We start from the raw sequence: 288,358 nt of genomic DNA on the forward strand, positions 1-288,358 counted from the left end.
CTAAAATGCTTATGGTTATAGTCTTTGTTCAACCTTTAAAAGATGACAGAGATTTATTTCATTTTAATTCAGCACTGAAGTAACAGGTTGCTCTTTTTAAAAAGGACAACGGGAATCGAATGAAATATGTGTCACTCTTACATTTCTATGCTTTTAGACTCTCTGACCCCAGAGATAGAAGCTGACCGCAGTGGCAGCAGAACAGATGCTGAAAGGACAATACAAGGTAGGAATTTGCAAAAGGCTATAAATCTAGATCTTGCTATATGAGTTTTTCCTCGGCTTTCGCCTGCTATTCAAGCATGTAGCCCACCATCTGGGCCACATCAAAACAAGTTCAAACAAGGTCAAGTTCATCTTGCTTGTTTATATGAGTGAATTCATTTTGTGCTGATAGATTTTCTTTAAATTAACAGGTCATTTCTGTTTATACAATGCAATTAAAAAGGAATAATTAATTTTAAACAATGTATGATTTAATCTTGGACACAGTAAATGTGTTTTACTGGATGCTTGAAATGCAATCTAAGCAGGAAGAGTTTATAAATTCTGTATTGTATACATCAAAGCATGGTCTAATCAAATAAGTAGTTGTGAAAAATTTTAAATGTATGACTCGTTTGCGTGCATGCGTGCATGTGACTGTTCTGGTAAGGTGTATGCAAGTAGACTGGTTGAATGGTTACAATAAATAAGATTGTTTAGTCCCTCTGTGGGTTTTCCAACTGTTCATATGCCATTATATACATTTTAATAACACAAATCTGCTGAGCAAAATCATATGTAGAATGCTAAAGGGTGTATTATGAAACACTCCGAAGAGCTAACTGTGTATATTGCAGAGACGACACTATTAAGAAAGGATAAAATCTGTACGTACTCTTTATGGTCTAACGTCTATCCTAGACAATAAACCCAATCTAATGACTCCGTCTAACTGCAGACTGAACATGAAAAGCGCACGCGTGTTCGATTTTAGATGAAGGTACATGCTACCAAAGAAAGCCGAAAATGATGGTCAGTTAGAATTCTCTCAAGTGCTGTTATGTTGCATTTTGTTTTCAGTCAATATCAGGATACTGTTTGACAATAGTCGCGTTACTCTGTCAGTTCCAGAAGTGTTTGTCCTGTTTTAGCGTAAAGGAAGTCTGCTTTTGACAGTGTTACACGTGTGATGTTACTGTACACATGTACAGTATTGCACGTGTGATAAATGACAACCAGAAACTGAAAGAAACCTACCGGCATTCAGACATTATATTTTAGGGTCCCATATTTATTTTATCAGAGGGTATATAATTCCCTTTTTTAAGAAAAACCATAAGGCTTGAATCATTTTTATATATTGATATAAAGTTTGAAATATATCATGACCCATCTCCTGGGATCAGCACTGGTTTAGCAATAGTTAAGATCTCATTTTAAAGGCACAATGTATACTGTTAAGAGGATAAAAATCCTGTGTCTTTTTTACAAAGATTACCTGTTACACATGCAGACACATGGCTAATAAAAGCCATGGCGGGTCCCAGGAACAATAGCCTTAACAACGTCATTACAACCCTCAGCTCAGGGTTGTACACACCGAGGTTTCTCATTTGGTGATTTACTGAGGGTCGAAGAAAGCTCAATAAGGCTGGGTAGGTGTGGTATGAGGGCATTGTGTTTGTGTGTGGGGCTGCTAACATCAAGGTCTGCAGTTCAAAACCAGCTGCTCTGTGGGACAAAGAGGAGGCTATCTCTGGGAAGAGTCGCGGTCTCAGGTCTCCGCAGGGACAGTTCTACCCTCTCCCATAGGATTGCTATGAGTTGGAAGCAAGTCCGTGGTAGCGAGTGAAAGTGTGATACAGAAATTATCCAATAGTCACATGCTCCACAAGGCAGTCAGAATGCGCCGAATTCACTTATCCTGGGTATAGAAGCAGAAAGATGGATTCAGTGAAGCTCAGAAATATTACAGACAGTATATTTCGCTGTGTAAACAGGATAGTACGGAGAAAATCTTCCTGTGGGGCTTTGAAGCCTTGGCAACCTTCGATGTCTACTGCTGCGCTTTGCGGATTCGGAAGGCCACTTTCAGCAGTACGCTGCCCTCCTTTTTCTATTGCTAAGGCTGCCAGATGGCTAACAGAGCACATTCAGCCAAGCAACTTTATGATGAGGGGATTTTTCCTAGAGAAATCGTGTGGATTATTATTTTAAAGACAGATTATTTGCTGCTTTGTTTTTGTTTTTTAATATAAGACATTATTTACTTCATGTATTCACTCATTTTACCAATTTTTAAAATGAATTTCCAAAGCCCTAAGGTATATAAACATAACAAACGTTTTTGCCTACTGGCACATGGATTGGATGTCTTTTGGCATATTGATCAAAACGAAGAGTGTTCAGTAAAACATTTTACTAACAGATATGATTTTAATTTGATAACAGGATTCTCTCAACCCGCCCCCCCCCTACCCCATCCCATACAAAACACTAGGTCATTAAGCGTTAGGGGAATTGTGTGGTGGGCGGTTTTTCACCAGCATGTGTCATTCATTGCCCAGGAGTTCCTGGGTGGTGCAGACGGTTAAGGCACAAAGTTGGCGCTTTCAATACACCCAGGGTGCCTTGAAAGAAAGACATGGTGACGGGCACCTACGCATCCCGGGGGGGGCACAGCGCTCCTGGGATGCATTGGCATTGCCATGGGACCGAATCAACTAAGTGGCAAATGGTTGATTTGAAAATATCCTAAGCCTCTTGAAATACCAGAGCAAAGGGAGCATTTTTTTTGGTTACTCTAAGCCCACAAAATGAATGCTTCCATCTCTGAAGGTTTATATTTGGGTACTAAATGAATATATTTGGAAGCTAATAAATGGAATAAACTAACTTGGAACAGAAGATAACTAATACAAATGACTATATTTCATTAAGTTCTATTCAAAGTCCAAGAGGGAGAATGGCACCTAAGAAAGAGCCACAAGCCATGGCTGATTTGTCCTTGAGTCGGCAGTCCAATGGCATGATCCTCTTTTTAGTTTTCTTACTTGCTTTGCTCCAAATCCATCCTGAACTCAAATTATTTTTTATTCCAAAATAGACTCAACTTTACCTCCCTCACTGACATCTAGGCAGGTATGAATCAGCAACCCTGCGGGACAGGGAACTGTCACTGTGGGTTTCTGACGCTGTAAATCTTTACAGGAACAGAAAGACTCATATTTATTCCTGTGGAGTGACTGGTGGGCTTAGACCACTGACAGTTTGCTTAGCAACCCATCTTAGAAGCCACTACCCCACCAGGACTCCTTGGCTTTGTCATTAAAAAGCACGTGCTTCCATGGAGTTGACGCTGACCCATAGCAACCCTGCAGGACAGGGTAGACCAGCCTCTGGGAGTTTCCAAGACTGTACTCGGAGTAGAAAACTCTGCTGTTCGCCCTGACCTATGTTTAACCGCAGTGCTACCAAGGGCTTTTAGTAAGGTGTGTGGCAATGAACTCTGACGCCCTGTGTCTTGCTTGTTGGATTTGATCTCATCTTAAAGCCTTCTAAAGAATATAGAAACAGATCATATAAACACGTATCATTTAAGCGCCTTCTACCCACCCATGCACACATTTATCCATAAGGATAAACATATACTTTATGTAGCCAGGTTTCTCTAGCTTTTCCTAATTAAGTCACAATTTCATGCTGGGCTTTCTTGGCGTCTGCATCTCCATCGTTGGTTTGTATGACTAGATTCCACTAATCCATGAAGTTATCAAGGCCCACTCAGATATTCTCTCAGAGCTCCCGATGATGATATCCAGTTTTCTATTAACTCTCTCACAAGAACCTCGGGCCCATGGGCACAAAACAGAATGTATCCCTGCCCCCCACACTGGTCTTCCTCTGGGTACCTGCTGTGTGGCCTTATGGTCTACCATACCGCCTTAAGGCACATTGAGTACGGAAGGGGAGACTCAGATGACTTAGTCTCTGTCACCCCCTTATGCTTCATCACAAATCACAACTCTGTCTCTGCACCCAATGACTGCTCTTGACACCTACCTCACTCCCCACACTCAGTCACAGCTCTGACTCCTCCTTCCCCCTGAATTCGAAATACACTGCTTTCTACTCAGTTTATGTGCTTCCGTCATACTAGGATGCATTTGTTTTCTTGACAGCCTCCCGTGTTTCCCCACCTAACAGGGGGCACCTTTCCCTCTTCCACACCTGCACTAGCTCATCTTTTAACTCAATTTAAAATTCCTCGCCTCCGGCAATGCCTGCCAGTGGTCATGCCCTGCTCGTTTCAATTCTCCACAATCATGTGTGTATTTGTAGTTACTGTTGCTGTCATTTGTAGTGTAGTGTTGCCGTCTTGTACTTTAGCAATGGGTGGAAAACTGGTCCATAATCCTTGAAGGAATGATTTCTCATACATTGATTGTAGAAACTGATGAAAAGAAAGCAAGGATGGCTTGAATCCTCTTAGAGAAGTCAAAGTTACAAATTTGGTAATCAACAACTAATTTTCATATCTGATTATGGCACTTTTAAAAGTAGGTGTTAATAATTATTTTATTAATCTTGTGTATATTTCTAATACTACTATTTTCATTCATTTGATCTATGTTTGGATTCTATGAATATACACTAACACTGAGTCTTCAATTTATGCAAGTGAATTTAACACATCATTGCCATAGTTACTAAATAACACCTTTTCTTTGCTTTAATGTATATTAATCTCCACTCTCCTTTTTTACTTGTTTCATATAATTTCAGATGATTAAATCTTCAATATAGATTGCTTACATGATCAATATATAGATCACTTTAATGAATTATCACATGGCAGACCTGAGATCATTGCTGTTCTGTCTACATCTTTTATAGAATCACATTTTTTATTAAATTAACAAAAAAGCCTTAGACTTTCATTTTCAAAATAGTAGTTTTTGTATTACTGGTAAATACAAAAATCTGGATTACTGGTAAAATTAAAAGTCTATCATCTTAAAGCATCAATGTAAGTCAATGGAAACTTGGACCACAGGCTTTCTGACATCTGAGATGATTGCAGGTTATGCTTCCAAATTTTTTAACTTCACTTAAAAGCATGTATATTTTATTTGCATCATTAGCATATACATTACTCAAAACAAAAACTGTTTGGCTTTTTTCACCTTTTTGATTGATCTCAGATCATAGAAAACAAGATACTCTCCCAACAAAAACCAAAGACTTGCCATTGTATTAACAATCCCTACCTCCATCTCCCAATTAAAAAAAATTATTTCTTGTTTGTGGATATTGTAAAGTATACGATGAATGTGAAAATAAATCAATGTGTTCAACAAATATATAATGAACACCAATGCTATGCTAAGCATAATTTTATGTTGTTCTTAATTATTATTACCATTATTCTTATTACTGCAAGTGATGAAGCTGGGACTTAGTGTGTGTGGATGACTTCTTAGACCCCACAAATGGACTCCCAGGGTTGGGACAATGACATAATATAATTGCTTTCTAAATTCACGTATATACCCCCTGCTTGCTTTAAGATCAGAATGATTAAATTATATTTTTCTTGTCCCTTTAAAATATGTGATTATTGATAGTATTCACCTAATAATTTATAGGTTCAATTCTTAGGGCAGGCCAATTTTTTTAAAGAAAATTTTATCTTTGATCAAGGCTGTTTGTTAAAATAATTGTTCTAGTACTTAATGAATGTTTTAATAATACATTTTCTTCCATTTAGACAGGATATTCATGAAGTATCTAAAATATTTGCCTCTTGAAATAATGTGGTGATGAGGGCTTGATAGTTAATGAGTCTTGCCAGCATATTATAGTTTAAATCAAGATAACCAAGGCTCAGAGTGGCCGACTACCTTTGACAGATACATATAATACTTGGTGGCAAGGCTTACCAGATTTCAGCCCTTTTTCATTTCCCCAATCCTTTCTGCCTGGACTAGCCTTCCTCTTTCACAGAATAACCACTGGAAGCCATGTCCGTCGTTTTGTGCAATTCGCACCACCTGACTTGAAAATACACAACAGTATACTGATAGCTTTTAGTGAATATTATAACATGGGGTCGGGTGAATTTTTTTTAACCCCTAGATTAGCCCTTACACCTACACTTGGCTAATGGAATTCCAGGCAAACCTGGGGAAACCCTCTAAGTATAATTTGAATAAATTGAGAGTAAAAGAAATTAATAACATGTAATGAAAGATTCATCCGACCAGGTGCTGTCTTGTCCATTCCTCTTTACGACATTTCCATCTGTGTCAGGGTAGAACTGTGCTTCCTAGAGTTGTTTTGTCTGTTTGTTTTAAAGTGAATCAGCAAGCCTTTCTACCTGGGTACTTCCAGGTGAACTCAGACCTCCAAGCTCTTAGTCAGCCCCGAGCCCACCTGTGAACAGTTGGTACCACCTGTGATGCGTCAGAGCCCACCACCTCTCAGCCACCCCCACTCACAGCGACGCTGCAGCGCAGGGTTGAACGGCAGGCGAGGTTTGCTAAAGGGTAAATCTATTTCTGAGCAGAGTCTCAGCTCTCTCCCATGGAGTGGCTGGTGGGCTAGCAGTGTAGACCTGCTTGTTAGCTGCTCCAAAGGAAACCAACTACACTTCTAGGACACGTTAAAAGATTGATTCTTCAGTGTGGGTGGAGGGAAGGTGGGGTGGAAAGGGGGAACTGATTATAAGGATCTACAAATCACCTCCGGTCTAGGGGACGGCAAACAGGGAAATGGGTGAAGGGAGACATCGGACAGTGTAAGATATGACAAAATAAGAATAATTTATAAATTATCAAAGTTTCATGAGGGAGGGGGAGCAGGGAGAGAGAGGGAAAAATAAGCTGGTACCAAGGGCTTAAGTAGAAAGCAAACGTTTTGAGAATGATGAGGGCAACAAATGTACAAATGTGCTTGACATACAATGTGTGGATTGTGATAAGCATTATATGAGCCCTCAATAAAATTATTTTTAAAAATTCATTCTTATCCCTACAATCTCCCATGCAATGAATTTATGATAAAGCAGATAGAAATCCTGTCTTGACGTAACCTATGATATTTGGGAAAGCTCGTCATTTCTTTTGACGTATGTGTTTGAATAGAACTTAGAAACGGTATCCCACATTTTTAGCATTTTGAGTGGGGAGCCAGTGGCACTGAGTTTTACTTTAACGGAACATAAGGTCGGTGGTTCAAGGTCATGCAGAAAGATGAGACTGCCTGCTCCTGAGGAGGTGGGCTGTGCGTCAATGTGCCCTCCATGGCTTAAACCTTACTGAAACTTATGTTTCAGTATCTTCATGAGAAGTTGTTGATGGTACACAGTTGATTATCAGACGAATTTTATGGATATTTTCAGTTCTGATACTTTAAAAATAAGATTTGATGTTAACACCTGTAAGTTTAGGGTATGACTAGGGATTCTTGACGGTTTTCTACTTCACCTTACAGTTAAGAACATCCAGGAGTCTATAAAATGTACACTCTTCCTTTCTTTCCCTCCCTCCCTCCCTCCCTCCTTTCTTCCCACCTGCTTGCTCTCTCACTCTCTCTCTACCTCACATGGTTTTTCTGAGACTTAAATAAAACAATCCAGGAAAAGCACTAAGCACATACTGAGCAATAGTATATACACAGTTAAGTTTTAGCTGTTAATATTAAATTTTATTAGTACGAGTTAAAAATTTACTCCAGTGCTCGGCAACTGGTAAACAGTGAAGCTATTATTACTCTAACATATAATTTAACTTCCCATTTTTGGAAAATTGGTGTTTATTTATAGTACAGTGTTGATTTAACCCCATAGTAAAAGGCTTGCAGGGATTTGTACATTTTTTTGTTACCTAAGCTAGTTTTTCATGTCAAAATGTCTTCATTTAAGCTTCAAAGAGTAAGGAGGAAGGCTTTCTCTATAAAGAAAAGAATGAGCTAGAAGCTTGTTTCTAGGTAGGCTGCTTCTACTGAACACTTGCTCTTGATTAACTAGAAATATGGAATCACCATAAGGATGACTGTATTTTCTTTTTTTAAGTAAATATCTATCACAATGATAATACCAGGAGAATAACAAAACAATGATGCATTTACTCCCTGCCCTTTTTCACTGGGTCCGGGTTATTGACAGCTTCTAATCACAGCTAATACATTTAAGATATCATTGATTAAACTGAAGAAAAGATGATATTGATTGTAGGCAGTAACCAATAAACAGGCCATTGTCCCATAGTTATCACCGGCCAATGTTAACTACTCATTTTACTAGACAATCAGAGTTAATATTAATTTGAAAGTTTCAAAGAACTCGCGAGTTCTAAATATTGTACAAGCTTTTTGAACAAAATTTTTCTCCCAGGTTTAAGTGTAAACATTTTGATTCCTTCTAAAAGCATATGAAAGAAACTCTTGGTTTTAAATGTCAGCGACTATGCCCAAGCTCCACTTACTGAAGACTTCTGACAGGTTTTTGTTGGAAATAGTTTCTTGGCTAATTTAACCTAGTTGCTCATAAGCCTGAATAGAGCAGACCTAGTTAAGTCTGAAGCTGCTTAAAATAATTATTAAAATTTAATTTGTAATAACTTTTTAATAGAAAATTACTTTAGTGCAGTGGGTCTCAACTTGTGGGTCCTGCACCCTTTGGGGGTCGAAGACCCTTTCACAGCGGTTGCCCGATTCATGGCAGTTGCAAAATGACAGTTATGAAGTAGCAACAAAAATCATTTTATGTTTGGGGGGATCCCCACCACATGAGGAGCTGAATTCAAGGGTTGTGGCCTTAGGAAGGCAGAGAACCACTGCTCTAGTGCATCGTATCCAGACGGTGAGGTTTGTAAATATGGGGTGTCATCATCATGGTGCGTTCACGAAGAGCTCTGGCCTCTCACTGAGCGAGGGTATCATTTAGTGGTTGCTGTGGGGAGGTGCTAGAGTTACCCTGTGCACAGCAGACCAAAGCATTGCACAGTCCTGTGCCAGCCTCACAATCGCTCCTGTGCCTGAGCGCATTGATGCAGCGTTGTATCAATCCATCTCCTTGAGTGACTTCCTCTCTCTTGCCTGCCTTCAACTTTGCCTACCACTGATGTCCTTCTCCAGGGACTGGTCTTTCCTGACAATATGTCCAAAGTATGTAAGGACATTATGTGCGGTCATCTGGATGTGTGTATTCCAATACCCAAATATTCTTGTTACTAGTTTGCCATTGAATGAGTTCCAACTCATGACAACTTTATGTGAAGTGGAATGAAGAAGCATGCCTTGTTCCTGGCCCCTTTTCATGATCGTTGGTACTTCTGAGACCATTGTTATGCAGTTGTGTAGAGTCCTTTCCAACCTAGAGAATTCCTCATTCACCACGATATAATACAATGTCTTGTTGCGACCAGAAAGGTTTTCATTGGCTAATTTCAAGAAGTAGACTGGCAGGCTTTTCTTCCTTCTGCATATTACTCTGGAAGTGTTTATGAAATCGTCCACTGTAACTCACTGCAGTTGCAGTTTACGTGGCTGGGATGTAGCTTCCAGCACTATGACAACCTTAAAACCACCACAGCATGACAAACTGACAGATACATGATGTGTCCAAAAATTAGGAAGGGAATATTAAGGCAAAATGTTTGCCAAAGTTTAAATTACGGAAGAATTTGCCATCATGTCTGCTATTAAAAGGCACTCAGTAAGGAAAATACTATGAAAGTACAGGGGAAATAGAATCACCTTTATCTAGGAAAATCAGGGACAATGGTTGGGGATTGCAGGCTTAGAGAAGGCATTGTACAAACTACTATTAAATATTAATACAGGACAGTTATTTAAACTGTAGTTATGCTTTGCTAGCTTGTATACAACTGGAAAAAAGAAAACATAATTAAACTGGCTTGTTCTTGAACACATTTGTGGCTTACCTAGAATATTGTCTGAAGATCTATAATCAGAGAACAACGATATATGGAAATCAGCAAAGATATTAGCAAGGGACCCTAAAGATTAATGCTAGATCTATTTTTATTTAACGTTTGCAATTAGTGATGTGGATGGGTGGTTAAACATGAAATTCACATATGATCCTAATTTAGAAGGCATATATCTGTGAGGACCATGTAATAATGGAAAAGAAATTTAGGAGTTTAAAATTTCACAAGATGAGGAAATTATAATAACATTTTTAAGAATGAAAATTGCAATTTTAGGTCAGCCGTTTCAGGGTACTAAGCAGTTGAACTGATACCCATTGTTATATAGTAACAACATCTCATGGAAGTGTGCTCACAATGGACTAACAGATCTGAGAGGAGAAACATCAGACAGCAGGAAGGAAAACGCGGCTCATATTTCAAATGAATTTTACTGTGATACTTCATATTTTTATGATTAACAGGTCATTTACAGATTATTTTTAAATATTTTCAGTGATTATATTATTTACACTTTAAAGAAAATTAAATAAATTTTCCTTGAGAGTCTGTTTTACCTTTATAATCATGGGAAAGTAAGCTGACGGACATTATACCCAATTAACTTGCTCACAGGACAGCATAAGACTGAAGATATACATTGTGTCCACAAATGCTGAGTATAGCCTGACCATGTAGCAGTATAGATTAGAACTGCCTTGAGGGATTATATTTAAGAAGCCTAACTTCTCATTTTATATCTATCCTTGGACAGCAACAGTAACAGGACCACAATGACAGATTGCTTAATGAAAACTCAAAGCGTGCTTTTAAAGATAAAGCATAAGCACCATTTAAAAAAACTTGATTATAGTTGAAGAGATTTTTTTTAAATTGAAAACATTTAAATTATGGGAATAGCAAACCCCTTTTTAAGTGTGTTAATTAAAATACAGGATTTGTATGTGCAAGTCAATGGTACCTAAGTACATAGCAATAAGATATATGCCCTACATTTTGATAGTATGTATGTATTAGACTTTCGAGACACATGACAACAGTTGATATAAATCCTCCTTTCAGCAATAAATACAATGCTATCATTTGAACTGTCGATGTAAAAACGCTTAGGGTGCGTTATCCCCCCCCCCCCCATGGCTAGGGAGAGAAGCAGACATGCCACAATAATGTTTTTTATTTCTACTGTTCGTGCCATATTAATGAGAACATCATTTTGGAGAACTAATTATTTCTATTTGTCTTGTGTCACACTTTCTAATTCCCCTATATTAGCACAGCCAAAGCAAATTAATTGCTTTTCCCGCAGTTGAACCCTGTCCAAGAATGAGCTCACATTCCCTTCCAGTTTCCCCATTTCTGAACTGCATTGTGTCCGAAATTTCTCTTGATACTAAACATAGTCCAGAGACTATACAGATTTCTGTGCTGCTCAATTGATGAAATTTATAAGTTTAAGTGACCCACCAGGAAAGATAAAGTTCTTAGCTGCAAGATTATACATCAAAACAGTTAAAGTGAAATTAAAATTAAATGAATGAATCTCACTGAAGCAAAAAAAGCAGTAATTAATGGTTCCCTTAATTGTCTTCATAAAATATTTGCATGGGTCTAATTTGCATAATTTGCATGTATTAATTAATCTTTCAAAGGAATTTTGTGCTGAGAGAAGCCAAAAAATCTCTTTGTTTTATTTAACATCTAATGAAATATTTATCTTCTTTAATGAACTTCTCATCTTCATTAAAATAAAAATTGCTCAAGTTTGTATGTTTTAAATGTTTTTATAATTGAAGTATTCAAAAAATCTCTTTAGACTCACAACAGCTGAAAAACAAACAGTTTATTTAGCAGGAGTACCATCTCAGCAGCAGCAACACTTCACAACATAGAAAGTTCAATTTCACTTCTCAAAGGCAGCAGAGCATTTGGTAAACAAGCACCGTGATGGGTTAAAAAAAGTAACATTTGCAAAGATCTGATCATTTCTTTAAAAGGCAATTAATAAAAATAACATTGTTATTTTTATTACTGAAACACTGGGCTGTCACAGTATATGACGGAGACAAAACTTAATTGTTTGGGAAGTGGTACACTGATTGAAAATATTTGAGGTTGTTGGAAGAAATTTGACATTATAATCCCTGTGCCACCGTGAGCAGCAGCTATGTTGTCTGACAATATTTCCTGGTGGAAGCTTTCAATTCTAGCATTATGCTACGTCGGCCAGCTGGGGCATTACAGCAAAGGTTTCCCCCTCTCAAACGAAGAGATCATAGGCCAAGAGAGGAAGGAACTCCAAAATCTCACCCCCTAACATATGGAACAAACATATCAAGGGAACCAGCAATAGTACGAAGAGAGAGCCTACACATTAAAAAGGAAATGGGACCGTTGATCCAACCCCGTTTTGAAGCAGTATCTTTTGGGAACATCCCAAAGAGTAGTCGCTAACGTTTTCACAACCGTTTCATGTCTTCCCAGCTTTTCCATGTAGCGCTTGGTTTGGGTAACTCCGTTGATCATCATGGCAAGCCCCCTCTTGTATTTGAGGAAACGGAGGGGCAGTACACCGCAAGCAAATTGCTTGGAATTGAACAGGGATCTCAGAACCTCTGAGGCCCTGCGGTTCCCTGTGCCTGACTTCCTATCACGCTAACGTGACAAAGAGTAGCTAAATATTAAACTATATCCTGGGGATGGCAGAAGTATGTAAGGGTTAAGGTTAAAATGTGAACATGTTCCCATTAAAAGATTAATAATGTGCCAACATCAATTACATTGACTTTGAGTTTTATATAGAAAATGGGGAGGCATTTTCATAATATTTCCTAGTTCTATGACTGCTTTCCTAGTTTGCAGTTTTCCTCAATTTTACCGAATATCAGAAACAAAAACAAAACCGACTAGGTTATTAAGTAATAAGTCAGCCAGTTCGCCCACCCGACCACAAAGTACCAATACTTCCAAGACTGAGTAGCCCGAGGCTGCTTAACAGCATCTCTGGCATTAGATCATGAGAGAGCATTTACAACCCCATCTCACTGGGGAAGACCTCAACTGTCCACAGACTTGGCCCATCATGCCTGAGGGGTGGGCTTGTCCCTGTTAGAATCACTAATTTAAGCTTAACCTCATATCAGTGAAGAGGAAAATGAGACTGAAAGACAGTATGACTTGCTTCTCCCCGCAGAGCAGTTGATTCCAACTCATCCTGCTCCTATTCGTAGGAGCTCTGGCAGCAGGTCGGGTTAAGCATTAGGCTGCTAACCTCAGGGGCAGCTGCTTAAACCCACCAGCCTCTTAGTTGAAGGAAGACAAGATTTTTGACTCCTGCAAAGATTTCCAGCTTCGCAAGCCTAAAGGGGTAGGTCTGTCTTGTCTTGGAGGGTCATTATGAGTCAGAGTGGACTCAATGGCAGTGAGTGAGCGGGATGGTCAACAAGAAGTCTCAACAAGGTAACTCTAAGAAAGGCTTGCTGTTGAATCTCTAGACCAGCGGTTCTCAACCTCTGGGCCACAATGCCTTTGGAAATTGAACGACCCTTTCATAGGGATCGCCCGATTCGTAACAGTAGCAAAATGACAGTGATGCAGTAGCAACACAAATAATTTTATGGTTGGGGGCCACCCAACATGAGGAAGTGTATTCGAGGTCGCAGCCTTAGGAAGGTTGAGAACCACTGCTCTAGTGTTATAGGTTAAAAACAAAAATCCCAGAAATCCAAAACTTGCATGTAATTACAGCTTCTCCGAGTAAGAATTTTAATCGTATTTTCATCAAAGTCCATGAAAAGAGTTAAGGTATTCACCAGGGAAAGATAATTTTGGGGGGACTAGAGCCAAATTCAGCTTAGTCACTCCTAAGTGTTTAACCTTAAGCTAGTTATTTAACCACTATGAACACTAATTGGTCCTTGCAGTGTGTCAAGGGCATGGTTTATGTAAATCACATAATACATAATAAGTTCTTGAGCAATTTGTTTGTTTCTCTTAAACATTGAGTACTAACTCAGATTTGAATTTTTACTTAAAACTGGGGAAAGTAAAAAAATGATATGGCCACTTGCAGGGACTAAAATGGAGAGGATTTTTGAGTTTATGTAGTGAGACTTTCCCTTACATTTACTCATATTTGAGTTTGCTTCCTAACCCCTCCACTGGTATTTTACTCTCGATACTCTTCTCCATTTACTCTGCGTCATTTACCGGGAGGAAATTGTACTAATCATCAGTGCAGATAGGGAGAGAGAGAGGGTAAGGCTGAAAGTTGTGTTTGGAAATGAGAATGTCTCTTCTCTTTTTATTGTAACTGAAGATTCAAAGGGTAGAAAGTGTGAGATGTATAATTCTGTTATAAGCCTTATAACTCTGTAATTCCTGATAACTCTATAATTCTATCTTATAACTGTTTTGTAATGATCTTGTCTTTGACCTAAGGCTTATATGTGCTAACTTGGTGGCACTCTCACGTAAGGTTGAGCTGCTAACAGCCAGGTTGGGGTTCAGACCCACCCCCTGCTCTCTGCCACTGTATTCGTAGCCTCCACTGCACAACACGTAGGGTTTAATCACATGGTTCAATGGCAGCGTTTTCTTGTTGGTGTTTTGCTTTGTTTTTCATATTAATGGATTGGATGTGATGTATTGTTTAGGAGTTTAAACTATATTATTTACATTCACAAAATAAGGAAAATCAAAATTTCCCAATCATATAAAAGGAGTTGATGGAGACACCGTGTTATTTACTCCATATTACATTTCAAAAAAGAACAATCAGTAAGGACATGGGTTCTGGAGCCAGGCAGTCTAATTTCAAATCCCCACTGTAATTATCTATATAACTTTCCGTTTGTAAATTAAACGCTTTGCCTTTTTTAAAGTCCTGTTGTACAGTAGCTAACAATGGCAAAAACATACAAAATACAGATCAATGATTATAATGAATACTTCAGAGACATACCACAAAGGTTATGTGAACTAAGATATATTAAGAAACTTACACTGATGCTGAGTAAAGTGCCAACTGCTAAAATAATTTATTGTTATGATTAAAAATTTAATGTTGTAGTATTTGGCACTGTATGGCTTTCAGGTCATAATAAATTTTTTTTTAGAATTTTTTTTTTTAGTTCTCATTGCCAATGAATGTTTTTTCTATATGTGATCCTTTTTCTCTTAGTTATGATTTACATTACATAATAAAACAAAATTATTCAGATTTTCCAATACTTTAAAAAAAGTCAAGGCAGCCTATGAATTTCAAAACTTATGCTGATAATTAAAAATTATACCATAAGGAGATTTATTTACAGCTAATTTTTCTGAGTGATTATGTATCACTTACAAAATTATATCAAAGATAAACTGGTTATTTTTTATTCAGATTTAAGATGGACGTGATAGAACTTTTAATTATTTTATTGTATTTTGGTAAATTTCTTCTAATATAATTTGTGTTTTCACGTAGCATGGAGTAACTGCAGGCTCTTCTAATTCATATATAATCATACTTCAGAGATAGTAAGTCTCCAAACATAGTTCTATTTAAGCTTACTAATTACACCTATAAAACCATGAACGATGGCTACAAATGATTGGATGTGACTCTCATCCTTTATTTATTTCTCCCTGGTGGAAAGAACATCAAATGAGGAGATTTTAGATCATAAATTATTCCCATACATTTTCAGATATGCTTTGGTTTTACTCTTACAGATTCCATACATTGGTTTCACTCTTACTGATGGAATTCTCATCTGAACAGTGAATAATTCAGTGCTAATTATTTGATTTTCATGATAAAATTGTTATCATTTGAAATGCTTTGTTTTATTTTAAGAGTGTGCAGTAGTTACAAATTATTTCCCCTCTAACTTGTGTCAAGTTGTCATCGTCTTTTGACTGGGTTTATAAGAGTTCCCCAGCAATATCGTAAGAAGCATCACTGTAGAGACCTCAAACTCCGGCACAGTGTTAGGTATGGAGACAGAGACACTGGTGATGAGGAAAGAGAAGATGTAAGATGACAAATGGAAAACACATTCCAATTCCAAACCAAACAGATTCACTGGGCTCCAACCAGATAGGCTAGTGTATTCATTTCTAAAGGGATCCAGAAACATATTTTATGTGAAAATAATTTTGTAACTGAATAAAATATTAAAAGCACTGGAAGCCTGATCCTGGGATTATCCATATTTATATTCTCCAGCAGAAATAAGCCAAAGGGAAGGGGGAGTAATTTCTGGAGATCTCTGAATTTAAAAAAAAGAAAACTAGAAAAATATAAATTCCATCACAAAGTAAAAGGGAATACCTTTGAAGCTCACTTAAGGAAATGCAGTAAATTTCCTGTAACTGTTCTGAATGCAGACATGCTTGTGAGATAACACGTCGGGGCCCACCTGCCCACCTCTTCCTTTAAATTTAAGAGATGCAGATTAATCTCATTGTGTCAGGCACTTAAGTGGTACAAATATCACGAAGACTAAAAATGCCAACTTTAGATTTTGAAAATCTAATTATTCTTCTTAGCTTATAAGAATGAGAAACATTTAACGAAATTGCAGACAATGGTTTTTAAAATGGTTTGATGGATTATATACTATAATTCACAGGCTTTTACTTCCCTAACTTTTCAGGACCAATCTCGGCTAATGTGTCAGTCTCAATGAATGAGAAGACTGAAATCATTTGGTTGTTAAAATTTGTCTTAGTGGCATGACATTCATGCATCTAGTAGTCTTTTGGAACAAATTTCTTATTCTTCTTCATATTTTTCTCAGCTGGGACCATTTTTTGAGGTGAGTGACCTATTTACACTCACCAAAACAAGACTGCAAAAAATATATATTTTCCCATGATATTACCATTCTCTGGAGCCCTGGTGGAGTCGTGCTTCCCTGTTGGGCTGTCACCAGAAAAGCAGCCTTTCTAAGCCACTAGCTCCTCCTCCGAACAAAGATGGGGCTTTCTACTCCTCTACAGAAAGAGTTACAGTCTGGGAACCTCTTAGGGGTATTTCTACCCTGAACTATTGGGTCCCTGTGAATCAGCATCAGGAGTTTACATTATCATACTAAAGATAGCTATTTGATCATATGTGGTCTCACAATAACATTTTAAGGTCCAGAGGAAAGTAATATGGGTCCTTGATGACAGCTACTAATATTGCAAATGAAGTAATCTGGAATCAAGCTATACATTCAAATCCCCAAACAGAACACACTGCCATCAAGTGGGGTCTGCCTCCTGGTGAGGCTTGGGGGGCTGTAGATCTTAGGGAAGCAGCTATTCCCTGTGAGCCACACTGCGCCCCTTGTGTTTGGAATGCCGGCCTGGTGGGTAGCAGTCCAATGCTTCCCAAGTTCGCCTCCAACACTTCTCTGCGGTAGACCCAAACAACAATAAAGCGAGAGGCCCATAAACCAGGATGCGGGACAGGCCCATAAACCAGGATGCGGGACACATCCCGGCCATCTATCTGGAGTACTACAACATCACTACCGCAGCTGCCATTCACAAGAGCAAACCTCATTTTCTTAAAAAGCTGGAAACAGTGCTGAGTGAGTTTCGGCAATACTTCATCTCACAACTTCACATCCATTCCAAATGGCTTAACTGACTAACTCAAAATCTCTATTTTATTTTATTTTATTGCATTTTCAGACAAAATTGGACGCCATACATTTTTCTACCAAGTGACTATGTTACACAAATTAACACTTTAGTGGTTATAAATAAATATTAAAAAAAAGTTTAGAAGCTACGTTTAGGTTATTTATGTAATTGGCCTTCAGTACAGGTAGATATTTTGTTTGTTAGGCTGCAAAAGAATTGATCTAGTAAATTATTGTTTAGATATTTAGTGAGTAGGTCGTTTTCTCTTAGAGAGCGAGGATGACACTTTGAAGGCTAACATGCTCCTGATCCAAGCCATTTCTCAATCGCCTTCTATGCCTGAGAAAGTTAGACAGTGGCTCTGAGAACTGCACTCTATACGGTCTGCTGTGGCTGACTCTCAGGTTTCAAGCTCCCGGCTGTAACTCAGATGACACTGTCAGTGGACTGAATCTCCCATTGCTCCTTTAGCAACCAGTGTAAGTTACATCACACAGGGACTGCTTCTTAAAATGAAGTCTTAGTAACATATCTCCTTTAGCCAGTTCCATTAGCTTTTACATGGACTTAGATGTGTGAGTGATGGGGCACAGAAATGAAATAGCCATGCAATCTTTTCTAATTTTCTAAGTAATCCTCTCATAGGTTGTAACCAAACTAAACTTATGCTGTCGAGTTATGCTGACTTGTAGTGAATGTAATTAATTCTAATGAAATACAGAGTAAATATTATTGATCAAGCAAGGGGTCATGGGACCCGGAAGTCAATTGATTTTGAGTATAAAGTAAGAAATACTTATTCAATAGGAAACAAGAATGATTCTAATACAATACAATATGACGATATCACATCCTATGGACCTATTTTTTAAATTAGAAGACTATATTAAAAATTTTAGTCATATATCTAGTAGAAGTTATTCTAGGAGAAAATTCAATTTGAGTTTTATTTTTATCAAATTCCGTTTTATCAAATTTGACAGATACACTTGAGACCTAAACTAATTTTAGATAAAGGTTTGGATAAAATCTAAACTTTAGAAAAACGATCTTTTTTTCTGAATATAGTATAATGTTCATTATCCTTTTTATTAGAAAGAGAACAATGTCTATTCTCTTAAAGACGCACAGCGTGGGAAACCCTAGGAGGCAGTTTTAAATAAGTGTTGACTTATTTAGTTGGTGGGCCATCGCGTCCTCACGGGTTGCTATGGCTCAGAATCAATTCAGTAGCAGATGACTTGTGTGGGTTCTTTCATTTTGCTTTTAATAAAGGGATATCTTGAGGTAACACTTAAGCATTTGAAACAAAATGCTTTCCATACCTGAAGCAGTTTCCGTTTAGGTGAGCGGGGACTATTTATATAAGTCTACACATGTATGTTACACTCAAGTCTATGAGAAGCCCAATTTTTTTACATCTCTCTCTCTATTTTTTGCAAATAGAATTGAAATAAAAATCATGATTTGGGACATGTTGTACACTTGAACACTAGTTATTAAAACACAAACCTATTCTCCGTTTTGTAGCTTGGTGCCACAATACAAAACCCAAATGTAATATAAACATTGCATATTGCTTTAGAGTGTGAAGACGGCAACCGATTCTGAAATGAGGATTCAAGTTCTTAGGAACAAAGTGGAAAGCAACATTTGAAAAAACAGAAAAATCAAATGTTTAGGCCTTAGAAAATTCAAACAGTGGCTGATCATTTGAAATAGGTAATCTAGGAAAGAGATCCAAGCTCAAGTAAATGATAATGAGACAGGCTTACTCTCTTTAGGTTTGATGAGCCCTCTGGGCATTAGGTAGACATGCGCAGCAAACTTCTAAAGCAGTATGGAATGGGAGTTTGAATATGACATAGTTCAGATTGAAGTTCAGAGAAGGAATACAACGAGGGACATATTGAAGCTGCACTAGATGCCTTATTTTTTTTATCATATTGAATCTCTTGAGAAAAATCTTGATAATATCATGTTCTGAAATGGCAAGCCAGTCAATACACTTTACTTTTCCCAAAAAGACAATTAAAATAGGAATAGCAGGTGCAATGTTGTGAACAAAAGTATAATTAAATGACTGGTTAATACATTTCTATAATGTTTTACATCATCTGTAGTTGTAATTAATGACCTAATATTTATAAATATTTCTCAAATCTCAGGAACGTAATGTAGCATTTTTCATAGTTGTTAAAAAGGGTGGATTACTTAGCGATGAATTTGCTCCATGAGAGTGAGTATAAGAACACGTGACCCCAAAATTTATGGTCCATCAAATTACAGTGGAGAATGCTGAAAATACAGTGGTATGTATAGGTAATAACTCATACTTTGATTTATTTATTTTGCATCTCTGTTGATTCTGCACATTTTTACCTATGACACACTGTCAATTCAACTATTGCATTAAGAGACATGGGTTTTTCATGATACTGTTTCCTTCAGCAATGTGTTGGATACAAGTCCTTTCAAGTAATCAAGCTCCATTGAAAAGGATCATTAACAAAACAACAATAACTCTCTTTGTAAACTTTTCCTTTTGTTGCATCGATATTCATTGCCACCACTGTGAGCAGTACACTATAGTCTTTGTTTGGGTAAGGGGAGAGTAATAATCTGCTTATCCTCTAGACTTGGTAAGCTAACAAGTATTTTTTTATTTAATAATATACTGAATTAACACAATAAAGTGGGTGGGTATATAAAAATAATAATCTTGGTAGATCTACAACCTCTCATAGATTCTCATACTGTGGTAGCTCGTGTGCTGTGATGCTGGAAACTCTGCCACTGGTATTTCACATACCAGCAAGGTCACCCATTGTCAACAAGTTGGGCAAGATTCGTGATGAATAGCAGAGCAGGGAAAATGAATAGTCTATCCATTACTGAGGGATTAGCTAGTGAAAACCTTACAAATATTCGGTGGAACATTTTCAAATAGAGAACTCTAAGAAGGCTCCCCTCAGTTGGAAGACACTAAAAATATGACTGGGAGCTAGCTGCCCCTGCAAAGTAGAGTCAACCTCAATGACAGGGATCGAGTCAAGCCGTAATGGCCGCCACTTGCTAAAGTGGCAAGACACCAAAATGAAAGGAGACAGCGGTAAGCATCCATTAAAAGGAGGAACATAGAATATACAAAGTATGAATCTAAGAAAATTGGAAGTTGTCAAAAATGAAATGAACACATAAGGATGGATATCCGAGGCATCCCCCTCCACTCCAAACAAACAAACAAGCCCATTGCCGTAGAGTTTAGTCTCGCTCATCGCATCATTATATGGGGTTTCCGAGGCTGTAAACCAGAGGGTGTTAGTGAATCTCTTATTTTGTCCAGGAAGCATATGGGGGTTTGAACCAACAACCTTGAAGCTAGCAGTCAAATGTTTATCTGACAGCACCACCAATGTTCCATACTCATAGTTAGTGAGCTGAACTGGACTTGTATTGGGAAGTTTTAGTTGGGCAGTCATATTATTTAAAATGCCAGGGATGATAATTCAAGATTAATGATGTCACATTAATCATCAAAAAGAACATTTCAAGATGTACCTTAAGGAACAATGCTATCTTTGATAGGATAATATCTATATGATTACAAAGAAACCAGTTCTTATAAGCATTATTTAAATTTTCAAACCAAACATTAGAGCTTGATGAAGAAAATTAAGGGTTCCACCAAATTTTTTCAGTCCAAAATTGTTCAAAACGCGATCAAGATTAATAACAATTGCTTATCCAAAAGTTGGAAGCAAAGAAGAAGGATTAGTGTTTGGAAAATATAGCCTTGGTAATAGAAATGAAACTGGAGAGTCAATGTAATAGAACAATTCCCCAAGACTAATGATTTCCAAAAATATAAAGGTGACGACATACTCGGACCTTTCCAGATATACTGCGCAGGAATCACAGTGGCGATATCTGTGGGAAGCGATGATGGAGAGGCTCAGTGATATCAGCCAAAACAAAATCTGGGATTGACTGTGAGCAGCTCATCAAATGCTCATATGTAATTTCAGTTTGACGCTGAGGAAATTGAAAACAACCCCAAGAGATGGCCAACATAGGATGCTGAGCAGACCCTACTTGAATGTAGCGAGCATCTCAAGAACAGATTTAAGCATTGCACATCACTGACTTAAGACATGATGAATTGGGGGATGACATCAAGAACATTATATGTGAATAAAGCAAAAGGGCGGGAAGTAATTAAAAGATCAAAGTGGATGTCAGAAAAGTCTTTTTACCTTGTTCTTGAATGTTGTAGCAAAAGCAAATGGAAGAAATGATCGAGTAAAAATAATTAAACAGAACATTTCAAAGGAAAGTTCAAGAAATAAAAAAAAGGAACACATCATGAGATTTGCAAAGACCCATAGTCATAACGCCACAAAGGAAGAATGTTCTCAGCATGTCTCAGCTGATAGAACTGAAGAAAAATCCAGACCTCTAGTTGAAATATTGAAAATTTTAATGGGCAAAAATTGGACAATGCAGGAAACATCTAAAAATATGGAAGAGAAAGTCACTGTGCCAAAAATGGATCGATCCGCATTCAAGTTTCAGGAGGTAGCTTATGATCAGCAGCTCAAGGTTTTGAAGAAAGGCATCCAACCTGCTCAGAAAGCATTAGCAAGAACAAAAGCCCAAGAATTGAGGGAATACCAACTGAAATGTTTCAACAAGCCCCCGGGGCAGTGGAAGCACTCCGTGATAAATGCCAACTGCCTGAAAGAGATCCATACTTGTGCCCATTCCAAAGAAAGGTAATACAACAGGACAAGGAGATTATGCAGTAACATCACTGATGTATATCGCATGCAAGGAAAGTTTTTCTGAAGAGAATGAAAAAATAGTAGCAACAATACATGAACAGGAACTGCCAAAAACTCAGGGTGAATTCAGAACTAGAAATGCCATGGCTGACTTCAAAGGGATCTTAACAGAAAGCAGAGATTACCCAAAGAATATTTACTTGTGAATTCCATGCAGCGAAATTCAACTGGGTGCATTACAACAACCTCTGGCGAGCATTCAGAAGAATGGGAATTCCGGAACATTAATGGTGCTAACGAGGACCCTGGACCTGGGCCAAGAGACAGCTGTTTAAAGAGATCAAGAGAACACCTTGTGGTTTAAAAGTGGGAAAGGTGTGTGTCAGGGTTGTATCTTTTTACTGTATGTGTTCGGTCTGAATGCTGAGCAAATGATTCCAGAAGCGGAGTTCTATGGAGAAAAATGAACCTTCGGGATTTTAGGAAGACTTTTAATAACCCGTGATAATATAGATAACACAATTTTGATTCCTGAGATTAAGGAGAACTTGAGGAATTTTCTGGTGAAAATCAACAACTGGAGCTTTCAGTGTGGATTGCGACTCAATGTACCAAAAACTAAAACACTCACAATTGGACGAGTACACATCATGATATGAAAATGATAATAATTTGTCATTTATCCAGGGGCCACTAGGGGAGGGGAGAGGGAAAAATGATGAGCTGATACTAAGGGCTCAAGTAGAAAGAACATATTTTGAAAATGATGATGGCAACATATGTACAAATGTGCTTGACACCATTGATGCATGGATTGTTATGAGTTGTCAGAACCCCCTAGAAAATGATTTATAAAAAATAAGAAAGACATAAATGAAAAAAAGATTGAAGTGGTCAAGGAGTTAATTTTACATAGAGCCGCAATCAATGTATACGAAAGTAACAGAAAAGGAAAAATGTAATGCATCGGACAGATGTGCTGCGCTAGACCTCTTTAAAGTGTTAACAGTATCACTTTAAGGACCAAGGTGTACCTGACCCAAGTCACCTCATATTCACATGGAATGCTCAGGGAATAAGGAAGATGGCAAGATAATTGTTGCCTTTGAAATATGGTGAAGACTGTTGAAAGTGCTCTGGACTTGAAGAACACATAAAGCTCTCTGGAGGAAGTAGAACCTGAATGCTTCGTAGAAGCAAGGACTGTGAAACTTGGTCTCATGTACGTTGGCCCTGCTACTAGGAGGAACTAGTCTCTAGAAAGGGACCTCCTGCATGGTACAGTAGAGGGTCAGTGAGAGAGAAGGAAGAATCCCTAGGAGATGGATTAACACGATGGCTATAGACCTGGCCTGAAACAGAACATAAATATTTTGGATGAAGCCGTTTCACTCTGTTGTACGTAGTAGGGTCGTCGCCATGAGTCAGAACTGACTCAAAGTCACCTGATGACAAAAAGACCTACAGTATAGTGTGTGCTTTACCAGCCGCGTTTTTTGTCTTTAGTACATAATGAATTTGATAACAGACTCATTGTGTGTAGAGTCAGAACTGCAGCATTGAAAGAAGTCTCACCTGGACCCGGAGATGTGCAAAACCGGTGCCTGCCAAGGACACGTGGTAGGGTTTGTGAACTCTTCATCCAGACAGCATACCTTCCAAGACTTGATTGAAAAGTCATCAAACTTTATTTTCTAAGGCTTATAAGTTATTATTTTTGGAACCATGTAAATACCCTATAAACTTGACTATCAGCCAAGGCACCCAATTTTACCACAGAACTGCATTAAAAATGTGCTGAAAAACTCATATACTCATACACGAGTATATACGGTAAAATTTTCTGAAATTCTGTCTGACAGAGGGGTAGAAGAAGATCAAGAATAAGATCAAAGGGGCATTTTTTAAACATTTTATTAGGGACTCATACAACTCTTATCACAATCCATACATATACATACATCAATTGTATAAAGCACATCTGTACATTTTTGCCCTAAGCATTTTCAAAGCATTTGCTCTCCACTTAAGCCCTTTGCATCAGATCCTCTTTTTTCTCCTCCCTCCCCGCTGATGCCTCCCTCATGAGCCCTTGATAATTTATAAATTATTATTTTGTCATATCTTGCCCTATCCAGCGTCTCCTTTCACCCCCTTTTCTGTTGTCCATCCCCCAGGGAGGATCCTTGTAATTAGTTCCCCCTTTCCAACACACTCACACTCTACCCCCCCCAGTATCGCCCCTCACACCCCTGGTCCTGAAGGCATCATCCGCCCTGGATTCCCTGTGCCTCCAGCTCCTATCTGCACCAGTGTACATCCTCTGCTCTATCCAGACTTGCAAGGTAGAATTCGGATCATGGTAGTGGGAGGTGGCAGGAGGAAGCATTTAGGAACTGGAGGAAAGCTGTATTCTTCATCGGTGCTGTCGCACCCTGACTGACTCATCTCCTCCCCTAGACCCCTCTACCATTATTTTCTTTCACTCTTGCACGCCTTCTAGTATCTTATCCTGTCTCTATCCTGTTTTATGGACTCCCTCTTGTTGTATATTTCCCTTCTCTTTACCTAAACTAATAGTTGTCTAAATTCTAGACCAGTGTTTCACAACGTGGGTGATAGGTATCACCTGCATTGCACTGAAACAATCCAGGGGCGCTGAAAAAGCAGATTGCCATTTGTATTTTTAATCTTCCATTTTAATTTATTTTTTGCCTTTCATGTAGGTATGCCCCTTTTATGTTTTTAATCATTTTACTGGGGGCTCATACAACTCATCACAATCCATACATACATCACATCTGTAAAGCACAATTGTACATTTGTTACCCTCATTCTTCTCAAAACATTTGCTCTCCACCTAAGCCCCTGGCATCAGCTCCTCATGTTCCCCCTCCCTCCCCACTCTCCCTCCCTCATGAACCCTTGATAATTTATAAATTATTATGATTTTGTCATATCTTACACTGCCCGATGTCTCCAAAGGGGGCGTTTTAACTGTGCTGTCTGTTGTTGCCTGAGTACGCCTAGAAATTAGCCCTAAAGAAGGAGATAGTCCTGTTAACAGGGAAACACTAAACAAGGATATTCGCACGGTGCCATGGTTATGCACGTGGAAATGCATGCTGCTGTGCAAGAGAACTAGAGGGCGGTCATTTCGGTCAAAGTGGAATGCCGATCGGGCCTTTCTACGCCGCCCTTTAAAGTCAGTCTGAATCGCAACAACTCAATAGCAATGGGGTTGGTTTGGGTTCATAGTATAAAAATATTGTATTATAAAATCCTTTTGACATAATAGTAGATGAGTTCATTAAATTCATGATACTTCCAGAAATCTAACCTTAATTCAGGATATAATGATCTATGTGGTGACAAAAGTTAATTTTATTCCTGTCCTAATTGCTAGTGATGGGAAAATAAGACAATACTGATAGTACCACTGCCGCAGCTACTGATTTTAATGGAAACAGTGGCCTATGTTACGTGACCCGGGGCAGAATTTCACAGTGGTATGAAATACACATGGGTCAGCATTTAACTTCTTTCTAAATATATGCACATTTATTAGAATACACTTTAAATGTTTAGTCGTACAGTTTGTGTGTTTGTTCTTGAAATGGTCTAAAAAATTTGGCAATGGTCTGGAATTTAATATGTGCTGATAATAAACTTGCATCTTACGTTAAATCTAAATTATAAGCAAGGCCAGAGAACTCAACTGTTCCCTGAAATTCTTTTTTTCCAAAGACAGGCAATTTGTAAAATGCAAAAGTTATCCGTTAGCATTGCAGAGTTTCTGTGATAGCACATTGTGTCATTTTCTCACCACTTCCTATTTTAGAAAGTATTTAGTGTCGTATATTTGTTATTGCTTGTGGCCAGTTTGTTACTAAGTCTGTTTCCTTAGAAAACATGCAAAATGATAAATAATACTTTTAAATAGTATAAGCTAGAGATTGCCCTACAGTTGATCTCAGCCAATTACCACCACTGAATCGAAAATGCTGAGGCACATTTAATGGGCTTTCTGGTTTCTCCTTCAACCCAGTACTTTTTCAGAGGTTTTGAGTAAACAATTGGCCGGGATGGTTACTTCTCCCACATTACATTAATTGACCCAACTCATTCATTCTTGTTCTGAGCTGAGTGGGAGTTTAATATAAGGAATTGACTGTTGGTAATTATTGTTTGTTTTAATTTATTTACTTAATTCTGAGAAAGCTACCACGTATCCTGAAATCAGCTCATCAATCTTTAAGAAAATCCTCTTTTTCTTATTTTAATGTTTTAGAATCTAAGAAGGAGCCTCGGTGGGCAAAGAGTTGCTAGCTAGGAGGTTGGCAGTTCAAACTCACCCAGAAAGCCCACAAGAGAAAGATGTGGTATCTGTTCCCAGAAAGATTATCAACAGGAAACGAACTGCCATCCACTGGACTCTGACTCATAGCAAACCTGTAGCGACAAAGAACTGCCCCATAGAATTTCCACGACTGTAAATCTTCATGAGAGCAGACGACATCATCTTGCTCTGCCTAGCAGCTGGAAGCATTGAACCATTGATTTATTGATAAGCAGTCAGACACCTAACTCACAGCGCCAATAGGGCTCCTTAAAGATTACATCCTAGAAAATCCTCGGAGTTGGCGTTACTCTCTCACATGGCATTGCCATGACTCCAGACCAGCTTGAGGGGACCCAAAACAGTAACAGAATCAAAGCCTCATACGATGATATATGTTAAATGACTTTCCCCTAATGGAAATACACAGGTTGAAAAAGGATCTCTTAACAGTAGGAAAATGAATATTTGATGATTTAGTGATATGTCAGCTTGCTTTTCTGATTTTCATATCATAAAAAGAGAAATTTACTATTGGAAAATGTACAGATTTGTTGTCCAGATGGTTTCCAAGAGAATAACAATCTGGTGTTTGCCTGGATGGGTTTATAGGGTCCACGGTGGGTTATCATTCTTTTACTGTTTCTGAAAGGGTGGGGTGAGAGGCACTGAGGGACCTCAGTGCACTATTACTCCATGTCAATGAAACATGTAAGCGTGAGACTGATTAACTGAAAACATAGTAATTTAGCACAATATTGATTACATCATAGCTTCTGTACATCCGGGATCGCTCCCAGGTTGCGCGAAGGTACTCTCAAGGGCCCTCGTCATCCTCAAACTTGGCTGGAGAACCCTTTCCAGGATCCTGCCTGCAGAGGTTCACCTATCTCAGGACTTTGAGGGCTCTCAGGCCTTCCTTCTTCACTGCATTTTGGTCCCAGTCCATCCTCAGCTGCTTGCCACAGGGGCATCTCCTGTAGCAGCTCACCACAGGGCAGCCTGCTTTACGGGATCCATCCAGTGTGAAGAACCACAAACGAAAGTGTGAAGCAAGATGGAAACGACAGTCTTTTAAGAACATAATATTGGAAGTGAAGTTCTAGTCCATTTGAGTTACTCTTGATCCCTTAAGAGAAGGGATCGTTGGAGCATGTGAATGTAGGAGGCAGGGATTAGGATGATCCTTTCACGAAATCCTCATCTCTGAGGGCTCTGTGGAAAGTAAAATGATATTTGCATCTTCTTTCTGAGTGTACATGTGAACACATTATGATGATATTATTTAAAAGGGCTGTTCTTGAGTAAAACCTTGCCATCTTTATTGAAAAGGTTTTAAGTTTTTTCATTACCATTTGCCACTTTGTCAAGCGTAACCCTAGACCAGCATTCAAGTTCAACATTGTGTACATATACTTAGTAAAGGTCTGGAATCCTAGAAGTTGGTTCACTCCTAATTACTGTCTTAAATGTAACTTTTATTACACTTTTCCTTGAATTAGTTATGCACTGGGGAATCGAGGGGGAGAGACTAGAGAAATGGTAAAAAAAAAAAAAAATTACAAGGAAGTTGGTTTTCCTCTAAACTTGAAAGAAAATCTGACAAGTGCTGCCCTTCGGATTGCCACCTTTGATTTCTTTCAAGAGGTTCGCACACACACGCACACACACACACACACACACACAGCTCAGGGGATTTTGCCAGGACACAGAGCCTTGATCTGATAGGTTCATGCTTCCCCTTCTCTGCAACATCTTATTTTAGCAAAGCAAGACATCACTTGACGTTGAGCCTCTGCTTTATTTAATCATAGTGCGTAATTCGCCTATTCTTCACTCAGGTTCAGGTATGCCCTCCCATAATTATTTCTTCCCACCTCTGTTGCTCATTCTTCCTCCCACTAGAAAAGAAGCTTTGAGAAAGTAATAGGAAGCTTCTTTGTTTAACTTTGCTGAAGTTAGAAGGTCTCACCTTCCAATCAGGACAAGGTCACCTAGGTGCAAAGTACCCCATTCTCACTTGCTGGTACATTAACCACTCTGATGGGTTCTTGCTCCTTGCTAATGAATGCTTAATTAGAACACACAGGCAAACACTTTACTAAAGGAGACCTACCAGCAATATAATTTTTCTGTGTTTACAGAAAATAAAGCAACACGTTAAAGAGCCTGTGCTCTGCTTTTTTGGTTTATATTTCTGATGAACTGTAAAAACACAGGCTAGTATTTGTTTCAAACACAGTTAAACAAAAACGTAATGGCTTTAAACCAACAAATGCGAGTTATCATATACAAGGCTAACGAAGTAACTGTTGGTACAGATAAGCAGACTTCGTAAAGTTTACAATTGTAAAGTTACCATTACGGCATAATGTAGCAGTCGACCAGAATTCAGTTTATGCTTACTCCTTCAGTCCAGTAAATTTCCTGAATCTGAGCATGGTTTTCTGGGGGATTTCTATTAAGAAAACCACTAAGTTTCTTCTGAGTACTTGAAGAAAACTTTCCAAAGTCTCATGGCTAAGCCGAAAACACGTTTACTATGATACCAGTGCTTACATAATCAATGAAACATTGCATGTGAATAGTAGATAGTGTAAATCTTCACCTAGTTTTTAATAAATCTACATGGCTGATAATCCATCTTCCATCTGTTAGTTTGTTGTATTATGTAGGTTCCCTTCCCAGCACCCTGATGGTGTCGCTAGTGGGTAATGTGTTGGGTTGCTGGCCACAGGTCTGCCAGTCAAAATCGCAAGGGCTCTGTGGGAGACAGACAAATGAAGCCTTGTGCTCTCCCCGTTATTTCCAATCTCTGACACCTACAGGGGCAGTTCTACACGATTCTCTAGGGTCCCTTTGAGTCACAATCAACTCAGCGGCAGTGAATCTGGATTTGGTGGTGACCTCTGTGTGACATCCCTGCAGGAAACCATCCCACTGCTATTTCGGGTAGCAGCAGGGTGAGCCATCCGTTGCCGACAGGTTAGTGGGGCTTCTAGGCTAAGTCTGAACAAGGAGGAGAGTTCTGCCCATCGACTTCTAAATATCATGCAGTGAAAACACTGTAGATTCAAACAGAACACTTCCCAATATCATGATGGAAGATGAGGCCCCTAGGTTGGAATTCACCAGAATACACACTAGAGTTTGTTCAAGCATTCAGCGGTGGCTTACACTAGCGATGTTTCATTCTGTTGTGTTGGGAGTCACCATGAGTTTGATCAGGCTTGATGAAAGCCAACAGCAATCTGCCCCATATAATGAAAATAATATTTCATTGAAGCAAAATTGCTTTGTTGATCAACACATTTACTTAATGCTTTGCAAGGTTCCAGGTATTATACTAAATACTGGAGAAATAACAGGTACAATTAATAACAAGTAACAAATAATAATGTGACAATGGTCACATACGAAGGGGTGCCCCCTCCCAAAGATATGGGGGAAAAAAGCTCTGCTGGGTAGAACTTTCATAGTACTCATCTCCCCTGCTAGACAAGCATCTAGCAGCTCTCTCTGAGGTAGCGCACCCAGTGGCATCACCTGGGAAGGTTCGGTATGGCCACAGTGAATTTTTTCATAAAAACAGTTTCCCTCGAACCTTGTTTTTTGGGGGGGGTTTTTGGTGTGTGTGTGTGTGTGTGTGTGTGTGTGTGTGATGGCTTCAGAGAACAGTGTGTAGCTGTGAAATTTTGTTCCCTTCTTGGGAAAAATACTTCAGAAACTGTTGTGATGTTCAGCAAACCATATAATTCAGTATAAGCTGACCAGAATATCAGTCAAGGCACCTAATTTTGCCACAAAAACTACATTAAAAATGTGCTGAAAAACTCGGCTTATATGCACGTATATACTGTAGAACAAAGACTGTGCTATGGAAAAAACTCAAGTGTACAAGTTGTTTTCTCCTTTCAAAAAGGTCAAATGTCAGTTGATGACAAACCTCATTCTGGACGTCCATCAACTTCCTGAACAGACAAAACTGTCTACAAAATTCCTGTACTTCTGCTTGAAGACCAAAGATGGAGCATTGAAGAGATGGGGAAGTTTTCTGGACTATCTTAGAGCTCAGATCAGTGAATTTTAATGCAAGATTTGGGGATGAGAATCGTCACTGTAAATTTGTGCCTCAGGGAGCATTGAGTGGAAACATGCCAGGCTTTGAAAGAAGAGCTCCAAAGTGCCCCAGACTCTTTTTCTAATGTGCTGAGACACTGTGCAAGTCATGTTCTTATGACCCCCGAAAGCAAACATCAGTCAAGGCAGTGGAAGATGCCATCATCCCTGTGCCCCCAAAAGGCTCATCAAGTGAAATCAAATATCAAGATGATGAGAATTTTTTTTGTTTGTTTTTGATGTGTGGGGGATCATGCATTTGGAGTTCATTCCACCAGGTCATACTGTTAATCAAGGTTTCTATTTAGGGTTCTGCAAAGATTGTGTAACGGTGTGTGAGAAGAAAGGCCTGATTTATGGCAGATGGGGCCTGGTTTTGCCACCACAGCTGTGCACCCGCTCATGCAGCCATCCCAGTGCACCAGTTTTGGGCAAAAACCAATATGCCTCTCTTGCCCCACCAACCTTACTCACCTTGCTCTGTGGGACTTCATTTTTGTTTCCACGAATGAAGAGGTCCATGAAAGGACAGTGATTTGATGATGTAGAAGAGGTGAAGGAGAAAATGAGGGAGATGCTGTCAGCCATCCAAACACAGAATTTGAAAAGTTATTCCAAGAATGGAATCGCAGATTTGAAAATTGTATTAAGTATAATGGAGAGTATTTTGAAGGTGATAAGATTGATTTGTAAAAAAATTTAAATTCATAGCCATGAAAAAAATAAACCCAGTTTTTTGAGGGTTGCCCCCCTCTTATGGATAAATATTTATACATTTTCTCAGTTCCTCCATCTTTTCTTCCCCTACCATTCATGAAACTCATGGAGAATGATCGCTTAATTTTATTTGTAGAGTTTTTATAAATTATTTTCTTTTAACTTTGTATTGGGAAGGAAGGAAATGGTTAAATGTAATATATTATTAACCTTTGCTTCCATTAGTTTTATCATTGCTCAGGCAATATACTATTTTCAGAAACCTCTGTATGTATCATTATCATTAACCTATAACATTTACCCATAAATATTAGTTTTTAGCATTTACTAAAATTTAAAATGTTATCTTATACATGATCACTGTAATATTTATCAGCTCAGTAAATGTATCACTGCCACAATACTTTAATCTGACATCCAAATCTCTATTTTGTAATTTGGCCTCATGGTGTCTTTTATTACATGTGTTTGCCCTCCATGGCTGAATTCAAGTTAGGATTTCATATTATATGCAGTTACTTTCTCTTCGTGTCTTTTAACCTGAGGAATTTCCTTGACCTTTGTCTTTTAATCTTACAAAATCGGCATCTTTAAAGAATATGGCTCTTCCGTCATTTTGTACAACTGTTGCCTTGAGTATTGGCTCAGGTCAAAGCTTCCAAACCAGCACATTACCCAAGCGAGTTTGTATTCTTCCCAGTGTATGACATCCAAAGGCATGCGGTACCCATCTTCACTGCATTCAGTGATCGTTCCCTCGGTGATTTGTCATGGAGCACATCCTGCATGTCAGATGCTGGGCGAGATGCTGGAGGGATCCCCAACGTAACCGAGTGCACCACTGACTTCGGAGAGGACTACCCTGAGAGTTCTCCAGGAGACTGATGTGTGGGAAGTGTTAGCTGATTGAAGACAAGTTGGGGTCCAGAGGAATGTATATTTTTAATACATAGATTCTAGTCATACAACATCTGGATTCCAAACTGTCAAACTGAACATTCATTGTGTCAGACGTGTTGTAAGAGGTGACCCACTCCCTGTGGCACCAACAACAGATACTGGTGGCCTCCAAATCCTCCTTTTGCTTGGCAACGGCCATGATTAAAGGACCTCCACTTGTGCTTATTATACTTCAGGGTGGGCGCATGCCTTCAGAGAACGACGTGGCCGGACTTCTCCAATTAGGAGTGATTCTTGAGTCACCGAATAAGAGAGCTTTAATACCAGTAAAACAGGATCACCTACCTGCCTTTGAGAAGTAAAAATCCTTTTTACCCACAGAGAGCTTCAAACTCATCGTCACACCTGAATTTCTGGTAATACTCACAGGAAAGTCACTTCTCAGAGGCACTGAGATGTTCTGAACCGACAGGGCTGAGCTGACTATTCCACACTGACTCTGATTCACCAGGGGCCATCTGTAGCTCGTCAAATGCCTGCCCTCTTCATGCTTCCGTGCAGTGTTCATTGCTAGTTTCTCACTTTACTGCCCCTTTTAGAAATAGCGTTGTGATCAGACCACCTTATTCAGTGATGATCCCTTCGTGAATCATAAATATCTACAGTTCTCCTCCAAACTGTCAAATTATCCACATCTGGATCTCTTCTAGTCTTGGCTGACCTGGAGGCTGGTCTAAAGTATCTTTGCATATAAATGACAGGGTTTCACTTCCAGTGCTTTTGCCTAAAGAGGCAGTTAACCTTATCAGCCCATGTATTATACTTCAGAGTATCTGCTCTTCAGGAAATATCTTTTCTAATATCACTTTTCTCATGAATTTTCTTCTTTGAAGAGAACTGAAAAATATGGGGGGAAATGTGTATTCAATATTAGCCACAGTGAAAGACTTCATTTCACACTCCAGGAAAGAACAAACTGACTGCCACGGAGTCATTGCTGAATCATAGCAGCCCCTCTGGGTTTCCGAGACTGTGACTGTTGACAAGAGTAGAAAGCCCAGTCTTTCTCCTGAGGAGAGGCTGGTGGTTTCGAACTGCTGACCATGTGGATCACAGCTGATCGCCTAACCACAATCTCACCAGGTTTCCTTAGTTTCGCACTAGCCCCATTATAGTTTATTATTTATTATGGGGACGACATGGTATTTTATTGTTTTCATACTAGCCCCATAATAAAACATCATGTTATCTACTCTGACTTCAAATTGGACCATATCGGTTCCTCGGGTAATCCATTTCCCATTGCTTGTATTAAGCTCAATGGGTTGTAAAGCCATACATTTCCCAGCTGTTTTTGAAACTTTTTTACTTGCTCTTTTAAAACTTGCTGAAATCTTCCCCCCATCCCCCTGCCTATATTGAATGTAATGTTGGATATATTTAGGGATCAAACTTCTGGAGTTCTCTTGTCTGTATTCCATGGGGGTATAGATAGGTATGTACTTAGAATCCCCATATAAATGGGCCTGTACTGGTCTGTCTTCAAATCTTTCTCACATTAAGTGTAGACTCTGTGTCTCTGCTCCATTGCTTCACAGTAGCAGAATGTTCTTTTTCTAAATATAAATTTAGGAGGAAAAAAGAAAGAAACAATATTTTCTTTAATTAGCTTCTTCCTTTGGGGACTTTAGCAGAAGGGTTATGACTTGACAAAGATCCTTCCCATCTGTTCCTGTTTGTTTGCTTTTATTTTGACTTCCTTTGGTTGCCTTATCAAATATCACATGAATCATTAACGTTTGTTCTCATCACTTGTTTGGGTTTCCTTTACTTCACATGATTAAGACATTATGTGGAGAAAGGCTCAAGACTGTGATATTTCATATTCACCCCTAATCCTGGAGGTAAATTCAAAACTTTCCAGATATGTGACCCTTACTGTCCATGCACTCTGCATGCTAATGCTTTCCTCCGGCCTTCGGATGTGCGTTGTGAGCTTACACAACAACGGGTAAGAGCAGCAAATGTCATTCCATCTCAGGTGTCCGGACAAAAGTTTTGAGGGAGTGGGAAGGACTATTTTTAATAAGGCTACTTCCTAAAAGGAAATGCAATTTATTAAGTCTCTTGTGCAAAAGAGCTAAGATCTCTTTGTGTACGTTTGCAAGAGAGTTCTATTTAGAAATAGGATATAGATCTCTTTGCATCATGTGTGATATCTTTCACTAGGACACGTCCTTGTTAATGTCTTTTCATGAGCTTCATACAAGAACAGAATTGGATTTCTCATACCACCCAGCTAAGCATTTAAATTTAAATGTGTTCAAAATCTATGTCATTTTCTGATATAAAATAATGTGCTATATGGTTTCAAGCAACTTTCATTAGTTCTAAAAATAAATGATCAGGCTGTTCAATACTCTAGTTTTTATTATATGAAGTAAAAACTAAATACAATACCTATCTCTATGCTTGAGACATTACTACCAATAATTACAAACAATAATGTCTGCAAGGCCATCTCATCCAGCATTACACTTACACCTAATTCATGAACAAAAACCAAAAAGAAAATACCTGGAAGTTTTCTTAAAGATTATCGATTTCTCGCTTCTCAGCTCTTGAAAAGAAGTACAATTAGGACCGACATATTGAAGGGGTTTGAATTGTTTGTTGCCATCTTTGTATTAAAAATTAAGAACTCTTCCTAATACGGACTTTAATTTTTTCCTAGCATCTAACTCTGCGCATTAATATTAAGAGAGTAGTCGTAACTGCAATCAGCTATTCAGTGATCTAGCTATTTTCTCACACAGGGAGTCCTCGACTCACAACAGGCTTCTCTTCCGATGACTGCGTCATAAATTGGTTCTGACGTAAGTCGAATACCTCGTCTTTTAAAAGTCATTATAATTATTATTGCATTTTATTTTCAGTACCTTCATAATCTGATCTGTATTTGTCTCTGGCATTTGGAAACATGTATAAACTTACAGATAGATTTTAATCCATGCATATTTCACAAATACACAAATCATAAAACTCGCCCTAATAGGGAGGAGGAGTTGGATGGTATTGGCAGTTGGTCCGCTGCAGTAACAATTCCGCTTTTGAGAGGTTCTGGCCCATCTGGGTTCTGCATGGAAGTGAGGACGGCATTTCTCGGCAGGAAATGAGTGCGAGTTTTTCACACGGCCCTTTTCTTTTTGTCATCATAACTTTTGCAGGTGACATTTCCGTGCTTTCTGAGTCCGCCTTTCGACTTTGGCAACATGGTCGGACTTTGGGTCCAAGTTTTAATGAACCTGAAGCAACTTTCCTTGTTTAGAGAATACTCCCAACGAATCCGTTCGCTGTAAAATGTTTCAACAACTCCTCTCCTTTCTCTTCCTTATTATTTTGTTTCTTCTGAGCATTTTTCTGCTTCAAAATTCATTAAGTTCTTATCTGTCACGTCACCATGTTCATGATCTACGGACTGTTCCACATGGGTGCTAGCAAACTCTGAGGTACGTTCGTTCTGTGTGTGGTGGTGGTTAGGTAGCTTCAGTTCGGGTCTGCCCCACGGTGACCCCATGGACAAGAGAAGAAAAGAGTGCCTGGTCTTGGTCATCTTTACAATGATTATGCTTGAGCTCATTGGCTTTCCTGTCCCACCCGTTCCCCCACCCCCAGCCCGAGAGCCTTTCCATCATAATTTGCTATTCACATGCTTCCAGTATATTCACAAAAACTCAGCAAAAAATTCCATAACCTCCCTATATATTTTCCTATACCTTCCTCCCAGGAAGGTACGTTGTTCTAGATAAACTTGTTGGTCAGAATACCTCAACTATCCCATAAACTGAGGACCTCTGATAAGCCAAATTGTAGCTGTGATCAGTAGATCACAGTGAACATTGAAACTATTAACAATTTGGAATTTAAATGGTTTCATGCAACCCCTACTCCCAAATGCTTTTAATTAGAACAGACTTTAATTAAGTACTCCCATGCACCAAGTTCAGCTAGACCATATTCCAGTTGTTTCACTTTCCCTTACAAAAGCAAACAGGCTTGTGTCTAGGGAAAGCATTTTCACCCAAACCAGGATTCAATAATTCTCATTGAGATTTAATTTGCATTTAGGGTTAACATTGTTCAGTTGAGGCTCTGCAGCCTATAACGAAGCTCCCATACCTGGGACGACCACAAGGATCACGTCTGTACTGTGCTAATGATGATACTGTGGTGTTACTAAACCATCCTTTGCCGATGCAAATCAGAGACACTTTCCAGTTAAAGTCCATTTGCTTGTTAGAGGTAAAATGAGAGAAGGCAGTGGGCACAAAATTTGAATTCAAATATCAAATCTCTGCACTTCAGTTTACTAGTTCTGCAAAGATGGACAAGATTTTTAACCTCCTGAGACCTTGAGAGCTTACATTTTTGAGTTGTTGGAAAGTGTAGGCATAAAGTCCTTAAAGAACCCGGCACCAAATAGCAACCCTGAAAATATTAACTTTAATGATAATAATAAGTATTGTCATTTTCAATTTACTTGATTTGGTAGAAAAACTGATTCACTTGAGATATTTATATCAACATCAAGAACAAACAGGAAAAATGCACCCCCCCTTGCTTGTGGCCAACATGTATAGAAATAAAGACAACATAGACAGTAGTAGGAAGCTATATGATTATCTTAAGTCATGAGCAGTGCAAAGGTTCTGTACTCAAGTCCCACTTGAAAGGTTGGTGGTTCAAACCTATCTGGAGCAGGCACCTCGGAAACCAAGCCTGGTAACCAACTCCCAAAGGCTCCCCTTAAAAACCCTGTGGAGCAAAGTTCCCCTCTGCACACAGAGCTTCGCTGTGAACCGGAAGCAACTGGATAGCAAACAAACAAAATCAAGCTTAAAGAAAAAGCCAATTGCCCTGCGTGTCAGCCTGGGTAGACTAGAGAAACAAATCCTTGGACACTCCAATGTGTGTAAGAGAGGTTTGTTTACAAGAGTAATTGAACATTGAGAAAACACCCCAGCCAGTCCAGATCAAGTCCATAAGTCTGGTATTAGCCCATATGTCCGATACCAATCCATAAAGTCCCCTTCAGACTCATGAACACATGCAATGACAGGAAGCTCACAGGCCAGTGGGTGGGAAGTCTTGGGAATCCAGTGGCGCAGTGCATGTCAGCGCCGGCGGGGGTCTCCACGTGGCTCCTCCAGCACCCAGGACTTCGTCAGGGTAGGTCCATTTTCTTCTCCTCAGGGATGTCTCTCAGGAAGTCAGCCTTGTCACTAGAGCGTCTTCAAGGGAGTGAGGAGAGGGAGAGAAAATGTCTCCCATCTCCAACAAGGAAAATATAGGAGTTCCCAGAATTCTCAAGAGAAGGTCATGCCCATACAGAGGCCTCATTGGCTATGATCCCATTGACAGACTAGACTCCACCCCTTCCCTGTTAATCCTCTCAAGTCCCAAATTGACACCAGATGACGTAACTCCTGTACCCTGGATTCCAACAAGTTCTGGTGACTCCAGGTATATCAGAGTACATCTGTGTTCCATAGCACTTTCAGCCTTTCACTTTTCAGAGTAGATCAACAGACTTTTCTTCTGAAAGTAAGTGGACTCAGAACTCCAAAATTTGGTTAGCTACCAAGTATATTAACATGTATACTACCCAGGGACATGAAGGTACGTGGTAGAAACCTGAAAAACAACCTGAGTTTCAGGATACAGAAAACACCTCTCTCAGTGTTGGGGCCTCAGCCATGGAAGCACCTCAGAAATGCCAATGATTTCTCCTATGTGGCTGTTTTTTTTCTTCTCCCTGCTCAACCTCGAACTACCTCCTCCTCCACCCCTATCTCCTTCCCCTTTCCAGGGCCTTCTCTTTGATGCTCCCTACGATTTGAAGAGTCATGGAGGGAGACTGTATGAGAAACATTATTATATAAAATAAAAACACGGAGCAATTTGAATTAATGGACCCTTATATTTATCCTAGCACTCTTGCCATTAAACCTTCATTTGAAGTGTTTTGTTATCAAAGCCAGACATAGAAATAATTCAGCCCCATAATTCAAAGGCTGTTGTCAGCGCTCTAGTTTTATCTTTATGCTGCTGTTTACTATGGGTTGCTGGGCCAAGATAGCAAATTTAGTTAAAAATTATTTTCTCCTCATAGATTTTGACTTGTCCAAAGTATGTTTCAACAAAAATGTAAAATAAGCACATACATAAAGTGGAATCATCGTTAATGTCAGGCTGTTAACAAAGAGAAAGAGGTTGTCCCTTTCCCGGGCTCTCCGGGAGCCTAGGAGATATGCCCTTGGTGGGGCTCCACATCATTCTCACGAGAGAATCTCTGACGCCTGAGTGTTATTTGTGATGGAGATGACTTAACTGTAGCTGGTTGGACATATTTTATGGCTGATATCTTTAATGCTTGATGTATTTATCTGTCTGTTAAGAACATTAGTAAGATATTTAATAGGAGACATGCATTGATTAAAAACTAGAATCATAGTTGACCTGATGTGTATAATTTTTATCAATGTTTTGAATATGATCAAAGGTAACGATGCTTAAAAGATGAAAAAGGTGTGTATACACACACACATACACACACCTATTGTTGATTTATCTTTTAGGCAGTAGTTTTCTTTCTAATTTAGCTTTAAAAAGATTTTTTAAATGTCTTACATGTTAAAGATAATCGTTTTTGAATACATAGACATGTTTTAAAATTTATTTTTTCTAAAGTTTACCATGAAAATGATGTTTAAAAATCTTTGAGGAAGGATAACCCCAAGCCTTTCGATTCTAATATATTGTTATACTTGCTGAATATCATTGCATTTGCCTCATAATAACCCCAAAGGACGGAACAGAATTGACACATGGGGTTTCCTCTGAGTCAGAATCAGCAGTAATGAGTCAGTTTTTTTTTCCTTTCATTTGTTTAATCTCTAAGGAGTAGATCAGTGGGTTTTTCTCTTACTGAACCAAGCAAGGGTGCGTTCAAACCAGCAATCTCTCCACTGGGAGCCAACTACTTCCCGACTGCACTCCCAGACTCCTTCTCTCATTCTACTAGAGCTGACAAAATATTATACTTGTATAAAAGATCATGCATACGGACAGTGATGGAGAAAAGGGGTAGTTTTTCACAGGTGTCTTTTTTGACAAAAGAATGTTATTCTTCTTTAAAACATTATATTTTAATTTCCATTATTTGTTAGCTTGCAGTTATTGCTCCCGTGGGGAACTAATTTTAATTTTTGTCCCGGACAAAAAGGGAACTTGCTCTTATGCTTGTTTATACTGTACGTGTACAAGGGAGCTCCCAAAAGTGCAATGGAAACATCCCCATATCTTTTCATCCCTTTTGTTCATGGTCTTTTCGAAACCTCTTGTAGCCAGTTCATGATTTTGTAGCTTCAAAGGAACGCTCATTGTCCCCCTATTTACAAGATTGTTTTAGCTCATGAAGCACTCAAGGAGAATTTATATTGGCTGGTCCCTGGAGTCCAGGCTGTGTGGTCTAAACGGGGTGAGAAGTAGGCGTGACTCCTCACCATGTACAGCAACAAAGTGAGATCTCTAGGGAGTTCCTTGCCCAGGTTCCTGTGTTGGAGAACAGGGACGACCAGCATTACAGCTGGTCGGAGGAGGCAAGGGAGGACTCAAGCACAAGAGGAGTGCCTATTAATTCATGAAATAGAGGTGTTGGCCTAGGTACATATATTTATATGGCAATACATTGAGGTCCTTGATGGACTTTGGGCCTCTGCTCAAGCGCTGCCTCAACACAAGAACATTTTGTTCTAGCAACCTTGCTTTCCGTGATGCTCACCCTCCTGGCAGGATCGCTGAAGACAAAATAGATGCACAAGCAAATGTGGTGAGGAAAGCTGATATTGCTTGACTTCCAGAAGATGTGGTGCCTGGGGGTCTTAAAGGCTTGAAGTTAAACAAGCGGCCATCTAGCAGAGAAGCAACAAGCCCACATGGAAGAAGCAGACCAGCCTGTGTTATCATGAGGTGTGGATAGGATCGGGTAAAAGGCATCCAAAGACCCCAAACAAACAAACATATTGTTGAATAAGGGGGTTTGGAGCAGAGTCCCAAAACCCATCTGTAGACAATGGGGCACCCCCTCACAGAAGGGTCATAGGAAAGGATGAGACAACCAGAGTGCAATATAGCACCAATGACACACACAATATTGCCCTGGTTCACTTAGGCTTCCCACCCCCCAGTATCGCGACCCCAGTCTTGCCTTTCACTGTGGGCTAGATCAGAGTATATACACAGGTATAGATAATAGCTCACAACACATGGAATCCAGATCAGATGGACCCCTCAGGAACAGAAATGGGAGTAGCAATACCAAGAGGGTAGGGGAAAGGCAAGGAGAGGAGGGGAGGAAGGGGGAACCGATCACAGTGATTGACACATATCCCCCACCATCACCACCACCACCCCCAGTGGGACAAACAACAGAAACCACAGGGTAAGGGAGCCAGCGGCCGGTGTGAGATAGGAAAATAATAACAGTTTATCAAAGAGTCAGGAGGGGGAGCCAGGGAGGGAAAAAAAGAGGAGCTGATACCCAAGACTCAAAGAGAAAGTAAATGTTTAGAAAATACTGATGGCAACGTATATACACATATGCTTGATACAATTTATGTATGGGATATAAGAGCTGTAAGAGCCCCCAATAAAATGATCTTTAAAAGAATGAGAGAAAGAAGAACAGGCCTGAATATTCCAAAGAAGTATCAGATTTGACACGTGGGAGAATACAAATGACTGGAGAGGAAAACCAATACCGGCTCATGTAATAACTTAATGACGTAGGTGTAGAATTTAGCTGGCAATGCAAACAGAAATCTTTTTAAACTCTAACTCAATGACTTAGCAGATTCTCTCCTACAGATCTACTCATGGCTCCCAGATTGTTCCTGCCCAATGACTTCAACAGCACAGAAGAGTTAAAAGAATATTTTAAAGACTTTTTCTCTCTTCTATACACAGTGATTTAGAAGCTCCATAGTGCTCATTGAAATATTTTGTTTGGGTTTTTAAATTATGGTAATTCGTACTTTATTTTACAGGTACTATAAAATATAACACCTAATGGACTTCTAATTTGGGGGGAGTTAAGAATGCCTTTCCTTTCCCTGTGTAATCTTAGAAAAGGTGAATTTCCTTTTAAATTAGAATAAGAATGATATTCTCCACCCAATAGAAAATATAATAGGGATAATGAGACAATTTAAAGGAGAGAGAAATTGGTATAAAGTAACTTAAGAGGTTGAACATGGAAAAGTTCATGAAAAGAACCAGCCTTCTTTCTATATCTATGGTAACTCCTATTTTCTATATTCTAACATTTTTATCTATATAGTTTCTTAACATAAAAATATTAAAATAAAAATTTTCTCTAAGCACACAGAGTGAAATTTTAGTCTGTTGATTATTTTTATATTGTGTTTCTTTTACTTGTTTACAAATTGAGTAGATCAAGTCCTGCAAAATAGAAAATACATATTGTTTAGATAAGATATATGAGTAAGAAAAGCATAGTTTTGTGCCATAGGGTGGTACAATCAAGCTAAACAAACAAGTAAGGCAGGACCTGTGGTATGCAAAAACATCTACTTCATAATATATCAGTATGATACTGTCACATCATTAATTTAAACAAAAAATTTTATTATACATTTTCGATATTGGTGTTTTTGTAACACTTGATTTTGGAGGTTGTTTAGTCTGGATAGACTAGAGAAACAAATTCATAGACACTCATATGTATATAAGAAAGAACTTCATAAACAAGAGCAATAGAATATTGATGAAACATTCCAGCCCAGGCCAGATCAAATCCGCAAGCCAATATTAGCCCATTTGTCTGATATCAATCTATAAAGTTCTCTTTAGACCCATGAAACACATGCAATAATGCCAGATGCAAAAAAATAAAAATCATGGGCCAGTGGGTGGAAAATCTTGTGGATCCAGTGGCGGTAGAGGCAACTCAGCACTTGCAGAGGTTACCCTGTGGCTTCTTCTGCTCCAGAGCTCTAGCGTCGCTCCATGTGTCTTGTCTGCAGAGATTTCTCTCAGGGAGTGAGCTTGTGTCCCACCTCCAGCAAGCTATTTATCTCCTTAGCGCCTCCAAATGAGGTCATCAAGCTGCAACCTGATTGACAGGCTAGACTCCACCCTTCACTCTTAAGTCTCAAATGCACAACAGATTACATACCTAGCACAGAGGTCTTATCTTGATTGAACATTATAATAACTATTTTTGAGTTAGGGTAGTATTTAGCATCAATGCAAGACAGTATCTAGGAGTCAAAGTAAAATGTTTTCAGACTGTATATTAATAGTGTGATTATTCAGTACACTTATGGATGCCTTTTAAATTAAATTACTAATTACTGAGTTCACTTGGATTAATAATACATTTTCATTGGTCAATATAGAATTATATTTAATTTAAAGGTAGATGCTATTTCTTGGGGCACATCTTCATGTGATTGCCTATTTTTAGTTAATAGTCATCTGTTCTATATTATATCCTGTTTTAACTTAATTAAGAAAGAAGTAATCATTGTTATTTAGAAGTAAGATCAAACTAAAACCAATCCTTTAAAATGCTTGAATATATTTATATTCAAGATAGTGAATTAATGTGTAGTATGATAGTTGGATATTTCAGATGCTAATATAATTATAATATATGATAACTGTTGGATTAGAGAACTAATGATGGGTAGGGACTTTCAAGTAAATATAATCATGAGCCTTAAGGTAAATATTATCACTTTCCTTAAAGTTGTGCTCTATTACTTTGGGAGATGCAAATAATACCTGACACATCTCACTAGAAATTAACCAGCCTGAGATTAATCTCATATACATTTAGGCCAAAGTTGTTGAGGGAAAATGGTAGATTTTTAATATATACATATTTATATTCAAAATTATATAGCTGCACCAAGTATATACATATATATAAATTCAGAACAGATATAAAATTTAAAATATTTGTTAGTTTGAAATATAAATTATGGTCTCTAGTATATATAAATGACATGAGGTCTACCTCTGAAACATTCATTCATTTGTTCAGCACATAATTATTGAACATCTACCTAGTTCCTTGTGATGCACCAATGAACATAACAGGCCTAACTCAATTCCATCCCTGTGGTTATATCACAGGCTTAAAATTTTGACAAAGATAAAACTTAGGAGAGGCATCGAATTAGGAGACACCAAGGTTTCTATGAAACATGACTTAACATTGATGCTTAATTTCCTTCCTGATTAATTACCACATCTACTTTAGTTTATGTGAGAACATTCAATTCGTTTATTGTTCAGGAGAAACTCGGCAAATGTGTAGACTATCTTGCTCATTGTTTAGCTTACTTTAGTTCTTTCTATTGTCTTCTTTTTAAATTCGTCCAGTTACCAGACATTCTGCATCTATAGTCAGGGCTATCTGAATATTTAAATGTTGAAACACTTTTCCCTCGAGATTGCTGTATCTGTTACTGTCTACATCGGACTGTGTTCATCTGGGTTGACTAGAGAAACAAATTCATAGACACTCATCTGTGTATAAGATAGAGCTTTGTATACAAGGACAATGAAATATTGAGAAAATATCCCAGCCCAGTCCAGATCATGTCCGTAAATCTGATATTAGCCCATATGTCTGATTCTATTCTATAAAGTCCCCCTTAGACTCACAAAACACATGCAAAGATGCTGAACACAGGAAGATCACAAGCTAGTACCCTGTTTCCCCGAAAGTAAGACATCCCCAGAAAAAAAGGCCTACTTACAGTTTTGCCTCTCGCTGAAATATAAGGCACCCCCCCCCCCGAAATATGACCTCCCTGAAAATACGGTTCCCCCAAAGCTACTGTAACTCTGGACCATAGCGGCGGGTGCCGCCACTCAGCTCACTGTTGGCCGCAGCGCAGCCGGAGCAGACAGGAAGTGTGAGGTCTCTTCTAATAAAACAATAAACAATAAATTTGTACCGTATTCTTCTTCATGGAAAAATAAGACATCCCTGAAAATAAGACCTAGCGCATCTTTGGGAGCAAAAATTAATATAAGACACTGTCTTATTTTGGGGAAAGCGAGGTAGGTGGAAAGTCTTGTGGATCCAGTGGAAACATCTTAGTCCTCAGCAGGGATCTCCACCTGGTTCCTTCAATTCTAGGGCTCTGGTGTAGCTCCATGTGTTTTGTCTGCTGGAATGTCTCCCAGGGAGTGACTCTGTGTCCCGCCTCCAGGAAGCTATTTATCTCCTTAATGCCTCCAAATGACGTCATCTAGCTGCAACCTGATGGACAGGATAAACTCCACCCTGTCACTCATAAGTCTCAAACTGACAACATATTACACAACCACCACATGAACATTGGAACTTAAATATATTTTCTACACAAGTAGGCTACACTGAAAAGTGGACATTTTAGAAGATTTTGCTTTTGAGAACAAACTTATATTTTCTTTTGCTTTGGATTTTTAATTTCCCAGTTCTTATTTCTGGCACATCCAAGTGGGTTTATTAAATGTGGCCAAGATATAATTTCCTTTCCTTTTCTATTTCACAGAACCGTGTGTTTCTCAGTTGGCAAAAGTGGAGCAATATGCTCCCAGTTTAACATTTCATTATTTGTCAAATCCCACTTGTGGGGGAAAGGCTAAGCCCTCGCTTATAGTGATGAAATAACCTGGATGACTTTCATATAAGAAGCAACAAATGTGCACAATAGTTACATTACATGGTATCTTTAACAACACTGCTAAAGAGTCAGATGAGAGCTAGTCTTTCCTGATGAAGATGCACCTCAGTGCATGTGGAGGAAATTTGGTTCTGCAAGCTTGGAAGAAGTAATTGTCATTCAACGGAAAGCAACTAGCTTTGCATATCAGCAACGCACACGCACACCCTCTTATCTGTTTACTCAGTGCTCTGCAACTGATAGCAAAATAGCAAATATATATTTATGAGAACTAGAAATGCTGTACTATTTCCAGTCCTACCAACTCAATGTAATTATAAAATTAACTTGGAGAAAATTCGCAAAAGGTGACTTCTCAAGCCGGTGCAACTCGAATAAAATGACAGATTGTATATCAGGTCACTTACTTTTTATATTAACTTTTGTTCCTCTCAATGTCATGTTTATAATTCTGTTATGTTGTTCTTTTTATTTTTTTTAGACGGAAGACTGTATTTGAAAACTACTGTCATGTACTGAATCTTTCCTGGTGAAGAAATTCATATTATGGTAAAGAACTTTGCAGTTTGACATTCGTCATTGGAAAGTTTGGAAAAAAAATAAAGTCCTTTTAAGGGAACTTCCTCAATTTTGTGTATTAATGTTCTTCAAAAATTTAAGTATTCTCCAAGAAAAAAAAACCATACAATTTCTTCCATTGATTTTCAACTGTGGTTCATGCCAGAGACCTGAGAATGTTTATAGATGTACAAGTATCAAGCTTCTTACAGTTGATAACCGCAACTTTGCTGCTGGACATTTGCATACAGAGTTAGAGGCGGGTCTAAATAAGACCTAACTTGGTTTTGTTTTTTAATGGAATGAACCATTTTCCTCTCCCGACCCTTCTGGATCTGAGCACATCAACAGACTCTCGTAGCGCTGGGCACCCAGACTTACAGAATTACGTCCTCCAGAAACCAGCAAGAACACTTGGGAATGAGCTTGTAGGGGCCACTGAGGATGCCTGGGGGGGCACGGGGGAATCCATAAAATAAAGAGTAATATTCTGTTACATTCAGTTACAAACTCTCTAATTATGGGCTTTCTCCAGAAGATTTTCTTTCTACATATTGACCAAAAGACCAACAAGTGGATGTTGACAGCCAGTGAAATAACATTTTGCATATCTAAAAAGAAGCATTGACTATAAGCCAAAAGGTTTCATTGAAGGTCTTCCTTTTTCCCCCTTAAAAATAATCATTAAAAGAGAAAACAACAACTCTATATAAATGCAACATGTTTTCATTCCAAACTGGTAGTGGTATAGAGGATTAAAAATAATAATGTCATTTCTTATTCAAACTGTTGGTCACATGTACAGTATATAAAACACGCAAGGAGGGTATTATGTATGCAGTAGTAAACTAGAGGTAGGAAAATGAAAATTTTAGAAACTATGTTTTGTCACTCTGTTGGTCAGAAAGACCCCTTTCTGGTTTTAACGCATGCAGGCATGTAAATATTTGTCTGGAGTCACAGTATTAATGAATGAGATCTTACACATCTGGTGACGTCAAAACTCACTGTCCGCCACTTGTATTTGTATATTGAACCATCGTTTAGTGCCCCCAAATGGCACTATGGAGAATGGGTCGTGGCTGAGCAGTAAATCAAAACACCAGAAATATTTTTATATGTTAATGTCATATTATGTTAATGTTGCTGGGAAAAAAAAGAAACCTAACAAACCCTTGATGTATCAGTCCAATGCCATGTAGCTCTGAGTGATAAAGTTAAAATGTGTTGTGCTTCCCACCCTAGTCAGAGGGAGGGGTGGCTCCGTGTTCTTTTCACTGTCTTTTGGAAAGTTACAGTATGTGTTCAACTTCTGTGCAGATAACTGGAAGTAAAGCTGCAAACGACGCTTATCACAGACCAATGTTACCTTCTCTTTGTTTGTTACCTAGCTGGAGTTGCAGCCTTTAAAGACTGGTGGCATGAGTCAGGACCATGGACTTTGCTGTCATCTTACAACTTTAAGAACATGACACTGTTTATTTCCATAAGGCAGCAAAATCTTTAATGTCTCAGCAAATAATACTAAAAATGCTTAAATCTTGTTCTGATTGGCCATTATTATTTGGTTAACAACTTAAAAAATACGTGATCACCACTCTTTAATTTTTAGGTCTTTGCAACCCGGGAGCATATTTCTTTGGCGTAGCTCACTATTAAACAACTAGGTTCACTTTGACAAGACAAACAAAAACGTTACAGGACACAGTTCCTATTTGAGCCTGCTTTCAAAAGGAGCAGTATTTTTATTTAAAATATTATTAGTAACTGCCTTGTAGAAACCCATTTATCTAGAGATGGTTTTCCGTACATCTTCTTGTTATTTGAACATAAGAGATTCAACTCCTAGATGTAGGTATGCTTCCCCCATATACGCAGTCTTTAAAGGATGACAATACTAAAAATTGGAAGGACTTGTGGCAAGCTTTTAAGTCATACACTTTTGAACGATTTTTTAAAGCACCTACAGTTTGCATATGTAGTAGAATCAGCCATTGCTCTGCTCCTTGCATAGAGTCAACTGTTAAATAGGTTAATAGTTTTAACATACATGCTTTCAAGACCTTTGGGAATGCGTAAGAGTTTGCTTCAGCATATGAGGACATTTTAGCAAGGATTAAAGGAAAAAAAGCTATCAGGTATATGTTAAGAGTGAATCTTACTAACATGTAAATATTACAACTCATGAAATGTTATTGTAAGTCTGTAACTTAAGGTGTTTTTTTTTGCCCTTTTTATTTTCAGTTACGCAGGTTGGTTTGGAGATTTTTCTGTTGGCATAGATAAGTAAAATTGTGTCCATTTTATGGTTTTCATGCTTTTATAATTCTAAAAATATTAATGTCTAGTTGTCCTATATTATAACCACATTTGCGCTCTATGCAAGCCCTGGGAACAGACATACGCATCTTCATGTAGGACCTATGAAAATTGTCTATTTTTATCTATATATTTAAAGTTTTCTAAACTGATAAAAGGTTATTACGAATTTTGTTGTACAAAATCTGTACAAAAATCTGTTTTTACATCATAATGCAAGAATTGGAAATTTTTCTATGGTAGCCTAGTTATTTGAGCCTGGTTTCAATGTGAGAACCACGTTTACTGTTATTGTATTTAATTTTCTTTTTCTTTTCAACAATCTCCTAATAAAACTGTCTGAAATCTCCCTGTGACTTTATTTACAGTTCGTCTTTATTAAATTTTGTGAAATGCCTAGCATGGAAGGAATATTTACTTTCTAATGGGAGGCATCTAAAAACAACACAAGTCAGCTCTTTGCAATGCGAAGGGAACAATGCTCAATGATTTTATTTAACATGCAACTGCTTCTATCTCTAATATGAATTACTGTGGTGAAAAACATCATAAAAGCACACTCTATAGTTATTGTTTAACAAGCAGATTTTCCATATTTTGTTTCTTGCCAGCTAAGCAAACTGCCCACATATACATGATTTATTTATGTACATTTCCCAGTTTATGAAGCTGTTATTTGTACCTTTTTCCTTTATATTCTTTATTCCCATGATTCTTATTTCACAAAGCTTTTGCTGAATAATGTAAAGTAGACATGTTGATAGAACGAAATATATTATTCCCTTATCTATGAGAGAGTCGATTTGTAACTCTAACTCAGTGTCTTGCTTTTGATCTCTATCAGTGAAAAACGTGCCTTGAGGCACTTTGGAATTCTCATATCCTGAATAATATTCACACATTTTCATCAATCCAAAATGTGGCGTTTGAAGAAATAGCGGGTTGCTACTTCTGTGACTACTCTATACATTCCCAAGAGAATGGAAATAGTTGAACGGGGTTTTATTTTCTGTCTAAAGGAATTATTTCAGTGCACTCCTGAAATAGCATATTAACAGATTATGATTTTTCCATAATAAAATAAATGATGTTTATGTGACCATTACAAACACATTTTGTCCCCTGTCATCATGTGTTTATAGCCATAAGACTTAGTCTAAAACATCCTAAGATCTATGGATGTTAGAATTTGGTGATAATTTAGGTTTCTTCCCCCCATATGTTTTCATTACAATTTAGAAATTTACAATCTACTCATGAGCTATTTATTATTAGATAAATAGTTATGAAGAAATGTAATATGAACTGTATTTTTAAATATGGGAAGTAGCGATATTAATAGAACTACAACACATTTGTAAAAGCCATTGTAAAAGCATTATTTGTTTCTTTGCAGGCTTGGTTCTCACATTTATCTTTAGTGGGTAGGACACACATATAGAATCGGAGCTTATACTCATTCAGCTGAGCCTCATTCATTAATAAAGACTGTATTCTGCACAAAGCACTGGGCTAGATGTTGTGACATCTGCAGTATGAATGTGGAAAATACAGCTGTTTGCAGAGCTCCTAATTTTGTTGCAATGGAAGCTTTAATTAAGAAATGCTTTTTACCCAGCACATACTCTGGAGTGGACCTAGGACTGTTATTAAGCAGGGACTGATTTAGACACCTTGCCACCAGGTTCTCCCAATCTAGCAACCCACTTTATCTGACTCCATCGACCTTCTAGAGAACAGAACAGGATGCTTTGGGAGTTGGACAATTGTGATGGAATTGAAAGAAGGGAAATGTCCTTCTTCCCCCAGGATTAGTTCTGCATCCCGTGCTCTTTCTCCAGGAATTCCAATCACAGGATTCTTCTTGTCAATGATTGTTAACCGTGTTTCATAGTGTTTCATCAGGGGAAAATACTATCAATGACCCATCAATACTTCCGATATGTGGCCCATTCAGCATAGCTGTACAATATTTAGTTGTTATTACACAGCATCTGTATGGCCCCAAATGACACAGACAGGATAAATGCATAGGTGCCGAATGAATGAATGCCTTAGGCACTGAGTGACATTTGTAGTGACAGCATCATTCACTCTCATAGATTACTGAGTTGGAGATTTCGAGTTGACTATTTGATCAGTTAAGACTTTCCTGGTTGCATATAATGCCAACCAATAGTTACGAGGCTGAAAAGTATAAGGAATGCTATAAAGCATCGGGGTACACATAGGACCCTAAGACAGGAATGCAGGTATGCCCCAAGGACTGAGGCCCAGCGTCTGCTTTCACATATCTTTGCCTCTGGATGACAGTACTGCCTGCTCCTCCCATCGCAGAGCCACTTTCTTCTCTTCCCTCTCATGATTCTTCCGTGCTTGGGGAATGATGGGAATAATGCGCAGCTCACAGATTTGGATCTTTCATGCCCTCTCTCTCTCTCCCTGTCACCCCCACCCCCTGTTAGATTCCTGAGAGTTCCAATTGCCTCACCTGAGACCACATGCCAGAATGCATTGGCAGTACCTTCCAAGCATCTGGGGAAATTAAGAATCTGTTCCGTCTCAAATACAAACAAACCTGATGGCCATCAAATCCATGCTGACTCATTGCTGCCCTGATCAAGCTTCTTTCTCTGCCATTTGAGCCTCAGGCGATTCTCATATGCAGCTGAGTGCTGGGATCACTGTGAGATAAAGGAAAGTTATCACCTGATTGGCAACAACAGTGGGGATTCCTTGAGGTGATAATTGACGGTTCTGTGGGCACTGCTGATAGGACAGGCAATGGATCATTGTGTAAAATCAAATGATTTCAAAGTATAATTTCAGTATTGTAAATTTGACTCCAAGTTGAATATGAATTTGTGATTGTCCCTTGCAGGTTCAACATCTGATGCCACTTTCAATTATACAGAAGGTTAAAAAAAAAAATCTCCTTATCCTTGTTAGGCCTCCCCTCTCCTGAATGTCGAGTGGCTCTTCCACACACACCTTTTGGGAGAAACTCGCTAGAGGTCATGTCTAGGAGGCAACTTTTGAGAAGCAACTCAAAGCCACTGAAACCAATCAGCTTGAAGCTTCTAGGATTTCAGAAGTGAGAATTAGACCCCTGTCCCAGATGGGTCTTAATGTTGGTACAAGAGGTAATGACGACAATTATAAATGGGAGCGTCTAGAGGAGGCACGAATGGAGCCAACTGGATGTAAAAGGTTAATATCAGTTGACTGTGATAAAGTTTACAGAATGCAACATCTGGAAGTATCACCACATACCCCTTCTAGCCTAGTTGTTGACCCGTTGGACTGTTAACTGAAAGGCCAGCAGTTCGAACTCACCGTCACTCTCCAGGAGAAAGACAAGGCTTGCTCCGTACAGCCGTACAGCATCGGAGACCCTACAGAGCAGGTCTGTACAGCCCCATAGAGCTTTTTCTTAAGGGGATTATCAAAAACATCTGTGTCAGGGTATGCGCTCATAAACAGCACAGACAAATCAAAATAGAAGTCCATGTTGCAGTGAAGTAAGTTTACAGATAAATAGTAAATCTCTTTTAGTGGTGGACTCGTTTTCTACTAGGTCTACCTATTTTCTAGTGATTTTCAACCCCTTTCTGGAATATTTTGGCTGTTCTTTCAACTGTGCTAACTCATCACCCAAATACTGTCAGCTGGATTGTTGATCAGTTAACTTGGTTGATGTCCTCAGCACTGTACATCTATTTTCTATTTACTCATCTTACTCACTTTAAATCATGTGTTTCCAACTAGAAGCTTGTTAAGCAAATGAATCTCAGCGCTTCACTGGTAACTGCGAAGTTACTGTTCTAGCTGCTGTTGTGTGTCTTGGAGTTGATTCCCACTCAGCCATGTGGTTATTAAAGTTGATTTTTCTCAGAAAACACAGGTAATTATTTTAGGATGAAAAATGAAATGATACGTAATAAGGTATTAGTCGTATTTTGTCTTGTTTTTAATCATTGTTGGGTCCTCCAACTGTGGGAGTGGGGAGAGAATCCTGATGACACAGCCTTTATCTTACAAACACAGCTTAGTACCTTTGCAAAGAAATGAGTCTCCCATGGTCGCCCTCCAGGGTTTGTTCATGCTGAATGGTTTGTAACTCCTGTTAAGAGATGTTGGTACTTTTTTTGTTTGTTTGTTTGTTTAAGCTTTATATGGGCTTTTTTCTTGCCACACAGAAAGCTGCAGGCAGGGAACAATTGGTACAGATGGCTCAGGATCTAGAGAATAGTGGGCGGGAGATCTTGGGAAATGAAGTCTGGGCCAATACAGAACAAAAAAAAATGGCAGGAGCATGGACACTGGTGTACCAGCAAAGAGAAGGGTGAGTGACCTTTGTGGGGAAGAAAGTCAAAGGGTCCAAACCCATTGCCATTAAGTTGATTTCGCCTTCATAGCAAGCCTAGATAGGGTTTCTGAGGCTGCAAACCTTTAAACAGATAGTCCCATCTTTCACCTCCCCAAGAATCTGGCAGTCTTGAACTACCAATCATATGGCCAACGGCCCAATGACTAAGCCACAGCCTCACCCTGACTCCTTCAAAAATTATCAAGTTGATCAATAGAAATCATTATTTAATACATAGATTTGAAAGGTATGAGGTTGGGATCCACGTCCCCACATGGTTCGAAACCACCAGCAGCTCCCTAAGGAATTGGGCTTTCGACTGCCGTCCACAGTTACAGTATGGGCAGCTCACATGGGGCCGCTACGTCAGCATTGACTCGATGGTAGTGAGTTTGGTTTGGTTTTTTTTTTCTCTAACCCCTGGAAAATCTTTCAACTACAATTGCTCAGTACAGTCAAACCAAACCAAACTTTGCCACTGAGTCAATTCTGACTCAGGGAGACTATATAGAACAGGATAGAACGGTGTTGTGCATTTCTGAGACTGTAACCCGTTAGGACACTAGAAAGCCTCATCTTACCCCCGTGATGTGTAGAACTGCTAACTGATCTGTCTTGGGAGAAATAGGACCAGAGTGCTTCTTAGAGGCAAGGATGGTGAGACTTCAACTTACATACTCTGGATATGTGTAAGGAGAGACCAGTCCCTGGAGAAGGACACTATGCTTGGAAAAGTCAAGGGGCAGTGGAAAAGAGGAAGGTTCTCAAGGAGCTGGATTGACACCCTCGCTGCGACGTGGGTTCAGGCACAGGAACAATTGTGAGGATAGCACAGCATCCTGCAGGGTTTACTGGTTGTGCACCGGTCGCTGTGGGTCAGAACCACCCCATTATACCTAACCAAACCAGTCGCCTTGAGTTGAATAGCCCGGTATGGAACCAGTAGGCAACCAGGACTTCTGTTTTCTTTACAAGCCAACTAAGACCCTACTTTTCTGTGTTGCACACCTAATGTTGGATCCAGCTCCCTTCTGCTCCAGAAATGCTTGCATCTGCCCCACAAGTATCCACAGAGTAAACACCCACACTCTACTTTGACAAACACTGGGAGCGTAAGGACATTGCTTCTAAGGCAGCCTAATTTGCAGAAAGGAACAAAGTCTTGCCATGTACAACTCAGTCACCCAGTAAACACTGCTCCGCTCCAGCCAGTCCTCTCTAGCAGACACATCTCTGTTTTTGTGACTGATTCCCTTGCGATCTCTTCTGCAATCAGATTAAAAGCAACAACAAGCTTCTCCTTTAGGTGTAGTGTGTGGTCTAGACCAGAAACAACCTGCGACTTCCACCAACAATCTCCTCGGCGTCTTCTTTGTACTACATTGACAACTGATGTTTTATCTATCGACGGGCTGGCTCACACCAACTTGCTGCTGCACGGTGGGCAGATGCTCATTTCAGCTATTTGTTCTGCTGATAGCACGGGAGAAGGGCTGTCTCCCCCCACCTGGCTGCTCCTGGAGGTGAGATGGGGATGGAGGCCCAGCCTGCCTGTGGACCTGGCGCTAACACCGCCCGCGAGAAGTGGAGAGGAGTGCGAACCAGGGGGATGACTGTTGCTGCTACTAGCACTGAGAGGCATAAGATCAGTTTTCGGTCTGCTCCCACCAACAGGGGAAATGAAAACAATGAGTCTGGTTTCAGGAGTTTTCTTATTTTTCCTTTTCTACGGTTTGGTCTCTTTGCCGTTTGGCTGGAATGGGACAAATGCTGCCAAATGTTTTCTCCGCTGACTGGCCACCATTCTTTCAGTCCTTTGGGTGGAGAAGCAGGCTGATCCTGGAGGGGTGTATGTGTATGTGTGTGTGTGTGTGTGTGTGTGTGTGTGTGTGTGTGTGTGTGTGTGTGTGTCTGTTTAGGACTCTTGCCTGGAGGCGCTGGAGGGCTCTTGGGGATGTCCAGGCAATAAGGTAATCAACAAACCCATGGTGGGATCATTATTTAAGACCCCTGGCAGTCATGGGTCTTTGCATCTTTTCAAGCTTGCTTGTGATGTTAGGTCCGGAGTACTTATTTGTAAGTGGAAAAACCTGACAAAGATGGATTCTATTTTGGATAAAAACAACTAATGAGATGTCTCTATTTTGTTTTTAACCAATGAATTTTCATTTGTTACTTCATTCATTTCACACTGAAAATGGAAACTGCTAGCAAATTGAATTAAATATTATTCTTTATTAAAACATCAAAAGTTTTCATGAAACCTGCATAGAATCTGTAAGATATCCCAATATTTTATATTTTAAAAGATACATTCATAAAATAACATTTTACAGCATAGGTTAAGCTAACGATCCTCTAGATAATATTCCGTTAAATTTTAATTGTCAACTATTTCAAAGTTTTACAAAATATAGAAGATTAGTACAATGCATACTGTCTAGGGCCACTCATTTTTTTAAAATGTCTTCCATTGTATTTGTTTCCTTTCTTCTCTCCTCTCCTGCCTGCTTTCCCAGGTACTCCTCTCCTCCAGTGTCTATATATTGGTATTTAACATTTATGTAGAATTTTAAGATTATTATATAATCATTTCCATAATTCTATTTGGTTATTTTCAAAATTACTTATTCTTAATAGTCCTTTCTCTTCAGTCATGTGTCTCTTCTTTAAGTATTATACATAATTTTATACAATTAAGATTTTTATTTTGTTACTGATAATGATAACAGTTTATATAACTGTGACATGCACAATTCTGGCATTTATTATATCTCTGATTCTCTCTCATAGAGCCTTGTTTCCTAATATAATAAACATGCCTATGCCTCAAGGGGAATATATGTATAATAAAATTTAAAATATGAGTAAGTTGATTTCAGTTCTATAAAAATAATAAATTATATATCTCACAGACAGCAACTGGATGCTGGCCCATAGTGACCCTGCAGGACAGGGTAGGTCTGTCTCTGTGAGGTTTTGAAACTGTAACTCTTGATGGTGCAGAATGCCCTGTTAGTCTACCGTGGAGCAGCTGGCGGGTTTCAACTGTTGACCTCGTGCATCGCAGCCCATCTAGTAACCATTGGACTTATTTTTACACAGTGGATAAATATATAACTACAACAGGTATGCAAAGACACGCAGGATATGCAACCATTACAGTTATTACAAGGATTTCATTTCTTCTCTATGCCTTTTGGATTTGTAGTCTGAAAAATTATCATATATGATTTTTAATACAAGATTTTTTAAAATTTAGTAATAAAATCAATGGTAATTATAATTGGTTTGTCATTGCCTTTCTGATGCCACGTTGGGTTTTATTTGTTCAAAAATTTTTGGTGTGAACTTTTGCAAACTTCAGTGCTAAGTATTATTTTAGCAGGTATGTTTTGTATTTTCATTTTATTCTCTTAATAATTTTACCCAATCTGTTGATTTCTTAATTATGCTAAGAATTATCAGCATTTTAATTTTCAAATACTTGGGGAGCTTCTAGAGTTCTTTCCATTATTGATGTTTTCTTTTAAATTCTTTTTTCTTGTTGATGGTAAGGCTATGCACAGCAAATTATACAATGATACAGCACTTTGTACCTGCTCAGTTCAGTGCAATGTTTATCTTCTCCAAGCTGTGCACCCACACGCACACTTCTCCTCTGAATCATCCTCCCAGGTGGGATCAGCTAAGCTCCTTCTGAGTTTCTTGTGTAATCCTTCCAAATTGCTATTGTCAATCTGATCCCCTGCATATAGATCTTCAGAGAGCACAGTGCTCCTGGCAGACATATCTCAATAAGGTAGCCTATTGTTTGGTTTTAAGGAGACTTTGGGGGTAATTTTGCTTTAACATTTCACGTTTAAAGATTGTCTTGGGGCAAGCAAGTTGGGTGTTTACTTAAGCTTAATGGTTTCAGAAAGTCTAGATGCTATGATAAAATGAAATGTCATTCTGTATTTTCTCCTTTTTGACTGGGAGTCACTCTTAGGATATTTGATCAAATCTTGGACTAAGAATAGCCAACACCATCCAGTTCTTCATGATACAGACTACAATAAGGATGGGTCTTAAAGAAATGATGCTGAATGAAACAAATTAGTAAAATCAGGCAAATACTATATGACCTCACTCATAAAACACAAAAAACCATCAAATGTATAGTCACAAAAATGTATTAGTGGTTTTTAGGGACAGGCTTGCTGTTGTGAGTTGCCCTTTGGCTTCAGCTCATAGCGACACTTACAAAAGGAGACACAACGCCTCCTGTGACAGCCATCCTCGCAGTTGCTCTTACATTGAATCCATTGGTGCAGCCACTGTGTCCATCTGTCTAGTCGAGGAGCTTCCTGTTCTCCGCTGCCCCTCCACTTTACCACACTCGGCATCCCTCTCCAGGGTCTAGTCTCCTGACAACAGGTCAACCATATGTAAGATGAAGTTCTGCATTCTTGTCTCTGAGGAATATTCTGGCTGTACTTCTTCCAAGACAGAAACGCCCTTAGTCCTTGCAGTATTCCTTGGAAGCCCCATAATTCAAATATACCAATTCTTCTATAGTCTTCCTTCCTTGTCCAACTTTCACATGCAATGGAAAATAGCATGGCACACCTTACTCCTCAAAGCAAACTCTTTGCTTTTCAACAATCTAAAGAAGTCTTGTGCAACACGTGTACCAAATGTAATGTGTCCTTTGACGTCTTGGCTGTTGCTTCCTTGAGCATTGACTGGATGCAATCAGGACAAAATCCTTGACAACTTCAACCTCTTTTCCCTTTATTGTGGTGTTACCTATTGGTCCGGTGGTGAGAATTCTTGTATTCTTTACCTTGAGTTGTAATCCATACCGAAGGCTGAACTCTTTGATTTTCATCAGCAAGTGTTTCAAGTCCTCCTCCCTTTCAGCAAGCAAAGTTGTGTCATTTGCATATCTCAGCTTATTAATAAACCTTCCTCCAATCCTGATGCCACATGCTTCTCCATATAATTCAGCTTCTCTGATGATTTTTTTTCAGTTTAAAGATTGAATCAGTATTGTGAGGTGACACAACTCTGACCCACCTCTTTCCTGATTTTGAATCATGCAGAATCCCCTTGTTCTTCTCACACAGCTGCCTCTTGATCCGTGTTTGCATTCCAGATGAGCACAGTTAGGTGTTCTGGAATTCCTATTTTTCTAAAAGCTCTTTGTAGTTTGTTATGATTCACAGAAATGAGTATAGTTTTCAAGTTATACAACCACTCCCACTCTTCTTTTCTGAGCTAGAGACAGGAGAGAGGGGATATAAAGAGAAGTTAATGCTTAGAAAGTGCTTAATGTTACTTTACAGTGATTGAAAAACTAGAATTGAATTATGGTTAGATTATACAGACAACTAATATAGTTGATGTCAATGTATAGTCTATAAAAATTTGAGGTGTTAATGATTGTATGATATACAAACTTTTTTTAAAAAGAGCAGGTCAGGGGATTTATTTCTTAATTTGGATATTTAGGATTATGTTTTCATAATATATCCCAGTTAACTGAGCCTAACTGGGCCTAAGTGGGCCAGTTAACTGGCCTAATAATACGTCCCAGTTAGCTGGTGTTGGGTGCTTCTGTTTTACCTGAACTTGACTGTGTAGGGCCTGGAGTGCCCATAGCTTTCACACAGCCACCCAGGGTGGAGCAGGTGACCTCTATTCACCTGGAACAACAGAGGAAGAGGGAGAGTCTGGAATGGGAAGAAGAAATAGAATGCCAGGCTGAATGCTTCCCGAGACAACTGCCTTCTTTGTCAAGAGACCAGAAGAACTAGATAGTGCCCAGCTACTATTTTTTATTTCTTATTTGACTCCAGTGTGGCCCAAGAGCATGTTTCATAAGACCTGGGTAATTTAAAAACATCATGGCTTGTATTTATAGTTTATAACATGGTCCATATTGGAATATGTTCTGAATACATTGAAAATCATGTGTATTCCTTAATTGTTAGATGAAGTGTTCTATACAAGTCCATTAGGTGGTTGCTTTATGGTATTATTCAAGTATTTTATATATGTTCTTATTTTCTGTCTATATATTCTCACCATTATTAAAGGAGGAATATTGTAATCTCATTATAATCTGTGGACTTTATTTCTTTTGTAGTAGTATTATTTTTGACATATATTTTGAAGTTCTGTTATTCAGTGCATATTTAAATTAATATTTTATCATTAATACAGGATCTTATTTCTTGTAGCACTATTTACTTTTCTACATGACATTAAGGTAGATTGCTCAGTTTCCTTTAGAGTAACAGGAGAATGTTGACTTATATCCATCGATTTACTTTTGAAATGTTTATGTCGATGGAGATAAGCCATTTACACTTGAGTCTTGCTTTTATTTTTAGTCATATACTTTACTTTTGATTGGAGAGCTTAGATTATATTATTAATATGATTATTGATATGCTTAGTCTTAAACTTATATTGATATATGTTTTCCATTCACACATTTGTTCTGTGTTCTGCCTTAACTTTGACTCAATTTTTCTGACATAATAAGCTATACTTCTCTGTTTTTAAAGAAAAAATATGAAATGCTTGCCTTCTCCTTCCATGTTTAAGGCATGTCCATCCTTTCTTCTTCCTGCTCTCATTTTTTTGGAATACAGAATCCAGGTTTTAGATAAATTGGAACATGAAACAAAATAAGACAAAACTGAAATGGAGGAAAAGGAGAAAGTGGAGGGGGAGAAGATAACGTTAGCGACAAAAGAAGCAGAGGGAGAAGAGAAGAACGAAGTCAAGGAGTAGGCGGTGACTAGACTGGAATACATGGTTGAGAGACAATTCCCTCATAAAAGTAACTAAGCCATAGTACGAGAAGGAAAAGGTAAGATAAACAATGGTAGGTGAGTTACTGGGTAATTTTTAGTGGTTTGAATAAAGTATTACTTTTAGGTAAATCACTTGTGCCAGAACTTATTATTGTCATAGATGACTGAATTTGAATTTATGATGTTGCCAAATAAATAAGATCAAAGGCACACAATATGTAGATATATTTATAAAGCAGAATTCAGGACAGATGACTCCTTCAGGACCAGTGGTAAGAGTGGCGATGCCTGGAGGGTGGAGAGAATTTGGGGTAGAAAGGGAGAACTGATTACAAGAATCTATGTATAGCCTCCTCCATGGGGGATGGACAGCAGAGAGGAAGGCCGGGGGAGACATCGGACCGTGAAACACATGACAAAATAATAATAATATATGAATGATGAAGGGTTCTTGTGGTCGGGGGAGATGAGCAGCAGATATTAAGGCCACAAGTAGAAGGCAAATGTTTTGAGAATGATGATGGTAACAAATGTACGTATGTTCTTGACACAATGAATGTATGTATGGATTGTGATAAGAATTGTATGAGTCCCCAGTAAAATGATTAAAAAAAAAAAGATTCCCAAAGAAACCAAGACTATTAAATTTAAATGATTCAATGTTTCCTCAAATATGGAAAGCAATGTGCACATAAAAATATTTTATTCTACCTTATCATATAATTTTTAATATATGAATAATTGTTACATTTATGGGTTTCTAAAGAAAGCTCTGAGGATCATTTGACATTGATTTTTAGCATAACAAAACAAAATAAGCATGAAGTCAGTCTTTAACATAACTGAACAACAGTGAACATACTTTAATACATATGTTTCCTAATATTGATCTAAGTTTGTTCAAGAGCCAAGAAAATATATTTAATGCATACTCATCTCCAAATAGGATTACTCAAAAGAAAATATATGAATTGGAACAGCTAAAAATGAATTAAAGATCTTGTAACATCTAATGTGTATCTAAGTTGCACATTGTGCCAAGTTTAGATTATTCTTTTCTCAGGTTCAATGTCCTTCAAAGTTCCTATGTATACATTGTTTACACATCCTATGATTCCCTTTAAACACTCACTCTCTTCAGCTACTCTGATATAATATCTGCTGGTGTTTAAGCAAGAGATTTAATTATGGACACCAGGTATTTCAATGTGCAAATCTTTATTAATTCTTCTTTATGATTAACTGTCAAATTTGTGAAAGATCTTTCTAAAATGTTTGATAGTCACTTAATTGTGAAAATTAGCTAATTTCTGCCAACATAGCATTTTAAAAACCAGCATTTGAATATCCAAGTTAATTAAAACTGTTTATTTATCCAGTACTCTAATAGACTACAATACAAAATTACTTAAAAATCATTATTATTATTATTTTGTCATATGTTACACTGTCCGACGTCTCCCCGGCCTTCCTCTCTGCTGTCCATCCCCCAGGGAGGAGGCTATACATAGAGTCTTGTAACCAGTTCTCCTTTTCTACCCCAAATTCTCTCCACCTTCCAGGCATTGCCACTCTTACCACTGGTCCTGAAGGAGTCATCTATCTGTCCTGGATTCCCTGTGTTTCCAGTTGCTATCTGGTCTAGTCAGATTTGTAAGGTAGTATTGGAATCATGATAGTGGGACGGAAGAAGCATTTAAGGACTAGAGGAAAGTTATGTGGTTCATTGTTGCTACCATTCACCTTGACTGGCTCATCTCCTGCCAACAACCCTTCAGTAAAGGGGTGTCCAGTTGGCTACCAATGGGTTTGAGTCTACACTCCTTGATGCTTGATACCTGATCCCTTCGACAGCACGTGGTCACCAAGGCTGGTGTGTTTCTTCCAATGTGGACTTTGTTGCTTCTGAACTAGATGGCCACTTGTCTATCTTCAAGCCTTTAAGATCTGAGATGCTGTATATTTTGTAGCCAGGCACCATCAGCTTTCTTCACCACATTTGCTTATGCACATGTTTGTCTTCAGTGATCATATCAGGAAAGGGGACACCCACTGATATGATTTTTAGTTCTTTGGTATCTGATAATTGCTCCCTCCTGCACCTTGTGGTCAGACAAGCTGGTGTGCTTCTTCCATGTGGCCAGCGTTATGTCTCAGCTAGATGGCCGCTTGTTTATCTTCAAGCCTTTAAGACCCCAGACACTATATCTTTTGATAGCCGGGCACAATTAGCTTTCTTCACCACATTTGCTTATGCACCCCTTTGTCTTCAGTGATCGTATCGGGAAGATGGGCACCCACTGATATGATTTTTAGTTCTTTGATGTCATAACTGGTCCCTTCTACACCTTGTCAGACAGGAATGAGAGGGAGCAGAGAGAATCATACAAGCGGAGAGCGAAGCAAAGAGAACAAAGACTGGAAGAGGACAGAAACAAAAAGAGAAAGAAGGGGGAAAAACCCCAACTGAATTCACTAATGTTGGCTGTGATGGTAAAGAGGGAGGAGAGAGAGAAGGAGGAAATAAAGAATAAAGAGATAGCTGATCCCTGATTGCTTGAATGTGGGGCCAGAGGGGTTTAGATCCTGCCCCACAATGGCAGGTTGGTGTTCCCTTTTAGTGCAGGGACCCAGTGGTGCTGGGAAGAACTGCCCTTGTTGATGAGATTGCCTTAAAGGTCTGACGGAGGTTTCCTCAGCAGCGAAGCGTGGTGTAGATGTTTGTCCCAGCTGCCTGTGTGGAGTACAGCACTCCCACGGAGGGCAGGTTGGAGTTCCTCCTGCTATTTGGGATGATTTTACCTAAGCGGAGGGTAGTGACCTAGAATCCAGTAGTGGCATTAGATTGGAGAGTGTGGGAGAGAAGAGGAGGAAGAGGGGGAAAAGAAAAATAAAGAAAGAGAAAATAAAACCCCCCAAACCTGAGTTGGTTGAGGCTGAGTGCAGTGGGAAAGATAGAAGGGCTAGTGAATAAATTGAGAAGAAATAGAGTAGTAGGTAAGGAAATAACTGAGACTTGAACACCTGTCCGTGAGGCTGCAGGAGTTCCAACTCTTCCTCAAGGTAGAAGGGTGGTGTACCTGTTTGATGTAGAGTTCCACAGATGCTGTGTGGTATTACTTAAAAAGCAAGATCCCACCCGTGGCCAGGCATCAGTTGGGTGCTGGAGTTCGCTGGTGTACCTGCCTTGTGCTGTACCTAGCACTGGGAAAATTATTTTTTTAAGGAAATAAGAACTTTTACTGAGCTAACGGATTTTATTCAATTTTAAGATTAATTTAGTTCATGAAACTCATGTGCAACAATAAGCATATTTTTAAGAGAAAGAAACATTTATATTGGAAGATCTTTGTATAAATTGGGGGAAAACATAAAGTCTCTGAAAATAAACCCAGTAAACCCATCGTAAGGAAATTATTCAGACAAATGTAACTGCTTAAAATAATTACTTAGTTGATCCTTATAAAATAGAGGTTGTGATTTGTGTTTGTTTGGTTGGTTGGTTGGCTGCAAAATCAGAAATATGCTGAAATTTCTTCAGTTTGTTGGAAGCTATTTTGTGATTAGAAGGGAAGAAATGTGTCACAGAATAGGCTCTCTAGGAAGTAACTTCTGACAGACATTTGCAGGAAGTTTTTTGGGATGTGCTCTTTGAATGGGTACCCTGGGGGGAAGTGAACCATGCATTTTCAGAGGCTGAGAGGCAAAGTGAGAAGTTGAACTTCCATGTTTCCACAATAAACAATCATTTTCACAGCTGTGTGGATTTGGAGGTTCTCATGCATTGTGGAAGGCAGTTTCTCTGGACACATGTCAACCTCATGTGCAAGGGACACAATGTAGCCCTGTCCTGGGTCACCTTCTCAACAGCAGGGCTACATAAGTCCACTGCTGTAGCTACTGTATGTTTTAAATGCTTTCTAATCTAGGGAACTTTCCAATCTAAATCTGTATACTCAGATTAAATTTGTCCATCCTGGGTGACTTTGTTGACACAGTAGTAAAACTTTCAGTGTGACAGCAACGCACAGCAACCATAGCATGACAAATTGTTTGAAGGTTGCTAGGACCCTTCCTCTCACTCTCACGATCACCATGTAAACTCCAACTCTGAGCAACCCGATAGGATGGAGCAGAACGACTGCCTTTTGAGTTACCAAAACTGTATATCTGTAAGGAAGCAGAAGGTCACAGCTTTCTCCAACGGTGGATTTGAACCACTGACTCTGTGGTCATCAACGCAATATGTAACCTATGACACCGCCAATATCTTGTAGTGATGCTCTTTGATCATAGTAGAGAGTTATCTTTGTTATACAGAAACCTGGATTTTATGTCTATAAAATAAAAGTTTTCTTGATTTTGCAAGTGTTTCAACTATTTTGTACTTCTCCTGCAATACTAGATGAGAGCTTCAATGATGATACATTTTGTCAGGCAAGCATGGAAAGACCTTACATCTGTTCACACAGCAGTCATTAAACACCACAAGTCACCAGAAAGGGGATATGATTTGGGAGAAACGACAGGAATTTCCGGAGTGCTATTTCGATGAGGGATATTAGCAAGCCAGCAATTTGAAGAATAAGCACTTCAGTCGCAAAGAAGGCATGTGGATTATAAATAGCTGCATCTACTGGAATGTGAACATTACTATTGTTCTCCCTTGATGCCCAGCTCAGAATCTAGAGCACAATTCAATACACAACCCACATGAGAGAGTCATCCCTAACGGACTTTCTCATCATCTGCTTGGTGCCTGGCTCTATTTTAATATATTCTGACTGTCTTATTTCTCCAACAAGTGCATCTAGTGGTAAATTTCTCTTTTTAATGAGACTTCTACATCTTTGAAGTTAGCACAGAATTATTTATGCGGGTCTTTGCTTCAATACCTCTCTTTTGTGTGCTTCAAATTCCAGGGGCAGAATCCTTAATACGCAAGGTAACTGTGGGTTTACTCTTACTTACTCAGTAATGTAAAGTGAGTAATTGGACCGCCTCTGTGATGGAAACACTGTGAAGTCTGACCTTACAGATTAGTAAGTAATCACAGGTAGACCCATGCTTACCTTAGTTCATCTTGATCAGGGATTGTAATTTTGAATGAGCCTTTGATTGCCTGGGAGGAGCCTGTGGGACTGGGAGAGAGAGAGATGCCCACCAGACCCAGAAAAAAAATCTTTGATGCGGTAAAAATAAATGTGAAATTGCTCACTATCGATTAGGAGGTAAGCCCAAGTAAATCCACGCTGATGTTGCTTATTTGTAAGCGCTGAGCAAGGTCACATTCCCTAAGGGGGATTTTTTGTTGCCTTAATGAACCTCTACTCTTCCGGGGGAAATGTCTTTTAGGCAAGTCTCCTGGGCCAGAACCTATTTTGGGTTGTTGGTTGCTCTAAATAGATGACTTCATTTGATCTGGGAGATGGCCAAATCAGCAAGATGATGGGATACACCAGTGATCAACTTGTAGTGAATGTGCCAAGGAGAGCTATAGGCAAGCCAGGCAGTAAGAGGCTGCTCCAGAAGGGTCGATTGAAATGGCAGCTCCTCTCCTGGCTTACTACTTCACAGTGGCGATCAATTTGTTTTACAGCTTCCCCTCCTAAAGTGTTTGGCACAACAAGGCTTCTCAAATTTCACCCTGCATCAACATCTCTTAGAAAGATCATTTAAAATGAGGACTCCTGGGACAATTACCGAAGATTCTGGTTAATTTGGTTTGGGGTGGAGCTTCTATTTTGCATTTTTAAGAATCATTCTGTATTCATCAGCTTGCCAATAATAAAAACACGAGGGTTGTAACTTTTTGTACAAAAATTAAAAGAAGCAATTAGGTGCTTTAAAAAATGTTTGGGGAGCATTGTCTTGTGTGGCCGCAGGTTTCATTTCCAGGAAAAACTCGAAGAATTACATTATGGATTTGGCCCGTTGAAGAAGCTTCTTGGCTTGCCATGATCTGGAAATTGGAGAATTAGACACTTCCACCACAATAAGTGCCAACAAAAGGGATGAGATACTCTTTCTCTGTTGGCACCAGAATCTTGGGGAAAAATATCGAGAGGTCTCCTACAGCTCCCCCAGAAAAGCCTGACCACATCTTACATGCAGTCAAAATTAGGGTAACTGACAATGCAGCACCGCTGCTTTTTTGACCCAGTCTCTTCTTGCGAGTCTCACAAGGGTGCTGCAATTGCTCACAGAAAATAGGTCTAATTTTATTGAATCCAAATTAAAAATGAACCTTGGAAAAGTTGCATGTCGGCAGTGTACAGGCACTGACTGCCACATACCAGAGTAATTTTGAGGTAAGTATCCATAGACCGGAGACTGAGTAAAAAGAATAACAAAACCAGCTTTCAGGTGTTAATTGAGTAGAAGCAAGTGGTTTCTACTAAAGAATACAATAGAATAAATGGCATTTCTAAACACATCTACAGAACATAGGATATTGTCTGTATGTTTGTCTGTGGGGAAAAGTTGTTTGCTTCTTAGGCATATGGGATCAGACCACCACCTTCACTGGTTCATGGCCTTGGGAGAAAGCTGTGGGGGATGACGTGGGGGAGAAAGCAAAGGGCGGTCTATCTCTGCCTGAGAGAAACAGACACTGGCCTCGTATTCCCTGACTAAAGCTGCGGAAGCAGCAGTGTGCAAACTTATCAGTTACTTCATGTTCCCAGCCTCAGCCTCCCAACCTTGTCTGTAAATAACTTGGCTGATATGTTCATGCTTCTTGGTAAATCTTCGAATTATGGTTTGTCCCTTTCTGCAAAACCTGTCACTTGTTGCTGGCTACATGCAAGGAATGTATTTAAGCCTGCCTAACACAGATTGTGGACCGGGAGTATCTAAGCTTCAGGGACCCCCGTGCTCCAAGTTTGAGATACCCCTTCCTCTCTTAGCGCTAAGTTTTCAGTTATAAATCATACCTTCTCGAATCCGCTCACTGTCAGATAGGGCTGGACCTGATATTATCTGACATTTATATTTTCAAAGTACTTATAGGTTTTATATAGTACAATCATAGAATTAAATGCTAGACTTTAGCCACTATTTTATATAGTACAATCATAGAATTAAATGCTAGACTTTAGCCATTATTGCTGTCAAATCTTTAAATTGAAACTGATGGGTAATTGTCAACTACCTGTAAATATTGGGTTGATTCATTTTTAAAGCCACCGTTAATCTGGCCTTAAGGCGTATAATTCAGCTCTGCTCGTCTCCCTGCCTTGTTTCTAAGGTGATGAGACAGAGTGAACAGAGATGAGAGGTGATGATACATGGCATCATGGCACGGGTGGCAGCTGAGCTATATCATTCTGGATCACTCCTGTCTAGATCTGAGATTTGCTCCTTTCTTTGTGACTCAAAAGCAAATAACAACATTCTCTCACAGGGGAAGTCCTGAGAAATAAAATTGAGCACAAAGTATAAATTTCCCTTTCAAACACTTTATTAATGAAACTAGACTCAATGTATTGTGCTCTGAGCTGTTTCTGAGACGTGAATTAGATAAGAAAGCAATCCCCAAACCTGCTGTCATTGAGTGGATTCTCACCCCTGGTGACCCAATAGAGAGTTCCCAAGGCTGGAAAGCTTTATAAGAGCAAAAGGCCTCACTTTTCTTCCATGGAGTGTCTAGGGGGCTCAAGCGAGCTATCTTGCAGTCAGAAATCCAACAGTTACAAAGAAGGCTCCTTTAGATAAAGGCATTTTTCTAAAACTTAAGAATATAGTTTGGGGTTCCTACTTAATTTTTCAATCTACGATTTCTTAAATGTGCTAATGGATTTAATTTAGGGGCCAGGGTCATGGATGATCAAGGAAGAGAGACCACACAACCTTTAAGAAATTCCTAGACTCAGCCTCCTCCTTCTATCACTCTATTCTGTCAATGTCTTAAGCATCTAATTCATTCAACAGTGCCGGGCGTTGAGTTGTGGACCTTCAGAAGGGGATGATGACATCCAGTGAAATTCTCACCTACAAAAGGCAATTCATCGTACCATCCTTCAAAGCTTCTTTCTAAGCAGGGTATTAAAAATGATCCAGTGCCCTCACAGAGACCCTTCCGAACAGAGCAGAACTTTCCCACAGAATTCCCACGTGGTCAATCATATGGAGGCAGACTACCATATCACTCTCTCATGGTGACTGCTGAGTGTGAACCATGACCTTGTGATTGAAGGTAGTCAGGTGCTTTAAGTATTGTCATGCCAGGATCCCGAGACATGGCTTCACTGGATTGAATTTGAGATCTATGTAAGCGGAGGATTTTTTTTCTACCACTATTTTCATGATCTATCACTTAAAATGCAGGGTATTAAACACTTTTACAAATTTCAAAAGAAATCCAAGAGTTACTGGTAGCATAGAGGATTATGCATTGGGCTGCCAACCTTAAGGTTGGCAGTTCTGAAACCACTGGTTTCTCCTTCAGAGAGAGGGAGAAGGTTTTCTACTCTGGTAGAGTTACAGTCTCAGAAACCCATAGGGGCAGTGGTGCTGTGTCCAGTAGGGTATTTATGAGTCAGAATGGACCAGATGGCAGTGTGTTTGGTTTTGAGTGCTTACTTACAAATGTCTGTTCTTTGTCCCTGGTCTCTGTGAAGTAAACCTTGAAAGTGTTGGGTCAATGCTGGGGACTTGGGAATGAGTAGCAGCTCCACTGGGAAGCTTTCTGGAAGCATCAGCTGATGCACTGACTGAAGCTCTAAACACTAGGGCCAGATCAAGCAGCATCTGGAAGAGAGCTTCTTGGGGAAGAACATGCTCTTCCCTTCATGCACCTTGTCAACCCTGCCTCCACTCTTCTTTGTGTTGCTTCGTTGCAGCATGTGAGCCTATTCGCATGGTCTCCTTTCCTCAAACAAAACACTTTACTATAATTTGTGATGGTGTTTTTGGTGTGATATGACAGAGAACTACACAACTCAGCAGAAAAATAGACAAAGGGCCATAAGAAATGGGAATGACATGTGTCCCAGACAATAAGAGAACTTGGATAGTGGAGATTAATTTGCTTTTTGGGGTACAAAATTGTGAGCTTACATAGCTACTAAATACCAGATGAAAACAGAGACCTGCCTATCCTTCATTTTGTCTTCTTACTTTTTGAAAAGACTCAGACTTGGAGGTGGTCACCCATGTTTCCATCAGGGAAACCGTCCTTCTTACGGGCACTCAGAAGGCATCTGGTGTTTTTAGCAGGGTAGTGACCAAGTTGGCTTCCAAGGATCTCTTTAACCTTAAATTATGTTTTGAAAATTGAGGAGGTTGCTCATTCTCTCATGCCTAGCCACTCATGGGTTCTTTGCTGTGCCTTTCTTATTATTTTCCTGGGAGAAACAGTTATTGAATTGGAGTTCCACCACCATGTCCTCGCAAAGGGAGGAATCCAATCTGAATGTATTTTGTTTCTTTCAACTGGATTTTCAAAAGCTTTTATTTTGGACTTCTTGTCAATAGGACACCTTAGAAACATGCATGCATACATTCCTCCAGAAAACAAAGACTTGAGAAACTAAGTAAAGCAGCCACAGGAAATAAAACAAAAACTGGCCTGTGGTAGTTACATAATCTGGTGTCAATTTGGGACTTGAGAGGATTAAGAGTGAAGGGGTGGAGTCTAGTCTGTCAATCAGGCTATAAACAATGAGGCCTCTGTGTGGGCATGGCCTTCCCCTGAGAATTCTGGGAATTCCTGGTTTTCCTCCTTGGAGGCAGGAGAGACTCTCTGCTCACTCCCTGAAGACACTCTACTGACAATACACATGGCACTACACTGATAGATCCTGTGCCCTGGGAATTGGAGAAGCCACATGGAGAGCCCTGCTAGTGCTGAATTGGTTACAATACCATTGGATCCAAAGACTTTCTACCCACTGGCCTGTGATCACCCTGAATTCAGCATTGTTACATGTGTTTCATGAATCTGAAGAGGACTTTATAGAGTGGTGTCAGACATATGAGCTAATATTGGATTTATGGGCTTGGATTGGACTGGGTTGGGATGCTTTCTTAGTGTACATTTCCCTTTATATAAAACTTTCTCTTTTATACATATGAGTTTCTATGAATTTGTTTCTCTAGTCTACCCAGACTGACACATTATGGTACCTTGGGAGTGGGGTACTAGAGAAACAAATCATAAAGATGGAGAGTAGATGTTTGTTTGACCTCTCTCTCATGGTAGGTTTTCTTCTTTGTCTAGCCAGAGGTCAGAAAAAGCCACACTGTTTACACAGAAAGAATACGAGAAGTTAAAGTTTTGATTATTTTGTTTGGTTGTAGTCTTTGGTTATTCCTATGTGAAATGGCAAAAATGAATATTGTTAATGTATATTTTGAGCTCAGGTAGAATTTGCCCCTTGAATTTTTCAGAGTCCATGCTGCTTAAGAAAAATGGCTGACAAAAGGCCAAAATGGCTGACAGAAAACCTGGCTCTGGTTGGATACTCCCAAGAAGCTTAAATCCCATATTTTTGTATAACTAGAATAGTTAAGAAAAGAATTAAGATATGTTAAATAAGAATTGAACTTGACTATTTTAAGAATTGAGTTTACAAGAAGGAAAAAAAATGAAAAAAAAAGAATTGAGTTTAGTATATGACTTTACTTTGTTTATACTGATTTCTTTTTATTATGCATATAAGGATTTATAGAAATGATTTTGGGAAATATGAAAATAGAAACCCACTTGCCTTGAGCCATTAATTTGATCTTTAGCCCTATAATGCTGAGCATGACAGTTTCATAACATTTCATTAAAATGTATATATTTATATATATTGATAACTATGAAAGTAAAGAATAAAAACCAAAAAAATTCCTGAAATTAAAAATTCAGGCATTATAGGGTTAAATGGGTTTAGGGCATACCTGGGGGGAAAAAGCTCTGAAGAGATTAGCCCCACCCAGTGCTTTGGAGTACTCAGGACATTTGCATTCAAAGAGACTTTTGCCAGGAGGCTATTGAGAGATTGAAGAAAAAAGGAACTCTTGAATTTGAAGTTTGAACTAGTGGTCTTTGTCAGAAGCTGGAAAAATTCTGGAATCATGAAGAAAACTCCTTTCTGGGACTGAATGTTAAAGGAAGCCTTTGGCAAGCTGAAATAGTTGTTTGTTGAGTGGAAGTGGGAGACATGTAGCAATAAAAAGATGGGTTGAGTTTGGCCACTAACACCTGTACACCTGCTTTACAGGAAATAGAGAAGATCAGAGAGGGTTGAGTGGTCTGAAGTTCATGACCTAGCTAAAAGGGCTTAAGGTTGTTGAGAATTTGTGAGGGGGCCATGGTCTAAAGGCAAGGTGACCAATGGGCACCCTGGTGAGGCTAAGTGAGGCAGCACACATGGAGCTGACCAGAACCTGGCCAGATGAAGAGAAGCTATTTGAGCCTGTAAGCTGGTGCATATTGCTACTGACTTTGTGGAAGGTCTGTCCTGATTTGACTGTTTATGGATGCAGGCTTCACATGGTTCAAACTGGAATGAAGGTTCTTTACGTCAAAGAGTATGATTGTCTACTCGGGAGCACCATCTGGTTTGATTTAAGGGGACAATATAGAAACTGGATATCCAAAATTGGGGGAATAAGGCATGAAGTGGTTGGCTTACAAATTTTCATAGGTGGGAGAATATGTTTACAGGATTAAGGAGTAGGTGTTACTTAAATGCAATTGTTGGGCATAGGATATTTTGCTGTGTTCACTTACAGAATGTTACGTTGAAATGAGGGTGGCACATATTAAATTTTATGCATTTTACTTTTAACTTGGTACAGATATGATTTTATTATTGTTTGAAAATTATATGTGGCTGAAGAGTTGTGTTGAACTGTCAAATTGACAAGGGGTGGCCTGTGGTAGTTACATAATCTGGTGTCAATATGGGATTTAGAGTGAAGGGGTGGAGTCTAGTCTTACAATCAGGCCATAGCCAATGATGCCTCTGTTTGGGCATGATCTCCCCTGAGAATTCTAGGAATTCCTTCTTGGAGACAGGAATGACTCTCTCTCTTGACTCACTCTCTGTGAGACATCCCTTAGGAGAAGGCACATGGGCCTACCCTGATGACGCCGGAACCCTGGACTTGGAGAAGCCACGTGGAGACCCCTGCCAGCACTGAGATGCTTCTCACGCCACTGAATCCAGAAGACTAACACACAACTCACTTCTCAGAGCATCAGAGAGTTGAAGTTGGAAAGAGAAGCAGAATGAGGCCAACATTACCTGAAACATAGCATAACATAATGTAACAGCCTACCATACAACAGTGATTCCTGGGTCTACTGTACCCTGCCTGCTGGCACAGGGCAGCGTGGCCATTTCAGAATGGCACCAACCAACAACACAGTGTGAGGATCCCAGGAAAGCAATTTCAAAGAGGGAGCAGCTGGTGCCAGAAATTTTCTGCAAACAACCCCAGAAAGAAATGACAAGGTAGCAGCAGGTGCCTGGGAAAAGACACCCCTCAGTGGAAGAGAGGGCATGGTATAACTTTGAAACTAGGGATGGGGGGCGGAGGATGAGGAAGTGCCTCTGACTTGGGGAAACCTGTTGAGTCATCTGAGCCTTAAAGGAGAAAATGTAGCCAGTGTATCCAGTTATGGAAGAAAAGAGGGAGGAGTCCCTCTGGTGAACACACACAGAAAAGTGAGAAAGTAATCAGTGCAGGGACTGCTTATTGTCCTTTTATACAGGGGTTACCCAGTGAGTTCGTTAAGGGTTGTTGTGCCAACCTGGCCAATAAACACATGTGAGATTAACTGAAGGGCAGAGAGAGAAATGACTTGGTGAACCTGGCTTTTTAAATTCTCCATTCTCTTGCTTTGTGATGGTCAGACCAGGTGCAGCTGCCTTAGCCTGCTTCAGCTGGCAAGGCTCACTTCCTGTGAAACATCCCTGAGGAGAAGCCACATGGACCTACCCTGATGCAGCCCTGGGTGCTGGAGCAGCTGTGTGGAGACCCCTGCTAGGGCTGAGATGCTTACAGGCTCACTGATTTAGCTTTCCTCCTGCAGTCAGCATCATTGCGTGTGTTTTGTGAGACTGCGGAGAACTTTGTAGATTGATGTCGGACATAAGGGTGAATGTTGCACTTGTGGGCTTGGACAGCACTGGGTTGGGATGTTTTCTTGATGTGCACTTACTCTTTATATAAAACTCCCTCTTATTCAGATGAGTTTCTGCTGATTTGTTTTCCTAATTCACCCAGAGTAATACATGCAGAGAAAAGCCAACCCATGAGTAGCATCTAGAACATCTCATCCCTAGGCCTGGCCTTGTGCACTCACCTCCTGGCCCTCTGCATTAGCGTGTGCTCTTCAGCACAGGTTATGGTGCCAAATTGTGCAAGCCTAGCCTCTCCCATCAACCCCTCCTTGAGTTACAGGAAGACCTAGCTGAAGCCAATCCCAGTCATGCCAAATGCCCCTCCCTGAACCGTAGGTGGCCATGCTGAAAGACACACTTGGCCATACCCTTATTCCCACTGAGTTGCAGGAGGGCCTAGCTGATGAGTGTAAGCCCAGCCATGCCCTGCACTCACCCCTCAAGTTCAGGAGGCCCAGGCTAAGGGGCACAGCTTGACCATACCTACAACCCCCTCTCGGAGGTACAGGCATGGACGGTCTGCTTTCTGAGGTACCAGAGACTGCATTAGCACACAAGGCCCATCAGTCCAATGACCATTTCCTTGAATTGCAGGCAGCTTCCTCTCATGAGCATAATTCTGGTCATACCCCTTCCAGAAAGGCAGGCAGCTCATGCTAAGGCCCCTTAAAGCCGGCATCCATCTCTAAGAAGCAGGCTGGACAAGTGTAAGCAGGCTATGCTTTATCCTTAAGGAGTCCCATGAGTGGGTTGCCATAAATTTGGCTGCGAACCACAGGTCAGTCACTCCAAAGCACCAGCCGCTCCACTGGAGGAAAATGAGGCTTTTTGTTTCAGCAAACAGTGGTTGTCTCAGAAACCCCCAGGGGCAGTGCTACCTTCTCTCCTGGGGTCACTCTGAATTGGACCCGATGCAATGGAGGTGAGTTAGGCTTGGCCCTCCACCTTAGCTAGGATCTACAGGACTCTGCCCTTACACTCTCACCCAGAGACCCTTCCTAGCCGAGGTGAACACATTGTCCTGAACTCTGAACAGCCCCACTCCTGGCTGAGTACCACTCCACATCCTGTTGTGTAAACTCTCCCCATAGCTGAGTGAGAAGCTGTGCCCTTTCTTGTTTTCCCTTAGAATAAGTGGAACTTCACAATTTTTCCTAATTGGTGATGACAGCTTTCCCATCAGATTCTGCCTCAACCAGTGATTCAGTGGTTTCATTGCCTGCTGTTGGCGATACAGAGTGAACGCAGCCATTAGCCCTCCAGGGCTGGGAAAGGACCTGGACCGCACCCTATCTCCCAACCGGAAGTGGACCGTATCACACCCCAAAAGTAAGCTTCTAAGGGAACTAAGCAGCTGATACAGAGACCAACCACAAAGTGGCATCCATTAAAACCACAAAACAACAACAATGAAGATCAACCTAAAACTCAATAGGAAGAAGCTATGCTTCAGATATCTCAAAGCAAACCAGCAAAATAAAAAAGTAAATAAGCATAGCTAAATCCATCAGTTAACTAGAACAGCCTTAATGGCTGTTAGAAGCCACACAAATGAAGACATCATGGTGCCGGCAAATGCTTCAAGCACAGGAACAAGTGTCTGAACTACCTTACCAGGAATTGGAAAGCTTTCATAGTTTTGTTCCTAAATCTGATGAAGAAAACATACTAGGAATCGTAGCAAAGGCAATAAGAACAACATGAGAAATTCAATAGGAAGCAGCAATCCTAGAGGAAAAGCAACTAGACATTCAGATTAATGGTGAAATTTCAGAGAACAATTACTCATAGTATAAAGCTGAACTATGGAAGAAAGAATCAGTGCTATAGAGAAAAAGCCTCAGAATAGTAATATATCCAAGACACCATCAGAGAAAAAGAATAAAAACATGGACGACAGTTTGAGTTAGGTAAGAAATTCTCAAGCGGAGTAAGTTGGGCATTAACAGAGATTCAAGAAGAAAGGAAAGGTATAGAGGAAATTATTAAGGTAGCTTAGCAAAATACTTCCCAGATATGAGGAGACTTCAGAAAGTTGTGTAATCATGTCATTATCTTTTAATTGCATTTAAAATTTTTTAATTGCATTTTCAATGAACATTTGAAGCTCACTTGTATCAGGAAAGATGAGAAAGTTTCCACCCAAGCCCAACAACCCCATTCAGGATAGACTCGAAAAGCAATTTGCTAAAACATATCATAGCCAAAATTTCTAATTCCATTTGGTAAAAAGAATTCTGAAAGTAGTTTATAAAAAATAAAATTTACTTTTCAAAACCCACCATAAAGTCTAAGTGCTTATTTCTCACCTGAAGCCCTGCAAGCAAAAAAAAAAAATGGTGAATGTGATCTCTTGAAAGAAAAAAACAAAATAAAACACTGCCAGCAGAATCAGATATCCAGTAAAATTTCCTTTAAAAAATGATTATGACCCCTCACAGAAGGGTCACAGGAAGGGATGATCCAGCCAACGAAACATACAACATCCCTCTAGTTCTTTGATAACTTCCTCCCCCTACTATCATGACCCCAGCTCTACCTTACAAATCCGGCTAGAACAGCGCATGTACACCAGTATAGATAAGAGTTCTCCACACAGGGAGTCCAGTATAGAAAATCCCTTCACGATGATGAGGGGAAGGTGGGGTATACCCACCCTCCCCAGTATGATGAAAAACAGAAACATGGGTGAAGGGAGACAGTGGATAGTGTAAGATATGAGAATGATAATAATTTATAATTTATCAAGGGTTTCTGAGGGTTGGAGGGATGTGGAGGGAGAGGAACAAAAGAGCTGATACCATGGGCTGAAGAAGAAAGAAAATATTGTGTAAAGGATGGTGGTAACATATATACAAATGTGCTTGACACAGTGGATGTATGGATTGTGATACAAGCTATAAGAGTTCCCCCAAATGATTATAAATAAATAAAATAAACCCTGAAAAAATTATCATAAAATTAAGGCAGTCTCAGATGAAAAAAAAAGATTTGTTTTTCAATTTGTTAACCACCAGATCATCACTACAAGAAATAAACAGTACAAGGACATTGGATCAAAAACAACATCAAATTACATGAGATAAAAACAGAACAATAAGCCAAGCAAACACTCAGAGAAGTAAAAACCCACCTGATTATAGTAAATCAGAGCTATAAAGATCCTGAAACCCCAAACTGAAAGCAAAAGGGACATTGTGTGGTGTAATTATAATAGAACTTCCATGTGGTAAAGAAAAGAGATTTTAAGATATAATGGATTGGTTGGACTAGAGGATGATATATACTAATTTCAGAATAACCACAAATGAAGTGATAAGTCCATACATCAACAAAGAATAAAGAAAATCAAAATAAAGAATAAAAATACGTGCCAAGCACAAAGAAGTCATATCAGAAAGTAAAGAAGAACAAAACCACTATTAACAACATCACACACTCACATTAACAAAATGGCATCATACTTCCTGGAAATCACACTTAGATCGTTGGATTAAATGCTCCATTCCAGAAGAAGAAAGTGAGAGAAAGGCTAAACAAACAGTAACAAAAATCTCATGACCCATCAATATGCTACATGCAAAAGACAAAGCTTAGCCTAAAATACATGAACAGGGTTGAAAACAAAGGATGTAGATAGATAGATAGATAGATAGATAGATAGATAGATAGATAGATAGATAGATAGATAGATAGATGATAGGTAGATAGATAGATAAATAGATATGTAGATACAAGTATAGATATATCTATGGATGGAGATAGAGATAGAGATATATACATATGATAGATAGGTGAGAGATTGTCAATCAAATAATAACCAAATAAAACACAAAAGGCAGTATACTAACACTCGAAAAATAGATTTTAGTCACAATATATAATGAGACAGAGTACACTATGTAATAATTATCAATTCAGAAAAAAGATAATTATAAATATGTATGCACTCAATTTTAAATTTTGAAATGTATATAACAAATTGAAGAGAGAAATAGATCTATAATAATAGGAAATTTTGTCACATTATTTTTGTTTAGGGATAGAAGTCAATTGGAAAGATAGTCAACAAAGATACAGAAGATCTATACATTACTATCAACCAATTGGACCTCACAGATATACATAGAACAGAATATCCCATAGCATTATGGTACACATTCTTCTCCAATGCAAACAGAACACTCTCCAGAATGGATCACATTTTAGGCCATCAAAAAAGACTCAGTACATGTAAAGACTGCAATTATAAAGAAGCATCTTCTCTGATGATAATGGTTTTAAACTAGAAATCAACACAAAGAACTAGAAAATGCATTAAATACGTGGAAATTAAAAGCAACATTACAAAAACTACTGTGTAATAGAAGAAATCAAGAGTGCAGTTCAAAAATACTTAGAACTAGAGGAGAAAGAACACACAATATACCCAAAGTTGGCATGCAGCAAAAGCAGTGCCCATAGGTAAATTTATAATAAATGGATTCATACAGTAAAAATGAAAAGCGATCCAAAATAACAACTTATTCCACCTGGAACAAATATATTTTTTTAAAAAAGAGAATAAAAGATCAAACTTTTGAGGAGAAAGGAAATGATAAATCTCCGTGCAGAAATAAAATAAGAGCAGAAAATAAAAAATGAGAATAATACAGTTAATGAATCAGCAAACCAGAAGTTCGTTCTTTGAAAGGACCAATGAAATAAACTATTTGCAAAACTGATTAAAAAACAGAATGCAGTAAAGAAAATTAGAAACAAAGTTAGAGACATTGCAAGAGATCTGAGATGAATGAGTCCAAGGACAAGTTTCAGGCTTCAGAGGTCAGTAGATTTAAAAAAGAAAGTAGGCTGCTGAGAACGCCTAAGATTTGCAGACAATATGTAGGCTGATGGCTTGAGTCCAGAGAATCACAAGTCAATGCAGGGTCCAGACCCAGTTGGAAAATAAAAAAAGAAGGCCAGGTTTCACTTATATTGCAAGCAGGCCACACTCTCAAGGAGCCATCCTAATGAGAGATTACTAGGTCTTGACTGCTAAAGCCACTCAGACTCCTCACCCAATCAGGAGGACATAAAACCTCACAGGTGGTGTGCTTCTTGCATGTGGACTTAACTGACACCCCACGTACAGGGCTGCTTGTTTTAAAGCAAGCATTTAAGACCACAGATGCTGTTCTTTCTAATAGCTAGACCCCATTTACTTTTTCACCGTGCTTTACTGTAGGACTTCCAAGATTATAAATCTAATTTATATAGTGGGCAAAATCTTCATCTTTCCCCCATGAATGACTAGTGCATTTGAATCACCACGCTTGTGTTCAGCATCCTTACACTTACCTCACAGAAATGAAAATTCCAGGTGTCTGTTTAATAACTAACACAAAGACCCATGGAACATAACTGGAAATCTAGAAATAAGTTCATCCTGTTGGTCTTTGTCAAACGGATCAAAGTGCATTCAATGGCGTATAGGCAGTCTCTTTGACAAACGGCACGAGCAAAACAGATGTTCATTTGTAGAAAAATTAAACAGGATCTATACCTAACACCATATTAAAACCCAACTATAAAGTTCCTGGATGATATCTTTGAGACAAAATTATGGGACCTAATTACTTTCACTAATTACTCATCAAACATAACTCCAAATGCATGAATAATAGGAAACAAATTAGATAATGGGGTCTAAAATTAAACACTGATGCTCATCAAAACACTTTATTAAGAGTAATAAGACAACCTACATGTGTGGGGAAAATTTCTTTGGGAATGATATGTTTGATAAATGTCTCATCAAAAACATATAGAAACCTTTATCAATGCAACACCAGAAACCTTTAGAGGCCAATTAAAAATAGAGTCAGGAACTATCACTTCACCAAAGAAAACATTCAAATGTCTGATAGGAATGTGGTAAGGCAACCTATTGACTTTACTGAAGACATTGTAAACACTTTGTTACCAAATAAAAATTACTGAACATGCGGATACCCCAGCAATGCAGATTGGCACCTCAATTTGTATAATCAATCCATTGAGGATAGGCACTTGTGATTTTACCAGTATGACTGCCCTGTACCTCTTGGCAAAGCTTAAAGCACCCAATAGGTGTCTCCGCTTAATTCCACCTGGCTGTTATTGCAGCTGAATTCAAGATACAGTAACACAACAGAAGTCAGTAATTTAGAGAACAACACAGGCCCTGCAGTGCACTGAATGTTTAATGGGGCTCTTGTAGCACAACATTCTGTAACTTTCACCAAATGACCTTTACTTGCTGGATCTGGGGAGGAAGATACTGATAGCATTACCTTGTAAGTACTTGTGAACTGGATTGGTTGTGATTGCCCTCCTGCTGGCTATAAAACGAGCCATCTTGGAAGCAGGAGTGGGGTGGATTTTACTACCAGCCAGAGCCAGGGGTGCAGTGCATTCCATGGATCCTGAAATCCCTACACCGGAGCCTCCTTGACAGCAGTGGAGTGACTGAGGAGCAGCAGGGTCAAAACCATGAGCGAGGCCGAGAAAGAGAGCAGGTACACTCCAGTGCTTTGGCTCAGGAGGCTGGCTTGTGGAATGGTGTGCCCAGAGGAATTCATTCCTGAAGTTGCGTTCACAGGTCCTGAGGACTAGAGCCAAGTGCCCTGCGGGCAAGGTTTCAGGAGTGGCGCGCCCCTAGGACATTTACTTTCAGCCTTAAAGGAAATCTGTAACCTGTTTTCACTGACCGACTGTATCCTGATCATCTCTCACTTAAATTGTGATTTGCTAACTTCCACAATGAACTTCAAAAGCAAGAGCCTTGCCTGTGAGTTCTGTGTGGTCATGGCAATCAATAGCAGCGCCGAGTCGAAAATGTTCACAGGAGGCTGTGCAAAACAGAACACCGGGCGTTAGAAAGGATGGCAGGGTAAGAGAGGTACAATCTTTCTCTCCATAATGTCTCAACTGAGAGCGCTGGGACAGGTGAGGATCGTTCAACTCCATTTGAGCTGGAGGAACTGGAAAGGAGGGCTTCGTTTCCAAAACGACTGCTTAGCTCACACTGTCTGGTGCCTGATCTGAGATGACTACTGAGCTCGCACATCTCACAGGAGAGAAAATATAAGGAAGTATTCTTTGAGAGGGTCGACAGAGAGCGAGCAGTTCAAGAAAAGGAAGTGGGCTTCATGGTCAGGCCTCAAGAGTTGTCTAGTCACTTGAGTATGAAGACCGAAAACGGGACGTGTGGTTTCAGACTGGTGGTGCGCAGGCTTCCGGGGTGCGATTGGGATCCTGTCAAATGGTAAGTACACAGATTCTGTTTGAATCCTTGGGGGACAATGCGGACAGGTTAATATTTGCTGTATTTTGTGGATGAAGTAGAACTTGCCCTTTCTGCTCCTCCAAATGATAAATGTCAAAATGAGGAGGGAGAATGGAAATAAAGGAAACAAGTACTTATTAAGAACCTTTGAGGCACTAGTTTCAGGTTCCTTCTATCACTATACATATTATACAATTAAATAATCATCACAGATCGCTTTGAGATAAGTATTATTGAGATCTAGAGTAAACATAAGGCTACAGAGATATTGCATTTAGGTAATATTCCTGAGGACACATTATAGCTAGATAGCTATAGATCGATGGAAACACAGATTGATAAATGATTAATACATCGATATAGGAAGGCTTGGTGGCTCAGTAGTTACACATTGGGCTGCTAATCATAGTGTCAGAAGTTCAAAACCACCAGCTGCTCTGCTAGAAAAAGACCGAGCTTTCTACTCCTGTAAAGAGTTATGGTCTCAGAAACCCACAGGCGCACTTCTGCCCTGTACTATAGAGTTGATATGAGTCGGCATCGACTCCATGAATGGAGGATTTAGGAAATTAATTTAAATATATGATTGTTATAAAATATAAATATCAAACTAAATGGTTTAGATCTATAGATCACCAACACGAATAATGTCTTAAAGCATAAACAAGTCAAGCAAACCCCACTGTTTAGAAATGTTTCAAGATCAAGTTACCTAAATATATACAAATATTCAAGTAAGCATAAATATATTTTACTTATAGCCAGAGAAAACAAACAGATGTATATATTCAAAGAAGTAAACCAGGAGACCAATCAAATCTAAATTAATTGTGATGCTGTATTATGCTTGAGGATGTTGTGCTGAAACTAAATCACTGCTTACGAAATGAATATGGTAATGAGTCTTCCAGTCAGGCTCTTTTATATTTGACATGTCTGGACTACTGTGTGTTTGGAGGAGACACATTTCTTTCTCCATCTTTCTGCCTAAGCTACTGTGAAATATTTAGGAAATGCTGTAAAAAATGTTGCATTTATTTGGCACAAATGCATGATGGACTCAAACATTATAAAGCCGACCTTATTTGTTTCTTACTTGCATGAGTTTGTCCAGGGACCAGAGTGTGTATGAAGACCATTTCAAATATAAATGCAAACCTCGGAACTAAAGTTTCATCATAACAATAAATTATAATGATAATTTATGGAAGCAGACAACAAAGAATACATGTATACTTTTTAAAGAGGAATCTGGTTCTATTTTATTTGCCAATTATCTTGGGCATGACATGTTCTCTTTCAGTATCTCAGTCTCCTCATAAATTATGAATATAGTAGATACCTCACAGATGTTTGTCATTGTTAACAGAGTTAATATGTGTTCCCAACTTAGAAAATGCCTCTCACAATCAGCTATCAATAAATACTAATGATTCTTCTTAATTTTTATCATGCAATGTACACAAATCATTATTAGAATTATATTAGAAACTTCATAAACCTTTGCGAATGTGTTCACAGGGCTTATAAGAAAGCCGTTATTCCATCTCTAGTGTTGTCTATATGTCAGACTGTGCTGTGATTCTGTGGTGAAGTGAAACTACTTGGTATGAGCCACCTACTCATAGTCTTTGTTAGAATAAATATATCAATTGAAGTATCTTGGATCAATATTTCACAAATACAAGGAAGGTTTCAATGACCCTAATTAATTCAGGCCGTGGTCCATTTTGTGATTGTGTTGGGTGCGCCGTCTCAGAAGTAGGAACATAAAGTCCTCGACCGTCAGGAAAGAACCTCCACCAGGAGATCCTGCCCAACGGCTCAGAAGCAGCAGAATTCCCGGAAGCTGCAGCATTGAGACCATGGGACAGAGCAGTGAGTTTCCCGGCCCACGGGAACAAGTAAAGCTGGGAGCTTTGGGTCAAGAGGTTGGCTTACAGAGTGGGATGCCCTTCGGACATTTACTAGATGAAGGGACTTAGTCACTCTTGCCAGAGCAGGGTAGAGGTCAAGAAACCATGTGGCTGAGAGGCCAAGTACTATGATGTAGCTGAGATGAGGCGCTCTTGACAAACATGTCCTGTTATTCTTTCTGATTCTGACCTTCCCTAACCCCACCATGATCGTGACTTGCCTGTGACTTCTGTGTGTCCATTACAATATCGTGGAACCCAGCAGAGAAGCATTGTGGGAGGGATGGTCGGCATGCGACTAGGGCAAAGGGAGTTGAAAGGCAGAGGTATAGCTGACCTCCTCTGCATAGGAATCATCCTCGGGCAATGTGGAGTTGGATTCACATCCTTTTTGTGTACTTATGGGCGCCTCGACATGGCCCTCTCCCATTGCACCCGGTTCACATATACCGTTTAATAACTATTCTTCTCACTTTCTGACATTACTATGCAAAATAAGTTCATTGTCTTTCATTAAATATCTGCATATTTGAATGGGAGGTTGATGTTCTCTGCTTTTCCAAAGGTCTCACAGTCAAGTCTTCTGTCAAATTTTGATATCTATTTTGAAATCCTCTGAAGTGTTTATTATAAACCTTGCAGTGGATTACTATTAGTTTTATTTCTGTAAAATTAAGACTGAAATAAGTTTGACCAAAAGAACATGGATTTATGTTAAAGACAAACAAACCTACATTTACTGCCGTAGCGTGGATTCCAATGCAGGACAGAGTAGAACTGCCCCATGAGGTTTTCAGGGTCTTAAATCGTTATGGAAGGAGACTGCTGGCGCATCTTTCACCCATGGATGGACTAGACGCTTCAAACCACAGCCATTTTGGTTGGTAGCTGATAACTTAAGCCACTGTACAGCCAATGTGCCTTGTATTAATCCATTTATATTTTCCTGATAGAAAACATATATTTGTTAGAACAGTAACTTATTAGTGGTTATTTTATAAGGACCAACTATTTGATAATTCCTAATGCAGTCTAAAGAAAAAAACCAATGTCAAATTTTTCCACCAACTTCTTTTTCAAACTTTATTTACTATGACTCTGAAAGTCACATAAATCAGACGGGGTGATTACAGGAGAAAGCAGACACTGTGCTGGCCCTGGTCTGGAGAGCCCAAGGTCATTTGGACTTCTCTTCTGAGGGTGGGCTCTATTGAAGCCACATCTCTGCATCTCAAGGACAAGTCCTTTGCCCTCTGAAAGACAGAAAGTGTTTGTTTTATGAAACTCCTGGACAATTGAAACTCAATTTTAAAACTGAGAATAGGCCAAGATAATAAATTGCCTTCAGGAATTCATGACAAATGAAGAATTCACTGTAGAAAAACTGTTTATTTTGTTGTTGTTATTGTTGTTAAGGAGAAGAGCAAGCTCATAAACTTTATGAGAACTGGGTATACTGTCTAATTAAAGTTGTAAAGCTTGGATTACATAGATGAAAATCATTAAATGTCACTAAATATGAATCATCAGGACTTAAATTTTTGAGTGGCTACAGAAATAACAATAAAAAAGGATAATTTAAATTTAACACACCTAAGAAATGTCAAATTATTGGAAAGGTTCTTACAAAAATAATTCCAGTGATGATTCTGCATGTAATAATATGCTATCAGTCATCATTGCACATAACGCAGAAATCTCGCTTTTCAAGAAAATATAAGGTAAACATAGCTACAACCCACATTTAGTGGCAGGATTATTAGGTTTAAAGTCTCTACATGCATTCCTTTCAGGCCTAGCCAACAAGATCACCTTCAGCCTCGAGAATCAATTTTTCTAGCAATACTGTCACTGGCCTTACATACTCAAGTACATATAATTATTACTCGTCTTTAAAATGTTGTGTACTAACTAATTTGTTCTACTGAATCCTGAACACTTTTAAAATGATTCATAAACACGAAACACTCTGAAACATCGAGCAGGATAAACCAACTGTGATATCTTTATAATCACATTATTACTTTCCACTTTAAATATGTTTTATTAGTTTGGCCCATGACTTGTCCGAGAGCAACCAAATGAACAAGAAGGACAGTGCATTTGATAATGCATCAGGACACTTAAATTCAGCAAGAATAATAATAGAAGTTTCTTGATATCTGCCTCATGTGCCAGCGGTTTCCATCTCCTAACACAGATGCTGCTGACCACAATGTAATTGTCAGCAAAAGAAAACCAGTCAGCTAAATCCTAGGAGCTGATTAGCATAAGGAAAATCTACACTGTGAACACAGACAAAACCTGGCTTTGCCGAGCAAACTGAATGCAGATTGGCATCACTGTTTGACCCCTAGTTTAACGGGGAATGCTTGTGGTTCCATTCTTCCTTTAGAGTTCCGTGTGAAATGCAAGCAGAATACTCCCATTCTAACCTTTTTGATTTCTCCTCTCCCCTCTATTAGTCAGCTTATAAAGCTTTTACTGCTGGCCCGAAGATCTTGGTTGTGTGATAAAGGAGCAAATGTTGCCATTAGAAACTTTAGCTTGGCTCATTTTCTATCGATGAAACAACAAAAGGAAGGGAGAGAGAAATGTACTTTGTTAATGCTTTAAAGGAGAATGGAAATGAAGGAAACCAATTTAACAAGTAGAATTTCTGAATTAGCCAGTGCCTTTCTGCACACAATCAGCACTTCTTTCTCGGTCCTATAAAAAGGGTGCAGATACTAGAACTCAAATTTTTCGAGCCTGAATTCAGCTTTCTCGTGACTAGCTCAGTGTTGCAGGGATGCAGAGACTGAAGCTACTTTCATACAGGTTGCACGATAGTGTGCCTTGCAATGGACAGAGTAATAACTTTTATGGGTGGCCTTATACAACAAAATCCTGGCTCTTATTTGCGTGCCATCGAGCTAATGTTGATCCACAGGGACATAGTCGCTGAAAGTAGCAGTCACTCTAGTCTAAGACCTTTTTCGGTATTGGGCATCGTTCCCATTTACAGATGAGATCATCGAGAAAAGGAGAAATGAAAGTCTCAGTTTTATAAGTGCCCTGAGATTCGAAACCAAATTGTCCTCATCTTCGTGTTGGATATGTAGAACCAGTCTCTTGTAAAAGAAACGACATTTGAATTCTCAAATTTCTACAGGTCCTCTTTCTTAGTAAATTCAGTAATGAGCCTCCAACTATCTATCTATGAACTATAGGAATGACCCTAACAATCTCTTTCTGAATTGCTTCTACAAGGGTGACACAAAAAGCCTTGTGAGAAGTTTCAAAAGCCTTTGTTGGTGGTGGGCTTCCCTCTCTTCGCTGGTCACCGAGGATGTCTTCTTGACTTCTCCTCAAGTGCTTCATCCATCAAAAGACTGTAATTTCATTTGGGGCAGCATCCCTGCAAAATTGTTGCAAACATCAGTGATTTGGAAAGATGTCCACTTGAGTTTCCTTAAAATTTTGATATTAACCCTGACCTCAAACTAATGTTTTCGATGGTGCATACAACATTTGAACGCACCTAATAGAACTAAGACATCTATAAAGAGAACCTGTGTGCAGCCATCCACTGATAGCGGAGACTCGTCCAGACGTGTTTTGTTTGGACTGCCCCATGTGTTTGAACTGGAATCTAATAGCAATGCTTTTTCACTTGAATCTATATATTTTCAAATATATTTAATACATATTTGAATATATATATACACACATATATTTTTCTTCCTGGGATGAATCTCTTCACCATTTACTTAGTCTATTATTGTTTGGTCATCTACTGATAACATACACCTACAACTTAGCTGTCAATTATCTGAAGAAATACTATATCTTAACTTTCTGTATTCATTTTCTAAGAGGTCAGTAAATGTGTCTTTCCTATATTTCCTCTTATTTTGGAAATTCTCATCTTCAAACCAATGTTTGAACTTTGCTGATCGTTACATTTCCTAAAATCTTTTCCAATGAGGGGGGTGGGGGAAATTATGCCAGACACACTATGAATTATAAATCCACCATTATCCTTAAAATCAATGTAATATTTTTATATACTAACAAGAGGAAATGATGTACTATTCAGACATCATAAAACACTGTAGATGAGGACATTTAAATACACATTAATCATTTTCTGAAACAGTAAATGTGACCGAACTCATTGCTAGTGAATGGATTCCAACTTACAGCGACCAGTAGTAGGACAGAGGCCGCGCAGGGTTCCCACGAATGTCAACTTCCAAAGGCATAGACACACTCATCTTTCTGCCTCAGAACAGCACCTAGTGGGTTCAACACCAACATCAACTTTCAGTTAACGACTGAGTACTTAAACCACTGCACCATCTCTCCAAACTTACTCCCGGCCATTCCGTCGATGCTGACTCACAGAGACCCTCCTGTGGGTTTCCAAGATGGTACCTGTTTACCGAGGAGAAAACCCATCTTCTTCCCATGGTGCTGCTGGAGTGGTTTCGAACTGCCGACCTTGAGGGTCACAGCCCAATGCAGAGCCACTACACCACCAGGGCTCCTTCTTCCTTACTGGGGACCACAAATAAATAATTGAGAAACATGGGTCTCTTTAGGGACTAGACTCCTGGTAGGGTATTGGTTCTGTGTTAGGCTGCGATCCGAATGGGTGTGTGTGGATTGGCTCCATGGCAGTGGGCTGCTGTACCACCAGACTCCTGAGAAAGTGAACAACACAAGCCCAGACAAAGACGTACGTTGTAAGTGATGATGACTGAACAATATCACTTGCCTTAAGGCGATGAACAATTTTCCATGGAAATTCCTTGGAGAAGCTAAGGGACAAGGGGAAAATATTTTTCTTTGTGAAGCAGTTATCAGTGCCTTTTCAGAGCACTTACGTAATGATTTGTAAACATCAATTGCTCAATATGCCCTAACTGGGCCCTTGGGTCCCTGTTGGGTCAGTGTCAATTAACCACATGTTGACCCTCTGTTCTGTAAAGGTTTGCCACTCTGAGCACCTACACAGGGCGGCTCTGAGTTGAAATTTAATTGAGGGTGGTGGGTTTGTGTTTGTTCGTTTCTTTGTTTTCTCGTAAGGAAACACATGATTTAAGGAAAATAAACTATATTATCATATTTCCATAGATGTTAAATGACTAACATGAATTATCATGTGTTGATCAGAAACAACGGTCCTCCATTAATTTTCCTCCGACTGCCATATTTATATGAAGCTAAACAAGGACACATTTTCTCTACTCCTTGTGCCCTTTTTATTAATGCAGTTAAGAGTTCACCAAATAACTTCCTTGATGTCGCTTGTATCAGCCCTGGCAACAGGTCAGGCTTATGCTCCCACCTCCTTGCACCAATTCTGAAGCCTGGTTTTGTATACTGGGTTATTCCGTATAGTAATTTCTCAAGATAGAAAGGGTAACATTGTTTGTAAATATGGGGGGACAAGCCCTATCATACCTGTGTACCATGTCAGAACAGTATGGTCCCGTTCTGTGAGCTTAGAGCACTAACTGGTGCTCAAATGATGAATGCTTTTCACCTAGGTCTTTCCTTCTGTCTTGTCTGTCTGTCTGGAGGATGCAAAACTTTGGACTGAGAGAAACATTTTACCTGTGGCACTCACCGTTGTCCTCCCCTCCTCTGTGTGTAATAAAATCTCAAGTGTTTCAACAAGATTGGAAATATCCAGCACCTGGTAAAGTTGTCACTTAGATTTATCCTTGACTTCTCCAGTAAAAGTATTATTGATCTTATCCACATTTTTAACATTTCACATCTGGATTGCTGCAATCATCTCTTATCCAGCCTCACTCCCTCATTTCTGTTTTATTCCATTGTCCGGAGCTTCTAGAGGGGTAGGCGTTTCTGTGATACAGGATTATGTCCATATCAACTGGACGATGGTGAGTTTAAAAAATATTTCTGACAGATCCACACATATTTATTTCTTGCTAAACAAAAATTCACTTTTATCTTAATTCACACTTAAAGTGTACATAAAATGCAATTAATTATATTGGGAGTATAATTCTATGAGTTTTGAAAATGTGTACAGTATGTAACCATCATCATATCAAAATTACAGAACTACTCCATAACTACCCCACAAAATCTTATGCTTGGCCATTATTTCCTTTTCCCAAATATCTCATCAGTGGAATTACACACTATGCAGCATTTTAAGTCCGGCTTCTTTCCATTTTCACAAGCCAGCTGTGATCTAATCATGTTGTGGATAAAACATTGGGTTTTGGACTTTCTGGCTTTGTATTCCTTATACCTTTGTTGTTGTTGTTGTTGAGTAATATTAAAGTAATAGTAGTATTTTAAACAATTACTAGTAGTTTAGAACTGGAAACGCTTGCTACTGGAAAAGATATATGCAAGGGGGTATCCCCCAGGCCTCCACCCACACACACAAAATAACAACTGGCCATGAAAGGCCATTGGTTTGGCAACATAGAAGAGGTGAAGAATAAGACTAAGGAGGTGCTATCAGCCATCAAAACAGATGAATTTGAAAAAATATTTCCAAGAATGGAATCACCTTTTGACAAGTGTTTTAAGTGTAATAGAGAGTACTTTGCAGGTGATAAGATTGCTTTATAAAAAATTAAATACATATCTTTGGGGAAAAATCCCATTTTGGGGGAAACTCCCTGGTATATGGCCCAAAAGAACATAAGCCACATACTGAAAAAAATCACACAAAAATAAAAGCTTCCAAAAATGAATAAACACAAGTGAGGAGAAATCCATAATTTTCAAAGTATGAGCTTACAGAGATTTCGCCTCTGTAAGGTGGCCATCGTGTACATTATGACCTAGATCAGACAGTTTGGGGAGTGAAGCAGGCTGATGATTGGGTAATGAAGGGGACCCAGGAACGAGGCTCAGGATTAGGACCCTCTGGTGGTTTCCAGTCACCCGGTGAACAACTATTAAAACATGTATCAGAGGGTTCCACTCCAAACCTCAAGATACAGTCTAACTTACTAATCTGACACCCTCTTACTTACTCTTTTGTGCCATACTTTATCTACTTCGAGTTTTTAAATAGCTTTTTTTTCATTTTACCTGTAATCCAAGGGTCATTTTCAGTCTCTTAATTAATGCTGTGTTTGTTAGTTTTGATAGCATTGCCAATTCTAAAGAAAGTTTTTCAAGAGAATGTAAAAAAATATTAATCTCAGGCAAGTAAATTTTTGCTGAGGATAATTGACTAATGTTTGTAGCAGGAAATCAAAAGGAACTTCTAGACATGGGAAGAGAGATGTCATTGGTGAAATCAGATAGTTCTTGGGTGAAAATATTGATGATCTTAAATAGGTTTAGCTGTATTTTATTGACTATATAAAGGCATTCAGCTCTGTGAATTGTAACAAATTATGAATAACAATGCAAAAAATGAGAATTCCAAAACAGTTCTTTGTACTCATGCCAGTATGTCCATAGACAAAGAAGCAGACCTTCAAACAGCACAGGGGATGTGGCAAGGATTAAAAACAAATGTTTTCAGGTTTGAATTCTTTCATCGTACTTTTTGAGTATGTATGCTAAGCAAATAATCATTGCAGATGGACTAAGTGAAGGAGAATTTAACACCAGGACTGAGGGAAGAATTAACCTGCAATACGTAGATGACATCATCTTGCTTGATGAAAATAAAGGGGTTTGAAGCACTTACTGATGAGTATCAAAGATTACAGCTTTTAGTGTGGGTTACACCTCAATTAAAAAATAATCTTCACAACTGGATTGATAGACAACACTCTGCTAAATGGAGTGAAGACTGAAATGTCAAAGATTTCATTTTACTTGGATCCATAATCAGTGTCTATGTCAGCAACACTAAGGAAAACCACTAGTGTATGGAATTGGTAAAATACTTCTTTACAGTGTTTTTTCCACCAACATAATTCAAAAGCATCAATTCTTTTTAATTTATTGCCCATGTTCACAGTGGTCAAAAGCAAAAATGCCAGGGAAAGTACAAATCTGTCACGGAAGACATTTAGTCATCATATTCCTTAGAATCAAGTATTGTGAGATTTTGTCTTATACACTTTTGGCATGCTATTAGAAAAGAGCAGACTCTGGAGAAGAACATCCTGTTGGATGAAGTAGAGGGTCCACAAAAAGAGAAAGACCGTCAAAGAAATGTCTTGATCTTCTACAGAAACAAGAGAAGGGACTTGTCTGCGAAATCTCTATGTGAAAGAAATGTTGAGGGGGTTTTAAGGCAGAATAAAGTAAATTACATGGGATTCTATAAAAGGAAAAATTGCACAGAAACATATTTTACACATTGCTTTAAATCATTTTTTTGTTTCTTAAATTTGATACCATTGCCTAGTTAAATGATTCCATTATTAAAATTACCATTGACATCAGGGAGTTTCCTTGTATTCTCTCTCAGAGGGTTGATTCTGAATCAGGGATCCTGTAGCACAGAGTAGAGATGCCCGTGGATCAGTCTGATTCGTAGTGATAGTATACAACAGAACAGAACTCCCTGGAGTTTCCAAGGCTGGATATTTATGAGAAGAGATAGTCTTATTTCTTTCCCACAGAGTGGTGGGCTCAGACTTCTGACCTTGTAGTTAGCAGTGCATGCATAACCCACTGTACTTTCAAGAGATTTCTAAACGTTTCTCCCAAGGAGATGCAGGTGGATCCAAACGGCTGAGCTTCTGGTTTAAGAGCCATACATTAAAACAATGTGTCACCAAAGCTCCTAAGGAATATTCTACTTGCCCTCAAACTAATCAAACAACCCCCTTCCCTTCCCTCTGTAGAAGATCAAATGTAGGTCTCAAGATGTGTGCAATCTTAGAATAGCTTGGGAAAAAAATCACAGCTATGGGCAAGAGGATTGTTATGACCTGCTAACTAAAAACAACGTAACCTAGCTATTTTTTCCCTCAAACACCGGCCATCAGACCAACCAAACCAAATGCCAAATTCACTGTCATTAAGTCACTTTCTACTCAGAATGATCATCTAAAATGTACGAATATAGTTCCTCTTTGAGAAACTTACTAGTCCAAAAGAAAATGCCTAGAAATAGTTTTGTTGAATTCCCTCAGTAAAACAGTGAAATCTCCCCACATTTAGCCTATAATGAAGTCCACTAACCTACAAGCCTTTCCTGTGCACATGAAACTTCTGATTTACTTGAATAACTCGTTTTTTAATATGATCATCAATCTTCTGAATCATAAGTTAAAGAAAATTTATATTGTGAAAAGTGGAGGCCAAAACAAACATTTCAATCAATTTGAGTGAAGCACAAGGAAAATAGAGCATCTGTGAAATAATTTATATACTCAAAGGGATAAAATATAATAGTTAAACACAAAATGAAATAAAATCAAGCCCACTGGCATCAAGTCAAGTCTGATTCATATACTATATAATTCAACTGTTTGAATATATTAAATTGTTGAATATTCTTGAAAATATTGAATATACAATTCAATTGCTTGAATAAATTGTTTGATTTGGTGATGTTGCGCAATCATCACCAGAATCAATTGCAGAGTGTTTTCTCCATTATTGTGTTCATTATTATTAACCCCCCATTTCCTCTTCCCTTTCCCTGCCATCACTGTAAGAAACTATTCATCTAATTATTATCTCTATAGATTAACCTATCCTTCATGCCACATAAAATGCCAACAAAAGTAAAAAACACACAACACAGAAAGTCATCAGTTAAAAAGAAAAAAGGCAACAGAAAGTAGTAAGCACTAGAGCAAATTAAAAATGTTACAAATGGAAAACACAAATAAAAATATCTTAAAATTTAACCTATTTATACTTATACCTACTTATACTCAAGTATAAGCTGACCCAAATATCAGCCAAGGCACCCAATTTTACCACAAAAAACTGCATAAAAATATGCTGAAAAACTCAGCTTATACATGAGTATACATGGTATGTCTGCATTCATTCACTTTCGAATGCACTCAATTTGAGGACAAATCTATTCACATGCATGGGAAATGGTCCAAAGGAAGCTTAATCCTTATGGAGACACTGCAAATGGATTCTGAGTTTTCATTGTCATCTGCAAACCAGTTTTAATACAATTCTTCATCTGATCTTAGATTTTATTATTTATGATCCTTGGATCACATAGACTGCTGTAGTGCTTCCTGTGGACTTAGCTGACATGTTTAAAAATGCCTGCTTGTTTTAAAACAAGATTTTAAGACACCAGATACTACTTTTTCGGATCACTGAGCATGATCTGATTTCTTTACCACTGCTTGCTATAGCACTCATCTATGTAGTAACTTTTATGAGAGTAAGCGTTGAACAGGGGTGCATTATGAGAACTGATTGTTCTTATGTTAGGGTTTACATATCAGTGCAAGTTCAAAATCCGTGTGTGTGTGTGTGTGTGTGTGTGTGTGTGTGTGTGTGTATCTCCCATTGTGCTCTACCTTAGTGTTGCCACTGTCAACTTCTTGAGAGAGAACATGAAAAACCCTCCATGAGGGCTTTGGTAATTCTAATCACATTATCATTAAATTAGCCAAAAGTACTATTTAGAAAAGGGGCTACTGATATATGGACACACCTTTTCAATGTAAATACATGGGGTGTTCACTTATACAATTGAAAAACAAGTGACTTACTCCTGTTTAAATAAACAAGGAGGGTTAGGCACAGTGTACAAAATTCACTAACAATCTTTCACTATGTCAGAACAATGTCTGCAGAACTAACACACATCTTAAAGAGGTAAGAAACTATTCCAGTGGCAAATATATTTGCAAATGGTCCATTATGCAACTTCAGAAGCAAGAGGTTTGAACTGAGGTCCAATGATATCCAAAACCACAACCTTAAGGTAGCAGCCTTCCTGTGTTTGTCTCACAAGGACATTACAGCTTTAATTCCAAAGGAATATATCAGTTCTTTTATTCCAGCACAGGTTTAGTTGAGGCAAAATGTGCCTCACTAAGGAAGTTTTTGGATTCTGATCATTTTTATGTGGCCTTTGTAGTACATCTTGAGAAGACACAATCTGAAATCTAGGTAATTTGAAGTATGGGGCCTTGGTCATGAGGGGCTAAAAATCCAACAACAAGAAGAACCATCAATGGAAAATGCACGGTTATTTCTGGGGTACAGGAGTGTATTCTTATGAACAAATACCCGTGGGATAGAGAGGGACTCTTCCTACGGTAGTGAGGGCTGTACTCTGGACAGGAGGAAACAGTCTCCTGTTACTTTCACAGAGCAACCGATGGGGCTGAACTACTGGCCTGAAGTTAGCAGCACAATGTGCACCCACAACGCCTAAAGGACCGCCCTTTGATAAGATGCTATAAGAAAAAGTAGAATGTTTAATAAATGTCCTTAAGATAAAATAATCATAATAGTAAAATTAAAATTTCCATTGCTATTTTAGGAGGGAAACTTGAGAATTATACTGAAGTTTTAAAAGTTTAGGGGAGAGAAATGTAAAAAGATAAAAATACAATTAGGTCAATACAAGAGCTTAATAAATATTTAGAGGTGTTTTAAAAAGAGGACGAGAAAATGAAAGGAAAAATCTGACAAAAATGATCAAACATAAAATAATTATTTAGACCAATCCAACTCATGATTAATAAGGCATATTTCTTAACATTTTAAAACATCAAAACCAAGAATACCATTGTTTTTAAAGAAGAAAAATATATATAAACACATTTCTGTACATGCATCAGAATGGCATTTCAGCTGCAAACCCAGAAGTTGCAAACCAATAGAACAATGGATTTTAAAATAGAGGGACAATATTTCCAAAGTAGAATAAATAAAACAAATATATTCCCAAATATATAAAATCTTTAAAATATTTGACCATTCATAGTGTCCTACAAAGCCACCGGAGCACTTGTCAACTAACATTGATGGAATGAGGGGAACTGTCTCTCTAAGGTAACTATATAATCCTTCCTTTTCTCTGCATGAAACCCATTTCCAGTGGAAAGGTAGAATCTAGGCAACACTAGAAAGACTGTGCCTTGAAAATATGGTGGACATTGGGTGACTTCCCAGGTCAGGCCATAAGAAATGGTTGCAGTTTCATGTAGGTCTATAGATGATCATTTTGAGGAAATCCATTCATCTTGTAAGAAACTTAACTGCTCTGGTAAGGCTATGCCATGAGAATGCCTAAGTGAGAGACTGCCTGGAGAGAGAGGTGCCATGCTAGCCCTAAGCTGTTCCTGTAGTCCCAGCCCAACTGACAAACCACTGTGTGAAGAAGAAGGTTTAGCTACCAATGGAAGGCAGCTGCATGAGTGACTCCAAGTGTACAGAGAGCAGCTAGTGTGTAGAAAGCAGCTGCTATATTGAAAGCAGCTACTCTGTCAAAAAGGATCTACTGTGTTAAAAGCACCAGTATTGGAGGTAAAACGATACTTCATGAATTATAATTACTGGGTAAATGTAAAATCATCAACAACTGCAATATGTGTGTGTGTGTGTGTGTGTGTGTAAACTATACCATGGGAACTTAATCTGGATGCTGATCAGTCTTTTTATATTCAGCTATGGTTGATGTGAATACTGCCCCCTTGTGATAGCAACATATATGTTAATAAAAACCAAAACAATGCAGAGAATAGTCAATCAGGAAACTTTAATGAACTGTATTGACCGAACTATGCCATGTATCAGGTTTCGTATTATTAAAGCTACTGTTATATATTATTTCCATTAGCAAACCATCTCATGACAAGGGATCATGTAGAGAATAAAGTTAAGAAAAGAAAATATAGTGAAGATTTTTACAGTATGCTTTTACCTCAATAATTACAACAGGAATTGAAAAACCACAATGTGTTATTTGTTGTGAAGTTCTATCAGCCAAATCTATGAAGTTGAACAAACTAAAATGCCATTTTAATAGCAAGCATCTGAACTTTGCTGACAAGGATGCCAACTCTTTTAAAAACAAAGCTGATGGAATCAAGAAACCCAGACTTGACAGTGGTGGCAAGTACCACAAACAAACTGGAGCAGCCATTGACGCTTCATATTTGGTGGCACCCAGAATCACCAGAGCTATGAAATCTCTCACCATTGCTGAGGATTTACTGTTGCCAGCAGCCAAAGACATTGTTTGAGTTATGATTGGCGATGAGTTTTTTTTTATGAAATTGAGTGCAATTTCCTTATCTAATGACACTGTTCACAGTAGAACAGATTACATGTCTGCTGATATTCCTGAGCAGGTAATCCAGGAAATTAAATCTGCTCCACTTCTAATATTTAGCATCCAGCTTGATGAATCTACAAACGTTGCAAACTGTTCACACTTACTGGTTTACATGAGGTATATTAATGATGGTGACTTTAAAGGTGAGTTTCTTTTTGGCAAACCTCTTGCAGTGACAACTACGGCACATGAGTATTTGACACAGTTGGTTCATTTCTGAAAAATCATAAGATCTCTTGGGAAAAGGTTTGTGGTGTTTGCACAGATGGTGCTCCAGCTATGCTAGGATGTTGATCTGCATTTCAATATTTGGTATTGAATGAGTCACCAAAACTCATTGGAACTCACTGTATGATTCGGCAGCAAATATTAGCAATGAAAATGCTGTCATGCGAGTTGCACGAAGTATTGAAAAATTCTGTCAATTTTGTAATGTGAGCCCTTCAAACAGTTGATTGTTTTCGTAACTGTGCAGTGAGTTGGATGTGCTGAATAATGCTCTGCTATTTCACACTGATGTGAGATGGTTGTTCAGAGGAAACATTTTAAAATATGTTTTTGAGCTTCGTGATGAACTCAAAATGTTTTTTAATCAGAAAGCAAGACTGTAGTTTGAAGCACTTTTCAGCGATAAAAGTGAACTGCAGAAAATAGCTTCCTTGGTTGCCATCTTTGCCATCTTAAATCAGTTAAATTCATCACTGCAAGGACCAAATGCAACATGCCTCTATTTGCCTGAAAAGACCTGATCATTCCAAATGAAAGTTCAGCTTTGGCAAAAAATAATTGGACGAAAATAAAATTTACATGTTGCCTACCTTATCTGCTTTCTTTGAGAAACATGACATTGAACAAGGATTATGATGATAATTTCTGTGAAAGAACACTTGAACATGCTTGCAGATGAAATTTCACCATACTTTCCAAATCTACCTGACACCCCATTTGAACTTTCCAAAAGCCCTTTCACAAAGTTGAAGATGTTCCTGAGACAGCACAAGAGGAGTTCATTGAACTTATTAACAGAGATGCAGTGAGGGCTTATTTCTCTACAGTGCCAGTTACAAAATTGATCTGGTGAGAAATAAGCTATCTCAATCTTCACACCGACGTTGGCTTTTTACGCATACTGTCACACAATGAAGCAATGTAGTTTACTGTTTTTATATTAAGACTGTTACCCAAGCTACACCATGCTTTAAGACAAAATTTCACTTATTTGTAATTAGAAATAAATATTTCACAATATATAATTACATATAGTTTTGTGATTAATCACTATACTTTAATTATGTTCAATTTGTTATAATGAAAATACATCCTGCATATCAGATATTTACATTACAGTTCATAACAGTAGCAAAATTACAACTATGAAGTAGCAACAAAATTAATTTTATCGATGGGGTCACCATAACATGAGGAACTGTATTAAAGGGAAGGGTCATGGTATTTGGAAGGTTGAGAAGCACTGATATAGATGATTGATGGATTGAGAATAAATAGGTAGATGCTTTTTAAGATACAGATATTGATATGATTGAATGAAAATTCAAATATTCAAATGTAAAATAATTCATAGGGATACAGAACTAGAACTCAATGGATCTAACCAAGAACAAGAAAAATCCTATTAGTATCTTTTTGTAGTTATGGCATTTATTGTTTAATATTCGACTGGAAAATGTAATATTAGATCAGGATATTCTTAAGTTTATTTTAATTTAGCACTTCATTGCTTATTGTGCCATCAAGTCTTTATTCCGTTCTTCAGTATGAACAATTTTTACATCATCTGGAATCTTCTTTCAGCAATTATTGTTTTTTGTTTTGTTTTGCTTTCAAACCACACCTCAGCAATATATGGCTTTTTTTTTCTAATAAAAAATAGTCTTTCCCTGTTCTGTGATATAATAATACTGGAAATCATTTCTTTCCCCAATATATTTTGTTGAGTTTCTTGTGCATTCAGATTCAACCAAATCGATGATTCTCATGAAGCCTTTCTCAAACCAAAGGACAAGTAAGATATGGTTAAATTCTTAATTAAATTTTAGTTTTTTTCATAGGAACTCGTTTTATAACCTAAATGAGAGAGTAAAAATTTTGAAACTAAGATGGTAGGCTTTACTTTCATTGCATTTCCTTACTGAACATAATGCTGAGCATGCAAATACAGTGCTGAGCTAACTTATAAGATTGGGGCTGATTCTAAAAAAGTTTGAGTAAAAAAATAGAACACCCATGGAGATTCACCCTTGGGGAAATTAAACATTTGAGGTTCAAGTTCATCTTTATAACACCTTTCATCAGATGATAACCCTTTCATATGCTCTGTAATGTAAAATAATGGCATATGTAAAAGTTAGTCTGTTGTCAGAACGATCTAGTTTTTTCCTGGTAGCCATAAGTACTGTATTTGCTAGAGTCAGTATTTTATTTCATTTAGTGGCTTTTGCAAGAAACACGGCTGTTTTACTCAGCCCTAGAAGTCAGAAACAAAACAAAACTGGATGTTCAAACCAGGATCTTTCTTGATCAGTTCAAAGTCATTTTCTTCCTCATCCTTTTCTTTAAATCTTTGCATAATTTGTTGGCGAGGTGGATTTACTGAAATCAGAAAAGCATTTGGCCACAGCAAACTGCCCTCTGGCAAATACGAACATTGGCACCCAGGGACACTTTAAGAGGTCTTTTATCTTGCATTTGTGCTGCTGTGTGATCCTCGCCTCTTTAAAGACTTGTGCATTTCCCTGACTTCCCTATTCTCACCAAGTTGTAAAAATCTCGATCTCCTTTTAATTTCCTTTCATTTCACAGGCTAACATGATGTGAGCTGCATGGATTTTTTACTGAGATGTTAAATGATGAGTCTCTATTCCTTCCATCCTATTTTGCCTTTTAAATGGGATAAAGAGGAATCTAACTAATGAGAATCAGCAAGTGCTTCTTAGTGTTACTGATAGGGTGATGATGTGGCTTGCTCGACCCAGGACAGTCCCAAATTCTGCGCATTTTTAGTGTTTATAAATAATGACACTTTTCAATCTCCATAGTATTTGAGTATTAAATGATAAATTTTTAGTCAACCTATGTGAAACAATTAGGTAGTATATCTTAACAAATGCCTGTCCAAATATCTATTTCAAGGCAACAGAACCCCGCTGACAGAGAATAAGAGGGAAACACTCAACTCTGTTTCTTATTGTGTGATGTCAGTGTGCCCATTTCCACTTCTCGGTTCATTTCATATATTTTTATTCAAACGACTATTTATAAATTGTATTTTTAAAGGATAGGATATGTCTTAAGAGCCAGAGTAATTCAGTATGAGAGCAAAGCCCATCACTGAATTCTGGTTAGCAGTGAGATGGAAGCGATTTATATTGCAATCCTCATGTCTATTTGTGCTTGCTGTTAGATTCAGTGATTGAGAACAATAACTACAAAGACGGTTCCAGTCACATAAACTATATAAAACAGGCAACATTAGCTAGTTTAGGAAATGCGGACTTAAATTTGCAGACCCAGAGAATGGATACTTAAGACGCAGTGAAGGGGATAGCAATGAAGGGTCCAATATCAGCAGGCCTGTACTTTTGACTTAAAATCCATTTCTTCCTGAGATTATTAAGAAGAGCACTGAACACCTCCTAACTTCATAATAAAGTATCATTTGCAAAAAATAACCTAGACCCTTATGAAGCTAGACCACAGACACGCACACAAATAGCTTTACTAGTTTATTTCAGACAACAGATGAGGTTATAAATTCCCAGTGACTTCAAGGTTTCCCAAAACTCTTTGCTATTCAGTAAAGACACATATTGATAATGAGTGTTCATTTTTCCTTTTACACTGAGTTTTATATTCTCATTCATTTTTAACTGTGGGAATTTGTGTCCTAGATTTATAGAAAATTCTACCCAAGTTGCTTAGTGATTATTTCCTCAAGTGAATAGGTGATAATATGTTTGGGGAATGCAAAAGGATCCCCGATAAGGCAAATAACCAAAGTAGTTCATCATTATGCATATAATCCACCATTTCCAATTATCCATGCCACTGGCTTGATACTTTAGCATGACTAATAAAAAGTTATTGTTATTGTTGTTTCTTATTTTTTTCTCTATTGAATTACAAGAGTGAACAATTCACAAAGAAAACGAATGATTCACACCATCTCTAATTACTGCTGTCATTGATTTATTTGACACTGATGACACAAAACTGCCACACTTTGGTTAATGCTTTAGCTTTGAAATTAAATATGCATAGTATTTTTTTGCAGGGCTTGAAATACACCTCTTAGAACTCACTGATATTTTTAATCTTGTTAAGAGAGTCATTGTCTGTGGATCATTGCCTTAGATGCATATTTACTGTGAAGGCAGGCACTGTTCATTGGCGACCAAGCAGCCATGCCACTCCTCAGTTTCTGTTTACAGAAACTGTACTTAACAAGCTAGTGCTCGGGAATCCCTTAGTGTCAAGCATGAAAGATGCCCTTTAGATTCAATGGGATAATCAGGAGTATAAGGTTATTCCAGGACACTCACCCCTCAGTCAAACTTCAGTCCAGACAGACCAGACAGACTGACAATGAAACAGAAAGATTCTCTCTCTCTCTCTATCTATAGAAAATTCTACCCAAGTTGCTTAGTGATTATATCCTCAAGTGAATAGGTGATAATATGTTTGGGGAATGTAAACATCTATCTATCTATCTATCTATCTATCTATCTATCTATCTATCTATCTATCTATCTATCTATCTATATTTGGGTTAAGTCTATAACCCAACATATTAGGATATCAGAGCAGAGAGACATAAAACACCTGGGTCCTTAAATAAACCACTGTGCAGTTGAATCACGCTTGGACCACGTGTTACCTATGTAACAGATGTCCTTACAATTGAAATGATATTTAGTAAGTTTTTTTTCCTGCTGGAAGCGTTCATAACAAAAATGAAATATTCTTTTCCATTATTTCCAAATTGTACTGTGAAAAAATTATTTTTCCCTTCATGCTATGGTTATACTCTTATTCTTTTTTTTAATCTTTGGGTATTTTGAACCATTATATTTTGGTTCAGCTTAACTCCAAGCTCTGAAACTAACCTACATGGTTGGAATATATAAGAATCAGCAGACACAAAGGCAATGTTCCACCACCTGCTGTGATGAGGCCTAACTAGGGTCCTAAAAGCCCATGAGTGACCATCCGAGGTGCAACTAGACTCTCTCCTTGTCTGGAAGAAAGAGATGTGACAAAAATCAAAGACACGTGGAAATGCTTCGTCTAACAGAAGAATAGGTCACGTAGACATGTAGACATGCCCCTAGATTAAAAAAATAGATGGTGCTTCACTACTACTACAGACTCCTTAGAAAGGGGTCAACAGGAGAAAAATGTGGAAGAAAATGCAAAACCATTCCCTGGACCAGACTTACTGAATGAACAGAGCCTCACGTCTATGGCCCTCAGTCACCCTTCAGGTTTGGAGCTGAACTGACCCTGGTAATACAGATTTTAGGCAAACAATAGACAGTTCTATAAGGGGAGCAATATGTCTTCTGTGGTAAACAAATAAGAATAATCAGTCTTTTGAAATTAAAAGGGCAGCATTTGTCCAAGTTCAGAAGGGATAGGAAAGGGGAAGGAATGGAATGTGGTGAGGAAGTGGGACGCGTGATGCTCGGCTGTGGGCAATGCAGCCAATGCGCTGAGACACCAGGTGCGTATGCGCTGCGGAATGGAAAACTGGTCTGCCCTGTGAAACCACACTCAAGTCACAGCAAAAATTTAAACCAAACCTTTTTTTAATATTTGAACATATATTTTAAAAAATCAACAGGCCTTTTAAACAGTTGCTCAACTGTAGGCAAAGGTGGGAATGTCAGGCCCGAGGGCCACATGGAGCTGAAGAAGTCGTTGATACCAGCTAACATCCCATGCCTCACTGAAGAGCAACATTTCCAGCCATTACTCTAGAGATAACGATGGAATGTTTGACCCGTATGACCCTTTAATGATGTCATAAACCTCCAACTGGCCCTTGCTGCCGAGAAGAAACTGAAACACCAAACTCACTTGCACCGGGTCGTTTCCTACTCATGGCGACCGTACAGGACAGTGCGGACTGCCCCTGTAGGTTCCCGAGACTGGACATCAGTACGCGAATAGAAAGCGTCATCTTTCTTCTGCAGAGCAGCTAGTGGATTTGAACTGACAACCTTGCCATTAACAGTCTCTTTAGTAGCCCAATATGCCACCAGGGCAACTTTGTAAAAGAAGAGGAATGCCAATTATAATCAGTTCTCGCCATATCTTGGGGGGGGGGGTGAGGAGTGGAGAGAGAAAGAACATTGACCTATTGGAAACACCAGCACCATGTAATCACCTGGATTACCAGCTTGATAGAAATAAAATGATATTCTGAATATTCCAAACAAATTGCTTTTGTGCATTTGATTTTTGTTTTGTTTTATTAATTTGCTTGTTTTTGCATTCTGAAACTCTGATATCCTGTGGGATGTGAAACCACCTAATTTTTTCTTAGTTTCCTTAAATTTCTCTGTAAGCATTAATTAAATAATCAGTGACTTAAGGAATGAAGGATGATGGCACAATTCATGTTGGCTCCCTTTGAGAAGCGGGGGAGGATTAAAAGTGCAGAGACCTTTACTCTTTTTTGCACCGCATTTTATTCTTTTGCATCTGGCGCATTGTGAAACTCGTGGGAGGCCCGGATGAATCATGCTTGCACTACCATTAACATAATGTCCATGTGCAGATTTATCTGCAGACTTTCAGTTTGATAAACTGTTGCCATGTAAATATTTCCTTGAAGAAATTCCAGTCCAGCTGCTTTTGTTTACAAATCTATCAATGGTTGAAACCATTGAATGCATTTTGCCTGTATCTGAATTATAATTACCCGTCGAATTGTGAATTAATTATAAAAGAGGAATACAGAACTACACAATAAATATTTCCCCATTTCTGGATAGATGCCAGATTTCCCCATATTCGTTTTGGAAATGTAAGCTCTTACTCTCACATGCCCTAAACTTACCTTTATGTGTACAGGTAGCTAGACAAGAAAATGTATCTGAAAACTTACTTGATTCCTGCTTAATTCCCTTGTTTTACTTCCTAGTCTGCCCTGCTCAATCATTTTCAGGTTTTAATTAAGATTGAGTTTTGATATGCCAGTCACACTAACATCTAAACTGACCTGAATATTGAATATCTGCAGCTTTAAAATATTTTCATCACATGCCATCTAAACCATTCTAGAAGTGTCTTTTATTTCTGCCTTTCTCTCTCAAATCGCAACAGCCATAAATGTTAACAAATTAACACACATGGTTTTTGTTGTTCGCCCCCCCTCACTTGACCAAGAAGCTATTCCCATTTATATGTGGGTTCACCTGAAATACAGTGACAGTGAGGGGAACAGATGATCTGTATTGCTCAGACAACCTAACAAGCATCTCATCATTCAATGTCTCTCTACCACGATAGACACATTAAGGAAGTGTCTCACTGTACAGCCTGTGTGTGTGTGTGTGTGTGTGTGTGTGCATACACCCATTCACCTATGGGACAAGTTTGAGGGAATGATTCTATATATGAGGGTTGCTCTCATTTCCACCACTGAGCACCAAGAAAGGAATGTGAGTTCCTGGAGGCTGTAGTGTGAGGTCAAAGATGTAGCACTCTTGGGTCCCAGAGAGACATGTGATTACCTCTTGTCTCACAAAGCTAATCCTTTCTGGTAGCCCCGACAGCACTTACCAGACACTGAAGTGGGCTGCAGAAACTCTTCAACAAAGAGTCTCATTTTTCTTTGCACCCCAAGACACAGAGTGCTCAGAACCCACTAGCAGCCCCATGACTGTGTGTGGACTCATGGGACTCCGTTCAGGATGCCGGTCGGTTTGGGGTCTTGTCTGACCAGCGTGATGCAGTTGGCGTGTGAAGTAGGCGGAGCTTGGGAACCCATTGGTTCCTGAGCACTGGCTTCCCTTCTCCTTTGTATCAATGTCTTCAAACATAAGCAACAGCAGCTATCAGCACAGATTATTGGGCACACTATTAAACTTAAAAAAATATTATCTCATTAAACCTCAAATACCCATTTGAAGTAAATGCCACCATTGCCTCCGTTTAAAGCAGAGACTGGGGCCATCCTCAGACAAGGAAATTGAAGTGACACCTGAACCCAATCCTAATGCCTTTTCATTCGAACATTTTCTTCTTAAAAGCCATCTGTACCATGGTCTCTGATTTGCCTCTGTAATGTGAGATTCTTAAGTTTTTGCTAAAAGCACATAATTTAGCTCTAACACGATACTCGGATGAAAGAAGAGATTAGGAAATAATATTTTAATAAGTTCACTGATGATTTTTAAGTAAAAGATAAACAGATTTATTAACATAGAATTCACATATCACACAATACATTATATCCAGCATTAAAAAGTTATCCAAGCATCACCACAATCAATTTGAGATCATTTTCATCATGGCTGTATTCAATATTATTAGCTCCCAATCTCCCCTCCTCCCACACTTCCCTGCAATAGCCCTAAGAAGCCATTAACATTGTGAGTATCTTTATAAACTTACCTACACTGGATTTCATATCAAGAAAATCATACCATATAAAAAGAAAAGTAAAACCAACCCCAGCAAAACAAAATGCAAACCAGAAAATGTTCAAAAGAAAGCAGACACAACACCAGGAGGGACGAGGTTGTAGAAAGGGAGAACCGATCTTGGAGATCTATGTGTAACCTCCTCCCTGGAAGATGGGCAATGGGAAGGTGGGTGAGGGGAGACACCGGGCAGTGTAAGATAAGAGAAAATAATTATTTATAAACGATTAAAGAACAAGGGGGAGGGGGAGGAAGGGCGGGGAACCGAGCTGTTTCCAGGAACCCAAGTGGAAGGCGAATTTTGAGAATGACGAGTGCGACGAATGTATAAGGGTGCTTTGCTCAACTGATGTATATATGGATTGTGATAAGAGTTGTATGAGCCCCAATAAAAGATTTATTAATTAAAAAAAGAAAGCAGACAAATAATTTAAAAAGAAAACCTTAGAACAAATATAAAAGGAATCAAAAGATAAAATAAATGCCACACTCTCAAACTTTAACCTAACTCGATCTGCCAGAATCAACTTCGCAATGTTCTCTGTCTGATGGCAAGGTTACACACATGCCTGGTCAATGGTTAGAGAGGATACGCAGGCGGCTTCGTCCACAGGGAGACTATAAATGGATTTGGGGCTTTGACTGTCTTCCATAGTTTCCTGTAAAGTGGGTGCTCAGAATTTTAGGTCTCATACAGGTCCCTTTTCTGGTCTTGGATTATTTACAGTTCTTGGATCACACAGGCTGGGGTGCTACTTCCTTGTGGACTTTGTTGACACCTCATTTAGATGGCTGCTGGTTTGAAGATATGTCTTGTAGACCCTAGACACTGTTTCTCTCTGCTGAGTGGGCACCACATAGAAAACTTTGTTTTGAGAGGTTTTAGAACTCAACTTATTAATGATGAAGAAAGAGTAATTAACTGTAGAGTTATATTAAGGGCCTCTCATTCGGAATATATGAGTTAAAAAGTAGCAACATTCTCATGAAGGGGTTAGACCTCTACCTCTGCCAGGTTTGGGAAGGTGGGACTCGACTTTAAGAAGGATGTCTTCTGAGTTAGTTGATTGTGCCAACCTGGCCGATAAACACATGTGGGGTTAATTGAAGAGCAGAGGGATAAATGGCTTGGTGAGCCTCGCCTTTCTAGTTCTCGGGTCTCTTGTTTTGTGATGGTCAGACCAGGGTGCAGCTGCCTTAGCAGTTCCCTGCTTCAGCTTGCAAGGCTGGCTTCCTGCAAGATATCTCCAAGGAGAAGCCACATGGACCTACCCCGATGCAGCCCTGGGTGCTGGTGCAGCCTTGTGGAGACCCCTGCCAGAGCTGAGATGTTTATATGTTCACTGACTCGGCTTTCCTCCTGCAGTCGGCATCATTGCGTCTGTTTTCTGAGATGGAGGAGGACTTTGTGGATTGGTGTTGGGCTTATAGGTTAATGTTGGACTTGTGGGCTTAGGCAGCACTGGGTTGGGATGTGTTCTTGATGTGCACTTAACCTTTATATAAAACTCTCTCTTATACATGAGTGTTTGTGGATTTGCTTCTCTAAAGTACAAATCTTCCTAAATCAACATGCCACCTGAGAGTTTGTGAGAGCCACAGGAGGACCATTAGTTTGACATTTGCGTTACAGAAGGCCTGCCAGTGGGTGGTGCTGGGAGTCTTGGTAGTGCAGTGGTTGAAGCACTGAGCTGCTAACCAAATGATCACTTATTCTAGCCCACAGGAGCTAGATACTAGCTAGTTGCTCCATAGGAGAAAGATAGGGGATTATGCGTCCATATCTATTTGGAGGATTAAAAACCCACTGGGGCAGTTCCATTCTTTTGGGCTATTTTAAATTAAAAGATCACTTTATTGGGGGCTCTTACAGCTCTTATAACAATCCTTACATCAATTGTATCAAACATATTTGTACATATGTTGCCATCATTATTTTGTAAACATATGCTTTCTATTGAGCTCTTAGTTTCAGCTCCTCTTTCCCCGCTTCCTCCCCCTCACACCCTTGTGACCCCTTGATAAATTATAAATTATTATTATTTTCATATTTTACACTGACCTCTGTCTCCCTTCCCCATGGTTTCCGTTGTTCCTTCCCCGGAGGGGGGATGGGAGGTGGTTATGTGTTGATCATTGTGAGCAGTTCCATTTTCCTCCCTTCCTCTCCCCAACTCTCCCTACCCTCCTGGCATCTCTACTTCTATTCCTGTTCCTGGATTCCGTGTGTTGTGAGCTCTCACCTATGCACATGCTCCGGTCTAACCCGCGGTGGAAGGCAGGACTGGGGTCCTGAGAGTGGGGGGTGAGGAAACCTCAAGGAACCACAGGAAGAGTGTGTTTCATCGGTGCTACATGGGGCAGATCTATTCTGTATTATAGGCTCACTGCATTGGAATCAACTTGAGAACAGTCAGATACATATATTGATTTATCAGAGGGTCTCAAGTCATGTGTAATCAAGTTGATGAATCCACTCCTTACTCCCTGATATTGAATATTCTCTTTTAATCAAGTATCTCTTTCTTTATTTTCTCATTTTGTCATTATAGAAGCAAAATACAAAGCTTTTAGGGAAAATGATAAATTATATATAGTATTATAAATATGGACACTTTAATGGTGGAAGTTGTCTTCCCATTCTCCCTAAGTTCAGTGTCAGATAATAATGTATTTATCCAGGCTTTTATGATATGCACACATGAAAAAAATCATAGTTACTATTTATAACCAAATTTATTTTGTTAATTGGGTTTCTTTTTTTAGTGATCAGTCTATCATGGACATAATTTTAAAATAATGCACACCTGCCTCTACTTCATTTTTAATTACTTAATATTCATCAGTTGGTTTTTTGTACATGGAGTCTTGCACATTGCTATGATGCTGGAAACTATGATGTCAGTATTTCAAATACCAACAGGGCCACCATGGGGAACAGGTTTTGTTGGAAAGTCCAGACTAAAACAGACTGGGAAGTACTTGGTAAACTACTTTTACAAAAAAATTTCCAGCGAAAATGTTGGGAATAGCAGATTAACACTGTATGATATAGTGCCAGATAATAAGCCACTCAAATTAGAAGGCACTTAAAATATGACTGAGAGTCAGCTGACTCCTCACAATATTGTGGACCTGAAAGGCTTGCGTAGAGTAAGCTTTTGAAACCTCCATTGGCTGATGTGGCCACTCAAAATGAGAAGAAACAGATTCAAATACTCATTAATGATCGCAACATGGAGTATACAAGATTTGATCACAGGAAAATAGTAAATCATCAAAAATGAAATTATATGCATAAAAATGGATATCTTAGGCAATAGAGAGCTGAAATTGACTTACCCTATGGTCTACTAGTCAGGGAGTGGGAAAAAGAACAACGCCTCAAGGTCTATTTAAAGTGTAACACCGTCAGTGATAGGATAATTAATATCCATCTGGTTACAAAGGATACCAGAGGATGCAACCATATTTCAATTTTTTTCACCAAGCACTGATGCCAAAGTTGAAGAAATTGAAAAATTTGTACAGTCTGAAATCAATCATCAAGATGCATCGAGAATGACCAGTGGTTGGCATGTGAAAACAGGAAACAACAAGGAAGGCTCCGTACTTAGAAAACACAGCTTTGGTGACGGAAATGATGCCAGTGGGTACATGAAAGAAAGTGAAAGACCAGCTACCTATTCCTTGGAAATCACTTGTGTGGATTAATTAATAGCAACGATATACATGTAATTCCCCGAATAGAACCTACAGGAATACAGTAGACTACACTTATGGAAAGAGACAACGGAGATGCTCAGGATCATCAGTCAAAACAAAGCTAGGATATGACCACTTCACGATTACTTAACAGATGATACAAGGGTAATGCATAAGTTGAAGTTGAAGGGGAAGAAAAGTAAAATCAGTCACAAGTCCTCGAGCAGAACCCTCTTGAACCTAGAGACCACCTCTAAATAGATTTGGCACATTGACTACAAGTTTGGGATGAGAACAAAAGTATCATATGTGAAAAAAAGGTCAGGGGATTAAGTGGAGAGCAAATGTTTGAGAATGATGAGGGCAAGGAATGTACAAATGTGCTTTGCACAACTGATGTGATGAGTTTTATGAGCTCCCAATAAAATGATTAAAAAAGAGAGCCAACAAGTAAAAAAAAAGGGGGGGGGGTAACCTACCTCAATGCCATCAACAGAGAAATGAATGAACAAAATGTGGGATATGCACCGTTTACTCGGCCATAAGGAGAAATTTAGCTTTGGGACATGCTACTACATTAAACTCACTGTTATGGAGCCACTTCTGACTTATAGTGACTCTGGAGGAAATAACTGCTGCGAATCTTTATGTGAGGAGACCACCTCCTGTTTCTCATATTGCACTTATATAAAACAGAAAAATGTAGAGGGACCAGGAATGGGGGGTCAGATAAAAGGGGTGTGTTTACTTGAGGGCGCTGAGTTTCTGTTCATGATTGCAGCTTAATTTGGAAATGAATAGAGGTGGTAATTCTACAACATGGTGAACTGTGCATGTAGAAAATAGAAATATCTTGCCAGATATGTAGGTTGCCATAAGAAAAAGAAATAAATTTTATGGAACACACATTTCAAAAAAGAAAAATATCACTAAGTAGATAGAAAAGAAAAAAAAGCTTTCTAAAAAAGGTCATCATAAAAGACTGAGATTGCTATTTAATGTAGAATAGCTAAAGCAACTAGAAGAAATGAGGAAATAAAAGAGCTATGCAGAATATTTCAAAGGGCAACTCTAGAAGATAAAGTATTATAATGAAATATGCAAATAACTAGACTTAGAAAACTGCATTCAGCATGCCCCTAGCTGAAAGTACTGAAGCAAGATGTGAAGCCCGAGTTAAAATTTTGAAAACCTCTACGGAAAATCCTTCAGGACACGAGAAACACCCAAAGGAGGAGGGAAGCAATATGCAAATTCAGTCACCAAAAAGAGCTGACTTCTGTCCAATGACTTTAGAACGTAGCAAATTATTAAACTCAATGATATTCAGGCAAGATGGCAAAACTGCCTTAAAGGCACTGATGTACAATCAGGTTTCAGGAAGGACGAAATACCCAATCAGATCTTTAAATAACCAAATGTAATGCAGGGAGCATACACACACACGCACATCCATATCAATAAATCTGGAAGACAGCTGCTTGGCCAAATGACTAGAGAAGATCCATACCTGGGTCTATTTCTAAGAAATATGATCCCTCCCAAATGCATAAATTATCCAGTGATATAATTAATATCACATGCAAATACAACTTTGCTGAAGATATTTAAACAATTGTTACAATGGTCCATTGATAAGAAGTTGCTAGAGAGTAAAGCGAGAGGCAGAGAAGATATGGAATGACACGATGCTGATGTCAAATAGATTCGGGTTGGAAGTAGAGAATACCAGAAAGGTGTTCACCTGAGTTTTATCAACCATGAGAATGCATTCAACTGTGTGGATCATAATACGTCATAGATAACATTGTCAATAGTGGGAATTCCAGACACTTAATTATGCTCATAAGAAACCAATACAGAGACTAAGATGCAGTTATTCAACAGAATAAAGGGACACTGCATGGTTTGAAATCTGTAAAGGAGTGTCGGTTTGTATCTATTTAACATACTTATTCAATTTATATGACGAACAAGTAATCCAAGGAGCTAGACTACCTCTGGAAGAACAGTGCATCAAGGCTTGGAAAAGACTTATTGACTTTTGATATGCTGACTACGCACCTTGTGTATTGAAAATTAAGAGGCTTTTCAAGCACTTACTGATTAAAACCAAGGGCTACAGCCGTCTGTATAGATTACACCTCAACATAAAGAAAACAAAAATCTTCACCTCATTGTAAGTGGAGAACAGATTGAAGAATTTCACTTGACTTGAATTCACATTAAACATCCATGGAAATTGCCATCAAGATCTAAAAGGATGTAGTCCGATGGGAAAATCTGATGCAAAAGACCTTTTTAAATATTAAAAAGCAAAGAAGCCACTCTGAGGACTGAGAAGGGATTGACCCAGGCCTTGGTATTTTCCATTACCATATATGAAAACGGCACAGTGACCAGGAGAACAGTGTTGGTGGATGGGATGCTGCACAGAATATGGACCGTACCACATGCTGCCAGAAGTAAGAAGAAATCTGTCTCGGAAGAAGTCCAACCAAGATGCTCCTTATAAATAAGGATAAATGAATATGTCATGTACTTTGGGCATGTTATCACAGGAGCACGTTTCCGGAAGAAGACATTGTGCTTGGCAACGTAGAGAGGTAGAACTACAAAGAATGATGGTCCTCAGGTAAATCGGTGGACAGTGGCTGCAACAGTGGAGCCAAACATTCAGCACGAATTGTAAGAATGGCACAGCACAGCAAGCGTTTTGTTCTTTTTATGCATAGAATCACTCTCAGAACCAACTCCATGACGTCAAACAACAGAATTATTCCATAGAATTGATGCAAAGTTTTAAAAAATTGATGTTGATGGGAGTGGCTCATTTTTCTCTACAACAAAAGAAATGTTTTGATTAACATGTAGCCTAAAGTTAACATGATATACCAAATTTCTTGACTTTCTTTTAGGTCAGATAATAAATAGAAAATAATTCAGATAATTATTTTTATTTATGTGAATAATTTGATTAGTAAGAGAGGTGGGTGAATTTGTTTTTCTTTGCGTTTGACTATGAGTTCATCAAAGACCACTTTTTGATCATCTTATCTTGTGTATTGTTTTTATGTGCACAAAGACAGAGATCATTTCCAAAGCTCCTTATATAGGTGTATGTGGCCAAATGACCAGGTTCTTGGCAAAAAACATCTAAGTAGAATACATAGAGTGAAGAACTATTTCCAAAGTTGTTTCATGGGAACTTCCCACTTGCAATCCGCCTTACACATCTTCAGGTTTAATGCAGAAGACTGAGTGTTGAAGATGGTAGCACTATAGCAATGGGAAAACCTGAGTCCCTGAATCACTGTATGGAGGAGAGTCCATTCTGAACCTTGCAAATATTTAAACTTCTTTTTAGATATTTAATAAGACACATTAATTATGCTTAAACTCTACTCAATATTTGAGTTTGTGTATTATGGGAATGTGCCATGTATTTTACTATCATTTAAACTTTTCACTTGTTGCAAGGTGCTGTCGAGTCTGTTTTGGCTGTTTGTATAATGGAAAGATACAAGGACGGAACTCTCACCACTCTCATATGACAGTTATGTCACAGCCTGCTGTTGTTGCAGCCACATGTCAATCCACCTTGCTGCGGGTCATTTTCTTTTTTGGGGGGGTGAGTGGGTGACCTTTCTACTTTATCAAGCATCTTGTCTTTTCCAGGGTCTAGTCTCGCTCAATAACATGTTCAGGGAATATTCTGATTGTATTTTTTCCAAGACAGATGGTTTCCTTAGTGAACATAAATTTCACGAGCAATATTAGAAACGTACAGAAATTCAGCTAGTTTATTTGAAATCCTATAGACATAGTGATGTTTTTTTTCTCCCTCCTTTATGCTCATAGTGATATTTTTTCTTGCCTTTGCTGAAGTTCCGTTTAGGCAGTCTTTATGGCATTTATCATTAACCAATTAACTATCTTGTTTTGTTGTCTTCTACACAATTAAATGTCTTCTCATGTTAAAAATTCCAGGGTTGACTAATAGTGCTTCAAAGAGAATTTATGGAGCTAGACAATGATGCCCCACATGGACTTTACCGTTCATGTGATAGATCAAGAGGGCGCCTCGGGCCCCATCTGGGATCTGTGAAACCTAATCGCCATCATGCAGCAGTGGAAAATGAAAATGGTCTTTAAAGTCATTCAGTCTGATTACACTTTAACACCAAAAGAGTATTTTATGTTTTCATAAAAGCTGCTTTGGCTTTCCCAAGGCCAAAAAGTTTATATTTTAAAGATTGGAAAGTAATTTTTGTGAAGAAAACCAAACATGTGATACTCAGTTGCCCACAGAGTCATCCCATTGCACACGACCAGATTTTTGTCCTTCTTGATAGCATTCTTAGCTGTCAATTCTAGGCATGGTTCATTTGACCATATTACACTTGATAAACTTACTTGGCAAATAGCTTTTCAATTCATGATAATAAGTCAGCAGTACTGTTACAGCCTTAAAAGAATAAAATTGACAAATGTGTGCATAAAGATGCTAACAGTGTGTAAGTGCAATCCTGCATCATAAAAAAAGAACAACCAATGACCATTCTGCTACATATAAGTCAACCCTGAAGTGTTGACTTCACCCATGACATACAAGTAACTTCCTTTAGCATCATTGAGAGTTATGCAGCAATGCATGGAGGAAAAGGTTCGCCCATGAAAAGAATTCAGGAGTGATGTTCTGACTACTTATTTCATTTTGAATTATTCTTTTCCCCAATAACCTTCAGTTGAAAATTCATAACTAGGAATAAATTATGACAAATTGATGAAACAATCGGTGTAGTTGTTAAATGCCTGTTTCTAAGTTTACAATTCCTACTATTCCATAATGAAGACATGGATTCTGGGAAAAGCTTCCTAAAGATATTACAGACTCAAGTAAAATGAATTACCAAGGGAATGAATTGGCATAATTTGTAACTTAACTTCTTGTGTCTTCCAAATTCAGAATTTAAGAATCACTATTCCTTCACATTCCAGAAAATAGAGGAAATGGATTGATAATGATTGGTAGTTTCAAATTTGGGCTATTACCCTGCTATTTAAAAATTCTCCAATGCAACAGATCAGAAAATATATCTAGAATTTAAATAAGCTAATAGATTTTAAACAATTAAAATTCTTGTTTTAAGAATATATTTATATTTACTAATAGACTCCCCAAATTGAAAAAGAGAGGGTACAAAACTCAAAATTGATGAAGGCGAATAGCAAATAAATTTGTAAGACAATATATATTATGTTAACCATATTGTTTTAAATTTATTTAAAGAATATTGGTTCAAAGAACTAAACAACGTGTAAACTTACCCATCTGGTAAGTTACAGCGTCCAGATGTGGACTTGGGCCTGTCTGATTCCAAAGCCGGTGGTTTTCTGCTACATCAGACTATATGTCAGGAAGATGCATTCATGAAAAAGAAAATCCACATAGAGAAAAGTGAAATTGTAGTGGAAACCTTCTGGGGGAGAATAAGCGATGAGGGAAGCAGAAAAAAAATATGCTACAGATTGCTAGGCCAGACAAAGAATATGTAAAATGCTTTCCTAATGCATATCATAAAACAGGCACCGTATCAGCATGAGTACTGATGGAGGACTTCATCTGTTGGGAGGTTTATTCTTCTAAAAACAGAACATCTGATAAATTCTTGACTCGCCTTATTAAATATTTCATCATGAAAAATGTAGAGGAATCAATATGGGGAATTGCAACTCTGGAGTGTGTTATGATGAGTAAAGAAAACTGGGAGTCGAAGCAAAATGATCTTTGGGAGTAAGTGACCACGTCACTTTGGAGTGTATTAAAAGCCAGTCGGTGAAGGCTGAAAGTCCCGGACATGCACCTAAGACTTTAAGAAAGTATATTTCAAAATCTTGAAAGGAAGATAGTTATTACTCCATAGTTGGCTCTAAAAATGAAAATGACCTAAGAGATATGTGGATTATATAAAACAAACTCCCAGGTGGTACCATCTCATAATGTTTAATTTGGAAGTTGCATTATTGTGCGGTAGTAAATGCCATTGAATATAACTATATATATATAATTATAATACTTAATATCTCATCATATATGTATAATATAGTACAATAATGGAACTTTTTATATAAACTTAGGGGAGAGAATCATTATATATGTATGTACTGAGTAATTTTTCTTCAAACCAATTTGGATACGCGGGGCCTCCCTGTGTTTCAGAGTAGAATGTGCTGCCTGGCTTTTCAGTGGCTGACATCTTTCAGAGGTACAACCCCCGACTTTTCTGCTTTCTTCCAAGGAGTTCCTGGGGGAGTAAAATCTGCCATATCCTGGTGATGTGACGGAGGCACTATACCTTACTAAATAACTGATATAAATAAGGACAGATATGCAGTGCACACATGCATGCACATAACAAAATTGCTATAAGGTTTGCACATAGGCTTTTACAAATAAAGCATGTTTGAACATGTCTCTGGAATCAGCATATGGATGTAGACAAGTTCTTTCGGCAATTACACCCGACTTAGACTTTTTACAGTACCTTCAAAAGTGGGTCAATCAAAGAGGGGCTTCAAGGGAAATTTGCTGGGACAATTCAATTAAAGGCAGAGAGGACAAACTCAGAAGCAATGGTGCTTTTCTTTGGCGATGGAATTACAAAGGGGTATTCGAGATAGATTTTCAATAAGGACACAGGACCATTCCTATCAGGAAGCAGGGTTAATAGGAGGCTTATTAGGACAGTTATTAGGAAGACATTTTTAGAAAATTTTAAACTGCATTGCTAAGAAAAAGGGTTGCCAGGAAAGCTATACCAAGGAGTTATTTATTTATTTTATGAGCATGATTTTTTTAACCACCACAATGCATCTGCTCATTTTTCGAGAGTAGCAAGGCCTGTCCTAGGAAACTTCATTGGGAAACCTTACTGACTTCACCCTGCCACTCTGGTCTTGCCCCTTCAGGCTTCCTTTTGTTCCCTGTGGTAGTTACATAATCCGTTGTCAATTTGAGATGTAAGAATGAAGGGGTGGAGTTTAGCCTGTCAATCAGGTCACAGCTTGATGATCTCATTTGGAGATGGTAAGGAGATAAATAGCTCCCTGGAAGTGGGGTACACAGACGCTCACATGGGGCTAAGCCAGAGCCCTGGAGCTGGAGGAGCCAAGTAGAGACCCCTGCCAGCGCTGAGATGCCTCTACCGCCTCTGGATCCACAAGACTTTCCACCTACTTGCCTGTGATCTTCCTGCATTCTGCATCAGTGTATGTGTTTCATGAATCTGAAGAGGTATTTACAGATTGGTATTGGACATATGGGCTAATATCAGACTTATGGACTTGATCTGCACTGGACTGGGGTGTTATCTCAATATTCAATTGCTTTTGGATATAAAACTTACTTATACACATATGAGTGTTGACCCAGATTTGATTCTCTAGTCAACCCAGACTAACACATCCCCCAAACCCAAAGATCATTGAAAAGGACACAATTGAGTCTCTCAAAGATATCAGCGCTGCGGCGTTGGTGTGTATGCATCGCAGAGAGCTTTGGGAGAAAGTCAGAAAGACGGATACTCTGACTTCAGAAGTGTATAGACCTACGAGAGCAGTCTGTCAAAGAGCAATCATTGCACATCAGGAGCCTTTTGTTGAGCAAAGAGGTCTGTGATTTTTCAGGTTTAAATTTTGTCCTATATTCATATATATTCAGAAGTTCATTTTTCCCTTTAAATTGATTTTTTTAAACTAGTTGTTTTTGTGATTAAGCGTCATTGAGCCAGTTCCAGCTCACAGCAACCTACCGAATGTACTCGAGTAAGAGCCGACTTGAATATCAGCAAGGGCACCAAGTCTTACCACAAAATCTGCATTTAAAATGTCCTGTAAAACTTGATGTATTCACGTGTGTATACAGTATGTATACCAGAGCGGAACATTGCCCAGCCCGGTGCCATTCTGACAATGTGCTGTGCTGGTGCCCAATGTTGCCTATTTAGCTGGGTAGAGTTATTCAAACTCTCTCTCCTTGGCCTACTTTGCATCTGAGTCTTCTTTGATTTATCCAGCCCAGCTGCCCTCAGGAGTCCCTCAGTGGTCTCTCTCTCTCATAGCAGTCTGTGGTGGGGCAGGCAGGGTGTCTACTGAATTGTACCTGGATTTTCATAATCTACTACCTTTGTCTGCCTTTGAGCTTTGTTTCATCATGAAATATCACGCTTTCATAAGATGATGTTCCCATACATGTTATCATTTTTCCAGATACATTGTAAGCAGTGCCTTATTTAGTTGAGATCACCCAACTGTTTCTCTTTCCTATTTGTGTATTCTCTTCATTTTTGAGCCGTTTGTAGCACTGTGAAAAGTATGACAGCCCATATAATTGAAAAAGAAAAAAAAAGACAAAACATAATAACCCTCTATTCCTTGGTTAATTTCCATTTCTTAACATGCATTTGACTAACTTGTTACTTATACATATCACCAATTTACAGTTGGCATGTCACTATCAATTATTCTCTCTGCTAATTACTAATTCCTGTGTGTGGTAGAGAAAATACACTCACTACAATTCTATTGGCTCTCACATTTCCCAGACTCTTAACCATTACATGAGACCAAGTGGATTAGTTCTGGTGAATGGGCTACGGGACGAAGCTGGCCAAAGCACATAATAGCTAGTATATGCCCAGTCTATTCCTCTGTTCCTCAATCATAGAAAGCACAGTGGTCTCACATATTTGAAAAGGGCAACCACCAGACCAAAGTCACCGAAGCCACCGAGTCAACGCATAACGGACAGTTTTCTAAACATGGACTGGCACACTACAGCCCTTGGGCAAAATCCAGTCCACCAGTTATTTTTATTTTTTAAGGCAAGTGTCTGGTATATGACTCCAGTGCCAGTAATAAATGAAAAACAAATGGAGAGTGGCAAAATTAAAAATACGTTGGGCTTCAAAATACACCATCAAGAAAGTGAAAAGACAACCCAAAGAGTGGGACAGAATATCCGTGACTCAAACATCTGATAAGGGACTTGTGTCTAGAATTCCAGGGGGTTTCCAGAGTTTGTGAGAACATTCCATTGTATTTGAATTCTATGAACTTTACAAGCCACCCTGGTAGGTAAGGAACTACCACAACCAAATAACTAAAGGGACGATAGACTCCATTTAAACATGGGAAAATATCTGTGAATATGTTTAAGCATGCCCTTTTATATTGGCTGTAACTTCTACCATGGCAACATTGAATAATGATCACAGAGACAATGTAACCCCAAAACCAAATATTTGTGCATTTATTAGACATTTGCAGAGGCCTAATTTTGCATAGACTGAAATATGTTTGCAGTCAGGTGCCTTTCAGTCAGTTCCAACCAATAGCCACCTTCTGCAGCAGAAAATGGAACGCTGCCCGGTTCTGCACTACGCTCTCGGCTGTTCCTAAGGATGAGCCTATTGTTGCAGCCGTGGTATCAATCCAGAGGTCTATTATTTCATGCTTCTATCTTAAGAGTGAATCACAACTAAGACCTTAAGGGCATACATATAATAAATACTTCTATAGCACGAACGCCGAGGAGACCTGGGGTCCTAGATGATCAAGCATTGGGCTGCTAACCACAGGCTCAGTGGCCGGAACTCTCTCGCAACTCCTTGTGGGAAAATTGAGGCTTTCTCCCCAGTAAAGAGCTACAGCCTCTGACTCCCACGGGGACAGTTCTGCTGTGTGCAATAGGGTGACTTTGAGTCAGAATTCACTTGATGGCAATGAGCACAAGTTTTTTATTTCAAAATATCCTCATATTCCCCAAGCTGGCCTAATCATTGACCAAAATTTAATTGCACAAGATACAGTGAAAGATGTATCTTTCATAGCTTATAATATACATAGTAATGTTTTCAACACAATATATGCAATGCAAAATGAAACAGGTACTAATATTAGAATGGATCTGATAATTTATGCTAAAGGTGTAACTGGATCCTCTTAGTACAGCAATGGTCCTGTAAGTTATACCCCCCCTTTGCTAGGATAACAGCAACCCATTCTCCCTACACACATGATGTTCTTTCTTCTTGTGATTTCCAGACCATTAGAAATGTAGAATAAAAGCAGCAATTGACTTAAGAGGCTGTTTATTTTCATCCTTCATTTGGTGCATGAAAGACAGATGATATCTGAATATAATTTGGCAGTGGTTGTTCACCTAAATCAGTTCAGAAAAATATCAAGAGATATCCTGGATCGTGTGTGTGTGTGATAATAGTATATGAGATTATGGATGAGATATCTTTATTACACAAAGGTAAATAGTTTTGTTGTTATTTTCATCAGCAGGATTTGTGATTAGAAACTTAATTTCCCAATGTACATGTGTTGGATGCCAATGAATGGTTTTCAAGAACAAGTTGAATTGAATATGGGTGAAGACTATAAATCCATTTCTCAGACGGCCTGTTTTCCAAAAGATGTTCAATATCACATTGTGAAAATTCAGCTGCTTGACTCTGAGGGGCTCTTTCCTTGTGGTTCCTATAGAGGCATAAAATGATACAAAGTGATTGCATACCAACTTGGACTTGAAAGTTGGTGTTTCTATTAAGAAAATAAACTATAGATACTCACATAAGACAGAATTAGGGAGTACTATAGACCCCAGATTATGTACACTATGTGCATACTTTAAAGGAGATAGGTGTGGCCCAGACACTTTAGTCTGTGTCCTTGATAAAGTGGGCACCCAGGTGCATTGTAGATACTGTTGTTCATGTTTGTTATCAGACGTCATTGAGTCAATTCCGACCCATAGTGACTCTGTGTACAGCAGAATGAAACACCACCTGGCCCTGCCCCATCCTGACAACTGTTCTTATGTCTGAGTCTGTCATGACAGCTGCTGTGTCCATCCACCTGGCTGAGGGTCTTCCTCTTTTTCACAGCTCTTCTACCTTACTAAGCATGATGTCTTTCCTGAAACTATGGCAAGTTGACTAAACAGCTTGAAGCTGAGTTTCATCACTTTCCAGTCTTTTAACTTACAGCTCTGAACCCTCAACAAAATTCCCCAAATGTCAGTTGTCTTTGCTTTATTTTTTTTACTGCATCTTTCCCTTCCGTTTTGAGCTACTTTTGTTCTGTGTGCACTCTACTCAAAATCATCTCTGGCTGTCCAATATTTTATCTCATTTATTAAGAATTGGATCATAGTTTACATTATTGGTCTTACTTAATGTTCATGGTCAAGCACTATCCTATAAAATATGCATATTTGAATATTTCTAACACTTGAGCATTGTTTGTAGTCCAGAACTAAACCAATTGCCATTGAGTCGATTCATTCTCATAGTGTCTCTTAGGGCGCGGTGGGATGACTGCCCACGGCTTCTTAGACTATACTCTTTAGAGTAGCAGTCTCATTTTCTTCTACTGAGCAGTTGGTGGGTTTGAACGTCTGACCTTGTGGTTAGCAGCCCAACACATAACCCACTTCCCCACTCGGTCTCCTTGAGATTGTTTACAGTGGGAATGCAATCCTGTACTCTTTGGAAGTGAAAGTCACAGCCACCCTCCATAATATTGTTCAGTTACACGATAGCTTTTGTTACTGAAATCAATCAGCTATCCTCGGGAATTCTGTGTACGACTCTGAATTCTCATAACCATTGCCGGTGCTTACCTGTTTTCATCTACACCTATGCACACATCCCAGGACATACACACACAGCACTTTCTGGATCTAAATAATTTATGTGCAAGCAAGGCTAAATATAATCACCTGGGCAGCTTTGGCGGTGGGCAGCTGATGCGGTTCCTTATTAAAGAACAATTAAATTAAAACCTGGTGGATAGCTAGGCAAGCATCAGTACTTATTATGTTTAATTCCCCACTTAAAACAACAGCAACCATTTGATTATATAGTCTAAGGAATATTGTGGGAATGACATTACAACCAGGTCTGATCTCCTCCTGGGCACGGGGACTGGAGAGGAGTATCCGTTTGCATGTCCGCCCAAAGCTGGGTCTTCAGAGACAGAGTTTGGACATGCCTCCCCTTCCACCTTCCTTCCCCTGTCCTCACAGCCACGGGCCACTTCTGTGGCGGGCTCAGTAACCATGCCGACAGCCCTCACAGGTAAGACGGGCCCTCTGGGGCGTGTATTAGGGAAGGTAAGAGTTTCAGGGTCACAAAACATTCAGCATAGAGTTCTTCCATGGGCAGCCCCTCTTTTTCCTGTCGTGGAGCCCAGCAGGTGTCTCTGGGTCCTGGCCGTTCAGCCACGCAGTCGGTCAGCCGCCCTCCTTTTCTAGGGATACAAACACGTTCCGTTCCTTCTGTTAAATGGCCATGGCCATCCCACTCCGGTGGAGTGAAATTTTGCAATAGTTCTTCTATCCAAGTCTCCCATTCCCACCCTGCATTGGGTGGGACCATGCAAATAGGGCGTGTGTCACGCTACTAGAGGGGATTTGCCAATCTTCGTTGCCACTCGGCTGGCTGTACAGATAGGCCATCTTTGAAGCAGGGTCACAGGGAGAAAGAGCCTGGCCACTGGAAGAGCGCGGTCTGGATGTGAAGTGGCAGAGGCCAAGACAGAGGCTCAGCAGGGTGTGCATGCAGGCGATGGGAAGGAGCAGGAGGAGCAGCACCACGCCCATGGGCCTATGAGCCAGAGAGACAGGCCAGCTTCCAGACCCACAGAGGCTAAAGCCAACAGACCTCGTGGCTGAGCGGCCGAAGGCAGGAGAGAGACTTGGATGCTGGCTGAGAGAGGTGCTACTGTGAACCAATGGCTGTGTCCTTACTGCTTACTCATCTTGACCTGAGATAATTTATTACTTTCCCAATAAAGCTCCACACTTGTGAGTATTGCCTGCGAGTTTTGTGTGGCCGGCGAATGAACACCCAATATAAGCAGAGATGTAGAGCACTGCCAGAGAATCCGTTATGTCAGGCAATGAAGGATGGAGAGAGGCGGCATGTCTCACCCCCGCCTCCTGGCAATCAGGAAGCCAGAAGAGGTCAGATATGTCCCCCTCCACTGCCATTTCTTGCAGTGCGTTTCTTGCCCTTGACGCTGGGCAACAGGTAAAGAAGGAAGCTTAGTGCTTTCAAAGATGAAATGTTTTCTGGGTAAATTTACAGCCGGGGAAATATTTTCTGGCTTGGATTACATTTTCAAGTAATTTGGAAGGTGGTTCTTCCCTCTAGAATCAGCGTCTTTTGAATGTGCCCTTCTGGGTTTGTTTGCTTTAATGTGCCAAGAACAAGGCATATTGGTTTTTGCCATATTCCATTTTATTTCTTGTTCTACTTTGGTGAAGAAATAATCTCTTTTGCTAGAAATGCGGACATTGGCCAATTGTCAATAATAAAATAGAGGTGTATGGTTTGAAATAAATACTTGTGAGTTTTTGTCTTTGAAGCAAGGTGGTACTAGATGACCCAAAGCCTCCTGAAGACATTCATGATTATTTATTTACAAGAATGGGCAGAGCCATTGGCAGCTTTCAATAGGCAGAATAAGATGGTTTTATATCTCAGGAGGATTTTGATTTAAAGGACAAAGCAGTCCAGACAGAACAACCATTTCAATGAAGAAGACGGCTACAATCTCACCCGTGCCATAAGGGTTATAGTAAGGCAGGATGGATGTTTTCTTCTAGTAGTTTAGCCTTTCATGGCATTGTTACCCCTTAATTACTCTTAAATTTTAATGAGAGACTTTTGTGATTAATCTTTTGTGAAATTTTAAATCACAATCACATTTTAGAAAGAATCTCCATCAATAGTTTTTATAAAAGCAAGAGATAACTCTGTACTTTCTTGAAGAAAAAGCAACTTCCCATCTGTCTTTTAAAATTATGTTCCAGGGATTTAGATGTCAGTTTAAAGGGGGTGATGAGTAAGGGAATTTCCTAGAAAGCCTTTTTAGTTTATAAAGTAGAATTTGTTCTTCACATTTTGCCTAGAACTGACCTTGGACTTCTGAATCTGAATCACCTCCAAATATAGATTTTTCACCATTTACCAAAATAAAGAACACTATGTTAATAGCTAGTAAAGAAAGTTTGGGTACATTATTGATTAACTCTATCATTCATGCACTGCCTTGAAAATATTTAGTTGCATGATTCATTCACTTTGCACATAATCAGTCTATGAATTATGTGACTAACCCTGAGAGGCCAACCATGTGAATGATAAATTTAGTGAACAGAGTTTTTCTGATGCATTTTATCTTTCCAAGCACATTATCAAAAATGAAGTGTTGCTTCTAATCCTAAGGAAATATATTGTGACTCTTGGCAGCCTACCACTAGAGCATATTTTTATTCATAAGGGAACAAGGCGCTGCTTGCTTTTTAGAACATAATATGTTTCTCTCTATCTGAGGCAGATTTGTTATCCTATCAACAATGGAAAGCAAAAAAGAGGCCTTGCCATAAACTTCCATTTCTGGTAGCCATTACCATAATTGAGGGTATTGAAATGGTAGAAAATATCAGTGTGTGGAGTGGAAGCAGAGGAAGGAACCTGAAGGGAAAGCTGAGCTTGTGGATGCCCCAGTGTTTTCTGGTTCATGTGTCTAAGCATAGGACAACTTTCACAGGATCTCGGGTTCTCCTCCCTATCCTATAAGAATATGGGCATTCGAACTCTCAACACAAAACAGAATTAAACGGCAATGACTAGAAGCCATGACAGCTACTCGATTTTATCAATTGAATTAAACAAGATAAATTAGTAAAAAGTATAAAGTGATTATCTTAATTGATTGGTGGTTTAAATGAACTGATGAGTTGATTTTGTTTTTTAAAAGAAGAGCTTCACAGAGCAATGATATAATCAAGAGGTGAATGGTCAAGCTCTGTGACATATTAATGATGGGTGCTTTTGAGGAGTAAAGGCCCATGTTTTTCAGAATAGAACTGTGTACTATAAGATTTTCAGTGGTTGGCTTTTTAGAAGCAGCTATTTTTATTCTGATGTATCCTTTGGCAAACTCAACCCACCAACTTTTGGAAAGGGGTTGAAAGGAATCATTTGTAGTGCTGAGGGATATTATAATTGACCCTGAGACAACTGGTTGGTTGGTTGGTTGGTTGCATTTTTAGGAATAAACATTTAAGCTAGAGTGAACAGTCAAGAGACAATTTATATTTGTAGACAAGAATCCAGATTAAAAACATAATACTCGGCATTCTTCTAAGTCATTTAACCTTCACATTAATTCTTAGAGATAGATACATTTGTTATTCACATTTGGGAATAGGAAATTCAGGAGAAAAGACTTAGTAAATTTTCCATGTACACACATCTGATGAAAGGAGAAGCGTATACCGTATATACTTGTGTATAAGCCAAGTTTTTCAGCACACTTTTTATGCACTTTTTGTGGTAAAATTAGGTGCCTCAGCTGATATTTGGGTTGGCTTATACTCGAGTATATGCGGTATATTTGAACCCTGCAGTATGATGTAAGTATTCATCTTTTTTCACTACTACGTTAAACTTCCTACAAGATGACAGTCAAAGCAGCAGCACAAATGTCAATTCCTCAATGATCTGATGATGGACACATAAAACTGCAGTCATGAAATACCTTGTTGGAGATCAAATTACTCAATGAAACTGCTCTGATAAAAAAAAATAAGTATCAAAACAAAACTGATAAACGACTGCCATTGAGTTGCTTCCATATTATAGCATCATCTGTATAGGCTTTCCCAGGCTGAGCATTCTTTCAGGAGCAAATAGCTTGAGGTTTACCCTTTGATCAGCTGCTGGATTTGAACCACTGATTTTTGCTAAGCCACCCAATGTTTACTCAACAGAACCACCTAGACTCCTTTAAACATGTATAAACCAAACACTAAACTCATTGCCCTCAAGTTGATTCAGACTCATACCAACACTATAGGATAGAGTAGAACTTGCCCTGTAGATTTCTGAGACTATATTTGTTTACTGGAGTGCCTCATCTTTTTCCCCACAGAGAGGCTGGTGGTTTCATACTGCTGACCTTGTGATTAACAGCCAAGGTGTAACCCTCTATGCTATGAGGGTTCCTTAAGCAAGTATAGAGTTGATTAATTTATTTGGTCAATGAGATGCTTTGTACCTAAAATTTCTATCTAAAACCAATGCCAGTCTCTTTTTACACAGTGGTGCTTTGTATCTTGTGATGATGCTGAAAACGATGCCACCAGTATTTCAAAGACCAGCGGGGGCACCATTGATGGACAGGTGTCAGCAGAGCTTTACAGACTGAGATGAAAGGCTTCAAAATTATTTACAAAAATGAGTCTGTAAAATCCCTAGGATTTCCAGAATGTTGTCTGAGATTTCAACGTGCATAGCTTGTAAGAAATCACGAGAAATGGGCATTATGTGATGTAAAATGAGGGACGCCTTCGGTGAGATCATTTGACACAACGACCACAGTGATGCAGTTAGACAGTGCTTTGATCATGAAGATGATGAAGGAATAAGCAAACCTCTCTTCTGTTGTTCATGGGGTTGCATTGAGGCAGCGCCACTTTGATGGCAACTAACAAAAACAACAATATACTTTTATAAGATGAGGCTTCTAAAAAATTGGTGAAAAAGAATCCATTATCTTAAGAACTGTTTCCATGAGCTTTTCAAAATCCCCAGTATTTGTAGCGCCACTATTTCAACTCTTTCCCTGCTTTGGTGATGCTTTCTGTCTGGAGTTATGCAAATGAAACCAATTCATTCACTAGCAGGCAAATTCATTCATTCCTTCAATCACTCAGCCAGCCGGTTCTTACTGAGCATGGAGTAGACTACCAAGGTTGCGGTATTGAATATTGAGTCTTGTTTTGATAATAATTCACTGTACAGAGGAATAGATGAACCAGTAGTGAATAATGACTATTGAATTATTTTATAATTTTCCTGGGAACTCTGGAGAGCGGTTCGCTTCCAATCTGTTGTTTTCACACTATGTGGACATCACCTCAAGCGTATTTTGCTCACATTTTATTGATAGGATGTGTAAACAATCTTAAAGAAGTGAAGAAAGGTACCCTGGGATAAATAACACCATAAACTGGATTTGCTTGCCTCATACAAATGTCCTCAAACTCCCATCATGCTTGACTCTTGTCCTTATCATTTGATTTTCATTCCCCCCACCCCGCGAAGATTAGGGATATTATTCCTTATTTTATTACCCACCCAATCTCACAGATACTGTAGCAAGTTTTCTTGTGGTCCTAGCAAATCATCAAGGAACTGTGCAGACTACAAAATGGCTTTACAAAACAAGTGTAGCATCTTACCTGGTTGTGTTCATACAAATAAAAATGTTCTTATACAAATAGAGAACATAAGCATCAATTTAAGAGGGAATGTTAGATACTCCCAACCTGGCATCATCTCAAAGAAATGCATTTCCCAAAGTAGCTCACGATAATTGTTTTCCTTACGGACAGAATGTTTTCCATGATGAGTTTCTATGATCTTAACCCAACCTAACATCTTACTTACCTTGTTGCCTACAATTGAGCTCTGAGTTGACATCTTCATTGAGCTGTTCACAATAATACCTCGATGTTTTCCTTCGGGGTTACAGCTAATTTAGAACCCATTAGTATGTAAACATAATTTACATTGTTCAGTTGAATGTGCAATATCTTGCATGAGTCTACAGTGAATCGTCTGCCATCCAGTTTCAATTACCTAGCTTTGTTTGCTCTTATGAGGACTATGTAAAAGTCTCTCTTGTTCTGCTTCACTAAAATAATTGCATGTGAATAACAGATTGTAAGTACTATTACCTCATCATTTACTTCCACTTCCAGGTCATTGATATATTTCATGTTATTGTGTGTGTGTTTGCACGAATGATAGTACACAGGACTTGCATCCTGTTTAGGCTATTTAGAGGCATATTCATGCAAGGTTCATGCAAGTTACTGAAGGGGTAATAACTCCATTAATTTGCACTATTTTTCATCAATATGCAGGCAAAATCCTCAAGGCACCTACTCTTAATAAGATGGAATCTAGGTATTATATGCAAGTCTATTTTGCATAATATAGAAAAGACAAAATTTTACCTAATTTGCATTGCAAAAATAAGCAAGGAATATTTATTTCTAAGATTCTTAGTTGAATTTATTAATCTTCTTTATTCAATAGGCTCTCATTCATTCTTTCATATTTTATTCATGAAAAAATATTGAGTGTAAAGCTAGTATATTTCAGTCACTATGTCAAAGGCTGGTAATACTGTGGTAAACTGTAAAATAAGGACACCTGCGACCTTACCTACCAATGTAAATAACATGGAAAAAACCACACCTTGTTATGTGGTATATGTGAAACAATATATACCTATAATCTTTATCTTCCAGTTAAAGGAATTGTTCAAGAGAAGACATTATGATCACATGGAAAGATACTTAGACGACATCTCCACGTGGAGACTAGTGTCCCTACAAAAAGAAACAATGCATGCAATGTTCCAAAATTGGCAAAGAGTTTAGTATATTAGAGAGATTAACAAGAGAAATATATGTCTAGATAGAACTTGGCATACATATTCCAAAAGAGTCTGGATAGTAGATCTGAAAATATAGAGCTTTGAGTGGTGTCTGAAAAACAAATGAAAGCATTTGTCCTAGAGAACATTGGGTCATTATTTTAGTCTATAAATGACATTATCTTATTTATGATCTAACAGGTGCATGATTAATTTTGGGGAAGCAAATTGAAGATAATATGGATTGAATTGTGTCCCTCATATGTGTTAGATGTCTGAACTTCAATGCTTGTGATTATAAGCCCATCTGAGGCTGGGTTGCTTGTTGTTTGGGTAAAGAGAGATTAGTGTATGGTGTGTCCTGAGTTACTGACTTTTGTGAAATAAAAAATGATTATACACACCAGGAGGCAAATTGGGATGGAAATGGGAAAAGGGAAGCATCAAGCCACAGGAAGATCACCAAGGAACTTGTCCCCAAAGAAACACGGAGTTTCCTGAGAAGCTGACAAAGAGAGGAAGATTTTTCCTAAAGCTGCCATATAAAGTTGGATGTTTGGCTCCATAAACTATGGGAAAACACATTCTTACTTTTGACATCATCCACTGGAGAAAAGTCTTGTGGCGGTGGAGGCAACTCAGCACTGGTGAGGCGTGCCACATGGTTCCTCCTGCTTTCTGGAGTGTGTCTCTTCAACAAGAAAGTGAAGCAGAATCAGAGAGTGGCCTGCTTCTAGAGAGCCATTTATTTTGGTCACCCTCCACTCAAGGTGACCTGATTGACAGGCTAACCTCAGTCCACATGCTTCTATGGAGCCACGTTGACACCAAAAAACCTAACTCCCATAAGCCCCCAATGATGACGGTTCTCCTATATTAAGAAGCCTACGGATGGAATATAACTAGGTAGATTGTTGTCGTTCTTTGGTGTTAGGGAATTCACATTGCGAGTCACAGCGGTCCTGAATATAACACCAGAAACCACAGCTTTGTCTTGCCCTGTTCTCACACTCACTGCTGTGTCTCATCCCATGTTGCAGTCACTGTCTCTGCTCCTCTCTTTGAGCGTCGGGATACAAACAAAACTCATTGCCATCTGGTCAATTCTGACTCATAGCAACCTGAAAATGCCAAGATAGAACTGTCCGCCATGGATTTCTGAGACTGTAAATCCTTACAGGAGTTGAAAGTCAAGTCTCTCTCATGGAGCACCTGTGTTTTCCACCTGCTAACCACAAAGTCTGATAAAACAAACAAACTCTTGCCATCGAGGCAATGCTGACTCGCAGTGACCCTGTGTGGGTGTCCGGGACTGTAACTGTTTACCGGAGGAGAGAGTCCAGTCTTTCCCTGTGGAACTGTTGGTGCTTTTGAACTGCCAACCATGTGGATCATAGCTCGAAGCTTAACCACTACACTAACCCAGGCTCCTTAAGAACCTCATAGGTAAATATTATGTCAGTTTGGCTGAGCCAGGAGTCCGAGTCTGACAATTGGAACCTCTCCTATGATGCGCCCTACTATAATATAATCCACAGTGGGGTCTGCTGTGCGCAGCCAGCAATCATGGGGAGATGAGGGTGGAGTAGTACCTCCTCACTCAGGTCACAGTCTGAGGCAATTGGAAGATAGTTTCCTCGGAGGTATGGCCTACTCCTTTGTGATTTGATGCTGTGCAGACCTTGCATCTAGCTCATAGACCGGCCATATTGCCTGTCACCCGGGGCATCATTTGACGCTGCAGTCATGAACTTGGCTTGCTGCCTGCTTTGTCTTCCTGCATCCTGACTTGTCTGTCCTACGAGCTGCAAAAATCAGGAAAATGGAGGAACTTGACTGGCTGAACTGGGATCTATCCACCATGGCCTCTTCCATCCTGTGGTCTTCCTCATTCCTGGTTTGTCATTCCGACATGAGACAAGGGAAGCCTTCACTTTAACATACAAACCATGGACTTGAACAAGGCTGGAATTAACTACATTTAGAACTGTATGGGTCACTTTCTTGACATACATATATAATCATATGTAATATCTATATAATCATCATTGGTATCCCATTGTGTGTTAGGGGTGGTTCTAGAGAAAGAAAATCATACGGATGAGCTTTCTCAATTGATTCTCATGTGTGATTCATGCTCAAGGCACTGAGACCCTGCCTCATGCAAAGGTCTTCTACCTTTTCACTGACCTTCCAGCACACATGATAGCCGCCATCAATTAACTGCTGCTTTCTTCTCTGCCTGATAGCATGTCCAAAAAATGTGAAATGAAGTATCACTACTCTCACTTCTAAGGACAATTCTGGCAATATATATATATATATATATATATATATATATATATATATATATATATATATATATATATATATAAAAGTCTTTCAAAAGCAGACTTATTCTTCTAGAAATCTAGGGTACATTTAACCTTTGTACGAAACGAACACCATAACGCAAAGGCATCGGTGTTTATTCTTATTCCGTGACCAATTTTCTCGTGCATCTGAGGTGATTGAAAAGACAATCACTTCTCATAGCTTGTGTGTAATCTGTGTGCATTCCAGTCATTTCTGAGGACTTCCACCTTTCCTAGATTCATGCTTCCAACATTCTACATTCCAATAACTAATTCGTTTCTCCTTGTGGTGAAGTCATATCAGCAAACGAAGACCTTGACTATTTTCATCCATGTACTTCATTAAGGTAAACTCAATTTTGACGAGACAGCTCTTTTCCCATTGTTTTTTGAGTGTTTTCCACCAAAGGATCTCATCTTACAGTATCACCATAGACAGTATCCTGATGCTATTCAAATTTTCACTGACCATTTTTTAAAGTAGATATCCAGGTACATTTTCCCTGTGGAAGTTCCTCTGAACTCTGTGCCCCATGGGTTACTATGTTGGTTTGTGAAATACTAATGTAGAGCTACAAGCATCACACTGTAGTAGTACCATGCAAGTATGGCGAACAGAACTGAGAGTACAGATAAATTAATGAAGTAGAATTTACAAAAGATTATAATGGATTAAATGTAAAGTAAATTAATATAGAAGAATCAAAAATGAGTCCTGAATATCTGACTTAAGCAATTTGGTAGGATGTGGTATCCATTAATCAGGAAGTCAGGATGTACTACTTACTGGGAAGTCAAGGGATGTATTTGAGAGTACTTGCATATGATTTTAATGATATTATTAAATAACTTCCATAATCTATTGAGTCACCTTTCCTTAGAATATGGATATTTTCTAGTAAAGTAGGCAGGTAGGTATCCTCCAAATGTCTTGGCATAGATAAGTGATGCTTCCAGTGCCATATCAGTTTCCTGAAACATTTTATTATTATGTTTAAAAAATTATAATATATATATACAGATTATATATTGTAATATGTACTGTATCTATACATAAATATATGTATATAATAATTCTATCAGTCAATCATATCAAGGAGAATTGTACAATTGCTACCAACATCAGTTTCCCAATATTCTTTTTCTACATGGGCTCCTTGAAACATTTTTTTAAACTAATGGAAATTATTCATTAAAGATTGTAAAATTTCTGGTGCAGAAGAGAATTCACAAGTTCACCAAAAAAAAAGAGGAAATGGAGTTCTTGACTCAAGTGATTCATGGCTCACTTTTTAAAATTGAAATTCAACTCAACTGCCATCAAGTGAATTCTAACTCACAGTCACCCAGCGACTCACAGTGTAGAACTGCCCCTGTAGGTTTTCTGTGACTGCAAATATTTTTTGAAAAACAGTTGTAATGGCATATAATTCAGAAATCATACCATTCAAATGTTCAATGATATTAAGAAGAGTTGTACAATCATTGTGGTCAATCAATTTTAGAGCAAGTCCCATGTGGACTTGCTAAATGATCCTTTAATATAGTTACTTGTTTGAAGACAAGTCTTTAAAAACTCCAGACACTATTCCTTCTGGTACACAGGCACCATGTAGTTCCTTCACCACATTTTACTGTAACATCCATATCTTCAGTGTTCTGTGCATGAGGGTGAGCATCAAGCAGAGCCATGTCGTAAGAACTAATTGTTGTTAGAATGGGGCTAGAATAAAGGAAAAGCTACAAACCCACTCATAAATCTTTGGTTTATATATGTCTCTGGTTTACCTTAGAGACATCATTGTCATTTGATGTTAGAGAACATTATTAATCATCCGCTGGAGAATAAGGTAATTCTATTGATGGTGTCATTAATTTGCCAATGGTCTACAATTTTAAACACTTGAGGAAAGGAAATTTTAGAAGTATAGGTCAGCTATGAACTGGAATACATGAATTGTTGACTTGTACAGATTAAATTCTTAAATAGACTGGATGCTTTTTATAGAAACCATAGGGATTGGTGATAGGGAAAATATTTCATTAATATTAATGCACAAAGGCAGAGCTGTGCTTACCAGATTAATACATATCATAATAAAGCAAAAAGAACAGTAACATAGTTAACTATATGATGGTTCCAGGTTTCCTTTCACTGGGCACTTTCAAGACAAGGTATCCTAACCAAAGACTGACATCAGCCCGTACTAAGCCCTTGGGATTACAGTCTGCTCTTTCTTCATGCCCGAGGGAATTTCAGCCTTAAGCCCAGGGATACTGGTGAGTTTGAAAGAAAGATAGTTCCCTTAGTGGAGTTACCACATCAAGTCCTGCTGGTGTGGCCTATGAAGCATGGTGTTCACCCCCAAATAGCAATCTAAAGTCTCAGTAGCCTCAAAATCTTAACGGAAGTAGAAAGCCGCCTTGTTCTGCCACTGAGCAGCTATTCTTGTGCTTAGTCTTCCTTCCAATGCAAAGGCCACTACACCACGCCACTATGACTAAATAACGGAGAACATATGAAAGACTTACACTTACTCTCCGGCACTGCTAAATCTTATCATTTCCCATTCTTTACCAGCTGAATGCACTAAGAGTTACTGTAGACGTATAAAGCATGCTTTTAGCCTCTTTGTATCTCATCTCTCCCTCTTCTATCCCATTCTGTATTACCATTCTCATAATGTTTTTACATCTTCTATACTTACAAAATAATATACAACCTTGTCTTGCATGTTTTAGAACTCTATAATGACTAGTTCTATATCGTTTTGCAACTGCTTTTTATTCACAATCATTTTATTCAAATGCATCCATGTTGGTTCATCTAGTTCTCCTTTATATGTTTAAACTGAAACATGCTATTCCGTGTATCAATATACAACAGTTTGACTAGCCATTTTTCCATTAGGAGGAGAATTGGGATCATTTTGCAGTTAATTTACCACATCATCTGGTGCTTCTTCTCTATCATCATATCACTCTGTCTCCAAAGGTAACCATTATCCTGACTTCTATCATCATAGAATAGTTTTACTGATTTTTATCTGAATGTAAATATTCATACATCACACACTCTTGTTTTAGCTTCTTTCATTCAACAAGATTTATTGGTGTTGTTGAATATCACTGTGGTTTTTGCATTCATTGACATTCAGTATTCCATTATTTAAATGTATCAGAATTTGTGTGCCCCTTCTTTACTTATTTAGGATATTTTGGAATGCTTCTAGTTTTAAATCATTACAAATCATGCTCTTATCCTGTATGTGTCTCTAGGTACATATTTGTACATATTTCTTTTGCATAGATACCATGAAGGGAATGGTGGGTCACAAGATTTATAAAATATTTCCAAAGCGTATGGACACCATTTTACTTCGACTAACGGCACCCAGGAGCCCACCTGTTCCATATCCTTGGCAGCTCTTAGATTTTTCTCTTTAATTTGACTTCTTAGGACTTTTAGTAATTTTATTAAAAGTAATTTTGATTTTCTTAAAATACTCTAAAAATAATTCTAGGAGTAATTTTACTCTTAGAAGTACTCTCAGTATTTTCTGATTCATTTGCCCAGGTAAATATGTGGTTATATGTTATTGTTAATTGTCTTTATGAATAATTGATGTTGGTGGTGTAACATGTCCCCTAGTCTGTTCTAATACCCACAGAAGAAAAGATTGTTAGCTTTTGTGTAACTCTCACAATAACTGCATTGCCTTGGATTCTTGGCAGCTCAGAGTTGATGTACTGCTGCAATTAATTTTTCATCACCGTTAGCAACATTTTATGTGCATGTTATATAATTCATATTGTTTGAAAATTTCTCTATTCTGTTGGGTATTTCTTTGGAGTGAGCACAACCCTTGGTCTCTTCCAGTTAATTGAAGAGCCCTGGTAGTGTAATGTATACCTGTTGGGCTGCTAAACGCAAAGGCAGCAGTTCAAAACCACACTCACACAAGGCTAAAATTTTGATGTGATTGTGCTAAATCTAACCAAAAAAATTAGAGTCAAGTGGTATTAAAATATTTTCTTCCATTAATTGAGCATGAGAAATTATGCCAATGATGTAATTATTTTAAAATGTCTTTTAATTAGGATTAGGGTTAGGAAAATAAAATAAAATGTCTTTCAAAACACTTTTTTATAGTTTTTATATAGAAATCTGACATATATTCAATTCACATTTTTTCAGATTTTTTTCTGTTGAGTAAAACTGGTGTTTATACAATTCTCAGAGTTCATGCAGCTTGCTATCTATTGGTAGCTTTAAAACATAAAGTCCCCCCATTTTTAGATTGCTATGTTGAAACATTTCACCATGTTACATATATCTTGATACAAGAAGTATAAACTTCTGTAAACTTTTTACCACTTTTTGATTAAATATTTGAATCAAATTTAAATAAATGCACTATTTAAAAAAATAATTTTATTGGGGGCTCGTACAATTTTTACCACAATCCATACATCCATCCATTGTGTCAAGCACATATGTACATTGGTTACCATCATCATTCTCAAAACATTTGCCTTCTACTTGAGCCCTTAATATCAGCTCCTCATTTTCCCCTTGCCTCCCCACTGCCACCTCCCTCATGAACCCTTCATAATTCATAAATTATTATTATTTTGTCATATGTTACACTGTCCGATGTCTCCCCTTGCCCTCTTCTCTGCCGCCCATCTCACAGGGAGGAGGCTATACGTAGATTCTTGTAATCAGTTCCCCCTTTCTACCCCATATCTCTCCACCCTCCAGGCATCGCCACTCTCATCACTGGTCCTGAAGGAGTCATCTGTCCTGGATTCCCTGTGTTTCCCCTTGCTATCTGTACCTATGTACATCCTCTGGTCTAACCAGATTTGTAAGGTAGAATTGGGATCATCATAGTGGAGGAAAGGAAACATTCAAGAACTAGAGGAAAATTGTATGTTTCGTTGTTGCTACCCTGCATCCTGACTGGCTCATCTCCTCCCCAAAAACCTTCTGTAAGGGGTGTCTGGTTGGCTACCAATGGGATTTGAGTCTCCACTCTGCACTCACCCACATTTACAATGATATGATTTTTTGTTCCTTGATACCTGATCCCTTTGATAGCTCGTGGTCACACAGGATGATGATGTATTTCATCCATGTCGGCTTTGTTGCTTCTGAGCTACATGGCCGCTTGTTTATTGTCAAGCCTTTAAGACCCCAGACACTATATCTTTTGATAACCAGGCACCAACAGCTTTCTTCACCACAGTTGCTTATGCACACATTTTTCTTCAGCAATTGTGTCAGTAAGGTATGCATCATGGAATGCCAATGTAATAGAACAACGTGTTCTTGCATTGAGTAAGTGCTTGAGTGGAGGCCCAATGTCCATCTGTTGCCTTAATACTAAACCTATAAATATATACACATAGATCTGTCTCCCCACCCTCCTATATAAATATATTTACATATGTACATGCTAGTATTTAGAGCTCTATAAATACCCTAGTTGTTTCCTCTATTTCCTTTTACTTTCCTCTTGTCCCACTATCATGCTCAGCCTTTATTTGGGTTTCAGTAATCTGTTGGTTACATTGCCCTTGCTAAATCCCTACCACACCTTTCTTGCCACTGATTTTGGATCACTTATTGCTCCCCTGTCCCTGGGTTGGTCAGCATCATCTCCTTATTCCTGCCTCCCCTTCTCCAATTTCAGCCCCACCACCACCACCCTGGAACCATTGGTCCCTTTGTTTTCTCCACCAGACCATTCATCCAGTCTATCTTATCTAGATAGATCTGTAGAGATAATAGTATGCACCAAAAATCAAGCCATAACAAGATAGGCAATGAATAAGAACACAGCAATGACAACAAAAAAGAAAACCAATAACCCATAGAAGAAAAATTAATTAAAAGAAGAAATATTTTTAAAGAGAGAAAAACCTACAAATAGATCAAGGTCTGATTTTTGATCTCCAGGCATGTCCTTCAGTCAGGTCCTATGGGGTGCCATGCTCTGGCTCCAGAGTCTGTCCTTTGTACTCCCTCAGGGGCTCCCTGCTCTGCTCTCACGGTTGCTCTGCCGCATGCCCTTAAGGGTTTGCCTCGGTGCCACAGGTTCAGTCTGGGCCAGTCCTGACACTGAGTCTGCCGTGTTGTCCCCCTTAGGGGCCTGGGCCAGCAAGGGACGGCATATCTCACGGTGGGATCAGCCATATGGTCTATTCTGTGCATTGGCTGTTCAGAGTGGAGATATGCTCCTCTGGGCCTGGTGGGCCAGGATGTGCTCCACTCTCTCTTCCTCCCCCCTCATTTGCTCCCATGGGTTCTGATCAGACATGTTCCCTCCCCTAGCTGCAGCTTCAGTGCCATCCTCTAAAGTAAATTCTTCTTGGGGGAGGGGCAGTTGTCCACCTAGCTGGTAAGGGGCTGAGCCCTCAGGCCCCTCCACTGGCTCCCCACTCCTTGCTGACACACTGCATTCCTCTGACACTCGCTTTAGGTCTGCTCCCTCTTTCCCTGTGGAGACACAAACAATACCCTCCCCTTGGATGGGTCAGTGCCCTATTCCCCCACCACACTTTATTTTTCTTTCCCCTTTCCTCCTTCCCTGCCCCCTTTTTAGTTGGCTACCATATTTACCCCTGGATTTGGTCTGGCCCGTGCCATACTACCTGGACCTCACCCCTGGAGTGTTTGTATGTAGTAGCTTTTTTTCTGTGCCCCCTTTGCATTTACTTTTCTGTGATATAGATATATAAATTTACCTCAGTGAACTCATGTTATACTTGTCCTTTTATGCTTGCCTTACTTCACTTAGCATAATTTCCTCCAGTTCTTCCCATGCAGCAACATGCTTCACGCGTTCATCATTGCTTTTTAGCAATGCATAGTACTTCATTGTATGTATATAACACAGTTTTTAAATCCATTCGTCTGTTGTTTCCAAATCCTTGCAATTGTGAACTATGCCTCAATGGACATTGGAGCACAGGTGTCTGCTAATGGTTTGTTTCTTGCCTCTTCTGGGTATATGCCCAGTAGGGGGATTAGATTACTGGGTTGTATGGTATCTCAATTTCTATCTGTTTTAGAAATCGCCAAATCGATGGACCTACAGGTCCACCAGCAGTTGATGAGAGTTCCTATTTCACCATAACCCCTCCAACACTTGCTTTCTGATTTTTTGAATTGGGTTATCTTTGAGGGTGTTAGGTGTTGTCTCATAGTTCTTTTGATTTGCATTTCTCCTATGGCTAATGATTGGGAACATTTTCTCATATGTTTATTGGCCTTTCTAATTTTAGACTCTGTGAAACTTCTTTTCAGGTCCTTTGCCCACCTCCTCAGTGGGCAATTCATTGTTTTCTTATTGTAAGCTTGAAAAGTATTGTAGATTTTAGTAATAAGGCCTTTGTCTGATGTCTCATTGCTAAAGATGTTTTCCCAGTTGGTGGACTCTCTTATTACTCTCTTGGTGAATTCTTTCAATGTACACAGGTGTCTTATCGTCAGTATATCCCACTTGTGTATTTGTGACTCCTCTGTATTTGTATCCTTCCCTATTTCTGATAGCCTACGTATTCCCTGTGCCAAGGTTCTCACGTTTGTCCCAATTCCCTCATTGATGGCCCTAATTGTTTGAGTTTTTATCTCAAGGTCTGTGATCCACCTTGAGTTAATTCCTGTGCATGGAATGAGGTAAGGGTCTTGTTTCATTTTCTGCAGGTAGATAGCATTTATTCCAGCACCATATATTGAAGATGGCATCTGCTTCCCATTTAACATTTTTGGGGCCCTTATCAAATATCAGTTACCTGTATGCTGATGTTTTTATTTCTGGGTCTTAAGCTGTTTTCCATTGGTCTGAATATCTGTCATTATGCCAGTACCACACTTTTTTGGCTACTGTGACCGTAAAGAACTTGCTAAAGCCTGGTAGAGTAAGCCTTCCCACTTTGTCCTTCTTCTTGAGGCGTTCTATGCTAATTCTGGGCTTCTTCCCCCTCCATATGAAATAGGTAATCTGTTTTTCCAATTCTTTGAAGAAGGATGGAGGTATTTGTATCAGATAGCATTGAACTTATATAATGCCTTGGGCAGAACTGACATCTTTACTATATTGAGTCTGTCAATCCTTGAGCATGGGATAGTCTTCCATTTGTTGAGGTCACTCTTGATTTCTTGTAGTGGTGTTTTATAGTTTTCTTCATACAAATCTTTCATTTTTTTAGTCAGGTATATCCCTAAGTATTTCAATTTGTGTTTGGCAATTATAAAGGGTACTGCCTTTTTAATCATCTCTTCTGTGATCTTCTCTGGTGTGTAGAGCAGTCCCATAGACTTCTGTTTTTTGATTTTGTATCCCGCCACTCTGCCATATTCTGCTATTGCTTGTAATACTCTGCTTGTGAAGTTTAAGTGATCCTTCATATATAGAATCATATCATCTACGAATAATGATAATTTTGCCTCTTCCTTCCCCAGCTGAATATCTTTAATATTTTTTCTTTGTCTTATGTTGTTAGCTAGGACCTCCAATACGATGTTAAATAGGAGTGGGGACAAGGGGCATTCTTGTCTGGTCTCCTTTGTCAGTGGAATTGTTTTAGTCATTTCTCCAGTAACTACCATGTTGGATAGTGGTTTTTCATGTGTAGCTTGTATAATATTGAGGAATTTCCCCTCTATTCCTATCTTCTCGAGTGTCTTAAACAGGAATGCGTGTTGGATGGTGTCGAATGCTTTTTCCGCATATATCGATATTGCGATGTGGTTCTTATCATTTTTCTTGTCAATGTGGTGAATAATGCTGATGGTTTTTCATATGTTGACCCATCCTTGCATCCCTGGTATGAATCCCACTTGGTCAAGATGAATTATTTTTTAATATGCTCTTGTATTCTATTTTGTTAAGGATTTTTACATCAATGTTCATTAGGGATATTGGTCTGTAGTTCTCAATTCTTGTGGTATCTTTTCCTGCTTTAGGTATCAGAGTTATACTAGCTTCATAGAAAGAGTTTGATAGTTTTCCATCTTTTGCTATGTTCTGGAAGAGTTTATATAGGATTGGTGTCAGTACTTCCCTGAATGCTTGGTAGAATTCTGTGAAGTCTTCTGGCCCAAAGGATTTTTTTTTTTGTTGGTAATCCCTCAATTACCTTGTCTATATCTTCCATTACTATGGGTCTGTTGAGGTTCTTGAAATCCATCTGGGATAGTCTAGGGAGGGATTGTGCTTCCAAATATTTTTCCAGGTCTTCCAAATTGTTGAATTCATTAGAGTATAGACCTTCATAGTACTGTGTAATTATCCCTTTGATTTCATTCAGGTCTGTTGTGATATTCCTGTTTCATCCCTCATCCTTGCAAATGTCGTTTGTTCTCTCCTTTCTTTGGTTACGTGTGCCAGTGGTCTATCAATTCTGTTAATTCTTTCAAAGAACCAACTTTTAGAGACTTTAATTTTTTTCCATACTTGTTTACCCTCTCCTGTATCTCGGTTCTGATTTTTATTATATCTATCCTCTTGCCATTAGTAGAGTTGTTCTTTTTTCCCCTCTGTTCTCATTGGTGTAAGTTTTGTGCCAGCACATCATCCACGAGTCTCTCTTCTTTTTTAATGTGTGCATATATTGCTATCAGCCTTCCTCTGATAAATGTCTTTGCTGTATCCTACAGGTTTTGGTACGTTGTATTTTTGTTCTCCTTGGTTTCTAGAAACTTCCTGATTAAATCTCTGATCTGGGTCAATACTCACTCCTTTTGCAATAGGAGTTCATCCTCCAATTGTTTGCCCTTATTTTCTTCACCATCCTTCTCTTAATTTCCAGTTTTATGGCAAGGTGATCAGAGAGAGATATCTGTACAACCCCTAAGTGCTTGAATTTACTCATGTTCGACTTGTGTCCCAGCATGTGGTCTATTTTAGAATATGTGCCATGTGGGCTTGAAAAGAATGTGAATTTTTTTATTGTGGATGGAAATTCTGAAAACACCAAGTAAAGTCGTCCAATTATGCTACTTATATCTGTAGACCCCTTGTTGAGTTTCTTTCCCAATGATGTGTCTTTTTCAGAGAGCTGTGTATTAAAGTCACCAACTATAATTGTTGAGCCTGTGATCTCTTTTTCATTTATTGGAGTCTTTGATTTACGAGTATCATAGGTCTCTCGTTAGGTGCGTATATTTTTATTCTCACTGGTTCTTGGTCTATTGTTCCCTTGAACATTATATATTGCCCCTCCTTGTATCGTGTTATGTCCTGTATCTTGAGGTCAATTTGGTCAGATATTAAGATCACTACCAATATTTTTTTGTATTGCCATTTGCTTAGTAAATTTTTCTCTAGCCTTTAATTCTCAACCTTTTTATGTTGGCAAGCTTGAGATGGCACCAGATCAATGGATTATGTTTTCTGAGTCACACTGTTAGCCTATGCCTTTTAATCTGTGAATTCAGGCCATTGATATTCAGTGTTACTTTATCCATCTGTGGACTCTGTGATGTCATCTTGTACCTTTTATGATGGATATTTTCCTATCTGCCTATCTTATTTGCTTGTGTTGTGTGTCCGGTTTATGTTTGCCTTCTTTCCACTATTCAGCTGATGCTATCCTGGGGGCTGTTTCCTCTTTGTCGCGCTATGGTGAAATTGTTCTATGTGATGGTCTATTATTTGCCCTGGTGAGTGTTGATCTTTTGCCCATACTGGATCGGCAAGGATCTTTTGTAGGGCTGGGTTTCTTTTTATGTATTCTTTGAGGTTGTCCCTGTCTGGGAAGACTCATACTTCTCCATCTATCTTAAGAGATAATTTGGCTGGGTAAAGTACTCTTGAGTTCGTATTGTTTTCCTTCAATTTTTGGAATATGTTACTCCATTCCCTCCTCTTCTTCATCATTTCTGCTGATAGGTCTGAACATACTCTTATTGGGATACCTTTATTTGTGACTGTTTGCTTTTCCCCTGATTTTATGATCTCCTTTTCCTCATAGTTGGATCATTTGACAATTATGTGTCTTGGTGACTTCTTCTTGGGAGTTAGTCTAACTGGCATTCTTTCAGCCTCTTAAATGGTTGTCTGATTTTCATTTATTAAGCTGGGTAAGTTTTCCTCTGAGAATCCCCTCACTATTTTCGTTGTTGACTTCTTTGTTGTGTTTTATTCCAGTAGTTCAATTATTCCAAATTGTTTCTTTTCAAAGCATCAGACGTGGCTCTCAGGTTTTCTTCAGCTGCTTTGTCTTATTCAAATGCTTTTCCTATTTTCTGAGGTCTGCTTGGTTATACTCTAGGTCACAGGTGAGATTCTCTGCCTCCTCAAGGCTCTTGGCAAGGTCTGTCAATTTGTCACTGGATTTTGTTATTTCATCCCTTAACGTTTATTTTTCCATTTGGTGTGTTGCCTTTATCTCCTCTATCATTTCATCTTTTTTTATCCATTGCGTCCCTCATATCCTTTATTACTTCAAGCAGCATTCTGAAAAATATTTTTTGTGGCAGGTCAATATCTACTTCCTCTATGCTCATTGTTAGATTCATAACTTCTTCCAGCATTGTCTTCAGTTTCTCCTGCTTTTTCATTGTAGATGTTAGAACTGGTTGCTGTTTATGTGTTTTTAGAGGAGCCTGGAGCTATCTTCCTGAGTCATAGAGCCCTGGGCTTTCTCTTGGGGGATTTGTATGAGTACTTCTATGAAATACCTGCCAGTAGCTATACTGAGGGGTCAGCCTCTCGCTATATCGTCCTGTGGTTTCACACTTATTCTGTCCTTCCACTATTACGCTATTTGGAATTTGTGTTGGATATTCCTCTCATGTGATGCTGGTCAGGTTGTTGTGGGCCCACAAGGGCATTGCTTCCCTGACCGATCTCTAAGTAGGCTTCATGGTTCTTGGAGTACCTCGGCTGGCCTGTGGTGTTTTCTTCTGGAATCGGAGTGCTGAGGAGGGTGTGTGGGTATACCTTCCTTGGTGTAGAGCTCTTTAGCTGGCAGGGGAATTACTATGGACAGAGTGATCGCCTTGGATATTGGGTGAATGTTCCCACAGTAGCGTGGAGCCCCATCAGTGGTAGTCAGGCATTTCCCCCAATCACTTGTAGGGACTTGGTGTTTAGGCTGAGGATGCCCCCACTGTTTTCAGGAGACAACCCCATGCTTCTCGGTGTATGGAAGAAGACCGGTGTGACTTCCCCAGCGGCTTGCAAAGCCAATAAATGATGGTGGGAGCTCCCCCAGTTGGGCCTTCAGAGTTGCCCTTGGCAGAGGGGAGTGGCCTCGGGACTGTTAGTGGCTTGTGACAGGAAAGAGAGGGAAAGGAGAGGAAAAATAGAGAAAGAAGAAGACACAGAGTGGAGCAACAATGCCAAGAAAACTGACACCCACTCACACACACACAACTAAAATGCACAGAGTAAAGAATAGTGAAAACAGTAAAAAAAAAAAAAAAAGAAGAAGAAAAAACATTAGAAAACAACAAAGAAGGATAGCTGGATCTGCTTAAGCTGTGTAGGAAAGAGAGAAGATCTAGGAGAAGAGGAGAAAAGCAAAAAGTGAAAGAACACAGAGAAAGAAAGGAAAAGAAGAAAAAAGAAAACCAAGACAATTAAAAATTAGATAATGAGCTAGCTGACCTCGTGCTGTGCTGTGTGTAGCACTGACTTAGGCTGTCTGTAGCATTGTCTTAGGGGGCAGGCTGTAGCTCTCCACACAGGGTGGGCAGAGTTGACCTAGGCAGAGGGTAGGGGTCTGGGAACCAGCAGTGGCATGTTAGAGGAAAGAGAGGGAGAAGAGAGAATCATACAAGCAGAGAGAGAAGCAAAGAGAACGAAGAAAGAGAGAGTAAAGAAAGAGAAAGAAGGGGAAAAGAACTCGACTGGGTTCACTAAGATTGGCTGTGATGATAAAGAGGGAGGAGAGAGAGAAGGAGGAAATAAAGAATAAAGCCATCGCTGATCCCTGATTGCTTGAATGTGGGGCAAGAGGGGTTTAGACCCTGACCCACAATGGAAGGTTGGTGAGCCCTCTTAATGCAGGGACCCAGTGATGCTGGGCAGAATTGCCCTGGTTGACAAGATTGCCTTAGAGGTCTAACAGAAATTTCCCCAGCAGTGCTGCACAATGTAGATGGTTGTAACAGCTGCCTTGTGTGGTGTATAGCACTCCCACAAAGGGCAGGCAGGATTTCCCCCCTGCTATTTGGTTTGATTTGCCCTAAGCGGAGGGTATTGACCTGAAAGCCAGTAGTGACATGTGATAGGAAAGAGTGGGAGAGAAGAGGAGAAAGAAGAAAAAAAAATGAGGGAAAAACATGAAAGTTAGAAAACAAAAAACTCAACACAAACTTTAGCTCATTGAGACTGACTGTGGTGGGAAAGACAGAAGGGCGAGTGAATAAAGAAATTAAAAAAGAGTGGTAACTAAGGAGATAACTGAGACTTGAGCACCTGTCCGTGAAGTTGGAGGATTTCCAACTCTTCCTCAAGGTAGCGGGGTGGTGTACCCATTTGATGTAGGGTTCCAAAGATCAATAAATGGATTATTTCAAGACTCAATTCATACAAAGCAAAGAGCATATCCAATATTAAATTTTATCAATTATTTAAAATGTTCTGTTGTTACAGTCCATCTTGTGTATTCTCATAGTGATCCTATGGAACAGAATACAAATGTCTCAGCGAATTTTCTAAATTGTAATCTCTATGAGAGCATGTCTCCACTTCTTTTCTTCTGTGGAATGACTGGCAGATTCAAACCATTGTCACTTTAGTTACCAGTTGAATGTTAACCTTTTCATCATTAAGTATGTTATGTTAGTTAGGTTTTGTGTCAATTTAACTGTACCAAGATTATCAGTGGTTTTTTAAAGCCTGTTGATCCCCCATGTTGTGACCGAATACAATGTTATCAACTCTCTAATGGGATCTCCTCAGAGAAGCCAGTCAGTTGTAAGATTAGGGTGGAATGCCACCGCCTTACTAAGGTCATAGCCTTCATGAAATTGAAAGGAAATTTCCAGAGATAGAAAAGAGAGAGAGAGTGTGTGTGTAGGGGGGAGGAGGAGGCTTGCTTCCTATATAACTAGATGCTGTGGAAATGCATACTTGCTTTTTGCTGGGTCTGCATCCTGTAGCTGGCTCATTAGCCTTCAGTTTTCAGAACTTGAGCTAACAGCTACCACAATGGCTGCCAATTGCAATCAGTGGCCCACCATCTGCCCTGACAACAGATCTGCTCATTCATTTCTCTGTCCTCAAGCCTAAAATGCTGACCTTTGGTTGATCAATCTCTTTAGCCAATAACCTATGTTCTTCTTGCGGATCTTACGTTCATCAATCCCAGAAACTACATGACTCAAGAACCTCCAGATTAGCAACTCACCCACAGACTTGGCTGTTTCCTTGATATATATTTCTTTTTTATACATATACAAGTGTCACTGTTATTGGTTTTTTCTAGAAAACTCATCCAGATACGTGGGCCATACTTGTTTTATCCTGAATTTTATTTATTATAACCCATATCATCTTTAGGCACATTCTGTGAAGGGTCATTTTAGTAATGAGGTGTCTTATTTCCTGCAGGCACATATCAGTATTTTACCCAGAGAAGTTCTCCAGGAGCTTGGATAGAGTCACTTGTTTTCTTTCCACTAGAGAGATTCCTCCAAACCATTCACACACACATCCACAAAAAGGTGGAAGGATAACTTTTAGCTTCTTTTTTCTCACTACTTTACTTTATGAATTTCATGCTTAAGTGCCTCTGTTCTGTTGTTAAAGCCATGTTTGATATTCTTTTTCTGTATCTATATTTTATTGTTTTCTTATGCAATCTTGTTGTTTGTAGAAACACTTGCTTTCATAGTCTACTTATTGAAGTATATTAAGCTAATATTTTTCACTCACTGTTTCCAACATCTACTTTTTCATTAGGTATTTTGATATGCTTTCAATATTTTATTAGATGCTAGTGACTGTTTATACTTGGCTTTGAAATATTAGTTGGTGACAATCCTATCAGATTAACTTTTACTTCTAGAAGACATTTAAAGTAGGGACATTTTCTCCTAATCCAATTATGTACTGAATTGATTTGGAGTGTGAAAAAGTCAAGAATGAATCCAAGGCTTTGTTGTCATAAGCAATTGGAAGAGAGCAATATCATTTACTGAAATAAAAATACTGTGCCTTGTTCACAGGTTCAATTAGTGAAATGGAAGGAAAACTAAAAATGCAAAAATATTTAGAATTAGAATGTAATGCTTTGAAGCATTTGATTTAAATTACAATAATACATGGTACCCAAAACTATACCCTTTCCTGTAGAGTCAATTCCAATTCATAATGATTCGGTTCAATGCAGTAGAACTACTTCATGGTGTTTTTGCTTTTGCTGGGGAGAATATGCAGACCAACTCAATAGCATCTAGATGTACAGTTCTGTGACACGGATTATTTGAGCTATGCAAATATTCTCAGCTATCTACTTTTCATAGCTGTTCCTCTCCCATTAGCATAAATCCATGACTCCCTGAAGTTCCTGTGTAATATTGCAAGTAACTTTTGTCCTTTTGATCATGTGTATCAAAATCCAGCATAATGTTAATGGCAGGCATTTTTCATTAGTTACATTGAATCATCTTACCTTTTCTGTTTGTTCATGTATTAAATACTTCAGGGGAGAGAGACATAAGTAAAACATAGCCTCCAGATAGAATGTCCTGTTGAACTTGATTTGTGTCAGCCAGAATTTAACCCCTGACCTGGGAAATCACAAGCAAGACCTGAATTCAGAGTGTTTCAAGATTTTTTTTTTTTTGGTATAGATGCACAAAACTCCCTTTTCTCCCTGAGAACCGAGAATTTGCTATACCAACCAGTCTGGGCATCTCCTCCTTGACCAGTGGGGGATCTGCTGGTGCTGGGATTCGCTTCCTTCTGACTTTTCTCTGATTAGAAACCCACCCTCACATAGCACCTCCATTCTTGCTGCCTATCTACATTCTGGCATCGCTGTGTGGAAAGTGGACCAAGTGGTGGGGCATGGAAACTCTGTGTCTATCCACTTTTCCCATATGGCCCTCACCATAGGTGCAAAGTCCCTACACTGACAGGCAGCTCCCTGGCTGCAAGGAAGCAGAGGGCTGCCAATCCAAGATCTGTTTGTTATACACACAGGAACGCCAGTCTGCTGCTTTCTCCCTGGAGTGTATTGTTGGTGGTAAATGACCCTGGTGGATTACGAGACATGCTCTCCATCTGCCCCACCCACCACCAGCTCAAAACCCTACTCCAGCTTTCTCAAGGAGATACCATTTTGCATAAACTAACAAGTATTAGCACAACTCTTAAAATCCCTTTTTCAGTTTTTGAAAACTTGCTATATTTAAACAGATGACCAGTTATTTTTAACACCATCACTTAAACCCTGTTCTCATGTTCCCGTCCCTTATTTTTGCTAAACACCCAACTCTGTAATGTCTTTCAAATCTCCACAGTATGGTTGCCAGTGCCTATCTGACCTCCCTCCTCTACCTGAGAGAGGACTCCCTGTCCCCCCACCCCCCCACCTCACACAACCAGAGCCCTACTCACCATCTACAGCCTGTCTTGCAAACAGTAGCCAACAGCAGTAACTACAAAAAAATCAAGATAAACAAAAGGCAACAACTGAAGGTTTCCTAAACTCAATGGAATCCACAGAAAAAGAAATGATGGAACTACCAGAAAGAGAATATAGGAAATGACATTTATAACCATACAGGAGATCTAAGGATTAATTCTGAAAGGACAAAAAAGAGGAAGAAATTGAGATACTAAAAACCTCCCACCCATAGGAACCCATAAGCAAAACAATGAGATGACAGAAATGAAAAACAAGGTACAAGAATGGAGCAGTAGAATGAAAGAAAGGAAAGTTGATCAGTGAACTTGAATACAATCACGCAAACTTCAGCAAACATGCAAACAATCAAACAAAGAAGCGAAAGAATGGGAAGAAAGCCTGAGGACGATGGAGGACACTAGGAAACGAAATAATATATGTCTCATTGGAATACTGGAACAGGAAGAAACAAACTAATCTATAGAATTCATTTCTCCATGATCGCAAAGGAGGAGATGGTAATCACCCAGGAAGTAGAGAGAACACTGAATAGGTTAGACCCCGAAAAAAGAAAACCAAAAAACATCAAGGCCCACAGTAGTAAAATTATCCGACTTCAAGGAAAAGCATAGAACCTTCATAGCAGCTAGGGAGAATAATACAGTCACCTACAAAGGTAGACAGACATATAACCTCAGACCTCATGACAGAGACCATGCAGGAAATTCAAGTCAAAACAACAATGAAATACCATCTGATACCACAGCCCAGTTTTAAACAAAGCAGAGAACAAATGCTGGAGAGAGTGTACAGAGATTGGAACTCAGACACTGCTGGCGGGCTAGGAAATACACGCAACCTCGCTGGAATGTGATACAGTGATTCCTAGAACAACTGACAGCAGAAACAGCAACAATCCAGAAATGCCATTGCTGGGCATAGACCCCGAAGAAATAAGAGAAACATTACGAACAGATATATGCTCCCTCATGTTCATTGCAACAGAGTTTATAGTAGCAAAAATTTGCAAACGGACAAAATTCCCATTAGTAGAAGAATGGATAAAAAACACAGGTATACATGCAAAATGGATCACTATACATTCCTAAAAGTCATGATGAAACCGTGTTCCTAGAGGCCACATTGATCTGAATTTCTGTACACCTCCCTGTGACCCAGGCTTTGTGCCATGGTGATTGGGGAATTGAACCTTGTATCTTCAAGGGGCACAACTTGCTCCAAAGGCTATATTAGGGGAATAGCCAATATGGAAACCTCACTAGATGAATCAGGCGTTACCTCAAATATGCCTGTAACCCAAGAACTTAAGACACAAACCACATGGTGTGTGAAGAAGCAGAAGACAGCTTTACCAAGATTATTGAACTTCTGGTAGGCAGACTAACATTTACTCATTATTTCAATGCCCTACTCACTGTATTAAGCTGTGCAGTTTGCTTGCTGACCTGTTTCTGGCATTATCAGTGAATAATATTGTAAAGTTTGCCTGACCATCAACTCCCATTGTTTGTGTACAGAGTGGCCAGTAACATAAGGATTCATTCTTTACAAGTCCATATCCACGTATTGAGATTTGTAGATAGCCTACAGGGTAATTGTTTTTCAAAAATTGTTTTGAAAAACAATTACCCTGACCTAATCTATGCCCTATAAACAGAAAGGCCTTATGTTCCAGGAAGATGATCATTAATATTCTCTACCCTAAAATATGTCTTTAAAGTGAACAAGGAGCAGACAAAAACAGAGATTCAGAAATAGATTTGGGCTCACACTTAATCCTAGATCCAATCAAAGAATAATTAGGTTTTACAACTAGGCCCTGGACAATACTCACTCTCATGAAGGAAACACACAAAAAATTGGTGCTGTAGCAAAGTGAAGCGAAGAAATTAGATGGTGCCCAACTATCATAAAAAATAACTTCTGGAGTCTTAACAGGTTGTTTTCAAACACGCAGCCATCTAACTGAGACATTAATTAAGCCCATGTGGAAGAAGTACACAAATTCCTGATCCAAAGATTGTAAATTACTATACTCTCTCCAAATTTAAAGTTGAGGATAGTATCAGAACTTAAATTGTGAAACTGTGGTGTGCGGACGGTTGTGGATGATAATCGACACGGGAAATAAGCCTCCAGTGATTTCCCACTAACCATAATCGAGGGATGGGAATAACCCTGTGGGCAGACAACGATTGCTGTAGAGATGACGATAGCGGATTAAAATGATATATCTCACTTGGCTCAAACCTTGTCATTGACTCTCCTTTGATACCCTTTGTGCTTGATCTGGTTTTTAATATTTTCTGTGTTTTTTTTCTCATATTGGGCTTTATATGTGTTGTATGCTATCATTATTGGTAGCCTTCTTGACTCTCTGCTCTGTATCTTTCTATTTTTCAGTATATGAAAGCCAAGATAACGGAATCCATGGAGACAACAAATAGAGCGAGAGTTCCTGGGGGGTACAATAGGGAAGATGGTGGAGGAGGGGGACTAAGAGGAGCTGATATCAAGGAGGAAGAAAATATTTTGAAATTGGGAGTGATTGTACAATACTGCATGATGTGATTGAACTATGGAATGGTGTGATGGTTCGATTAGGTCCTAATAAAATTGTTTGAAAGGAAAAACAAAACACTGAAAAACTAATAAATAAGACCATATCAAAATGATAAAAACAAACAAACACTTCAGGGTATATGTGTGGTTTAAGATTTACGAGTTATCTCTGGGCAGTATTTTCTATAAATTATTTTATTGGAGACTCTTACAGGCCTTATAACAATCCATACATCAAGTGTATCAAGCACATTTGTACATATGTTGCCTCATCATTTTCAAAACATTTTCTTTCTGCTTGAGTCCTTGGTTTCAGCTCCTCTTCTTTCCCTCCCTCCCCCATCCTTCCACCCTTGTGACCCCTTAATAAATTATAATGATTAGTTTCATATCTTACACCAACTGCTGTCTCCCTTCACCCACATTTCTGCTGTTTGTCCTTCTGGGTGGGGAGGGTTAGGGGTCGATCATGGCCATCAGTTCCCTCTTTCTCCCCTCCTTTCCCTCTACCCTCCTGGTATTACTACTCCCATTATTGTTCCTGAGAGGTTTATCTGTCCTGGATTCTGTGTGTAATGAGCTCTTATTTGTACCAGGGCATATGCTACAGTCTAACCAGATTTGTAAGGTAGAACTGGGGTTATGATAGTTGGTGAAGGAAGCATTAAAGAACCAGAGAAATGTTGTGCTTCATTGGTGCTATACTGCATCCTGGCTTGCTCATCTCTTACTTGTGACCCTTCTGTGAAGGGATGTCCAATTGTCTATAGATGGGCTTTGGGTCTCCATTCTGACACCCCCCCCCTCATTTGCACTGATATGATTGTTTGTTTGGGGCTTCTGAGGCCTGATACCTGACCCTGTTGACCTTGTGATCACACAGGCTGGTGTGCTTCTTCCATGTAGGCTTTGTTGCTTCCCTGCTAGATGGCTGCTTGTTTAACTTCAATGCTTTAAGACCCCAGCTCATATCTCTTCTAATAATCAGGCACCATCAGCTTTCTTCACTGCATTTGCTTATGCATCCATTTTGACTTCAGCAATCCTGTCAGAAGGGTGAGCATCGCAGAATGCCAGGTTATTAGAACAAAGTGTTCTTGTGTTGAGGGAGGACTTGAGTAGAGACCCAATGTCCACCTGCTACCTTGTTACATACATAAATATTTGTACATTGACCTATATCCATATCATGATATATTATAATATTTACATATATACTTGCCTATGTATATATCTTTATAAATGACTTTTACTTCTTAGTCCTTTCCTCTATTTCTTTTTTACTTTCTTCCTGTCTCACTACGATGTTTGACCTTCATTGAGCTCTCAATAATTTCTCTCAATGACATTATACTTCATCAAACCCCATTAGGTGTTGTACACCCTCCTCACTATCAATTTTATTTATTTTATTAATAAATTAATTAGGGGCTCTTACAGCTCTTATAGCATTCCATACATCAATTGTTTCAAGCATATTTGTACATTTGTTGCTATCATCATTTACTGATCATTGCCTTTTATTTAAGCCCTGGGTGTCAGCTCTTTTTTTTCCCAATCTTGTGTTAAGGGAGGGCTTTAACAGAGACTCAGAGACCACCCACTTCCTCAATATATTGCCATATATATGTAGGCCAATGCCTCTATTTTTATGATTTAATATATTTACATAAATGCATACCTATAGATTTTCCTCAATTTCTATTTACCTTCCTACTGCTCCACCATCACACTTCCCCTTCTTTTGCCTCTTAGTAATTCTTCTCAGCTGGATTGTTGTTCCTCCAACATCACCAGGATCTCTATGTCCTCCTCATTGTGGATTTTAATTCCCTGGTTGCTCCCCTGTCTATGATGTTGTTTGCTCACTCCTCCTTTCCCCTGCTGCCTCCACTACCCAAGTCCCTCCAGGACCATAAATCCCATTGCTTTCTCCTCAGACTTGCTTCCCATGCCTATCATATATAGGTAGGCAAAACAACAAAAACAGAGACAAAACGAAAGATTGAGTGAAAAGAGGGGGAAAAAAACTAGCAAAAAACAACAACAAAAAACTAACGAAAAAGCATACATAACTCCAGGTCTGTCTGTTGACCTTTACGTCTATCTCTGCACCTTTTCTGGGGAGTTCTGGGAACTGCCCATCCTAGCCTGAAGTCTGTTTGTGGCTTTGCTTTTGCCCCACTGTAGGGGGTGATCAGACTGGACTCACTCCCTGCCGTGTGTGTCCCTAGTATTGTCCTGTCTCGGTATGCTCCAGCGAGAATACATCATAGCCCTATAGTCCTCTCTGTGCCTCAGCAGCTCTGTGCAGGGATGTCATCTTCAGGGCTTGGTGTGCCAGTATGGGGTCTAGTCCCTTCACTCTCTTTTTCCGTCTTGGTTTGCTTCTGTATAGGCATGGCAGGCCAGCCACTCCCTCAGCCTCTAGGTTTAGTGTTGTCTTGTGTAGCACATACTTATAGGTGGTGGTAGGAGTGTCAATTGGGGGGGGGTGATGTGAGTTTGTCTCTGACTGGGGCCGGTCCTGTAGACTACTCTGTTCATGAGTTGCTTCATGTGGTTACATTGCCCTTAAGGCTTGAAGTTCCATGGTGGGGTCTGAACTCAACACTCCCATTTCTGTGGAGACAAACAATACCATCCCCATGGGTGGATTAATGGGCAACACCCCCAGTGCCATCATCTCCCTCTTTTTTTACCCCCATTTCTCCCTCTTCCCCTCCCTTTTCCCCTTCTCTGTGTTGGAATGGCATGTACATTTTTGGGTTTGGTCTGTCCCCAGCCTGATTGTCTATACCTCAACCCATCTAGTGTGAGATAAGTGGTTTTTCTTTTATACCACTGTGCAGATTATACTTACCTCAGTAGACTCATGTTGTACTTGTTCTTTTATGATTGGCTAACTTCACTTAGCATAATTTCCTCCAACTCTTCCCATGAGATAATGTGCTTCTTGTGATCATCAGTTCTTTTTATCGATGCATAATATTCCATTTTGTGTATGTGCCAGAGTTTTCTAACGCACTCATCTATGGATGGAAATTTAGGTTGTTCCAATTCTTTGCTATTGTGAATTGTGCAGCATTCAACATTGGAGCACCACGACTGGCTGTGGTCTATTTTTTTTAAATCTCTTCTGGGTTTATGCCCAGTAGAGGGATTGCTGGGTCATAGGTAATCTAATTTCCATTTGCTTTAAATATCACCAGATGGCTTATCACAGTGGCTGTACATATCTACGCAACCACCAGCAGTGAAGGAGAGTTTCTATCTTGCCACATCCCCTCCAACATTTGTTGCTCTCTGATTTTCTGATTTGGGCTATCCTCAAGTGTGTTAGGTGGTATTTCGAAGTAGTTTTAATTTGCATTTCTCTGGTGGCTAATGATCTGCAGCATTTTCTCATATGTTTATTGGCCATTCGATTCCCCTCCCTACTGCAAATTCTGTTCAGGTCTGTTGTCCACTCCCTCAGGGGGTTAACTGTTTTCTTCTTTTCGCAGGCCAGGAGGGTGTTGTAGATTTTAGTAAGAAGGCCTTTCTCTGTTGTATCATTGCTAAAATCCTCTCAAAGTCTATGTGTTCTTTTGTTACTCACTTGGTGAAGTCTTTTGACACACACAGGTATTTTATCCTTAGTATATTCCACTTGTTGATTTCAGCTTCATCCGTGTGTTTACCCTTCCGTATTATAGTTAGTTTCTTTATCCCCTGGGCCAAGGTTCTTAGCTTTGTGCTGATGCCTTTGTTGATTATCCTGATCATTTGAGATTTTACTTCCAGGTCTGTGGTCCATGCTCTTTGTTCTTGTGCAAGGGGTGAGGCAAGGGCCTGTTTTCTTTTTTCTAAAGGTGCATATCCATTGTTCCCAGCACCACTCGTTAAAGAGGGCATCCATCTCCTACTTGATGCTTTATAGGCCCTTGGTGATGGTCAGTTGTTCATATGCTGGTTTTATTTCTGGGTTTTCTGTTCTTTTCCTCCATGAGTCTGAGTGTTTCTTATTATTTGAGTAACACACACTGTTTTGGCCACTGTGGCTGTATAGTAGGTGTTAAAGTTATTCTGGGCTTCTTCCCTGTCCATACGAAATTGGTAGTTAGTTTTTCCAATTCTTGGAAAATGTTGGAGTTTGAATTGGGATAGTATTAAATGTATACAGTGCCTGGGGTAAGGTTGACATGTTTACAATTTGAGTCTTCCAATCTATGAACATGGGATATGCTTCCATTGGTGGAGGTCATTGTGGGTTTCCTGTAGTATGGTTCTATAGTTTCCTGTGTAAGTCTTTTGGCTTTTATGGTCAGACATATCCCTCCATATTTCAGTTTGGGCTATTGTGAAGGGTACTGTCTTCTTGATCTCCATTTACATGGTATTGTCTGATGTATATAGAAAACAAATAGGCTTCTGTTTGTTGATCTTGTACCACCCCCCAACACCCCCGAAACCAACCACTCACTCTTTTGTATTCCTCTATTTATGCCAGTACTCTTGTTGTGGAGATTTTGGGGGTTTCCAATGTATAGAATCATGTCATCTGCAAATAGTGATAGTTTCACCTTATCCTCTCCAAGACCGATACCCTTAATGTCCTTCCACTGCCTTATGTTGTTTGATGAGACCTCCAGGACAATCTTTAAAAGAAGTGAGGTCAAAGGACATCCTTCTCTGGTCCATTTTTTCTGTCATTTAATTCTGCCCCAATTATTATTATTTCTTTTCTTTTGCTATTAGAGAAAATTTCTGTAGATTCTGAACTAGTGCTGGAGGTTTCATGAAGGTGTATAAGTCACAGGTCTTTCTTCCTTTTTCATATATGCCTTAATCATTATCAAACTTCCTCTGATAACTGCTTTTGTTATATACTACAGGTATATAACATAAGTTTTGGTAGGTTATATTCATTCTCATTACCTTCTAGAAACTTCCTAATTTCCCCTCTAATATGGACCAGTACCCATTCATATTCCAGAAGATTTTTATTCATCCTCCATTTTTTTTCTGGTCTCCAGCCCTTGTTCTTCTGGTCTCCAGCTTTGTGGCATGGTGGTCCATGAGGTACCATGATCTCCATGTGTTTGAATTCACTCAGGTTCGACTTGTGTCCCAGTATGTGGTCTATTTTTGAAAATGAGCCATATGCACTTGAAAATAAAGTGAATTCTTTTGCACTTTGATGGAGAGCTCTATAAATGCCCATCAAGTCCAGCCACCTAATTGTAGTGTTAGCTCTGTAAACTCCTTGCCAAATTTCTTTCCCAGTGATCTATTTTTCTCTGACATCAGGGTATTAAAGTCAACTAATATGATTGTTGTGTCTGTGGTTTCTTTTTTCATCTCTTGAATTCAGATCCCCATCCCAGTGGATCTGATGAGGGACAAATGGAGTCATAGTCAGCGAAGGTGTGGTTAGAGGGTTTCAATGAGTTGCCGAATCACTTTGTGTGTGAAAATTGCAGGGGTAGGTCTGAACCAGACCCTTGCATACTGAATCTGTCTTTAACACCCACCATCTTGTATCTTCTTGCCATTGATTTTAGATCTCTTGTTGTTCCCTGTCTCTGAGCTTGTTGGCTACCTGCTCCCTTTCCCTCACCTCCCCCTCGCCTCTGCCCGCCACCCCCACCCCCACCCGAATAATCAGTTCTCCTTTGGATTGTTTTTCTTGCCTGTTTTCAAGAGCTTAATCAGTATTTGTGACTTCAGAAAACAAGAGTATATGATAATTTAAAATTGAGTTCTGAATGTTTACCCTTTTTATCAGAATTTTCTATCAAAATGCTCAGAACTGTTCCACAGACACTATCCAGTTTTTCTCACCTCATGGCAAAAGAAATAGATGCTTATTTGTGGAAAATATCAGCCACACATTCCATAGACTCCTCCTGACCTTCCTGCTTCTGTGGCTCCCGGAAAACTGAAACCAACTGCTGTGCTTTTGATGGCCACTTATAATCTTTTATGACATCAGGCAAGAAGAACTTAGGAGGGAAGCAGAAACAGTAAACATTGGTTGTAATCTGTATGGAAGTGAACTACCACATCTTTCTCCCACAGAGCAGCTGGTGGATTTGAGCTGCTCACCTCTGCATCAGCAGTCAAATGCTAGGTAACGCCACCACCAGAGTTTCTTCATGTATTGTAGGGGAAAAAATGTCATTTTGAACATTCCATCCCCCAAATTTATAGGCATATGTGTTCATGGAATATAAGCTTCAATAGATACATAGTTGTATATGTATACTTGTAAAGTTACCTGGATGTATATATGAACAGGAGAGAATAAGCAAACTAGGTGTTTATATCTGCTTAGGTTGTATAAATGGGGACATAGATTAAACTTATTGTTCTGGAAAAAAACTACATTCTGAGAATTTTGAATCAACCCTAAGTTTTAGATAATTTATAATTGACTTGTTCTTAATTGAATAATTGTTATTAACTGCTAAATAAATCAAAGATAACCAAAATATAATAAAAATGAGTACATTCTTATTTTTGTTCCTTAATGGTTAGCATTTTATTTTTGAAATAGCTTTTTATTCTATTTGAATTTCTTAAATAATAATGAGTCTTTGTTAAACATCAATATTCATTCTATTTCATGAAACTGTACAATTCAGCCAATAAATCTATGTTCTATTTTTGTTTTGTTTATTATGAAAATCTAAAATTTTTCAATAATTTTAATGTAGATTAATCTAAATGCAAACAAGTAGAACATATTCAAAATTGTAGAGATCATCATTTACCAAAATAAATTTACAAATGACCAGAAATCTGGAAATTATCAGAATATGAAACTTTTGTAAAATTTCCATCTCAATATACCAATATGATAGAATGTTTCAAGAACATAGCAGGTACAAGGAACATATTGAAAGTGGTTGATAACATAAATAGTAAAAATGACAGATTTATTTTAGGACTGAGTCTTGGAAAGCAATCCATTTTTTACTTTTCTTGTCATTGCATCAGCATTTCAGGACTTTTTGGAATGTAATCACACACACAACACAGCATTGTTCACGTTACTTAGTCTAAATTATGTTATTAATTTAGATCTCAAATTTAGCACAAAGTTTCAGCTCAAAGGAGATTTTTGACAGTTCCAAATATTGACTCCAAGTTCTCAAGAGAAAAATTCTCTGAAACTAAAAATAATCTAATCAGTTATAGACAGACTTTCATCATTTACATGTGGTAGAAGTAAATTTGTTTTTAGCAAAGGCGGTATTTTAAAATTAAGATTAAATATACTGGGAGGGGGTAGCGGGGAGGGAGGGGAAAAAAAAGAGGACCTGATGCAGAGGGCTTAAGTGGAGAGCAATTGCTTTGAGAGTGATTAGGGCAAAGAATGTGCGGATGTGCTTTATACAATTGATGTATGTATATACATGGATTGTGATAAGAGTTGTATGAGCCCCTAATAAAATGTTTAAAAAAAGATTAAAGATACTAAGTTATTAAAAGAAATCCTACTTTAGATATATAATTTCCTTACTTTTTATAAGATTGATTACAACTTATAGGAGTCCTGGGTTTATAAATAATTCATATTTTCCCTTTGAGATTATATACATTTGCTACCCCAATTCAACAAAGTCTTCATCACAATCCTCTTTGCTTGAGATTTGTGTTCAGTCAGGTCTTTGTTGGATGCCATGATTTCCTCTGGCTTCCCCATTGCCACAAGGGAGGAGACAGACATGCTCCATGCTCCACCCTCCTCCTTCACATATTCTGACACTAAGCTTCCATCCCATGCCACTCTGCCTGGGTGCGGGGTTTGATAATTCAGTGCAGTGGTCACACCGAACTCACAGAGAATACCCACAAGTATGTGTAGAATATGGGAAGTTAATAGGTTACTGGGATAGGTTTATTGGGTCAATTAGGCTCCTGTAGGAATACATGGCCACAGTTTGATTAGGGCACAGCTTGATTGGTGGGTAACCAAAATAAATGACCAGGCCTCCTCTATCTTTCTCCTTGGTGAGTGGAACAGACTGCCTGATCTAGTGCTTTGCCTCAACCATGTGCTGCGCAACCTGCGGGCTGAACCAACCCCTCGATCTTGTTACCTTGCCATGCATTGTAGAGCTTGTGGCTCCATTGGGACCTGCTTTGTTGTGCTATCGTACTACTGTTGTGCTCTGCTACATCTCAATGTCTCAATTTCATGCTGTTTCTGCACCACCCTGCCAGGTCTGCTGCTGTGGGTCGAGTCTGGTCAGCTTGTTTGAGGGTAGATTCCTCTGTCTGCTCTCTTGATCTTGGACCAGCAGCTGGTATGAGTTGAAGGACCTTCAGTAAAGTAACTATTCCATGAAAGTGAGTTGAACTGAGCCCTCTGAACTGCTATGTGGACTAATTACTTGTTGCATTCCTTCTCATTCTATAAATCTATCATATATGTTTATGGAATCTTAAGTGCCCTCATTTTGTTTCTCTAGACAACCCTGCCTAACACAGTTGCCACAAGTCAGGATCAGTAAGCAGTAAGGAAACAGTCATTAGGCACACAACATCTCCCCTTTGCTTGCTGAGTCCCTCAGCCGTGTGGTCTCTTGGATTCTCCCTCTGTGTTCTAGGAAGTTAGCTCACCTGCCATTCTACCTCAGAGACCCATAGTCTTTCACAGATAGTCTGGTGTTGGTCTCAAAAGACAGTACTCTAGAATATTTCCTTCTGATGTATGTGGGTTTTTCTCTCTTTATCTTAGATTGCTCTTAAACACAGAGGTATAGCTTTGATGGAGATGTCCTCTGTGTCTTTTAGCCAACCATATCCCCAAGGAAAATGAAGAATGATGTCTTAAACCACACCCTCTAGTGCAGTCTTCTTACATCTTATCCTAATCCTGTAATAGAGAAAACCAAGCAAAACTCACTCCCACTGAGTAGATGCTGACTCATAAAAACAGGGTAAAATGATACCTGTAAGTTCTTAAAAATGTAACTCTTTCAGGAGTAGAAAATTCCATCTTCCTCTAAGGTGCGGCTGATGGTTTTGAACTGTTGACCTTGAGGATTTCAGTTCAACATGAAAACACTATCTCACTGTTGCTCCTGTTGTAATAGAGAATGTCCTCCAAATTGGGATTTTAGACACAGACATAGAGTCCAGAATTATGATACATCACATAAGGAATTATGGCTAGAACGGTCGTATTAATTGACTACTACTTAATGTCCAGCTTTTAAATCATAGAAAAGTCTTTGAAGAAAACTTGCACTAAGGCCTAGGTTCCCAAACGTGGTTGATCATTGGAATCAGCTTAGGATCTAGTGACCCGAAAAGTCTCTGAGCTCCTTTCTCTACAAATTTGAATTCATTAAGTTGAAAATGGAACTCATGAATCTGTAGTTTCATTAGGTATTCAGGTGACTTCATTGATGGGTCAAGTTTCGGAACGTAGGCAACCAAGTAAGGCTAAGGAAGATTAGTATGCATCTGTTTTGATTTACATACAAATTTTACTATTTGAGATACAATATGAACTTTGAATAAAATCAATTATAAACTTAAAGCTTTTTACCTGTGTATGGATGAAATTACCAACATTATTGATTTAACTTTAAAATTATTAGCATAACACTATAGAGTAGTGAATGCATAAAACTTTAGAAGCTACTTGAGAATTCTCAAAATATTAATAATATTATGTTCTCTTCTTTCTGATCTTAGTGGCTGAGGTTGATTTTCTTCACCATGTCTTCCCATAGATGTAGCCAAATTGATTTGTGTGTATTTTATCTATGGAACTCTGTGTGTATAATTGCCTTTGTGTGTAAAAAAATGGTATTCACTATGAACAAGTTGTTTTCAAAATTCGATCATGTGATCTCCACCTTCCTTTCTGTCACCAAGTCCATATTCTCCAGCTACTGTTCTTTTCTCTTTGTTTTCAACTTTTGCATTCTAATCATCAATAATGATAAATGATCTTGATTGATTGTTTGATCAATTTCTGACTATAGTTATTGTTAGAATTCTTCGATGTCTTCCTCACTGTCTTTTGTGTTTGGAGAAGAAAGTTGAATAATAGTTGCATTGATTCAGTTTCCTTGAAGGCCGATAGATATAATCTGATCACAGATAGCATTGTACCTCCTGGTGGATTTAGTACGATCCTTTCTGACAATGAATGCAATGTCATTCTCTGGATTTTGTTCATACCGACATAGAAAATCATAGGATTTTCTGCTTCAAAATGGCCAATACCAGTCCATTTCAGCACACTAATGCCATCAACATCAATATTCATATGTTTTATTTCATTTTGACTACTTCCAATTTTCCTAAAATCAAACTTCACACATTCCAAGCTCTAAACATTAGTTTTTTGCAACTATTTCTCTTTACCTTGATTCAGGCCCCGTCAGCTAATGAAGATGCCACAGGCTCCACTCCCACAGGGTCTACTAGCCTCAAGTCATCCTGGTCGACTCCCCTCCAGGAAATTATCTCCGCTTCCGTCACATTTTGAGTGCTGTGGGCCCTGAAGAGCTGATCTGCCAGAAGTATATTTGATAATGTTCTTGTCCCTTTTTTTAAGCTCTGAGTATTTGAAAGTGCTTTGAAGCTGTGCATATGGTTTTTAGCAGCTTCTTCCTTCAGAGTAGAAAACCGAGTTCTTCTTTATCTGTTCTTAGTCTGGGAGCTCGGATGAAACCTATTCAGTTTTGGTGGACCTGCTGGCATTTGAAATCCAGTGACCTAGCTTTCAGCATCAAAGCAATGCAAAAACCATCACAGTATGACAAATAGGCAGACAAGTCATGAACAAGAGATGGAGACACATGAACAGATAATCAGGAAGGTTGGGACATTGAGCCCCTAGACTATTTTAAATCACATCTATCAACAGAACTAGCCCTATTAACAACATTGGTAATGTTAGCATATGTATAATTCATGATAATAATCTGAGATATTAGGAGGAACAGTGTCTGTGGAATTGTTTGGGGGCATTGCCTAAGGTAAATATCTTACAAGACATTGCTAAATGTTCCCAGAACACCCACCCCCAACCCCTCTCACACACACACACACACACACACACACACGTTATTGCTTTTAGACATGTAACTAGGTGTAAGTCCAAGCAAGCCCCCAAGGGATAAATCCAAATTGTAACCGGCATTTTATAAATTATAAAATAATAAATAGTAATTCAATAATAAAATTCTCCAAGAGCCAGAATTCATGGTTCCAGGAATCAAGACATTGAAATGGGAATGGCACCACTCAGTATTACTCCTTTAGTGACCCACTTGCAGCATTCTTGTTTCCTGTCTCTGCAGCCCTATACTCTTTGGCTCCAATGGTTTTAGTTCCAAAGGTAGGAATACTCCCACCTGGAGACACGCTGCTGGTTTCATGAATCCAGAAGTTAGGAATGCCTCTTGAGCACTTTATGCTCCTCATGCTTCTGGATTAATTGATGAAGAAAGGGTGATTGGCTGATTTGGATTACCAAGGGAAATCAGATTACTATTATACAATGGAGGTAAAGAATATGTTTAGAATAAAAGAGACTCATAGGACACTCTGTACTTAAAGCCAGTGGATTAATACAGCAACCCAATTCCAACATGACTACTCATGGCCCAGACCTTTCAGCAATGAACTCTTGGGTTACCTGCCTACGCCAAAACTCATGACAAGTTGAGATGTCTGTTGAGGACAAAGGGAATACAGCATGGATGGTACAAGAAGATAGTTCTAAATAACAGCTATAACTATGTGGTCAATTTCAGAAAGGAGGACAATAATTGGGTTGAGTATTTCCTCCTTGTAGGTATACACCAAATATTTTGTATAAAACATAAGATGTAAGTAAGGCTAGTGTAATTTTGTTGTACACATGTTAGTTATATGAAGGTAGGCAAAAGTATGACTTTATAATTGTTCATATTTATAGATTTTGTATAGTGTAAGAAGATGTGTACAGGTGCCAATAATGAGGGGGTGAACTGTTACAGATAAGGTTGCATGTTAACTTGTGTGGATCAGAATTCTCGGTAGTAGTCAATCAAGATATTTAATAATCCTTTATGAGGAAACCTACTATAATATAATCAGCTCCATGATAAAGTCTGTTGTGAGCAACTAATTAATTGCAAAAAGAACATTAAAGGGTGCGGCCTATGTCCAATATATGTAGACCCTCAGGCAAAGCTTTTTTGTTCTTTGCTGGCTCTGGATCCTGCATCTGGCTCATCTCCTGACCTCTGGTTCTTTGTAATTCAGCCAATGGCTTAATGTGTTGTCACCTGATGCTAGCAGTTTTCGCAAGCCTGCCATCTTACCTCCCACAATTGGGTTCATGAGTTGCTAATGCTCTGTGAATCAAGAGAAGCTCCCAGATTCCTATGATCTATCTTATGATAGTCTCAAATAAAAAATTAATCATATTACAGGATTTATTAAAATTCTTCCAATGAAATATACACGATAAAATTTAAATTATTAAATACATAATGGATCTTTCTAAATCAAACCTAAAGTATGCCCCAGTTTTACTTCTTGATACCTGGTTATTTTCCCATTCAAGCAAGACTAATTTTTTTTCATGTTTTCCCCAAACATGAACTTGCCTTTTATGCCTTAGTGCATTTGCACTGGATTATTTCTTCCTGGAATAGCTTTCTCTCCTCACTGTACTCTCAAGCCTTGCTGCCTCCATCCACATTTAAGCCCCAAGTTGAAATACCAAATCCTCATTGAAGGCTAGCTTAATAAACACTTTTATAGAAGATAATTATATGATAGAATCTATTTTCTAGACATAGAGGAAAGGCCTTGGTTGCAAAAATCTTAATATTCTCAGTGCCTGGGATATAAAAGGCAAATAATACCTTGTTGATGCTGTTGTGAAGACATTTATTGACTGGCTAATCAACACAGCTCTTTACTGAGGAATCTTGAGCTGTTGCTGTGAGACACCATCACACCTGCTCCTACTAAGAGTGAACTCAAGTACAACTGAACACTTCGCCAGTCCTGTGACACCCACACCATTGTTGTTTGAAGCCATTGTTGCAGCCACTCTGTCAATTTCTCGGTATCACTGATCTCTGCTTTATCAAGTGTGATGGCCATTTCCAGGGATTAGACTCTCTGGATAATATGTCCAAAGTACATGAAGTGAGGTGAGTATTGCCTTCCATGCTTCTAAGAAGCATTCTGGCTGTACTTCCTTTGTGACAGATTTTCTTGTTCTTCAGACTTTTCATAGTACTTTCAAATATTAACAGTTTATCCTACAACCCGAGTGTAGAAGTTTGGAAAAGAGACCTAAAAGGAATACTGGGTCTGGAATATTAAGAGGCTTGTTGTCATACTAAGGAGGTTATACAGTTTTTGCAGAATATTTTGCAAACATGTTCTTTGTTTCTTGTATGTGTCTGATATAGTTTGAGTGTTAAATGAGTACGTGATTACCCCTTCGGATTTTTTGTCCCCGGGTCTAAATATTGGTCTGAGTGGCTAGAAAAGAAGGAAAAATGAAACAGAGTGGACTTGGAGTCTGTAATAACTTACAAGTTCATTTCAAACATAGGGAAAATGAGTACATGATTAAAGGTAAATAACATGAATTCTGCATTTTATATATCAGATTTAATTAAAACCAATACCGATAGAAATACCAAGAGCTATATTACTAATATTCATATTTGACATAAAAGTGCTTAACTTGACTATGCCAATGCTAACATGGTGACTACTAGAGTTAGCTTAATTTCTTTTAAATAAGATTTTATGTGTTTTTATCAATACAGTAGTTAATTTTATTTATACCAGGTCAAATAATAACTACTGTGTATCACTATTGTAGGTATATTTAAACTCTTTCCAAAATCACATAATCACAAAAGCCAAATCTATTATAAAAATGTGTAGAGTTAGTAACAAACTTTATTATTTAATTTCTCATTATATATAGATTATCTTATATAGATTACCCAATATATAGATTGCCCTAAAAGTATTTCAGGCTTTCTTTCTGTTAACTTATATATTTCATTTTAAGTATAATTCAGCTGGGTGCAAAAGACAATGCAGGATTTCTATCAGGGATGTTCTTTGTCAAGGGAAAAGTTAATGAAATCTTAGGTTTCTGCAGACCAGTTCACCGATTTAAGAGCAAACAATTTCTTTTTGTACAAGCAAAACTATAATTTAGTTATCAAGTACTACTTCTTTATTAATGGTCCTTGGTTATTTAATCATCTATTCTTGATCTTCTAGTCTACCTCACACATTCCTCTGGGTGTCATCATTTACTGATGGAAGATAATACTCCCTTCAGAATGTTCTGTGGACTGGCAGAAAAGCAAACGAATCTGTCCTGGCAAAAGGGTGGCCAGAATGCTCCTTATAAAGTGAGGCTGACGTTGTCTCTTGTGCTTTGGGTGTGTTGTCAGGAGAGACCAGTCCCTGAAAAGGTACAGTGTGCTTGATGAAGTGGTTGGTAATTGATGCAGGAGAATAGGTGCCACAAGGTGGATTTACACAGTCGCTACAACAGACTCAAACACAGCAGCTGCGAGGATGGACCAGCCCTAGGTAGGGTTTTGTTCTACTGCATACAGAATCATTAAGAGATTCACCCAACTCAGTGGCACCTAACAACAATCACAACAATGGTCAGCCCACTGGTAATTCTGACCCAGGCAAGTTGGCACAAAGCTGAACTAGCACCATTCACCCTAGTCTACTTGGCACCTGTACACATCTTAAGCCATACATAACCTATAAATAAAGACAATTATAAAGCCATATTTGTATCTGCAATGATACAAGCAGCAAATGTAAAACTGAACATTGACATCTTATATTTTATAAATGAACAAAAGTATTTGATGCATCCATACAAGGAAGAAATAATACACCCCATGGTCTTCCTGTCTGCAAGCGATCACATGGCCACACTGGTATTTAGAGCTACCTTCTTCCAACACCACTTCAATGGCAGATGTGGTAATTTGTTGGGGCAGATGAACCAAATGTTCACTACTAAAGGATGTACCATTAGTGGTCACATCATAATTTAGTTACTATACTTTATCTTTCTGAGTTACTATACTTTAATCACATACCTCTAGCATGCACAGAGGTATGGAGGACTCTTCTGGTTCCCAGCCATATTCTTCTTTACCTCCAATATTCATGGTGGAATATCAATCCGAATTCCCTTGGTAATCAGAATTAATCATTCCACCTTCTACACTAATTCCTCCATTTTGCCCATTCACCCAGAGACATGAGGAACCTAAAGTGGCCAGAAGGCGTTAGCTTCCATGTCAATGAACTCAATCTTCTTTCTCCAGGTGAGCGTATTCCTCCATTTGGAACTAAGACTTCTAGACCTGATGAGCCACAGGGACAGGAAACAAAACTATTCGAGAGGGTCACTGAGGAGTGATACTGCATGGTGCCACTACCATCCTCATCTCTTGTTCCTTGGACTTTGAATCTGGATATTGGATACAAGCCATATATTTGGGCACTGGCATAGATAGCCCCAATCTCGCAAGGTATTTGCACCCAGTTTTCATCATAATTGTGTGTTGAGAAGGCCCTTCTATGATGCAATCCAGCTTCATGCTTTAGGACTATGGGGACTCTGTAAAGACCAATGAATTCCATGAACATAAGTCTATTGTCTCATTTCATTGGATGTGAAGTGATGCCTTTGATTTTGGGCAATCCATGAAATAAGATGTTGGTGGACAAGGCATTCTGTAAGGGCATCGATGCCAGTTTTGGCAGATATTTGGGAGCAGAAAAGGAAAATCTATACTCAGAGTGTTTATTTCAGTAAGAAAAGAGTGCTGTACCACCCCTTCGCTGATTGATCTCCCCGTGGAATGGGCTCATTTCTTCAGAAATTCAAAGGGGGAAATTCTACCCTGTTCTATAGGGTCACTAAGAATGGGCATCAACTCAATCATAATAATTTTGGTTTGTTTTTCCAATTTCAGTACTTCATTTTCTAATGTAGTCAGGATTTTTATTACCCTTGCGTACGCATCCAAGGATATTCAATAGAGGCTTATTTCCTATGGGACTCTACAAATGGATAGTGGCCTTTCACTGTCATCCATAGCCTTCTGCAATCTAGATGCTTAGAATTTAAGTTCTAAGATCCTTCCTTCCTCTGATCTTGAATTTTAAAATTGCAAACCTTGATTCACACAAGCTGATGTGCTATATCCATGAGGGTTTAACTAGCACCTCCCTTAGAAGACTGCTTTTTATAAGTGAGAATTTTAAGACTCCATAAGCTATTCTTTCTGATACACGGTATTCACAAGACAATCTCATGCTTGCTCTATATCTTTCAAGAAAATCTATCAAAATTGTCACTTTGGAATTCCCCAAAATTCCGAAAAAAACAGTTTGCCATCACATCCGGGCTGATCTTTTGAAATTAATGAGCTAGCCAAATGCCTTTGAAATCCACTGTTTTGATCAGATCTTATTTTTTTCCTGGTACATGATAATATTAAGACAACTATCTGATTCATCACCATTTATGTATAAGAGAACATAGAATATCACCATTTTATACTCTTCATGAATGTTGATATGTTTGAGCCCATTGCACCAGTAATTGTCTATTTTAAGCAGTAACTAACTCTTACTGTACTTAAAAAATAAAGTTCAATAGTCTACCATGCCGCCAAAGTATAATTTATACTGACATACTAACACAAGTATATTAGTGAGATCAAGTAACGTGTCTGCAATACCCACCCACTGGTGGAAGAGACATATTAAAGCATGTTTGTTTTTAAAAAATAACCCCAAGAAGATGTCCAAATTCCCACAGAGGGGCCCTGGGTCTCCTCATTCAAAATGCTATGATTTTCTTTGGTCTTTGATGCCCTTCGACACCTGGTGATCTCACATGCTGGTGTGCTTCTTCCATGTGGGCTTTGTTGTTTCTCAGTTAAATGGCCTCTTGTTTATCTTCCAGCCTATAGGACCCCAGACTATATATTTTGATAGCTGGGCACCATCAGCTTTCTTCACCACATTCACTTATGCACCCATTTTGTCTTCAGTGACAACCCCTTGCAGAAGGGCCATGGGGAGGGTCAGGGTGAGGTGTAGCAATGATGAAACATACAATTTTCCTCTAATTCTTGAATGCTTCTTTTCCTCCACTATCATGATCCAAATTCTACCTTACAAATCTGGCTAGACCAGAGGATGTACCTTGGTACAGACAAGAACTGGAAACACAGGGAATCCAGGACAGATGAACCCCTCAGGACCAGTGGTGAGAGTTGTGATACTGGGAGGGTGGAGGAAAGGTGAGGTAGAAAGGGGGAACAGATTACAAGGATCTACATATAACCTCCTCCCTGGGGGGACAGACAACAGAAAAGTGGGTGAAAGGAATGTCAGACTGTGTAAGACATGACAAAATAATAATAATTTATAAATTATCAAGGGTTCATGGGGCAGGGAGAGCAGGGAAGGAGGGGAAAATGAGGAACTGATACCAAGAGCTAAAGTAGAAAGCAAATGTTTTGAGAATGATGATGGCAACATGTGTACAAATGTGCTTGACACAATAGATAGATGTATGGATTGCGATAAGAGTTGAATGAGTCCCCAATAAAATGATAAAAACCCAATAACCCCAAGCATGTATGAAATGGAATTCTAGAAGGAATAGGTCCTTCTACTATTATCTTATTTTTAAAAACACATTGACCATTTGGGACCCTTTGCAGTTTAATGTACATCTGAAGATTGGATTTTCAATTAGATAAAAAAAAGTGTTAGAATTTCAATGAAGATTGTGTTGAATCTCTAAATCATTTTAGATATTATATTATGTCTTTAGAACCATGAACATAGAATGTTTTTATATTCATTTAAGTTTTCTTTCATTCCTTTCTGCAGTGTAGTACAGTTTTCTGTATAGGAGTCATTTCCTTGCTGGGTAAACTTTTCCTAGGTATTTTGTTTTTTATGCTATTATAAACTAAATTATTTACTTATTTTCCTTTTCGAAGTCCTACATGTTTTATAAAAAAACTGATGTTTGTGTGTTGATCTTGTACTTCGCAAATTTGCTGAACATATATTTTAAATAAAATACATTTTTATAGAAATACACATGCAGAACATATTATCTTGTATTTTGTAAAGATGGATCATTTTCCTTCTTTTCAGATTTGGTATCTTTTAGGATTTCCCCCCTTAATTGCTTTGACCAGAATTTTTAGTACAATACTGAATAGCAGGGTGAAAGTGGGTGTGCTGGTATAATTTCTGATTTTAAGGGAAAACTCTTTTCATATTTGAGTGTGCTGTTATCTGTGCTTTTCATAATTGCCCTGGCATTAAAAAGGGAGTATGCACCTTTTAATCCTAGTTTCTTTATTGCTTCATTTTTTTTTATAATTGAGAGATTTGGGCTTTATCAACTGCCTTTTTTGCATCAACTGGGATGAACCTGTAACCATCACTGCTTTGCTGTACTAACACAGTATATTATATTAATTGATTTTCTAATGTGGAACCACACTTGTAATCATGAGGAAAACATCCCCACTGGTCAATAGTGCATAATCATGGCATTGGATTCAGTTTGCTCATAGTCTTTGAGGATTTTGGTACCTGTGATCCTAAGGGATATGAACCCGAATATCTCGATTGTTGTGGTGTCTCTGTCTCACTTTAGTATCAGTTTAAAATTAGCTTCATCAAAAGAGTTAAAAAGCATTTCTTCCTCTCTTTTTAGAAGCATGTAAGAAGGAAGCAATTGAGGAATATAGTTGAATGGCAAGATTCAAGTTTAACAAACAGAAGACAATTGGATTCCTATATACTTCTGATGGGATCTCAGAAAAATAAATCAAGTAGGTAGGGCCATTCACAATAGTCAAGCATAAATTGAGATATCTAGGAATATACCTAATGAAACCTCCCCCACCTGACCCTCCAACAAAGACCTGTATGAGGAAAACAATAGAACATTATTATAGGAAACCAAAAGGGACCTTCACAAATGGAAAAACATCCCAAGCTCGTGACTCAGTAGACTCTATTGCAATGCTGTCAGTCATACCTAAGTCACTAGATAGGTTCAATGCAATCCTGATACAAATACCAGCATCATTTTTCAAAGAAATGGAAGATTAATGACCACCTTAATATGGAAAGGCAAGAAACCCAGCATTGGCCAAGAACTCTTCAAGAAGAAGAATAAGTGAGCGGGCTTGCATTACCTCACTTTAAACTTATTATACAGTCACAGTTGTCTAAAACAGCATGGTCCTGGTACGATGAAAGGTGCTCAGACCAACAATGATAGATACTCAGATCAAAGGAAAAGAACAGAAAATCCAGAAATAAAACCAGCAGAAATTAGGCAACTGTTCTTTGATAAATCCCCCACCCCCCAAATCAAATGGGAAGTAGATACCCTCTTTATCAAATGGTGCTGGGAAAACTAGATATCAATCTGCAGAAGAATGAAGCAAGACTCACCCCACACAAAAGAACAAATTTAAATGGATCACAGACCTTGAGTAAAACCCCCAAACTATCAAGATTATCAATGAAAAAATTGGGACAAAGCTAAGAACTTTAATGCAGGGAATACATGGGATATCATTAATAATGAAGGATACACACCAAGAGGAAGATAAAATAGATGCGTGGGACATACCAAAGTTAAAATACTTGTGTGCATTGAAAGACTTCATTGAGAGAGTAATGAGAGCCCACAGACTGGAAAAACATACTTAGTAATGACATATCAGACAAAGGTTTTCCTACTAAAATCAACAGAACCCTGCAATCTTAGAACTTTTTTTTAAAGCAAAAAGGCCACTGAGGACGTGTGCAAAAGACTTGAACAGAAGATTCACAAAGAAGGATACCCAAATGACCTATAAGCATATGAGAAAATGTTCCCAATCATTAGTCATCCAGGAAATGCAAAGAAAAGCAACCATGAGATACCATCTAATACCCACAAGGATAGCCCAATTCAAAAGAACAGAAAGCAACAAATTTTGGAAGGGTGTGGTGAGATAGGAACTCTCATTCACTGCTGGTAGTCTTGTAGATATGTACAGCCACTGCGGAAAGCAATTTGGCTATACCTAAAACAGATGGAAAGAGTTACTTTACAACCCAGCAATTCCACTACTGGGCATATCCCCAGAAGAAATAAGAAAGAGGCCATGACCGGATATCTGTGCTCCGGTGTTCATCGCTGTGCAGTTCAGAATTGCAAAGAATTGGAAACAGCCTAAATTTCCATCATTAGATAAATGGATTAAAAATCTGGTATATACAAACAATGGAGTACTAAGCATCCCTTAAAAAGAGTGATGAAATATTGAGGCACCTCATCTTGTGGAAAGAGTTGGAGGATATCACATTGAGCGTAGTTGACCAAGAACAAAAGGGAAATACAACCTGAGTCCACTGAGGTAAGTTCAAGCAGCAAAACAGGCATAGGGGAAAATGTGTATATCACACAGTCCCTGGTTTGAGGACCAGGTACTCTGGCAAGAGCCAGACTAAACACAGTGATGCATACATCAACAGCAACAACAACAACAACAACAAAAAGAAAGAAATAAAACAAAAAAAATTAAAGATGTAGATAGCAATGGTGTGGAAATACACCCCCTTCCCCAAAATGCCTTTAGGGCCCACAGAGAGGTGGCGGAAGAAAAAGAAGGCATTGAGGGAATAGGGCACTAATCTTCCCCAGGGGAGGGTATTACTTATGTTTCCATAGAAAAGGGAGAGAGAGATTAGACCTCATTCCAGTACACCGAGTCTTGAGGATGACATTCCTGCTCAGAGCAGCTCGTTCACAGAGAGGACTGCATGTCCCACCACAATCGAAGACATAACGTCACCTCCCTAGATGACAGTGCTAGAGAGGACAGCACTGAAGATACGGTTGGGGAAGTGTGCTAGTCTGACCTGCCCACATGGGAGCAGACCAAGAGGGGGTTGCCACAGTCTTGATTGTAGATTTCTGAACTGGCTGAGCAATATTCACAAGGGGGCCACACTGAAAGTCTAAAGGTGTGATGGAGTGGGTGGTCGGGGACTAGACAGCTTCCTCCCTGACTGCAGGAAGAACAATGGGGTCTTGTAGAAGCTGTGGCCCTTGGATAGGAATGCTGAGGACTTCCAGGGTGGAAGTGCCGATAGGTAAGCGGGTCCTGAGATATGGATCCATGCATGAAAAGGGAATGGAGCAATGGATACATCAGAACCTGCTGCTATTTAACTGAGGGTACTCATCTCCTCCATGTCAGGACAACAGTTAGACTTGGAACTATTTTTATGATCTCTCCTTTCTTTTTAAATTTTGGTGTCTGTCTATATAAGATAGGCAGGATAATCTAACCCAAAGAAGACAGCAACAGGACCCACAGTTCTGGCGGGGCATGAGAGAGGAAAAGGCAGGGAGGGAGCAATTTCAATAATGACAAGCACAGGGGAATATCTAGGGATCTAAAATTGATGATGGGGAGGGGACTAGCATTCATGGTCATGCTTGATCAATTTAAATTGATCTGAGAGGAATTACTGAGAGGTGAATGATGGGTAAACATGATAGTGGTGGTGCAAAAAATAAAAATGAAAAAGAGGAAAGAAAGAGTAAAAATTATATAGTTATAAATATAGATATGTATAAATGTAAGTATATAAAGATAGGTGTATTTGTCCATATATCTATGTATTATAGTCTTTACCTCTCTCTATATATGTAAATACATATACAGATGGACCTTGGGCCTCTGCTTGAATCTTACCTCAGTCCAAGGACTCCTTCTTCTAATAATGTGACAATGTCTGATACTCTCCTTCCCACCATGATCGCTGAAGACAAAATGGGTGCATAAGCAAATGTGGTGAATTAAGCTGATGGTGTCTGACTATTACAAAAATATAGTGTCTGGGTCCTTAGTCTTAGCTTGCAGGCAAACAATTGGCTATCCTGCAGAGAAGCAACAAAGCCCACATGGAAGAAACATAGCTGTGTAATCATGACATGTTGGTGGGAATAGGTTTCAGAAGTTCAAAAACAAGCAATCAAATTGATATGAAGGAGAAGAGGCAAAGTGGAGACCCAAAACCCCCCTGCAAGGTAATTGGGCATTCCCTCACCAAAGGGCCACCCGGAAGGGATGGTATGTCCAGTACTTTAGTATTCCTTCTGCACTCTTGTGGTCTTACTGTTACCTCATTAGCCTTGTGAGACCTGTGTATGTTCATTTTTATCATTAAGATCATTTGATGTCTGAAATATAAGCTAGATACACCGTCCAGAAAAAGTAACAGGAGCAATGATTCCCTGAGGGTGGGTGTGGGGGGCAGGGGGAATTGATAGCAGCAATGACTATGTAACCACACTGGAGGGGAATGGATAACAGATTGGTAGGTGAACAGATACACTGGATGGTGTAAGATATGGTCATACATATATACATGTACACACGTATATATGTATGTGTGTTTGTGTGTGTGTGTATATATATATATGGGTTCCTGGGGGGGTAGGGTAGAGATGGGCGGGGATAAAGGGGAACTTATATCAAAGAGTTCAAGAAGAAAGAAAATGTTTTGAAAATGATAGTAGTAGTAATTGTACAATTACTTTAACAATTATGCTTGATCTAATAGAACTGTGGATTGTTATAATATCCGTAAGAGCTCCCAATAAAACACAAAGTTAAAAGAAAAAGGTGGATTTGTGGCACAACTGTGAATATTTGGTAGAATTCTCACATGGAGCCTTCTCTAGATTTTTATTTTTTGGAAAAAGAGTAATTTTTTGATTTCTAATTTAATCTTTTGATTTGTTATGATCAATTGATATTTTCCTTTCTTTAATAGTAAATTTAAGTCATTTGTGTGTTTGTTCTGAGGCCTAATGTGGAAGCAAGAACAGATGATGTCATATTATGCTAACCATACCCCTCCTCAGGAAGACAGGGTGTCAGAATGCTTGTGAATAGAGTTAAAAAGATACAATTACTCCTTTAGCTACGGGCTTAATAGCTGAAAGAGGAAGTTTTCTAAATTGCTAAGTGTCTTCAACTGCTGTGCTGGTGGGGCACTTACAGCATAAGGTTTCCATCCATATAATTAGACCCACCTGGCCAGAGAGAGACAGGTTGTAGGCGCCTCCCATGTAAGCCCTGACTCATGACTCAAAGTGGGGACTCATTATCTCTTCAGTAAGGACTCATTATCTCTGTCCAGATAGTTTTTGAGAAGGCCTTGCTTCTTATGGACTTTTTTTCCTGTTGTTAGTGGTTTACTTCTTCAAGTAATACAATTTATTTTCCATGGGCTAATATAGGTTCAGACTTAGGTTGGAATGTTGGGATGTTCATGAAGCAATCCTAGTTAGTTACTGATGGTCTTTTAGTAACTGACACGTGACTACATGGCTATTGGGGCTAAACTATAAGTATGACGAAGATTTGAAGTGCTGCCTTACAATTTAGGTTGTGGTTGAACAGGATGTGTTTTACGACCTGGTGCACATAACCAGAAAAGTAAAAATCTAGCTGAAAAGTGGGTAGTGATTTTTAAGAAGAAGCTCCAATCTTATAAAGGAGTGGGCAAAGCTAATAGTAGTGTTTATAGCTCAGGTAATCATTGGACAGCTGATAAGCTCAGACTACAACTCCCCCTCCCCCAAATAGGGCAATTCTCAAGACTAACTAAAGCAGTAAGAAAAGATTATAGAAAGGAATGATAAGTTGTATCCAAATAATTTCAAATGCAAGTGTACATGAAATGGATGGTGAGCCCATGTGCTTCCTCTTCACAGTCCTTTGAGAGTCTCCTTACCAGCTGATCATGTTTATTCAGTTAGAAAAAAATTAAATACTACTCAGGTAATTCCTCCAAAAGATTCTTATCTAACTTCCTATTAGTGATTAGTCTAACACATTTTAGACTAAAAAAGAGAAAAATAGGTTGAATAATGTAAAAAGAGAAAGCACTTCTAGTTAATTTCTTGGTGACACGACACAGATCTCTAATTCGGATACACCGAAACTCTTCTCTTTTAGTACAACTGTTTATAATAATTCGTATGATATAAATTAATAATGTTCACTTTTAATATGTATCAACTATGGACAGTCTTGTTGATTTATCAAAAGAGATTTTTTTAAATACAAAAGAAAAGGAAACCTTTTCTAATTTATTATGCAAAAGCCATCAGACATTGTCAAAAAAGAAAATCATCTTTATTATTTTTGGTTGCTTGGAGGATCAGTAAAATCTATCCAGACTAGAAAATAGCTCTTGGGAAGCAAGCAATTTGGCTTTTATAATAAAATGTGTTTTCTTAGAAGGTGATTGTAATCGAGTCTGAGGGGAAAAGGATGAAAGCTTTAATATCTTAACTTTTATTTCTTAGAGTGTTTTATCCTACATAGGTGCAAAAGTGTCAAGTAACAGGTGACTTCAAATAGTTTCTGGAGAATCAGGAGAAGTCCCTAGCTTGAAACAAGCCTAGGGAATTGAAACAAGAGTGGACTTACCCAATTTACAACTCTCTCTCTCAAATCCCACTCCAAAGAACCAACTACTCTTACATGTCCTAAGATCCAATGTACCAATATAACTACACCATGATGCCACAGAAACAGCATCCAGCCACAGCACAGCTCTCAAATCAATACAAATACGTATACATCACGGAAAATCACACGAAACCACTGGAGCACTCTCAAACAGATACCTTGGAATCACCAGAAATGGAATGTAGAAGAATGATGTGTAGGTACCTACAAGTGATGTGGGAAATGCTCGTGAGAAGTACTGGAGGGACTGTAAAACTAGAAACACTGTACCAAAAGAAATAACTAAATACAAACAAGATAACAGATTAAACAACATGATAGAAGAACTGAGCAGTAGAATGAAAGCAAAGGAATACGGAATCAGTGAGCTTGAAGAAAATTACTTTGACTATAAATGATGAAAGAAATAATTAATAAAAATAAAAAAAGAAATTAAAAAAATGCCCAAACTGATGCAAGGCACTGTCGAGAGAAATAATCTAAGTGTCTCAAAAACCCAAAAGAAATGAAGGTGAACAAACAAACCAACCTACAGAGAAAATAGTATGAGAAATCATGAAGACAATTTTCCCAACACCCTAAAAGAGGAGAAATAACTATCTGAGAGTCTGAGAGAATGCCAAACAGGTTACATTCCAAAAGAAACACGTGCCAACCTTTCATGGTCACACTCCCCATTTTTGAGGAAGATGAGAGAATCCTGAGGGCAGCTATGGGAAAGAGAAGTCATGCCCAAAGGAACACCAAAAAGGAGGCGATTTCTCAGGAAACCACGAAAGCAAGAAGACAAGGGGGTGACATATATAAAAATCATAAAGAAAACAATGACAAACAAACCTGCCAATCAAAAAATTTATATCCTGGAAATAAATTTTTCTTCAAACATGAGGGAGGTAAAAGTATTTCCAGACACAGACAAATTAAAGGAATCTATAAAAACAGGACCAGCATTATAAAATAATATTAACAAGATCAGTATGGACAGAGAATCAACACAATAGCATTCAACCTGAGATTAAAATACCAGAAAACAACACACAGAAAATAATGTAATCAAAGCAGCATTCAAAACAATAGGAAAATAGATGATAAACAAAGACACCAATAAAACAACAGGGAAAAAAAAGGAAAGAAGGCAAACACAAACACAGTAAAATGATAACAACAAACCTGCATATATCAGTAATGACACTGAATATCATTATATTACATGGAGCAGTCAAGATACAAAATCAGCAGGCTGGGTTAGACAACAATACACACATATAAGCTACCTATATGAGAGACACATTAAACTCAAAGACAAAAATAGACTAAGACTCAAAGGATGGAGAAAAACTTACCAAGCTAATGGAAATCATTAAAAAGCAGGAGTGGCAATATTAATCTCTGATGATGTATACATCCAGGCAAATAACAAAATGAGAGAGCAGAATGGACACCACCCAATGATTAAAGATGAAGACATAGCCAAGATAAACACATGTGCTTTGAATGGAATGCTCTCAAAGTACATCAATCAAACCCTCACTGAGTTCATGAGAGAAATAGATTGAAAATAATATTGGGAGACTTCAGGATGATGCTCTCAAGAAATCACAGATCAGCAGTAAAGAATCAAGATTAAAAACACATACAGCTAAACAAAATGAAACAGCTCGACCTCCTAGACACATACAGAACACTCCACCTGACCAGAGCACAGTACACATTTTTCCTCAGTGTACACCATCCATACCCTAGAATAGACCACATACTAGAACACAAAGCAACTCTTTATGAATTAAAAAACAATGAAATACTGCAATCAATTTTTCAAACCACAACACTGTAAAACTAGAAATCATCCATAGAAAGAAAAAGAATACAAAGCCAAACACGTGGAGACTGAACAACATAATACTTAAAAACGCCTGAATAATAGATCAAATGAGGGATGAAATTAAGAAATTCCTTGAAACAAATGAGAAAAATAACAGAACATACCCAAACCTTTGGAGCAGTGAAAAAGCAGTTATCTGAGGGTAATTTGTAGCAATCAGTACACACAGGAAAAAGAGGAGAGATCCAGAAGCAACATTTTAACACACCTTCAACAACTAAACAAGAATGACAACATAAACCATCCAACAACAGGAGAAACGGAATCACAAAGATTAAAGTAGAAACAAATGAACTGGAAAACAGAAAAACAATGGAATAAATCAATGAGAAAAGAAATTGTTTCTCTGAAGAATTAGAAGAATGGACAAACCACTGGAACACTTAATAAGGGAAAAATGAGGAGATGCAAATACCTAGTAGATGAAAACTGCAACCTCACAAGATTCACGTGAAAGTCAACGAACAATCACTCATTTCCATGAAAGATTCTCTCCAAGTTTGATAACCTCGAAGAAATGGACAAGTATCTGGAAATACATCATATACCCAAAATAATGCAGACCATTTTGGAAAAGTTCAGCAAACCCTTAAAAAAGAAGCAATAGAAGATGTCATCAAGAAACTTCCAACTAAGGAAGTGTAGACCAGATTGCTTCACAAAGGAATTTTACCAAGTATTCAGAGAAGAGACCATGCCAGAATATAGAAAATGACCGTATATCCCAAAAACTCATTTGTTGAGGTATGCATAACTGTAATACAAAAACCAGGCAAAGAGTCCATAAGGAGAGAACACTACAGATAAATATCCTTTATGTACACTGATGCAAAAATTCCCAACAAAATTCTGGCCAATAGAATCCAACAACATATGAAGAAAAAATTCACAATGATCAAGTGGGTTCATAGTACATAAGAAGAGTACATAAGAAGAGCTCAACATTAGAAACACCCTCAGTGGGTTCATAGTACATAAGAAGAGTACATAAGAAGAGCTCAACATTAGAAACACCCTCAGTGGGATCCACCACATAAATAAAACAAAGACTAAGAGCCACACAACCATTTCAATAGATGCAAAGACGGCATTTGACACTAACAAACAGCCATTTCTGAAAAAAAAAACAACAACTCAACAAAATAGGAATGGGAGGAAAATAAAGGACATATAAGGAAAATTATGAAGGTCATTATATGAAAAATCAATGACCAACATCATGTTCAACAGGAAAACATTGGAAGCTTTTCTTCTGAGAGTAGGAATCAGAAAAGGATGCTCCGTATCATCATGCTTTTTCAACGGCATGCTGCAAGCCTTAGACAAAAGCGTTTGATAAAAAAATAGAAAGAAGGGATAATAATTGGACAAAGAAGAATGGTAACTCTCACTCTTTTCAAAGGATATGATTTTATGTGTAGGAAACCTTAAAGGACTCCACAGAAGATTGTCTGAAATACCAGAAGGATTTGGTAAAGTATCATAAGATTAACAAGCAGAAGTCAATCGGATTCCTATATTCCAGGGAGGGCAGCTCTGAAAACAACATGAAGACATTGAGAATGCCACACATAGGACTAAATCTAATCTATGAAACAGAAGACCTGTGCAGAGAAAAATACAGATCACTGCTACATGAAACGGCAAGAGACCCACACAAATAGATGGGTAGCTCATGTTCATGGGCAATAACACTTAATAGTGCAGAGATCTCAATGCCAATAAATGCAATCTATAAATATAATATTATTCTAATCCAAATTCCAACTTTATTCTTTAGAGAAATGGGAAAAGCAATTATTAACTTCATTTGGAGAAGTTATGAATATGGAGAACTTCATAGGATAAGCAAAGAACTCCTTAAAAAGAAGAAAAAGTAGAAGAACTCACATTATCTGACTTCAAAACCTCTAGCCCAGCCACAGTTGTCAACACAAACTGGTATTGGTACAATTGCTAGATATGTAGACCAATATCTGTCTAGAATGGAAAACTCAGAAATAAGTTCATCCACCTACAGACAACTGATCATCGATAAAGGATAAAAAACATGACAGGGGACAGCTTTTTCAACAAGTGGTTTTGCAAAATTGGATAGCCACCTATCTGCAGAACAATAAAACAATATCCATAACTTGCCTCATGTACAACAATGAACACAAGCAGAGTCAGAGACCTAAATGTAAATCCCACTGCTCTAACAATCATCGGTGAGAAAATTAGGAGAAACGTCAGTGCACTCTTGCATGACATCCATTCACTACCAAATATAATAAAGGAGGCACACACAGTGGAAGACAACTTAGGTGACTGGGACATGCTAAAACATGACACTGTGCACATCAGAATGAAAGCCCACAGAATGGGAGATAGCTTTAGCAAAAACACAATCAAGAAAAAACCAATTTCTAAAATCCATATAATTATTTAACATCTCAATGAGAAAAATACAAATAATCCAATTTTAATTAGGCTCAAAGATGAGGATTGAAAGTTCAATAAAAATGACATTTCAATAGTAACAAAGACATAAGAAAATGCTCATGATCACTAGTCATCCCAGAGGTGCATAACCACACTCCCACAAACATAGCACAATAAAAAATCAAACAAAACCAGAAAACAATAAATGTTGCAGAGAGACTTGAACGCTTATGCATTGCTGGTGGGCTTGTAAACAGGGATAACCATTGTAGAAAGTGATATGGCTTTATCCAAACCAACTGGAAATAGAAATACGTACAACCCAGCAACACCTCTGCCGTATAAAAACCCAAAGAAGTAAGAGACACCAAACAAACAATTGCATGATCTCTTTCACCCAGCACAGTGCACAAAGCAAACATCTGGAGAGAGCCCAAATGTTTGCCAGAAGAAGATTGCATGAAGAAACCCTGGTGCATACACCCAATCTATTGCTATGCATTTCCAAAAAACGGTGCTGAAACCATAAAACACCTCATGCCAAGAACGGATCAGAAATTCATTATGTTGAACAGAGTTAGCCAATCACGAAATGAAAAGTATTCAATGAGGCCACTGCTCTAAGGAGAAACATCAGCACAAAGCAGGCATTTGCTCTCAGGCCACACAATATCAATCTGCTCTCCCGAACCACAAGGCACTACCTGATGCTCATGATCCATACATCACCCCTTCAGTGGCACATCTACAAAACCACTTCATCAGAGGAAGTCTCAGCCCACCTGGGGTCATTTTTACCTGTGGGGAGAGGGAAGACCCATTAGTTCCTACCATACAACATTGTTCCACAGTCAGCCAAATAAACAGACACTCCTTTGAAAGTCCCCGGAGATGGAAAGGGATCTCTATCTCAGAGGAGGTGATTTTACTTCTGTTAGTGGGGAAACCAACCTGTCGTTGGGAAAACCATTAATATTACTTATAGAGCTCTCGCATGGGAGAATATACTTGATATTTTGTTCCTCATCAGAAATTTTCACCGACTTTCTACCCAGCCATTGATGACCTGGATCTTAAGCTATAAACAACTGCAGCTTTAGGCTTTATCTTTTTGAAATGCACAAGATCTTTCATAGGCTACATCAGAAGGATACACAACTCCATGGTGTGAACCAGACTTTGCCTTAAACACACCTGTAGCAGGTTAAAGGAACGGAACTCTCCATTGGACTTATGGCTGACACAGCCTCGAGGGAGAAGAAGCAGATGACTCCTATTCCAAGGTTATGAATTTATAAGTCACTGGACTTGGGTTCAGATTTCTCGTCTTGAGGGTGCCCAGTAATGTAAGACTACCACGTTTGCTATTTTCATACTTTTCCTTATTATGCTAGATCTTAATCCAACAAGTATAGTTCTGCTTTAGTGAGTGTTAGTGAAAGTTTTACCCTAGCTCCAACCCTCATTGTTTGCATAAATATTCTCCACTCCCTTGTTTTAAACCCATACAAGTGAACAATCTGTGTATTTCACTCTAAAAAGCTGTCTTGCTCATGTATACTTTGATTTTCAAAGCAGTCTCTTGAATTCTAATGCCATTGACTAAACTAATGATACTCTCAATAGAATTACCATATGCCTCATGGGGATGATTTATAATATTCCTCAATGAAATGATAATGATGTCTGTAATATGGGTCAGGGACATATATGAAGTGTAGATGTATGATGGATTTTGAGCTTGCACTTAATCATAAAACCTGATCTAAGAACTATGTGCTCTGATGATGTGATATAACTTGATACTTGTTCTCATGAAGAGATCACTTAGATATAGGTTCTATAGAAATGTGTGAAGATTTCAGATGCTCCCTGACTTTCCAGAAGACTGGCATCGGAGGCTTCAAACACTTGCCTCAAAACAAGTAGCCTTCTAAGTAAGGTGTCAGCTAAGTCTACATGTAAGAAACACACCAACCTGTATAATCCAAGAATTGTAAATAGCAAATTCCAATACTGGAGGAGGGAACTGTATTGGAGTTTAAAAAATCTGAGTAGTACCTGGTTTGCAAAAGGCTATGGATGACAGAAAAAAGTTCAAAATCTCTTTGCAGGGCCCCGTGTGGATAAATCTCCCTCAAATCTCCTTTGATGATTGAGGTGGGTTGTGAATAGCCGTGCTATCAGGCAGGGTGCATTGGAAAATGGAGTGATGCTCATTTATTCAGGTTAAAACTTAACATCTCATCATTTGCTCTTGCTTTTGAAGTACTTTAAGTTTTTTCTAGTTTTTATTATTTTCATGCTTTTCTTTTGGGTAGAAGTTTTCTGTTTTATTTTGTAATTGTTATTGAGGGATCTATTTCTATGTTTTTTCTTTATATGAAATCCAGTATAGATAAATCTATAGCCATCTTAACTGGTTTAATAGATTCTTAGGGTTTGGGCAGGAGAGGTTGAGGATGAATAGGCGCTGATAATAATTTAGTACAAGAATAAAGATAAGGTTCCAAAATGATTGTGATGATGATGGGACAACTCTTTTAAATATGCGTAAACCACTGAATTGTATGACATGTAATTGATATATTAATTAATGGGTAGAAAAATGACAGAAAAACCAAGTCTCTTGCCATAAAAAATTATGGAAAAATCTGTTTTTTTAACTTCATTTGTCTATGAACTTGTAGAATTCTCTTTATAGGGTTTGGTTTGAGATATTATCCAATGAGCTGTTTGATTCTTTTAGGTCTACATGTTTAGTACATGAATATCTTTACTTCTTAAGACACTTTGTACTACATGTAAATTCATAAGCTGATAGATGAGATTGAATGCTCTAGTGAATACCAGAGTAAATATTTAAAGAGCTGTACTCTGCTGTTTCTAATGCCCATGAAAATATGCATTACACTGGGTTATATATACATAGAAAATTACTTATATGTTTTTATAAGGAGATAACCTTATTGTCTTCAAGTGGAATTCACTGCAAATCTTAGGATCTACTGTTCTTATTTCAAAACATGTATTCAAGTAGGACCAGCTTAAAATAATTTTCACTGTTCATTTATGGATAACCGGCACCATCAGGTCTCTTTATGCTAATAATACTATGATTAAAATGTTAGATTCATATTATGCAAATAAAACTAGGTAAGGTCAGAGTGAACTTCTTTGGAGCATTCGGCTTTTGTATTTTAGCTATAGATTGAGTTAATTTTTCTTTTAAGGGATAATGGACTTGTTTTGTAAAAAAAAAATAATACCAAAGTCATGCAGAAATTCAGAACTTCTTGGACATTGCCTAGATGCTTCCTTCCTCTTCTAAAGAGGTTTTCAAGAAGTGAAAGCAATGAATTTGTATCCTCGCGCCTGCTTTGCCTGGTCATCACTGCGTCACTCGGAGGAAGCACTGTGTGCGCCGTGGTGTGGACTCGGATTCTCAGCATCGCCATCGTACCACTATGGCAGATTGAACCTGCCCCTTGGGGTTACCTAGGCTGTCATTTGCAGAGGCGCGTCTCTCACCAGGGCTTCTCTCCTAGTCCCTCTGGACTGATGAGTAAAGGTCATCAGGTTCACGTTTTCTCCCTTTACGGCTTCCGGGGGGAACCACGGGAACAGCAACAACAGCAAGCTAAGAATTTATTTTTCCGGTACAGCGACTGATGACACAATCAGCAAGGTAAACACATGCTTCGGGTATCAACAAACAGGGGTCCCGATTATGGAAGCAAAGACCTAAGAGCCAAGTGCACAAGCAAAGCGAGCACTATAATGGAAGAGAACTGACTGAGCACAGAATAAAGTGACATTAGCTTCATTTTGTGAAAATGCGATGATGGAAATGGAGCCCAGGAAGGGTCAAGAGGGGACCCCCAGGCAGATGGAGGAATCTTTGAGGCCACTACTCTTTCCTCTTCCTCACTGACATCCGTATCCAGCAATCCCCTCCCGGGTAATTGAAGCACCTTATCTCAGAAACTGGCTTGGGTTTATACTATTTATTCCTTATAAACAAGAGATGGGAGTGGGCTATCAGGTATAACCTCCTCCAGTATATAACTAGGCCTAACCTGAGCACATACTGGGCAAAGGCGGACTGTAGTTGCATTTAAAAGAAGTCACATCATGAACTGCTAATGCACCAATTGCTTACATATCCCAATTAAATGTGTGACTAGGGAAATGAGGAGGGGACCACGGTGTCTCAGGCCTCCACCTACTTTCATCTGGTCTTATCTAGGGGTGTTGATGATTTTACATTAAGCTGTTTTACTCTCTTTTTAAAATAAAAACTGTCGTGCGTTATTGACTTTATTTCCAACTCATAGGGGCCTAATATGACAAAAAGAACTTCTCAAAGGTTTGATTTTATTTAGCTATAATTTGCATTGAAATACACCATGAGGTTTTTCTTTTTGGGAATTGAGAGATGGATCAATTTGAACAATCAACTTTTTTATTGACAATAAAGTGCTTACCCTAATGCTACTTGAGATAGTTTATTGTGCCAGCCTGACCGATAAACACATGTGGGATTAATTGAAGGGTGGAGAGATAAATGGCTCAGCAAGCCTCTCCTTTCTTGTCTCTATCTCTTTGATCTGCTTGTTCTGTGCCTGAATTTGCAAGCTATAATACCTGTGGGACACCTAACCTGTGAACTGTGTCACTGTAATTTGAGGTCCCTTTAGGACTTGCCTCGCCAGAGAATTGGAATGTACATCTCTGGAGCTGGGGACTGACGGTTGGTGACACGGCTGATGGTTGGTGACCTGCCTTGCTGTTTGTTGCCTGTGCTGGAATAGCCTAGCTCTCTCTACAGAGGACTACCCGGCGGCCCTCAAGACTTGAAGGACTGCCATTGTCTCACAACTCTCTCTAGGGAGTGAGTTGCACTCAGCCATTTGTACTGCCTTATAATTTAACTGTTCATTTCTTGTATTATATATTTATCTGTATATAATTTAACAGTTCATTTCTTGTGTTATATATATATATATATATATATATATATATATAATTATCAGCAATCTGATTTTGTCTCTTTAGAGAACCCTGTCTAACACACTACCTTATTTATATATGACTTAGGAACCAGACTATATGATGGATATGGTGCAAATTAAAACACAAACAACAAAAGTGTAACTAAAAGTCGCACAGACCACACTCAAAATGTTATCAGTGGTGGAATTTTAGAATATAGACCTTGTAGGAAAATATGTGTAACTACCAGTGGCATATATCAAGCATTATCTCTGTGGAAGGCATGTGATAAAAATGATGGTGGAAGGATTTAAGGATGTGGCACAGAGCTTTAAAATGAGAATTTTGTGGTGAAAGTGTTTGAAGATAAACTCCTGTAATTTGAAGTTCAGGCATGCTGGGGCTATTTGGAGGACCAAAGTGGTGGATATATTTGCCTGATGACATGAAAAATACCTAGGATGAAATTGGCCATAAATTAAAAGAGTGACAGAGGTACTGAGGCAGGAAGGGGAAGGTATTGTCCTCTGTACAGTATAGAATATTTAACAGCAGCCATGGTCTCTACCTATTCAATATCAATAGCATGTCCCTTCCAATTTTGACAACCAGAAATTTCTCCAGATATCTCCAAATATACCCAAGGAGGGCAGTGGGGCAGAGGTTAAAATAAGGGAAGGCAGGTTTCGGGTGTAATACTTTGTATGATATTCAGATGGTCCTCTGGTTATACCTCCTCCATAATCTAATACGCATGACAGAATAAGGAGTGCCAAAGTGGACTCGAGTAAATGATAGAGGCATTTTTCAGAATCCTTCAGACAGTTATCTTTGAATTGACGTCCAATCCCTAGGGTCATCCCATATTTAAGTATCTGAATTTTAAATAATACATTTGAAAATACTGGGCATATGAGTTTAAAAGCATATTTTGATTTTAAGAACTTGGATTCAAATGGTAGTGCCAAACCCAGTGACCAAGGGAAAATTCCCTAGCCTCTGTGTGCCTGCCTCCTTACCTATAAAATAGAATCTATAGCAGTAATATCTTCTAGAGTAGCGTTGACAGTGAAAGTCTGTTAAATGTTTGAAACACCAAAGTATAGTGCCAGCTAGATAGCCCCTGCAATCTGAACCCAATGACTAATCAATAACTATTTTGATTCCTGTCCCCTTCACTGGTTGACACCGGGGACTTCTTAATTGTCCTGTCTTTGTGGGGCCAAGCCCTTCAGGAGATATGGTCTCTTCCATTCTCAACGGAAGCCGAAGCATATTTGTTTAATGGGCAATGCTGTCCCTGTGTGGCTTGTTGGAACTCATTTCAACAAGGCATGGACATGTTACAAAACCGTGGCCAAAGAGACAGGCTGGCACGACCGGGTTGGTCATTTCCTAGGGCCTCGTAGGGAAGGGTGAGGCACAATGGGGACCTCACAAGGAGCACAAGAACGTTCTGAAACTTACTGTGGTGACGATGCATAACCCTGCCTAATATGATTGAAAGACTCATTTATATGATAAGTAGATTATCTGCTCATATAACTATTTTTTAAAGTTAAAAAAATAAAAGCTGAAAAAATAATCTCCAGGGTAGTTTTTGAAAAGGTTCATCTCTACCACACATCTTTGTGCCTTGGCGTGATACCTAGAAATTCTGTAACCAACTCGTGAACCTAAGAACATCAAGTTACCATGCTGAGCCCGAGAATGTTAGCAATATGGGAAGGACCAGGATTTTCTGACATCAGGAAGCATTTGACTTAACCTATGCTGAAGTTATTCTATATTGTGAGCTGTCTTTTTGAGATAGCCTAACTTTTCCTAAATATTGAAATCAATTTTAAAATGATTTTATGTAATTTAATTCGCTGGGTTATGAACCTTATGTACAAAGGGACACAACTATGGGTTAAAATAAAATAGTGCTGTTTTGACTTTCTTTTACATATACATTTTTTCAAATAAAGCTATTTCATTCTACAACATCCAGAAAATTGGGTTCCCAGAAACTAAAGCAAAATAAGAGACATTTGGAGCAACATTTTAAGGATTTAAAATGTAAAACACAGTGATTTAAAAAGTAGACCCTAAATTCAGATTTTTTTGTTTCAATGTTCTATACCCACACCTATATATTTTGTGACCTTAAACAAGTTAGTTAATTTCTCCCAGCATCAGTTCCTATATACATAAAATAGAATCAGCCTCAGAGTTGCAGTAAAGATTCAATGAAATAGTCTATGTAACTTTCTTAACATCTACCTGAGATATCTTAAGCATTAAGTAAATGTGCATTATTATAACTCACATTGTAATTTTCTGCATTACAACATTATCCCCAAACTTTGTTCTGCTCCCAGAACAATCACATACCTATAAGGGAAATTGACGTGGATAGAATTAATTTCAAAGATGAACTAAAAGTACATGCAAATTATAAATATTAAAGCCAAACTAAAGAAAATCAAAACTCTTCCTGAGACAAGAACCATTAGCAACCATTCTGACAAAGACACAATGGATGATCCCATGTAAGATGGGAGAAACTGTAGAGCAATCTTAAGTGCCTGGGAAAAGACTAGGCTTCCTGTACTTGTAGAGACCAGAGGAGACTACTGTCCTGAGATGACCTTTAAACTCACCACATTCCTGCAGGTTACCTTTCTGTCAAATAATAAACTAGCTGAAAGATTAAACAGTATCAGCCTGATCACAGTGCACTTTAAATAATCATATATATGAGGTCAAAAGTCAATAGTTAGCCCAATGATCAGAGAAGAAGGTAAGAACAGAACTGCTGGGATGGGGATAGAGCGAATACTGACATGTGCAAAAGTGAAACGTACCCCACGTCCCTGAACACTCTGCGGAGAAATTGTTCAGTGGGAAGCTAAAATGCTGTGTAATCTTTTCCCAAAAATAGAATTGAAAAACTAGTTTCTGTTACTGCCTCTCACTAGGTATTCTTAGCAACATTTCAATCTATATACTTCTAAAGAAGATGAAGAGGAAGTAGAGGATTAGATTTGTTTAAATAGCCTTAGCATAATTTTAGATTTAATAATTTTTAAAATTTCAGTTATATTGTTGAGTTTGTAATAGAATATCTATTTGGAACCGCACAACACATTTTCTATGATGCTAACCTTTAAAATAAGATCTCTTTGTCTAAAGCTGTTTCCTACATATGCCACATTGGCCTGCTAACTACAAGGCAGTAGTTCAAAACCACCAGTTGCTGTGTAGGAGGAGAAAGGTGAGACTTTCTGCACACATACAGATTTACAGTCTTGGAAACGCACGGGACAATTCTACTCTGCCCTATTGGCTCACCCTCATTCAGAATTGACTCGATGCCGGTGAGTTTGCCTTTGTGTGTCTTGCTGCTTAGGAGCCTTCATGGCCCCGTGGGTTAAGTACTAAGCTGCTAACTGAAGGACTATCCCTTCGAACCCACCAGTCACTCCCTGGGAAAAGATGAGGCAGTCTACCCCCAGAGCAAACTGGTTCTCATCTGTCTTCTCGGGCTACTCTGAGTTGAAATCACCTCGAAGCTATGTTTGGTTTTATTTTTGGTATTAACTATTGGATATGAGGTCAAGGCTCTGATACGTTGTATGCTCATTTAAATTGATTACTAAAAATACAGGCAGTAACAAAATGAAAGTTTCATCTAAATATTTTAGTGTCATGTACTACTACTTTATAGTTGATTCTGGGGTGGAAGGAATGAAATGGCCATTTCTAAGATGTTAGATCAGTCCCTTTGACTGACTGTGTCACAGGATTTTACAATACATTTCCCCAAGCCGTCCATTCATTTATTTTCTTAGATATTTATAAGCCATAGATCCAATGATTCCCTCTGATAGCCTTCCCTTATTTTATTATCAATAATGGCCCTTTGGGGAGCGATGCTATGGGGAATGAGACTGATCACCCATCACTGCGGCTGCTGTCCTGTTTAACCAGCTTGGTGAACCATACATTGTCATCAGCGTGGGTATCAAACCAACAGTGTGTGTCCTGCAGCCGCTCTCCTGTGACCTGACAATAATGATGATTCTTTTGTATTATTAGACAGTCCATGGAATCGCTACATAAATTTCTAGACAAAAATGATTCTGGATAATCTGTATGACTAAAGAGTTTGAGGAACAGCGTCCTGAGTAAGTGACTTTCAGGTTGAGACTTTAAATATTCAAAGGAATTTTAAGAGGTCCTAGGTGATGACATTTAAAAGAGATGCCCAATTATCAATAGCTGTCTTGTCTCCACTTTCTGAAACATGGCATTTTCTCGAAATGTTTGTTCACCTCTTTTTAAAATTCTTCCTCTTTCACTGTATGTCATGCCATTTGGGAAACCTATTTAGAGCATCAATAAATCACATGATGCCACAGCAACAATTACACCGAGAGTGCAAGCCCAGGCAGCGATTCATTCCGTTGTGCACAGGATTGCTCTAATCACAACCATCTCAAATGATGTGCATATGAAGGCGTACCTGAGTCAAAGCACATCTGCCTCTGTAAGTATATGTGCTCACATATGTTCACGTGCACAGGGGGCCTTCAGAAAGTTAGTGGAACTTTTCCCCAAACTTCTTTTCAAGCCACTCCGGGTAACAGAGGGAGCCCTGGTGGCTCACTGGGTACCAGGTGGGCTGCTGTTCCCACAACATCAGCTGTCACAAACTGCCAGCCACTCTCCAGGAGAACGAGGCAGCTTTCTAACCCCGTTAATGAGTTAGCCTCGGAACCCCCCGGGGGCAGTTATACCCTGGCCTATAAGGCTGCTATGAATAGGATCAATTGAGTTTTGTTTTCATTTCCTGTAACAAACCACATAAGGGACACAGTTACAGAGGCTTCCTAGATATATGCCAACTTTGGGGATCCTTTACTGGGTCAATAGTATTCAAACTGTAATATTCAATTGACATTCTGTTGTTCAGATCATGTTTTACATTCAAGGTTGGTGAGCAGCATCTGAGGTCTTAGGAAGTTGGGTGGGGCACCTGCAATCCAATGATTGGTGAAGCATTGGGCTGCTAACCACAAGGTCTGCAGTTTGAAACCATCAACATTTCTGCGGGAGAAAGGCTGGCAGCCTCCCAGGAGCCGTTTGGCCCTGTCCAATGGGGCTGCTCGGAGTTGATACCAACTAGATGACACTATGTTTGAGTTTGACTGAAAGGGTGCTTAAGCGAATCAATGAAATCAAAACCACACAGCAGACTGTATGGTAGAATAATAACCCACGTGAACTACCATCTCTTCAGACCTGAGACCAGGAGAACCAGCTGGTGCCCGCTAACAACCAGGTACACAATTCTGACCAGACACAATAGAGAAGAGAAAGAGGGAGGGAAAGAAACAGATTAGAACAAAATTCAAATTTTGTAAAAATCAAAAAAGGCCACACCCAGAGGACTGATTGTGACTAGGTGACTATTTCTGCAGGTCACCTTTTAGTCAAAGAATAGACTTATTTAAACAAAAGTATTGCCCATGAACAGTGTATTCTCTTACACCAGCTACTATATAAGACCAGAGCAGAGACAGGAGAGGAAGGTAAACGGGAATGAGAAGTAGAATGGGAATAATGAGAATGCTGAAGCATTGAACAATTTGTATGAAAATTTGTTAAAGGGGGACCTAATTTGTGTGTAAACTTTCACATAAAACACAATGCAGCATAAGTTTTTGTAGAAATCAATTGCACTTGTTCTTACATTAATTGCCTTTTGTTTTATTTTCTCTACATACACATTGAGTATGATTAAAACAATACCATCATTGACCTTTTACTTATTTATAAAGGCTTTGTTGTACCCAAAACAAATATATTATTTGTAATAACTATCGTTTATTAAGGCCTGAACTATTTCTGAAATTATTTACAGCATTCCCAATTGCATGTAATACTATACTTATTATAAGTTAATGTGGCATATAATTAGTAGGAATTCCTTTTCTGACTCTTATTTTCATTTAACTAGAGAGGAAAACATTTTATAATACTGAAAAAACTCTATTTGAAAATAAGTATAGTGATATAGTTTTAAAACAATGCAAAATCATTAATAAGATAATCTTTCTTATACTTCAGTAGGCAAAAGTAACTTTTTTCCCCATCTGTTATATTTCCCAGTGAATGCTAACCACACCCTTTACAATTCACGTGTGTGTGTGTGTGTGTGTGTGTGTGTTTTCAGACCCTGGTCCTGCAGTGGGTACATGTTCAGCCATATCCACATCGTCTGTAGTTTGAGACCACCAGCAGCTCCACAGGAGAGAGACGGAGCTTTCTACTCCCATAATCAGATACAGTCTCCGTCACCCACAAGGGGCGCGTCTATCAGTCAGAGACGATTCGATGCACGTGAACTTTGGGACCTGTGGCATAAAAGGTAGAGAGTAATTCTTGTAGGAAAAAAATGGTTGAACAGAAAATTACTCCATGAATTAAGAGACCATTACCTAGAAATTTTAGAATACTTAGGATAAGATTGTCAGAATATTTCTTAAGAATTCGGCTTTCCCCTTTCAGCATGAAAGTTACCAAACTCTGTCTCGCTGGGTGCGGCTGAGGCATGAAGGCAGGGAGTGGATGAAATTGAAAGGGGGATGTTTTCTTCTGCTTGATCTTGCACGGAGCAAACTGGGCCTAGCATCACCAAAACAAGCTCCCCAGAAAAGGGGATTTTCAATTTTATATGTGTTTACCAGAAAGTAAATTGAGGGGCTTATGAATATGTAACCAATTTCCCAGGAATTGTTATGAATATGCATTTGGGTGATGTTATGATTTTTGAGAAGAGATGGTTGGTCGGACTTCTCCCTGTTGAATCTTCCTTATTGGTTGGGTGATATCCTTCTGGCAACCTTTTGTTCCTTGATGTTTGTTCTGGGGTGGCCTGAGACTGTGTCAGCCCTTTGTGGGTATGAGCAACGCACCACGTCTTGCCATCTCTGAAACTCACTTGCTGGGATGGGATACTTTCCCAGGAGGAGAGGGAGTCAAAAGAGAGAAGTTAGCAGGAAGAAAAGTACAGGTTAATTATAGGTAATATATGAGATAGATATTCTAACATCCTGTGACAACATGCCATATCCTAAGGGTAGGTCCCTTGGGAAAGCTGTGGCCTTTACAGGCCTATGTAGTTTGGGGAATGGTCTCAGATATTAAGTGTACCAAATGGGTTTATAAGAGAATACAAAGACAATGTTAAGCAATGGTTGAAAATCAATTTATTTGAACTTTCTTAGATAAGTGTACTTAGACATCAATGCATTGTTAGTGCTCTTGACACCCCTATTGCCAGAGCCCTACTAAACTCTACAGATCGGGTTTGAACTTGATCTGTGCATTATGTGAGATTGCTTAATGAAGAAGGAGAGAATATAAGAAAGAATAACATGCACTTTAATAAATCATATATCCTTGTGCTATTTAAATGTTTCTTCAAGGTTGATTGAAACTTTAACCTCAGTCTCAATAAAAAAGAAAAGCTTCAAATTTGCCAGACCTTGAATTTTTACAACACTATGTTGAATTATGCAGTGATCAGTCAATTATTCATCTCCCTCAGCCTGAGATAGCTGTGCTTTGAAAAGCATGAAAAAATGGGGCTACGGAATGTGATGCTGTGTCAACACATTTCACTCAGGATTGCTTACAAGACAAATTTTTGTTTCAACATTGATTCTAGTTTTCTTGATGTTTGCTTCTAATAAGGTACCTGTTACAAATCAATTTCAGTTTGCATGCTTTAGTTTCTGATTCAGGATGATACACTCCCAAAATGACATTACTGCTTTCCCATAGATTTCTATCCCCGTGTAAGAAATAGAGATTGTTCATATTTCAAGGCAAACCTACACAGGCCTGCAAATCCAACTGACTTTCCTGCTGATGGAACAAGCAAGAATGGATGAATAGTTTTACATTTCTGAAGAGATTTAGCTGAAATAGTTGGAATTCTTAGAATGATATTTCACTAATAGAAGGCATTGAAGAGATAAGGACACATTTGGGAGGCCCCTGGAAATCCGCTGCTGGGAAAGCAGAGGGTGGAGAAAATAGTACAACAATGATGCAGGGTGAGGGCTTTGGCATTTAAATCCTGTATTGTATTGTGCTTGTCATTTGCCAATGTTTCAAACTTTGGGCTTCAGATCGATCCTTTTAACAGGGAAAACAAAACAAACAAACGGGTAATTCTGATAAAATGCTCTTTGTTGATGGGTATTACTCACAGTGCTCTTTCTGTAGTAGATTATTACAATTTAATTCACGTGATTTGAAGATGGAAAGATGGATCTACTTGTTTTGATTACCCGAAGTCTAGTCCCTTTATATCGCAGTTTTCCTTCAATGCTGTTCTGATTCTACAGGCTCTTTCCAACTGAAAGCTCAGAGACCCACCAGACATCGTGAAATTCAGATTTCATTTGGTGTTCTGTATGAAATGAATACCCCTACCCTAAATAAGGGGGTACACTTATTTACAGATATTTTGTATTTATCACGACAGTAAAAAATAAGATTATTTTATTCATGAATATCTTAACTCTGGCAGAAATTGAAGGAAGAGGTGGGGGTGAGAGTAACATTGGCTATGGTCGCAAAGGTTATGTGTCACCTTGGCTGGGCCATGATGATTAGGGGTTTGGCCATTATGTCATTCTAGCCATTCTGTAGTAATGTGACGATTCCGTTAGGCAGTTATGTGCTCATGTGGCCATCCTCCATTTCCTCATAATGACCTGGTCTTTGGAGGCAAATCTCACTGATAAAGGGGGAGTGGCTATCTCCTCAGGCAGCCCAACATTGACAATGGAATTGTCCCATATGCTCAAGAAATATGGCTGAATAGAAAGAAAAATCTTGGATCTTTTCAATTTAGTGACACTGTATTCATTGAATTTTATTTAAGACTTTGAAGATTCTTTTCCAATATAAAGAGGATATTGAAATGGTATACATTGACAAAGTATTTATTCACAACTGACAACAGGCCTATCATACAATTCACTTAAAATAGAATATTAGGCAGCTCCCCTAAATAAAATGATTAAATGTATTGAATTTTCACTTCTGATAAGCCAATGGCAGTTAGATAATCTACTGAGGAAGTGGGGAAGTCTAGCCTGCCATTCAGGTCCTAACCAATGAAGTATCTGTGTAAATGGCCTTCTTCTGAGGATTCTGGGACGTCCTGTCTTCCTCCCTGGGGTGGGACACACCTTCTTGCTGCTTCTTCTTCCTGATGACTAGCCAATGGAGCTATGATGATGGAGCCAGAACCCTGTAGCTGGAGGAGCCATGTAGTAACCCATACCAGAGCTGAGATTGTTCCACCGCCCTTGGATCCACTTTACTTTCTAACCATTGGCCTGTGATTTTCCTCTTTTCAGCATCATTGCATGTGTTGTGTGAGTATGAAGAGGAATTTATAGACTGGTATTAGACTTATGGACTAATATGAGCCTTATGGACTTGAACTGGACTGGGCTGGGATGTTTTCTTAATATACAATTACTCTTTTATATAAAACTTTTTATTATACACATATGAGTGTCTATGAATGTGTTTCTCTAGTCGATCTGGACTAACACAGATACTGAAATGGTCATATGTGAGAATGTTATCCTGGACATATGCTCATTCTGTATTAACTCTGATAAAATAAAGCAATTTTAATTAAGAGCACAGGGTGTAACACTAAATGCATACCATAATCATACAGAAAAGACATTTGGAAAAACAAAAAAATGAAAATCCTACCAAATTCTGATGGAATGCCAACTACAGAGTACCAGTTTATATGCATCATCTCTTTCAAAGCTTCCGTCCTTTCCTCAGTCCTCTCTCTTTGAGGGAAAATCAGTGGGGGATGGGTTAATGCATCTAAAATCAAATGAATCTGGTCATATGTTCCATTAGTCTAAGAAAACACAACAGAGATCAAACAAACACTTATATTGTTTATTTAAATAACACTTGAGTTTATTTAAAACTAGAAAATATTCATGACCACTGATCTCATTTCATTCATAGTTTAGTATTAAACTAGTTCTTTCTCATTTCCAAAGAGCTACTCTTGTTTTCTGAGCTATTTCTGAGGAACTGATCATCCAATATTTAAAATTGACAAAAGTTATTTTGTTTTATTCACAACTGTATCAGGAAGCAACAACAACATAAATAATGCTGAAGAAACATAATTCCATATGGTGTGAAATGCACAGGTTGGGAAGTGAGAAGACTTGGATTCATGCCTGGATTCTGATACTGTGTAAATTTGGCCAACTACTGGGTCAGTAGTTCTCAGTTTTGAAAGGGCTGAAAACAGTGATGACCAAACCCACTAAAATGCTTATCCAATGTTGAATGAGGGGCAATTTATGCAATATTTCTTACAGTATCTAACAAGAATGGTATTGACTGACTTCTTTTGCTGGCATAAAGTTATTATTCTTTAGAAATATTTCAAATTACAATTCAGATCTATTGTGTTTCTAGAATTCAACATTTATACTAGTCCTATTTGTTCTTTAAGATAGTATATTTTCTCTAACCTCTGTGAAGTTTCCTTTTTATTTCTGAAAACAACTTAATATCTATCATTTATAGATCTAACCTTCATCTTCATAAATATTTATGTTTATGTGCTCCTTTTTCTTTGAAAGACAATCCCTCATAATTTCTTCAGACCCTTATTTTCTTGAATGGCTATGGGTCAAGTGCATCTGTGGACAAATCCCGCCAAAGCAGAAAACTTGACCCCATGCTAGATTTTAGGCATAAATCCTTATCATGGAACCCAGAAAGGATTACTTTGTTTTATGTTTTTTCAGGTTATACTGGTGTATTAAAAGGCACTGGAGCAGAAAGAAGGGTGTCTGCTGGTACGATGGATAAGTGCTTGTCTGCTCACCCAAAGTTAGTGGTTTGCATCTGTGAGACGCTCTGGGAGAAAGGTCTGGGAGTCTGATTCTGTAAGGACTACAGCCCTGCGAGCCCTGTGGGCCAGTTCTATTCTGTCCTCATGGATCGGTACGAGTTAGAATCAATTAGATAGCAAAGGATTTTGTTGGATTTGGGGCAGTAAAATTTCAATGCTCCTTTTATGTAATTCTGTTGGTGCACAAGGTCACACAACAGTTAGTCAGGGACAACGAATACAATTTATATAATTCATTGCACAACATTTACAGTTTCAGTTATGCATATGCTTAGTAATACTTCATCCTGCCCCTAAAATGAATTGATTCTGTTTTTAAAAGATATGTACTCTGACATGCTAAATTCAATTAAAATAAGTGAGACTATACAGGGAATACAGCAAAAGGAAAAGAAGTTAAGATGAATTAGGGATGAAGATTAGTAATATTCAATGTATAAATTTTGTTAAATTTAGTTGTAAGCTTTGTTCAGCTAATGTAAAAAAGCAAGGCAGGGGTGAACATTTGTAGTTTATTGTTCATAAGACAAAAGTAAGACAAAGGGTGAGGAGAAGCATATTTAGTGCTGGTAGAGAGACTAGAGGTAAACTTCCATAGCGTGGATGTACATGGTATTAGGCTCAAATAATTAAGCAGTTTTACATTTGAAGAGCCAGGATAATGCAACATTTCTAGAAATGTAAGGGGGGGCAGGGTGATGTATCTGACAAAGCCCAATTTATGTGATGAATCAAATCTCCTTGCCCACAAATCAGTCCAAAAGTTAACTTCAACTTTAGTATCCTACATCTATGTCATCATACAATCCCATGAGGGAGGTTTCTGAAGATGCTTCTGTAAATTCTAAAGCTAATCACAAATAGCTTAAAATATCTAGATTTATTTTTTTCCTAGGAAAGCATTTTAGGCTCTGAATGAAATACGACCCTTTCTCTAATCATACCAGCCATAATAGCAGGGTTGCTAAAAGGACTCCTACTAAAGTCAGTGCAAGTGATGAGGCCATTATAATTTAGGGTGTGTTCCATCCCTTTGTAAGAGGTAATTCCACATGAGATGACTGTAATAGATACAGTAGGCTGTGATGTACTACACAATAATAGAGTCTAATATAGCATTGTGTGACTAGACCTTAGAATGACAGTCCTGGGCCAAACAACTTAGAGCGATCAATTTGATTTACACAGGAAGGCTGATGCAAACCAAGGCACATGAACATCATGAAATCCATTTAGTCCTACCTGCAATGATGGGGGCCCGGAAAAGAGTCATTTTCTTTCCATCTTTCCTTGCTGTTCAATATTGGTTGAGTGCCACCTAATGTACTGAAATAAACGGTCAACACACACTGCTGTTGCTCCTTGGCAAAGGCGCTGCTGCTCTTCGGATCGTTGACAGAGTGTCTATGGCATCAGCAGAGAATCTTTAGAAGTACGAGATGAGATGTAGATCATTCAATAGTTACATGCTGCTTTCCTGCTAACAATACCATCCATACATATTTTGCCACCCATGATTTCATTTCAATTGCGTTCAACACATATTTATTGGGTGGCTCGTACACAAGTGCTGTGCTGAGTGCAAGGGATGCAAGAATAAATAATACACGGTCCTTATCCTTGGGGGGGGGGCACAACATAGTGAGTAATTAGAAGTATAAACGAATAAGTCACAATGCAATATGATAAATGGTCTTACCTTATGAGGCGTCCACAGAAGGGAACAGTGGGGGTTGGGAGAGCGGACAAAAGGAACAGTGACGTATTCTAGGAAATCATTCAGAGGTGACCTCTGAACAAGGTTTCATTCATCATGTTTATGCTAAGCAGTAGGCAGGCATTGCACAAGTTGCAAACCTTGAGTCAATTTGGAGCTCCATTGATTCAAAGGTCAACAAGGTGGTAGCATGGTCACTTCCTACTGGAAAGGCACATGGAGGAAGAGGAGAGAGCGGGGAAGGAGTTGTGCCCATCTGAGGGGTAGACATCTCTGAGTGCATGTGCCAAGTTTAGGGATTTGAATCTTATTCTATAGTCAATAGGCAACCCAGAGGAGTTTTAAAATTAGTAACAAAGTCACAAAGTACTGATATATAAATTATAGATATAGTACTAAATTATAGTACTAAATTATAGTACTAAATTATAGTACTAAATTATATATATATATATATATATATATATATATATATATATATATATATATATATATAATTTAGTTCAAGGATCGCTTGTTGGCCTTTAGGAGTGTTCTCCAGTCCAGTCTGTTGGGACCACGGCATGGTGCCCCAAAGTAGTGATTCTATAAGAAAGTCACTGAATCTATTAACGTGAGGCTGTGACAAGAAATTGATGCAGGGACTGGAGAAGAAGTTTAGGAGAAGTTCGGCTTGAGACCAGGATGGTGAATATAAGACTAAAGCAAAGATTTGAGAGACATTTTTTTAAAAGAAAAAGAAAAAAAAAACCCCAGATTTGGCAAGCAATTGTTTGGAGTTAAAAGGGTAAAACTCTTGGGGGAATCAAGGTTTCCATCATCAGAACATAAAAAAAATGACCCTCTTCACAAAGAGTATATTTAAAAATATGACAGCAAATTCCGTGTTGTTCATGCTCAGTTTAAGGCACTTGCAAGACATGGATGACTACACATCGATCAAGCATTTGGAACTGTAGGTTATTTCTCAGGAGTGAAGGTGGAACTAGGGATAGAGATCAGGATTTAGGAAACTGTGGACTGTAGATCACAGCCTAGTTATGGATCTGGCTCATGTTTGATGCCTGCTCCGATCCTCCCAGTCTCATTTTCCTCCAGGATCTTTGGTCCCTCACCCTACCCTAGTTATCAGTGCGGTGATCAGTGCTATATGGACTTTGAAAAATACAGACTCTGCACCTCATGTCGATACCTTGTTCCTGTTTCCTGTTGCATCTAAATATGCCTTCTCTGTGTGCGCTATGAGACCCAGGAGAAAACTGCTTGACACAAACTATAGGTACAGATGACTTAATAGACTGTGAAGTGAAACTGATCAATGGGAATAAGGAGTCAGCAGGTACGTTATTTGTTCTTCTTCATCAAAATTAAACTTCCTTAGTTTGCACTCAAACCATACATAGACCTGTGGTTGCTTAGGTGACTCTGAATCATAGTGACCCTATAGGATTGAATAACACTGTCTGCATAAGGTTTCCAAGGTTGCATATCTTCTTCATGACAACAGATTGCCATCTTTTCCCCCTGGTGGGTTCAAACTGCTAACCTTTCAGGTAACAGCTGATTGCTTAACTACTGTGTCAGAAGAGCTCATCTAATTGTTCATACAACCTTTTGGAAAATGACCAATGTAATCCAACCGTCAGGTACTTTTGATAACAAGGACTTAATTGATTACTTCTGATCCTGTTTCTCCTTCTGTCCTTACCTCAGTTCCCTTTTTCTTCATTCTCACTTTCCTGGGGTTCTTTTGTTAGGATAGTACCATAAAACTTTTATGTTCAGCAGGATTCTTTTTGTAATCTGGACTACACCAGAAGGAGAGAACTGTATTAATCTGTACTCATTCAATCAGCACAGAGGCGTCAGGCAGAAATTTAAGCAGAAAAGCTTAGTACAAAGAACCATTAATTATAAAGTGGGATTGGAACAAGGAGGTATTGCTGAGAAAAAAAGAACACTAAAGCCACACACACACACACACGAGGGGCTTTCAAAGAATTTAGGAAAAAAAGAAATAAAAGCCGATGGAATTTGTTTATTTGGAAGTTCCCCTCTTTATGTACAGCTGATAGAAAGAAAGGTACTAGCCATAGGGCTGACAGAGAGCCCCTAAGGGAGATAGGGGAGATCAAAATTATTGAAGAGGGCATGGTATAGGTTTACTGAATGGCCTAGAAATCGATGTGGTTTCATGTTGGTAAATGTTTTGGGAAATCTTCCCTCTGAAACTTGCCAGAAAGCCATCAGTAAGATGCTGATAAAAGTTGGTCAAAGAGAGATGCCTTGCCCAAGGCATCCCGATGATCAAACTACCCAAAGGGCATATTGGACAAAGTTCCTGGCTGCAGGCTGCTGCTGCACGTCATGCAACACATGAGCTGGACACTGAAGATGTCCACACTGTGGAAGGTTGGCGTTGGAGAATCTGCATGCATGGCAAAAACCTGTTGCCAGGAATAAGTGTGCGCTGCAAGGGATGGCCCCTGGGAATGTTACTGTACTTCAAAGGCTGGGTATTGAAAAGGCACCTGTGCTGTAGATGTCTACTAGTAATCCCTCAAGGCAGGACACAAAACCCTCTCTCTGTAATGTTGCTCCAATGCTCTCCACTACTGAAGCTCACCATCATTCTACCTGGAAGAGTGAGACAGTTAGTTTATTGTGCCAGCCTGGCCGATAAACACATGTGGGATTAATTGAAGGGTGGAGAGATAAATGGCTCAGCAAGCCTCGCCTTTCTTGTCTCTGACTCTTTGATCATCCGACCAGTGTGTGGCTGCCTTGCTTGTTCTGTGCCTCAAATTGCAAACTACACTACCTGTGGGACACCTAACCTATGGACTGTGTCAGTGTAATTTGAGGCCCCTTTAAGACCTGCCTTACCAGAGAATTTGAATGCACATCTCTGGGGCTGAGGACTGACTATTGGTGACCTGGCTGATGGTTGGTGACCTGCCTTGCTGTTAGCTGCCTGTGCTGGGATAGTCTAAGTCTCTCTACAGCGGACTACCTATTGGCCCTTAAGACTTGAAGGACTGCCAGTGTCTCACAACTCTCTCTTGGGAGCGAGTTTCACTGAGCTATTTGTACTGTTTTATATTTTAACTGTTCATATCTTGTGTTATCTATCTATCTGTATATAATTTAACAGTTCATTTCTTATGTTCTATCTCTCTCTCTCATATATATATATATATATATATATATATATATATATATATATATATATATATATATATGATTATCCGTAATCTGGTTTTGTCTCTCTAGAGAACCCTGTCTAACACAAAGAGTAAAGCTATTTAAAGGGCCCATATCTATTTTCACCGAACAGACAAAAAATGATGAATTTAAAGCTATGCTTCAGTTTATCAACAAATCAAGTGCAAACAAGTAAGAACATAAAATAAATAAATTTTAAAAGTGGGTAGAGAAAGGAGGCCGAGGGTCAATGGTAAGTGTAAAGATTACATAATTATGAAGAGAACCAAGCCAAGAATGGGCTAGAGAAGCTAAGGAGACAGTGTCAAGATACACGATGCGGCTAATAGTTAGACTTGCTTTGGGGAGGTAAGAAATGATGAGGAGTGAACATAAGCCTTTGATTTGGAAATGTGCATGGCATCAATGATACCAGTAAACGAACTTTCAATAACTGGTTTAAGGAAGAAGCCATAGATTTAAGATAATTTTGTAGCAATAATAAGGTTGATTGGGCATTGAAAAACCAGCAACGCTAATCAAATCATAGAAATAATAGTATTGGCAGTTTTACCATGAATAGCAATACTGAGGGACATCAAGGTATTTTTCCTCCCCCTCTCACTATTTGAGAGTTAAAATCTAATTCAAGGTTTCTTAAACTTCATCGGATTAACTAGTCACCTGCAGACTTAGTTAAAAGGTAGGTTATCACTTCATAGGACGGGGTCAGGACTGAAAATCTGCACTTCTATTAACCTTACAGATGATGCAAGTCCACACTTTGAGTATCACATCTCTCAGACATGGAAATTGTCTGAATTTAAAAATAGCACCAATTGGAAGGCACAAGAGGGTGACCACAAAGCAAGACAAAGAATGGAGGCGGAAGCATTAAATAAAGACGAGCGTAAGGCGATTTCATTGTTGCCCATTTTTGGCACAGTTTGTGTGCCAGCTTCTGTCTATGATTCTTTCTAATAGTTTCTTTAAAATCATATAGTAGCAAATGCTAGAAGAAGGCTTAGAAACATTAATGACCATCTAGAGGAGGGTTTATCATAATTTCCAATGCAAATCAACTCATATCAGATAAACCTAAAGTTGTTCCTTTAAATTAGATTCCAGAGGAACTGTTATAGACTTGAAAAGACTAAGGAAAAATAACAACTAGATACAATGTTGGGATTTTAAACACAAAAAGACATGAGTGGGAAAAAATGGTGAAATTTGATTGAGGCCTGGGGCCTGTGGCAATCTTCTTAGACCCCCCCTCCCCAAAACACAGCACTGCCTTGGGAATGATCTGGGACAGTGCCACCACATCCTTAGACTTGGCAGCTATTGGTTTGATTTGTCTACTGGTCACTTTTCTATTTTCAAAACTCTAATTAAGGCTCTATAAATATGTGAGTGTTAGAGGAAGTCAAATGACAAGAAAACTAGAAACTAACATCTAACATTTTATGGCTTTGGGTTTTTTTGTAAATGCATAATTCATTCATGTAAATGAAAGTAATTTTAGTTTGAGTTGTGGCTCCGAAAAAAGAAATTTGAAGTCTGAATCTCTGTAAGCACATATGTGACTCTGTTGACTTACCCATGTGTGCACGCACAGGAGATCATGTGGAAACCATCCATAAGCCAGGGAATGCCAGGAAACCTATAGAAAAAAAAAAGCCCTTACCTACATCCAATACTCTTATTTGGATTTCTATACTCCAAAATTGTGAGGTGATAAATCACGGTCTACATAGTCCCTACCTCTGTGGCATTTTGTTTCGGTGGCTCTAGGAACTAAGATAGAAGTTCCATTCCTGATTTTTTTTAATGACAACTGATTTCTTTGGCTTCCTAGAGACTCATGGAAGCAGAATTTCTAGTGACGAGACCAGAGGTGTGCATTCTCAACATATTTCTGGAGCAAACATTTTGTGCATCAAGGTTCAAAACCAACCGACCACAGACACTCTTGCTTGGTCTCGTTCTAATCCTACCTGCAAGGTAGAGCTGCTGACCAGACAGTCTCAGACATGAATTCTGCCCTGGAATAGCTACCTGAGCATTGTCATTGCGTCTGCAGTGGAAGATGACCTGCAGCCCCGCCATGTAGTCCTGCCACTCCCCGCCACCATCCCATGCTATACAGCACGCATGTTTGAACAAGAATTTTTCTGGTCAGAGTTTTTCTGATAGTTTAACTTACCTTTCTGAAACCTCCCAGCAATTGTATACAGAGGTGAAATCACAGTAATTTCATGATATTGGATGTTTAAGGCAGACTTCTAAAATAGTCTGCTTATGCAGGAAAGCTACACATTGAACAGGAATGTTGGATTTTTCCTATGTTAGATCCAAATCAATCAAAAGTCGAATGTTTAATGCAGCTGATACGTCCGTCGTTTGCCAGAATGGTGTGTCATTCACACTGTTAAGTGAACATTCTCATTTCCCAGAGGAGTGATCTGCTGTCCATCCTGATAATGCGGAGCATTGTTCTCCAGCGATTTACTTCAACACCGCTCCCTTACGATGGACCTGCATCACTGGCTTACATAAATTAGAGGTTTGCTTTTAAATAAACTGGAAAAGAATACATCAACATGCTACTTGTGATTAACGAGATAGATTGTGTGACAACACTGAAAAGATGCATCTGAATATAAGAGGAATATTATGGACACCGACTTTAATAATATATAGTATACATTTAAACAGCCTTATTTGGAAAAGATCCATATTGACAATATGCATCAAAAGTGTGATTGAGAGAAGTTTCTCTGGGTGTTATGATTATGTGACTAGACGCAGGAAACAGCATTGGTTGCTTCAATCATCAAATGAGTCCTGCTCGAACATATAGATCATTTAAAGTGTACTTTTTCAGAAGTATGTTTATATGGATTTGGACAAGCTCTATTAGGAATGCAGAAACCAGCATGAGTATGCTTTTATTTTGAACATATAACCTATTAGGTACTATTTTGTATAGGTTACATTCCTTTTTCACTCTGTCAGTATACAAAATAAATAACAAACCTGTGCATAGAAAAAGGTGGATTGTCCATTATCCACTTCCTCTGCATTGCTGCTGAGTGGAAATCAATCTGGGAACAAGGGAAAATCCTCCTGAGACATGAACTAAAGTATAAATTCCTCAAAGAAAGAGAGATAAATATTTGCTCAGATTTGATCTTTCTTCCTGTGTGCATAAATTTAATATGCAGATACAAAAATGTGTTTTTTTTACATATATGGGTATATATCTCTAATTATCCAAGAATCATATCGTTGAGTGAAACAGAAACTAGCAAGTATTTGTGTGCATACACAGACACACGCAAAGCAAACCCATACGAGACGTAGAGTGAAAGCTTGAACACATTCTCATTATTCAGGTAGTTAAAGAGCAAGCTCAAGAGCAGCCCCGCCATGCTGTAAATCCTCAAGGCTGACAGAGAAGTGGCCATGACAGCTTCCACACGATCTTATTGCAGAATCGAGGCAGTAGTCACAGCTGGCTCATATGTCAAAATGTGTCAGGACTTAAATGGTAAAACAGGAGTGCAACAGCAATTGGCTTTTCAATCAATAACACAATCAATATATTTCACAGATATTTTCCCATATCTAAATTACTCTGCAGAGATGAGGGAGCCGGACTGAGTGTTTATAAATCAATAAAACACACAGCGAGAGGACATCTGCTCCTGTCCTTTTACTTCAAGGCGCTGCTTGCCTTTTCTTTGCAGCCCTCTCCTTATTTAAGAATGTACTTCTGAGGACAAACATCTCTCTTGTGCACACAAAGCAGCTTACTGCTGCATTTTGTGCACATGATGTTTTTTTTTTTTTAATAATTTTGTGCTTGAGCATTCAACTAAGTGTAGGACAGCTTTTCTTAGCTCAGAATGCTTTGACTGTTAGAATTAATAAAGCCACTTTCAATTTTCAAGTAATGTATGCTACATAAACTTCAAATAAATAATATCAAAGGACAACGTGAAGACTTGTGAGTTGAAATAATAACCCACGACATTCTTTTTTTCCCCCTTCGCATGGAACACTATTCTTGCTGAAAATTATATTTCTTATTTTTGCAGATATGCCATAAGTGAGGAAAAATGCTGTCTTCCACAAATCTAGCCCTTTCATAGAAAGATAGGATGGCGGGGGTGGGGGGGGGGCTGGGAGGAAGGGGAGAGGAACCTACAGATTTAATGCAAATATCTAATTCTGACCTATGATTTTATTTCCATCCTGTATATCAGAGTGAGGTGAAGTGTGGAGCATGGGTGAAGAGAAGCTGTGGGATTCTGAATTGAAGCTGTCACACTCTGTCAATAGTCCCCACAACCCCAAAATATTATGATGTTTCCCACTGTTGGTTCTTCCTTACGAAGAGAGGGTCATATTGTATTTCAAGTGGAATGCAAATGAAATGCATCAACCCATGCACTTTTCCTAAGCTGCTGCTCCTGAAGGAAGCATCCTCCCAGCAGCTCCCACTGGAGCACAAGCCCACAGAGGGCCACTTCCATTTCAACTTCAGGGCAGAAGAAAAAATGTGAAACCAAAATGGAAGGTGAGCTCTTGAAATCAAAGGGTTTTTGTGCACATGATCGCTTTTGTTTTAATCTTTAAAAGTAAGGGAAAGGTGTGAATATGTAGTCAAGCAGATTTTTTTTTTCAATGGCCAGGATTACTAATTTACCTTATATATCAGCGATGTCTGGTGATGGAATTTCATTCCTTCTCCCAATGCCATTGTCTCACTAGTAATAATTGTCCCATTGCTAATTAACTTAGGTTCCTGGGGTGATAGAAAACAGGTGCCTCAATTCACCTGAGGACTAGCTGAGTCCACCCAGTGAGATTATGGAAGAAAGACTGTCTATGATGATTGTAAGCAAGAAACCTCAAAGGAGGAGTGCTAATCTGGAATCCGTGGGGTTGCCGGGAGTTGGAATCAAATGGAAGATAACAGTGTTGCATTTTGGTTAGATACCTTAATTGACTTATTAGAATGTTATTTCCTGAGTCAGGTTTCGCCATATCCTCTAGTTTCATCTCTCAATAAATCTGTCCTTATACCCCAGCTAAATTGGAAATCCCCTTCCATTCCCTGGATCAGTCTTGCACAGCCAAGATTGCATGCCTTTCTTCAATCTTCTGGAAAATTCTTCAATCTGTTCTATTGACTTTTTCACTGTTTTAAGACTCACTGAAATAGCCACGCTTCTTGCAAAGTTTTGTAAAGTTCCAGAATTGATGACTTTCTTCTAGATCAGGACCTCATGTTTCTCTTGATTCTCTGAGATTCTAATTATATGCTCCCTCTTTTATGCAGTGACTTATTAATGACTGTTTCTCAAAGAATGCATTCTAAAATTCAGCAATATTTGAAACTTGTTTTTGTCATTTTGGTTCATGGTTGTGAATAACTATTGGATTGCTTTTTTGTAAGTTCTCATATAGTTAAGGCATAACCAATTATTTAAAGCCATGTGTACAAAACAATGCAAATGGATTTTAAACCCATGGCAAAAGTTCAATTAATCACATTCATAAAACAAGTACTTATAAGTGTATCCGGTATAGCAGGCAATGGGAAATTGCCGTAAGCAGAACAAGCAGAAATTCCTGCCTTCAATTTATTGGCATTTGGGTAGTAACCAAGGATTTATGAACTCAAACAACAATGAATCATTTTCATGTAAAATTTTCAAAGCATTCAGATAAATTTCAAGACCATATAGTCATAGGTGAGTCATGAATATGTGTAATTGTATGATATTTGAAATATATATATAAAACCCTCGTTCATACAAAATATCCAATTGTGCGGCACTTGAAATATACTTATATTTTAACTGCCCTGTGACGTTAATGTGGATGTCTAGTATTTTATACTGCAAATTTAATTAGAATGCTATTTAATAAATTAATAATAAGTAGTTTTATTAAATTAAGCTTTACCTGTATGCCATTGATGCTGATATTAACAATTCTGCTTTAATGTGGCATGGCACACAAAATCAAGTTGGGAAAATAATCATACGATACATACAGCATGAGTTTGCATTTTTCTTTTTTCAGAAAAGAAATATATCTAAGATGGAAAAATCCTTTTTAAAAATGGGGCTCTATGTGGAACCAAAATAGCACATACTTGAGAGCACAGGTATTAGTTTACTTATAACATGAGCATACCATGTTGAGGCTGTCTCATGTCAGGTCTGCATTGACTTCCCGTTTATCCCTCCCTTTGCATCCATCCCCAGATCATTGTGTGATTTCTCCTCCGTAGGGGTTATTCTCCCCTTTCTGATGTCTTCTTTTAGGCAACCTGGCTACTGAGTTTGCTCGACGATATCTGTACTTCCCTAAATGCACACGTGGTGGTGGTGGTGGTAGCTACAATTGGTTCTGCCCCTCACTTGAGCTGGCTTTTTGCACAAGAAAACCAAACGCTGCCCGGTTCTTCCTGCACTATCCCCAGAGTAAGCTGGGGGTGGCACCACGGTCATTCACAGGGTTTCCATAGGCAGAATTTCAGAAAGAGATAGCCAGGTTTTTCTTCCCACTCTATCTTCATCTAAAAGTTCCAACATCCCTTTAGCATAGAACCCCAGGTCCTAACCTGGGCACCACCAATGACCCTTTTAAAACATACAAAACCCCTTTCTATTTTAATATTCCTACTAATTAATCTAACTGGTAAAATAGAGAAAAAGCCTTGGTGAAGCTGATGCAATATTCATAGAGCTTACAAATTGTTCATACTAAAAACAAACAAACATCTTTTTGGAATTGCTGGTGGTTTTGAACTGCCTACTATGTGGATTGCAGATCAAGGTGTATCACTAGACCACCCAATTAGTGATAGTCATGGTTTATAGACTGTCCTTGGCGATTTTAAATGTGATCCCTTAGCTTTTATTTCTGAGGGTGAATGTTATTCCATTTAAAACACCTTCAAGGCAACATTTTAGGGAAGGAATTTGCTTTTTTTCCTTCTTCACTTGTCTACATAAAGGACTTTCCAGTCAGACTTAGGAATAATCTTTTTTTTTTGCCTGTGAAATGTATTTATTTTTAAAAATCATTTTATTAGGGGCTCATACAACTCTCATCACAATCTATACATTCATCAATTGTGTAAAGCACATTTGCACATTCATTGCCCTCATTGTTCTCAAAACATTTGCTCTCCACTTAAGCCCCTGGCATCAGGTCCTCATTTTTGCCCTCCCTTCCCGCTGCCCCCTCCCTCATGAACCCTTGATAATTAATAAATGATTATTTTGTCATATCTTACACTGTCTGACGTCTCCCTTTACCCACATTTCTGTTGTCTGTCCGTCAGGGAGGAGGTCACATGTAGATCCTTGTAATCGGTTCCTGCTTTCCAACCCATGCTCTCTCTACCCTCCCAGTATTGACACTCATGCCTCTGGTTCTGAAGGGATCATTCACCCTGGATTCCCTATATTTCTAGTTCTTATCTGTACCAGTGTACATCCTCTGGTCTAGCCAGACTTGCAAGGTAGAATTGGGTTCATGATAGTGGTGGTGGTGGTGGTGGGGGGGGGGGCGATGAAAGCATTTAGGAAATAGAGGAAAGTTGTATATTTCATCATTGCTACATCACACCCTGACTGGCTCTTCTCCTCCCAGAGACCCTTCTGTGAGGCGATATCCAGTGGCCTACAAATGGGCGTTGGGTCTCCAGCCTGCACTCCCCTCCTCATTCACAATGATATGCATTTTTTGTTCTTTGATGCCTGATACCTGATCCCTTCGACAACTTTTTATCATACAGGCTGGTGTGCTTCTTCCATGTGGGCTTTGTTGCTTCTGAATTCAATGGCCTCTTGTTTATCTTCATGCCTTTAAAGGATTAAAGGCTTGAAGGAATAATCTATTTTAACATATAAAGGTAATTTTCACATATTTGGACATGTGTTATGGGATAACAGGGCTTGATCTAGTATTAAAATAAACTTCTAGGTTGTACTAATACAATACTTTTCTAAAGTCACAACAATTTTACAATGCATTATAATAATGTTCTAAATACTATGATTGTTTCTTGAATCATGTATTTTAAGCAGTATATGTATTTTGAACATTTTATTGTAAAATAAAATTCTTAAGAAATCATTTTATGGGGATTCAAATGATGACAAAAGAGCAAATCATTTCTTGAAGTCACGTCAGAACAATGGGGATGGTCAGTCAAAATGAACTGATCAGAAAACAGCCTCAGCCATAAGACAGGCAAACATGATCAGCAACGAACATTGGGTTTTTACAGTGTATCAAGCACTTATTATATTTTTGTCTAAAGTCAAATATAACCTCATTTTAGATAATTAACTCTTATCACATGAATCTATTTATATAGTGTTTTTGTTGTACTATGGCACACTCTGCTAAATCTATATGTGGAATAACAGAGCCTCAAAACAGCCCTAAGGACATGTGATAAATTCCATCCCTGAGAAAAGGGAGTGCTGAAAATCCTGCAGTGTCTTCAACCAAAGTATGTGAGCAAAGTCAGAGGAAAGCAGAACATGATCTTGACGGGAAAGCAGTGGTCTTTGCTGGGATGTAGGAAAGGAAAGAGAGGAGAAAAGGCCATAGTCCTATGGTATACCTGTAGACAGTAGTCCTTAAAATTATCTGTAAACATACCCTTATAAAATGCCTCCCAAATGTTCCAAGAGTCAGGGTCCAGGTCACCTTGAAACCTTCCCTTTTCCAGTTGTTCCCTCCTTCTTGTGTTAGCGCGTGTCTCTACAGCTGCGGAAGACCGCCCGGAGACCGTGCCCGTTGATCTCGAGCGCAATAGCATGTCCGCAGACACACGCTTGGGCAACGTCGGACTCCAGCCCCAAGAAGGCAGGCATAATTGCGGATCTTGGACTGCTCTTGTGACATCAACAAAATCAGAAGCTTTTGCGATGTTTTGAAAACTGCTACTGAGGACACAATTTGGTATCTCATTATCAGAAAATTCAATACAAAGTGAAAGAGTTCAGAGGGTTCAAAAATATTAATTGATAATGATAAAAAAGAAAGGTGATTGACTAAGGGCAAATTCAATTTGTTTCAAAGATAACAGACACATGAAAGTTATTCGTAGCAACAAAGAAGTCTCCTTTTTTTCCCTTGACAGTCATGCAAATAAGCATTGACCCACATGTTCTGTGCCTAAAATAAATTTAGTGCACTTTGTTCACATTTCCTGTCAACTTGGGTTTTATAACAAGTTGCATTTTTCTGAAATGCTGAGATACTTTTTGAAGGAGGGAGCTTGTCTTCTTTTAAGCTGCCGATTACTGGGACGCTAAAAGGGTCTGGTTGAGTGGAGGCTGAAACAGTGGCATTGGTATTTTAATTTGGGTCATTAAATATTTGAGAAACCAAATATAACTTTCATGGTCTAATAACTCTTGAAAACCTTTCGAAAAGCTGTTTGAGATTCTTCTCAAATATGCTAAAACGACACTGCTTTTTAATGTTTAATTCTACAACGTCAAACATAGAAAAGCATGGATGCTCTTATGTGCCTACCATGTAGATTGTCATTTTGTTCTATGTATGTCATATTTTGGGACCTTAAGAGACAAATATTACAGATACACTTGTCACCCTGGGCATTTTATTCCACATCTTGGTTTCCTGAGAGAAAATGACACCTCAATTAGCTATTTAGTCTTCCCTAGTTTTAATGAGGATTTTCGAACCATTACTCTTATCCTTTAATGAAGGCACAGACTACAAGATAAAGAATTGGATCTCAAAAAATGAAAACCTTTTATTTGATGAAAGACTTCACACAAAAATGTTAGAAGATAAACTACTGACTAAGAGAACATCGTTGGAAACCACATATGTGATGGGACTGTAAGAACAGATCTATGTAACGTTTTGACAACGTAACAACCAAAAGACCAATAACCCAATCAGAGAACAGGCAAATGGCTTGAACAGACATTTCATCAAAGAGGGTATTCAAATGGCCACCAAACACATTAAACAATGCTCAGCACCATTAAACACCAGAGAGAAGCAAATCAAAACACGACATACTGCTTTTCTCCAACAACAATCAAAACAAAATGACTAATGTTGATGAGGATGTAGAGAAATTGATACCCTTATCTATTGCTGGTGGGAATGCAACATTTACAGTCATTGTGGAAAACAATGTGACAGTTTTCAAAATCAAAACGTAGACGTGCCATGGGCTCAACACACTGCTTGTCTGTCAGTGTCCTGACTCTGGTGGCTTATGTGTTGCTGTGATGCTGACAGCGATGTTGCTGGTGTTTCAAATACCAGTAGTCACCCCAAACGAACATGTTTCAGCAGATTTCCAGACTGTGACGAGACTGTGCAGAAGGAATCACATGCTCACCTCCGAGGAATTAAGCTGAATACTCTAGGGATAGCACGGTAACATCGTCATTGACTGAAAACCAAACGCATGGAAGCAGCACATTGGAAAAGATAGTACCAGAACTTAGGCCCCTCTGGCAGGAATGCACTCAAAATATGAGCCCGGAAGAGAACTGCCTTCTCAACGAACAAGCAGCGATACTGACATGGATGGAGTAAAGTCTATGGGGCTAATCCTTAGAGACCTTCATTTGTGTTTCGACATGATTCAAAAAGAAAAGAAACAGCTGTAAATGTTTATAAATAACTGAAACTTGGAATGTTTGATATGTGAAGTTAGGAAAATGGGAAGTCCTTACACATGATATGGAACCATAAAGGTCAATATTCTAGGCATGAAGGAGCTAAAATAGACTTCCATTAATCATTTGAATCAGTAAGTGATAGGGTTTCCTATGCCAGGAATGATCCAGAGCAGCGGCATTTCATTCCCTGTCGTAAAGGACCATTTGAGATCTAGCTTACAGTACAATGCTGTCTGTGATAGAACACTGTTCATCAGAAAGTAGGGAAATCCAGTCAACACAACTACTATTCAAATTGATTTACCAACCATCAAAGCGAGTGATACAGAAATTGAAGAATTCTATCGATATCTTTAGTTAGAAATTTCCCAACCATGTAATCAAGATGTACTGATAATTATTGGCTATTGGGATGCCAAAGTTGGAAACACACAGGGAAGAACAGTAGTTGGAGAATATGATCTTGGTGGTAGAAATTAAGCTGGAGATGAAGATCATATGATCAAATTTTGTAAGACCGATGACTTGTTCATAGCAAAACCCTTTTGCAACAACAAAAAAGGTCACAATATGCATAGAGTTCCCCAGATGGAATAGGCAGAAATAAAACTGTGAGAAAGCTAACCGGCTATATTTGTGGGAAGAGACAATGCAGAAGCTCAATATCAGTAGCTAAAACCAGGCCAGGGGCTGACTTTGAAGTGTAGGTTGAAGTTAGAGAAAATAAAAACAGGTGTAGGAGAGCCAAAATAGGATCTTGAATCCGAACTACCAGAATTTCGAGAGCGTCTCAAGAACAGGTTGGCACATTAGACACTAATGGCAGAGACCAGATGAGCTGTGTGATGGCCTTAGGAATCATAATGAAGAAAGCACAAAGCGACTAATGAAGACAGCAAACGGTGATTAAAAAGACAAGAAGAAAGAAAAGATCACAGTGGATGTCAGAAGAGACTCTGGGACTTGTCCTAATCATAGAATAGTTCATATAAATGGAAAAAAATGATGCAGTCAAAGAATTAAATAGAAAACTTCCCAGGGAAACTCAATTAGGCAAAAGAAAACAGTGCAGTGAAATGTGCAAAGACCTAGAGTTAGAAAACCAGTCAGGAAGAACACAGTGTATCTTAAACTAAAAGAACTCACGGGGGAAAAGTCAAGCCTGTAGTTGCAATATTGAAAGATTCTATGGGCAAAATATTGAATGATGCAAAGAAAAACATCAAAAGAAGATGGAAATAATACACAGAATCATTATTCTACAAAGAACTAGTCAACCTTCAACCATTTGAAGAGGTTGTACAAGAGGAAGAACCAATGGTACTGAAGGAAGTAGTCCAAGCTGAACTGAAATCATTGGCTAAAAACAAGGCTCCAGAAATTGATGGAATACCAATTGATATGTTCCAATGAGCTAATGAAGCACTCATTCATCTGTGCCAAGAAACATGGAAGACAGGTATTCATCAAGCTGACTGGAAGAGATACATATTTTTACCATTCTAAAGAAAGGTGACCCAACAGAATGTGCAAATTATGGAATAATATCATCGATTTCACGTGTCAGTGGAATTTTGTTAAGGTCATTCCAACAATAGTTGCAACAGTCCTTTAACAGGGAGATGTCAGAGGTTTGGGCAAGATTCAGAAGAGGACACGTAACAAGGGATATCATTGCTGATGTTAGATGGACCTTGGCTGAATGTAGAGAATATAAAAAACATGTTTGCGTGTATTTCATTAGCTATGCAATGGTATTTGATTGTATATATCATAAAAAATTCTATGGATATCCTAGAGAAGATTGTGAATGCCAGAACACTTCATTGTGTTATGGGAAAACTGTACATGGATCATGAGACAGTTGTGTGAACAGAACAAAGGAACCCTGCATGTATTAGAATCAGGAATTATGTGCATAAGGATTGTATCCTCTCACCGTACGTATGCAATCTGAATGCTCAGCAAATATTTATAGAAGCAGGATTATATGAATAGAAAAGTGAAATCAAGATCGGAGGAAGGCTTATTGACAACTTTTGATATGCAGAAAAGATTGACATTATCAAAGATTTTGTCCTGCTTAGATCACAATCCATGTTCTTGGAAACAGCAGTCAAAAGATCAGATGTTGTTTTTTTGGAGGAGAACTTGGGAGAGAGATCTAACAGAGAGTCATAGGGAAAGAGATCTGGGCGTGACCCCGAGCAGTCTCTGCCAGGCTGCATGGTCGGGAGGAACCCTATGAGTGCCATGTAAAAACTGAAACTTCTTCTAACTCCCATTAAGCTCACTTGGATCACGAAAAAAAAAAAGAGATCAGATGTCACATTTCATTTGGTAAATTTGCTGCAAAAGACCTCTTTGGAGTATTGCTAGTTTCAGGACTAAGGTACCCTTTCCCCAAGCCATGATATTTTCAGTCTCCTCCTATGTCTATGAAAGTTATACAACAAATATAGAAGACAGAAGAGAAACCAATTCATTTGACATGTGCTGACAAAAAAGGACAGAAAGCAGAATGGACTGCAAAAAAGAACAAGCAGATCTTTCTTGGAAGAAATACAGCCAGAATGCTCCTGAGAGGCAATGCTCCTTAGTCTCCTTCAATACTTTGTCTCACATACTTTGGGCATGTTGCCATGAGACCAGTCACTGGAGAAGGACACCATTCTTGGTAGATTTCAAAGGCAGTGACAAAGACAAAGACCCTTGGTGAAATGAATCGATACAGTGGCTAAAACAATGGGCTCAAACACAAGACCCATAGTGAGGCTGCTGTAGGAGCAGGTGCTATTTCCTTCTGTGGTACACAGGGTTAGTGACCAGGAGCTGGGACAGACGTCAAGGCACTCAACAGTAACACGATTCGGCAATTGTACTCACAGGCGTATCTATTCCCAATACACAAAAGTGAAGACCACCAAGAAATTTGTACCACAACGTTCATTGCAGGATTAGTCACAAAAGCCAAATGGTGGAGGCAGTCTAAGTGTCCACCAACAACTGAATACAACCATGTGGTGGTGCATCAATGCAACGTGGGATTTCTCAGTCAGCAGAGGATTTGGAATCCTTGTATATGCTACCCAATGGATGCTGTTTGAAGGTGTTACGCTGAGGGAGAGAAGCCAAGTGCAAAGAGGTAAGTGTTCTATGGCCTCCTTTCATAAGAGAACAAGAAAAGGTGACTGTGTAGACCCCAGTTTTCTTGGTGGTTAAGAAGGAGAGGGCAGAGTAAGTAAAGGATCAATGTTGATGGAAAAACCATATTGACCAGGACTAGGTAGCATTACCAATTGTCAAAATTGATGTCAATACGTTCTCCCTTGAAGAAAAGTGGACTGGCAAAAGTTTTGCAGGTGAACTTCTCACAACAATTTCAGAAAGAAAGAGTAGTTGGGTGGCTCCCTGTGTACAACTAAGCCCTGGATGAGATTTGGTTCCTTGATTTGGAGGCTTAGGTTCATGACTGCATGAAACATCCTAATTAATTGGTCTGGAATGTGTTCTGTGGTTTGTCCTACTGCCTGCTCCACTTCACACTGCCTGTGGTCTTAGAACCTTGAAAGTGGCCATGGAAGGCATAATAATTTGCCTCTATTCATCTGGATCAACTGAGGAAGAAAGACAGGAGGATATGAAATGTTTATGCTGAACAAATGTTGGAAAAGCAGGGCTATAAATGTTACCACTTTATATATCTGCCCTTTCATCCACTTTAATGCTGTCCTACCTTTTAGTATTTTCTACTTTCTTTTTGATTGAGAATTACTGTTGTTAGGTTTGTGGGGTATGTTTTTCTGTATATGAAATTCAAGATAGAGAAATTATAGAAACAATAACTGGATCAGTGGTTCTCAACCTTCCTAATGCCGCGACCCTTTCATACAATTCCTCATGCTGTGGTGGACCCCCCAACCATCAAATTATTTTCATTGCTACTTTATAACTGTAATTTTGCTACTGTTATGAATCATCATGTAAATATCTGATATGCAGAATGTATTTTCATTGTTACAAATTGAACATAATTAAAGCATAGTGATGAATCAAAAAACATTATGTAATTATATATTGTGAAATATTTATTTATAATGACAAATAAATAAAATTTTGTCTTGAAGCATGGTGTAGGTGTAGCATGGGGAACAGTCTTCATGCCAGGTACTCCTCCGTGGGAATATCTGCACGTGGGTGGACCCGCCTGGAGGTGGATAGAGGAGCGGTATCTAAGTTTCCAAGACCATTGGAAATATGTGTTTTCCGATGGTCTTAGGTGACCTCTGTGAAAGGATAGTTTGATCCCCTGAAGGGTTGAGAACTGCTAAATTGGATGAATGATTTCTTGTGAGTATTGTGGGAGAACCTAGGGGAAATGGGGAGCCACTGGTTCATTGAAGATGAGAGCCCACAGCCTTCAATGTGGATTACTGCTTAACATAAGGAAAACAGAAATCCTCCCAGCTGCCCATTAAGCACTATCATGATAAATGAATAAATCATCAAGATTGAAATTGTCAAGAATTTCCTTTTATGTGTGTCCACAATCAATGCACATGGAAGTAGCACTCAAGAATCAAAAGATGTGTTGAACTAGGCATATCTGCTGCAGAACGCTTTTTTATAATGTATAAAGGCAAAGATACTCTTGAGGACTAATGTACGTGAGCCAACACATAACATTTTAAATCAACTCCTCTTCATGAAAAAAGCTGGATAGTGAATAAGGAAGACTGATGATGAATTGCTGCCTTTGAATTAAGGTGTTGGCAAGGATATTGAAAGTACCACCGACTTGCAGAAGTAAAAATTCATCTGCATTGCTCTTTAGAAGGGGGAGTGGCAAGACTTTATCTCACTCACTTTGTTGTCATGAGGATGGCATCTGGGAGGAGAACATTGGGCTTGTGATGGTTGATGGTCAGTGAACAAGAGGACGGTTTTCAATAGAATGGATTGACACAGCGGCAAGGTCAGGCAGTGCCTCTTACTGCTGGGCAGAAAGCCTCCATGTCTTAGAACTGAGCCCGTTCAAAGAACAACAGATTCAATGTATGGCTAGTAGCCTCCTTTTGCCGTGAGACCACACGAACTAGGTGGGGCCTGGATAACATTATTGGATATTTTAATCCAAATTCCATGAAAGAATTCCTTTCAAAAAGAAGGAACTATGTAGAACATCGTTTCAAATCTCATGGACTTTTGACTTCCTGGAATTACAGAGGCTGGATAAATTCCTGAAATTATTGCCCTGAGATAATCTTTAAACCTTGGACCAAATATCCCTTGAACCCAGCTAAATGGACGAAACAAATCTGGCTTGAGCGTTATGTAATTTTAAGAATTATTTAGACAGGACCAAATTGATAATAGGAACTGGAAGATTTGATTGGAAGGCTAGGAATTGGTGAGTTATGTGCATGTGGGAGGGGCAGCTCAGACTGCTGTGGACTCCAAGAATGTATTCGCTGTCATTGGCCTGCGCAGGGATATCTGTTCCCCGTGCCTGCAGTCTGCTGTGTGCGTCCTCAACCACAAAACGAATACACACCGTTCATATTTTAATTTCCTACATTGTGTCGCACCCTACCATGGAAACTAGATGTTCTCACTCAGTACCATGCAACAGAGACAGCCATCACGCTAGTGTTTGTAAGAATTGTGTACACGTACAGCTTGCTTAATGTCTGGATAATGAAGAGTCGCATATATGTCCGTGGTCTCATGAGCATTCTGTCAATGTCGTTGTTTTTAAAGCAGAGCAGATCTCCTATTGTTTATTATTTCTCCTAAACGGCTTGCTAAAACCCAAACTTGGGTTTTTATAGCGCCAATGCAACCAACTCTCGCTGTGCTTGCTTCTAAGGAACATTCTGGTTGTACTTCTTTCGAGACGGATTTATTTGCTCTCTGGCAGTCCCTGGTCTTTCACTATTCTTCACAGACACCATAATTCAGATGAAGCCAGTCTTCTCCAGTATTTCTTATTCCTTGCCTCGCTCTCAGATGTATTCGATGAGATCGAAAATAGCCTGGTGGGGGCCAGCACACCCGAGTCCTCAAAGTGAGACCCTTACCCTTCTCCTCTCTGAAGAAGTCTGTGGAGCACATTTGCCTAATGCAATACATCTCCAATGGTTTTGACTGCTGCTTCCAAGAATGTTTATTGTGGGTTAATGTAGAATATGTAATCCTTAACAAATTCAATCTTTTCTCCATTAATCCTGGTGCCCATGTGTCCACTTATGTGGGTTTCTGTTTTGGTTACGTTGAGTTATGATCTATACTGCAGGCTGTGGTGTTTGATCTTCACCAGGATGGACTTCTAGTCCTTTAACTTGCAGCAAGCCAGGTGGTCATATCTTCATATTGCAGGTTGTTAATAAGCCTTCCTCCAGTCCTGCGTTCTTCTTCATAGAGTATGGTTTCTAGAACAATTTGCTCAGCATACAGAAAGAATAAGTATGGTAAAGGCTAGAACCCAGACAAACACCGTTCGTGATTTCAAAACACACTGTAGTTCCTTGTTCTGTTTGAGCAACAGCTTCGTGGTGCATGTACAGGTTCTGCTGATGCATAGTCAGAGTTCTGGAGTTCTCATTTTTTCACAAGGTTATTCATAGAAAGTTATGATTCCATAGATAATTGAATGTCTTTGCATAGTTTACCAAACACAAGTAAACATCTTCTTGGTATTCTCGGCTTTCTGCCAAGATCCATCTGACATCAGCAATAATTGTCTTGTTCCACATGCTCTTCTGCAACCAGCTTGTATTTCTGGAAGCTCCATCTCAATGTGTTTCTATAATATTTTTGAGTTATCTTGAACTAAATTTTACTAGCATGACATGCTATTGATAACGTTCAAAACTTGCTACATTCTCTTGGGTCCTTTCTTTGGAATAAGCACAAGTGTGGATCTCTTCTGGCACTTGGACAGGTAGCTGTCTTCCAAATTTGGGGGTAAACTAGTGAGTGCTTCAGTGTTTCATCAGCTTGTTGAAACATTTCAATTGATATTTCATCAATACCTATCTTCAGTTTAGGGTGGATTTCTTTGCTCAGTGCCGTTGGTTCTGGGCCCTGTGCTGCCTCTTGAAATGGTTTACCCTGGACCACCTCTGTTTGGTACGGTGACTCTGTGTTCCATTCATCTTCTTTTCATGCTTCCTGCATTGTTCAATGTTTTGTTCATAGAATCCCTCCATAATCCAACTCTATGCTTAATTTAGTCTTCATTTCTTTCAGCTTTATGGATGCTGAGTGTGTCCTTCCTTGTTTCTTTCTAACACTGAGCTTTATAATGCCACTAAATTACTTTGCCTTCTTAAGTTTCCCTTTGAAAGTTTCTATTCAACTCTTTTATGTCCCCATTTCTCTCTTTCATTATAGCTGCTCTACATTCAAGATCCAGTTTCATAATGTTAGATCTACATTTATTTTAATCTTATATTTTTGTATTTATTGTTTCAGGAATCTAATAGGTTATGCTTTTGTGTAATTTTATTATATAAGAAGGATCCTGGATAATCATTTATCATTTAGAGATAGCTATACCCAAGAGACAAGTGAGCTTCAGTGAGCAGTGAAAACCAAACCTGTTGTTTTGAAGGTGATTCCAGAACATTGTGACGCTCTAGGAAGTACAATCGTCTCATATGGTTTCCAACACTGTACTCTTTATGCAAATAGATACCCATACCTTTCTCATACACAGTGGGATTCTAACTGTTGACCTTTCAGTTAGCACTCCAAAGTTTAGCCAGGGCTCCTTATAGTCAGGGAGGTGAGAGGTAAACCTCCTTCTTGCTTTTGTTTTGTTTCTGTTGAGACATGGATTTCTTTGTTTCCTCTTCAATGCACTGCTGGGAAAGAGAATCACAGGGCAGGGTGATGGAGTAGTTAAACACCCGCCACTAGAAGGAGAGAGGTGAGATAGACAGAGAGCTGTGCTCACAGAGATAACAGAAACACCTCCATGCCATTGAATCACTCAGGAATCAGTGAGCCAATAGGGCAGATGATCAATCTCCTATGGGGATCTCAAGAAAGGAGTTCTTTAACCCTAAACTCAACAAATTGCTATTGAGCTGATCTGATCATAACAATCCTATATGATAGGAAAGACCTGCCTCATGAGGGTTTCTGAGACTGTAACTCTTTAAAAAAAACATTTATTGGGGACACATACAACTCTCATTACAATCCATCCATTGTGTCGAGCACATCTGTACATTTGTTGCCATCATCATTCTCAAAAAATCTGCTTTCTACTTGAACCTTTGGTATCAGCACCTCATTTTGTCCCCTCCTTTCCTAATCTCCCTCCCTCATGAACCCTTGATAATTTATAAATTATTATTATTTTGTCATGTCTTACACTGCCCAACATCTCCCTTGACCCATTTTTCTGTTGTCCAATCCCCAGGGAGGAGTTTATATGTAGATCGTTGTAATTGGTTCCCCCTTTCCATCCCACCTTCCCTCCACCCAGAAAGCCTCTTTTTTCTCCCTCAGACAGGCTGGTGGTTTTGAATCCCTGACTTTGTGGTTAGCAAGCCCAATGCATAACCACCACACCACCAGAGCTCCTCAGTCACATAGAAGGGGACTTCAAAACATAGGTTGGCAAAAAGCCATTTTCTTTCCATTCAGTTTTTCCTTAAGCATTTTGAAGTACCCTTGTATAGATTTACACCCCAGGTGTAAGAAATAACCTGGGCACACCAGGCAAAGATAGCACTTGGGGGCACATCAACAAAGCAAGGCTGTCAGAAACAAGCTTTGTAGAGTGAGATGGCCACAGGTTCCCCTGGGAGGCTGTGATTGGCTGGCTTGGAAATGTCATGTAAGTTGGCAAATAAATGAAACCTATCAGGTTGAGCACCAGGTGGGTTGCAGCTGGTCCCACTGATGGGTAACTAGCCAAGCAGGGATTATTTCCTAGGTAGAGTTATATTGGACAAGAAGCATGGAGTTGAGGTGTAAAGTTTGGGTCTTTTGAGACTCAATGATGGCAAGGCGGTCCTTAGTAGTGAATCTTAATTTTAGGTCTAAGACCATAATTGACACCTGGATGTCTTGACCTCTCTTTCAGCAGTGGTGCTAAATTTGGACTTTTCAGGAGTAAAACAAATGCTTCTGTAGGAAGCAGAGGAGGCATATGACTAAGAGAGAGGATCACATGGAGAGGTGGTTGTCAAAAACATGAACTTTAGAGCTTTCCCCCTTTGTGGTCAATAAAAGCAATTGAGGAACCTGTGTGGCATTGGTGTAGGAAATGTGGGTCCCCAGGGGATGTGGATTTAGACTAATCAATGCCTGTGGCAATAGTGACACTCAGCAGGGCATCCATTTGCCACTTTGTAACTTAAATAGGAGTTATTTGAAGAGCCCATTAGGCCTCTTAATTAAATCGGCTGCCTGGGGACTATCAGGGAAGTGGAAGTTCCACTGAATGCCTTCTTCAAGACTCCAGCTTTATGTATTCTGAGAAGTGAAATGTGGTCCATGGTCACTCTCAGCGATGTCTAGAACATTAGGAGGTAAGCGCCCTGCTGAGGCCTTGTCTTGTGCTGTAGTGTATGTCTACACATATGGCACCTTGATTTATATTTTGGGTAGCAAGAGAATCACAGAGATTTTTACCCCAAAGTTGGGCAACTCTTAGGCAATCTTAGAATTTGAAGGGGGACAGGGGGCGAGATATAGGCTGCCTGAAGTATTCTGCTTATGTTGACTCGGGGTCCCATTTTTTATCAGGAACATCATGGTTAGGTATGAAAAGCTGTGACCTTTTCCTGCAGGCTGTCAATTGGTGATGCTTTCCAAAAAGTCTACCAACAATCTTGCCATTCACTCATGTGATTCCAGTGGGTTCTCCACTTAGCCAAGGGACAGAAGGGAGGTCAGATGTCCTTCCTGCAGAAAAGATATGTCAGCAAACCCGTGTTTCACCCTCTGATAGCAAGGAGGCTTCTGTAGTTGTGTTGAGCTTGTGTGATGCTATTTCCATGACTCGAAGCATAATGGGCAGGTGGTCCCCAGCTCGGCCACTATTCCTAGGACAGCCTACTGTGTAGCTAGCAATTGCTAGTCTTATGGTGCCTAGCACAAGGCAGAAGAGGGTAGTTTTATGCATCAGAAGTCCATGGAAAACTTATGGCCATTATAGGTAGTTGAGAGACTCCAAAAATATGAGAAAGCTGATAAAGCCTGTAAATTAAGGAATCTCTGAGCGTGCCTGTTGATTTTAATCTCGATAGATGCTAGAGATGCTCTTGAGAGGAGACCCATTCAAGATAGGTCAAGGGACCACGTTAAATAAAATTTTTACACAGATACCTTGCCTGAAAAAATGACCCAAAAGAAGTTGTAGGTGCTGAGAGAGAGAGTCAATGGCTATTTACTGACATTGGTAGGGATGCAGCAGCCCTCAGCTTGTCATACGATCTTCAGAATTTTAACAGAAGTTATGAGGCCTGGGGTTACGCATGAGGCAATGGTCCATGCTGTCTTGTGAATGTTTGGTAAGGATTTTCGTGTCTTCAGTGAGTGTGTCTAATGAACCTCCATTATGATAGATATCATCTCCATAATATCTCTGTTACGGGAGGAAGATGGATGCATTTAAAGTTGTGTTGTCATAGATTCTGTGTACTAGCTGCGGAGGTGCCCCAGAGAGCCTGGCGAAGGTGAATCGTGTCCCGTTGAGGTGATGGCAGACTGCATGTAAGAAACATGTTGAAATACATGCTGAGCAGAATGGCAGAAGGCTTCACACAGTCTGGGGGAACTCCATTACCTTCCAAATCAACTTTTCATGAATATTTTGAATCCCCTGCATACACTAGCCAAATATAGGCTACACGTTATTTAAGATTGTCAAATGACTGCTGTCAGTAATATGTATACGATAGAGTATTTGGTCTTAAAGAATGGTTCTACAGCATTAATATTGTAGCAATATACTATAAAGTTCCAGGCATTTTTTTCTATGCTTAAAAGCAGGTCAAATCAGGCTACTCAATGGAGAAGCATTGAGGAAAGCTAACCCCTCACCAATTGGAGGTTGTGTAATAAAATTTAACCCTTGAAGGTTCTGTTTCAATGGACAGTGGACCATATTTACTCTCGTAAATAAAGGATCACAAGGGTCCTATTTTAAAAGCCAGGTTGTAGATGTCAGAGACTTAATTTAATTTTGTCAGAATTTTCGGGGCCAAAGTGAAATATTAAAGGACAGTGGTTATTATGATTATGAATATATATATGCAAGTCAATAGTTAAGGTGAGGAGTACTTAGTAGTTCTCTATTTTATATTCAGCAATCCTTGTAATATAAGGAGAATACATCACCACGTGTTGCTACTGGACTTCTGTTCATCCAGTTTAACTTATGTCTCTGATCACTGGCTGGCTACAGACAAGTTCCTTCAGCAATCCATTAGTTTTAGTCTTATTAACTCACTTCCATTGAGCCGATGCGAACGCGTAGCAACAGTAAAGTACAGGGTAGAACTGCCACTTGGCTTTCAGAGACTGACCCTGTTGGCAGGAGTGGAAAGCACTGTCTTCCTCCTTGGAGCTGGTTTTAGTTCCAAACTGCTGACCCTGCAGATCACATCCCTGATGCATAACTATGATACCAAAATAGGATAGGGTAAAGAAAGTTGGACATCGGACAGTGTAAGACATGAAAAATTAATAATAATTTCTAAATCATCAAGGGTTCGTTAGGGAAGGAGGGAAAAAATGAGGGGCTGATACCAAGCAAATGTTTTGAGAATGATGATGGCAACACATGTACAAATGTGCTTGACACAATGGGTGGATGGATGGATTGTGATGAGTTGTATGAGCCCCAATAAAATGATTTTTTAAAAAGGGTGGAAGTTGGATGTTTAACCTCTGCTTTACAGCTCTTAGGTGGAGCTGGGTTCTTCTCCCTTATGCAGCCAAAGGGGGTCAGATATGCCGATGCCAACCACTCTCAATGGCATCATATGTCCTAACACTCTCATTTTGAGCTCCCAGTATCTGTAATGTATATGTTTCTTTGTTGTTTAGTAGCTTTGTGTATGCAATGTAAGACATATGAATTATTATATTAGGATTTCTATTCCAGCTGGAAGAAAAACATTTGTTTTACTTTCCAGCCTTGAGGTACTTTTTGGTGTGTTCGTTTTTCTGCTTGTCGTAGGGCAAGCTGTGAAACGTTGTTCTTTCCTCGGATACAGCATAGCGTATGCAGTGTGTACACACACACACACACACACACACACACATGTACACACACAAATAAACACCATACATACATCTCCCATATTCTTTAAGTATTTGAATCTTAGACATTGTGTTTGATCCAGTCTACAAGAGAAGTAAATTAATTGACACTTATGTATGTGTAAGATAGAACTTATATCCCAGAGCAATTGCATTGATAACAGTTCAGCCCAAATCCAGATCAAATCCATAAGTTCAATATTAGCCCATATAGCTGATAGTGGTCTATAAATTCCTCTCCAGATTACACAACACAGCTAATGATACCAAATGCAGGAAAATCACAGGCAGGCGGGTAGAAAGTCTTATAGATCCAGTGGCGGTGGAAGCATCTCAGTGCTGGTGCTCCTCCGTGTGGCTCCTCCAGCTTCTGAGTGTGGCTTCTCAACAGGAAGGGGAGTCAGAGAGAAAGAGGCTCTCCCAGGGCTCAGCAAGTCACCATGTTGTTCGTCAACAGGAAGATGAAGGCAGAAAGAGAAAGGAAGTTTCCCAGAATCCTCATGAGAAGGCCACACCCACAAGTTGACATCACCACGCTGTGATCAGATTGACAGGCTAGACTCCATCCCTACACTTATGGATCAAGTTGACATGCAATGGTTTTACTACCACAGGTCTTACGCTAAGACTTCAATCTGAACAGCATTAGCCATATCCCTTGTAAGGTCTGATGAACATCAGATTTTATGCTTACCATTCTGGCTCTGGGTTTCTCGTTTTCTGTGATCAAAACATTTTCCGTTTTCTCTAGCCTGTTTCCAAAACGAAATGATTTTAAAATTGCAAATTTTACTCTCAAAACTTTTTTTTATTATTCATGTAGGTACGTCTACTTCAGTTGATTCTGTTATAGTTTAGGGGGAAATTAGTTGCTATTGACAATGAAAAAGTGTATGGGAAACAGAGAATGTAGTGAGAAATCATATGGCAACCATCTCAGTGTATCGTTTTATCAGGATTAACTGCAACGGACACATAATGGCATTATTGTCATGAAGCATACAATTAGCACATTTTCCCTAAGTGATCTCCGTAGGTTTGTTCTCTACGTGATTGGAGACTATTTTGCCATATCAGTATTTCTCTGCCCAGACCCCAATTATTTCCGTACATTTCCCCCAATTCAAACAAGGCACATTGTTGCAACAACTCATGTGGCAAGAAAGATCTGCAGATATAGAAGTATCATATAAGTGTTTTAGGTTTACTTTTCTAAAATTTCAAGCATTCTTAGGACTGGAAATATTGATGAAAAGATAGAAGAGGATAGAGGAATTTGTGGGCAAGGACCGCGCGTTGGTGTACAGTGAGAGTTGATCTACTGCTCAACCTAGAAATGATATGGCTGGACTTAAGCGGTGTGAGAAAGACAGATTCCTGTGGATTTATTTTTCCTGCATGGATCACATATTTGTAACAGGGCTGCAACAACCACCAACCACTTGCCCACCTTCTACCCTACTGTAAAAAGTATTTTAGAACCTAGGTAGATTCAATTATGAAAATTCATGGTGATAGAGTCGATTCCAATTCACGACAACCCTATAAGATAGAGTAGAGCTGTCCCATAGGACTTCTAAGGCTGTAGTCTTTACCAAAGCAGATGGTCCCCGCTTTCTCCTGGGGAGCCGATGGTGGGTTTGGACTACGCTGACCCTTTGTTTGACAGCTCAGTCCTTCAACCATTACACACTCAGGGCTTCTAGAGAGGGCCATAAGTAAGCTTAAAAAGATTCCTCTCACCCCTGCCTGACATGGAGATCCCCCTGCTCTAGATACGCACATATCCTTAGAGAGATACACTAAGTGTACCTACTCATTTTTAAAAGTGCTTCCTAAGTTTTAGATGAGCACTGAACCATTTTACCATGTAAGTGTGAGATATAGTTTATGCCACTGAGCAAGAGACTGAATAAACATGTTCTTTTTCTTTAAGTAATTGTGACTACTTCGAAATTCTCAACACGTTTAAATAAACATCATTTGACACCAAGGGAAACTGGAAAATAGAGCAATTGTCAAATCCTTTAGTAGACATAAGCAAAACATTTTTAAAAGAGTATTACTTTTCAGAAAATCCTGACGATGCTATATGGAATAAAGTAAGGGAACAGGTCAGGGAGCAGGTGTTTGTGCTAATGTGGATGGCAAATGCGTATTCATCAGAGAATGATGTACTATTTATCAGAATATTTATATATAGAAACCAATGGCAATCTAATCTTAAACACATCTTTAAAATAAAGCTTCCTATGCTTAAGTCTAGAACTGAATAGAGAAGCTTAAACTATTAAAACTGGTACCTAATCGTGATGGTGTTATTATTAAATGTAGGCAGTGTGTGACTCAAATATACACTGAGAGGGTGAAAACAACTGGTCAGCTACTGAGTCATATATTCAACTTGGGCACTTTTAAAATTATAAGACTGTAATTTTAAAATCGATATTCAGTACAGAAGCCTCAAGACCCTACAAAATGTTTTTTTAATCAGTAAGGTTGATTTACTTGGGAGGTAAAATGGTCCAATATATTTTACAAAGATTTTTCAATATGAAAAAAATTAAAGCATAAATGATACTTGGTTTAATCAGAAAAATTATTGAATGATAATATATGTCAATTTTAGTGATGATAGCCGATCAACTTTATTTTGCTATATCATATTTATTATGTCCCAGAATGGTTGTGTCATAACAATTGATGTTCTCATTATTCAGGGAAACTGGACAGTTAAGAGATGTTTGGGATAGTAAGGACATTTTTGAGTTAGGAGATGAATCATTTGATTAAGGTGTATGTTTATCTTTTGTTCCCTATTTATTTGCACAATTACCTTGTTAATTTTCAAAATAGTTAAAATTTCTCACACTCTGAGTTCTAATTTTGACACTACCATCGATTTGGTTTGCCACTGAGCAAAGATAAATCATTAACCTAATCTAGTAAAGCAATGAAACCTCACTCTTTCATATGGTGAATGAATGCACTTAGGTTTAAACAAATTCTCTGGTTGACACTAAAAACAATTGCCCTTTACTCATCTAGGCTCTGTCTGCCTGTTTTCCAGGAAAAAGAGCAGGGGACACATTGTGTAGGTCCCTTTTGCCTCTCCATCCCCTTGAAACAAAAAGAGAACATTTTAACTGTGGACTCTTTAATCAACTCCAAGAAAATCAAACACCATTCCTCATGTAGATTATTGTAAACTATGGAAAAACTCATCACCTAATTAGGGTCTAGTGAAAATTCACATGTTTGTTTTTAAAGAAGACTTATTGTTAGGGTTCTCCCTAATTTACTGCAGAGAATCATTTATCATAAATATGCCCCATGTATTCACAAAGAAATGCCTCTGAAGGAATACATTCAGTTGTGAGAGAAAAAGTTGTTTGCTTTCCCCAACAATTTCTTTTCTTTTTTTTTTAATTTAAGGGAGAATCAAGGACATGTGCTATGAAAGTGTTAAATATCTATATACATCTTATACGTATATATAAATCCATGTTTATATATAAATCTCAATTGCTACTAGCTTGTTTTCTTTAATGTGAGGTGATACATTTCATTTAGGAAACACTGACTACAAAAATATAATAGAGGCTCTTATAAAAGGGTAAAACATGTTATTAATATGGTAATGGTTTAAACTATTTGCTTCTTTATTTTTCTCTAGCTCAATTCAATAATTCAGACTGTTCTGGGATTCAGGGAGTTAGTTACCCTTGTGATTAAAAAAGGGCGCTAAAGTTTTGACTTTCACCATGAAATTTGTTCTTACTCTTCTAAAAAATACATCAGTAACCTGTAAAGGGATTTTAACAACATGTCTTTCAAAGTCAAACAATGTAATTCTTATATAGAGAAGGATGCATTGACTGGTAATGAGGTGTGAGAAGTTTCAAATAGCTTAGTGTGGGACCAAGGTTAATATAATTATGGACCACAAACTCCAAGAAATCATTCACTCTCTTACGTCTGAACTACCAGCCTGTAATAAAAGGTGGTCTTTCAGTCTTCAGTGCACTGATTTAAAATGATCTATTGATCGTGCCCGAAGAAGATGAATATACGGAGGAACTGAGGCCGCCTCCAAGTGATAATGAGCAGAACCAAAGGGATGTAGCTGTGGGAGAGGGCCTCTTCTTCCCACAAAAGGCCATGGCAAAAGCCGGGACTTCACGGCACAATGACGAAGGGTCCAAAGGGGATGCCATTCTTGTGGCCCATGAGAAAATGCATAAAAGGATGTCAGGAATGCAGAGAAGAACTGTGCAAGTGAATGGAAGATGAGTTCTTCGCACTTGCGGGCTGATGTAGAAGTCAAAGAGGATCACAGAGCTTTGGGATCTGTGTTGTTTACTTGCTTCTAAGTCTATATAATTATTTAACCCTGAGCGAATAACAAACGGGGCAAGAAAAGATGACAAATCATATATTTTCCCCATCTGTGTTTTGGCAAGACGCAATAGTGCTGGTGTGCTGTGTATATATACATCCATTGTATTGCTCACGGACACAGATTTTTATATTTCCACAATTTATTGCGAAACTAGTGAGAGTTCACAGAACACATCATCGGTTCCATATTCAACAATTCACACACGTTGTGTTTCATCGCGTTCATGGCAAGCCCCTCGATGTACCATCATTTATCACATTTCCTCACTATGTTTCTGGTTTCCATATCTCCTTCTTTTCTAACCCTGGTGATATCTGTGAGCACAGAGATCTTGTATGTTCTTTGCCTTCAGGGAATTATACACAGGGATGATGCCACACAGCAGGTTTCCTATTCTAAGGAAGATAACTTTATAAAGCACATTAAGTGTCCCCTGTGCTAGAGGAGTATGTGGTTACTACAGTTGGACAGATTCTGTTTCAGTTGTACATCATGCTTTTTTCAGTTATTTGAGTGTTTGGGTTTAAGGTATTTTACCTTTATCGTATACGTCAGTGATAATTTTCAAAAGCAACAGAGAAGAAAGTATGTTAAATATTATTTTAACACAAACCAGCTGATATTTCTTCTGCTTAATCATCATAGTAATCCTTGTATAAATGGGTTAGGACGGATGGCATTTACTTGTGATTCATGAACATATTTAGGTGCATTCATAGCTGAAAAGTAAATCAATGTAATTGCAATATTTTATTTGATCACCATGACTCACTGATACACTCCTCACCAATCCACAGGCCTTCACTATATAGCAATACACTTAAAAGATATATTTTATTGCATTTTCCATGAACAATTTACACAGTAAATTATGTTCCCATTGGAGGATTTCTATACAGTGTGTTCATGGACATTTGAGACATTTTTCACAATAAGTCTACATTCTCTTTCATTGTGTTCTCTTTGTTTCCTTCCCAATCTTTTAGTTTTCTCCCTTCTTATGCTCTCATCTTCCCGTTGGCATAATTGTTGACCTTTTTCTTGTATATGTGGTTTTTGAATGGAGCGCAGTATTCATGGGCCATATCCTTGTTGCTGTGATGCTCTACTATTTATCTAAAAATAGACACAGAGGATAGTTTCCATTCAAGGTTTACAGAATTCCCTTGGATATCTGGATTTATGAAGAGCTAAAGTTCTGCCTTTTTCTCTCCCTTGAACAAGCTTCAAGGTTCACGCATTGTGGCTCAGATGAGAATAGAATGGTCCTTAGTGATAGTTAAGCACAAGGCATGGCTCATGTAGGCTGCTAGCCCGACAGTGTTGAAACAGTGGTGTAGGGATCACGTTTGGCCTCTTCTGGATTCAGTAAAGAGGAAGACAATAGGACGCCTTCTCACTCCAAGGTTAAGAGCCAGAAGGTGGGGTCAGACATGCCTCCAACTTCCATCGTTCTTTTACTCTATTAAAAAATATTTTATTGAGAGCTCTTACAGTGCTTATTACAATCCATGCATCCGTTGTATCCAGCATCCTTTTACATATGTTGCCATCATTCTTTTCCAGACAGTTACTTTCTAGTGAGCTCTTGGTATCAATGCCTCTTTTTCCCTACCTCCACCCCCCCAACCCTCGTGACCCCTTGATAGATTATAAATTATTATTATTTTCATGTCTCACATGGACCACTGTCTCCCTTCCCTTGTGGCTTCTGTTGTTCTTCCCCCTGGAGGGGTTTGTATGGTTGTGATCGGTTCCCCGTCTTCCCCACAACCCCCTCACCTTTCCCATCTGGCATCTCTCTTCCCATCCCTGCTCCTGGGTTGCATGTCTTTTACCCTATTCTGACACCAGCTGTCCTTTTCACAGTGCTAGGTTTGTAAAGGTTGCACTATTAATTTACAGATAATAGTCACTGTGATGGGAGTTTATTACTAAAGTTAACATATCAGAATCAGAAAACATTAAGGATGCAATTCTCTTGTTATAGCAATGGCTCTTTTTCATCCCAACTGCCAAATGTCTCTGGGCTTTGGTCTATTAGCAACACGATCTCCTGACCTCTGCCTCAATGGTCCAGGAATCCTGGAAGCCTCCCAGCCTGCCGCATGGTCTCAATGGCAGTGTTTCTCTGCTGTCTCACTCAGCAGGACTCCCTTGCTGTGCCCCATGGTCTTCATGCTATAATTCTGTTGCTTCTACACAATTGATGGCTGTTCTTCCTTGATCCTGGGAGTCTTCTTGTTCCAGCTTTTGGTAAGTCCTTTTATATACAAAGTTTTGGCAAAATGGTCAGTCTCCTCTATTAGTGCTTCACATGCCCTTTTTGCATGGTCTCACACAATCAGATAACATGAGAGAGCCACAAGCGGATGAAAGGTACAAAGACCTAGAGTTAGAAAACCAACAGCATGCTCTGTGCATCTTAAACTGGAAGAGTTCAAGAAAAAAAAATCTAGCCTCAAGTTTAAATCCAAAAGATTCTATGGACAAAATATTGAATGATGTAGGAAACATCAAGAGGGGAAGAATACACAGTGTCACTGTTCCAAACAGAACTAGTTGACATTTCACCATTTCATGAGGAAACATAGGAACAAAAACCAATGGTGCTAAAAAAAGCGATTCAAGCTGAACGGAAAGCCTTCGGCAAAAGAAAATGACAATTCCAACTGAAAAGTTTCAACAAGCTGAGGAAGCACCAGAATCCCTTACTGGTTTCAGCCAGGACATTGGGAGGTGAGCTATTTGGCCAACTGACTGGAAGAGATCCGTAGATCTACCCATTCAAAAGAAAAAAAACCTGATGAAGTTACTGCTGTTATTATTGTAAAATAAAAAATGAATTTGTCAGAAAACAAGTAATTGAAATATTCCTCAAATATAAAGTTTAAACTTGAAGGGCTAGAGAAAGATGAAGGAAAATTAGAGGAAAGAATAAATACAAGGAAGGGTGAGGGTTTTTTTTTGTAGTTTTAAGAAAATTTAAATAGGAAACAATGGCAAATATTTGGGTCAGGAATGGTGGGATAGTGAGATGAAGTAGAAGAAACAGAAGATACAATAATTGTATATGGCATAAGGTATCTATGAAAGAAATTACATTTTTATAGAACAACAAAGACATTATTTTCTTAAATGCTTCTAAAACATATGAACACTTTCTAATTATGTGATTGGATGAATAGAATATTCTTCACTATTCCATGGATCTGAAGAATCTATACAAAGGATATGAGAATTTAAGTGTCATAATACTGAGCCAAATTAGCTCCAGAGAGCAAGCACGGTTTCTTTGATGTTTTCAGGAAAGCAAGTGAGTTGCCCTCCACCCCTGAACCTCCAGGAGTCTGTGATTCGTAACTTCCTTTCAGTAACCCATTATAAACTTAATTCATAAATTTATCTGAGCCTTTCCTGAACCTATTTATATTTTCAGGCCATATAACCTTCTGGGGTAATGACTTGCATGTGTTTACTACCAGCTATGGAAAGCAATAAAGTACAAAGCATAAATGCCTTTTATCTTTTATGCTACAGTGGGCCCCTCTAGTCTTGGCGCTCTTTAATTTGGTGAAAGGAATCCATCTCTTCCCTTGTCATTTGGCAACGTCTGAATCCATGCATGCTCATCTGTTATTTTATAAAATGGGATATTTCTCTATTCATGTAATAATCTAAGACTAGGCTGCACAAAGGTTTAAAAACAAAACAAACCTTTGCATTTAATTAACTGGAGTCATTGAGAAAAATTTATTTTACACTTTAGGTCCCCAAATCAGCATCTATAAATCAAAGTGCGAGATAACTTCCAAATCTCCCTCAGCCTCCTCCTTGGCTGGACCTTCTCAATGGAATCACTCCGTGGGAGAGGGTGCCGTGGAGATGTACTAGAGAGAGAGAAAACAAGTGTCGACGAGTCCCTGGTCTACTGGGTTGAGCCACCAGGATTCAAATCCCATTTCTTTCTTCTTAGCTCTGCATCCGTAGCAAGTCAAGGATTTACTTTTCTATGTCTTCAGTTCTTCTTTAGAAAGTTGGGGACAATAATGCTTCTAACTTCCTAAGATTCTTTATTTTATATAAGTTAATGAGTATAAAAAGCTTGCAACTGTATCTGGATTATCTGACACATAAGGAACACTGTATAAATGTTTCCCTATCAATCATCTATGTATCTATGTATCTATGTATCTATGTATCTATGTATCTATGTATCTATGTATCTATGTATCTATGTATCTATGTATCTATGTATCTATGTATCTATGTATCTATGTATCTATGTATCTATGTATCTATGTATCTATGTATCTATCTATCTATCTATCTATCTATCTATCTATCTATCTATCTATCTATCTATCTATTCTATATAACTGTCTATCCATCTAATATCTGCATCCCTGTTACTTAGGATGGAGGAAGAGAAGCAGGCAATATTATTGAGACTATTTTCTTAAATACTCAACTATTTCACTTATAGTTTAATGTCAGCAACTTAGTTACTTACCAGATAGCCACAAGGAAGAGAATCCAGGTGGCCCTCACTGACATCCACTCAGGTGGACGCATCATGATCCGGGAAGACAGGCTGCACCGGCCCCTCTCGGTTTCCGAGGCTGAAACTCTGCACTTGGCCTTCTCTTGGTGTGGTCGCTTAATGTCTGGTGACTTATTAAGCTTAAAAAGAAAAAAAAATGTTATCTGCCTGAAAGGCATGAAGAAGAACCAAGGGCAATGTCATAGAGGTATATTTAGAGCAAGGATACTATTTAAAAAATGAATCAGTCTAGTGTCGTGATCAAATCCTGAAATACTGGAGCTCCAAGGTCTTTCTCACAGCCCATAGAATAGACTCCTTGGTTACATGATGTTATGGCTCCTATTTCTCTCATTATTCTCTCTGGCCCCTGGTCCTGCCCTCTGGGGATTTTTTCTTCCTCCCCAACCTCCAATATCTATTATATCTGATGTGTAAAGAACTCTCCATTGTGGAGTGCGCAAAGGTCCTCAGTCCTTCCCGTGCCGTTCAGAGACCTAAGGCCCGCTTGCAGTCTAAATAGTAACAGACAGCCACAGTACAAGCCTATGACTTCTTTTGGCTTTCAGAGCGTGTCGTTTTTAAATCTGATTCTACCTGGAGACCACTTAGAAGATAGACTTGGGTGTGAAAACAACATAACTTAATCTGATCCTTGCTGCTATCTTGCCTCCCCCTGTCTGACAGAGAAATATTAATGGAAGACCTTTTTAAAAGCTTTGGGGCCAGTGATTTATCTCCTGCTAAGGCTGCTTCTTTAGAATAGACTCATACGTGCTTCAGTTTAGAGCTGAGAGAAATTGTCATTTTTTTAACCCCAAAGGCTCCAACTTTAAGATGTTATGTTTATAGGACAGAGAGCACCTCACTAATTTCTCTGCCCACAGATAAATTGGATTGAGTCTGAGTTAGTCTCTCCTAGATCTTTGTTGCAAGCAGCTGATTTCGTACCCTACTCCTGCCCCTCAGGCTCTTTGGCATGATTGCCAGTGTCTTTCATCTGCTTTCTAAGGTATGGTAGGAAGTTCGTCCAAATATTTTGCCATACAATCTAAGTGTTACCAGCTTTCTAGTCTACAATATTGGGGTCCTTCGGCCAATGCCTGGTTTACATTATAATATTGTAGTGTAGCTTGTTCATGTGCCAAACTCTGTGTACATTAGCACTGTGATCATTGAGGCTAACCAACAGAAATGGGATTTAAAACACATACCACTTTCTCTGCCTTTGAGATGCCAAAGAGCCCAGGGTAGATGAGTAATACCATAATGTCAGTCAGAAGCCAAATCTCTTTTTTTTTCTCTCATAACATTCCTGCAAATGATATTCATTCCCAAGTTTGCTTGAAGACCCAAGACCATTTCTCGAGTTCAGTTCATTATGTTTGGACAGCAAAGTGCAAGAAGGAGGTGATGAAACCAAGCTCACCCAATTGGGGAGGAAACCTTTCATTGCCACTCTGACTTGGGTCAGCTCTCTGAAGAGCCTTCCTGCTTGTGCTAATAGTGTATTCTATTTCTCAGAACTTCATTATCTTGGTGGCAAAGCTCAAAGAGAGATTCGAGCTAACTCTCTTTAATTTTAAGCATTCATGTCCCCATTAGTTTGTGCTTTCTGCTTTTAAGTAAGAAGAGGGTGGCGGTGGTTGAGATAGGTAACAGACAAGAAAATAAGAATGGAGAGGAGCGATAGAATAGACATTATAAAATTGCTATGAAAAGATATTTTTGTTTGCCTCAATTATATGTAAAACAACTAGGAAATTGTTTTCAATACCTTTCTTATGAGATCATTATACTACACTATGACACCACATCATTGCTAGAGAGGACACCTCATTCATGCAAATTGACATACTTCTTCCTTGAAATGCAATACTTCACAGATGCTGGAGCAACAGACTTACACGGTGCTTCTCCTGGGAGAAGCGATTTGCATGAGTACAGGGTTCCTTACCACCAGCCACCAACCTGACTACTAGCTGTCATTCCCATTCTCATTGCCTAGACTTAAGGCTTTTATTGCTGAAGCAGTAATTGTAATAACCACCAATTTCATTAGATCAGCACAGACTAATGGGCAACTAAATCACTTAATGGTTTTTTCAACAAAAAGTTGAAATAGTTTTGAATGATTCTTTTTTACTTATACAAAACAAGTAATAAATAGTTACTTAACTTGATTTAAAATACTTCAGCTACTTCAGAGTAAATCTAGTATTTGAACTGATTTATGTCTGATGCCACATTCTCTTGTCCTATTAAGGACATCCATTCCTGAGAGGCCACGCTGTCTTCATAGCCACGCTGTCTTCATAGACAGTAAAGGGTATACGAAAAGAAATAGTTTATAATGTGTTTCTATAAGTTATGGCCATGTTAACCAGGCATTGTTATGTACATTTGAGCTAGTCTATGTGGACAATTTGTTGTAAATATTGTCTTCAATGTATGTGAATCATTTGCAGTTACTATTGTCGCCCACAACTCTAACAGCTCCCATGTCTTAATCCATTAGGACTGTATCTCCCACTTGACATGGCTCAGTTTCCTAATGCTGAATGCAACATTGAAGACAGACTAGTTATAAGTGGATATAGAAATGGAAACTAACTGTCACCCCTTAGGTAAGCTCAAAACCCTAAGCAAAAACCACCTAACATGATCATTCTGGGAGCCAAGGGAGTGCATGAATGGTATAAATGGCTAACATGTCCAACTGTTAGCTCCACGGTTGGAAATTTGGGTCCAGCCTGAAGGGTGTAGTGATCTAGTTCTGAAAAGTAGCCAGAACAAATTTTGTAGAAGGCATTCTGGGAGCATGGCAGCATAAACTTACGCTCACCTATACGTACAATGTGGACTACAACAAAGAAATGATCATTGGCTTTCAGGGACTCTGAATATAGGTCTAAAGGAAAACAGCTCAGAATGGCCCAGATATATATATATATATATATATATACCTTGACCATGATGCTCTTTCAAAAACTACAAATATAAGATAACAGAAATTCAACAGATTTTATAGGAAGCTTGAGGTACAATAAGTCTATGTTAATGGAAAGGTACAGCTTAGAAAAGGAGGCTGAAATGTTCTACAATGTGAATAATACAAAATATGTAATATACTAAAACAATGTAAATACAATACTTGAATATGCAATCATTTATTTCTGCTTGCAGAAACTGTTGAGTTGATGTATATTTTGCTGTACATATTCTAAATAATAATGACAACAAACAAAACTTTAAAAGAAAGAGTTTGTAAAGACATTCAGAGATTCAGAAACGTGACAAAGACATGGGATGGCAAGTGAACATTCACAAAGGCATGATTGTCAGCCTATTAATACATCACAGTTATAAGTTGGGCTTTAGAAGATGGGACAGGACCATGATTGAGACACAGACCTTGTGCTGTATAAAAGAGCTTACAAGATTTGTGCATGGCATTCTGACCAAGGCAGTTAGGATGTGACTCATGACCATGTGACCCTCACACCCCAATTTCCATTTAGGGCACACCCTAGCAAGTCCCAAGAGTTCTGCCACCTCTTTCTTTACCAGCGGGGGAAGTAACAGTACCCCACTCTTTAAAGCACTCTGCCTGAGGGCAAAGCTATTCACGATGCTGGGAATAGTCGTGTTAGCCAGACAGAACAAGGCAAAGCAGGGAAAGGGTGACAAGGAATTCTAACCCCAAAGGAGCAGCTCTTCCCATGCATCCCCAATACAAAAAGACAAACCATGGTGAAGGGCAGATGGGATACATTTCTTTATCAATAGAAGGGACAGAGATTGTGTAAAGGGATGAGTGGGGAGAGAGAGCATCTTCAAGCTCCTGCCACAAGGGCTGAATTGATCCTTGGCTTTAGGAGCTTGGTGAAGAGGGCACAGCATTAAGTCTGGGGGGTAGGAGTTCAATCCCTGGAAAGGGGAACTATGCTACAGCACTGCAGCCAATAGCAGAACCTTCTGGAAAGGCAGCCAATGGTGGAAGTTCCTCTATTAGTAAGAGAAAAACCTGGCTCTTCATTCCACTAGACTCCCAGAGTAGCTAGGGCCCTTTATGAACTGGTGTCTCCTATAAACTCATAAAAACCCTTTCTCTGACTCTGACCTGAATGCCCTCCCTCGCCTGAATTCATTTTTGCAAGCAGAGAAAGAACCACAAGAGGAGAGGCTTGAAGCACTGAACTACCTCCCAGTAAAATTCAGAAGGAAGATAGTGAGGACTGAATTTATTGGGTGACTCAAAGATGGGCTTAGGGCTTCCAATGTAAACTGTAACTTTTTGCAATATATATATGCAAAAGCAAACAAACTCATGGCCATATAGTAGATTCTCACTAATGGAAACCCTACAGGACAGAGTTGAATGGCCCCTGTGGGTTTCTGAGACTGTACTCTTTTTGGGGGGAGTATTTAATCATTTTATTGCGGTTCCTACAGCTCTTATCACAATCCATACACACATCCCTTGTGTCAAGCACATCTGCACATCTGTTGCCATTATCATTCTCAAAACATGTGCTTTGTACTTGAGTCCTTATATCAACTCCTCATTTCCCCCTCCCACTCTGCTGCCCCATCCCTCATGAACCCTTGATAATTTAGAAATTATTATTATCTTGTCATGTCTGACACTGTCCAACCTCTCCCTCCACCCACTTCTCTATTGTCCGTCCCTCAAGTAGGTGATTGTAGATCCTTATAATTGGTTCCCCCTGAAGGGATCATCCGTCCTGGATTCCCTGTGTTTCCAATTCCCATCTGTACCAGTGTACATGCTCTGGTTTAGCCAGATTTGTCGGGTAGAATAGGGATCATGATAGTGAGTGCGGAGGAAGCATTTAGAAACTAGAGGAAAGTTGTATGTTTCTTTGTTGCTACATTGCACCCCAACTGGCTCATCTGTCTCTCATAGAGTGGCTCGTGGTTTTGAATTGCTGCCTCAGTGCTCATCAATTTCAACCCTAATACAAATATATTTACTTTCCCCAGTGCTGCCATAATAAAATATTACAACTTGGATGCTTTCAAAGAGTGAAAAACATAGTTTCTCATAACGTTGGCTCTAGGAGCCAAAAACAAGGTCTCAGTCAATGTTGATTCCTTCCACAAACTTCAATTTTTTTTAAAACAAGATGTTACTCAAAGGAATTGGTTTTAAGATTTACTTTACTACAGTATGATCCTGGTGGCATAAAGAGTTTGAGGGCCAAATGATTAGTCAGAAGCAACCTGCTATCAGTAGAGTTCAGTGATATGGGGAGAGAAGGCAGGTTGACAGAGATTCTGTTTGTCCGCCTCTTTTCTTTAGAGTTAGCAAATGTCAAGCCAGTTGGAATCAAAGTGGTCTCCCGGGGTGTGCATAAAGAGTCCTGGTGGTGCTGTAGATTAAGCATTGAGCCGCTAGCTTGTGGGGCAGCACTTGGAACCAGTCAAGGACTCCACAGGAAAGAGAAGAGTCAGTTGGCTTCCTTAAAGATTTACAGCTTCAGAAACCCCGCGGGCAGCGGGACAGTTTGACTCTCTTAATGTGGACGTGAGTTGGAATCAACCCGATGTCAGATGTTTTTGTTCTCTTCTGGTTTTATGCATATTACATAACTGCTTAGTGTAGATTTTATTTCAATTTCTTTTGATTTTTGATCATTTTTCACCAGTTTTTTTTTAAAAAATCTACTGCTAGAGGCAATTGAAATTTCATTAAGTGGTAGACTTGTTTTATTTAACAATGAGCAGCCAAATAAATCAAGTTCTGTTTAATTAAATACACCCCCCTGTCATTGAGCAGCATCACCATGGAGTCTGCTGAAAGTAAAAACCAGAAGGGCTTATGGAGGGGTCGAGAGAGTCTGAACTGGGAAGCAGAGCGAATACACAAAGCGGAATTGGCCGCTTCCCTGGACACTATTCCAGTTTGATCAGAAACAGGAAATCATTGGCTGGGCGACAATGAGGGGAGCCGATGTGGAGTATCTAAGAGCGGGGACTTAGCAAGGATAAGTGGAGAAGGCATCAGGGGGACTCAATGGTTGGGTAAGGGTTCATAGTTGTCAAGATACATCACTTTGGTTTATTACAGGATGGTCAGAACCATGACAGCACAGGCTTTTCAGGTAACCGGCAATAGACATTGCTTTCTCCGTGAGGGCTGTTTCTAGACACACATTGTAAAGATTTTTCAATAATGCTGTATATCAAGACCCTTTGGGTATAAATGATCGCATCTTGCATCTGTTTCACCATAAGGGCAGGGTTCTCTGGGAACAGATTGCGCCATCTTGTTCCGGACAGGCCCCAGAGTAAAAGAACGCCTCCCTCAGGGTCTATGGTAACACCACTAGGAAGGACTCAAGAATCTGCTCTGAGTAAAGGCAGACTTAAAATTCAACATGGAGTCTGGATTCATGCAAAGACTTTACAATGGAAAATGATGGAAAAACTGTAAAGAAGAATGCAGACAAAGATTCTATAAACTTACTCGATTTGGCTCAAGAGAGTCAGAGAGTGAGTCATTCTCCCCTCAGATGATGTGCACATTGATTCTGGCCTGAGAACATCAGTGCTGATGTAAGGGAAGCATTCGGATTGAGCTTCATTTTATTCCCCTCTGTCCATGCTTTAAGCCTCAATTCCAAGGAAAACTGCTTCTTCCAAACAGATCTTATGACCTACAAGCCTGAAAAAACAATCCTCCCTGAGCAGATATATGGATAGATATGCAGGTTTCAAACAGGGGTGGGAGGACGAGTGGCATAGTATCAACAAATGCGTACAGATTTTACAAATGTTATTTGTACATGGATATTCATCATTGTGCAAATATCTCTGTGAATGTGTAGAAGCAAAATAACGAAAACCCCTTCTGAACAAACCAAACTCCCTGCCATGGAGGCAATGAAGACTCATAGAGATCTGTTTGTATATTTCCAAGACTGTAAATTTGCGGTCGTAGAAAGCTCAGTCTTTCTCCTTCAAAACTTCTGGTGGTGATGAACTACTGACCATGAGGATCACAGCCCAACACAGGTGATAGACTGCTGACCATGAGGATCACAGCCCAACACAGGTGATAGACTGCTAACCATGAGGATCGCAGTGCAACACAGGTGATAGACTGCTGACCATGAGGATCACAGCTCAACACAGGTGATAGACTGCTGACCATGAGGATCACAGCCCAACACAGGTGATAGACTGCTGACCATGAGGATCACAGCACAACACAGGTGATAGACTGCTAACCATGAGGATCGCAGCACAACACAGGTGATGGACTGCTGACCATGAGGATCGCAGTGCAACACATAGCCACTGTTCCACCAGGGCTCCTGAGAAATAACCAAACGCCTTAAATGAATGAGTTACTAGACCTGGAGGCTCATGACAATGATCTTGGAGTAATCCATGATCAGTTGGTATGTAGTAGTCCATAAGTACAGTGTTCTATATTCTACTTTGATGAGTAGTGATAGGGGTATTGGAAGCTTGTTAGTTGCTGTCTACTATTGCAGACAGTACAACTATTGGTCTCTCCCTATTTGGAGGAAAGGAGAGTAAAGAATATTGAAGAAATATTGAAACGATTAGTCTAATGGACCATGTGACAACCCCGAGGTAATAAAATCTAGATTGTTCCCAGCTGTCACTACCAGCTGTCATGGAAGGGAGAACAGTAAAACATTATGGATACAGTGGAAGAAAATGGACCTATTCTCAGTGTGTTCTCTACAATTTTTCCTTTTCCATTTTTTTACAATCAACAAGAGCCTGTAACACTAAACACAAGGCAACAGCCACACCCATAGTTGAATAATCCCTAGGTGTTTCAATATAAGTACTCTTGGCCCCAATTTAGGATGTCATTTCTCAGATTTTAGTAGTTTAGTATTCTGAGGCTAAAGCTTTTATATATAAATGTGGTTGATGACACAATGCACTGTCCAAAAACAACATGATTTTTTCTTGGTGTCTTGCTTTTTAGGCCCATCCCCAGGATTATTTTAGCCTAGACCCAGACGATCGCCTTGGATAGATTGTGTCAGCCTTGTTTCTTAGATGTGCCAGAATACAAGGCAAAGAAGATGAAGGCCATGACAGCGATTTCTGAACAACTTCACACGGTGAACATCTCCACCAGAATGAATTGAGTAATTGGATTAGAGACTTAGACCGTTCAAGGAATCTTCCAAATTGTTTGTCTCCAGACTAATGGGGAACACATCATGTACTCTAGTCTAGAACAAAAATTATGTTTTAGCAAAGGAGAGAAAAGGATTTCCTGCCATTTTTCCACCTAAGACAAAAATTCAATATTTGTTGCTATTTTATATGCAAGCCAACAACTTAGTCATTTGTTACCTTTTGTGTTTTTGTATGGAAAACAATTTAGCCATGACATCAAAACCTTCTGAAGAAAATTGGTCTTTCAGAATGTAATCCAAGTGAGTGGCATCTTTTCATGGATAGTTCCAAACACAGTTTGAAATGTGTTCTTTGGAATAATGGCAACAAAGTGTTTCTATTTCAATCAGTCACTCCACCAGGGTTCAAGAAGAGTACAAGGCCAACTCTTTAGTCTTAGAAAAAATGAATTGCTAAGAGCCAAGTTGGTTTGTGTATATTAAAGATGGTTAATTTTCTTCTTTGTCAACAATGTGGCTACACAGGCATCCTTGTTTTTTTTCTTCTTCTTTTTATGCCTTTTGGAGAGTACAGCAAATGATTGGGCAGGAAAACATTGTCCTCTGAGGCATACATGGTGATTGGAGACAAATTGTAAGCCAGTAACTTTAGGTAGCACAAGATAGAATCATACTGCCACCACTACACATAAAGAGCAAGAGCTGGTGGAAATATTAGTAAAGGCTTTGAATAAAGAAGCTTCAAGGATAGAATCTATAGCACATAGGCTACCATGGAAAAACTGAAGGCAAGAATTTTCAATGGTCCACCTACCAGACAACTTATAAGTGGCCTGCATTTCATAGCATCAATGGATGAAATTAAATCATGTTCCTGGTTTTAATTTTGTTCTTGTGAAAATCTCCCTTGGCAGCATGAAGGCAATTAGCGAAGGCTATACTCTTTCATTTCAATAAGCTTGGCCATAGCATGGGTGTTAAAGTCCTTATCAACACAATCATTTTAAAAACTTTCCAGAGAAACTTAGTGAGTTATGTGAAGAGCAAGGTGAAAGATAACACCAAGCTATAAAGACAATGAAAGTCAGATATCAAAGGAGATGGGATGCACACACATGGTGGCCTCCTGTGGGAGGGGGGGCGTGTTAGGTGGGATTGTCCTGGTAGATTCCCCACCCAACCCCCCGGAAATATTTCCAAAGGAGTTTCTTGTGTTTGGAATGATTGTAGAGTCTTATAAATGTGTACTTTGAGTATGAAATATGCAGATTTTTTCTAATATACTTTTCCCTTTAAATTTTTAATTTTTCCTTTATGCTTAAATAAGTTAATTTAAGCACTAGACTAAAATGTCTTGATTTTTTATGGATTAGCAGAGCGCAGAGTGATACATGCACATGTTCTGTATCTCAAAAACTAGAGTGGATAGGGGGGAAATGGTGCTATTTTTGGAATCAGAAGGTCTAATATACCCAGAAAAAAAACCCTAACATTTGAGCAGTTGAGGCACCAAAACATCTATTGACCTCTATAATGTGACTTCATCAATACTTTAAAAATTATACAGTTATTAATTAATAATTATGATAGTTAAATTAATAATTATGATGGGAATAGGCACCAGAAAGTAAAAATTAAGCAACCATATCAATGTGAAGGACCGTGGATGTAGTGGAGACGCAGAACCTACCAGCAAGATAATTGACCAGTCCCTCATAGAAGCGCCAAAAGGAAGGGGTGATATGTACAGGATCTGCTATAGGACTGAAGAAACACATAATTATCCTCTACTTCTTTAAGATTTCCTGCCCCTACTGTTATGGTTTCTGTTCTACCTCATTAACCTTGTTAGACTTCTGTATGGTCACTGGTAAAATTAAAATGGTCTGATGCATGAAAGCCCACATAGGTTGCCCCCAGGAGTAATTGTTTCCTGAGGGTGCAAGAAGAGAGATGGAGGGAAATGGGGGGTGGGGAGGACTGTTACCAATTATGTCTATATAACCCCACTCGAGGGGAACAAAGAACAGAATTGAAGGTGAATGACATATTAGATATTATAAGATATGGAAAATATAATAATAAAAGCAATAATAAGGGGGAGGGAAGGGATAAAGGGGAGCGGGTATCAAGAAGGCCAAGAAGAAAGAGTGTGTTTTGAAATCGAGTGTGTAAAATACTGCTTGATGTGACTAAAGTATGGAAGGGTATGATATCTGTAAGGTCTCCCAATAAAATGATTAACAATAATAATGGTGATAGTTTCTTTGTTTAAATGTAAGACTATCAAGGGAGAAGAAAAGACGTCCATTACATCCTCTTTCAGTCACCAGTGTGGCTGGATAGCCTTCTTTAATTCTCTCCTCCTAGTGGGCCAAATAATTTGGGCCATCCAGGAAATCGTTCTGATGGATCATGGAAGCTTGGAGGGTAAAAAGAGCTGCCCACTTGATAACTGAAGTCAGCTTAAGTCGTTGCTTTCGATTTCCTCTGCTTGAGAAGTCTATTTAAGTTGATTGGCCTGGATTTTAGTAACATTTATAGAGCTTAGCAGAAAAGCCTCCAGGAGCTTGCAGTCCTTAGAAACCATTTTAACTTTTTGTCCCAGTTGAGGTAAGGCACTCTTGATGCTTTTATAGAATAGTAAAAGCATACCTTGCTTACCATACCATAGGATGTTTACTGACTACCCTAAAACGTGTCAAGTGCAATCAACTCAGCTTGTTAGACTCAAGTTACTTCTGGGAATGCACTACTCCATGGAAACAGGGGTGGCATAGTCTGTGTGGTAAAGAAATGGGTGGGACTACATTGAAATGTTAGCCATCAACAAAGGGGTTACACACACACACACACACACACACACACACCTTACCAAAACTCTACTGCTGTTGATCGATTCCCACTCCGCGTGAGTCTATGTAGAGAGTTTCAGAATCTTTATCAATCTTTACAGAAGCGGATCACCCCATTTTTGTCCCACAAATTGTCTGGTCGGCTTGAATCATGACTCTTGAGGTTCATAATCCAACACTCGCCTGGCTGCACTACCGGAGCCATGTTGATGATTCATAGCTAAGATCGATTTTGCATCTTGTCGCTCAACGGTCGTTACGTTGATGCTGACTCAGACGGACTCAATAGGACACGGTATGACTGCCCTTGTTGGTGTGTCGCCGCTGTAACTCTTTACAGAGGCAGAGGGCTTATCTTCCTTCCTCGGAGAGGCTGAGAGTTTTGAACTGCTGCCCTTGCAATTAGCGTTCCGACTCAGAGCCTACTATGTCACCAGGGCTCTTCAGAGATCTCCGTCTCTCAGGGAGTTTCTGGCAGCACTTTCAGGTACGTGTTGAACTAGTAACAAGATGGTTGGTGCAAGCCCAGTAGGCGCTTGGAAGGAGAAAGATGAGGCTCTCTGCCCCCCTGAGATTGAGAGTCTGAGACCCCGTCTATAGGTCACCATGAGTCAGGATCAATTAGGTGCAGGGAGGATGGTGCGGTATGTATCGCTTCTGACAGGGCTCTTAAAACTGCTTAGTCCGCACGTGTCCGGAAGTGATTGTTTCTCTGCATGGTGTGGAATATTCTTATTTCTGGGAAGTCAGAAGCTGTTGTGTGAGAATATTGGTTTCTAGTCCCTTGAGCCTCCGAGTCCTTGTTTCTCTGTAACATGAATTAGTTCTTTTTGTGTCGAAATAGAGGGGCTCCTCTGGCTTGATTGTCTTATGGGTTCGTTCACTGCCATTGAGTCGACGCTGACTCACAGTGGCGCTATCAGGCAGACACAGTGCGTTTTTCTGAGACTACAATTCAGGAGTACAAAGCTGTATATTTTTCCCTCAAAGGGGCTGGTCATTTCAAACTGCTTACCTTGCGCTTAGTAGCCCAATATGGACCTATGTACTTGAGTATAAGCTGACCTGAATATCAGCTGAGGTACCTAAGTTTATCACAAAAACTGCATTAGAAAAACTCGGCTTATACACGAGTAGATAAGGGCATGCACCATGCCACCAGGGACCCGTATTTTATGGACATCATTGATGTCTATGATGACATCCGGTGGGTAAGCTTTAAAAAGAAATGGAGATCTTTTGGCCAATAAATTCATTAGAAAAGGAATGAAAAAGTTGGGGAGCGGGAGGTAGAGGAAGGTGCCCCTGAAGGCGCCGAGGAAGCAGCTGCAGAGTTCTGACAAGTAGAGAGGGTAGCCTATCACTGGGGCCACGCTGCAGAAAGGGAAGAGACCGATACCTGAGACTAACTCTTTAGGCAGTTTAGTGAATGTAGAAATTGAAGACTACATCCCCCCCACCCCCACCCCCATCGTCTGTTTTCCAAATGCTGCCTGCTATCAAAAATAAAACCAATACCATTGGTTTTGCAACGAGAATGCGGCTGCCACTAGCCATTTCCCATTTCCCCTGGGAGAGTAAACACTAATTTTTCTCTTACCCAAACAGCAAACACTTTATCTCTCTAGTTCCAGAGCCCAGATTTGCCAGAAGGAGAAGGAGGGAAGGTGTAACTACATCTACTCTTCACATGTTGGTTATCATAATCTGACATTTCTAGTTTATGCACATTAATGACCTGTGTGGAGAAGCAAATTTTTTAAGTGCAAGATGAGCAGTACCCCGTTCGCTGTGATGGTTAAAGTTGTGTGTCAACTTGACTTGCCCTTGATTCTCAGTAGTTTGGCAGTCATACAAGAATGGACTTTGATAGTTATATAATGTTGCAATTTGTCAGTTATGTAATGGTGTGATTTGGATGTCATGTAATTAGTAGTCATCTTTCATTTTGTGATCTGATGTTATTATTCTTTATTTTCACATAAATACATTTTTTGCATGATGACTTTGTTTTTGGAATCTAACCAAATTGATAATTGAGAAGTGTTGTTTGAACCATTCAAAGGCCTGCCTCAACTTAACATGTGAACACAGAAGTTACCTTTAGAGTACTAAAATGCTCTATAATTTTTAGTGTTACTTTGATTATATTGATTAAATGACCATTTAGAGGCTAGTATTGATAAGAAGCAGACTGTAAATATTTGTTGCCAATTCTGTTCAATGTACTAAAATGATTATTTTAAATAAATAGATTTATTTAGTATTTGAGTTTTAAGAGTTAAAAATCAAGAAATATACAAAATATTGTGCCTTTTTAAAGGATTAATGATTGAATATTTTACGCACATATATTAATAGAAACATTTTACTTTGCTTTTGATTGATATGAACAAAAATGTACCTCAACAAATCGGCATTCCAGATTATTTTACACATTGATATGAACTAGTTTGCCGGTCAGTGTTAATTGAAAAAGGAGGATGGGACAGAAAAAAGAAAAAAACAACAGTAACAGTATAGTCATAACAAAATTTATTGAGATTTAAAATTTTTTTAAATAATGAAAACTTTGGAGTTGATTGGTCCTCAAATGGAATTTAAGATTTATTATTATCTATTGTATTTGATTAAATCTTTGCTTCACAATGAACAATGAACATCACGAAATAATTTAGAAATATAGGTTTAACTAGAATAGGGTTCAGCAAATTTTTGAGATAGAAGAGCCAAATCTTTCCCTCACAACAATTTAAAATTATTTTAGAGCCATAATATATAATGTTACAAACAAATGATATCACTGTTATCTTAATGATATCCTTTAAAAAATTCAATTTTACTTCAGAGTCACATGTACGGATCTAGAGAGCTGCATATAAATCACGAGCTGAAGTTTACTGACCTCTGAACTAGAATATTTAGGCAATATTTAGGCAATAGTATGGTATTATTGCTCCAAGTAATATAATTGAGAGTTAGAATTGGAGATAAAGGGAAAACTGGAAGAAAAAAGTTGAACTACTAAGTTCAGCAAGTACTAAGTAAAAAAGTTCTATCTCGGATAAACGTGTGATGAGATGACAAGATGTGAGACTTTAAAAAGCATAAATTTGTATTTTTATGTGTTTCTGAATACAAAATAAAAACATATGCCTGTTTCTATTTGAAGATTAATTTCTTGAAAACATCTTCGTAAGAGAATTTTTGGACAATAAAATTAAACTTTATAAGAAACAGGGAGAAGCAGAACTGGAATGACCCTAATGTGTTTTGAGTTTCCGGGCCCTTTTCTGGCAGAAAGACTGGCAAGGTCTTAGAAAGGGCACCCACAATGTTTCAGCCAGTCACCGGCTTGAAGAGGCATCTCAATCATAAATATGATTCAGACTGCAAGATAAGGAAATGAGTCTGGGCACAGTAGGACAACCAATGGAGTCCTTGGGAGTACAAACGAGTTAAGAGCTTGACTATAAATGGAAAGACTGGTGCTTGCATCTGCCTGAGAGGTGCTTTAGAAGACAGACTTGATGCTGCTTCTGAATGCTGACCACCTTGTAAGCCCCACAGACCAGTTCTACTCTGCACACGTGGGCTGACTATGAGTCAAACTGGATGCAAGGCCAACTCACAAAAACAAAAAGGCCACAAATTCACGGTTCCTTGGGGGTCTGTCAGGGGAGGTTGTGGGGAAATTGGGAGCTCATAAGGATGAGTGCAAAAATAAAGAAAATGTTCTAAAATTGATTGTGGCAATGGAGGTTTACCTCTTCTAATTGTGGTTGGACTCCTGAATTGTACCTATGTGAATTATATGCCAATAAAACTGTTAACAAAAAAAACCCCTTACACAATGTATATATGGATGTGATTAAAGTACATTAGTAGTCTTAAATGCATACATTGGGGAAAAATGTGAAAAGGATATTTTCCTATGTAAGCACCATACCATTAGAAGATAAATAAATTAGCATGCTTTTCTAATATGATCTATGTTGTTGTTGTTAGCTGTGAATTTGCAAAATGATTGCAAACAGTGTTGCTGATCTTTCTTCTTTGTCTTTCTCAGTTTGGGGGCTTTGCTGAAGCCTATTTGGGATCATAACTACTTCCACTCCTGCACTGGTGAAGGGATGGCAGCTGGGAAGTGAACCGAGGCTTCTGGTAGGTGAGATAACAATTTTCCTTAAGGAATCATCATTTCCCTCATAATATCTATATCCAGTTAATAATAAACTTTCTACAAGTGTCACCCTGTCCCCCCCAAATAATAACAAACATATGCATGTAAAAACATAAAACTATTTTAGATTCTCTCAAGGTCATAAATTCATCAGAATAAATAAAAGTGCCCAAAAGATCAGTAGATATTACAAATAGACTTCTACGAAACATCTTTTGCTTGCTGGAAACATTTCAGGATGCCTCTTTGCAATCTCAACAGCATGTGTGTGGATTGGTTTCGCGTCATTGCAGAGAGTGTGCATTGTGAAGGCATTCTTTTCACCTTCCCTGCGTCTAGTCTTGAGTCCAAATGTTCAATGCCTTTCTGATTTTATGGCCTGGTTTTGTTGACTCTTGTCTCTGGGGTCCCACTGTAATCCCAAAAATGCAGAGTAACTTGGATGCTTGAGATGGAAAAAGCTTTGTTTAAGTTTTATTTAACCTACTCAGCTCACTGGCGTTGGATAGGCATTCTCAAGCTTTCTTTTCAATAAACTCAATAAAAAGGGTTATATAGCCCTCGGGCATTAATGGGAACTTTATGCTAGCCTGCATAAGAAACCAATAGAGAAGTGCGATATGATTGGGTCAGGGTTTTTCTCACACAACCCAGCCTGCTGTGTGCTAATGAATGCAGGAGGATAGTTCTCAGGCTTGGCTTTGTTTTCTGATTCCCCTTTTTGTCTTCTAAACCTGAGTAGCAAAAATCATGACCCTGTCTATTTTAATTCTATTGTGTCTGCATACTTATGTGTGTGTATGTGTGTATATACATCCCAGTTATTTATAACTGATACAACATTCCATTTGTATGCAAAACAGATATCATCTGGAATGTTCTTAGCCTTTATCAATGTGTGATATGTTTATTTTGTCCCTTAGACAACCAGAATTCAGCCACTTCCAAGTTAGAGTTTTATCTTAATGAGCATAGCTCATAAATTAGATGACATTAAACTGCAATTAAAATAGGTGAGGCGGTCCTTGAACAAATAAAGGAGTACTTTTATAAAAGGTCGCTGTCGTGGAGTAAAATGTCTTCTTTTCAAACAAACAAACAAAAACAATTTCATTGGCACATGATCTGCATGTCACACAATTCAATAGTTTAACAATTCTACAATATTAAGATAAATTGTACAATTGTTACCACAATCAATTTTAGAATGTTTTATTCTTTCTTGTACTCATTATTATTAGCTCCCTATCCTCACTCCCTCAACCTTAGTCATATTACCTGTAAGAATTCAATTATCTAAGTTACTTTCCCTCTAGACCTTTAGAATTACCTATCCTGGATTTAATACATAGAAAACCATAACAAAAAAAAATAAGAAGAGTAACAAATTAAACAGAAAACCCTCAATCAAAAAGAAAATAGAACATATTAAAAATCAGAACAACTTTAAAATGAGTCAAAAGGCAGATCAATTGATAAGGCATTACATTTAAAAATTTTTAATCATTTTATTGCGGGCTCATACAACTCTTATCATAATCCATACATACATCAATTGTATAAAGCACATTTGTACCTTCATTGCCCTCATAACTCTCAAAACATTTGCTCTCCATGTAAGCCCCTGGCATCAGCTCTTCATTTTCCCCTCTCCCTCCCCATGTCCCCCTCCCTCATGAACCTTTGATAATTTATATTTATTATTTTGTCATATCTTACACTGTCTGATGTCTCCCTTCATCCACTTTTCTATTGTCCATCCCCCAGGGAGGAGATTATATTTAGATCCTTGTAATCGGTTTCCCCTTTCTATGCCACCCTCTCTCCACCCCGCATGGTCACACTTACCATTGGTCCTGAAGGAATCATCTGTCCTGGATTCCCTGTGTTTCAAGTTCCTATCTGTACCAGTGTACATCCTCTGGTCTAGCCAGATTTGTAAGGTAGAATTGGGATCATGAAAGTGGTGGGGAGGAAGCATTCAGGGACTAGAGAAAAGTTGTATGTCTCATCATTGCTACACTGTACCCTTCCTGGCTTGTGCGACATCTGTCACTCCATTGATCACCAGGGTTGATTCGGCTGATCTGGCTGGCTAGGCGGGTGTCCCCTTCCTCCCTCACCACTCCATGTGCAACTGAAGCTTCATTTTCTGTTGAAGAGTACGACCTTCTATGATAGAAGGAGGACCGTCAAGGTATAAAAGTAGCTGCCCTCCCCTGGTAGAACCTCCAAACAAGTCTCAAGGTATTACATTTGAATCTAACTTCATCTTCCATGATCATCTGTACAATGCTTCCTGATAACAGGTCTATTCAAAACTCTCGACCATGGTCAGAGGGGATTCACCGGAGGCTTAATTTGTGTGGATCCTGAAAATGGCTTTTGGGTTTGCATTATCTTCCATAGCCTTCTTTCTACAAACTGGGTGTTCATAAATTAAGCATTGATGTCATTTCCTCCTTTAGATTTAGATTCCGTTATTTACAATCCTGGGATCCCACAGGCTAGTGTGTTTCCCTCATGTTGACTTAGTTGATGCCTCACTTAGATGGCTCCGTGTTTTAAGACACACCTTGAAGATGTCAGAACATATGCTTTCTGGTAGAGGGCACCATCTAGTTTCTTTGTCACATTTTACTATAGCACTAATGTCTTCAATGGTCTCTTCATTAGGGTGAATATCAATCCGGGACTTGTCATAAGAACTGGTTGCTATTAGATTTGGTTTAGAATTAAAGGCAAGTCCCACATCCATTCAAACACTTATGGTTTATGTATGTCTCTGGTTCACCTTAAAGCCATCATTGTCATGTTATGTTAGAGAACATTCTCAATCATCTCCCTGGAGAAGAAGGCAATTCTATTGAGAGTGAAATATCTTAATATGGCTTATCTAAACCAGTAGCTGTACCTCCCACCAAAGGGTTGGGTGGGACTATACAAATAGAGCATCAGGAGGACATGTAGACCTGCTTCCTGCTCCATGGAGTCAAAGGCCAAGGAGCTACATGACTGAGAGTCTGAGAACTGGATGTGGACTGGGGAACATGTGGAGCGGGGGGTGGGGGGCAATTGGAGAGAGACGACTTGACTGCTGGCTGAAGCGATCAATGACCGTTTCCTTACTGTGTGCTGATCCTGATTTGTGGTAACCTATTGACTTCCCTAATAAACCCTCTTAATAGTGAGTATCATTGGTGAGTTCTGTGTGGCCATTGCAATAAATTATCCAACCCACCATTGATGTATAGTGGTGGGAGGAATGATGGGTGTTAGAATAAGTAACAAAAGATGGAGTGTGGAGACATGTCTGACTTTTTTCCCTTGACAATAAGACAGCCAGAGGAGGTCAGATATGATTTTCCTCCATTGCTGTTCATTGCAATCAAATAACTACCAGACATGTCAAAAACTGATCTCTCACAGGGGTATTGTTTTTCGTATCTTGCTTTCTGGCCAGTGTACTAAAATTGGATCTGAAAAATACACATCAGGAAATCCTTAGGGGATATATTTGTGTAAAGGAATTTTGAAGATGTAGTGCTTCAATTCTTATAAAAAGATAGTTATATATTTATTTGCCAAATAAATAGCTCCCTCTTTTATAAACATGTCCTAAAAGTAGCGTTTGATTGAGTATATTTATTAGTCTTCAATGAATAATACTATAAGAAGCTAAAAATGGATTGTTGAGGAGTAAAAAGAATAGAAAATAATCAAGAAGAATATGAGGAAGTAAGAGGAAACAGGTTGTGAGGAAATGTCAATCATTGATAACTTTTTGGAAGTGGTTAAAAGATTTAAGAAAAAATATGCCTACTATGCACAACTTATTTCTTTACTTAGTGGTAATAAAATTCCATTTAATCTCAAGTGTTCAATAAATAATAAATGAATGATGGTCTCAAATAATTAAAACATACATCTGGAATTTCATCTATGAATCAATATTGTTGAGATAAGAGAATATATTGTAAAAGCAAAATGGAAGTCATTTCATATAGAAAAAATATTTAAGAGCCAACTTGAATAGGTTCATGGTCATGGCCAATGAAAGGAAATTGGAAGGGATTTGAATTTATTTCCATGTGGATGTGCTGGAAAGATAACTGGAATAGGAAAGATGTACCAGTCCAAACTCTGGAATTGGAACCTTGACTTGGAAAAGCCCTTTCAGGAGACTTAGAAGGTGACTGTACTATTGCCCAACACTTTCAAAGAAATCCAGCCACCGCCATCCTTCTGTCTCTGTGGATCAAGAAATTTGGAAGCTATGTCACATGCCCTCTACCTTGGACCCTAAAAGGGAGATTCAGCTTCTAACACGGCATCAGCCTGTACTTTTCCCCATTCAGGTTACTGTTTTGGTGTAGCCACAGTTTGCAAATGTAAGTCCATTCTGATTTTCCTTCATTGGTCATGGCTGAAATGGGCAGAACTGAATGGAAATTCTGTTAGAAATTCACATGTATTTTGGAATTGACATGATATCAGAAATGGGCCAAATAATCAATTTACTAAAAGATTTAAAAAGTGGATTGAACACCTACCAAGAATGACGTAGAGTATTAGTCAAGATAACATACTAATTATTTGTGATAAATAACTCAATAGTTGAGTGGTTCAATATAAGTTTCTTTCTTACTCACACCACAGTCCAATGTGGGTTGAAAGGTACTTTGGGGGTAGCTCTCCCTCCACTGTTGACTCTTGGATTCTTCCATTATCGGGTCTGTCTCCTCGGTGAATTTAGTTTCTAGCCACACAGGTAGGAGATGGAGAATGTGAAGGATCATATAGGACGTTGTATGAATGGGTCTCCAAGACTGTCAATCATTTCCTCTACTCAGACACAACTCGTGTAAGCGGCCTCTGTGGAAGTGGCTTTGGTGTGCTTCTAGCCAGTCTCTGTTCCATGTGATTCTACACTGATTACTATAATCATTTTGAAGGGGATTTTAAAAAGAGGTGTGTGGAGTCTGGGAATAGAATGGACTTCACTTGTAACAATTTCAATGAGTCCACACTTTAACTTCTATCCCCTGGAATGAAGTCAGCAATGTTCAGCACACTGATATGGATGCTGTTCTAGAGAAACTCATGACATTTACATAAAGGTATTAATTAGTTCACTTAGAAATTATATAGGTAGTTACGGAACCCTGAAGAAACAGTCATGATGTTTTGTTTGTTTGTTTGTTTGTTTTTCAGTATGAGAAAAAGTTGGAAAGGTATTATTGTTCTGGATATAATTGGGTCTAGCTAAGAGCCAAGAGAGCTGGTAGACACTATTTCTATATTGCAATTAGCTCAGTTCCTTGTCCCCTGAATAGACTAACACTCATTAGCACAGTCATGGCCCTGCTCAATACCCAGTCTCATGAAGGACAAACAGAAAGTGCCACAGTAAAGTGTGATGAAGACACTATATGGTGCCCACCTATCAAAACAAATAGAGTCTGCATTCTTAAAATCTTGTTTTCAAACAAGTAACCATCTAAGTAAGATGTCAACTAAGCCTACATGGAAGAACCACATCAACATGTGTGATCCAAGGATTATAAATAACATAATCCTAATCCAGAAGAGGAAATTGTTTTAGAGTTTAAATTGTTAAATTATGGTTTGCAACGATCTGATTTTTAATATGCTTGGTTTTGTTTCCCCACTATGGTTTTCTCTGTTGTATTTTCATTGTTGGCAGCCTTCTTGACTCTCTGCTGTGTATTTTTGTATGTTTTCCTGTATATGAAATGCAGGACAGGTGAATCTCTAGAGCCAATAGCTGGATGAAAGGTCCCTGGGGGATCCGGCTAGGAAGGTGTGTGTGTGTGTGTAGGGGGTAATGGGGAGCTGATATCGAAGAGTACAAAAGAAAGAAACTGATTGTGTTAGTTATTGTAAAATACTTCTTGATATGACTGAACTGGTGCATGATGGTATGTCTGGATTAATTCCTCATGAAATTATATAAAAAAAGAAAAGGAAATGCCTTTCTTAGCAAGGGTATATTTTCTCTTTTCTTACAGACCGGCCAACTTTAGAGAAATTTATCTCTCTTTTGTAACAGTGGAATAAAATCACAAGAAGTAAAACAAACACATAAACAACACACCTAATGTGAATGCAATGTGCAGGTTTTCCTATTATTTCCCGTCGTACTACAGCAACAGGGGTTACTTACTGGTGCAAGTTATAGCTGGAGATTGTGTGATCAAATTGTTTAAATAATGTGTTTAATCACATTGTTAAGTGCTTCATAATTCTATATCGTTAGTAAATTAATTCCTTAATCTTGCATAGTTTGTGTCAACCCATTTTCTATTTGCAAATTACTTATCAGTTAATAATACTATTGGTTGCAATATTTAAAAATATAAGCTTACGTGGAAGTGGGTTAAAATGGAATGCTTTTTCTTCACATAACGAGAAGTCCAGAGAGAGGTAATTTTGAGATTACCGGGCACAATCCTGAGTCAGCTTCTCTAAGATTCACTTTTCTTTCTTTAAGGTCTACAGTAAGCATCAAACCTTCCGATGAAATATCAAAACAGAATTAGAAGGATTATGGCCTTTTTTCATGGGACCCTCTTTTTATTAAAGAGGAAAGCCTACCCCAAAAGGCCCCCAGCACATTTTCTGTAAAATTTCATTGGTGACTATTGGCTTATGTGTCTGGTTCCTAGATTAAAGAATGCATGGGTCTTTGGCATTTTAAGCCTCTATCTGAAGAGGTAACATCTATGAGCAAACAGACAGAAGGAAACACTGTAAGTCTATTTTCAGGATCCCTACCTAAAATCTCCAGTAAATTATCACCGACCATAATTTAGGAATGTAAATAGACTTCCATCAGATAAAAAGCATAGCAAAGTTGTATTTTAGTAGCTGTAAATCTCCCTTTGACTCATTTTTAATTTATTCTGGTTTGGAAATATTTTCTGTTTTATTTTTTATTGCGTTTTTGTGGCCTCTCATAGTCCTTGAGATATGGTGCCCCGTGCAAGTAGTCAACCAGGTGCTAGATATCCCCTTTCCTTAGGAGTGCACCGCTTAGTAGGCAGCTAAAATATCCAGTGTGGTTATGCCTTTTGCCTGATACATTCAGACAAGTAAAGTTGCTGAGACTTATGTGGGCATGATGGGAAGGGATGCTTTAGGGCTATCAAATTATAAAGCACAGAGACTCACATACCTTATAGAACCACACTTTTCATGCCATCTTCTTCTCCCTGCAATCCTCTCCTCTCATTGTTATACTGCCCCCCAGTCCAAGAGCGGGAGAAAATGAACTCAACGCGAAAAGAAAGAACAAGTCAAAGCCAGGCAGAAGTGCGATCTCAGACATACCAAGGTCTTGCAAACATCACGGAGATGCAATGAGTGGGCTGGTGGTGAGTAACAGTGCATGTAGGTAGCAGATCAGACACTTAAATGGGAAGACAAAACTTGACCACATCTAATTTAAAAATATATATTGAACGTATAACTTGGGGCACACAAACAAAATCTAAACAGCAAACTTTGGAGAATGAGTAGGGTAAATAACATATTGTTAGTATGAAGCATAATAATACACAATCAAGTATAAAAGAGGAACTATAGGAAATTGCCCTTAAATTCCACTGATTCTATAGTCACCATTGCAATAAATATAGCACTATCCCCTCATCCTTATATTCATCACTAATTTGCTAGAATTTTATAGACTAAGCCTAAATCATATAAAGGATGTCTGGTGTGCAGAGAGAGGGAGAGTAAAGGTGTTTCTCCCCCAGAATCTAACAAAGAGTGATCACTGCCCTTTTGACCAGGACTCAATAATAGGGCATTGTCCAAAGAGAGGCTGATTTCACAAATGTTCACCACACCGATATAAACCATGGCCTCACAATCCCATCAAAACACCATTCTTAAGGAAAGAGATTTTCAAGCATTTTCTTATAATCATGATTAAATAATAATAAGTAAACCCAATCCAACTAAAACCAACACAGAGCTCTGTGCATGAGTACATTTTTCCACTATAATGGGTAGGGAGATATGCAACAGGTAAGAATGTTGCTGATCATGGTGTGCAGGATCCTCTGTAACATTTGATGGGCAGTCTTATTAGCAGTGGGCTCTGGGTAACATAACAGAAATCAGTTGTGAATGAAATCTTGCCTATTCATAGGCTTCTATGAGAAACTGACTTGCCATTTCATGCTGACTCACTTGAGGGTTGTAACAAATATTGTTAGCTATTTACTTTAAAACATAGTCTTATCGAGCTATAATTAACATATTAGACAATTCAATAGAGTCATATTAAGAAGCCCTGTGCATTCATCACCAGAATCAACACTGGAACACTTTCTTCCTTTTTGTAACTGTGAATGTTGAATCCCCATATCTCCCTTACCTTCTACTTTAGGACCACAGCATCCTGATGCTGTCTTCAGAAATCCACTTATCCTGAATTCCCTGTACAGAAAAACATTCAAGAACAAAGAAAGGGACCCAATGACAATGACCAACACACACACACACACACACACACACACACACACACACACACACACCTGCTATCTTCCTGCCTTGGTGGGCTATTGCTTGGCCTTAACCTCTGAATTCTTTAGTATCGGTATGAACTAACTTTGTTTCCAAATTATTGTTAATGCCAACCAAACTCGTCAGAAAAGGAAGCTCACCTATACTAGACTCTTCTGTTTTCTGGGTCATCATCAAGCAATTTACAATGTCATGTCATAAAAATAAGTATAACTAATATTTTCTTGTGCTTTTTAACTTTCAAAATGCATAACATTGTTTTTTTTTATTCTCACAAGAACTTGTGAAGTATGAAAAAGAATCATTACAATTTTCTTTTTGGAAAAGGAAAACCAAACCGTGTTGCATAGAAGCTAAGGGGTTTGCCCAAGGTTTCTGAACTAATAAGAAGCAGACGGGGAACTAAAAGCCAGGTCTGAGTTCAAGGGCCAACACTCTGTGTTCAAAACTGAAGTCATTTGTAGTGCCTGAAAGGATGGCTTAACATTTTCCAAACAGATCAGCAACACCCTCCACTATTAATTATGGTCCGTGGACTTGGGGTTAACAGCAGGAAAGCTGACAGGAGAGGCTCCATAAAATGGAGTTGCTGAGAACCCAGGAGAGAAACGGAATAAACAGGAAACATGGCATGAATATGTTCACATTGTAACATGGAAGCTGTTTCACAGAAGTAGGAACTCAAAAGACTGGGACTGAATGACCTTGAGTCACCTCTATTTTGTCATAGGCAAAACAGATTCAGGCACTTGTAAGCATTTCTACACATATTGCTTTATTTACAGTTAATACCATTTAAAATGATCTACGTGAAAGATTTCCAATGCAACTATTAACATTTCAAAAATAGAAATTGAAACTCAGCAGTTTCACGTTGTGGCCAATGCTAACAGATACAAGGACAAGAAGCGGTAGAACACAGGCGACTGCTACTATCTATAGATGTTGAGCTGTGCTTTGGCCAGAATCGCTGCAAGCCATTTCAAGATGGCTATCAACACACTCTTCCCAGAGAGATCATTTTCTTTGCTCACACCAAAAGATCGCTCTCCACCGAGGCAATGGAAGCAAACCTTTTAAATGATTAGATTTATAAAGAGCTACAATACATAGGAAACTAAAAGCACAAATGTTTTATTTTTAAAATGAACCCTAAGTACAAAATATTGAATCTAAAATAAGTTTGCTCAGAAGTAGTTCAGCTTTCTTTCACACATAGGATTAATCTGGGTAATAAAGTTCAATAAATAGTATGCAATTAATAGATTTGTACAGCTGGGACATGGGTACAAAATGTTATAGCAGATGGAGGATATGTATACTTCAAACAGAGCACAATTGGCAAGCAGAAGAGTTAGTAAAAGCAACAGAAAATATATAAACAGTGGTTCATTAATCATATTAAGATGGAAAGTAAACCAAACAGTCTTATTGATGTGGTAATGACCACGGGGCTGGAACTAAGATAAAATATTTGTTCAAAGAAAAGGACACCAGGAGGACTGGAGATTTTTTTAAATTGTTATTTAAAGCAGAGCTTTTAATGAGAAGCAAATGAATTCATATTTATAGAGCATAATTAACAAACCTCCTAAATAATAGACCTGACTATAATATTAAAGTAAAAGATTAAAATACAAATAATAGAAATATGATATATGATAATACATTTATATTTGATACTTTCAGGTTATATTTAGCAGATATTATTTAAAGATCTCATTAACCCTAAGTTTGAATTCATTTTAAAATGCAAAGTTGATTTGGTTTTACCTGTCAACTCCATGGATTCTGAAGTTGAAACATGTAAAATTATTTGTTAATTTTTTAAGCATTTTAATAGGGATTCATAAAACTCTTATCACAATCCATACATACATCAATTGTGTAAAGCACATTGGTACATTCGTTGCCCTCATCATTCTCAAAATATTTGCTCTCCACTTAAGCCCTTGGCATCAGCTCCTCATATTTCCCCTCCCTCCCCGCTCCCTCATGAACCCTTGATAATTTATAAATGATTATTTAGTCATATCTTACACTGTCTGACGTCCCCATTCACCCACATTTTTGTTGTCCGCCCCCCCCAGAGAAGAGGTTATATGTAGAGCCTTGTAATCAGTTCCCCCTTTCTAATCCTACCTTCCCTCTACCCTCCTGGTATCGCCACTGTCACCACTGGTCCTGATGGGATCATCTGTCCTGGATTCCCTGTGTTTCCAGTTCCTATCTGTACCAGTGTATAACCTCTGGTCTAGCCAGATTTGTAAGGTAGAATTAGGATTATGATAGTGGTGGGAGGAAGCATTTAGGAACTAGAGGGAAGTTCTATGTTTCATCGTTGCTACACTGCACCCTGACTGGCTCGTCTCTTCCCTGTGACCCCTCTGTAAAGGGATGTCCAGTGCCTACAGATGGGTCTTGGGTCCCCAATCTGCACTCGCCTCATTCACAATGGTTTGATTTTTTTGTTCTTTGATGCCTGATCACTGATCCCCTGAACACCTTGTGAGCACACAGGAAAACATGTGAAATCATTGTAGACCCTCGCTGGGCTGTGATAAGCACCGGGGTGCCAACAGGAAGGCCGATGGATCAAATGCACCAGATAACCCTTTGGAGAAAGTTGTGACAAATGGTTCTGTAAAGATGAATAGTCTCATGGGGACATATGAACATTTATGGGGACATTCCACTCGGTTCTATGCGGTCGCCGTGAGTCGGAATTGATCAGGCAGAAACCGATTTAGGTTGACTCATAAAGCACAGTTTGTAGTGTTCTTTATTTTTCTTGAAAAAGAAAAAGATTGTTGTTGTGGATAGATTTTGGACTCACTCGGTTCAAGCATCTTGCAGACACCACTTTTTCTCATGGGTAAACTCGAAGGCAGGTAGTAAATTATTATCTCCTCACAAGGGTGGAGAAATGAGGAACAGAAAGCCTTAGACACTTGCCAAAGCCACAGAATTGCGAGGGCAAAATTTCAGTATTTTTTTTCCTTCTAAAATAGGAGTACAAATCTGTAATGTGTCTCACTATGTTTGCTGTGTAAAAGAAAACACTGGGCAGGGAGTCAAAACTGTGATATAAGATTTACATTTCATATGTTTTCTTTCCATCACAATATAAATATATTGTATATTTCCTAATATGTTTTCCCTAATGTAATATTAATAAAACGATCATTTTACATGGTTATTGCCAAAAGAAATAACTAACATAAAACAAGCAAACAAACAAAAACAGATGACACTTAATAGTCTCTTTGTCAATATAAACTAGTAGGTTTTGGAGAGCATTTAAGTCTAGGTAAATAAATAGAAAGCTCTACATGGAACACATCATTTATTTTAAAAAGAAATTCTATTTCTGTTCCAAAAGTGATGTTGGAAAAGCAAACAACAGAAAGAGAGATAGATATAAAGATTGACAGAGAGATAGTGATAGAGAGAGAGAGATAGTGATAGAGAGCAAGAGGTAGGGAGAGAGAGAGAGAGAGAGAGAGAGAGAGAGAGAGAGAGAGAGAGAGAGAGAGAGAGAGAACAAACAAATGCATTACTCTTATTTTGATTTCAGTTGCATATTTATATATTATAGCACTTTTATTTGCTTATTTTCTATCTTTTTCCCGTCATCTTATATTTTTATATTCTTGAGCATAGAGCATACAGTAACTAATTTAACTAGATCACACACTATACCTAAATATTTTCATGGATACTTTTATAGAACTTTAAGTCACAGAACCTCATGCTACTTGAAATTTTCAGAGCACAGAGAATGGAAGAGGCTGCCAAACAAGTAGGGCAACATACCTATTACCTACCCATCTAGAAGTCACACTGCACAAAACAATCCAGACTGAGCCCAGTGAGATATCATTTACAAGATACTTGGGAATTCAGTCCAATGTACATTAAAAAACAAACCAACAAACCAAGCAGGAATACAAGGCTACTTAAAATTCTGAAAATCTACTAAACTATAGTTCAGCATGTAATAGGACAAATGAATAAAAGTATCCTTTCCACCGCATCAAAGCCCCAAGCTCACTGCCATCAGGCTGACTCCCCCTTGTGACAGTCCTCCACAGGGCAGGGGAGAGCTGCCCCTGGGGGCTTCTGAGACAGAATGGTGACCTGTTGGCCTGCTACCTCCACTGTCAGCATTGAAAACCCACCTGCTAGTACTAGGAGAAAGACCTGGCTTTCTACTCTACAAAGACTTACACTTCCCACAGATGCCAGTAAGATGTTTGATGAAGTGAAGTATTCATGTACCATTGAAAATAAAACCTTAATAAGGTGATGACAGTTACTTCTATGACATGATAAACAGTGCTCCTACCAGTCAGAATCCGGCTTTTGATGGTCAAATACTCCTCGCTCCTCTTTGCCTATGGTGCTTGTCTTTTTAGATTCTCCATGAGAAAAAAAGGTCTGGTTCACCCCCACCCCACCCTCGCTCTATCGCCAGCACTACATCTTTAGAAGAAAAAGAATCAATCGATTCATTCGAATTATGGTGCCGGTGAAGAATGTGCAGAGTGTTCTGGATTTCCCAAGAACAACACCGTTATCTGAGAAGCTGCAGTGTCAGGAAGCTCCTCAGGAGTGAACTGTGCTTTGGATATTTTCTCGGGAGAGACCATCCCAATACACAGCACTGTAGAATCTATTTCAACACATTCCAAGTCTACAGGACAGAGCAGAACTGCTCCTGCAGAGTTTCTGAACTAAACATATATGAGAATCAAAGCCATGTCTTTCTCCCAGTAAACAGTTGGTGAATTAGAACTTTTGTGTCAGAAGCCAGGTCTTGTCAATTACAATGGTCCTCCTAACCATCATCCCCTATGTGATGGATTTTCATTCTGGGCGCTGTTCCTCTAGTTATCATCTCATTTTGGAGTGAGTTCTCTACTCTACCAATTAACAGGATTAGGGCGAGATTAAGACTTGGCTTTAGTGGAGAGTAGGAACCAGGTCATAGCCTTTGTTTCCTTGAGGGCATTTCTCAGACAACTGTACCATCCCCAAATGCCAAACCCACTGCCATGGCTTTGATGCCAATTTATGGAGACCCCTTAGGACAAGAGACGCCTGCGCCCGAGTTTCCCAGACTGTAACTCTACTGGATCCCAAAGCCCTTCCTCTCTCCCATGGAGTGACGGATGGTTTTGATCTGTGTGGACCTGGTGGTATACAGTCTCATGTATAAACCAATTGCAACCAGAGCTTGTCACTTCACTATAGGATGTGACGTGAGACACCATTCTGAGTTTCCCTCTAGGCCATAAAGATGGCTACATGAAAACCACATCCATCAAAGTCTCTCTGCCGTGTCTAAGAGTCATTTGCAACGGCAGGTCCAAGACCTCTGTCTGAAGTGGCAGAGACCACGAAGACCTGATGAATCAGAGGCCATGATGCAGAGATTCAGAGGTGCAGGGCTGAGACTATGGGGTGCCTTCTCCTCCCATGGCCCTCGACTATGAACTGTGTGTCTGAGCACCAAGTCGGCTGGTTTCCTGACTCACAGAGGCAGCGGCCAAGTGACCAGTTGGCTGAGAGGCTGAGGACTGCAGAGAAATCTGGTTGCTGGCCGAGCAAAGGGGTTGCTGTCAACCAACAACTATATTCTTATTGGGTCCTTATGCTGACATGGGGTCCCCGCTGAACTTCACTCATCATCTCTTCTAATTGTGAGTAATATCTGAGAGTTCAATATGGCTATGTCAGTGAATGATCAAACCCAGCATAGATGTAGAGTGATGTGGGAGAAATGTTTGGTCATCAGAATATATAAAGATAGATGGACCATCTTTTGCCTCATGGCGATAGGGAAGCCAAAGGAGGTCAGATATGTCCACTGCCACACCATTTACCGCGCCAATGTATAGTGCATGTTTTCAAACAGATACTGCTTATTAAACATAATTTTGATGATGAAGAGGATGACAATGATCATGATGTTAAATGACTAAAAATGGTTCCAAGTTCTCAGAATATGGGTAAATTTCACATTTTCCCTAGTACTGCTCCAAGAAGCAACAATAATATTATTCACTCACCTCTGTGAAACAAAAAAACAACCTCATTCTCATATAAATACAAGTATGCATTACTATTATTATTTTAATTTCAATGGATATTAATATATATTAGCATTTTTATTTGCTTATTTTCTTTCTTTCCCTGCCACCTTATATTTTTCTATTCTTGAGGCATAGAGCATATAGTAACTGCTTTAGAATCCTTGTAACTCCAATATTTAGGTCATCTCCTGGGTGCTCTCCAATTATTGGCCTTTCCCTTAATACTGGCTTACATTTCTTTCTTTCTCCATAGGCCAAAGAATTATAGATTATATTTTGTCCATTTTGAACAATATGTTGTATAATTCTGTTATATTATTCAAGAGTTTTTTTTAAATCTCTTTATTTTGTTGACCTCAAATGATATATTATACATAGTCTCTCACAAAATAGGTAGCAGCTCAAATTTTATTTCATTATTTTTAGTCTTAATTGGACTCTTTAAAGACTTTCCTGCACATGTGTGAGTCTAAAGTTAAGCAGAATTCATGCTTACAATTTAGGAACCCTCCTACTCAGATTTTCTGTTTTATAGGATTTACCTCCTCAAATTCCAGCCCCAACAATCAAAGTTGCATTGAGCCCTGGGCTATGTGTTTTTCTATATTTTCAATCAAGGATTTGCTATAATGTTGACTGAGGCTTAACTTTAACATAAAACCTGTAAAAACTTGAACATTTATAATATTGTCTTTCCTGTGAAAACCTACTCTAGAATTTCAATGCATTTCACTTTTCACTTTTTCACTATCACCTTTGATAACATTTATTTTAAAATCACTTCAGAATTTATAGTTTTTAACTACCATATATACTCGAATATAAGCAGACCTGAGTATAAGCCAAGGTACCTAATGATTACCTGGGAAACCAGAAAAACTGATTGACTCAAGTATAAGCCTAGGGTGGAAAATGCAGACGTTGTTGGTGAGTTTCAATAATCAAAAGAAATGAAAATAAAATTATGAAAAATTAAGACATCAGTGGGATAATGTATTTAAATATTAATTTAAAACAAAAAACATAAATAAAAGGACAAGTCATTTAACATTAGTAAACCAGCACAGTAAGTGGAAAATAAGTTCAACAAAAACAATAAGGTATCAACAATGATACCTTAAGAGTACTATTCCCTGAGCTCAATCAGCAAACAAGCTAAAATGTAAAGAGTTAAAATCCTTCGGAACTGGATTCCTCATCATCATCTGTATCCCAATGCAGAGCTTCAGCTGGTGTGAGGTCATCATAGACACTGTCCTCACTGAGATCGCCATCATCACCATCATTGCTGTCATTTTCATACAAAGCACAGTCTTCACTGCCATCCATAGCATTACTAATACTACATTTCTGGAAGGCACGTCACACCATGTCTTCTGGAATGTCTTCCCATGCCTCTCGATATCACTTTGCTATTAACTCTATCTCAGGCTTCATGAGATTTCCTCCTTTTGTTAGTGGGGCTTGACCAGATGACATCCATTCATGCCACATCCTTCGCACATGGTCTTTAAAAGGCTTATTCAAGGATACATCCAGGGGCTGCAGTACAGATGTAAGCACACCTGGAATAATGGCTAAAGTAACTTTACTAGATTTTGCCATATTTTTTTATGTCATCCGATAGGTGGGCCCTGCACACATCCCAAACAAGTAATGATGGCGTTTTCTTTAAGGCTGCTCCTGGTTGTCGGTTCCAAATTTCTTCTAGCCATTTTTTATTCCATCTTCATCCATCCAACCTTTAACATGTGCATGCACAGTAATTCTTGGTATGAAATTGATCTTTTTACGCAAGGGCGTTCTTTTAAAAATAATGACAGGACGCAGCTTAGTTCCATTAGCCAAACATGATAGAACAACTCTAAAGTGTTATTTTTTTCATTTCCTGTGGTTTTGAGAAAAATGGATTTTTTTCTCCCAAACTTGCCACAGTTCTTTTGCTTGGAAGATATCAAAAGTCATGGCAGTTTCATCCATATTCCCAATATCTGCCAGGTCATAATTAGAAATCCTTCTTTGTTTTATAATAAATGACTGGAATGACATAATTTTTTCTTCAAGGTCTTGTGGCAATTTCTGGGAAATCTTTCTTCTTTGTCTCAAACATAGTAGGCCAAACCTATTCATGAAGCGGGTACATCACCCTGCTGACGCAGCAAATTTTTCAATGCCTGGTGCTTTATATTTGTCATCCTTGGCCATTTCTATAGCATGTATGCGGATTCCCATGCGTGTTATGACACTTTATAACCCATTTATGCAATTCACTCTCTAGAGCCCCATAAAAGGATGTTAAACTACGATGAGCTTTTTTAGCTTTTGGAATCTGTTGCAAGTCAGCCTTCATTTTCTGCCACTCCCTCACTTGCTTTCGTCAACACAGAATTCCCTACTTGCAATACTGTTATTGTTCACAACCTTCATTTTGAAACCAGCCTCATATGACCCACGTTTTTGTTTTGGTTTAAGCTTATCCATTTCTAATAGGATAAAAACACAAGACTTTGAAAAAGAACTTTTATGGTAATACCCACCCCCCGCCATGATGTGTTAACCAGGAGCAGATGGGGGAGTCCGTGTGGGCAGGGGATGCAGGATGTGAATTAACACAGAGGAGAGAGAGAGAGAGAGACAGATCGCAGCCACAGACACATCCTTACCAGTTCAGCTGCCGGCGTAAGTGAATCACTACGGGTGCTTCTGCAAATTGGAGCCGACCACGTCAGGGTTGTTTCATGTAAAAATGTAATTAAACAAATCGTTTCATTTCATTGCTGTCCTAGAAGAGAGAGCAGGCTCTCCGATACATACTTTCCTGTCTATTCCTCTGTGACGTGCACACCTGCATGCTTCTATTCATCTTTTCGTTGTTGTTGTTGTTGTTTTGTCGCAACTACAGCTAGGATGATGTCTATAATAGTAAGCAACCATTTAAAAAAGTAGGAAATGAAACTAGGCTTGAAAAAAAACAAGCATGAAGATGCCCATCAGATGCCAAAAGAATGCAGAGCAGAAAGAAGGCAGAATCCTGGGCATGGATGAATCCACGGATTCAGACATTCCTGGGTACTACCTCTGTACTCTGTGTTCTCTGAGAAATAACAACCTGTGTGTGATTAATCCAGGTGTCCTATTTTATGCCCTCAGATCCAATATAATAGGAACAATTGTCTATATTCCTCATTGTGAAGCATATCCCCACCATAAAAACTTCTCATTCATGTTCTCATTATGGAGTGGTTCTTTATTACTGTTAAATTGGTCTTTAAGTGTATTGGTGGTGTGTATTTGTATGTGGCAGGTAATTATTATCATTTCATTTACCATTTATAATTGAATGGCCTCTTTTTGGAGACTAATTGTGTACACTAGAAAGAATTCAAGGTTATAGGTATTAAATCCACACTCTAACTCCATTATCTTCCCTTATACTTTTCTCAGGGGTTGACAAAAGAATAATTTCAGAGATAATAAGTAATTTATTCATATAAAGTTGATAATGCAGGTAAATAAACTCTTTTGGCCTCTAAACAAAAACAAGCAAAAAGATAAAATAGTAGGAAATCAATAGTGATAACACTTGAATCTACTGTCCTAATTGAACTTTACATGTGAAATAAATTTAAGAAACTAGATAAAAACCAATATTGAAACCAAATACAGAGAACTCGTGTTACAATTTCCATGTGCAGACATTGGGCAGCTCCCTTGGATGCACTTTTAGAAGATGCTTACTGCAGTGCTAGTCACCAGCTCAGTAGGTCAAGCCCACCTTTCACAGGAGAAAGAGGATGCTGTGCGCTCCCATAAGGATTTAGTCCCAGAAACCCACGGGAACACTGCTCCTGTGTCTTAGAGAGTCACTGTGGGTCTGAATCAACTCGATGGCAATGCGTTTTGTATTCACTTTTATGACTTACTGTTTCACAAAGATATTTTTTCTTTCTGTTTTTACATTTCTGAAAGCAATGGTATAAACTGCTCGATTTTCTGGCATTTATTTTGCAATGTCTCCCTCCTCTCACTAGTGACTAGTTTGCCTTCCTTTGTTGGAAAATAAAATAAATTCAGGATGGTTGTCTATTATGTGTTGTAAAAATAGCAAAGGCAAATGCATATCCTACTTTTTACACTATCAAATATTACGATTGTTTGTTTTTCGGTACATTGATTTATTTATCTCTAACAACTCAGCACTTGTCTGCCAGCTTGCTGTACTGTGGTGGCTGTGCACTGCGCTGAGGATAGAAGCGACATCACTGGTATTTCAAATGCCAGCAGGGTCCCCCACAGGGAACACATTTCAAAGGAGCCATCAACGAAGAGGAGACAAGGAAGAAGGACCCAGCTCCCCACTAGGTCCTCCCTTTGAAGGAAGTAGCCGCTAGAAACTTTATGCAAAGCTTGGAAATATTTTCAGATACTCCCAGCCTTCTGAATGGAAGCAGAACGTGGTACATGATAGTGCCAGAGCATGGGCCCCTCGGGTTGGCAAGAGTGGGTGCAACCATGGGAACAATTGTGAGGATTGTGCAGGCCCGGCCAGGGTTTGGTTCTGCTGTATTCGGGTCGACTTGTGGCAGGGATCCTTGGTCGCACAGTAGTTAAGCACTCAACTACTACCTGAAAGGTAATTTGAACCCACCGGCTGCTCTGTGGGAGAAAAAGCTGGGAGTCTTTTCCCACAAAGGTTACAACCAGGGAAACTCCACGTGGGAGTTTTACTCTATGTCAAAACAAACAAACAAACAAACCAAATTCACTGCCATTGAGTCAATGCTGACTCAGAGTGTCCTCTTGCAGGTTTTTGAGGCTATAACTGTTACCAATAGTAGAAAGCCTCGTCTCTCTTCCCTGGAGGACTGGTGATTTTGAACTGTTGACCATGCGGATCTCAGCCCAGTGCATAATCACTACCCTACCAGGGCTTGCTATGAATTGGAATTGACGCAAGCGCAATGAATAGGTTACTTACAGTATTAGGAAAATAAGCATATATACAAATATTTTAATTTCATTTATTCTCAATTATTTTTGGAAGCGAGATTACATCACATTAATAATGTAATTCCATGGAAGGGAAACCTTAAAAATTGATGGATTTATTCGGTTTTAAATATTTTACAATCAGTAAAATAAATTCGTGAAGATATATAGTAACCAAAATCAAACTCCCTGCCATCAGGGTAATTCAAGCGACCCACTGGGAGAGACTAGCACTGTTCCTGTGGGTTTCTGAGCACGTAAATATCTCTGGGTGTAAAATACATCCTCCTTTCCTGGGGTGACTGGCGGTTTCCAACCACTGACCTTGTGGCTATCAACCCAATGCATAACCCCTCACACCGCGAAGGCTCCTAAAGAGAGGCATCAGGAAATACACGTTCTAGGCACCACAACATGATGCGAATACAGAGATGACTGAGATGGCAAAGTGATGAGTCACCGCATTTGAGCCGTAGTCTTTGCCAGGTCTCACCAAATGACTGGGTGCCACGGCCAGGTCTCACCAAATGCGAGGTGCCACGGCCAGTCGATGATGTTGAATAACTTGCTCATCATACAGATAAAGCACCTGGCACCCTTGGGGCAAGATCATGCCAATGAAGAGTGGGGAACCCTCATGTTCAGACTGGTCAGTTTTGCTACCTAACTGGGTTTAAAACGAGCCCCCCCAGAGGCAGAAAAAGACTTCTTACTGCTCTTTAGATTGAAGAGCCGGGTGCGGAGCTCACACTCAGAGCTCGGTGCTCAACCTCCTTGATCCAGGAGACAGAAAGCTAGATCAGAGATGGTCAGAGATTGAGAAGCAGAGGCTAAGAGACGGTAGCAGAATCTGAACTAAGAGCACAAGAGTCAGGTAACTGAGTGCCTGCGGGCAGGGGGCTTCCTTGCTGAATAGTTTGCCTTGGGGTGCTTAAACAGAAGCGCCTACATTGCTGACCCACTGAGTTGTGTGCCTTCTGGCTAAGTGTATTTATTAGTGGGCTGGTGTGCTTTTGACCATTTAGATGTCTGCAACACTTGCTGAGAAGGGCAGGGTTCAAGGCTTAGTGAGTCTACGAAGTAAGGACAGAGAGGGGTCTGCCTGAGAGCATGGCCAGGAAGATGCTGTCCTGAGGAAAGAATTCTATCTTGAGCAGTTCTGATCCTGAATTATAAACATTATGTCTTCACAATTCCACAGCTCTCAGTGTTGTCTGTGAGTTTTCTGTGACTTCTGCTCATTTATATCCTAAGAGTCACCATGTATGTAGTCAGGTGACCACATCTGGCACGATGACTTTCACTTTGGCCATATAAAAAAACATCAGAGTTCCCTTCCTGTGATTCAATTGAGTGTACAGCTAGGAGAAGACCAGACTTTGACCATGGTCTCGAACGATGAGGAGATAACCATTTAGATCTTTTAGGAATTTGTTCTCGATTCTTTGAGTGGTACTTTTCTTTTTAAGGTTCTAAGTTTTTCACCATAGAAGCAGAAGAACTGAGGGATTTTTTTGTGGCAAAAGCGGGTGACAAGAAATAAATAAAGGAGAAATCACTCCCAATCCTCTTCTGTACTTTTAATCAATCTCCAGCCTTCTGCTTTGAGAAGCAAATTTTCCTTATAATTTTTATAATCCACCACTACTGTCTACTCTTTGGTCAAAGCCAAAAGGTAAGGAACGTAGATATTAGGAAATCCGAGGTCATCATTTTTCCTGTCTTCTTCCCATTTCTCTTCCTAATTCTCCACATTCATATTTTTGTTTTCACTTAATGTTCTGTCATAATCTCTTGAAAATATAGGCTATAATGGACGTATTCATTCTTGGTTATCTCCAAAACTCTATTGTTAGTTCAAGACATTTTAGTATCAGCAATTCATTCCCTATTTATACATTGGCTTCCTTTATTGCTCTTTTTTTACTTTGACAAAACTATTTCATGGCCTTTGGGGAGTAGAATGCTATTAGAATATTTGAATACCAGAAAATAAAGATATGGAGAATGTAGTTTTTAATAACTTTACATCTAATGCACATTCCACTTCATGTCAGGCTGAGCATTAAGTGAGTAAAATGTACATATCTCTAGCACAATTACAAAGTGGAGCTAAAATCAAGGTTTCTTTTGAAAAATTCTTTAAAATGCTCAAATGAACCAGGCGGGATTTTAAATAGAATTTTCATTGACTATTGAAACAATTTATGTGATTGTAAATTGTATTATACATTTCTATGATTTTATGCATTGCTATGCCTCTTTGGTGTAGTTTAGGAAGCAAAATGACATGTTATGGAAATATTCTGTGGTTCTTGGAGTGTGAGGGAAAGCAAGGATCCCAGGTAAGGTAAATAGTTTATTAAATGAGTATCGTTTGATCTTTCGACTTGATGGCAGTGAGTTTTGAGTATGTATTTTATCACTGCTCTGATTTATTTTTCTAAAAGAGTACAGTTCTCAGGGTTTTGTTTTTTTAAAAATACTAAACTAGAAGCTTTGCTAAGTTCAAGTCAAAGAGATATGTTATCCACACCCACAAAGAGCTGAAATGAGATTAATAAACACTTTGAGTCATAGGTACCATGTCGCTATTTATTAATAACAAGCAGATTTCAAAGTGAATGAAATTCTACTTACAATTCTACTTGATCAGTATAGCATTTTAAAGAACGCTTTCAAAATATACCTTTAATTCTTCTCCACTTTGTAACTATGCTTGCGATACTTTGATACAATGTGTAAGAACATTGTCTAAACAATTACTTGTTCCTGTTAGTAAACTTTGAATGACTCTATTACTCATTTTCTAAATATGGACAAGGCAATGGATAAAGCAGACATTCAATGCTATGTTGGATGGATATAACCCAATCTATATAGCAATATATTTCCTAGAATTGTTTTCAAGAAAAACTCTGTACTTTTCCATGAACAGTAGTTCACATGTACAATGTTAACCTCAGAATTCATAGGTCAAGCATTCCAATCCTCTTATGTCACTCATACTGGTAAAAAATCAGGAATTCAATTAAGCTCAGTAACTGAAAACGAAAAAGCCAGGCAGATATTTAAAGAATCCTCTAACTTTATAAATAAACCCAGTATTATAGTGATTCCTAAACAAATGAATTTAGCTTAATAAATTTTATTAACTGACTGGTCTGTGTAAGGACCTACACAATTACTCCACAGATGAGCGATGCATCAGAAAGTAAAAAAATCTCCATCCTTGTGCTCAAAGAAGTTATAAAAATTATATTTTCAAAATAAATGGATTGGAAAGTAGATGAAAGCGGTTATCTAATGGGTATACATTGTGCCAGATGGCACAACTTATAAAATATTCTCTCAAAAGTGATTTATTTTGGATTCAAGGGTGAATGTTGTGACATTTCCATACCTCTTGAATGAATGTATCATTTTTAACACATTAAATCTTTTCAATGGCTCTATTAGTTCAACTTAGTTATTTGTGATATAGATATCTTCATACACACACTTCTTAAGATTAGTTTTTTGTTACTTGAAATATTTATTGTCATGGGGAAGAAAATGGATCACTATATACCTGTTCTTCAATTATCTCCTTTTAAAATTATTTTCTATTTAATATAACAACATATGTATTGGTGGGCTATAAATCTTAGCAAAATTAATATTTTGGTTTTTCATTATAAACTTTTTTGTGATATAAATGTTTCTAATCCTGTGTATTAGCAGGTTAGATGTTGGATGTAATTTTACATTACCTTATTTTTATATATAACAGAGTTGTGGTGGTGGAGTGGTTATGCATTGGGCTGGTAACCTCAAGGTTAGCAGTTTAAAACCATCAGCTGCTTCTTGGGAGAAAGATGAGGCTCTCCACTTCTGTAAGCAACTGTAGTCTGAGAAACCCACAGGGATAATTCTGCTCTCTCCGACAGAGTCACGGTGAGTCGGAATTGGCTTGATGGCGGTCAGTGAAGGAGTGATGGCACATGATAGGTTTTCTTTGACAGTGTTTTAGAACCTGTGCTTTTGAACAAATAGATTAAGTTAATCTTATTAGTAGGATCACTCATACACTGAGTTATGTGACCATTGTGTTGGTTTTTCTTTCACTCATGTTTACATTTTGATCATTTCTTCCACTGGTTTTCCTTCCGGTGCTTTGGGATATATATTTTATTTTGAATCCGGCAATCCTTATATTCAATCATTTAATAGGTATTTATCATAATTTGGGTTTCTAAAAATAAGCTACAGCTTCATTTTTTTTTCAAGGCAGAAGAAAAAGTCTTCTGCTATCACTCTCCTCCAATCTTCTTCCCATTTTCTGCCTCAAACAACATTTGCTGTTAGATCATCGGGACTAATGTTGTTGTTGGTTGGTTCCCCACGTTGGTTCCAACTCACAGTGACCCTGTGTACACCTGAAGGGAACACTGGCCAGTTCAGTGCCATCCTTATAAATGTTATGTTTCCATCCACTGTGGTAGTCACCATGCCAGTCTATTTCACTGAGGATCTTTGTCCTTTTCGCTGACTTTACCCAGTGTGACATTCTTTGCCAGGCAGTGGTCTATCCTGAAAACATGTCCAAATCATTTGAGGGAAAGCCTCACCCTCCTAACTGCTAAGGAGCATTCTGACTTTTCTTCTTCCAAGACAAAAAAATTTTTTTTAAGTTCTCTGGCAGTCCACAGTAATTCTTTGTTCTTCATAAGGGTTAAAGTTTGTGGCATATGGACAAATACAACAATGAATAACTATATCAAATGGCTGGATGCAAAATTGATCCAGATGGAAGGAAACCACCTGACATAGACGGAAAGAAAGTTTGGTAGGATGGGGAAGAAGTGGTATATCAAATGGCTGGATGCAAAATTGATCCAGATGGAAGGAAACCACCTGACATAGACGGAAAGAAAGTTTGGTAGGATGGGGAAGAAGTGGGAGGCGGGCAGGAGCTCAGTGGCAGTGGCTTCTGACTTTATGCGCCAGCTCAGAGGTGTCCTCTTTAAGTACACCATTCCTGGAATTATTGCAGTTCCAGGCCCATGCATGGTGTGGAAGCAGGAAACTCCTATTCCATTTCCCTGCACCCCAAATCCCCTTCATATATTATCCTCAGATAAACTGATAACAACAGTTTCTGCCCTGGATCTTAGCCAAAAAGCACTGAAGCAATTCATCCACAATTTTACTAATTGAACGGCATCAGTTCTTCAGCCATCCTTGTCCATGGTCTGTCTTTCACATGCATTTGAAAGGATTGAAAATACATGACATGGTCAGGCACCCCTTAGTCCTCAAAGTGACAGCGTCATTCTCTCACTCTGGATAGAGGTCTGGACAGCGGATTTTCTCACCCCAGCACACCATTTGACATCTCGATTCCTGTGTCCCTGAGCATTGATTGTGGCTCAGGCAAAATGAAATCCTTGATGACTTCATGCTTTTCTCATTTATGAAGTTGTCTGTCGGTCCAGTTGTGAGGATTTTGGTTTTCATTACATTGAGTTGTAATCGATACTAAGGGCTGCAGTCTTTGATTTCCTAACCAAGTGCTTCAAGGTCCCTTGGCTCCTAGTAAGCAATGCTGTGTCATCTGCATCTGCATATCGCAGTTTGTTGATAAGCCTTCCTCCAATCCAGATGCCTCATTCTTCCTATAGTCCGGCTTCTCTGATTAATTGTTCAGTATCAAGAATGAATATGTGTGATGACAGGTTACAACCCCAATTCCCACTCTTCCAGGTTTGAAAGCATGCAGTATTTGCCTTTCAAAAAGTTGCCTCCTAATCCACGTGCAGGTTCCACATGAACACAATCAAATGCTCTGGAAGTCCTGTTCTTCTCACGGTTATCCATAGTTTGTTATGATCCACAAGGATAAATGCCTCTTCATACTCAATACAACACAAGTAAACATCTTTCTAGTTTTCTCTGATTTCACTCACGAGCCATCTGATATCATCAGTAATGTTGTTTGTTGCATGCATGTCCTCTTCTGGAGCAGCCTTGACTTTACTTATTACTGCAACCATTTAAATTTTTTCAACCAAATTTACTTGTGTGTGATATTATTAATATTGGACTACTATGTAAAGAATTTTATTAAGTGGCCAGAATACTACCATTGAATTTTTTTTCATCTTAAGAATATTTTGATGATTTTACTTATAATTGACAGCTGAAGTGTACATGAAAAATTAAGGTCTCTCATAAAGTTATTACATACTTTTCTGAAATCTATCATTGAAAAGCAGAGATTATAAATAAATAAATAGATAGATAGATAGATAGATAGATAGATAGATAGATAGATAGATAAATAAATAAAACAGCTCTCTTCTGCAGCTTTCAGGATGTCCTCTTTAGCCTTATATTACCGACATGTGAGGCTTAACAAGGTGTGTGCATTTCCTATTAATCCTTTTAAATATTTGCTGCTTCTTTCAGTTGGAAAACATCTGTGCTAAGTTGTCAACAGTGCTCTTCTATTATTTTCTTGACTGTGGCCGCTTTGGCTTTCATTCCCTTTTGAGACTTTTTTTGTGGTGCGGGGCACCATAACTGCATCTTGTGCTATCGGTCCCTCTGTCTTGTGTAACCATTCTTAGATGATTCAGCATTTTAAGATCGTATCACACATGGCTGCTAAAACCATATGCTCTGGAATCAGATTATTTTGATTAAATCTAAGTCCCTTCAATTCTTACCAATTTGATCATAGGATAATTATTGAACCTTTTCAGCTGATGAGGCCTGATCTGTTTAGTAAAATAAAACAAAAGGAACTTATTAATATTGCACCGGAGGATTTATGTAGGAGCATAGCACAATGCCTGCCTGTCACTTAATGAGAATTCAATTTGGTTAAATGGTTTCTATTGTTGGTTGATTTTCCTGAGTTGTTTGTTGAATGTTGGCTTCATCGTCGTGTTTGAGATTATTTTTCCTCATGTCTGGGGTTAGCATATCTGTCATCCATGTTGTTAATTGTGACTCGGGACTGAGATCAGGTACCAGGTTTCTGCAGTGGGTATAAAGCCAAACCAAAGCTACTCAGCAAAGTCAGTGCTGACTCAGACACCCTGAAAGATGGAATTGACCTGCGCCACAGGGTGACAGACATTGTACATATTTCCAGAAGTAAGCTGCCTCATCTTGCTCCTGAGAAGAAGGTGATGGGTTCAAATCACTGAAGTGCTTGTTATCAGCCTAATGTTGAACCCACCGTGTCAGCACAGATGCTACTGTGGGACTCTGGCTGATCTTTTCTGGGGTTCAGCAGATATTATGTATTGGTCCAAGCAGCAAAGAGCTGGGCTACGAACTGAAAAGTTGGTGATTAGAACCCCGCCTGCGGGGCCTCCCAAGCAAGGTCCACGGATCTGCTTCTGATGAACCCAAAACTTGAGAACCCTTTGCGGATCTTGTGGAGAACAGTTCTACTCTGCACATATAGGGTTTTTTTTTTTTTTTGCATAAGAATCAATTCATTGACCACATATTTTAGACCCTATTCCTACAGGTGTTCCTCCAGCACTGAATATACTACTGCAATTTGACTGCAGATACTTCAATGAATTATATTTAGGGTATCCACACATAGTCTGAATTTTCTAGCCATTTCAAATGAATTTCTTATCTGGAAGAGGCCCCGAGAATGCATATGAATGGTTCTGGACAAAACCATATTCTGTCGTGTTTTACCCTCTATGTATTTCCAAACCCAAAACCGAACTCACTGCCACTGAGTTGATATGCGTTGACTCATAGACTGGCTTTAATATTTAGGAGAGTAGAAAACCTATATCTCCCAGGAGTGGCTGGTGGTTTAAAACATTAGCCTAACACATTACCCACAATTCCGCCAGGGTTCTCCACTTTGCAGCTGTATGTATGAGCACCCAAATAGCTCACCTTCAAGATTTCTCAATACTTATGGACTAGTGATAATGCACTAAATAAGTCTCCAAAATTTTTATGTGCTTCCTCATTTAAAAAATATATTTTCCATCGCTTTATAGAATTTGGGGATTGAAGACTCCCTGTTGTTGTTGTTAGGTTTCATCGAGTCAACTCTGACAAATAACAACCCTGAGCACTATAGAACTACAAACTGCATGGTACTGCCCCGTCCTTAAATCATTCCCATGGCTGAGCCCATTGTTACAGCCCCGGATTAATCCATTTTATTGTGGGCCTTCCCTGTTTTTGCTGCCCCTCCACTTTACCAAGCAATATGTTCTTCTACAGGGACTAATCTCTCGTGAAAATATGTCCAAAGTACATAAGATGAAGTGTTGCCATCATGGCCTCTCAGGAGCACCCTGTCTGTAATTCTTCCAAGACAGCTCAGTTTCTTCTTTTAGCAGTCCACGATACTTTCAGTACTCTTCTCCATCACTACAACTAAAACATATCTAATCTTCTTCAGTCTTCCTCATTCAGTGGCCAACTTTCAGGTGTATATGAAGCGATGGAAAATGTGGGAGTCACCTAATCTGGTGTCAATTTGAGGATTAAGAGTGTAGGGGCGGAGTCTAGGCTGTCAATCCGATGATAGCCAATGAGACTTCTGTATGGGCATGGCCTTCTCCTGAGAATTCTGGGAAATCTGGCATTTCCTGTTGGAGGCGGAAGATACCTCTCTCTCTCTCTCTGCTACCCCCTGGGAGACATTGCAGAAGACAAGCCACATGGACATAACCAGACCTCGGAAGCCAGAGAAACCACTGCCAGCCCTGAGATGCTTACAACGCCACTGGACCCAAAGACTTTCTACCCACTGGCTTGTGATTGTCCTGCATTTGGCTTCATTGCATGTGTTTCGTGAGTCTGAAGAGGACTTTACAGATTGGTATCGGACACATGGGCAAGTATCAGACTTATGGACTTGGACTGGACTGGGTTGGGATGCGTTCTTAATGTTCAATTCCTCTTGTATGTAAAACTCTTTCTGACACGTATGTATATGTCCATGGATTTGTTTCTCTAGTCTACCTAGACTAACACAGAAAGTGCCCTGGTCAGATAAACCTTAGTCTTCAAAGTCCCATGCCTGGTCTTCCATGCTAAAGAGGTCTTGCGCAGCAGATTTATCTTACTGCAATCCATCTTTTGTGCACTTGACTGCCGCTTCCATGCGCATTGATTGTGGGTCCCAGCAGGACAAAGCCCTCGACAACATTGGTGATCAGGCTCCTTGAAGATAGAAATGTAGTTGTTGTTTGGTTTGGAGCCCTGGAAGTGTGGTAGCTATGAGTTAGTCGGATAACCACAAGGTCAGCAGTTCAAAATCACTAGCAGCTTCTTGGGAGAAAGATGGGGGGTTTCTACTCCTGGGAAGAGTTACAGTCTTGGAAACCCACAAGGACCGCTCTATTCCATTCTGTAGGGTGGATACGAATTGGAGTTGACTCGGTGGCAGGGAGTCTGGTTTGGTTGGGTTGTTGTGCGTAGGCGCTGTGGAATCAGTGACGCTGTGTACTACAAGCAGGATCAAGGCAGTCCTGCATCATCTTCACGGTCATGCTCTCGTGGAGGCCATTGCTGTAGCTACCGTGTCCATCCAGCTGCTCTTTGACTCTCTTCCTCTTCCCACTGACCTTCTTTGTACCCAAACCCGATGTCCTTTTCTACAACCTCACCTCTCTGGAGAAGATGCCCAAACACGTGAGACAAAGTCTCTCTATTGTCACTTCCCAGAAGCATTCTAGTCAGACTTCTTTAAGAGAGAATGTTTTTTTTTTTTTTTCCTTCTGGCAGTCCCTGGGGTTTTCCACATTGTTCACCAGCACCACACATCCAGATGCATCAGTTCTTTTCTGTTCTTCCTTCTTCACTGTCCAGCTTTCAAAGCCAAATGAGACGACTGAACATCGCATGATTTGGGCCAGGTGCCCCTAGTCTTCCAAGTGACATACTGGCTATTCAACGTGTTCCGAAGGTCGTTGCATCTTCTTTGTGCGGTGCAGCATGTTCTATGACTTCTCGACTGAGGATGGAGCGCGTTGATTGTGGATTGGAGCAAAGTGGTGGGTCTGACAACTTCAATCTTTTATTCACTCACTGTGCTATTATCTATTGGCTCACTTGTGAGGCTTTGGGTTTTTGTGAAACAAGTGCTTCAAGTCATCCAAGCTTTCAGCAGGCAAGGCCGTGCCATCTGCCAGGCATAGATTGTTAGTAAGCCTTCTGGTAATCCTGATGCCACATTCTTTTTCATATAGTAAAGCTTCTCAGACTCTTTGCTCAGCATACAGTATGGGGAGCGGATACAGCACTGGTGCATACCTTTTTAAAATTTTAAACAATGCAATATTCCTTTATTATATTCACACGACTGTCTTGCTGTTCCAAGTAGTTATCTTTAATCTGAAGTTTCAAGAGTAAGAAAAACACATGTAAATATTTCTTCATGTTTTTTTTTTCCTTTTTCTAGGCCCTGTCTGTGATGACATTTGAATGTATTACATATTCATCATTTTAAGAAATTGAAAAATGCAAAGGAATTTAAACTGTAAATGTCATAATACACTTTACCTCCTCTCTTGTGCCCACACGAAATATGAATTTCAGTATATGTGGGTAAAGTGTACATGTATTTAAAATATTAATAGAAAGGAGATTTTAGCTTTGATACAAAGAGGGAAATGAGATTCCCAGATCAATCCCGGAGTATTGTTTCAAATGCTTCCTCTGGGATTGTTTCCGATTGTAGTGCTGAGGGCAGTTATGCCTTCAACAGCCATGGAAATTTTCAATACGCAATCATTAGGAACCATGGCTTGTGTGATTTGTTGGGAAATAAGGAATATAGTAATAGAAAATTAAAAAAATGAAAAGTGCCGTGTTTCTCTATAGTTAGATAATAACATCAGTACAAATTAGAGACTTTGGGATTTTTTTTATGTGAATCTGCACAGATCCATATCAATCTAGGGTTTGGGTTCTTTTAAAAATTTCCATAATTTGGATAAAGAAGCTAAGACTATTTAGCTGGATTAGATCATCTTTGAAATCAGTTGTGGTACATTCCTTGATAAAAATGTGCCTTATATTCAAAGTTTTATGCTTCAATAACTGAGCAGCAATGAACAGGCTGCCCTTCAATCACAGGGCACATGGCTTCCATTACATTATGAATGAGGGGACACAGACTTGATTTTTAGCAAGTGGGAAGAATAGGCAGTGTCGTAAACATCCTGGTATAATAAGGGATGTCTTCCAATAGCACAGGAGTTGGGAACATTGGTTTAAGTTCTCTTTGAAAATGTTTATAGTGTTTCCCTGATGTAGGTGATTTAGAGTTGAAGTAAAAGGTATAATCAATCACATTTAAACAATAAATTAAGCTACTTTTGTATGCTTGGAATAAAGATAGAAAGACGGATCTCTCTATTTCTAACCAAGGAGTTGATTTTCTGTTGTTGCTAGATCCTAACTTAAACTTATTAAACTATTTGGACTAACACAAAATCCTCATTCACTGAAGCATGTATTCTGAAGACCCGAGGGAAAGCAATTTAGTTTTTTAAAGACTTTATCAAAACTTAAGGAAATGAAACCACTCTTAAAAATAATATTATGAGAGATGAATTTGCTAAATTTTATGTTTGCACAATTAGATTGTACATCATTTTGTTCTTGGTGAACTACTGTACAATTGTATAACTGCTTACCCTGTGGAGTCTCTATAAAAATAGATATTTTAAAAAGTGGTCTAAGGATGTCGGGTTTTAAGTAAACAGTAAAATAACTTGTCTTCAGGCTAATCGGTATTTTCAAATATTAAGGAAGTTAAGAAGCAGTTGGATTGAATTTTTAGTTACTGCTTTTTTATGTGAATCAAACAAATATTGCGGGTGTCATTTGAAATATAAAACAATAAAGCCGACTGAAATTCACATAATCATACAGTGCCAAACCTTATGTGGCTATCTCAATTCCCCATTGAAGTGTCTCTAGGACACACTTTAAGCTAATGGACAAGGCATTTATGAATGCAGGGAATCTCATATAAGTTGGTAAACACAGAAAGCATTTTGAGAAGAATTGAAATATAATAGTTACATAGCTAATAAACCATTTCAACGGAGAATTTGAAGCTGTTATCTTCCAAGCAGAGTACAAAGCTTGATTGAACAAAAGATAAAGTTAATGCAGTCTAATAAGCACCGACCATTATAGATCAGTGACACTGCCAAACAGCATTATAAGACAAGGGGCAGGCCACGTTATCTGAATGAACGTTTTCTCCAGCAGGAAGGTCCACTGTCAGAAAAAACGAGAGCTCAGTCGCATGGCCTGCATTTAGTCAACCTGAAGTAATTATTAATTTATGGTTGTCTGTGATTTTAATGAAAATGAAAGCTGTGAGGAAAGAATGGAGAGAGATAATGTGCCGTGAAATTGAGTTTCATTTATTGAGGGGCCACCTTTTCCTTTTTTGTTGTTGTTAAAGGAACGAAAGTTAACGCCAGACGTCCGCATTAAACATTCGCTAGGATTATGTAACCGCCGAGTTAAATGGTAATCATTATATTTGAGCGGAGTTAATGCAAATGAAATGGAAGCCTGGGTTGAGGCCTGCAAACAAGGACGGGAGTAGAAAACGCACCAAAGGTCCTCCGTTCACGTCGGAATTACGGTAATTGTCTTGATAAACCTGACCGCTCCAGGAGCTCTGCCGGCAGATGGTCTTTTCTTCTTGTCATCAGAGATGCCCCTTTCAGTGAGGGCATTGTGGGAAAGACTTTATTTCAGGAGTAGGGACCAAGCCACAGAAGGCAAAACAAGTCATCAGTAGGCATCCTCTTCCTGTGACCTCGAACGCAGTGTGTTTACCTGATCCTGAGAGAGACAAGCCTTCCCCAGAACCAGGAGCCTGACTGGTGTAACTGTGTGCACTGCATTTCCCAGCTTGGCTGCGCAGAAAGAGCAACATCTTCCAATAAGAAGTCAAGCAGTCTGCGGTCAGCCAGCTAGAGTGAGTTATAAATTACCTAATATCACCCGGGAGTGCTGCCGTTTTCTAGACAGGTCTCCGGAGGGAGCACATCTATGGGTCCCATGTATCCTACACCAAAGATGAGCACGTAAACCGGGACAAAGGGGGTTAGATGAATGGAAACAGAACAACCAGAATGGAAATAAGGAGAATACTGACAGATTGTGAAATGTAAAACCAGTGTCACCGAATAACATGTAGCGAAAGTGTTGAATGAGAATCTAATTTGCTATGTATATTGTCTCCACAATTATAGTACAAATATTGAGAGAGGCCAAGTGATTAAATTTTTCCAACCAGAAGGAAAAGAGTGGGCGAGGGTTTTTCAGATTTTTTTCTATAATGAATAAAATACACTTACGATATTTTTGTATCTAATTAAAATTTTATCTAATTAAAATTTGTATTAATTAAAATTTTAAGAAAACATATGAAACATATGAAATGATATATATATTTATAGCAATCATCCCAACTCACTTCACTCCCATCAAGTTAATTCCAATTTGACAAGGCCACACAGAGGAGTTCCTAGACTGTAAGTCTTTAGGAGAGGAGAGAACTCCATTTTCCTCGTGTGGAGCAGACAGTGCCCGTGAACTGTCACTCTCATGCTTACCAGTCCAACGATGTAGCTATTTCTGTCCTAGAAAAATCTAAGTGGCTTCCTTAGAATGAAACACATATAAGACAATATTAATAATACTATAAGTCCTTATAAATATGATGTTACTTAAAACATGTTTTACTCCTCTTTTGCATTAAAGAGTATTATTTGTAGCTTGGATGACAAGTTATCCATTAAAAATATATTTAGTTGAGGGCATGGCTCCTTTGTAAGATCTAAACTTTAACTGGATGAGTATGCTTGCCTGCCTGACCTCTTTCTTCCACCCTCTTCCTCTTTTGCTTCCACTAAATCAATAAGCATTTATTAAGCATTTATTAAGTGTTTTGCATGGTATTGGGTATTGGTAACACTTAAATAAGAAAATTCTCTATTACAGTTATTATGAAACCTTGTTGTCATTGTTAGTTGCAATCATATGCAAATGGGTCAGTGCTGTGTGTGGTAACTTTTCTCTAATTAAAACCTAAATGAAATGATACTGGAGGGCCCTGCTCTCAGGTGAGATGAAAGGCAGTCTTTCAAAAGACCTTCAAGGAAGGTAATACAACTGAAGACATTTGCAGGAGGAAATTTAAAAAGAATGTTAGTTGTGGGAGTGGAAATGGAATATTATTTTCTAGGAATTTCCAGAGATCCAAGTACATTTGGGAGTAATTCTTACAAGGAGTATTCAAAAAGGTAATGGAAAAGGGAAATGAAAAGATACGGAATTTCCCCAAGAACTCTTTGAAACATACTAAATAAAGAAAGAAAATACTACATAAATAAAAAATAAGATACCCTCCTTTAGCAATGGAAAACTAGAATTGGTGAAACTATTTGACCCACCATCCAGTGCTCTAGAAGACCCGTCCCACAAGGAAGAGACAAGGCCAAAGGTGACCAGATTATAACATTTGCAAAGTGGGACACCATTGATAAAACTCATATCCTGGCAAAACAGTCACATGTCAGCCGAAAACCATATACCCTAGCTTGTCTTGCAGTCTTTCCAAAAATCAGGACTTTTTAAAAATGCCGCGGGACGCGGGAATAATTGTTAAAAATAGGGGTTGTCCTACCAAAAGCGGGCCATCTTGTCACTAACATCATGACCCCATTCTACCTTACAAATGTGGCTAGACCAGAACTCATACACTGGTACAGATGAGAGCTCACAACACAGGGAATCCAGGACAGATAAAGCCCTCAGGACCAATAATGAGAATAGCAATACCAGGAGGGGAAGGGGAAGGTGAGAGGAGAAAGGGAGGATCGATCACAATGATCTATATATAATCCTCTCCCAGGGAAATGGACAACAGAAAAATGGGTGAATGAAGACAGCAGTTGGTGTAAGACATGAAAAAAAAAATCGAGAGTTAATGAGAGAGGGAGGGTGGGGCTGGGGGGTGGAATGAGCTGATACCAAGGGCTCAAGTAGAAAGAAATTGTTTTGAAAATGATGATGGCAACATATGTACAAATGTGCTTGCCACAATGGATGGATGGATTGTGATTAGAGCTGTAAGAGACCCCCATAAAATGATTAAAAAAAAAAAGACCAGCCTGATTTAAGATAACAGAGCAAGATGCTGGTGGGTGAGGGTGGGGCAGTTTATCTGCCAGAGCAAGAAAAGGAATGATTAGTCATTTTGTTTTTGTTTGTGTATAAATTATTTACTGAGACTGAGAAGCAGGACAAACCACGAAGAAATTTAGGCAGTACATACGTTTTACTCCACAAGGCCAAAAAAACTGACTTCTTAAATGATCTGGGGGCGGGGGCCTCAAATAGCAAATAGCAAAAATATTATAATTGGTCCTGAGCTCAAAGGTTCAAAGCATTTCATGCTCACATAGTGTCTGACCTCAAAAAAGAGAATACAGTTGTGCACTAATATATTCTTAGTTGTTAATTCAAAATGCATATTATGTATTTTGACAATAGTTTATATAGAATTGATATTTAAAATACTTGGCTTATTTATCTAAAGGCTAAATAGTACTCCACCTGCTATTCAAAATTGCCGGTATTAGAGTTGCCTGAAGTAATAGTTTCTTCCCTCAAAGAGGAGTTGTCATACATAATATGATACAAGGAACAGATGAGCATCTACTTGAATGGAAATGATTTCTTTCTCTGCATAGATAAACATAGTGTAATAAAACGTATCTATTACAATGATGAAAACAGTTTATAATTACACCTGACTTGATAATAACTAAAATATAAGATACAAAATCAAACAAGGAATGACATGAAGAATCACAAATAGAGCGCTGGTGGTGTAGACAGACACCACTAGAATTCTCTCATTCCAGGTCTGTTCCAGAACTCCTCTCGTTTTCTCCTTTGACTCTTATTACCTAATAAATTACTCCTTTTGTTAAAAAAGCACAGCGCATGCTTTCTTAAGCAAACAGTGAAATTCGAATCTTCGCCACTTGCAAATTCTCAGTCTGGAGAGTCTTTGTCTTATACTCATCCTGAATATTCCCTGGGCGAAAAACAGTTTTCTGCCTTTTCTCAAATGTGGGATTCTCTATCTGTACTTCCTCTTTCTGCAATGTAACCCTATCACTTTGTGTTCAAATTGCTGGGATTAGGTTTCGAATATTGTTATGTCGAATCGTGTCCTCTCTTACTCCCAATTCCTATTCCTCAATTACTCTAAAATCATACTTGTCCCTTTGAATGTGACCATGTGTGAAAGTAGACTATTTGAAAAATGTTATCCATGAGGTTGACATGAAGTTAAATCAACGAAGGTGGGTCATCGTCCTCTACTTCTGGTGAGCTGATAAAAGAGGGAGGAAACGCAAAGACCAGAAGGCAGAGGAAGGATGCCATGCTGGTTCAGTTATCTAGTACTGCTAAAACAGTGTGGTAGACATATAATCCTTTGTCAATTTGAGAATTAAGAGTATAGGGGTGGAGTCTAGCTTGTCAATCAGATCACAGCCAATGAGGCTTCTGGGAGGGCATGGCCTTCTCCTGAGAATTCTGGAAAATCCAGTATTTCCTCCTGGACTCTCCCTTTGCTCGCACCCTGGGAGACATAGCAGCTGACAAGACACGTGGGCCCACCCTGATACAGCCCTGGGTATTGGGGAAGCCATGCAGAGATCCCTGCCAGCCCTGAGATGTTTCCAATGCCAGTGGTTGCAAAGACTTTATACCCACTGACCTGTCATTTTCTACATTTGGTGTCATTGCATGTGTTTCATGAGTCTGAAGAGGACTTTATAGATTGGCATCGGACATATGGGCTACTATCGGACTTATGGACTTATGAACTGGACTAGGCTGGGATGTTTTCTCAATGTTCAATTGCGCTTGTATATAAAACTCCTTCTTATACATATGTGTGTTCATGGATTTCTTTCTCTAGTCTACCCAGACTAACACCGACAGAAAGATCACAGGTGGATGGCATTAATAAACACATGTTTTCTCTCATGGCTTAGGAGACTCGAAGTCACATTCAGAGCAGCTAGATGAAATCATTCTTTTCATTGGCCCAGAGGAAGATCTTTGTCACCTTCCCACCTCTGTGGGTCCAGTATTCCTAGGAGATTTGTCTTGTGGATCAATCTTCCTTGAGTCCAGGAGAGTTTCCATGCAGGAATCTGGAGACAAGGATGTCCTATGCTTCCAGCTCTTCTTTCTTGTTGCTAGTCAGGTTCCTGGTAGTCTGAACATTTTTGTCATCCCTTTTGTATCTCCAAATACATGAACTCAAGAAGCAACTGATCTTTAGAATTTTCTCCACCCCACTAACATAATTGCTTTTGATACGTCTTAACCTGTCATATTAAAAGAGGCTAAGATTTATAATATTTTTATCCTGCCAGGTAACAGGGTTTATGGTTTACAACACTGAGGATAATTACATCAGATCATAAGCTGAGAATTGTTATATAATACTGAGAAACAAGAGTTAACCAAATTGACACGTATTTTGGAGGAACATTATTCTGTCCATAAAATATGTTATCTTGTGTTGGAAGTCAAATAACTCTTTGGGTTGTGAAACTCTATGAGATGGGCATGGGCCTACTTTTCTCTCAGAGCCCTCAGAAGGAATTCATATGGATGATATAATCTGATCTCAGGTTCCAAATTTGTGAGACATTACATTTTACCACTTGGTTTGTCATGTTTTAAATGGCAGGAAAAGAAAATTAAAGCAACAATTCTTCGTTCATTTTAAAGGAAACATTGTATCCTTTAAAAGGCTGTGTGCATTGAGTCAGTACCTCTGTGTAACTGAACAAAATACTGCCTGATCATGTGCCATCTTCATAATGTTTGTTCTTATATTTGACCCCCTCGTTGCAGTCACTATGTCAATCCATCTTGTCAAAAGTCTTTTTTTTTTTCACTGACCCGCTCCCTTCCCAAGCACGATAGCCACGTCCTTTATCAGTGACTAGTCTCTCCTGGTAACATGTACTGAATACTTCAGATTAAGACTCGCCGTCCTTCATTCTAAGGAGCATGTTGGCTATACTTCTTCCAAGATAGATTTGTTTGTTCCTTTGGCAGTTTGGGGTGCTTTGAATATTTGTTACCAGCACTGGAATTTAAATGCATGGGTTCTTCATTGGTCTTCTTTATTCAATGTCTGATTTTTCCATTGATCACATAAACAGGTTTAAACACGTTTTGCTTAAGAAAAGCCCAAACAGGTATGTACTCAAACTATATGGTAATACTGTTGGGTTTTTTTTTACATAGCATTATCATCTCTATTTTCCACCAAATGTTATTAAAGAACAACATAGTAAATGAAAGGAGGAATTTTCAAATCAGAAGTTGTTATTCAAAAATAAGCTATTTTGAAGCCTTTCTTAGGAAATTAGGACCATTCTTATTAGTAACACCCATTCTCAAAACACTTTCTCCTTTAGGATAAATAATGAGTCTATCTTGTTCTATCTTCCACAGGTCATATCCTAATATCAATTTAATTTTTATATTCACACAGTGCACCCATGAGGAGACATATTTCATATTCTTGAGCCAAAGCACAAAACCTGATGTATCTGCAGAGATCAGAAAGGAAAATGAAGTTCATAGCAATAATTTTGCTTTTCATCCTGGTATCCCGTTATGAATACTTTCAAATGAATCCCCCCTCTGGATTTGCGTACCTGCTAGAGTTCAAACACCTCTTTAAGCAAAGTGGCAATAAAAAGCTTTCATAAGTGCAAGCCTTGCTGAGTGAGGAATCATTAATGTGGAGGTGCAGAAAAACACACTTTCTTATTTGTGGGAAAGTGTTGGGGAAGCAGATTGTAGAATAAGAGTCATCAAAATGCAAATATAATAAGCTATTTAAGTAAACAAATATCACACTAATATTGTGCACTAAATCTTCTTTTCCCTAGCCTCCCTGAAGCAGACTTTCCATTTCTTTCTCTATACCAATCTAAAGTTTTGTTTACTTTAGGCCCAGTTGGAATACTTACACCTTAGCGAAGCTCATGTGTGAATAAACTGCAAGGTTTAATCCCCAGGTGGTGATGATCTCCTGCTTCTTCTAAAGGTGTCTCTTTTAAATGGGGTCAGGCATTTTACTATTATTGTTGTTAGTCTTGTTAATAGGGCCTCTATCTTATAGTCTAGAGCCAAAGAAAAACACAGTATTTGAATATACAGAGTTTATCTAAGAAAATGCATTTCACTAGTTGCCCAGGAAATGCCTTGAGAAATGTAATTGAAATGATAGTTTGAAATCATTCAAGATAGAATAAAACAAGCAAATTCCCCTAATGAACCCACCATCAATATTTTGATAATTTATCAGCACCAATCAATTAAGTCTCAAATTTTTATACGAAATAGCTTCAGAGAAAATGGTGTTTAAATCATGAGCCATATATAGTAATTATCAAAAATCTTATTAGGAAGTCTTGCTTTCTTAGTAATCTTTACAGTAATGTGTTAATTCATATGATGATGGCTCTGAGCATTATATTCATATCTTTGATCCTAGCAAAGCAAAAGGAACCCTACTGAAGCAGTAGATTAACTGTTGGGATGCTAACTGCAAGGTTGGCTGTTCAAATCCACCAGCCATTCTGTGGGGGTAAGAGGTGGTTACATGTTTATGTATAGATTTACTGGTTGGATATATAGCCCCCACCCCTTCCAGGGGTATGAATAACAGAAAAGTGGGTGGAGGGAGACAACAATATAAGGCACGAAATAACAAGAATAATATATAATTGAAAAAGAGGAGCTGATACCAAGGGTTCCAGTAGAAAGAAATTGTTTTGGATATGTTGATGGCAACATATGTACAAGTGTGCTTAATACTATTGAAAGATGGGTTGTTATCAGATTTGTAAAAGCCCCCAATAAAATGATTTTTTAAAAGGTATACTGTCCTAAAATTCCTAAGAAAGAGTTCTAGTCCTAATTGACTTTATGAGTATGGGCTTATATTCATTTATCTTTATTTTAACAAAGCAAGAGATTGAAACGTGCAAACTGGATGTAAACAGGGTTGTGTGATTAAAAGATATTTTTAAAGGTCTTTGCTTTAAAACCTAAGTAACAAAGTAAATAAACTTAGTTATATATACTTCATGCTTTCATCAGGCATTCTTTTGATATGTCAAGAAAGATCAGTCCCTGGAGGAAAGCATGCTCCATCAAGTAGCGGGACAGCATAAAGGGCCTCCAAGGGATGGATTGCCACAGTGGCTGCAACAATGGGCGGAAGCTTAGGATCCAATGTGAGCAAGGTGCCAGATGGGGCGGCGTGCCTTTGCGTTGTGCACCAGGTTGCTGTGGGTCAGAACTGGCTCCGTGGCACCCAACAACTTCCTAAGAGCAGAAGTAGGAAAGAAAGTCAGGATCTGAGGAGAAATACTATTTGTGCTGGTAACTTGTGGAAATACATATCTTTTTATCTTTGGTGATCATTCATTGTAATGATAATTCCTTTTTCCTAATTGGGAGTGAGTATTTTCATCCAAAAGGAACCCAGATGGCACAGCGTAGCATGCTTTGCGTGAGCCTGTGGCCCACCAGGTGAGTGGAGAGAAACCCAAAGGGCAGTTCTACCCCATCCTAGATCATTGCTGTGAAACAGAGACCACTTGACGGCAGCGAATGATTGATCATCTATGGTTGCAGTGGAAATAAAGTTATTGAGAGATAGGCAGATGGAAATCTGAAACAGAACCAATTCTCAAATTCCATGACTGAGTGCAGAGAGCTATTTCTACTTCCACGTCACTGGAGCATCATAGTGTCAAGACGACAGCCGTACCTGGATTTGCATATGATTAGATCATGCTCTGGTGGTCAGTCAGGAATACTATACACTTTTCTCTAAAATGCTGTCAATATTGTTCAAGAGTGACCAGCCCCTGGGCCACCTTTAGGTAAATGCAGTCAAGGAGCTCTTTCTGAAGAGCTGAAGGTTCCGCTTTCTGATCATGGTAAGATAATGCCACCATACACCCACACAACTGGATGTTAAAAGGTATCATTCCAAAGTTATAGGACTATTTATTTTTAAAATATCAAATGGTGAACTGATTGCTTCCTGATATATTCTTCATCTGATTCCGTACATTTCTGATGGGGCTGATTACACCTTTCTAATTACCTTCCCCCCCAAAAAAATGTGTGACATCATCATTGATACCTCTTCAAAATGGCAATCTGAGCATCCTTGAAGGGCATTAAGTCCTGTTGCTTTTAAATGTTGTTGGAGATTGGGGAACAAAACGATGTCTGAAGGGGCAAGATCCAGGCTGGAGTGTAGATGGGCAAAGTTTCAGAGAAGTGAAAAACATTCCGTGTCTGAGATAGACTTGATTCAGAGTCAATGCCCAATCTGATACCTTCTTAGTTTTTCCTAATACTAGTCTATATGAAATGATTGTTGTCTTCAAAACATAAAATTAAATGTGAACAGATTCACTGTCTTGATGAAAAAATATCTATAGTGAAACTCTGTTCAATTTTCTTAAAATTTCTTCATAATAAACCTTCATAATTATACTCTATCTATCTATCTATCTATCTATCTGTCTGTCTGTCTGTCTGTCTGTCTGTCTGTCTATCTATCTGTCTATCTATCTATGGGCCTGGGGTGTATGGTGGGGGAGGGAGGGGATAAAAAAGAGCTGATATCAAAGAGTTCAAGAAGAAAAAGAATGTTCTGAAAATGATGGTGGCAGCAATTGTCCAATTATGCTTGCTCTAATTGAATTATGATTCCTAATATCTATAGGAGCTCCCAATAAAATGATTAAAAAGATGAAGAAAGAAAGAAAATCCAGCAACATGTCCTCTTTGGAATCATCCCAAGCAGTCACTGTTGGCTTTCTGGGATGGTTTTCCTGGCTCTGGCTTCTGGATGCTGAAGGAATAAATGTGGCAGAAACACTTTTGTAATCCCAGAAATTTTATGAGGGAAAGGGAAATTTCCGGGAATGGTGTCTCAGGAAGTACATGCTCTCTCTGGGCAGCAAGCAAGGCCTTTTTGGCAGGGGGCGGGGCAAGTCTGCTTGGGAGGAAAAATACAACACACACACACACACACACACACACACACAGAAGAGGCCTTGAAAAAGGAGTCTAGGAAGAAGAGAGGAAGCTGTCTCCCCACCAAGGGCCAGCTGGGAGGAGGCAGGTAGTGGGGGAGCTCAGAAAAGGTGTGCTGTGCACACAGGAGGGCGCCTGCCCTCAATGCTGGAAGAGAGTGAGGCTGCCTCAGTCCCTGCTTTTCATCCCCTCTACCTCTGCGTGGAGGGCGGGGTGTGTGTGTGTGAGGTATTGACTGCTCTTAGCGGCCTTGTTTAGGCCCATGTGTGATGGCATGTGACTGGTTTCTAGTGCCCGTGTGTCAGCTTGTGGCCTTCATTGGGTGACCTGGGTCTGAGGATGCCCAGCTTTGGATGATCTCCATGCGGGTTAGAGGTGAGCTTGCTGTTTTCCACTCCCCTTTACTGTGGCATGACCGGCTAAATTTTCATTTGGTGTAGGCGCACGGTGGAGATAACCCCCTTTATCCCTAGTCTTCCAACCTATCATGACTAGAATCTTCTGAGCTGCCTTGGCTCCCTGGAATTTAACGGGTCTAGCGGATCCTCTCTGAAGGCGCTATTTCATTGCAATGTATTTTTGTAGGCACCCGAAGTAGGTGAAGTGGGTCCTGGAGAGAACGTGTCCGCACCCAAACACTGACTACAGACACATTGGGACCCATTTTATTTGGAATAAAATGGCACATGTTATCAACTGAAATCTTAGTAGCAATACATTTTACTTATCTTTATATATATTTTATAATAAGAACTATCATCTTCTGAGTAGTTACAATGTACCAAAGCAATGTTGGTTTTCAGAACAATACTCCAAGATAGCTATTCTTGCTATTTTAACTCTACAGAAGGAGCATTACAGATGGAGAGTTGGGTGCAATGAACAATTATGTGGTAGCAGGAAACAGTGAGATTGGATGTAGACCGATCATAACTCAGGTGAGATCCAATCTTTAAAAACAGAATTTGCAACTTCTGCTGGCAAAAACAATCCTAAAGAGCAAAAATGATTTTGACAAGAGCAGTATGAAAGTGTAGTTAGTGGGAAATGACCATATAAGTATTAAAATTAACAAAACATATTGGGTGTGTATCTCTTACAACACCCACCCCCCCAAGCGAACCTTAAAATCAGTGGCTGAAACCAGATGTGGGCCGATATTTTCTCTTCTCGAATGAGTCCAGAGGTGGCCAATCCAAGGCTGGCATGAAGGCTGCCCTGCCTGAAACATGGATGCAAGGAGGCTGCTGAAGTCCTAGCAATCTCATCCATGTTTCAGGCAAGATGAACAGCACAAACAGAAATAGAGGGGTAAACTGACTGCCAATTGAGTCAGCGACTTCAAAAAGAGTTATTTTGATTTCCTATGCTATGAACTCTACCAGCAAAAAATTACTCACATGACCAACTCTATTGATAAGGAAGGCTATGAAATGAGATTATTTAGATGGACACACTGCTGTTCTCTTTTGACCACAATGTCTGCTGATAAAGAAAAAAATTGCTTATTGGGCAGGTAGCCAAGAGCCTCTTCCTAATGATAACATCGTAAGATTTTGACAACTTGCATTTTATGTATAGATGTATACGTCATGTCATTTTAATTCTATATAATCATGCAGCCATGAAATTTGTATATTTCCCTGTACTTCAAATATAATGGCAATAAAGTATTTCCTTTTCATGCAAAATAAATGGGTAAGAGTTATGTTGTGTTCACATAAAGACATTTTTCTTCAAAGCCATCAGGTTTCAATTTCCCCAACAAAATCTCATTCTGACAATGTTGGAAGTGAGGAGAACATAGAAATGTGTCTTACAATGTAGGAAAAAGTACACTGTAAAATTTTATTATTATTATGTTAACATGGTGAGGGAGCATTGAAGCAGTTTGAACTGAGTCCTCCCTCATCAAATTAAAAGAACAATAATTTTTTCTTCATTAAAAATGACTTTTATTCTAAGCAACAAAAACAATAACCACTGTAGCTCATGCTAAGTATAGCTTCTGAAGATTAAGGGGTTTTTTTTTTGTTTGTTTAATACCAAGTTTTCAGTGACTCAAAGTGTGATGTTAGAAATATTTGGAAACAATAATATTTAAGCCCATTGTAATAGAATAGCCTGTCCTTACAACTTCCTTTAATGCTTAGCTGCCAGGTGCTGTGGAAACCTTTTATTTGTCTTATTCTTTCAACATGAAGGTCACATTTTTATGGACCATTGATGTCACCCTATTTCCCACCTCACGCCTTGTATATTTTCAGGCACCGTGGCCCCAAATGAAAAGCACTTCCCT

The 288,358-nt window shown here is 38.9% G+C and overlaps 1 protein-coding gene and 1 pseudogene across 1 annotated transcript in view; one reads left to right on the forward strand and one right to left on the reverse strand.

The window, feature by feature from the left end:
- DACH1 (dachshund family transcription factor 1) overlaps positions 1-1,136 on the forward strand; it is a 416,939-nt gene extending 415,803 nt beyond the window's left edge. Inside the window, exons 11-12 of the mRNA XM_075563567.1 lie at positions 158-226; positions 1,066-1,136. Coding sequence (XP_075419682.1) covers positions 158-226; positions 1,066-1,136 — 140 coding nt within the window. The remainder of the gene's footprint in view (positions 1-157; positions 227-1,065) is intronic.
- A 267,733-nt stretch (positions 1,137-268,869) lies between these two features.
- Positions 268,870-269,041, reverse strand: LOC142461864 (U2 spliceosomal RNA; annotated as a pseudogene).
- Positions 269,042-288,358: the final 19,317 nt, after the last annotated feature.

Source organism: Tenrec ecaudatus, chromosome 11 (assembly GCF_050624435.1).
Source record: "Tenrec ecaudatus isolate mTenEca1 chromosome 11, mTenEca1.hap1, whole genome shotgun sequence".
Classification (NCBI taxonomy): domain Eukaryota; kingdom Metazoa; phylum Chordata; class Mammalia; order Afrosoricida; family Tenrecidae; genus Tenrec; species Tenrec ecaudatus.